The sequence below is a fragment of the Microcebus murinus genome, chromosome 2 (assembly GCF_040939455.1).
Source record: "Microcebus murinus isolate Inina chromosome 2, M.murinus_Inina_mat1.0, whole genome shotgun sequence".
Lineage (NCBI taxonomy): Eukaryota > Metazoa > Chordata > Mammalia > Primates > Cheirogaleidae > Microcebus > Microcebus murinus.
The window spans coordinates 24901687-25154607 of NC_134105.1; the positions used below are offsets into that span (position 1 = coordinate 24901687).

Below are 252921 nucleotides of genomic sequence, written 5' to 3' on the forward strand. Positions count from 1 at the left end.
CCTCTTCCTCTATCTTTTCTGGTCTTAAAAGCTTGGGGTGGTGAGCTGGGGGGCTTGGGAGGTTTGAAAGACGATCCATCTCTCTAGGAACAGACCTTGGAGTTGTTCTGATTCAATACCCCCCAACAACCCCCTTCTCTGTATCTCTTTGGGGCCACTCGCTTTCCTCCTTGTATAAAGGGGAAACTGAGGCACAGAAAGTAGAAGCCACAGGCCCAAGTGAGCTAGAACTGGGAGCCCAACCCTCCTTTCTGCAGGGACATGTTGAAATATGCCACATTACATAAATGACATAAAGGGACTTGGAAAGTACTTCTCCCAAGGGAAACCCTGAAGTCTGGTGGGAGATTAACAGATTGACCAACGATCCTGCTGCCCACAAGACTACTTCACTGTCCCTTCTGCAATCATGACCTAAGATTGCAGACCATTCCCAGGCCAGGGTTCAGCCAAGAGCAAATGTCAGGGAAAATAAGATAGAAAGATGACCCCAGGAACCCACTTTAGAACTGAAAGAAACATCTCATTTTCCACAGTGCATAAGAACAGCCATCATATAGGATGCTAAAAGACATCATCATGTTTCCTCAGTTCTAAGGTATATTTTGTGAACTATTTTGAAACTGGAAAGCATCTTACAATGAATGGGGACATTTGATATGGTCTTTGTACTTTTAAAGCTCTTATCAAAGTTTTGGTGTGTTTTAGAACTGAGAACACAATGTAGTTTTCATTTGTTCGTTCAATAGCCATTTACGGATTGTACGTGGCACCTTGCTAGCCTCTTGGGGACATACAGACAAATCAGACAGGCTTACCTTAGACAGTGTTCTCTCATATACCTATCCAGTAATTAAAAAGGGAGATGGAAATGTAAACCAGTAATTACTACCAGAGCTAGTTTCATGGGAATGTGAACTGCGCAGTTGTACAGAGCCTCATGTATAGAATGGTGTCACTCTTGGTTTAATGCTCTGCTATCACTGCCTTGAAATTTTTAATAGTTTTTGAACAAGGGGACTCTATAAATTATGACTGCTATATTCCATGCCTAATAGAAGTGGACTTAGGACACTTTTAGAATCTAGAGGCAATAGCCAGCTCTCCTTAGGTGAAGAAGGCAGTCAAAGAAGCACAAAGAAAACATCTGAGTAGAGTTTCAAAGATTGGGAGAGAGAATTTCAGGTAGAGAGTCATACATGTGCAAAGACAGAAACTCATCAAAGTGGCAATCAAGCAATATGGCAGGCTAGGTGCCTTGGTTGATCCCATTGCTGAAAACATAATAAATGACAAAAAATGATAGATAAAATATTTTTTAATCTTCTTAAATGTATCAATGTGCAAGAAAATAAGAATCACTCCACCCAAAATTTAAGTAAAGGCAGAACCAGAGAAGTAAGCAGAGCACTGAAGCTAACTGTAGCCTTGGGAGCTGTGATAGATTGTTGCAAAAAGGGCACCAATTCTCACCTCTCCTTGAATCCATGTCCTTTTCCCTGTGACATGGATTTGTCACAGGGAAAAGGACAGAGGGACTTTGTAACTCCCTGCATCAACAGGTGGACTCTATTTCCCCACCCCTTGAATCTGGCTGGCCTTGCTTTGGCCAATAGAATGTGGAAGAAGCATGGTGTGCCAGTTCCAAGCCTAGGCCTTAAGGACATGCATACTTCTTCTCTTTCTCTTGGTCTCCTCCCTCCACTATGAGAACAAGTGTGAAATAGCCTGCTGGAGGATGAGTGACAAGGTGAAAGAGAGCCATGCCATCCCAACCATCCCAGCTAAGACCATCCTAGACCAGCTGATAGCCAGCTGACCTCAAACATGTGACAGAGTCCAGCCAAGAACAGCAGAGATATCTGCCTGACCACAGCTGACTGCAGACACATGAATGAGAAAAACCATTAAACCAATTTGAGGACTCTTGAGCAATAATAAGTGCTTATTAACTTAAGCCACTGAGTTTTGGTATGGCGCATTATGCCACAATATTGTGGCAATTAATGACGCATACAGGGGCATTTGCTGACAGATGAAATTTAACTTCAGTTTTCATGATCTCTTAGGGCATGAGAGAAAGAAGATAAAACCCAGAATCTGCTCAAGATGGTCAGACTCTTCCCTGCATAAACTTAGAACCCCAAAGGCCTATACTCTAAATGTACAGGAGAACTAGGAAAAAAAAAAACAACTCACCCATCCCCACCCCTACGAAATTGCAACAAAATCAGATTTTAAACCTGGGCAACAGTAATGAGTGTAGGGGGAAAGAATCACCTCCTGAGTATCCATAACTACAAGTTAGACCTCATATCATAAGCAGCCAAATCCACTCTCCCTAGGCAACCTGGAAAAACGCAAACCAAGAATTTAGCATAATATTGTCCCTGACTGGTAGTACCCAAGGTACCTGGCAGAAGCAAATGTAAATCTTCGTTAGAGGATTTCATCTCAGCCCTCACATAATTTCCACAGATAAAGTCACAAAGAAAATGAGTAGCCCACAGTCAACATCACTGAACACACAAGGAAACACAGCACCATAAACAACAACCAGCATGATGGTTAATTTTATGTGTCAACTTTACTGGGTTAAAGGATACCCAGAGAGTAATAAAACATTATTTCTGGGTATGTCTTTGAGGGTGTTTCCAAAAGAGATTAGCATTTGAGTCAGTAGACAGAGCAAAGAAGATTCAACCTCACCAATGTGGGCAGGCATCATCCAATCAGTTGAGGTCCCACATAGAACAAAAATGGCAGAGGAAGGGCAAATTTACTCTTTTTCTTGAGCCGAAACATCCATCTCCTGCGCTCAGACATCAGAGCTCCCGGTTCTCAGGCCTTTGGGCTCAGACTGAGTAACAACCCTGGCTTTCCTGGTTTTCCAGCTTTCAGACAGCAAGCATATTGTGGGCCTTCTCGGCCTCCATAATTGTGTGAGCCCATTCCCATAATAAATCTCCTCCTGTATGTAATATCTATAGAGAGAGTATTGGTTCTGTTTCTCTAGTGAACCCTAATTGATACAACCAGAAAATACAACAAAAAAGCAGAAACACATGTGCGAAAAAGTCACTATTAGAATTAGGAGACACAAAATATAAAACAACTATGATTAGGATATTTAGAGAAAAAAATAATCTTGCTACCTTTGGCTTGTTTTTCTTGTCTTATGCTGGTGGGGTTCTGAGTACAATGTTATAAGTGGTGATGGTGGTTACAGTTGTCATGTTCGTAACTGTAATGCTTCCAACGTTTCATCTTTAGGATGATATTTATTGTAGGATTTATGAAGACCGCTTTTTTGGGGGGGTATCATTTTTTTTATTTTGGCATATTATGGGGGTACACATTTTAAGGTTTCAGTAAATGCCCTTCCCCCCACCCCCTACAAGTCTGAGTTTCCAACATGACCATCCCCCAGATGGTACACATCTCACTCATTATGTATGTATATACCCGCCCCCCTCCCCCCTGCCCAATACCCTATTACTGTAGTACCTATGTGTCCACTTAGGTGCTGCTCAGTTAATACCAGTTAATATCAGTTTGCTGGTGTGTATATGTGGTGTTTGTTTTTCCATTCTTGGGATACTTCACTTAGTAGTATGGGTTCCAGCTCTAACCAGGAAAATATAAGATGTGCTATATCACCATTGTTTCTTAGAGCTGAATAGTACTCCATGGTATACATATACCACATTTTATTAATCCATTCTTGGATTGATGGGCAATTGGGCTGTTTCCACAGCCCAATTATGAATTGTGCTCCTATAAACATTCGAGTGAAGACCAGTCTTGATTAGGTAAAGGAAGTTCCACTTTATTTCTAATTTACTAAGAGTTTTAATGAAATGTATGTTGAATTTTATCAAAGGCTATTTCTTCATCTTTGGACATGATCATATCATGTGATCAATTACATTCAGAGGTTTTCCTGACATTATATTTTATTTTCCTGGAATAAACCCAACTTAACCTGTGGAGTGTTATGGTTTATTTTACACATATCGTCATATGCTATCTGCTAATATTTTGTTTTGGATTTTTGCATCCATATTGATACGTAAAATGAGCCTGTCATTTTCCTGTCTTTGTTAGCTAGAATTTGGTATCTACGTTATTCTAGCCTCATAGAATGAGTTGGGAGAGTATTACCTCTTTTCCTTTGCTCTGTAAAAGTTTGTGTAAGATTGGAATGATCTGGTATTTGCAAGTTTGGTGAAACACATCTGTAGAACTGGTGTTTTCTTTCTGGAATGATTTTTTTTTACAATTGTTTCTATTTCCTTAACAAGATTATCTAAAGGGCTAGTTCAGGCTATTTTTTGAGCCACTTCTAATAAGTTATATTTTTTAAAGGATATGTATATTTTATCTAAGTTTTCAAATGTATTGCCATAAAGTTGTTGATAAAAATTCTCTTTTCACTTAAATCTCTGCTTCATCTATAATTATGTCATCTTTACAATATTGATTTGTATCTTCTCTCATTTTTCTTGATTCACGTTGCCAGAGGTTTGTCCATATTTTATCATTTTAAAGAATCAAATGTAAGTAAGAAAATATTGACAGAATGGATTTTGTTAAACTTAAAAACTTATGTTCATCAAAAGACACATTAAAAGTGTGAAAAACCACATACTGGGAGAATATATTTGCAAAATACATATCCAACAAAGAATTCATATCCAGAATATCTAAAGAATCCCTACAAATAGTAAGAAACAAACAAGGCAAAAATTTTTTAAATTTTTATCTGTATAAATTTAAGGTGTACAAATGCAGTCTTGTTACGGATAAATTGCATACTGGTGAAGTCTGGGCTTTTAGTGCATCCATCACTTGAATGATGAGCATTGTACCCATTAATAAGCCAAAATTTTTATAACCAATAAGCATATGAATAGCCAATAAGCATATGAAAAGGTGCTCAACTGTATTATTCATGAAGGAAATTAAACCTAAAACTTCAATAGGATACCATCATACACCCAACAAAATGCTACAATTAAAAAAGATAAACAGCTGGTGTGATGGCTCATGCCTATAATCCCAGCTGAAGTAGAAGGATCCCACTTGAAGCCAGGAGTTTGAGACCAGCCTGGTCAACATAAGAAGATTCCCGTCTCTTAAAATAAAACAATACCAAGAGTTGGTAAAATGTAGAACAATTGCTAGTAAAAGTATAATGATGGTGCTGGAAAACCGTTTGGCAGTATCTACTGAAGCTAAACATATGCCTACCCCATGACCCAGCAATTCTACTCCTAGATATGTATTCCCCCAAATAAATTCATATGTCCACCAAAATACATGTACAAGAATCTCCATAGCAACTTAATTCATAATGACCCCAAACTAAAACAACAAAATGTCCATCCATGGGGAAAATAAGTAAATATATTATGAACTATTGATACAATGGAAAATCATGAAACAATAAAAAAGAACAAGCTACTGCTACATGCTACAACATAAAAGAATTCTATACCCTTGCCTCTCAAAGGGTGGTTCATAGACTGGCAGCATCAGCATGCCCTGGGAGCTTGTTAGAAATGCAGAATCTGAGGTTTCACCATAGACCTACTGAATTGGAATCTGTATTTTAACAAATTCACCAGGTGATTCATATGCACATTAAGGTTTGAGAAACACTGTTCTATGTCTTCTTTCGAGTGATGGTTACATAGATGTGTATAAGTGTAAATTTTCATCAATCAATAAATTTAAGATTATACTTGAGGTTATATATATTAAAATCTATACATTTAAGATGTATTTTACTATGTGTCTTTTTTAACTCAATTAAAAAATAAAATGAAAGTAATTCTATGGTTCCCTAGCATATCCCAAAGGTGACTAATAAAGGGCTTTCTTTGGTATCAGTATGCACTCATGGATTTAAACATACTTGGTATATTTTAATCCATTGAAGCTATTATTCTGCTATGCTCTATCTTTCCCAACTTTAGGCAATGGTAACCTCTTCAAGTTGGCTGCTGGGTCTTTCCCAAACCCAGAAATATTTGGTAATTTTCTTGCTTTTTAGTAAAAAAAATTATTTCAATTCATTTTGTACATTTTCTGTACCAGACCTGAAAATAGCCATTTTTCAATGATTCCGGTTGCTTTTAATTTGAAATGGTATTAAAAGCTCCAAACTGGGTACCAAGAGATCTCATTAATTAACCTAAACACTTCTGAAGAAGAAGAATAAAGAGGTGCGATTTGCCCTATTAGTATCAGGACTTATTAAGAAGATAAAGCATCAAGACCATGTGGCACTGGCTCAGAGAGACAAAAAATGATCAGTACAATAGACAGAGCTCAAAAACAGATTTATATATGGAACTTGGATGTATAACAAAGGTGGCATGACAGATAAGTGGAAAAAGGAGGAAAAATGATCATCTGTCTGGAAAAATAATTAATTGTAGTCCTGCTTCACACAATACACAATTCAACTTCACTTGGGTCTGGTTAATGATTTAAATGTCAAATGCAAAACTCTTTTTTTTTTTTTTTTTTGAGACCGAGTCTCACTCTGTTGCCTGGGCTAGAGTGCTATGGCGTCAGCCTAGCTCATAGCAACCTCAACCTCCTGGGCCGAAGCAATCCTACTGCCTCAGCCTTCTGAGTAGCTGGGACTACAGGCATGGGCCACCATGCCCGGCTAATTTTTTCTATATATTTTTAGTTGGCCAATTACTTTATTTCTATTTTTCATAGAAACGGGGTCTTGCTCTTGCTCAGGCTGGTTTCGAATTCCTGACCTTGAGCAATCTGCCCACCTCGGCCTCCCAGAGTGCTAGGATTACAGGCATGAGTCACCGTGCCAGGCCCAAAACTCTTAATAGAAGTTGTATTTGTCTGGGTTCTTTAAAGAAACAGAACCAATAGGGTATGCATGTGCATGTTTGTGTGTGCATGTATAGAGAGATGATAGATAGATAGATAGATAGATAGATAGATAGATAGATAGATAGATAGATAAATTTATTATAAGGTATTGGTTCGCATGGTTATGAAAGCCAAGAAGTCCCAAGATCTGCAACAAGCAAGTTGGAGACCCAGGAGAGCTGATTGTATAGTTCCAGTTCAAGTTCAAAGGCAGGAGAAGAACCATGTCCCAGCTCAATGAAAGACAGAGAAAAAGAATTCTTTCTTACTCAGAACTTTTATTTTATTCAGGCCTTCAATGGATTGGATGAGGCCTATCCACACTGGGGAGGCAGGCTGCTCTACACAGTGTGTCAGTTCAAATGTTAGTTTCATTCAGAAACACACACACACAGAAATAATGTTTAACCAAATATGTGGTCACTCCATGACCCAGTCAAGTTGACACATAAAATTAACCATCACAGAAGTATGAGTAAACACCTTTGGATCTTGGATTAGGAAGATTTTCTTAAACAAGACATAAAAAAGCCCTATCTAGGAAAGAAAAGACTATTTTAAAGTTAAGAACCTCTGTTCGTAAATCATCTTAAAGAAAGTGAAAAGAGGTCAGGTGTGGTGCCTCACACCTGTAATCCTACCACTTTGGAAAGCTGAGGTGAGAGGATTACTTGAGGCCAGGAGTTCAAGACCAGCCTAGGCAACATAGCAAGACCCCCATCTCTACAAAAAAATTTAGCCAGGTATAGTGGTGCATGCCTGTAGTCCCAGCTACTCAGGAGGCTGAGGCAGGAGGATCACTTGAGCCCAGGAGTTTGAGGTTGCTGTGAGCTATGATGATGTCACTGCACTCTAGCCTGGACAACAGAGGGAGAGTCTGTCTCAAAAAAGAAGAAGAAGAAGAAAAAGGAGGAGGAGGACGAGGAGGACGAGGAGGACGAGGAGGATGAGGAGGAGAGGGAGGGAGGGAGGGAGAGAGAGAGGAAGGAGGGAGGGAAAAGACAAGCTATAAATAAAGAAGAGATATTTTAACATACATAACTGACCAAGAATTGGTGTCAAGGATTTTTCAATTTTTTATATGAACTCCTTCATATCAATAAGAAGAAGACAATCAAATAGAAAAATACATGATACATGAGTTGGAAACATGAGCAAGATATTTAAGCAGAGAATTCTCAGAGGAAACACATATGGCTGATATGCACTTAAAGACATGCTTGAACTTATTAGTAACCAGGAAAATGCAAATAAGGAAGAGAATGAGATACCAATCTACACGCATCAGATAAGCAAAAATTAAGAAATCTAACAATTTCAAATGTTGGACAGAATGTGAATCAACAGGATCTCTTACACATTTCTATGTGAAGGAGTAAATTAGAACAATCCTTTTAAAATAATTTAGCATTAGCGTGCAAAGTATGCTATTCATAGACCCTCAAGAATAACATTCAAAGTATTAACAACCAATACTACATGGTATCAACCAATTAGAACAGATCCAACCAAACTGGATGCTAGCCAATAGCTCTGCTGCTGTGCATTGGCTGACTGCTAATCTTACATACACTACAACTCAGCATTTCACCCTTAGTTATACACCCAATGGAACTTCTGCTCATATTTAATCAAGAGCCAGATATAAGAATATTCATAGCAAGACTGTTTGCAGTAGGAATAAAAAACTAGAAACAACCAAAATGCCCATTAATGGAAGAATGCATAAAATAATCATAGAGTCTGGGCAGAGTGGCTTGCTTCTGTAATTCCAGCACTTTGGGAGGGCAAGGCAGGAGGATCACTTGAGGCCAGGAGTTCGAGACCAGCCTAGGCAACATAGCAAGACCATGTCTCTAAAACAAAAAATTAGCCAGGCACGGCAGCCTGCTCCTATAGTTCCAGCTACTTGGGAGGTTGAGGCAGGAGGATCAGTTGAGCCTAGGAGTTCAAGGTTGCATGGGCTGTCTAGCCTGGATGACAGAGCAAGACTTTGTCTCTTAAAAAAATAAATAACAAATGAAACAAAAATGGTCATATAGGTATACAATAGAATATTACATACAGCATCCAAAAATATGGATAAATTTTACTTAATATAATATTTCATTTTAACAAATCCCAGATTATATATACCATAGCACCCTTTTAATAAAGTTAAAAAATGGCTAAAACTGAAAAATATATTTAGACCACATATATGTTTGATAAAACTATAAAAACAAAGGGAATGATAATCACAAATTTGGAAAGGAGGAGGCAGAGTTGTAGGATAGGGGAGGATCAGGGAGGCTGCTCTTCTAGCTATTGGGCTGAGTGATGAGATTATAGGTATTCATCGTATTCTTTTGTAAATATACACAGGCATGCATTCTTTTTTTTAAATTAACAACACCTGAAGCTCACAGGCATCCATCTATACACAAAATAAGAGGTCTATGTCCCACGATGACAATGAACAATAAACCAAGGATGATGATTTATCCAATCTATATGTCTCAGGTCCTTTGAAAAACAAAAGACAAAATATGAGCAGAGAACAGGAAATTTTAAAGAATAATCAATCAAATAAGAAAAGGAACTGTAGATAACTTCTAGAAATGAAAAATACAATAATTGAAATTAAAAACTCAATAAATGGGTTTAATAACCAACTGGACAAAGGTGCTCATAGCATCAGTGAATGGGAAGCTGTAAAATAGACCCAGAAAGCATCATAGAGGGAGAAAGCTCTGAGAGTGGCTAAGAAACATGAAGGGCAACATGAGATGGCTTAATATACGTCTAATCAGGAGCCTGAAAGAAGAGGGAGAGAACGGGGCACGGGCTGTATGTGAAGGGATAATGGCTGGTGATTTTCCAGAATAGATGAAGATATCAAGCTACAGATGCCCAACGAATTTCAAGTAGAATAATTAAAAAGAAAATCCACACCTTATTACAACATCTTATTAAGATTAAAAAACCAAAGATAAAAAGAATTTAAAAGCAGCCAGACCAAGGACACGTTGCCTTCCAAGGAGCAACAGATAAGCTGACAACTGACTTCGCAAAGTAGCAATGGATACCCAGAAGACAGTGGAATGTGGAACAAAATGGTCCACCTAGAAGTCTACACCCAGTTGAAACGCCTTTTAAGAAACATGGTGAAATAAAGACATTTCAGAGAAGAAAAAAATTGAGTTTGCCATTAGACCCTCATTAAGTAAAATAATAAACAAAGTTCTTTATATAAAATATAATCGCATGTGTCAGAAATAATCTCAGAATGAGGGTCTGGGATGCAAGAAGTAATGAAGAACAAAGAAAACAATAAATATGTGGATAAATATAAATAAACCTTGACTGTATAAAACAGTAATAATGAGATCTAGTGGTTTCTTCAAAGATAGAATTAAAATCTATGACAATTATAGTATATATACATACATATATATATGTGTGTGTGTGTATATAGTATACTATTGTAGAACCTCCAAAACAGTTGTAGAAAAATTGAAATAGACACTCATCAAAAGTAGAAATCCAAGTACCATTTCAGAATGGTTAGACTGTGGGGATAGTCACAAGAGATGAGGTTAATGACATAGACACCAGTCAGATTACAGAGGGTGTGATATGCCTGGCTGAGGAGTTAGACTATTAAGCAATGCAAACTCAACGAAGAGTTCTAATTTAAGAAAGACCAACATGATTAGATTTGGTTTTAAGAAAGAGCACCCTAACAAACATATAGATATGGATCAGATTTTATTTATATACATATATAAAATACATATTACATATTAATATGTGTAATTTGGCCTATCATAACCTGTATCATTAACCCCATCTCCTGCCACTATCCGCACACAGTCTAACCATTCTGAAATGGTACTTGAATTCTCACTTCCGTTGAGTGTCTTTTATTTCAAATGTTCAACAACTATGGAAGTTAGACATTCTATTTCTATGCTTTTAATAACTCTAGAAATCTTAACATATGTACCTAATTTATCAAAGTCTGAATTCAATCAATCCCTTTATCCTCACCATCCAAAATACAAGGACTTTAAACATTATAACTCTATTTTTTCCTTCTTCTCTCTCTCCCTCTCTTTATATATATTAATATATATATACAGACACATACTATTGATGTCGTATGTTTTAATTCTACCTTTGATAAACTCATCATACCTTATTAATACTGTTTTATACAGTCAAGCTCTGCTTATATTTATCCACATACTTACCATATTCTTTTTATTACTTCTCTCACCATGGACCTTCATTCTGAGATATATTTATAAAATCACACAAAGGTTTGGGTGTGGTGGCACACAAGTAGGGTCCCAGCTACCAGAGGGTGGGTGCTGAGGCAGGAGGATCACTTGAGCCCAGGAGTTTGATTCTGTAGTGTGATATGATCGTGTCTGTGAATAGCCGCTGTACTCCAGCTTGGGCACCAACATAGCAAGACTTTGTCTCTAAAACAAAAACAAAAACAAAAAAACAAACAAGAAAAAGAATTCAAACCTTGACAGTTGGTGAACACAACTGTCATTCAATAACACTCACAAGTAAATCTTATAGCTTCAAACCTAGAATTTTTGCAAGCAAACCAAAGCGCGGGGGCTTTGGGCCTTGGCTAGCCAAGACAGAAATCTGCATGCTCAGGCCCCAGCCATCCACAGAAGGGCCACTCCGCACTGGCAGTTGACTCCCACCATTGCTATGTGCCATTGTTAGTGGAACCGAAAAGCTGCTGCTTCGGCTTGATGCCTGAGATTAAAGTTATCTCTTGTGAAATGGAGAGAATGATTTTTCTGTGTTATGCTCGGTGGGAAAGGTCCCGCAGTAAAATTGCTTGAGCTGTTAGTTATATTGTTCTTTCTCTCATCGCCATGGACATCCAGGCAGGGGCTCCATAACCTCAGGCCCTAATGATTTCACAGGAGTCATACTCCTGCTGAAACTCTGTTCCTGCGATGTCATCACCACCACACCACTAGTAACCCGCGGAGCAGGAACTCAGCCATGCCAGCCATGCCGCATGCTGGTGGAGCTGGGAGTCTGCTGTAGCCTGAAGGCCAGGAAATTTGGAGACTGCATTACATTCCAGGCAGAAAGTCCATGTTTTTAGTCTTTGGAAGTAAGAAAGGGATGCTTCTTCCAAAGACTACTCAGGGGAAGAGAGGAGGGGAGACAGGGTAAGGTTGACTGAACCCCATGGCGTTTTTAGAGATGAGTGATTTAACTCTTTTGACTCAAACAGATAACCCATGTCTCCCACAGTGCACGTCTGCCACCAGAGTGGCTAGATTGGAATTTCCTCCAGTAACAGCCCCTGTCTTGCACCTGGAGCCAGAACTCCACTCCATTACTTAGGATCTATTGCTAGAGTTGGTCCATGTGCCCAACTCCTTCTTCTATTTATAGTGAGTTCTCCCTCACTATACTCAGTGACTTCTGATTTCCTTCCCTGCCATGAGGCTACTGTTGGGGTCACCCCAGTCCATCAGCCATATTGGTCTATGTCTGAAAAGTTCAGGCTTCTCTTCAGGGATTCCTCGGGCCTTGTGTAAGTATAGATGCAGATGGATACCAAGGAGGGAGGATTTGCCTAATTTCTCTCAGAAAGACCTGACCCCTAATTCATGCTCCACCATGGCATTCTGTTACATTTATATAACTTAAAGCAGTCTTAGAAGTACATTTGAAAACCACATTTGTCTTTTTTAAGATAAACTACAATGTTTAATAAATGTTTAAAATTTAAATAATTTTATTAAACCACAATTGCATTGTATATACATATGCATACAGTGCATAAATTATAAGTGTACCACTTGATCACTATGTCACAAAGTAAACATATGCTGGTCACCAACCCTGATCAAAAAACAGAATATTATCAGCATTAAAGTATATGTTTAAATAAGGAGGAGTTGGTGAGAGGAGAAAGGAAGAGACTGAACTCATGCCAGAGTTTGGCTTGGGTGACCAAGCGGTTCATGGTGCCATTCACTGAAATAAGAAACATAGGAGGAAAAGCAAGTCTGGAGGAGAAAATTATGAGTTTCATTTTGTATGAGCGGAGGTGAAGATGCCTATGGAACACACACGAGGCTATTTATAGTACGCAGTTGTAATTATGGGATCAGAACTCCTGGGAAATGTTGGGGCTGGATAGGTAGATTCGATGACCATATTTTCTGAACCAAGAACTGGGGATCATGGTTTGCAATGGATTTTTGTGCTTCTCCCAGACTTAAGAGAGAAAGTTTAAATATCAAAGTATTGCCATTCTTGGGATGTTCCAATGTTTCAGGCAATTAGCTTAACCTCTCTATCCCCAGTCATCTCATCTGTAAAATTGGGATAATCATGGTACCTACTTATAGAATTCTTGTGAGTAGATACTGAGTACTTAATGAGTAAATAAATGTAAAATGCTTAGAACAATGCCCGGCACATAGGAAACACTCAGTAAATGTTAGCCACTCCAACTTATGGGGACAGTGGGACTAAATATGTGAAATGAGAACTCCTCTCAATATTGGGATCTTTGTAATTGCTTACTACAGAACAGGTGTTAAGAAAAAACTAGATGGACTTAGCCAATAATCCTTCTAAATTGAGGCAAAATGGGTCTATCTCTGGTCGCTGTACTTCGGAGAGCCCTACATAACACACACACACACACACACACACACACACACACCCCACCACACAATTTATTAAAGAACACTTGGGTGACTGTCACTATGAATCCAGAGCTGTTGAAATTTTATCTAATAATTATGTCCAAAAAAATCTTTAAGATAGCAATAATTGATAGTATTCAATGTATATAAATTTTAATATAGAGCATTGGCTTAGAAAAATAACATATGTTTTGATATTTAGCCAACAAAGGCATAATATTTCCAGAAAAGAATAGATGTTTTCTAGCTATCATAGAAATGATTTTGAAATTTGATGGTATTAAATATGTAGGATGAATGAAAAAGTAATGATAAAATAATCAATTACTATCTGAGATGGAGAGTTAAAAATGAAATTAATAATGTAATAGGCAACATGGTGAGAGAAGAAATTACAATCAGCCCTCTGTATCTGTGCTTCTGCACCCAAGGATTCAACCAACCATGGATTGAAAATATTCAGGAAAAAAATGAATGGTCACATCTGTGCTGAATGCATACAGACTTTTTTTTTCTTGTCATTATTCCCTAAACAATACAGTATAGCAATTATTTACATAGCATTTACATGGTATTAGGTATTATAAGTAATCCAGAGGTGATTTAAAGTATACAAGAGGATGCGTGTAGGTTATATCAGGAGTTTGAGCATTTGCAGATTTTGGTATCCACAGAGATCCTGGAACCAATCTCCCATGGATACTAAGGAATGGCTGTGTACATAAAATTTCAAAAAGTCAATATTACTCCATTTAATTAGATCATACAGGGACAAGAATCATGTTGAACAACTAACTTTATTATATATATTGTAGTTTACAATATGGAAGTAAAAAATAATTAGCACATATTAGTTTCATTTTTGTTATAAGAAATACAAAATTTCTTTTTAATTTTGGGATATACCATATAGGCAGTAAAGTACACGAATCTTAAGTACACAGATCTATTAATTGTTATATGTGTAATTGCCATCAGATGAAGATATAGAAGTTCCCAATACTTCCATAAAGCCTCCCTTATGTACTATGCCAGCTAGTACCCCTCAAGAGATATATCACTATTCTGAACTGTATCATAATAGAGTAGTCTTTCCTGTATTTTATATAAAAACAGAATCGCAAAAAGCATAATATTTTGTGTGTCTTCTTCACTCAACTTTATGTCTGTGAGATTCATCCATGTTATTGCATGCAGTTCATTCTTTTTCATTGCTGTGTAGTAGTCTAGATATGACTATACCATGATTTATTTATTCATTCTACTGTTGATTAACATTTGGTTTGCTTCCAATTTGGGGGCTCTTACTAATAATGTTGCTATGAATATGTTATGCACATGTCTTTCAGTGGACATATGCATTCATTTCTTTTGCATGTATACCCAGGAGCTGAGTTGCCCAGTAAGGTCTTATTTGTTTGTTTAGCTTTAGTTGATGCTGCCAAATAGTTTTCTAAAATGTTTATGTAAATTCAAACTCCCATAAGCAATATATGAGACTTCTACTTCCTCTGTATATTCACCAACTCTTAGAATTGTCAGTCTTTCCATTTTAGTCATTCTAAAATTGGATGGATATGAAAGGGTATCTCACTATATTTGTAATTTGCCTTTACTTGATAGATCATGATGTTGAACACTTTCAGAGTGCTTATTAGCCATTTGGATATCTTCTTTTGTGAATTGCCTATTAAAGTCTTTTATATTTTTAAAACTTGGGTTGTCTTTTTTTAAATTGATTTGAAAGGGTTCATTATATATTCCAGTTATGAGTTCTTTTTCCACAATATGTATTGCAAACATTCTCTCCCAGTGTGTGGTTTGCCTTTACACTCTCTTAATTTTGTAATTTGTTAAAGAGAAGTCTTTTATTTTAATGAAGTCAAAATTACCAGTCTTTCTTTTATAATTAGTTCTTCTTATGTCCTATTTAAGAAATCTTTGCCTACCTGAGGGTTATGAAGATATTCTCCCATGGTTTTTTTTAAAGCTTTATTATTCTACCTATAGGTCTATGTTCCATCTCCAATTAATTTTTAGGGACAGTGCAAAGTAGGAATAAGGGTTTTTTTCTCTATCATTTATTTAGAAGACCATCTTTTCCCCTACTGAATTGTAGTAGCACTTTAGTTATATTAATAAATTATACAAATGTATATGTGGGGGCCTATTTCTTTCTATTTTGTTCCATGGGCAATTTGTCTATTCTTGGATCAATTAAACACTCTTAAAGCAGTATCTGTCTTGACTTCTACTTTGGGCAATGATGGAGTAATAGGGCCCTTGCTTACTCTTCCACCAAAATAACTAGGAAGCAAAACCAAACATAAGTAATAATTTTTCCATACATCAGACAAATAGTATGGCACTGTGGACCTGAGAAAAGGAAAATAAGTATAGTGAGCCCTATGAATTCCCAGCTGTCTGCTTGGAGATATATCCTGCACCATGGTGCAGGGCAGCAGATCCCAAGCAGGGTACAGAAGTCTCGTTTAGTTGAGGAGAACAGAAATTGGGATTCATGGACCTCAAGGTAGTTGTAAGTAGCAGGGGAAAGTTACAAATAAGAGGAACTCTATAGAAAAAAAAAGCTCTAGAAGTCTGCTTTGGGGTCCCTTTGAGTTTATGCTGAAGTCCAAGCCATGCATGGAAGGGTGAATAGCACAAGGCTAGGCAAAGAGAATGTAGGGAGTTGTAACCTGAAAAATTATCAGAGCTCACACAAGGTTAGGAGACATTCAAGCTCTGACCGGCCAGAGTGAAGAGTCCACACTGAACAGCCATGATGGGCAGTAAAGATGAGAAGAGTCACGCATTAGTCGTAGGGAAAGATTATCTGTAGAGGAGAGGCTATTCCAGACCAGTCCTGATAAAACTTAAAAACAAGGCTCCAGAGAATCAATATGATCTTAAAATAACTTAGCTGTCTCACAGGACAAAGCCCAAAGCTCTTTAGAGGAAGACACTAAAACTCAATAGCATAACTTTCACAATGCCCAACATCCAACCCAAAAATAATAGATATGTCAAGCAGCAGCAAAATATGAACCATAAGCAAAAGAAAAATTAGTAAATAGAAACAAAGATCCAAAATGAGAAATATAGAATTAAGAAACAAGGACTTTAAAATGGCTATCATAGACATATGTTCAATATACTCAAGAATTTGAAGAAGAACATGAATATAATTGAGAAGAAGAATGGAAGATTTAAAAATAACCAAATGGAACTTCTAGGTATGAACAATACAACATGAAAAAGTTACTGGATGGGATTAAAATCAACAGAAACTCAACCGACCAATTTCAAGTGGTTGCACATATCTATAATTGGAGTCACAGAAAAATAGGAGGAAGACCCCAAAGAAAACTATTTTAAGAAACAATGAGCAAAATTTTTCCAAATATTATGAAACCTATAAAGTCATTAATCCACAAACCCCAAAGAACCCAAAGCAGGATAAACACCAAGAAAAGCACATAAAGGCAGACTATACTCAAATTCCTGAAAACAGTGATAAACGGAAAATATCAAAAGCAGCCAGGGTGAAATACATAATATATTCAGAGACACAAAAACAAGACTGGAAGCAAATTTCTCCTCAGAAACTATGCAACCCAGAAGACAATGGAATAACATCTTGAAAGTGCTGAAAGGAAAACAAAAATGAAAAACTCATCAACCTAGAATTCTGTATGCAGAGAAAATATTCTTCTAAAATGAAGAAAAATTAGTGAATTTTATGGTAAGGTAATTACACTTCAATAATCCTGTTATGAAAATCCCGAGAAACTAAAGATTGTTTTCAGACCCAAATAAACTGAGACAATTCATAGTCGCCAGGCTTGTACTTGAAAAGATATTAAAGGAAATTCTTAAGGTAGAAGAAAAATGATCCTAGATGGAAACATGGATCTACACACATAAAAATAAAAGTGCTGGAAATAGGGACCATAAAAACATTTTTTTCATTTTTAAAATGTCTTTAAAATATAATTGATGGGGGTAGGTGGGGAGTTATTGTTCAGTGGGTGTAGAGTTTCAGTCACTCGGGATGAAGAGGTCTGGGGATCTGTCGCACAGCAATGTGCATATAGTGATGATGTTGTACTTGGAAATTGTTGGGAGGGTGAATTTTATATTATACAGGGTTTTTTCCACAACACAAAAACATAATTGATGTTTAAAGCAAAAAAAAAAAAACAATTTGTTACTGGGGTTTATTACATATGTAGAAATAAAATGCCTGGCAACACTAGTACAAAGGATGGAAGTATACTGTGGTAACGTTCTTATATAATATAACATGTGAAATATGAAATAGAATAATATTATTTAGAAGTAATTGGCAATAAGTTAAAAATGTATATTGTAAATCCTAGAACAACCACTAAATAAACAAACAAACAAAACAATATAGCTAATAAGCCAGTAGCGGAGATTAGCTAGGAATAAAGAGCCCCTAAAGAAAACTGTAAAAGAATATAAAAGAAACAAAGTAGAGATGAGAGAAATAGAAAACAAATAGCAAAATGGTAAATTTAAAACCAACCCTCTTTGAGTTGCCATTTAAAAGAAATCTTAGACTGTCTTAGTTTAATAAAAGAGTTTAAAATGTCACGCCTATAATCCTAGCTCTCTGGGAGGCCGAGGCGGGCGGATTGCTCAAGGTCAGGAGTTCAAAACCAGCCTGAGCAAGAGCGAGACCCCGTCTCTACTATAAATAGAAAGAAATTAATTGGCCAACTGATATATATATTAAAAATTAGCCGGGCATGGTGGCGCATGCCTGTAGTCCCAGCTACTCAGGAGGCTGAGGCAGAAGGATCGCTCGAGCCCAGGAGTTTGAGGTTGCTGTGAGCTAGGCTGACACCACGGCACTCACTCTAGCCTGGGCAACAAAGCGAGACTCTGTCTCAAAAAAAAAATAAAATAAAATAAAATAAAATAAAACCAACCATGTTGATAGTTACATTTAATTCGATTTTTTGTTTGTTAGTTTTTTTTAGAGACAGGGTCTCACTCCATCACCCAGGCTGGGGTGCAGTGGCATGATCATAGCTCACTGCAGCCTCGAACTTCTGGGCTCAAGCAATCCTCCTGCCTTGCCTCCAAAGTAGCTGGGACTAGAGATGCACACCACCATGCCCAGTTAATTTTTTCTTTTTTTAGAGATGGGGTCTCACTATGTTACCCAGGCTGGTCTTGAACTCCTGGCCTCAAGTGTTCCTTCCACCTTGGCCTCCTAAAGGGAGGGATTACAGGCAGGACCCACCATACACAGCCTGATAATTACATTAATTGTAAGTAGTCAAAACACTTCAGTAAAGAGGCAGAGATTATACATTCTAAAAAGACCAGGCTAAACGTAAAAGGGTGGAAAGGATATAGCATACAAACACTAATCAAAATAAAGTGAAGTGGCTATATTAGTATCTAACAAAGTAGACTTCAGAACAAGGACTATTACCAGGGATAAAGAGCTATGTTTCATAAGAGTAAAGAGTTGGTTAAACCAGAGGGCATAATAACTCTAGATTTACATACATCTAATAAACGAGCTTCAAGTAGCATAAAGCAAAAACTGAGAGAAAATAAAAACAATAGACATCTGCAATTGTAGTTAGAGATTTCAACACTCCTTTCTCAATAATTGATATGACATAGACAAAAATTAGGAAAGATATAGAAGACTTGAACATTATCAATCAACTTGACCTAATTGACATTTAGGAACACTCCACAAACACAGGAGAATAAACATTCCTCTCAAATGCACAGGGAACATTCACCAAGACAGACCATATGCTGAGCCATAAGATAAATCTCAGTAAATTTAAGGGGATTTCAACTATATATAATGTATTCTGTGGCCATAATGGAATTAAATTGGAAGTCAAAAACAGAGCCATATTTGGAAATAACAAAAGTTTATGGGAATTAAACAACATAATTCTAAGTAATCCATGGTCAAAGAAAATATCACAAGAGAAATTAGAAAATATTTTAAACTGAATGAAAACTAAAGCACAACATATCAAAATTTATAAGAGTGTAGCTAAAGTAGTGCCTAGCAAAGTAAGTATACTTTAAATGCTTATATTAGGAAAGAATAAAAGTTCAAAATCAATAGTCTAAGTCTCCACATTAAGAAAAAATGAAGAATATATTAAACCCAAAATATGTAGAAGGAAAGAAATAATGAAGATAAGAGCAGAAATCAAAAAAGTAGAAAATAAATAACTAGAAAAAAATCAACAAAACTTAAAGCTGTTATTTAAAAGATCAATAAATTGGTAAACTTCTAATTAAATTAATCAGGAAAAAAGTGAAAAGACACAATTTATTAATATAAAAAATGAAAGTGAAAATATCATGATCCTACAGGCATTAAAAGGAAAATAAGACCATCTTATGGCACCTTTTTCCAATAAATTCAACAATTTGGATGAAATTGACAAATTCCATAAAAGAAACAAATAACTAAAACTGACTGGAGAAGATATAGAAAACTTCAATAGCCCTATTTTATTAAAGAATCGAATTCCTAATTTAAAACCTTCCCACAAAAAACTCTCAACCCAGATGAATTCTGGTGAATTCTATCAAACATTGTTCCATTCGGCTGAACCCACAGGTGGATTATCCCCAAAAGTGGTAGAAGGGGAGTTCCCATAAGGGACTGCCCAGACCTTCTGGATAGGGGAACAGTTGGAATTCCAAAGAAGGAAACACTAAATGCCAGGGTGATCAGTCCAAAACATTTATTAGGGGAACTTACAGAGTGATGCAGCAATCCTCGCATCGAACCGCAAGAGAAAAAGGTGTTCTATCTAGTATGTCCATAAGGAGGGGAGCCAGGTTATGGAGTTTATATGAGGATTTAAGGAATTTGGGCTGGGGTGGAAGCTGGTTTCTATATGTTTAGTGATATGTTTGATCTTTCTGTGTTTCAGGCAACAACCTAAAGAAGTTTTTCAGTATTTGGGAATATTCGAGGTCAGGGCTTGGGCTCAAACCTTCAGGGAAAAATTTGCAGCTGGCCAGGACACAAAGCAATCAAGGCACTCTGTGTTTCTTGGTCAAAGAACAAAATTAAAAGTTGATCTTTTGAAAGTTACTGATACTTGTTTTATGGCATATCTATGGTAAATGTTCAATGTGCACTTGGAAAGAATGTGTTCAGGTATCATGTTGTATAAATGTCAATGATGTCCAATAGATTAATCATGTTTTAAAAATATTTTATAGGCCGGGCGCGGTGGCTCACGCTTGTAATCCTAGCACTCTGGGAGGCCGAGGCGGGCGGATTGCTCAAGGTCAGGAGTTCAAAACCAGCCTGAGCGAGACCCCGTCTCTACTATAAAAATAGAAAGAAATTAATTGGCCAACTAATATATATATATAAAAAATTAGCCGGGCATGGTGGCTCGTGCCTGTAGTCCCAGCAACTCGGGAGGCTGAGGCAGTAGGATTGCTTAAGCCCAGGAGTTTGAGGTTGCTGTGAGCTAGGCTGACGCCACGGCACTCACTCTAGCCTAGGCAAGAAAGCGAGACTCTGTCTCAAAAAAAAAAAAAAAAAAATATTTTATATTCTTACTAAATTTTTGCCTACTATATTAGTTTGTGAGAGAAATATGCTAAATCTTCAATCCAATTGTGAATTTGTCTATTTTAGTTCTGTCAACTGTTTCTTTATATATTTTGAAGATGTGTTATTAGGTGCATATAAGTTTAGGTTTGTTATATATGTCTTCTTTTTTCTTTTTTACTGGCAAGATCAACCAGCTTTATATAAGAGTGTGTGTGTGTATGCTTTTTGAATCGACTTTTTTATCATTAAGGAATGTCCCTCTTTATTAATACTTCTTGATTCAAAGTCTACTTTGTCTGATATTAACATAGCTGCACCAGCTTTTTTTAAATTAGTGTTTAAACATTATATCTTCTCCATGTTTTTTATTTTCAACCTTTCTGCATCATTTTATGCTGTATGGAAGATGTACTTCATAAAAAGCAAATAGGTGGTTTTTGTCTTTTATCTGATCAGACCAATGTTGCCTCTTTGATTGTTCAGTTCATTTACATATAGTGTAATTATTAATATAGTTTGATTTAAATCTATCTTCTTGTTATATTTTTCTCTTTGTCCCATCTTTTCATTGTTCTTTTATGTCTCTTTCTTACCTTGTATTGAATTATCAGATATTCTTAAATTTTATCACTGCTATTAACTTTCTTGTTTTATCTTCTTTTATAATTCTTTCAATGTTTACCCTAGAGATTACAATATGCATTCTTGATTTATTGCCATCTACCTTAAATTAGTTTTTATTGTCTTATAGCTCTATTAGTGATGACTTTTCTCAGCTTTTGTTTGTCTGAAAAATTCTTTATTTCACTTTTATTTTATTTTTAAATTTTATTTATTTATTTTTGCTGATAAATATCCTATAATGCATAAACTTTATTTTTGAAGAATTTTTTTCTAGGTTGCTAGGTTTCCCCCTCAATACTTTAAAGATGCTATTCCATTGTCTTCTAGTTTTCATATTTTCTTTGGAAACATGTTTATAAATCTTATTATTGCTCCTTTGGCCAAAATGTGTCTTTTCTTCTATATTATTTTAATATTTTAGTATTTCCTACTATCTTTGGATTTCAGCTGTTTGACTATGATATGCCTATGAGGTTTTAGTTTAGTTGGTTAGTTTGGCTTGGATGTTTATTGTTTTCTATTTTGTTTTATTTTATCCTGCTTGGGGTTCACTGAAGTTCTTGATTCTGTGAGTTAATGTCTTCATTTTCTGTTGCCATTACAGAATATGAGATTGGGTAATTTATAAAGAAAAGAAATTTATTTTAGCTCATGTTCTGGAGGCTAGAAAGTTCAAGGGCTTGGCAGCAGTTTCTGGTGAGGGCTTTCAAACTGTGTCATAACATGGTTGAAAAGCAGAAGGGTTAGTGAGCATATGCAAAAGAGACCAAACATGAGGGGTGGCTTTGCTTTATAACAACCCATTTTCATAGTAACTAATCCAGTCCCATGAGAGCTGCATTAATTTCTTCATGGGAAGAGCCCCCATAACCCAAATACCTCTTAAAGTTTTCACCACCTCTCAATATTATTGCACTAGGGACTAGGTCTCCAAAACATGGGTATTGGGGGATAACCCATATTAAAACCAAACTATTCTACCCCTGGCCCCCAGAATTAATGTGCTTCTCACAACATAAAATACAATTATTCCATCCCAATACTCCCCAAAGTCTCAACTTATTCCAACTCAAAAGACCAAAATCCAAAGTCCAGCTGTGAGCCTGTGAAATCAAAACAAGTTATCTAATTTGAAGATACGATGGTATGTCAGGCACAGGGTATACATTCCCATTCCAAAAGGGAGAAATGGGCCAAACGAAAGGGATAACAGGCCTAAGCAAGTCCAAATCCCAAGAGGGCAGTCATTAAGTCTTAAAACTCCAGAAAAATCTTTCACTCTATGTGCTGCCTCCTGGACATATGGGGGGTTAGGTCCCCAAAAGCTCATGCAGCCTTACCCCTATGGCTTTGCTGGGATCAGCCCTTGCTTCAGCTGTTCAGGTTGGAGTTTGGTGCCTGTAACTTTCCCAGGCAGGCATTGCACACTGCCAATGGCTCTACCATTTTGAGGTCCTAGTGGCAGCTCTGACCTCATGGCTCCATTAGGCATTCTAGTGGAGACTTTCTGTGGTGGCTCTGCCCCTGTGGCAGATTTCTACCTGAACTCCCAGGCTTTCTGATACATCCTTTGAAATCTGGGTGGAAGCCACCAAGCCTCCATAGCTCTTGCATTTTGTGTGCCTGCAGACTTAACAACATGTGAATGCCACTAAGACTTATCACTTGTGCCCTCCAAAGATGCAGCACAAGCAATACGTTGGCCCACCTGAGCCAAAGGTGGAGCAGCTAAGGTAGTGTGCTAGAAAACAGGGAGCAGCTTTTCAAGGTAGCCCTGGGTAGTCCCCAAACCATTCTGCCCTCCTAAACCTCTGTGCCTGTTATAGGAGGGACAGCTTTTAAAATTGCTGAGTTGTCCTCAGGGTCTTTTCCCCATTGTCTTGATCAATAGCACCTGGCTCTGTTCTATCCACACTTACAATTTGCTGGGACACACCCTCAGTATTCTCCTCCAAACATACTTTTTCACTCTTTACATGGCCAGGCTACAAATTTTCCCAATGTTTCCACTTTGCTTCTCTTTTAATTATAAATTCTGCCTTTAAGTCATCCCTTTCCTCCTGAATGTCACTATAGTTAGCCAAAAGTAACCATACAGATCCTTCTATATTTTGCTCGGAAATTTCTTCTGTCAGACATTCAAGTTTGTCACTCTCAAATTTGACCTTCCACAAAGTGCCAGGGCCTGGACACAATGCAAACAAGTTCTTTGAAACTATGAGGTTAGCCTTTATTCTAGTTTCCAATAAGATATTCTTCATTTCCATCTGAGACTTCATCAGAATGTACTTTACTGTCCGTACTCCTACCAGCATCTTAGTCATAACCACTTTAATCTTTAAGAAGTTCCAGACTCTCCCTAGTCTTGTTGTCATCTAAGCCCTCATCAGAATCACCCTTAATGTTCCATTTATAGCATTCTAGGCTTTTCCTAGCCTACATCTCCAAACTCTTCCAGCCTCTGCCCAATACACAGTTCCAAAGTTGCTGCCACATTTTCAGGTATCTATATAGCAATGCCCCCACTCCTGGTACCAATTTTCTGTCTTAGTCCATTTTCTGTTGCTATAACAGAATTCCTGATACTGGGTAATTTATATAGAAAAAAGTTTATTTTGAAAAATAAAATTATTTTGAAAAATAAAAAAATTATTTTATATAGAAAAAAGTTAATTTATATATTTAAAAAGTTTATTTTATTTCATTATTCTGGAGGCTGGGAAGTCCAAGGGCATGGCAGAAGCTTCTGCCAAAGGTTTTTGCACTTTGTCATAACAGGGTCAAAAAGCAGAAGGGAAAGCAAGCATGTGCAAAAAAGACAAGAGGAGCAGCCTCACTTTCTAATAGCCCACTCTCATGATAACTGATCCAGTTCTGGGAGAGCTGCATTAATCCCTTTGTAGGGGCAGAGCCCCCATGACTCAAACACTTACTAAAAGTACCACCATCTCTCAATACTGTTACACTGAGGACTAGGTCTCCAATACATAAATTTTGGAGACCAATTGTCTTCAAACCATAGCAATGCCTTTCATCAGTTTTGAAAAATTCTTGGCTCTTATTTCTTTAAAGATGCCCCCTATCCCCATTTTCTCTCTACCCACCTTCTTCTGGCACAACATTTATAAGCATACTGGCATTTTGGCTGATCTCACATGTCTTTTATGTCCTGTTGTTTTGTTCTTTTTAAAAATTTTTATTATTTATTCTCTTTGTATTCTGTTTGGATATTTTCTAATTACCTGTCTTCAAGTTTGCTAATTTTATTATCTGTGTTCAGTCTTCTGTTACATCCATCCAGTGAATTCCTAATTTCAGATATTGTATTTTCCAATCCTAGAATGTCCATGTTTTAAGAAAAACACTTCTCAAACTCTGCTTTCCTCTAACCCCCACAACAATCAACACAGAAGACTTCTGTGACCAATGTGGAGGTTTCCCACACACACCAAGCAGCAGACACCAGCTGGGCATCCTCTAAGTCAAGTCCAACACTGTCTACCCAGAGATAGCATTAGGTACCACAGGTCGAAGTTAAGTCCCCAAGACTGACCCCTCCTTTTACCAGCTGCAAGTCTGGGCCTTCAGAACTTCTGACCAACTGGCTTTAAATTGGAGTTTTTGCAACCTCCTCTTTGGATTCAATTATTTTGCTAGAGTGGCTCACAGAACTCAGGGAAACATTTACTTAATGTTTACTGATTTATTATAAAAGATATTGCAAAGGATACAGATGAAGAGATGTGTATGGCAAGGTATGGGGAAGATGTATGGAGCTTCCATGACCTCCCAGGGCGCCACCCTGCAGGATCCTCCACGTGTTCAGCTATAGGGAAGCTCTCTGAATTCAGTCCTCTTGGGTTTTTATGGAGGCTCCATTACATAGGCATGATTGACAACCATGTAGACAAAAAGCACATGATCTAAACCCAGCAAGGCCTCTCTGTGCAGCATTCCTTCCTCCAGGGCATGGGGCAGGACCCTCTCTAGAATGAGAATCTTTTGACCCACAATCAGATTAGAGTCCTGCCTTGGGAAGGTGAAAGGAGGACAGGAGAAGGCCAGGGAAACTCTGTCTCCTGAGGCCCAAAGTGCCCTGACATTATAACAAGGACCATGGGAGTTATAAGCCAGGAACCATGGAGGAAAACCAATGTATACCATAGCACCGCGCAGTCCATTTGGTCCTTTTTTTTTTAAAGGAAGAAAAAAAATTCAGCGTTTTCTTGGCAAATGAGGGTTTTAAACAAAGCTGGACTGTAGGCTCAATTTGGAAGCCCCAACTCTGACCAATCATTGCCAATCACAGTCATTGCCAGGAGGTAGTGTTAGAAGGGACCCTCCTTTTAAACAATGTTCTCTGTTCCACTTGCAACAGAAATCTGTGAGTACTTCTTTTAGCAGGGGATAGAAGCTGTCCCCAATTGCTTAAGTTTGTGCAATCTCCTGATAACAGCAGCTTTTCAGAATGGCCAGTTCCCCTGAATTAACCAGAGGAACCTGTTTTTCAGCACAGCCCTTCATTTTAGTTAAAATTCACAATGCAAAAGATAAATTATAGCACAGAATCTTAAATGTCTCTGCTTCTGACATTTATGCTGCTAATTAGTTTCTGCTCATTGTTACATTCCAGCTTCTCTGTTTTACTTTGATACATAAATGTAAATACATTTTCACATATTCAGATTTCCATTTCAATATTCAGAAGTAGACGTATCATTTCAGTGCCTGTCCTGAGCATGTGACCAGTGCTTAGGTGCCACACTTTATATCCCATCATATTGCATTAAATATTTTATTTCTATAGCACTATAGAAACAAATATGCTCAAAGAAGGCCCAATTACAAACAAAATCTTCAAAATAATAGGCATTTGATCTCCATATATCAGTTCCCTCACAGTTATAAGAATTATTACCAGCACCCATTGACCTCCTGATGTATCCAAACACTATATGGGATGCCTTGTGGGTGCTGTCTCTTCCTTTATAGCTTGGAAACACTGGGCATGTGGAGGGGCAATTTTTGTTGAGAATGCATTCTTGGAACATAATGGAGCTGGGATTTTATCTTAGGTCTCTCTAACTCCAAATCCCATGCTTTTCCCCATCTGTATTCCAGTGTTTTGTCATGCCTTAATTTCTAAGCAGAATTTGACAATTCAAGCAAAACAATTTTAATTAATGGGAATATGAGACTTTGCAGTTTCTTTCGAGTCATAGTGATACATAATTTTTTTCTCAGCTGACATTTTCACAAAGACAGTTAGGCTTACCCCTTTCCTATTAAACTTGCTGCTGTTCTTTGAATTTTCAAGGATAACCTACCCCACCTCTGATTTCTTCTAATGCCCCAGGACAGAAGCCCTAGCAGCCTATAGCTGAGGAGTTCCTTTGACCACTCATCTTCCTGAATGTCTATGGCCAATAAAATATTTGATAGCATACTTTTCTTACTTTGTTTCCATCAGTGTTGAAATGCCAGTGATTCCCTTCTTCCCAGATAGTGCTGGGTAGCATAAATTGCTCATATTTATTGATAGATTTGCTTCCAGCAAGGGGTCAATTAACTTCTTGTGCTTTAATACATAGGTTTTGGGCTGGGTGAAATTATACAAGGATGAATCCTGCTTATTAGCTATTATTCTGCAAAAGACTTCCACGTCCTGCCAATGTTACCTTCTCAATAGTTCTCAAATCAATCATTTGATTCTTTCTTATGAATTCTAATTCTCTGTTGAAAATATCAATTTTTTCATTCATTTGTCCATATCTTCCTCTATTTTCTTTAATAATTTTAATGAATTATAGTTATTTAAGTCTTTGTCTTATTACTTCAACCTCTGGATCATTTATGGGTCTGTTTGTATCGTCTCTCTATTTTCTTGATTATCAGACACATTTTCCTGCCTCTTTGCTTATCTAGTGACTTTTTGTTGCATGCCAGATACCAATGACTAGAAAAATTAGAATTCAGACAGCGAATATCCCTGATGAGCTGAGTCTTAAAAATATGATTTTTGTAATTTGTTTGGCTTTTTCTAGTTATTGCAACCAGGGTGCAGTGTTAGGATGCTACATCTTATACAAATTAGAAGCTCAAAGTACAAGGTGACTTAAATGAATAATTGAAGGGGAAAAAAACATCTTTCAATTGTCAGCAGTAATTTAAAGGCTTGCTAAGGATAAGTCTAGAGTCATGATGCTAATATGATTAGCAAAGAAAGGTATGCACGCCAAATTTTTGGACAAAATTTTAGAAATATTCTTTGGTCATGAAGACATAGTTTCAACTGTGCTGATAGCAATGATATTTTTGGAGTAATTCAAAGATTATACACAATATTTTCCAGATATGTCCAAAGATGGCACTTATTGATGAAACACATCAAATTTGACCTCAGACACATTACGGCAATCCCAAATAAATGCCATTAAACCAATTAAAATGAATTTATTTAAGATATGAGATGTACTAGAAAAGTTAAGTGAAACAACTATTAATACAACTCTCAAATAAGAAAGGATCATGGTCTTGGGTGAAAAAAGATATTAATCTTAAATGTGTATTGTTACTTGATTTGTACTATTGTTTGCTATTAAAAATGTTTTTAAAAGCTTATAAAAGCAGTTGGCTGATGCTGTAATTTAGATGTTTGACACCTGGTGTTGAAATTTGATCCACAATGTTGGAGGTGGGGGCTAAGGGGAGGTGTTTGGATCATGGGGTGGGGATGGACCCCTCATGAATCGTAATGAGTTGGGTTCTCACTCTATTAGTTCCCATTATAGCTGATTATTAAAAAGAACCTGGCCCTTCCTCCACCTCTTCCTTCCTCTCTGACACGTGATCTCAGCACACACCAGGTCCCTTCACCTTCTGTCACGAGTAGAAGCAGCCTGAGGCTTTCGCCAGATGCCCAGTCTTGCAGCCAGCAGAATTGTGAGCCAAATAAACCTTTTTTCTTTATAAATTACCCAACCTTGGGTATTTCTTTATGGCAACACAAGACAACTAAGTTTAACTATTTTACTTAAAAAATAGTTTCATTTTCAAATACACTTAAAAAAGTGTATTTGAAAATGGTTTTTCTAAATCAAAAAAAAAACAAACCTGTATACGAAATACACTACTGAACTGAGATTTCAATACAATATAAGGCAATGAAAACAATGAAAGGAAAATGTTTGCATGACAATGAATAAGATTCACAGACAAATAATTTCAAAACTTATTTCTATATAGGCTTTTTTTTTACTGTTACAGATGATGGTATATTCTTGATTGAAGAGAGATTTGAATAAATTTAGCAATAAACTGTCATTCTCTGTTTCTGTAATTAATAGGCCATTGTTGAAAAATTTGAAAAAAGAACTTAAGAAATTCTGTATGGATATAATAAATATGGCTTGAAGAAATGGTAAAAAAAAAAAATCACATTATGGATTATAGTCATTTATATGATGAAATTCAAATATTTTATATTTTCTGTGATACTCATTCATCATACATGACCCAAATGCGAGGTTTAAGCATAATATGTAAAATTGAATTCAGTCATCTTGGATAATTTGCTGGCTTTCGATCCTGAAAACCACAGCTTTGCACACATTTTTCTATTTTGTCATTACAAAGGTATATTTGTCAAGGCAGGAAAATGGAACACATTTTATTCAACAATGTGTTAGTTTAATTCATAACTTTTAAATATTAATATAGTATGTACTTTTGTACTCTTGCCAACGCACCCCACAAATGCTAGGGACCAGCGTGAGCCCAGCGCCACAAACCACAAGAGCATGTCAGAACTAGACTGGGGCTCACTGGGAATTAGGCACGAGAAAGCCTGATTTAATGACAATAGCTCAAGAGAGGGGGCAGGAAGCCGCTTCTGACCCAGGAAATTATGAGAAAGAAGAGAGAGATGGCAGTAGTGGAGACAAATATTAAGAATCCAGTAACCCGACTTCCCACCCCCAATCCCCACCCCAGTGCTGCTGTGTATCCAGTTTCCACTTTTATAATACCTACTTCTCTATGTCATGAAGAATAAAGTTTGGTGGAGTTTTAATGGCTTCTCATTGCACTTGGGATAGGTCTGCAAGGCCTTATGTGTTTGGCTCTTGTGCTGGGATTTTTAGCTAAAATAAACACAATCATAAAAAAAAAAAAATAGCTCCCCATTAGGGTTAGATGCCTGCATGTGCCACACCAAGGCAGGAAAGGGCAGGCCTGGAAGAGCCCTAGGAATCACTGATCTAGAAAGGAGGTTATAGTCCCTGAAGCTGGAATATAGTCCAAGGAGGTGGTTTCAGGGTCAGCGAATGACAGCTGCAGCCACAGGGAGATCTGCGGGACCCAGAATGGAAAACACTCTCTTCCTCCTGGGGAGGAGGGGAGAGAGACAGATGCTAAGGCAAAGAATCAGCCACAGAGGGAGCAGCTTGAGGCCTGAAGGCAGCCAGAGAAGTCAAGCTGGAGTCTGACAGGCTTCCCTACAGAGGCAAGGAGCAGGAGGGGCCGGGTCTAGAGGTGAGGATGCAGGCAGAGTCACAGAGGATGCATGGATTGGGGAGGAGCCCAGGTGGGCCAGGCCTACGCAAGGTCAAGAACAAGGTTGGGCCAGGTTCAGAAACCTGGACTGTGACTGAACTGCGGGAGATAACGGGCTCTCAAGCCAAGAAGGGAAATTTCATTCTTTGTGTGCCAAGAGCAGCTTCCCTGCACTGTGTGTGTACTCCACAGCCATGGGGTGTGGCCTGGGTGGGTAGGGGCAGGGATTGAGCATTGCTGGTCCTGCAACAGAATGGGGAGCTGGGGCATACTAATTATTAGCTACTGAAAAGAGCTGGCAGATGAGTTTTCCCTGAATCCTGGAGAAAGGGGGCGTCTTGCATCTAGTCAAGTCCTTTCCTCCTTCTTGAAGGAAGGGAATTCCCTTCTCCAATCAATCTGACCAACCAGGACTCCCTCCTCCTTCTTCCTGGATTGAGGGAATGTCTTGGGTCAAATTCTTGAAGGTTTGGAATCAATAGGAGGACTGAGAGTCCAAAAGGATTGACAGTACAAAGCAGTCTGTTCTCTCTGATTCCTCAGGCTGTTTCCCTCTCCGTCATCACCCCAGGTTCCTCCTTGCCTGAGTTGACACAGAGGAAGAAGGGAAGCCCCACACACCGTAATTCTAGACAGAGGCTTTCTTTCCGTCATGTCTGACTTCCCAGAGGCAATTGACTCTTAAGTTCTTTTTCCCCCAGGTCAGACATAAAAGACTAAGTTAGACATTTCCCAAAGGAAACTGACTACTAGGGGAAAAGTCACATTGAAAACATAATAGTACAAGACTGCAGGGATGGATGAGGCCACAGGGAATCATTTTTTATTTGGACAGAATCAAATTCAGCCTCAGGAGATTCAACCGGCTCTAGTGTGGATGCCAGGTCATTTCTCAAAGACCCAGCCTTGCATGGCCCTAGGGCAGAACGGTTCATTCCACCAGAGCAAATGAATTCATGATGTGCACCCAGGCTGCCTCCTGGCCTTGGGCTGAGAAGCTGGTCAGCACCATGTGGGATGAGCCAGCCCAGTTCCCAAGAAAGCGAATCTATTATGGACCAACCAGTATGCATTTGGGCTCTTATTTGGGATTCACTTTTATCCCCCCAATAAACAAGATTTGGTTGGTGCGAGGTCTTAGGTGACACCCTTGCTCTTCCCATTTCCCCAACCCCTAACCAGTTTTCACATAGATACCAAAGAGGCTGAGAAGTCTTCTAGTCAAAAACCAAATTAGCCATGCCCATAGTTGGAATGCAGATATATTCAGATACATCTAGAGGAATTGGGGCACCAACAAAAGTCCAGATGCAAGAAGTGGCAGGTGGTAACACCCAGTGTTGGCGAGGGTATAATAAAACAGGGACCATTACGTGATTGGTTGATGGGGTGCTCGCTTCAGTAGCACATATACTAAAACTGGAACACACCATGTTGTTGGATGCATAATTGGTGTAGCATTTTTGAAGGCAATTGGGTGATGTCTTTAAGCAATTTGTGTACGCACATACTCTTTGACACAGCAGTTTCATCGGCGAGAATTTATTCCATGGATTTACAAGTGTGCAAAGGTTTATGAACAAGAATACTCATTGCAGCATTGTTTATAACAGTAAAATAATGGAAACAAGTGCCCATCAATTGGGGACTGATTGAGTAAAATGAATACCCTGCCTCCATTAAAAAGAATGAGGTAGATCTATACTTGCTGATATGGAAAGACATACATGATAAAGTATATGAGAACAGCAAATTGCAGAAAAGCCTTGTAATACTACCCTGTTTGTAGGTTTTTTTGGAAGAAATTGACTATACATGTATTTGGACTGGAAAAGGAAACATCTGGAAAGACAGACTCACAAGAAACTGTGAATGGTGGCTACCACTGGGGGGCCTTTACTTTCTATCTGACATTTTTCTGTTTTGTGTTTACTTAAATGAACATGTATTATTTTTGAAATGTGAAAGAAAAAAGTTAAAAACGGAATAAGGGACCCATAAAAGATAATTTATCAAGAAAAGAAGGAATTTACCAAATTTATCAATGAAAGGCAAAGTCAGCAATAGGAACCTGAAGGTAGGTAAGACATGACCCTCTCTGACCCTTCCCGACTTGGCAACATGAGCACAGTGCTGCTCTTACTCATCAAGCTCTAACTCCTTGAGACCCAAGCAGTCTCGCTGTGTGGCCCCAGTCACTAGCTGAGGAGAGAACGTGGTTCCTTTCCCCCCAATTAGAAGCAGACTGCTGAGTAGCCAGACCCACTGGCAGGGATTTACACCCTGTGAAAGAGCCTAAAGGCAGCAAATCCCGGCCAATCCCTGCCCCAGCTCATAGCAGGATGGATCTCCAGCTTAGTTTCCACCAAGTGGTGGCATAGTGGAAGAGGACGGCAGAATTGGAAGTATCCAGCAACACCAGAAGGAGACAACCATCAAGACTGGGTTACAAAGACATGGGTTTAAGACAAGCTTGGAGAATCCCAGAAACACCTGGAGAAAAGCTACCAGAAATCAGAACCTCTGAGTGAGTACTTAAGCATTTTAAATTAATGATATTCAGGTTTCATCCACTCACATGATACACTGAGCTCTTATTATGTACAAGGCACAGCACCAACCATAGGAGATACACCAATGAGCATGCTAACATGGAATTTATTAAGTTGAACTGGATGAAAATAAAATTCCCAATATTCAACCTTTGGGGACCAATAAAAATGGCAATTTCTAATAGATCAATGTAAATTTGTTCTGGCAAGAGAGAAAGAAAACAATGCATTAGCCAATTAATTGCTTGATTACAAATGTTAAAAGAGCTCTGAAAGAACAATCAGATCTGATCAAGGTGTGTGTGTGTGTGTGTGTGTGTGTGTGTGTGTGTGTGTGTGTGCCAAAAAAGGCTTCCCCATAAGGAGTTACTTTTGAGGAGGTGAGGACGAAGAGGAATTAAGTTAGCGAAGGAGAGGGAGGGAAATCACTCCTAGCCAAGTCAGGTGCAAAGGCCTTGAGGGTAAGAAACTGGCAGCTTCCGGGGCCTGACTGTGCCCAGAGAGAGACGCAGGAATGGTGGAGGATGAGGTGGGGAGGGAAGCGGGAGCCAGGTCAGGCAGGGCCTTGTAGGCCATGGTAAGGCCTTTGGGCTTATCCCAAGAGGATTAACAAATAAACAACGGCATATTATTTGTATCCAAAAGCTGGCGATGTCCAGGGAACATTAGGGTTACAAAGAATGTTCTATACCCTTGTTACACATGAGCCTGGCGGTCCGCGGCTACAGGGGTATTATGTGGTTGTGTCAGGATCAGCATCTAGGTCTTTCCAAAGAGCTTTCTCCACCCCGGATGCCGCGGGGAGGGCAGCAGGGGGGTGAAGCAGGCGAGGAGGCGGGAGACTGTCCAGGAGGCGGCCTAGGAGGCCTCCGTGCCCCGGTTCCCCCGCGCCCCGGGCGGCAGCTGAGCGTCCAGCAGTCCCGGCGGAAGCGGCGCACGGAGAAGCAGTAGATGAGCGGGTCCAGGCAGCTGTTGAGGCTCAGCAGCGCCAGGCTGAGCGTGTGCAGGACGTCGAGCGTGGAGGTGGCGCGGCAGCCGTCGCCGTCGCTGCCCGCGGCGCCCTCCTGACCGGCCACCCAGGGCGCCAGCAGCAGGTGGTAGGGCGCCAGGCAGAGGGCGAAGACCAGCAGGAGCCCCAGGACCATGGTCCTGGCCGCGCGCCGGTGCGGGCCGGCGGGGACAGGGCCTGGGCGCGAGGGCGCCTCCAGCGCCCGCGCCAGGCTCACGTAGGCCGCGAGCACCAGCAGGAAGGCGGCCGCGAAGAAGGCCACGGTGGCGTAGGCCAGGCCCGAGCGCGCCCAGCGGTGCTCCAGGCAGCGTGCGGCGCCGCCGGGGCCGGGGCGCAGCGCGTGTGGCGCGGCCAGCGAGGGCGCAGCGCAGGCCAGGCCGGCCAGCCAGGCGGCGGCGCAGGCGGCGCGGGCGGGACCCCGGCGGCGCAGGGCCAGGTGGGCGGCCGCCCTGGGCCGGGGCCCGCGCACCGAGCCGCAGCGGCACACGCTGATGAGCACCGCGAAGGCCACCGCCGCGTAGGTGGACACGTAGTAGGCCGCCCCGGCCGCGCGGCAGGTGGCCTCCGGGAAGGGCCAGTGCGCCAGGCGGAGGTAGTAGGTTAGCCACAGCGGCAGCGTGAGCGTGAAGAGCACGTCAGCCAGGGCCAGGTTAAGCAGGTAGAGGCGCAGGGCCTGTCCCAGGCGCCCGCCGCTGCGGACGAACACCGCCAGGGCAGCCACGTTGGCGGGCAGCCCCAGGCCCAGCGCCAAGGCATAGGCCGCGGGCACCACGATGAAGCGAGCAGGGTCATCCCAGGGGCTGCAGCCTTCAACATCCAGGTCCCCAACACTGCTGTTCATCTCTGACCTCGAACTGGGCAGAGGAAGCCAGGTCACTGGGAAGGCTAGCTACAAAAACAGCCCACCCCATTCCACCTTTTCCCACTCCAGTCCCCGCTCATTTAGACCTTGTTGGGAGGGGGCACGGAGGCAAAGAATCCATGTGAGAGAGGGTGAGGACCCAACTTGGCTAGCAGCTGCTGGGGATGGGGGGGAGGGGATGGACTCCGCAGTTCTTGGTGACAAGCTGTGGGAAATGAAGAGGCAGGAGTCCTAGATAACTTGGAAATTCCTAGCCTTGGTGACTGGGAGGGTAGAGGTGCCCCTCATAGATGGAGTATGGTTCAGACGTTGGGGGGCACAGCCGTATGCAGTAAGGCCACCCAGGGCTGAGCCAACAGGCAGTTCTGGAGAAACAGGCTGGGATATAAAATTCTTTCCTAGAAAAAGCGCCACCCTCCACCCCCTGCGTGCCACCCAGCAAGGATGGAGGAATGCTCTTGTGATGCAGGGACTCAGAGCACAGGCCTGTGCCCAGGGACCCTGGACTTGCTCTCCCCAGAGGTGCCCCAAGGCTTGCCTGGAGCACCCTTGGCAGAGCTGAAAAGGTTTCACAACCCTCAACCCTTCCAGCCTGCTTCCTCCCCCCTCACCTTTTGACCAAAAAGAAGCCTTGGGTCTGTCTCAAAACCCTGGACAGAAAAGCAAACAAAGCCCAGGCCCAGCAATCAGGCAGATTCCACATACACACATTTATTTGCCATGTGACCTTGGGCAAATTACTCAGCTTCCCTGAGCCTGTCTTTGCTGCAGTAAAATGGAGATTAAAGTACCTACCTCACAGGGTTGTTGGGAAGATTATGAGAAAACATAAGTAAAACTCTGAGCCCTGTGGCTGACACTGGGGAGATACTTCATTACTGTCAGCTCCCTTCCCTTCTAGGCGGCACACAGATAAACGTGTACACCCACACAGGCACACAGACAGTGTCAGAGTCACAGTCACCCCAGGCAAACAAAACAACACAGAAATATCTGGGCATGTTTCAGCCCTCTCCCCGAGGGAGGTAAGTGCCCAAGCCAATGTCCTGTTACTACTTTTGATACATAGACACACCCCCAGGGTGTCCCAAAACTCAGTGCCTCCAATACCCAAATCCAGATTTCTGCCTTTGAGCCTCTCAGGTTCAAGTCCTTTCTGGGCCCCTGAGTGATTATACTTCCTTTTCCCCCCACCCTCAGTTCTGCCCACCATGGCTCTATCCTCCAACATCCCCCACCCGGAACCTCCCCCTGCCATCCCACCAGATCGTTCCTCTCACCCCTTGCTGTTCTGGCTGCTGGAGTTCTCTCTGAGGTCGTGGCTTTAAGGAACTGAGACAGGGCAGAATCCCCTCCCAGACCCTTCACACACATCCCAGGCCCTCCCATCAGCCAGCTAATCCCAGGACAAGTCATGAAGAATGGGCCCAACAGCTGGAAGGGGTGGGGCCCACCTGTGGCAGCTGTGAACTGGGTTTGTGGGGATGCAGCCAGGGCCCCAGGGGAAGGGAGTATCACTGCAGGGCAAGAAAGCCTTCGGCACAGGCAGCAAGAAATAAAGGTATTAGGAAGGCCAAGCAGCTGAATGTCATTGTGCTGAGTTGACCTAGATTTAGGCTGCGGTTTGGGGGGCACATTTTCTGAGGTCTGGCTTCTCCTCGAGCTGCTGAGGCACTGCTGGGGCTCAAGATACTCCTGCTGCTGTCAATCCCAACTGCTTCTGCACACCAGCTGCCCAGCCCACTCCTCCAGCACCCTGCCTTTCTTGCAGCTGCTGGGCCAGCCCTGCAGCCAAGTTTGGGGGGCCCAGTAGCTGCTTATCAGCCTACGGGCCAGGCACTGGTGAACATGAGCCCTCAATCTAGTGCCAGCTGTGAGGTTTTACTCAAAGTTCTGGCCGGAGACAGGCTGGCTGTGGCATCCTGGAAGGGGTGGAGAGTATGAGGCCAGGATCCTAGGGGCTCCCAGTTCTATTTACATGGGCTTCAAAATTTTCATGCAGGGGGCAAGTTTGGAAAGCAAGGCAGATTTAATTACATTGGACAGGTCATCCCATTTACCCTAAAGTTGAAGAGAGTAGGGGTGCCCTGCTTGTCATTTTCAGCTTTGAAAACTGGTGCTGCAAAAAGTGTGGGTTCTGGAATGAATTGGGCCTTAGTTCTAGTTTCAGGTCTGACACACAGGCACTTAGGCTGTCCAAATCCATTTTATCATCTGTAGAACAAATTGACATTTAATAATAGCTAGCTTTTACTGATCACTTACTATGTCTCAGGCCATGAAATCGTTACCATTATTATCCATATCTTGCAAATAAGCTAGCTAGTGACAGAAACCATTATCTACCCTCTCCTTCTTCCTTGCTGACCCGTGTAGGTAAATCTTAACTACCCTAAGTCCATCATAGGAATCCTTGCCAGTGATTGATCTAGTAATGGAAATATGACATAATTCTGGTCAGTGAGATGTAACGGGAAATTCAACCAACTTTCCTCTCTTCACCTTTGGATGTTAGGTGCAAATGTGCTGTCTGGAGCTGCTGCAGCTATTTTGCAGCTCTGAGGGCAGTAGCCGATAAACTGAGAGCAGCAGAGCAGAAAGCTAAAAGAATGTTGATGCCTGATATTCATCTTAAACAGCCAACATTGAAACCAAAGCTATGTTATCTCTGGACATCTTATGTAAGAGAAAATGTTTCTTCATATCTATTCCTGCTGTAGGTTGATCACATCACTGTGCTTTGACACAAGAAAGAAAAAATCCAACTAAGGGCATCAACTTGCCAGGGTTTCATGCTAGTCAGTGAAAGAGCAGCAATTAGCATTCTGTGGTGAGCATGAAATGGGGTAATATACATCGACCTTGTTCACTCCTGTGGGCTCCCCAAAGTCACTGTCCCTACCCGCAAAATAATTTGTAGGCTGGTGGCTAGAATATTTGCATAATATTTGCATAAATAAAAGAATTCTTGTCCACTATTTTCCTTCATAGGAGAGACATCACTTCCCAAAAGGCCCCCACTGGGCTAAGGTGAAGATGATTGGTGACATGATAGCAGGTGCCCTAACATGTTGTCCACTTTCCCTCAAGAACTGGCACTCATGTGCACCTTTCCGAGCCCCAAGGACCTTTAGGGTTCCTCCCAGGCTGTGGGCCCTGCTGTACCATTCAGTGTCCCATGGAGTTGGCTGTCCCCCACTTCCATGTAGGTGTCAAGGAGCACTGGACTGAGGGTGACAACTCACCACCAGAGGCTGGTGTCTTCAGGTCCTATAAAATGACTCAATGTCCCTGTTTGTTAGCTCTGCAAATCAGAAGTGTGAGAGGTAAAAACGAATGGGAAGAAATCTCTCATGTGGCTCAGAAGGCAACAGGCAGAAGCAGGTACTTTTAAACTCTGCCATACTCAACCTATAAATTTTATGAACCGCAGCTGTTTTGTGTAACAACAACAAAAAAAAACCCCACAAAACTATAAATTTTAAATAGGCATTTAAAACCTTAGGACTGCCTTTTGGACTTCTAGAGAAAGTTAACTATGCAAAGCTGATTTACTACGAGGTTTACAACAGCAAAAAATTAAGAACCCAAATGTTCCTCATGAAGGGTTGAGCAAATATACTATAATACATCCTTACAATTGAATACTATGCAGTCAGTAACATCAATGAGGCAAACTAAACATGGAATGGTGTTACAGTATATTAGGTTTAAAAAAATAGGTAATAAAGTAGGATATATGGTCTCATTTTAATTAAAAAATGTGTCTGTATAAAGGCACAGAAAAAGGTTGAGAGGTGCAGTTATATTAAGGCATTAAAAGTGATTATTTTGAAGCATTAGAATTTTGGTTGATTTAAACTTCTTTTCTGCTTGTTTCCAATTTTCATAAGACATAAGGAATGTTAATGTGTATAACATGTACCCCTCAAAAAAGAGCAGTAAAGTTTAAAGAGAAAAGGCAGGGCCCAGCAGACATCTCCTTCAGTACTGGATGGCCCCGGACGTGTTGGTAACAAGGTGGTAGACTCCGTGTGTTCTACCCTGTTCCTGCTGTGACAGCTGCATGGCATGAAGAGCAAAGACTCTCTATTCCCATGATTCCTTGAAGGCACTTGGAGTCTTCTTCACAGTGAGTCTGACCACCCTCTTAGTTTAGGCTAAGAGGTGGCAGATATCCAGCAGCAGCAGGAACCCCAGGCAGACGATGGCTGGGATGCAGGTGCTTAGTGACTCTTTCAGAGACACCAAGGTGAAGATAGCCCCTGGAATGGAAAGTGAGGGCCCTGAGGCTCCCTGGGAGAACCGGGGAGATCCAGGAGCTCAGGGTTCCCCAGCCTGGGCTGACCCATCCAACCTAAGCTCTCCCATTAACCACCTCCCCGCCACACACACACACACAGCCACCTAAAACTAGCTGCACTCATCTCTCTGGCCTCCCAGAGCAAGCAGGACCAGGAATTAGAAGGGTCTTGAATGAATGTAGCTCCTCTTAAAGGACAAGAAAGAAACAGAAACAATCCAGCAAAATAGGGCAGGGGCTAAGGTGGGCAGATTGGGATTGGGGACAAATTCTTCCTGATTCTTCTCCTTTCTTAATCCTACACCTACTGGAGGGAAGGAAGCCCAGAGATTGGTGAGGAAGATGTTGGAAAGATGTGAAAATGAGGGAAGCTCCAGAGATGGAAAGAAAGCCTGGGGGGCGGGGTGGTAGTGGTAGCAGCCATGGTGACACAGGCCAGGGGACATAGAAGAGCCTGAAGATATCTGGCCTTTGAAGCAGCAGCTGTCTTTGTACATCAGCAGTTGCTGTGGGCAGAGCAAGGAGGGGGCCTCTAGAGGGAAATTCTCTGCCTTCTTGTTTGAGGGCCCCAGCTTCCCTGCTCTCCACACCAACCTGCCAGACACTTAAATCAAGAGGCAGCTGCTGCTCCATCGCCCCTCCCAGGAGTGGCATGTGGAGGGAGGAGCAGGGGCCCTGAGGTTACAGAACATCTTCACAATGGAATACTATGCAGCCATTAGAATTGAGGAGGTACAAGGTATATGTGACAAGGAATAGTGGCATAGTATATTAAGTTTAAAAAGCACCTGTCCTACTCTGAAGACTATGGAAACTGCAGTGGAGCAAGAAGTGCTCCCGATCCCAGAGGAAAAAGAGGTGTGGCATCCGTAAGGGGGAACGGCCAGGTCTCTCCACCATCCTCCCCCAGAAGACCCCATTTCCTCAGGCCAGCTGGCCCCCTTACCCATCATGAGCAGGGTCAAGAAAAAGTTACTGATCTCTTGCAGCATCGGTGGGCCCGTGACCAGCAGCAACCCAGCCAGCAGTTCCAGCCAGCCCACAGCTGTTTGGTAGCTCACTGGATCTGGCTGGTAGCCGAACGCCTTCAACGGGAACACCTCGGCAAACTGCACGAACAGGGCTTTCTAGGGGCGGCAGGGAATGCCTATCAGCCACGCTCCCCAAGGATGCGCTGCCCAGGCACTCTACAGGGGTATTCTGAGCCTCAACCCTCAACTCCCTGGACAGAGGAACTACTGCTCTTCTACGTTGGATGCAGGCCTAAGATCCGCCTGGAGAGAAGAGGGCTGCCCTGCGGGGCTGAGATGTGTAGTCAGGAAACAGGCTCTATGCTCCCGGTGAGAAGAGCAGAGATTGACTAATGTTCTCACCAGGCCTCTCAACAGATGGCAACCCAGCCCCAAATCCCAGGAGAGGGAACTGGGCTTGGCTCCCTAGTGCCAAGGCCTGGGGAACTCCACAGCTTCTTTCTTTGTGTGCAGCCTGGTTTCTGTTCAGGCTGCTATGCACGGAGTATTTCAAGGTGGGGCAGAGGGAGGAAGAGCTCATTAAACAGATTGCACCTTGAATCTACCCGGCTGGATCCTGGATCCCACTGCAGCAGACACAAGGGCAGGGTTAATGGGGCTCAAAGTGACTCTTCTGGCTCAGTCAGGCTCTCCCCTGGGCCAAATGACAACATCCCCCTGACCTCAGGGCTATTTTTCCTGCCCCCCCTCTTCAGCTCTGCAGCAGAAGCTCTAACCTGTCTGGCTCTGGGGATGGACCTCGCCAAGTAACCCACCACCCTAAGCCTGGAGCAGAGGTGAGTATCCAGGCCCTGGAAAGGGAGGCGAGCAGAGGTCCCCAAGTCTGGCTTCTTTGAGGGTCTGGGGGACTGGTGGGCAGGACATGAATGCCTTCCCTTGAGTGTGGAACTAGACAGGAGGCTGACAGGCAACTCTCAGGCTTCATGAAAACGACGCGAGTTAAGACTCTTGAGTTAGAGTAGTTTGTGTCCTGCTTCCGGACTAGCAGTGCAACCTTGAGCAGATACACTTCACCTTCAGGGCAGGTTTCCTACCCTGCAAAGCCAAGATGACTAAACCCCTGCCTGGAGAACCTCCCAAGAACTGAAGCAATAGAAGGATGAGGGGAAGAGGGTGAGGAGGGGGCTCAGTCACTTTTCCTCTGCACCCTCCTCCCACCGGGTCCCCTAGCGCTCCGCCTCCGGCTCTAAATTTGCCGGTTCTGTCCCCTCCCCTCCGGCCTAGGGAAGCTCCAGAGGACTCGAGGAACTCCCCACGCCTCAGTCGAGGTGTGCAGGCGCGTCCCCCAGCTCCAGCTGAGCCTCGCAGCCCGAAGGCAGGCAGGGCCGTGCTGGGGCCGGGCCGGGCACACGCCGCCGCGGGCCCGCCGCCCACGCCGCGCCGCTCACCATCTGCTCCGACACCGGAGCCGAGAGCTGCTCCGAGAGCTTGGCCGCCCCCGTGAGCGCGAAGAAGCCGCCCAGCAGGACGCGCAGAGCCGAGAGCAGGAGCGCCATGGCCGCGCTCGCCCTGCGGGACGTCCCAGGCTCGGCCCCGCCGAAAACCCGCCCCTGCCTCCGGTTCATTTCCTCCTCCCCGGGCCGGCCGGAACTCCCGCGCCAGAGCGTCCTCTCCCGCGCCCGCCAGGGGGTCGCCGCCCAGCTCGGCCCGCGCCTGCTGCACGCGGCGAGAGCGTTGGGCGCGCATCCCCCTCGCACAGGTGGGGACGGAGACCACTGGCCGACTGACTGAACCGGCGCCTTGGAATGCATTTCCCCAGCCCATACGGAGTGGAGGCAAACTCCCGTGGGTACCTGGATGTGGCTCGGTTACAGTCAAAAGACCCCGGGCTTGGTTCTTGCCTGTGTCACACAAGCTGAGAGATCTGAGCTGTCGCCCAACCCCAGTGGGCCTCAGTGTCTGCATCTGTATATGGGGATAAGGCCTTAACAGTTCTCCCGAATTAGTGAAAGGCCCAGCACAAAGCTTGCACACGTAAGACCTTAGAAATTTATAAACTAGTAAATTGATAAAATTAGAAGCAATAAATCAATAACCATAATTGTTAAGTAACTTATTCCTTTCTATCTCTGCTTAAAATTATCTTTTCCCTCTAATTTCTCTCAGCTAAAATTGAAATATGAAAGGTGTTTGAAAATTCAGATACTTGCAGCCACGAGAAGAGAGGTTTTGGGTTTTCACTAACAAAACCTAAGGGCCACTCCTGGCCCATCTGCTCTTACCTGGAAATCTGTCTAGGGCTGGGATGGGCAAACTATGGGCCAAATTTAGCCAGTTCTGGTTTGTCCCCACTCTCCCCCAGCCCCCAAGCTAATAATGTTTACTTTGGATAACAAAAATATTTTTAAAGCAGTTTGCATCACACATGAAAATTATATGAAATTCTTATTTCAGTGTTCACAAATAAAAGTTTTATTGAAACACGGCCACACCCATTTGCATATTGTCTATGGCTGCTTCTGCACTGCAACTGCAGACTTGCGTAGTTGTGACAATATGGCCGGCGAAGCCTAAAATATTTGCTATCTGGCCCTTTATGAAAAAGTTTGCCAAGCCCTGGTCTACTGAGCCACAGAGGCCCAAGCAAGTCTCAAATTCCCCTGCTGCTTCCATTTCTTGTTAGCCAAGCTGCTTAGATCTTGCTTTTCCACCACTTTTTATTCACAACCTTGCTGGGGTAGGTGGCTGGTTGGCTGAAGACTGAAATGTCCCATGTGCTTCTAAAGCCACGCTGTTTCAACATCCAGGTTGTGCTATTAGATTAAAAACTAGGTGGGCCTTTCATTACCTGCAATCTTTGTCACTAGTCCAAATCTATGGATTGATATAATAACTAAATTCTCTATCCTGGATTATTAAAAGTATATATAATTATGTATAAATGCATAATTATTAAATTCCTCAATAAAAAGGAAAAACTTAAAACATTATTTAATCACTGAAAACACAAATCCACAGTAGGAAATTATATTTTAGGAAATTTATACAAAACTTAACACAAAATTATTGACTTTGATGATAAGCAATATGCATGTTGCTATTCTTTCTCCTTCACTAATTTTTCTATCCTTGGAACTAAAGATGTGATTGCAAGTCTTATGACAGGGCCAGAAACCAATAGATTTCTTTGTTTTGATTCAATCAAAGCTGAAAAGGCAGCATCACATAAATAAACAGTTGAAAAAGGCAATAAAAATCTCATCGCCTTTTCATGGAGTTCTGGGTAGCTTGTCCTTGCATTTATCCAAAACTGAGTTACAGACATTGATCTAAACACTGATTGCAATCCTAAATCTGAAGATAACCGTGTTAGTTTTTCTTCTTCAAACTTGGTGAGATTATTATTTTGGTGATTCATGAAAGGATTAATTATCCAGAAATTTCCTGAACGCAAGTCGTCTTCTGGTGGAAAACAGTCATCAAACATTTGGGAAAGTCCTTCCAGGTGTTCAAAAATAATATTTGTGATGCTTCTCATATTTAAGTCTGATGAGTTTGAGAATTCAGCAAATGAAGGAAACATGTCATAATCATCCTCTTGTGTGCGCTTCAACCACATTTTTAACTTTTTCTTAAATATATCGATTTTATTATGCAAATTGAAGAAAGTAGTCAAAGTTCCTTGGAGACTTAAATTTAATTCATTTATAAGTGAAAATATATCTGATAAGTAGGCCAGCTTTGCAACCCATTCTTGATCATGAAAATACTTGGCCAAATCTGAATGCATTTGATTTAAAAATATTTCAATTTCATGTCGTAATTCAAATAATCTTGTTAAAATTCTCCCTCTTGATATCCAACGTACTTCAGCATGAAGTGGTAAATTCACATGCTCAGACCTCATCTCTTCACACAAAATTGTTAACATACGTGAATTCAATGCATTGCTCTTTATAAAACTTAAAATTTGTGCTGACTGCAAAAGAATTTTATGTAAGCACGGAGTCAACTTTTCAGCTGCTAAATGTTCCCGGTGAATAAAACAATGTGTAAATGCCACTGTATTCAAGGCAACTTCTCGAATTTTTGCCCTTAAACCAAAATACCTGCCAGTCATGCTTACAGCCCCATCGGTACAGAGACCAACACAATGTTTCCAATTCAGAGATTTACTATCAATATATTTATTTATTAGTTCAAATATTTCAAAACCAGATATTTCAGAAGGCATTTCAATGCAAAATAATAATTCTTCTTTTATATCACCACAATCATAATCAATGAACCGAATATAGCACAAAAGAAGAGTGATATTTGACATTTCTGATGACTCATCTATCTGAAGAGCAAACCACTTTGACTCTCTGACCTTTTGAATTAGCTGATCTTCAATGTCTGCAGATAATTCATCAATCCTGTGTCCAATCGTATTATTAGAAAGGGGAATGGTTTTCATTTTGTCTCCAGCACTTGAATCCAAAACTTCTGAACACATTTCTATTAAATATGGTTTAATTAATTCTTCAGCAACAGAAAATGGCTTCTTGCTGGCAGCAATTTGGAAAGCAATTAAATAAGAAGCTTTCACAAGTGACTTTTCAACCAGTAAACACTTCTTTAAAGAACTATTTTGACATTCCATTTCAAGAGATTTTTGTTCAAAAAAATCGACTGGTTTGTTTTCTAATTCTGAATGTTTTGTCTTCAAATGATGGGAAAGATTTGCCGGCTTCATGTTTTCACTGGATAAGATCTCTCCACAAATGACACACTGTGGCCTTGGTGAACTTTCTTTTGATCCAGGACAGATAATAAAACCAACTTTTAAATATTCCACATCATAAGTCTGGAAAAAACCTATTCTTCTTTTCTTTGCAGGTGGAGAATCAAGTTCTGCATCATTTTTCTCAACAGGCAGAGGTAAATCTGAATGAAATATTTGAATAACTGTTATTTTCAAGAATAAATAAGCAATGTTCTTTAGGTTTTTCTCCATACATTTAAAACTCATATTTTGTTACTATTTATATTTATCAAAAAAAAAAATACTGATTAAAGTTGAAACACAAACCATAATACTTCTATGATGCCACTGAAAACTGAATCTCTCTTTGCCCAAAGCTTAGTCACTGACTATAACAAAACTGTGGGCTGTAGTACATGTACAGGTAATCCCAAGTATACAATAGATTACTGGAATTTGGGGTAAAGTTCACAGAATACATCAAATTAAGACTGAATTACTTTCAAGAGTTCAGGAGAAAAAAGAAAACAAATGTAAAAAGTAAACATTTGATGAATCTAGATGAATGGTATATTGGTGTTCACTTTACTATATTTTCGACCTTTCTGAATTTTGAAATTTTTCAGCATTGAAGTTGCAGAAAAATATAAAGGGTAATTATTAATTTTAGTAGTGTCTGTGAGGTTGTGGAGAAATGGATCCCCTCAAGCACTGCTGCCTGGAACATAAATTGATGCAGCTTTTCAGGAGAGGCAATTTAGCAACGGTATCAAAAGCCTTAAAAATCTATGATAGTCTGGGCGTGGTGCCTCATGCCTATAATCCTGGCACTCTAGGAGGCAAAGGCAGGAGGATCGTTTGAGCTCAGGAGTTCGAGACCAGCCTGAGCAAGAGCAAAACCCCATCTCTACTAAAAATAGAAAGAAATTAGCTGGACAACTAAAAATATATAGAAAAAGTTAGCCAGGCATGGTGGTACATGCCTGTAGTCCCAGCTACTCGGGAGGCTGAGGCAGAAGGATTGGTTAAGCCCAGGAGTTTGAGGTTTCTGTGAGCTAAGCTGACACCATGGCACTCTAGCCTGGGCAACAGTGTAAGACACTGTCTCCAAAAAAACAAAAAAATCTAAGATAGCCTTTCTATCAGTAATTCTACTGCTTAGTATTCACCCTAAGGATATAATCAGACAGGTGGACAAAGATCTGTTAACACACCTATAACCCCAGTACTTTGGGAGGCTGAGACCAGAAGATCAATTGAGGCCAGGAGTTCAAGACCGACCTGGGCAACATAGCAAGACCTCATCTCTCTAAAAAATATAAAACTTAGCCAGGTGGGGTGATGCACACCTGTAGTCCCAGCTGTGGCAAGAGGATCACTTAAGCCCAGAAGTTCAAGGCTGCAGTGAGCTATGCTGGAGTGCACTACTGCACTCCAATATGTGCAGACAGCAAGAGCCTGTCTCTAAAAAAATTTAAAGAAAAAGAAACAAAAAAGAACTGAGGTTAAATCAGTAATGCTTTTAATTAAATCTGTATCTTAGTAATTACACAGATTATCTATACATTTAAAAAACAGCAGTGCACATATATAGGAGATGCTTGTCTACATATAATGTTTTATATACATATGGATTCAATTTAATAGTAATTAGTGTTAATAATTATGAAAGGAATAAATTAGGTATTCAAAGTATGTGATCCAAGATAATGTTTTCACATCCAAAAAATTGTCAATTATTTTCTTTTCCTTTCTTAAAAAACAAAAACAAATCAACCAGAAAATAAATTGTGAATGAGAAAGCACAGGACACATACCTGTCTGACATTCCTTGTGTTGTGTATGTGGTTTGCAAGAGGTGGCCTTGGTCTGGGTGACAGGTTTGCACAATACGGCTTTGTTCTTTAAAAGCCTAAAAGGCTGGGAAGACTGGAAAGATAGAAGTTTCATGGCATTTGCTGGTGGTCTTTCCTAGTTAAAAACAAATTCAGAAACCAAAAAGAGATTTCTTTTAGTACCATACCACTTACTATAATTGCTATCAATTTAAAGGTGATATATATCCAGTGAAATAAATTCCTCTGAAAGAGTGGTTGAATAAATATATCACTTTGGAAAATATACATTAATTTCTAATTCTCCCAGTCAGTATCAGTTCCATTTGTTGATTTAGAAAAAATATTCTGCCTACAATAAGATCAAAACAATGAAAACAATCCTTGCTGATTACAACATATGGCCCCTTATAAAAATTAGACCTGACCTTAGAACATATGCAAAAATATATGCTATATCAATTAAGGACCTCAACATGAACAAAAAAATCCAAAACTTTAAAAATCACTGTAGAACTTTTAAATGATCAGAGCACAAAGAAAGTAATCTTAAATAGAACACAAAAGAGTAAAAACAAAGTAGAAAATACTGATACATTTGATTACCTCAAAACTTAAAACTTGTGTAAACAAAGGTCTTTATAAAACAAAGTCATAGGCTGGTCCAAAGGTAGTGAGTTATCTCACTTGATTGTTCACATTCAGTTACAGATTGAACTCCTTGTTCTATTACTTTCTCCCCTCCTCACTACTGCACTTGACTAGTCTTAAAAAAAAAAAAAGTTACAGCATAAACAGCAGAGTGAATATATTTAAAACATGTTTATTCACTCAAATATTTACTGAGTCTTTACTACAAGCTAGACACTGTTCTAAGCCCTTGGGGATAAGACAGAAAACAAGACAAAGTCCTACTCTTACTGGACTTACATTTTAGAGGGAGACACAGAACATAAACAAGTAAAACAAACATATAATTAATAATTCCAGGTAGTAAACTAAAGTAAGGGAGGGCAGCATGATGGCATGGAGAAGGGATAATTCTGGAATAAACATCTCAGCAGAGATCTTCCACACTGTTCAAAAGAGTAAGCTGTGCAAAAAGCTAAGGTCAGAAGAGTCCAGGCAGAGACTGTAAGTGCAAACACCCTGAAGTGGGAGAAAGCCTGGCATGCTTTAGGAACATCAACAAGAACAAGGCTGAAACAGAGTAAGCAGGGGAGAATGGAGAGGTAGGCAGACGCCAAATTGTGTAGCATCTGGAAGGTCTTAGTTAAAAAACAAAATTAGGACGGTATTTTAAATGTGATCGGCAGCCACTGGAGTCGTTGAATTTACTTTTAAAGTAATACATACACTCATTGCAAAATTCAAAAGGTATAAAAGTGTAAACATGAATAACTTCCAATCTATCCAGGCTCAACCTTGAACACAACCACTGTTCCCAGTCCCACTTTACCCTTGGGGGATACATCCCAAGACTCCCAGTGGATGCCTGACACCATGGATAGTACGAAAACCTACACGTACTACGTTTTTCCTATACATACATACTTACAAAGTTTAATTTATAAATTAGCCACAGTTAGTGATTAACAATAACAAAATAGAACAATTGTAACAAAATACTACAACAAAAGTTTATGAATGTGGTCTCTCTCAAAATATCCTATTGTACTGTACTTACCCTTCTTTCTTATGATCTGTTGATCTGATAACTGAGATGGCTACCAAGAAACTAACGGGTGGGTAGTATATACAGCGTAGATATGCTGGACAAAGATGATTCACATCCCAGGTGGGATGGTTTGAGATTTCATCATGTTACTCTGAATGGTGTACAATTTAAAACTTAAGAATTGCTTATTTCTGGAATTTTCCATTAAATAATTTTGGACCATGGTTGACTATGGGTAACTAAAACCTTGGAAAGTGAAACCATGGAAAATGGGGGACTACCGTACATTCTTCTAGAGATGGTCTATGCTACTGAATAAGTTGTTTCTGACTACAAATGGTAGCCTATTATTAGCAAATTTAGCACCTTGCTCCTGTCACTTAGCAAGCTATCTTGTAGATATAGTTACATAACTTTGTATGTAGCTACCTAATAACAGCTGCCTAATAACAGCTTGCATAGTATTCCACACATTGTAAGTAATCTGAAGAGTCCCTGATGATAAACATTTAGGATGTTATAAATCTCTTGCTATTATAAACAATGCTGCAATGACTATCTTTACACATAAATTAATTCTACATGTGCTAGTATAGCCATAGAATAAAGTCTTAGAAGTATTGTTGGTGGGTCACAAAAGGTATACAATTTTAATTCTGCTGCTACTACTAATTTGCTCTCCATATAAATTATATCAAATTATGTGACCATTAGCAGTATATATGTGAGCCTCTTCTTTTTCTTTTTGAGACAGAGTCTCACTTTCTTGCCCCAGCTAGAGTGCCGTGGCATCAGCCTCGCTCACAGCAACCTCAAACTCCTGGGCTCAAGTGATCCTTCTGCCTCAGCCTCCAGGTAGCTGGGACTACAGGCACACAACACCATGCCCGGCTAATTTCTTTCTATTTTTATTAGAGACAGGGTCTCGCTCTTGCTCAAGCTGATCTCGAACTCCTAAGCTCAAGCAATCCTCCCGGCTCAGCCTCCCAGAGTGCTAGGATTACAGGTGTGAGCCACCACACCTGGCCTGTGACCTTCTTCTGACATCCCAGTCAACAGAATATTACTGACCTTTTTGCTATTTCTCAGTAAGTGAAAAATTATCTCACTGTAGTGCAGTCAGGTATTTTTCCTGTGAAAGCATTATTTTTATTTCTTTTTCTGTGAACTCTCTATTCATATCCTTTGCCCTATTTTCCTTTATCTTTCAAAAAAAATTCTATGCATATTTTTGAATGGGCACTGTGACATAAAATTGAAAGATTCAAATAATAAACAATGAAAAAAAATTTTTCCCTCTTAAGATTCTCCCCCAGTCATTCAGTTCTCCTCAGAAGCAACCACTATTACCCATTGGTTGCCTTCCAGGGATATTCTATACATGTGAAAGCGTGTGTGTATGTGTGTGTGTGTTTAAAGCACAAATGCCAGAATGCTATACATTGTTTTGTGTCTTCTTTTTTGTTCTGATATATAAGACTGCTCTATGTATGTACATATTGAGCTGCCAAATTCTTTTTAATAATTGCATAGTATTCCATTGTGTGGATATACCATATTTAACTACAGCCCCAACAAGGCCACTGTGTATGCTTATGCAGGGGACTCCACTTGCCAGGCCAGGTAAATAGGTATGGGATTAGAAAGAAGTGTATTTCAGACTCTGTCCATGCAGGGCTATTTTCTTTTAATTCACAAAGTAACTCAGAGTGAACCAGCATGGCCCTGACCATCGATGGAATAACTAGGTTGTTTTCAAGCTTCTGCAGCTACAAATGATGCTGTAATTAATATCTTTGTACATATTTCACTGCATAAATGTGCAAAATGTATCTGAAGAATAAATTCTTAAAAATAGAGTTCTTGGGTAAATGGTATTTACATTTTAAGTTTTAACAGGTTCTACTAAATTGTCCTCTGTAGCAGTTTTACCAATTTACACTCTAATTGCCAATAAGAATGACTTAACAGTGTTATCCATTATTCTTCTTTGCCAATGTGGTTAAACTGTAGTTCTAACAGCATTTCTCTAATTTTCAAGTTGAGTATCTTTGCATATGTTTAGGAAATATTTTTATGTCCAGGTCTATTAACTTATGGATACACTTTTAGCAATTTTCCTACTGAGTATTGGATCTTTTTATTGATTCATAGAAACTCTTTATATATTAAAAAACTAATCTTTTCTGAAATTATTGCAACCTTTTCATTTTTGTCATTTATCTTCTGACTTTGAAATATGGTTGGATTTCCCTATTGATTCTTTTATGGCCTCTGGGTTTTGTAACGTACTTAGAAAGACTCTCCCCCTTCTACACATTGTTAAAACATTTTTCCTACAGTTTTCTGAGTACTTTTATTATTTCTTACATTTAAGCCTTTTATACAAATGAATTTCATTTTGTTTTAAACTGTGAAGTACAAATCCAATTATATTTTCTTCCATGTGTCTACTCAGTTGTCACATCATTATTTATTAAATAATCTACATTTCTCCTACTAATCTGAAATGCCACCTTTATCATTATTAAATTCCCATATATATATTTGGATCTATTTCTAGATTTCTTTTCTATTGAGTTGTCTATCTATTCATGCACCAGTACTAATTGTTTTTCCGATATAGCTTTAGAATTTCTGTAGTTTTCCTATAATTTTAATATGTGGAAACTAGCTTCTCCCCATCTTCATTCTTTTTCAGATTTCACTGAAGGTTTTTGAGCACAGTAGTAATAAGATCTGATTTGTGTTTTTAAAAAAACATTCTTGTAACAGGGTGGATAAACCTGCAAAGAGCAAGAATGGAAGCAGGAAGACAGGCAGGTCATTACAATACTCCAGAAGACAGACAATGGTGCTCAGACTAAAGAGGTAGCAATGAGTGTGGTAAGAAGTAGGGAACACTAGAGAGGAATTCTAGGGGGGGGGGGGATAAAAGGTACTGTTTTAGACATATTATTTGAGATGGATACTATTCATCTAAGTGTAAATGTCAAGTAGGCATGTGGATACATGAATCAGAAGCTCAAAGGTCAGGGCAAGAGAAATAAATCTGGGAATCAGCCACCATGTAGGGAGTGTTCAAAACTACGGGACTATTTGAGTCCTCTAGGAAGTAACACAGACTGAGAAAAGGGCCAAGTATGATGTCCTGGAAGTTTAATGAAAGTATTTCAAGATGGAAGGAGAGATCAACTGTGTTAAACATTACTGAAAGGTTGAGTAAAGTGAATACTGACCACTGGATTTGGCAAAATAAAGACTGATGGCAACACTGACAAGAGCAGTCTCAGTGTACTGGTGCAGACAAAAGCCTGGCTAGAGTAAGCTAAGGAAAGATAACAGATAAAGAAGTAGAGGTAGCAAATAGACGCTACCTTCAGAGGAGTTTTTCCATGAAAAGAGCAGAGAAATGGGACAGTCACTGGAGGCCACAGTGTTAAAGAAAGATTATTTTCACATAAGATGTATGACTATTACTGACAAGAAGGGCAGATTAAAAAAAAAGTGTAACTGCATATTTTTGTGTTGTCAAAAATGTATGAGCAGAGAAGGGGGAAAACCAAGAACACAGAAAGACCTCCTAGAAAGAGGTCTTTCTATAATAAAGAAAGAGGTCTTTCTTATTTCTATAATAAGAAAAAGACAATTCAACACAAAAATGGGGAAAATTAAAAACAAGAAATTCAAAGAAAAGTTAAATGACCAGAAACAGAATGTAAGCTAACCTACTAGTAATCAGTGACATATAAAACAAGACAACAATAAGATGCCACCAAACAGATTGGCAAAAAAGTGTTTATATATGACAATATTAAATGATGGTAAGGCTGTGGGAAATGGTACAATCATAAACTGTCGGTGGGAATAAAAATTGGAACAGCCACTCTGCAGGGTAATTTAAAAACTAACAGTGCAAATGCTCTTTGGATTCATATATACTAAGGATTATAAAATAGTCTTAAAGGATGCATACCAAACTCATAATAGTAGTTGTTTCTAGGGATGTGAATAGGGGATTGACTGGTGGTAGTAATTAATTTTTTTTTTTTTAAAAGGGGGCAGCAAATAGGGGGAAAAAACCTGTGAGCAAATAAGCCAAATCTAATAATGGTTAATTCTTTTTTTTTTTTTTTTTTTTGAGACAGAGTCTCACTTTGTTGCCCAGGCTAGAGTAAGTGCTGTGGCATCATCAGCCTAGCTCACAGCAACCTCAAACTCCTGGGCTCAAGCGATCCGACTGCCTCAGCCTTGCGAGTAGCCTGGACTACAGGCATGCGCCACCATACCCGGCTAATTTTTTGTATATATATTTTTAGTTGGTTGATTAATTTCTTTCTATTTTTGGTAGAGATGGGGTCTCACTCAGGCTGGTTTCGAACTCCTGACCTTAAGCGATACACCCGCCTCGGCCTCCCAGAGTGCTAGGATTACAGGCGTGAGCCACCGCGCCTGGCCCTAATAATGGTTAATTCTGGGTGGTGGGAACACAGTAGAACAGGAATTGGAAAACTATGGTCTATGGGTCAAGTCCAGCCCAGCACCTGTTTTTGTAAATAGTTTTACTGGAGCACAGCCACTCTCACTCCTTTATGTATTGTTTAATGCTGCTTCTGCACTGCAATAGCAGAGGTGGCAGAGTCTCTAGTTGCAACAGAAACCATATGGCCTACAAAGTCTAAAATATTTACAGTCAGAAAAAGTTTGCTGTGTTTTGTACATTTTCTTCTTTGTTCTTTTCTGTATTTTTTTGCCTTTCACCCAAATTTAAGACCACTTAAATATGAGAGAGATTCACACTAAAGTCCTCAGAGAAACAAAGAAAAGCTTCTAAAACTGTCAGGTTTTTTCATATTGTAAAAGTACTATATTATTTATTACAATACTTTTTATAGACTAAAATGAAAATATTAATCAGAGCTGTTCTGTAACACAGTTTAAATGACTGGTGAATTATAGAAATATTCCACATGGGGAACACATAATATAGGGCAGTCACATGAAATATGAGGTATACGTTCCTGAAAAACCTGAATAATTCAAAACTAGCATAATTCAAGACTAATTCTCTCATACATATAAAGTAGAAGAGGGATGCATTCCCAAAGTATATAAATCTACAACTAATATAGGATGTTTTTATAAATACATGTTAATACTTATCAATATATAACATAATACATTAATACCTTAATTATATAATTGTGTGCTTAATAACATAATTATTAATTATACCACATAGTAATTTATAATCATGTAATTCTAAAATATAATTTAATGCACAATACATAATATACAAATAAATACGAAGTTAACTTAATGACATTTCATCAACTAATGTGGTATACAGCCTGACAATAATTAAGGAGAAATTATCATCATCTTCCAACACAAATAATGGGACAGTTAAGAGATACTAAATTAGGGCAAGCTATCTCTCCACATTATATGAAGGTTGGTCTGATTCCCTGGAAGACTTTTGCTAAACAATGAACCTAATGTAGTTTGATTTTTTTCTCTCATTTTTTTTTTCACTAAGGATTTCTTGATATGTAGACACGTTTTCCATCTTTTTTGCCTTCCCACCATGGAACAGCAATCCACATTTGGATCATTTTCTTCAGAAATACTAACTGCTGCTGAAATATGGTCAAAAGCCTATTCCAGTTGTTATACTGTTAATTATGCAGAAGGCCCAGGCTGATTGCCAGGGGCCCTCTTCCTGCCGCCTTTGTTTATCTAATTCTAGCAAGTCTTCCCTTGTTAATCCAAGGGGGACAACCCCAACAAATTTTCAATATCCCCTTCATCAACTCCGTGTAAATCTACCTTCTGTTTCACTTCCACAGATTCCTTAATAGCAGGTGTTATGCTGTCTTCCAAGCTAAAGCCTCTTTAAATTATGGTGAAACTGAAATGTTTTGATAGCTTCAGAGTTAGCAGTTATAGCTTGCCTGCTCATTTTTATATTCTTAAAACCTTGGCGGGCTTTAAAATTGGAAAGCCAGCCATGACTTGTAGTAAACCTTTTGTCTTAGTCACCTCCTTTCATATCATCAAAAATACTCATGCCTTAACACAGACAATAGACTGGCCTTAGGGGGGGCATTATGGCAGCATTGATCTTGCAGCTGTGTTGCCAGGACTTTTTCCATTTGTTTCATTATCCTTGCCTGGATATAATTTTTGTGAACAAACTTAAAAACAGCTTTAATGCTGCTTTTGGCTTTTTGAGCATTACTTCTAATATTCTGCAGAGTATACTCTCCTAAATTAACATCATGAAACATCATAGTGAAAATAAACTGAAGTGGTATAATCACGAAAAACATTAACAATAAAACTTACAGCTTCAATGATCTTTGCTGCCTCTTTAGTAACTGCACCTGTTATAAATTAAAATGTGCATTATTATCTCCAGAATATACAGAAGTAAACACTGAAACCAAGAAGTTACTTTACTCTCACTAAGGTGGAAGACTAGACCAGAATTTCTCAAAACATGGACCAAGGAAACTCTGCATCAGTATCACCTGGAGTGCATGATAAAGGTAAGGATTTCTGAGCCCCAAATCTATCCTACTGTATTAGAATCTCTGATGGTAAAAGACCAGGTATATTAAAATCATTTGCGTTCTTAAAAAAATAAACTATACATACCAATTTTTTCCCCACTCATACCACCTAAAGAAAGTGGGGCACATTTCCTTATATAATGTAATGAGAGATATTACCAGTAAGGACTACTCAGGCTAGACAACACTCACTTCTAAAGTCTAGGCAAATCCTCTTATATCAACTCATACCTTTTAAACCATTGTTAGTGTTCCCTCTGGGCTGGGCAGCAGGTATTTTTGCCAATGACACCACTTTGGTTATAACTGGTGTTGGATTTGTCCTTGAAGAATGGAGTTCCTTCAAAGCAATTTGTGCCTTAGAAATAATAACTGATTAAAATAAACAGGAAGTTAAGACCTGGTATAAACAAAAGGGCCACACATCCACACACCCACACACCCTGTTTAACAACTAGGTTTTCCAGGAGCAACTGAAACATCTAACTCCTTATAATGTTGGGTTGGGCGATTCTAGTCAGATTAGTAGTTATTAGGGCTTAAGAGAGACTGATTCTATAAAATTCTATAAACTTCAAAGGATATTTAACAGGTAAAAATACAAGTATTAGCTTCAGGACTAACTGGGCTGTTCTATCAGTGAATATTACAACTCCTACACCTAAGCTTGCTTCAAATATAAAAACTTAACATGACAATTTTTATAAATAACTTGATAATGGGGCTATCCATCCACATAAATAATGGTTTTCCCAACCCACATTATAAAATGAATATTCTACCACCAACCTGACTGGTCCTAGGCTATGGACAGCTTATAGAAAAGATTAGCACAGGGCATATATGATTAAGGTAATGCAAAGGTAGGCAAGGGCCAGACTGCAAGGAGCCAAAGCACGTGGATTCTGTCAATTAGGCTGCACTCCAGGCTTTAATCAGAGAACATACCAAGTGTTTCAACCTAATACTCAGAAAGGGATACTTAGGAGAGCTACTTTGTGAGCATGCCACATACCTATCTACTCAGCTGGATATGTTGACCACATTAGCTGTCCTACTTGAAAAATTATTTTATTCTTAGCCAGGAAAAACTTGCTACCCCATGAAGAACCGGTCTACATTTTTTCCCCTGGAGATAATTAATATGTTGTTCTTTTTCTTCCTGAGCTACAAGCAAGCTCGGAATCAAATCTTATGCCAGTCATAGCCACTATATTAATGTACTTATATTTTCTCTCTTTATTTGTCCTGATTTTCTATTCTTATTTCCAGTTTAATTGAATGGCATATATCCCTTAGTGTAAGTTATGTACAAATAAATTCAATCAAAAGCAAGCTTATCTAATTTTCCTATAAAAATTAGTGCTCATACATTTATTGATTTTTTGTTGTTGTGCTTCATTATGAGAACAAAAAGCATTAGAATTAATTTTCCCTCAAGGGCAATCTTTAAGGATTTTTAAAGGAAAATTTAAGTAAATTCAGCTACTTGAATCCAGTGAAATTTTGTTTTTATTATATTATTTACAATTGTGTGTGCTTATAGTATACCCTAGCACTGACTTAAAGATCCCATTAGCCAAGTTTAATTTTACCTTTATTTTGTGAAGGAGAGTCATTCATAATTTGCTGATGACAAAACGCCAAGACACAAAATAGGTTACAGAAATGTTTGATGTTGCCTCGCCATTTTATGGACTCACTTAGCTTACCCTGTCGTTTACAACCATCACATTTGGCCATCTGAGAAAGAAATGTAAGACAAGATAGACTTAAAACCATAAAATAATGAAAAAATAACATTAATCATAAAACCAGATGCACTATGAAAACAGGATATATGAGTCAGTTAAGACTATAAAATGTAAGGTTCTTACCTTAAAATATTATGATTAAGAATATATATGTTTAACTATGTGTTTCATTTAGATGTCCTAAGTCAAGAGAATGTAAGTGTTGCTTTTGCTTTCAAAATTACTGATGAAGGAATCTAAAGATAAGTTCTATTATTAAAAGATTAAGCAGCAGCTTATCACAGTAGAATAATATATGGACTTTGGAATCATAAGGACCTTCACTCAACAAATACCTAATTAGACATCCTTTGTCTTAAGCACTGTGATTGGTCCTGATCAAATAATGATGAAAAGATAGTATCCCGCCCCTTGAAGAAAATTATATTTTGGGGGTGAGGCAGACAAGCAAACAATGACTTCACTAGCTTGTTACAGGAATTGTCCAGCTGTCACCTACCAGCTTCTTTCTTTACTTATAAACTGGCAATAATACATCTACCTCTTGAGACTATGGTGAGGATTAAATGAAATAATACTTATGGAGCACCAAACATGTTATTAGTAGTCGTTCACTTAATTATAGCTACTGTTATTAACTTTTCAAAAAGGTAATCTTTTTATTTATTTTATTTTTTTTTTTTTGAGACAGAGTCTCACTCTGTTGCCCGAGTTAGAGTGCCATGGCATCAGCCCAGCTCACAGCAACCTCAAACTCCTGGGCTCAAGCAATCCTTCTGCCTCAGCCTCCCGAGTAGCTGGGACTACAAGCATGCGCCACCATGCCCATCTAATTTTTTCTATATATTTTTAGTTGGCACATTAACTTCTTTCTGTTTTTAGTAGAGACGGGGTCTCGCTGTTGCTTAGGCTGGTCTCAAACTCCTGACCTTGAGCAATCCACCCGCCTCGGCCTCCCAGAGTGCTAGGATTATAGGTATGAGCCACAGTGCCCAGCCAAGGTAACCTTTTTAAAAAGAAGGTGGGTAAGGTAGTCAGTCATTGTCATTTGACCTGTGAAGAGAGAACAAGGTCTGACTTCAAGTTCCTAAGCATAATCTGAATGAAAGAGCCACTTAAGGAAAATTATGTGAATTTCTAATCTGAAAGAACTAAGTTATAAACAAGGTGAGTGTGCCTTATAAGACAGCAAAAATAAAAGGAACATATCTTCAATTAACAACAAAGTCTCCAGTAATGCTATATAATCTTTACCCCAAAGATGTGATGTTTATATTCAATCAAATTTTGCTCTAGTACTCAATAATTTACTCTACCCAGTCTAAACACCACATTTTTCTTTTCTTTTTTATTTTAATATATTTAGGAGGTACAAGTTGAATTCTGTTACATCTATATATTGTATAGTGGTTAAGTCTGGGCTTGTGGTGTACCCATCACCTGAGGAGTGTACACTGTACCCCACAGGTAGTGTTTCATCCCTCAATCCTCCCCACCCTCTCCCTGTTAAGTCTCTAATGTCCATTATACCACTCTGTGTGCCCTTGTGTAGCCACAGTTTAGTTCCCACTTATAAGTGATAACACGCAGCATTTATTTTTCTGTTCCTGAGTTACTTCACTTAGAATAATGGACTCCAGTTCCATCCAAGTTGCTGCAAACATGATTTCATTCCTTTTTATAGCTGAGTAGTACTCTATGATGTGTGTGTGTGTGTGTGTGTGTGTGTGTGTGTGTGTGTGTGTGTGTATCACATTTTCTTAACCCATTTATCAGATAATGGGTACTTAGGTTGATTTCATATCTTTGCAATTATGAATTGTGCTGTGATAAACATGTAAGTGTGGGTATTTTTCAATATAATGATTTCTTTTCTGCTGGGTAGATACCTAGTAGTGGGATTGCAGGATCAAATGGTAGATCTACTTTTAGTTCTTTGAGAAACCTCTATACTGATCTCTACTAAACACCAAATTTTTCTTCACACAATTTCAACAAATTTTTAAAAAATAATAATTTGCACTAACTTCACCAAAAAAGTATATCATATTTACCTGATAAAACAGAACTGTAAATTTGGACATGCAATCTTCACAACAAAACTCTTCTAACTTGCCCTCCAGTCGATTTTCTATCAAATTCGGGGATGTTTGTGAACAATAACTACACATCTTACAGTAGTTTACCCATCTTTCTCCAAAGTCACGGGCAGAGAGGAATTTGCAAACTGAGAACCAGAGGCATGAAAGGAAGAAACATCAAATTTACATTAACATAAAGGAGGTAAAGTGAATTTCTATGGTCTTAGACATAAACTTTAACCTAATTTCTAAATACTTGACACAATTATTTGCCTCTAAGTTAAAGGACAGTCTCTGTATTAAAAAATAAGCTCATTATCACCCTTTAAATATACTCTACATATTAGGCTATTTATATTCAGAAGTATCAGATATTAAGTTTCTTTTTTTTAATTACTTATCTTTTTTCCATAAAGGAAATCAAAATCTTTAAGATAGAACAGTTTCTTAAGCCAAGAAGCACCACTGCCTAAGTTCTCTCTTTACAAGTGGGTACAAGATCAAAAAGATCTGTCATAGCTAAACTTATAAAGAGATTTTCTATCTGTCCTTGTCCTGACAAAGAAAAAAATAATAAAAAAAAATAACAAAAAAAAATAAAGAGATTTTCTATATTAATACCATTGATCTAATTATTTTTATACTTTTTCTTTATTGAGATTATTACAACATTTAAAAAGATTTTAAAATTAAATATAAACTCAATATAAAAAACCTCAAATTATACCTTGTAAGACAAAAATTACTTGAAAATTAATCATGGATTAATAGCCCAAGTCATCATGAATTGTTATGTAACAACCATATGCTCTGTGAATAAAAACAAACTTTTTCCTTTACCTTCACTACAGAATGGCTTATCAACCCCTGAGAATCGCACAGTCTCCTTTATAATTTTCTGCAGTTTACAGTAGTCACACATTGCCACAACTTTATTTTTCTTTTTGTATTCATCAGAACAATTCTTGCCACAAAACAGAAACATTTTACCCTGAAGAGAAATAACAGTCATTAAGATCTAACTAAACAGTTGCTTTATCTCCAACAAATGCTTTTCCCTCTCTTTTCAAAGCAAACTGAGTGACTATCAAAGATAAAAAGACAAAAGTGCTTCTAACAGATAAGTTTATATTCAATCCCTTCCATGATTTCTCTTTACCTTGTAGAAAAGAAGTTCTGGTTTTGTGGCAAACAGATGGTTACAATGCTGACACTTGAGTTTAACAACTGTGTGGGTTAAAGCAACTTGCTGGGATTGTTCAGCAAGAGGCTGGAGACTAGCTGCAGCAGAGCCACTGGTGGAGCTGGGGGAAACGGCAGAGGTTTTACCTCCTCCTGCAGGTACTGCTGACCCGGAGGGTGGGCTTGCAACCATGTGGCCCTGAGACAGGGGCACCGCTGAGGAGTTTGTTCCTTTTGGCTTGTTAAATACATTCTGAATGAACACAAATAAGGCAAAGATTTTAGCAACTGAGAAATAACATAAGTTGGTAATTTTTACTTCCTCATTTGAATAAATTAATTTCCTCACATTTTTTCAAAATCTTCTATCTCGTAGAGACAGTTTAAATGGCACACTTCCAGAAGAGAAGGACTGAGAAATACAACACTAAAAGTTCAAAGACTGGAATTCAGGTTTTCCAGTGACCTCTAGCATATGTCTCTAAGAAATCACAGCAGGCCTCTCCTTTCCCCCAAAATACCCCTCCATCCCTGCACACCCATCACCAACCAGGTCCTGATGGCTATTAAGACACAGTAGCTTCTGAGATTTTAATTGCTTTAAAAAAACAAAAAAACAAAAAAAAAAAAAAAAAAGACACAGTAGCTACCAACAGTCTCTTTCTCTCTGATGCCAGGGAGACTGCATCAGGCATCTTCCCACAGGGGGATCACTAAACTCTACTCTTTCTGGGTGTGTTGTAGAGAGTAAAGGGAAAATGGGACAAGTGGTTGCTCATAATTCCATGCCAGGAGTCATTAGGTATCTGGCCCAGGATGAAAGGAAGGGGCACACAAGCCTTATCAGGCTACTGTTCTTACCATAACACCTACCAAAACCATATCCCAGATTCTAACCTTTTGAAAAGGAGAGAACCATGGGAGAAAGTGGGAGGGGAGGGTCTTTTAGGTGAGGACCCTGAATAAGGAAGAAAATTCTGAGGCCAAATATCTGGGCTCGGACATTTTGTAGAAATGACCTCTGAGACTCTGACTGAACAGAATTTTTTTTCTTTTTAACTTAAATTTAAATGCTTATAAGTATGGTCCTTCATCGGTCAAAATTGTACCACAAATCAATGCCTAAGAAAACTGCAAGGATGAAGTACTACCTCAGATCATACCTGGAAAGCCATCACACAATTGGAGCTGCAGAAACTGTATATGGTTCCATTTGACATGGCTAGGTGATACTGAGGGATTGCTGAGGTTTTACAGCTATGACACGGAACCTGGACACCTTCATGACAAAAAATAAAAAACAATGAATAAGTCACACAAATGAACAAAGAATCCAAAAATGAATTAGAAGAATGAAAAAAATCAAATACTCATTAATATACAAAATAATCAAGGAACTTTACAAATATCTGTAAATCTAACTATAACTGCAATTAAGTCCCACTTATACAAAAATTAATTTGAAACTTGTGGTTTTTTCTTTCTTTTCACATATGAAACTACAAAATACTATATATACCGTAACTGAGAAAATCAGTGAAAAACTATTTTCATGTATTTATCAGTTCTTTATTTAAAAGTAAATCAATCCTGTGTCTTTATTTAACCATATAGTTAAATTTAGTTTGTAACAAAATGACAGAAAAGCAGTTACAGTCTTCTTCAATAGTTATTAAATTACCAAATTTAAGCATTACCTGAAGAAGTAACAGTCTTAACTCTGTAAGCAGATAAACAATTAATAGAGCAGAAAAGCTCTGTTTTTCCTGAGTCATTCGTAGTCTCAATCATTTCAGCTGAGGGCCTCAATGATTTCCCCAGGGCATATGGAGGTGTCTGGGCTGAATTCTATTAAAATAAAATAACATTTAGATACCTAGCTTAAGCATACATATTTACACATTGTTCAAAAAAGAAAAAAGAAAAACTACCTACAACCACTACCTTTGGTTGAAATATTTGAACATAACAATGAGATCACACTATTGGGATATGGGAAAAATAAGTTCTTCCAAATAATAGAACATAAACTGAAGAAAATTAGTAACTATTCAGATAGATACCTTAGCAACAACAAAACACATTACAAGTAATGAATTAGGTAGTCATAACATACTTTCTTCATCACCAATAACCAAAGAAGACTATAAATCAAAGGGCTATCCCCAGTACTGACTTGGATGTCAATCTAAGAGTCACTCACCTTTAAGGTGTGAGACTTACAAAACGCTTTAGCAGGAGATAGAAATGATATTTAATGTTTATCAGGAGATCCTGCAAAACTCCCCATTTTTCAAGCTGAGTTTCATAATAAAATCTGCCTGTAAGCTTATTCATGTTTTAAGAAATAATAATAATAATGGCTACCATTTATATAACCAATACAGGGTGTCTCAAAAGTCACCATAGAGAGGGAAAATGGGAAATTGTACCTAAATGTATCTTTATTTACAAAATACTCATTACAAGCCGGGTGCGGTGGCTCACGCCTGTAATCCTAGCACTCTGGGAGGCTGAGGCAGGCGGATTGCTCGAGGTCAGGAGTTCGAAACCAGCCTGAGCAAGAGTTAGACCCCCGTCTCTACTATAAACAGAAAGAAATTAATTGGCCAGCTAATGTATATAGAAAAACTTAGCCGGGCATGGTGGCGCATGCCTATAGTCCCAGCTACCTGGGAGGCTGAGGCAGGAGGATTGCTTGAGCCCAGGAGTTTGAGGTTGCTGTGAGCTAGGCTGACGCCACAGCACTCACTCTAGCCTGGGAAACAAAGCGAGACTGTCTCAAAAAAAAAAAAAAAAAATACTCATTACAAAATTTTTTAAAATTTTAGGAATTTTAGGAATAGAACTGATTTTTGGATCATACATAAAACAACATGGATTCTCTTCCTGTGAACATAGAAACCAGACTCTCAAAGTGGTAATTCTTAAAAAAAAGATACTTGTCAAAGATGAATGCCTGTTACCAACTGCTCAGAGGAATTAACAAATCAAACTTGCCAACTGAAAAAAATTTTTTTTATTTTTTATATTTTTAATTATCATTTACATACTTAAGAAAAATAACTTTTTTTAAACTACAAATCATTCAGCAATAATTAAGTTGACACAAAGTGATACATTTAGTAACCAGAATAATCTGTTATTCATTACAATAAATAAGCTAAAGTATTCTCATAAGCCAATATTGCCCAAATAATTACAATTCATTCCAAAACACTTTTTAAAATGAAAAAGATATGCTTCATTTAGATTCATCAATTTTATCATCTTTTAACTCTTGCTTATGGTTTATTTACAATATGAAGTTTTCTTTGCTATCGATGTATCACAAAAAACTTCATACTCATAGCAAATCAAGAAATGACATTTATGAATTCTCAGCCTTGAAGAGAACCTTAAAAAGGGACCTAGTTTACCTGTATCATCTCACAACCACAATCATCCCTTACAGTATTAGAATTTATCCCATTTTTTTGGAAGGGAAACCACACACCAGGATGAACTGATGGGAGGAGTTCACTCTTCCACTTTGCAGTTCAGCCCTATACAGCCTAACTACATGCAACAGACTGATAATCATACCTGCTTATATGCTGTGACACTTGTTGAACTAAAAACCTTCTGGGATTGGCAAGGACCAGAGCTACTATAGCAATAGCTCCCACAGTTCTCACAACAGTTCATGGTGAGGTTGTTGGTAGAGTGAAATTTTGAAAAACAGGCATCACTACAAAGACCATGTACCACATTTTGATATTTAACTTCAAATCGAATCTAGGAAATAAACACATACATATATAAAATAAGCAGTCAGTTTAAAAAATCTCTGATCCTTGAGCAGAACCCCAAAAGAGGTAAAATGTAACTTACATCAGCATTCTTCTGACACATGCTGCACTTTGTCGAAATGCTATTGGTATATATGGTAACAACAGGTTTTTTCTTTAGCTCATAAGAAGACAGGCATGATTGGCTGCAGAAATCTTTGCTAGAATTATTTTCAAATCGGGTTGTGATCACATCCTTTGGATTTAAAATGTCTCTAAAAATAAATAAGAAAGGCAAAGTGAAATGTGTTCTTCAGAACTGTAACTTCTTCCTCTTTGTGAGCTACAATAGCATTTACTAGGGGCAGCTATTGTGTGGTAGAAAAAAGCTCTGAATAAGGCACCTGCAAACCTGGGTTTGATGATTAGTTCTGTTACTTATCAGCTGAGTGACAATGAATGCTGTAGTTACTATCCCAATTTCCTCATGTGTAAAATGGGGTCAATAATACCTAATTCAAAGATGTGTCAAGAGAGAATTATATTTAAAATATAGGCCGGGCGCGGTGGCTCACGCCTGTAATCCTAGCACTCTGGGAGGCCGAGGCGGGCGGATTGCTCGAGGTCAGGAGTTCAAAACCAGCCTGAGCAAGACCCCGTCTCTACCAAAATATAGAAAGAAATTAATTGACTAACTAAAAATATATATACAAAAAAAATTAGCCGGGCATGGTGGCGCATGCCTGTAGTCCCAGCTACTAGGGAGGCTGAGGCAGTAGGATCGCTGAGCCCAGGAGATTGAGGTTGCTGTGAGCCAGGCTGACGCCACGGCACTCACTCTAGCCTGGGCAAGAAAGTGAGACTCTGTCTCAAAAAAAATAAATAAATAAAAAAAATAAATAAATAAATAAAATATAGCCAGCCAGATTCACAACCAGCTCCATCCAAGTTTCATCCACTGCAGCCAATGGGACTAGACCCAGTGGCCATCCCACAACTCCAGACCACAAGACACTTGTCCTCTTACTAGCCAATAGTTGCCAAGAATAGAAATATGAATGAGACAAGAAATGAAAATTGTTAAAAAATTAAAAATGCATGACTTTGGGAAATAGATGAACTAGGAAAGGTTATTATTAATATAAAAAATAACCATGATATATAAAATTTAGCTATCACTGAAAGTATCAAGGAAACAGATGACAAGAGAGCTGTAAAGGCTTTGTATCACAGGAAATATGGAAACAAGAATGAGACAGGAAGAATACAAATAATTGACTGGTTCTGTGAGATTCCTAGAGCCAATTTAAGAGAGCTAATTATTGCGACAAACACTAATAGCAATACTCTAGTAAAACAGAGGCTAAGTATTGCCATTTTTCTGATAAGTATAAAAACTGAAGGAAACAGTCATTAATTACAAACAGTAGTACAGGCCACAAAGTAAGGAACAATAAAGGCAATAATATTATATACTACAATTAGTGTGTTGAATAATTACTATGTGCCAGGCATTGTTCTCTTTACTCAAATTATCCAATTTAAATATCACAAAAATGCTATAAAGTAAGTATTATTATAATTGCCATTTTACAGATGAGGAGCCTGAATCAGAGGTTAAATAGCTTGTCAGAGTCACACAGCTAGTAAGCAGGGAAGCCAGAATACAAATCCAGGCAATCTGATTCTACAGCCCATGGAGTTAATCATCCTACTACCCTGTCTCCTTTCCTCTACCCTTATTATCCAGTACTTTTCCATGGTAAACCATGAAAGAGTAACAACAACAAAAATTATTTTAATTTTCTAAAACTCACTTAACCATAAAAATATGACAGTGAATCCTGGAAACCAAGTGAATATGCTTATACACAGATGAAGTATTAATTTTGAAAAGCTATTTTTCTACTAAAAATAGAATAAAGAATTTTATTTAATAAGATGAATCTGCCAGTCGCATAATCTATATATAAGTAAAAACTGTATAATGAAAATCTGTGCACATAAATATGAACATACTCTAAACCTTATGCTTCCAAATGAGTGTTACACCTTAACATTGAACTTGGAAAAACCACAACTCTTCGAACAATAATGTAGCTCAAAAATTTTTTTCTAATTTATCTTTTAATTTATAAGAAACATAAGAACAATTTTTTTAATTTTAAAAAAATTTTAAATTTTTTAATTTAATTTTTAATGTTTAATTTTTAAACATAAAAATCTCATGTTTAATAGTATGACTCAGATTAATCACCTACTACATTGATCTGATAAGGTATAGTAGCCTTTGACAATTTGTAAAAATCCAACCCATACTGCAAAGATAAGATCTGTCACCTAACCTAGTCCAAAGGAATGTTTCATAGGCTCTGAAGGCAATGCCAAATCAAGAGATCAAAAATTATTTGAATAAGAGTAGCATTATGGTAAAAAGTGACTGACAAGGGTGACTCCTTTTAAGAAAACAACATGCATTTGTGCATATAAGCTGTGGTATGTTCTTTAAAATTTAATTCATTTGGCCGGGCGTGGTGGCTCACACCTGTAATCCTAGCACTCTGTGAGGCCGAGGTGGGCGGATTGCTTGAGGTCAGGAGTTCGAAACCAACCTGAGCAAGAGCGAGACCCCCGTCTCTACTATAAATAGAAAGAAATTAATTAGCCAACTAATATATATAGAAAAAATTAGCTGGGCATGGTGGCGCATGCCTGTAGTCCCAGCTACTTGGGAGGCTGAGGCAGGAGGATTGCTTGAGCCCAGGAGTTTGAGGTTGCTGTGAGCTAGGCTGACACCACGGCACTCACTCTAGCATGGGCAACAAAGAGAGACTCTGTCTCAAAAAAAAAAAAAAAATTAATTCATTTTATTTAGATGACATGTTGAAACAGAGTATCTAAAAACAGAAAACTAAATTTACTCTCAGATCAGTTTCGTGAGAATGACATAAAAGTGTTAAAGTAAGGTATTAGAAGGGCATTTTACAACAAAACTAATTTTGAGTATTTAAGTAAAAGATAAAAAATTTCCTCTCTCCTTTTTAGTTGGAGATTTCCATTTTAGCTAGACCTACATTTATCTACCTTAGGTCAACACACCAAGCAGATAAACTCTCATATATCTATATTTCTAAACACAAAATAGGGGCCTACAGGCCGGGCGCTGTGGCTCACGCCTGTAATCCTAGCTCTTGGGAGGCCGAGGCGGGTGGATTGCTCAAGGTCAGGAGTTCAAAACCAGCCTGAGCAAGAGCGAGACCCCGTCTCTACTATAAATAGAAAGAAATTAATTGGCCAACTGATATATATAGAAAAAATTAGCCGGGCATGGTGGCACATGCCTGTAGTCCCAGCTACTCGGGAGGCTGAGGCAGGAGGATCGCTTGAGCCCAGGAGTTTGAGGTTGCTGTGAGCTACGCTGACGCCACGGCACTCACTCTAGCCTGGGCAACAAAGTGAGACTCTGTCTCAAAAAAAAAAAAAAAAAATAGGGGCCTACAAATTATACATTTGGTATACATACTAACATTCATTATAAATAGTAATACATAATGATATAAATAATAATAGGATCCCATTTATTATTAAGCACTTGCTATGTGCTAGGCCATGTGCTATCATTATCTCACTAAAATCCCGGAAGCAGATATTAATATTACTTACTGATGAGAAATAATCAGGGGCTTAAGTTATATATCTAGCCCAAGGTCTCAAAGATAACAAGTGATGAAGCCACAATCTAAAACCAAGCTCTTAACTTCTTTTGCTCTGTTAGTGACTACTGAGAATACACTGTGTTCCTGGAATTATACTACCACAGAAATAGGCAAAACAGGTCAAATTCTTCAAATGTTCTAAAGTTAAGAAAGGTTAATCTCAAAAAAAAAAAAAAGAAAAAGAAAAGGTTTATGTGACTTTGTTGATGTTTTTTTCCTCTCTGCATCTAAGCATTATTATAAAGCAACAATGACGCCAACAAAAGCTTACAAGGATATTAGGAATAAACACATTTTTGTGACCACTTAAGAGTTTTTAACCTTCTAAAGAATTAAATAACTTTCATATATTATGAAAATAGTAGTATTATCTTATTCTATACTTAACAATTTTCAAGATAACTTAAATAACTTTAAATGGTTGTTATCTACAATTACAGGATGGTTTGTCGTTTCTTTCCATAGTAAAATTTAAATGAAAGAGACAGAAAAGTGGTTGAGGCAATACTCCTAACACCAAGTCATTTATTAATGTTGCAAAACTATAGAATTTGAAAATTCCTCTATTAGCTAAAAAGCTATTTCCAAGGAAATGTGCTAAAGATATTTAAAGTAGCAACAGCATGATTGAACTCAACTATATGTACACTTGAAAAAGTAAAGTAAAAAAGGATGTCATTAAGAATTTTATACTTTGAGCAGTTAGTGCAGGTCTTCTTGGGAGGAGGTGGCAGGCAAACACGTGAAGAATACCCTGTGATGCATCGTGTGGAACAGAAGAGCTGAGTAGATCCTGTCTTATGGTATGCAGTTTGCCCCTTAGACAGCATTTTTTTACAGCCAGAACAAAAAACCTGAATAGCTACGGCTGGAACTGAAGGAAGCAATATATTTGGGGCAGATGATGGAAGAGAAAACTGAAAGCCTGGCGTCAATTGTTGGGCTATAAAAACAAAATAAGAAGAAAAAATTTTAGCATTGACACTAATGCATATACATTCTCTTTTTTTAGAACAAATTCCCTCAGTCTTAAAATCCATTACTAGTAAGGCATTAAGCATTCCAAAACAGGCAGTTTCAATTTCTTTTATTTTTACCATTACCCATAGTAAAAACTACATTTAACACTATAACCCATTTCTCACATAAATATATTTGCATGTGGGTGTGTATAATTTAATAAATGGAATAGAAAGTTCATGAAACAATACATTTCCTTACTACATGCATCACACTGATATAATCTTATTCTATTTCACTTATTAAACTGCTAGTGTAGACCAGCTACCTACAGTTCAAAAAAGACAGCTCTAAAGGAAGAGAAAAACATAAATGATGAGGTACTCTCCCTCTATTTTACTAGTCAGAATAAACAAATATTAATTGTAATTAATTTGTACAGTTCTATTTCTTACCAAGAGGACTGTCACTAACTGAAAATACAGCACTAATTTTCAGTTCACTTTCTTGGGTTTTTGGCTGTTGGGCATGTCCATACTCCTTTAAAGATAAGAAAAAAGAGAAATGAATATATAATGTATCTAAGTAGAAATTTAAGCAAAAAAGAATTCTGTCATATTCATGTGTTATACATTCTAATCATAATCACCTTCACAAACACCTGAAAAGTACAAATTTGCAAATTATTAGACTAATCTTTACAAAGACAATCTTTTAGAATTGAAGAATCTTTCATAACAGTTATATCTACTTTTCAAATGTAACCTTGATATATGGAAGTAATAGATGGCTATTCCAATGCTGAGCACTACCTTTTTTTTTTAGGCTATGTTTAAAGGGGAGCAATAAGTAAAATTAAATCTGAATGATTTAGAGTTTGGATCTAAATTAATAATTTTAGCCAACAAATTTACAAACTGTTCTATCTGTTAATGGCAGAAAAAATACAAGAGTTTCAGTGCAGCCTGCTCATTATACATAAAATCATCATAGCCCAAATCATACTTAATATATTCTTTAAAATGTTTTAAATAAAATATAATCATGAAAAATATTTTAAAAATATAAATACCTATCTTGAAAAGGACTGTCCTTTATTCTGAGACCACACAACCTTATTTATTTATTTATTTTTGTGTTAAAATATCTCACATATTTCAAAACAAAAAGTTTTAAAAAACAGTCTTACTTTTTTTGAAACAATGATGATGCCAGTTCTATTTTTAGTCTCTCTCGACTTAGCAAAATAAGTGACTATGTAAGTTCCAAAGTTGGTTTAGAAATTTCTTTAGACTATTAATTGTCAACAACTAGAAATCACTGCATTAATTTACTATTTCTCATGATGTATACTATGGCACCAAGAGAAGGTAGAACTTATACCTTCTTTATAGATTAGGAAAGTGAAGCTTAGAGATGTTTAGCAATTTGCTCAAAGTTGTGCAAGTGCATAGATTGGAATCAAACCCAGGTCTCTCTGTTCCAAAACCCATGTTATCACTCTCACCAATAAGTAAATACAATATAATTACTACAATGAATTAAAACCCTGGCCCCCAAGTGAAATTAAGTTCCCCTGTTGTAGTCTCTCCTATCTCCTTTTTCTCGTAGCACTTACCATAATATATCATTTCATATTTATTTGGATGATAATTTGATTAATGCCTAACACTCCTATTCCTCACTACATGCACACTAAACTGAAAGAACCATGTCCACTACAGACAGGGACCATAGCTCAGCATAGTCAATCAACATAACACATTAAAGGAGACTATGGGTTCTAACAGCAGACAGAAACAGATGAGATCTTGGCTCTTAAATAAAGTATTTAATCTTTCTTAGTTTTAATATCCTTATCTGTAAAATATACATAATATTACCTAACTCACGGGGGGGGGGGTAGCTTGGGGAAGGTAAATGATTTAGTATAAATAAAATATGAAGCTTGATATCTTACAGTTAGCCAAAAGCAAGCATGATATGCACACAAAAATGCTAGTTCTTATTATTAGTTTCATAACTGTGGCATTTCATAAACATTTGTTGAATGAATGAATTTAAGTCCACTCAATCCAAAGTGGATGTTCTTAAACATTATACTTAAATAACGTTTATCTATTGACACCTGCAAAAAGAAGAGTAAGTTAAAAGTACTATATACACCTTCAAATTGCCAAAATGAATGCTTAAGACTCAATAAAAAATTACCTTGGCTTATCATCAACCCAATTTCTAAAATTTTTCTAATATTCCTGTTAAATTTCCCTGATCCATTTATTTTACTTCACAAAGTAATGGTTCTAAACCGTCACAGCTCCCAAGTTCCAACCCCCCATATGTTTGCTCACTGATACTTCAATTTCACCAAGTAAAAGAAGCAACTAAGAACTCCAGCATCCTGATTCCTCCCACAACCATACCTACAAATTAATCAGCAAACTATCCTATCTTATAGGAAAAGGCAACTTTCTTAGCTACAACTAAAATTGTGCTTGTTCTTCTGGAGCCCTTTCCCTCTCCTTTCAGCACTCCATCCTATCTCTCCATCTCTATACTGGTCTTTTCTCAGCTTACAATGAATCTGGTCCCTTAGGAACTACTGCCTTCTCTTCTGTCTCCCTTTACAAACAAACTTAGAGAAAATGTACATGCTTCATTCCTTCCCTACTTCCTTGGTTTGATTTCCTCTTGAACCCAGTGCAATCAGGCTAATGTTTCAATTGAAACGGTTTTAAGAGGGGCTGGGAACCTGCAGCCTTGGGGCCACATGTGGCCTTCCAGATCCCTGAGTGCAGCCTTTTGACTGAATCCAAATTTTAAGCTTTTATCTTAATTGGCCTCTCATACACATCTGACGCCACCAATGATTCCACTGTCTTTTGGTTCTGTTACTTCATTACTTCTTCTTAGTAACTGCAATGGATTGGATGTCTCCCCAGAATTCCTATGTTGAAACCCTAATGATGGTATCTGGAAATGGGGCTTTGGGGAGATAATTAAGTCATGAGGGTAGAGCCCTCATGAATGGCATTAGTGTCATTATAAGAGGCCAGAAAGCTAGCTCTCTTTCTACCATGAAAGGCTACAATAAGAAGTTGGCTGCCATAAACATTCAGGTGCAGATATCTTCATTATAGAATGTCTTTTGTTCCTTTGGGCAGATACCTAGTGGTGCTATTGCTGGATCAAATGTTATTTCTGAGCATTGTATGGGGGAAGGGCACACCTCTAATCCTGGCTTGGGTGAGGCAAAGTTATAACATGTAACCAAAATGTCTGTACCCCCATAATATCCTGAAATAAAAAGAAAAAAAAAGAAGTCAGCTGTCTGTAACCCAGAAGAGGGCCCTCATCAGAATGCAACCATGCTGGCATCCTTATCTCAGACTTTCAGTCTCCAGAACTGTGAGAAATAAATTTCTGTTGTTTATAACCCATCCAATCTATGGTAATTTGTTATAGCAGCAAATGACTAAGACACTAAGACAGTATCCTTCATTGATCTTCCTATATTTACCCTTAAAATCAGTGGTTCCCAAATTCAGTGGCATCAGAATTTCCTGGAGGTCCTGTCAAAACATAGATCGTTGGGCTCCAGCCCCAGAGTTTCTGAATGAGTAGGAGTACTTACATTTCTAATGAATTCCCAAGTAATGCTGAAGCTGCTGGTTAGAAAACTATTTTGAAGCCCTAAATTAACCCACTTTCCAGGTTTTTACTGGTTTTTACTCTGAGCTCTGTTGTCATCTTTTACTCTTGTTCTCTGAACAATCTCATCCACATTTTTGGCTTCAACTATCACATATCAGGTTGCTAGATTTAGCAAATAAAAATACAAAACGCTCAGTTAAATTTGAATTTTGGCTAAATCACAAATAAGTTTTAGAATAAATATATTCCAAGTATTACATGTAACATACTTATATAAAAATTATCATTATTTATGTGATAATCAAATTTAACCCAGCATCCTACATTTTTTCTGGGAGTTCTACACCTCCAGGTAGGGAATTTTCTAATCTCTAAATCCCAGATGCCTCCTAGTACAAATTACCACTTGAATGTCCCACAAGTCCCTTAAACACAACAGATCCCAAATTCCCCTTATTTTCCCCGAAAATCCTATTCTAGCCCCTCAGTAAACAGTATCACCAGAAACCTGTAAGTATTCCTGGACTCTTCTTTGTTCATCTAGCCTCATATGTAATCTCTAAATTTGATCAATCCTACCTAAACATTTAAAAATCTATTCTCTTGGCTGAGCACGGTGGCTCATACCTGTAATCCTAGCACTCTGGGAGGCCAAGATGGGAGGATTGCTTGAGCTCAGAAGTTCCGAGACCAGCCCTAAGCAAGAGCAAGACCTGTCTCTACTAAAAATAGAAACATTAGCCAGGCATCACGGTGGTGGGCACCTGTAGTCACAGCTACTCAGGAGGTGGAGGCAGGGGGATCACTTAAGCCCAGGAGTTTGAGGTTGTAGTAAGGTATGGTGACGCCACCGTACTCCAGGCAGGGCAACAAAGTGAGACTCTGACTCAAAAAAAACCTATTCCCTTCTCCCACTTTATTCTCTTGAAATACTCAACCGCTAAACACACCACATTCCCTTAGCCTTCCATGACTTGGCACAGGCTATTTTCTCGGTCTGAAACTTGTAATCATTTTTTGGAACTCAATTGCTACCTGCTCTGTAAATCCTTCCTTTCCTTCCCAGACAGATTTAGGGCTCCTTCCCCTACGCTCCCAATGTACCTTACATATTTTTTTTTTACCAGCAAAACATAATATTATGATTTTCTATCTGCACAGAGGTGGCAAAAAGCAACAAAAAGAATACAAATTTAAAGCCAGTTAAAACTAAGTTCCTATTCTAGCTCTGATGTTCCTCCAAGTTTGAATAAGTTACTTAACTTCTCCTTGCCTTAGTCTCCTCATTTGTAAAAAAAAGTAAGGATACTCCCCTCATATGGTTGTAGGGTTTAAATGAGAATGCTTAAGACAGGTTTAACGTAGCTTCTGGCAAGGCACAGTCTCTCAACAAATACTACCTCTCTCATTCTGGTAACTTTCCTTCATTACACTATCAATTGCCTTGAGAGCAGAGGCCCCATCTTTTCATCTTCGTAGCTATTCTGAAAGCAAAGTAACTAATACAGCTTACCATCCTGGTTAAGGGTTTGAGCTCTTGAACCAGACTACTGGGGTACAAATCCTGCCTCTATCATTTACTAGCTGTGTGGGCTTTAATAAGTTATTATTTATGTCTCTGCTTCTCATATGTAAGGTGGGGAGAGAAAGAGTACTTAGGGCTGTGAGCATCAAATGTAAACTGCTTAAACTTAAAACAGTGTCCAAGTGTTATGGATTATAGTAAACAGGAATAAAAACTCACTGAATGAATGAACAAGAGCTCAACTATAACTTTAATACCCACAGTAGACTCATATATCAGAAAATAGTAAACATTTTTGATTTCTTGCCTATTTGCCAATATTCAAATGAGATTCATCAATGCAAGATGGAAAATAGCACACACGATTTGTTCAGTTGGCCTTTCTATCATAGTCCATACCCTCAATCATGAAAAAATACAGCCTATTCATCTGAAAGCATTAATATAAACCAAAGAGAACTAAGGAGGTCCCTATCCACAGAAATGTACAATCTAAGCTGCTAGGGAGATTTTCAATATCACAATTTTTATATTCAGAAAGAACAATTAACAATATTAAGTTTATATATATTTCTGGCAAGGTATAATGGAAGAAATACTGGATCTGGAATAAAAACTGGTTTGTATCACAGTTTTACCATGGGACACTGGTAAAGTCACTTATTCCTTCAGGCTCAGTTTCCTTATCCGTGAAACAGAAGCTCCTTAATTCCAAGTACTGAACATGTACTTTGTGCCAGTCATTTCAGCAGGAATTGGTGATTCAAGTCAAATAAGACCAATAATCTCTGCCTTTAAAGAAACTGCAGTTTAGTGTATGAATGGTGGGGGGGAGTGAAATGCAGAATTAGTATGGTCAGTATGAAAACAAACTTCATTGACCTATAGATGCCTTAATAAGAGTGAAGACACTATATAATACGAAAAAAAAAAAAAGAATGCCTGATTCTACCTCTGAGTGACAATTAAACTATATCTTAAAAGAGAAGAAAATTTTTGCCAGCCTACTTAGTTTATTTCTTCTTCCACAGGCAGCAGAAATGGCATGTGCAAAGGCACGGAAATAAAACTGAACAGAAGATAACTTTGAGTAAACTGCAAATAGTTCTAGGAGCAGAGATTACAAAAGGCAGAAAGAATGAGTGATGACACTGAAGAGGGAAACAAAGGCCTAAACATGATAAATGGATGTCACACTAAAAAATGCATGCTTTATCAAACAAGAGGAGACAAGGTCTTTAAGAGGAGTAATATCATCAGATCTACAGAGTACCATGGCATCACTGCAGTGTTTTTTTTGTTTTTTTTTTTTTTTTTTTTTTTTTTTTTTTGAGACAGAGTCTCGCTTTGTTGTCCAGGCTAGAGTGAGTGCCGTGGCGTCAGCCTAGCTCACAGCAACCTCAAACTCCTGGGCTTGAGTGATCCTTCTGCCTCAGCCTCCCGAGTAGCTGGGACTACAGGCATGCGCCACCATGCCCGGCTAATTTTATATATATATATCAGTTGGCCAATTAATTTCTTTCTATTTATAGTAGAGACGGGGTCTCGCTCTTGCTCAGGCTGGTTTTGAACTCCTGACCTTGAGCAATCCGCCCGCCTCGGCCTCCCAAGAGCTAGGATTACAGGCGTGAGCCACAGCGCCCGGCCAGAAAAACATGTTCTTGCCAAAAAAACTAGCTAGTCTCTCCACATTAATTTTTGTGCTTTCTAATCTGGGTCCCTAAGGGGTAGCCAGAATGATCTTTCCAAACACAAATTTGTTTCATCTTACTTTCCCACTTAACTAAACCCTACAACGGCTTCCCAGTGATTTTAGGATAAAGACAAAATTCATAACAAAGCCCACTACGTTTTGCAGGATCTGGCTTCAAACTACATACAGAGCCTTATCACAGAAGCAGGATAGCTCAGACTCTTAAGTCTGACCACCTAAATTTGAATCCAGTCTTTGTCATTTACTAACCATGATCTATGGTAAACTGACTTTTTTGTGCTTTGGTTTCCTTATCTATAAAATGGGGATAATAATATGGGGTTTTCCCATTGATTTTTTTCTATGCATATATTCATGGGGTACAAGTGTGATTTTGCTACACTGATATATGCATTGTAGTGAAGTCAGGGCCTTCAGTGCATACATAACTGAAAAAAATGCACATTGTACCCACCAAGCAACCTCCCATCATCCACCCCTCACCACCACTCTGAGTTTCCATTATCCATCATTCCACACTCTGTTTCCATGTGTACACATCATGTAGCTCCTACTTCTATGTGAGAGCATGCAGTTTCTGTCTTTCTGTGTCTGAGTTGTTTCACTTAAGATAATGGCCTCCAGGTTCCATCCATGTTGCTGCAAAAGACATTTCATTCTTTTTTGTGGCTGCATAGTATTCCATTGTGTATATATACCAGATTTTCTTTATCCAGTCCTGTGTTGATGAACACTTAGGCTGATTCCATATCTTTGCTATTGTGAATAATGCTGTGATACACATGAGTGCAGTTGTCTAATAATATGGTTTTGAGAATGATGCTTGACACACTCTTAAGCACACATAAGTATTAATAAATTAATATTAATGTCACATATCATTATGATATATACATGTTGACATATTAATACCATCTGTTATTATGGTTGTTGTTATGATCATTATCATCATTACACTTTTCATACCTTTTATGCTCCAGGCCCACTGGTCCTGCAATTCTTTAAAAGAACCATGCATCTTTCCAACCCAGGGCTTTCTTATTCTTGATTCCTTTTGTATAGAACATTCTCCTCCATGACCTCTGCCTAATCAATTCATTCTTCATAATTCGGCTTACAAATCTTTCCCTCAGAGAAGCCTTTCCTAGTCATTCACAACCCCCGGCCCCTAACCAAACCTAGGTCAGATTCCCCATTTTAGGCTTTTCTTCCAGAGCACTTGTCATAGTTTGTAATTATATATATTATTTGATCAATTACTTGCACAATCTCTCTGCTCTCTACTAACTGATCATCTCTATAAGGAAAGCGACTAAGCTGCCTTTGCTCACTCCTGGATCCCCAGAGCCTGGCATAGAGTTGACCATAATACTTAACTTAAAGGAAACTACTATCAGATAGAAGAGAATTTTTTTTAAAGTACCAAGTATGGAAAAATGATAACACACATTACTTTTGTTTTACAAAAAAGAAATATCACATAGTTACCAGGATCTTTCATTCAAACACCAAAAAACCTGATTTACCTGTTGAATGGGGAAATAAAGTCAGTTTGCGTTGTTTTAACTTATAAACCAGAAACTGCCTAACTAAAATTTTCAATTCACCAGACAGAAAAGGAATTAAAACACTTTTTTAGATCAAGTTGAATGCTTACTTGAGCATTGTCAGGTTCCTCTTTAATTTTGTCCAGAAGCCCCTGCTGTGGTGCCATTGCTTTGCCACATTCACCATCCAAAGGTTCCTTCATTCTAATTTTTTATCTCAAAGAGTTCCCCAGACTAAAACTAATAGATTTCTTCTGGGTAATGAGTCGCTGGACACCTAAAACACAACATAAAGGATTGGTATTCAGGTTTATTGTTTGTTCTTCTTCATTTTTGTCTGTATTAAAAGCTTTGTGTTGAGCAGAAGGCTTCAGGGCTGAGCATTTGAAAAACAACTCTTCTGGCTTTTTCTCTCTACCTGCATTCTGCTCCTTTAGTAGCCACCTTCACATAACAAAACAGTCTTCCAGCAATAGCTCCCACTTCTCTAATATCTTTAAAGACAAGCACTCTGGTCTTTTATATATGTTGAATGCAGTTGAGGGGAATGAGAATAGCTGTCCAAGACATGGGAGGAAGTTACCAAGCTCTGAAAAGAATGGACTCAAGAAACAGTTTCTTCAGATTCCTGCCAGCAGAAAAGAAAAAAATAAAGAAAGAAAAAAGAAACAGTTTCTGACTCCATCAGAATTAATATTTGGAGGCCCAAGTCAGCTATTATTTCTCAAAGTGGTACACAACCACCTCTCTGCCCTGCCCTTAACCTGTAATTCAGCCCTCACCGGAGACCCCCCAAAGGACCCAATTTCTTGGCCTAACGCTGGATAAGAAATCAAGATGCCATCCATCACAAGCGAACAATAGGTATGCCCTTTCTTAAAGTGGGTCACCTGCAACTTTCAGGGTCTCCGTGGGGTCAGGCCTCTCTGAGGCCGGCTTCACAATCGCCTTCCTGTAGACAAGAAACTCTATGGGCCACTCAGTAGATTCCCTTTCCCTAAAAGTAAACGTACTAATCAGAAGGGATTCAACTTGAAATTTAAAAACAAAAAAACAACAACAAAAACACCTCTCCAAAGTTGTCTTTAACCAAACAGTCAAGCCCGGCACGGAAATGGACAGCTGGTTTAAAAGCCAGTTCTGAAAAAAGATGAGAACTTTTTGACCACTTGCCACAGTCACAACAATCTATGGGCGCGCATCCTTCCTCTGAGTATTGCATGCGTTCCGAAATCCTCGTTCCCACCAAGAATTCCCACGCCCATCATTGAGGACGAACGAGGCAACGCAATCTCCGTGGGAGAGCACGGGACCCGCAAGTGCCTGTCACCGCGTCCCTGAGGCGAAAGCTGCAGCACAGCCCCACAGCCCGCCTGGCGCCGCCCCCGCCCGCGCCGCCTCGTCACGTGGCGCGGCCCCTGCCCCGCCCCGCCCGCCCCTCCAGTGCCACCGCAGCGCATCCACCTTCTGTCGCCTGCTTGCTCCCGGGAGATGCACCAGGCGGGGAACCGGGAATGGGACCCAAGCCCCCCGCGCCTGGACCCGGATTATTTCCTCTTACTGGAATTCTGCCTGATCCATCGCAACGCAACACCCCGCCAACTGCGCGTGCGCAGCCCTAGTCTCCGCCCATCTTTCCCGTCATGCCCCAGACACGAGCTGTGTGGCCCTTCCCAGCATTCCTCTTTCCTCAGTTATGGTTGACTTCTTAAAGAGACCCAGGCTCAGTTGTGAAAAGATGGAGGAAAGATGGGGTTTAGGGAAGAACATCAGGGACGTTGGAAGGCCCTTTAGGTATGCTGCATCATCCTTTAATGCCCATTTCCAGAAAGGTGGCCTGCTGAGGAACATGGTAATAAATAATATCTAATATTTATTAAGCCAAGTGCTTGCTAAATAGTTGACATGTATCATCCCACTTAATCCTCACCACAACCCTAAAAGGTATACATTTTTATCTTTGAGATATAAATGAAGAGATTAACTTGCCCAAAATCAAGACTTGGCTTTTTTTTATTAATTCAACATTGTTTCAGAGATACGTTAATGGTTTGTGTGGCCGTTTATTCATTTTTAACTGCTGTATAGTATTCCCTTGTGCAAATATGCTACAATATAATCATCTACTATTGGTGAACATTTGAGTTGTTTCCAATTTTTGGCTATTTGAGGTAATGCAGCTGTAGACATTCTTGTATTTTGTAGTATTAAAGGACAAACTTACAGCAAGTTTAGCTTTAAGATCTCAATTGGCTTTGTTTGTGATTCTAGACTCAAGCAACACTTCATTCCATAAGATATAAATAAGTATTCCAGTGAGCTGAGGAGAGGAAGTAAGTTTTATAGACAAGGAAGGGCTGAAGAAAACAGAAACAAGGAATACAAAACAGATTGGTCATCTCAAAGTTATTTTCCTTGTAAAGCAGGAACAGGGAAACAGAACAATAGAGAAATAACTGGTTGGTTAACATAGGTTACTTCATTTTACTTTTTTTAATAAGGATTAAAACAGGGAAATTTCATTATCATGCAGATTAAAACTGGCTTGTTTAGGAAATCAGGCTGTTATTATCTATCTCTCACTCTCTCTTTCCCCGTGGCCCCTCTGATTTCTAGGGAGTCAGATAACAACTTAGTTTCAGTTGTGTGACATGGGACCTCAGCATGAGTGACTCCATTCTGATTTTTAGTTTGGTCTATTGGGACCTAGCACAGGAGCTTAGTTCAAAACAACAGCCTCCTATAATTTTTATTTAACAGTGGCACATACGCACACATTTCTGTTGGGTCTATATCCAGCAGTGAATTAGTTTGTTATGTATATGTGAAATTTAGGTAGACAATGTCAAAGAATTTTAGAATGTAGCTGTTTTGGTTTACACTCCCCACCAGCCATGTATGACTATTTCAGTTGCCCAACATCCTTGCCAATAATTACTACCACATATCTTTTTAATTATAACCATTCTGGTGGGGGTATGGTGGTATCTCACTGTGGTATTAATTTGCATTTCCCAGGTTACTAATAACATTAAACCCATTTTCATATTTTTGGATATCTGGATATCCTCTCTTTAAAGTGCCTGTTCAAGTCTCTTACTCAGTTTTGTATTGGATTGTCTGTCATTTTTTTATGGTATATATTCTAAATATAAGTCCTGTTGTGGTTTGAATGTATGAGTCTCTTCAAAATTCATATGTTGGAACTTAAACCCAAAGATGAGAAGTGAAGCCTTTGGGAGATGATTAGGCCATGAGGACTCCATACTCATTGTGTTGGTCCATTTTATGTTGCTATAAAGGAATACCCGAGACTGGATAATTTATAAAGAAAAGAGGTTTATTTGGCACATGGTTCTGCAGGCTATACAAGAAGCATGTCATCAGCAGCTGCTTCTGGTAGGAGCTTCAGAAACCTTCCAATTAAGGTGGAAGATAAAGAGAGAGCAGGCACATCACATGGTGAGAAAAGGAGCAAAAGAGACAGAGGAGCAAGAGAGAAGTGCCAGGCTCCTTTAAATAACCAGCTCTCATAGTAACTAATAAAGTGAGAACTCACTCATTATTACAGGAAGGGCATCAGGCCACTCATGAGGGATCTGCCCCCATGAGCCAAACACCTCCCACCAGGCCCTACATCCAACACCGGGAATCAAATTTCAACATGAGATTTGGAGGGGGCAAACATCTAAACCATATCCCTCATGAATGGGATTAATGGTCTTATAAAAGAGGGTTCGTATGGGTAAACATAGCATATATAGGGTTCAGTACTCCCTGCAATTTCAGATATCTGTGGAACATCTTGGAATACATCCCCTGTGGATAAGGGGAGTACTACTGTACATATTGAAAATATCTTCTCCCATTCAGTAGATTGTCTTTTCACTCTATTATTGGTGTCTTTTGATGAACATAAAAGACCTGTATGCTTAGTGCTGCTTGGGTCCATTAAGAAATATTTTCCTAAAAAAGAAAAAAATATTTTCCTACCAAAGGTAGGAAATTTCTGGAAGTATTATAACTTTGTCTTTCACATTCAGATCTATAATCCACCTGAAGTTGGGTTTTATGTGTGGCGTGAGATAAGTCAGATGTTATCTTTTCCATGTGAATATTAAATTGATTAAGCACTATTTTTGAAAAGCCTACTCCGCATTGACACTCTTGTCATATGTAAGTAGTCTATATATGCATGGGTTTGTCTCAGGACTAGGTAGTCTATTCATTTTGTCTCTCTTTATAGAAATACCACACTGTCTTAATTTTTGTAACAGCTTTATAATAAATGTTGACACCTTATAGAGAAAGTCCTCCCTGCCATTATGTCCTTCAAGATTGTCTTGGCTTTCTTTGGTCCTTTACATCTTCACGTAAATTTCTGAATCAGATCATCAGTTGTAACAAAACTTTGCTTGTAAATTTTAGGATTGGTTGGGATTTTGTTTAGCACTGCATAGAAGTAGTATACCTGTTTTGGAGAATTGGCATTTGTTATTCATTGTGTTGAGTTGTGTCCCCTATAAAAGATATTTGTGAATTCTACCCCTCAGAATGTGACCTTATTTGGATATAGGGTTATTGTAGATACAAAGTTAAGATGAGGCTTTACTGGAGTAAGGTGTGCCCTTAATCCAATATGACTGGTGTTCTTATAAGAGGAAAAAAGACACAGAGACACACACATAGGAGGAAAGCACCATGTGACAATGGAAGCAGAGACTAAAGTACTGCAGTTACAAGCAAGGAATGCTAAGGATTGTCAATAAACTCCAAAAGCTAGAAGAGGCAAGAAAGGATTCTCCATACAAGTTTCACAGAAAGCATGACCCTACTGATCTTTGATTTTGGACTTCTAAACTCAGGAACTGTGAGATAATAAATTGTGTTGCTTTAAGCCATCTAGTTTGTGGTAGTTTGTGATAGCAGCCCTGGGAAACTAATAATAGTATCATATAGGGTTGAATCTTCCAATCCATGAAAATGATGTATCTCTCTATTTATTTGGGTGTCTTTAATTTCTGTTAATAATGTTTTAATAGTTTTAAGTATAGAGATTGCACACATCTTTGTTAGCTTTATTATAGGCATTTGATATTTTATATTATTTTAAATGGTAAAATTTTATTTTCTAATTGTTTCCAGTATATAGAAATAAAATTTATTTTGTATGTTGGTCTTGAAGCTAGCATCCTTGCTAAATTTACTTATTAATTCTAATGTTTTGACCATTTTTTTTTTGGATTTTCTAAGTTTTCAACTATGTAGAGAATAATGACAATTTTATTTCTTTTTTTCCAATCATATAACTTTTATGTCTTTTTCTGGCCTACCTGTAGTAATGTGTTGAATGGAAATGGTAATATTTGGTATCTGTATCTTGTTGCTTTCATTAATTAATTATTAAATGTTACATTTACTTTAGGATTTTTGCAGTTACCTGTTGGAGGTTAAACATGGCCATAAATTCTTTGCAACTTCTCCCAACAAGAGGGAGAGTCTGTGACAGTTAATTTCATATATCAGCTTGAATCTGTGCACTCAGTAGAGTAGATTGCCCTCCCATATGTGGGAAGGCATCAACCAATCCACTGAGGGCCTGAACAGAACAAAAGGTGGAAGAAGGAGGAATTTGTCCCCTCTCTTTTTTTCCTGCCTCACTGCTTGAGCTAGAACATCTCATCTTATTTTCTCTTGCCCTTGGACTAGGATTTATATCACCAGCTCTCCTGATACTCAGGCCTTTGAACTCAGACTCAATTACACCACTGAGGCCGGGCGTGGTGGCTCACACCTGTAATCCTAGCACTCTGGGAGGCCAAGGCAGGCAGATTGCTCGAGGTCAGGAGTTCAAAACCAGCCTGAGCAAGAGCAAGACCCCGTCTCTACTATAAATAGAAAGAAATTAATTGGCCAACTAATATATATAGAAAAAAAAAATTTAGCTGGGCATGGTGGCACATGCCTGTAGTCCCAGCTACTCGGGAGACTGAGGCAGGAGGATTGCTTGAGCCCAGGAGTTTGAGGTTGCTGTGAGCTAGGCTGACGCCATGGCACTCATTCTAGCCTGGGCAACAAAGTGAGACTCTGTCTCAAAAAAAAAAAAATTACACCACTGGCTTTTCTGGGTCTTCAACTTGCAGACAGCAGATTGTGGGACTTCTCAGCCTCCATAATCATGCAAGCCAATTTCTCATAATAAATCATCTTCACATCATATTGGGTTCTGTTGGTCTAGAGAACCCTGACTAATACAGAATCTGTTTCCCTGCCTCTTATTTCTCAATTGGCCTTGTGAATTATTTTGACCAACAGAATGTTACATAAGTGATACCATATGAATTCCTAAGCATAGGCCTCAATAGTCCTTGCAGCTTCTGCTTTCACCATCTTGGAACAGTTCCACCACCATATCCAGGTTAGATGGATTAAAGTACTCATTGATGAGTAATCACATGCAGAAAGTGGCCCCAGGGCCAGCACCAAGTCCCCATACAGGTGAGTGAAACCATCTTAGATCCTCAAGGTTACCAGATGATTGTAGCACCTATTGCTACATAATAAGGGGTGCTTTGTTATGTAGCAGTAAATAACTGTTACAGAACTGATATCTACAAATGGGGTACTGCCATAACTAAAATGTAAAACATATGACATTGACATTGAGACCAGGTAGCAGGCAGAGTCGGGAAAGACTGCAAGGAGACTTAGTGGAGGCTAAGAGGACAGTGAGGAAATTGTTATTGGAGCCTGAAGAAAGACTAACCTGTTTTATACAATAGCAAAATGTTTGGCAGCACTGTCCCTTGTGATCATTTAGAAGCTAGAAAACATACCTCATGACCTTGTGGATCTAGCTTCCATGCAAAATATTAAAAGCGTTCATTGATTTCTTTGAATCATCTATGATGTGGTGTTACAAAAGACAAGCTAAGGGCCGGGCGCTGTGGCTCACGCCTGTAATCCTAGCTCTTGGGAGGCCGAGGTGGGCAGATTGCTCAAGGTCAGGAGTTCAAAACCAGCCTGAGCAAGAGCGAGACCCCGTCTCTACTATAAATAGAAAGAAATTAATTGGCCAACTGATATATATATAAAAAATTAGCCGGGCATGGTGGCGCATGCCTGTAATCCCAGCTACTCGGGAGGCTGAGGCAGGAGGATCGCTTGAGCCCAGGAGTTTGAGGTTGCTGTGAGCTAGGCTGACGCCACGGCACTCACTCTAGCCTGGACAACAAAGTGAGACTCTGTCTCAAAAAAAAAAAAAAAAAGACAAGCTAAGGAACAAACTATCCAGTTTTCAAGCAGAAGCTATACAAAATATAAAGGGCTCAGGACAGTCTCTCCAGCTTGCAAAAGATCATCAAAATAAGAAATGGCTTCAGAACAAAGATAAAATTTAGTACATTGCAGGTAAAAATGTGGCCTCAAGGTCAAGATCAAATCAAGATTGCAGCTATAAGACCTCATAAGGAGTTGAGCAGTGCCTCATAAACCATCTCCCCTAGACAAAATGGCCTCTGAGAAACATAAGGGCATTATGCCGCAGCAATCTGACACATCCAAAGTAGAGATGCTTCTGTCTCAGAAAGAAGTGTGAATGTGATTTGGGGAGCAGGGAGTAAATCCCAGTAAGGTTCATAAAACACCCACAAAGTTTTTTAAGAGAAGTATATTGGCAAAAGCAAAACCATAGATGATATGGGGCAAAAACAATTTGAAATGAAAAAGATCTTTGGGCCCCCAACTTTTTATGGCCAGAAAGAAGCTGAAACAGCAACTCAGCTACAAATATAGACCATTTTTTATGGAAAAGCATTTCTCAGGGAGTAAAGCCAAGAGTCCAGAGGGCAGAAGCCAAAGTCTCTGAAAAAATAGATTATGAAACCATTCCTGGAAAACAAAACAATCAAGGAACATTCTTTGTCCTTAGAGAAGGAGAGCCTGACAATAGCTGCCCAGGTATATTTCAGAATTACTATGGATCAACTACTGTTAGTGTGCTTTCTAGTCTCCTTTTTGAAAAGGAGTATTCAGTGGCATCATTATGTCTCTGTATTATAAGGTGTATTGGGGTATAGAGGTGGGGAGCAAGGAGTGAGGAGAGCAGATACCTTGTCTGTTTAGTTCACAAGTGTCTGGGTTGAAGAAGTTGCACCTGAGCAGCTGTGCCCAATGAACTACACCAGAGGAGTTTCTTTTTCATGGCCCTGAATTAGATGCTGAGATCCTGGACTTTGATTCAATGCCATGATTGTTTGAGACTTTTGGTGGAGGGGATGAGTGTTTTTTGATTGGGAAGGAGTATGAATTGTTATGGCCAGAAGGTGAACTATAGAAGACACTTTCCAAAGATGCTGCCAATAATCCCCCCATGTTTGTATGTACATGATACTTCTCCCATCAAGAGATTAAATCAGTTTCACCTCCACTTGAATCTGTGCTGGACTGTGACTTGCTTTGACCAAAAAGTTGCAGGGGAAATGACACTGTGACAGTTATAGGCATAGGCTTTAAGAGAACTGGCAACTTCTGCCTTTGCCCTCTTGAAGCCACCATATGTATAGGTCTGGCCACTCTGCTGGAGAGAGCACATGGAGAGAGAGAGAGAAGTCCCAGAACTTTCCTGCCAAGGTCCTAAGCATGTGAGTGAAGCCATCTTGGATGTTCCAGCCAAGCATCTAGTTGAATGCAGCCACAGAAATGACCACAGTCAACATCATGTGAACAGAAGATCATATGAACATCATGGCTCACACCTGTGATCCTAACACTCTGGGAGGCCAAGGTGGGAGGATCATTTGAGTTCAGGAGTTCAAGACCAGCCTGAGCAAGAGTGAGACCCTATCTCTACTAAAAATAATAGAAAGAAATTAGCTGGACAACTAAAAATATATAGAGAAAAAATTAGCTGGACATGGTAGCGCATGCCTGTAGTCCCAGCTACTCGGGAGCCTGAGGCAGAAGGATCTCTTGGGCCCAGGAGTTTGAGGTTGCTGTGAGCTAGGCAGATGCCATGGCTAGCCCGGGCAACATAGTGAGACTCTGTCTCAAAAAAAAAAAAAAAAAAAGAAGAAGAAAAATGAAGTCCCCTGCTCAGCCTAGCCAATCACAGAATCATGAGAAATAGCAAATTGTTGTTTTAAGCCACTAAGTTTTGGGGTGGTTTGCTATGTAACGAGATAACTGGCACACTAAAATAGTGCAGCTTTTAGTCTGATGTTATTAGGAATTTCCTGTCAGTTTGCATGTTCTGTTTCAAGAATCCTTTCCTTGCTTGTCTATGACAAATTCCCAGTTGCAATGTTGTGTTCTATTTAGATTTAACTATACAAAGTACAGATTTACTATAATGACTCTTTCCCTTTAATTTTCCCCTACCTTGAAAACTAGTTCTCTTTAAGTTGTTCTCAGATAAAGTTACTCAGTTCCCTGAGTCCCTGTGTATCAGTTAAAAGACTAGATTTCTATAACAAAGAAACCCCCAAATGCAATGGCTCAAGTAAAATTGAAGTTTATCTTCACAATCATTTATAGACATATTGCTCCTCCATATTGTTTCTCCATCACTGAAACTGAGTCACAGGCACTTCTTCCTGAGAGTTGGAGGAGGCACACACTGGTCTTAAGTTGCTGGGCTCAGATGTGGCACATAACACTTCTGGAGACAACTTAGTCCATCACATCCTATTGGAGACAACTTAGTCCATGTGGCCACATGTAACCGCTCTGAGGGCTGGGAAATAGAATGTCATGTTCGAGCCTACAGTTATATTACCAGAGAAAAGGAGAAGATTGAATTTTAATGGGAAAGTAGCAGTCTCCGCTACATCTTCTGCAGTATTTCTAAAAATAATCAATTTTCTGAAGAATGATTTCTTAGCAATGTATAAGATTCTTGGATTTCAGTTTCTATCATAGTGTTGTAGAAAAGAAGTCCAAAGCTAATCTAATTCTCCTTTCTTTGTAGGTAAAATATTCTTTCTCATGCTTGGAATCACATAAGACTTTTTTCTTTATCCTTGTTTCATTTAGAATTTTCCCCACCTTCTACTCACACACCCTGCACTCTGCTCTGGAGAATTGCCTATCACTTTCCAGCAACTTTTTCTTAATCCGGTAACACCTCTTTACCAAATATCTTATTATTCTTTCAGCAAAACTGAATGAATGTTTATCCTAAATAGAATAAATAAAAACTAAAAATAGCCTCATATCAGTTGTGGTCAGTCTTTACTGATTAAAGGGTTCAGGTCCAGGTCATGTTATGCCACCAACTGAATTATGAAAATTTTCCATTTTTGAAGCCTTTTGGCTTTCCCGATTGTTAAGTAAGAGACTGTGGCTGCGTGAATTTAAGCTTAAACTTTTCTTACTTTTTTGTGAAGTTTTTGTTTATGATGATAAGAATTAGGGGCCGGGCGTGGTGGCTCACGCCTATAATCCTAGCACTTTGGGAGGCCGAGGCGGGCAGATTGCTCAAGGTCAAGAGTTCGAAACCAGCCTGAGCGAGACCCTGTCTCTACCAAAAATAGAAATAAATTAATTGACCAACTAAAAATATATATACAAAAATTAGCCGGGCATGGTGGTGCATGCCTGTAGTCCCAGCTACTCGGGAGACTGAGGCAGTAGGATCGCTGAGCCCAGGAGATTGAGGTTGCTGTGAGCCAGGCTGACGCCACGGCACTCACTCTAGCCTGGGCAACAAAGTGAGACTCTGTCTCCAAAAAAAAAAAAAGAATTAAGGACAAGGTTTTTGTTAATATATACTTTATAGCATCCCTTTTCTGGGAATTTGGGAGCACTTGAGTCTGCACGTGTGGCTTAAACAAGATGGAAATGTATTTCTCTCACACATGGAAGTTCACAGGATGTTGGTGTGGCAAATCCATTGACATCAGAAAAGTTTACAGCTCTATGAATTATTACCAAGTGAATATAATCTTTTGACTAATAACCAGACCAACGTATAGGACATTACTAGCCCTCCAGAACCCCCACTTTTGGGGAAATGAACTTTGGAATCATTCTTCTGTGAATGCTAAATTTTAAACTGGGAAGATAAATTGTCTCTGGCAACCAGATGAGGGAGTGGACTTGAGGGAAAAATTGAGGGGATGGTGGTGCCAACATGAAAGTTGTGTGACTCATAGCAAGACCAGCTAGGAGCCTGCAGATAAACATAAAGGAGCCCAGCTTTGCATCATGGCAAAACCAGCCCCAGCCCAACACCAGGTTGCTGGGGTCAGGACAGAAAGCAGGTCAATGCAAGGAGTCTACCCAGAGGTATCTCAAGAAGAGTAAGAGAGTAAATGTGAACTATCTCGGGAACTTGCACCCTAATAGGAAAATATTCAGTCAATATTCTCAGCATACTTCCATTATAGGCTTACTCCAACCTTCAAAGCTTTGACCTGGAGCCCCTTCCTCACCCCAGAATGAGAAGGAAAAGGAATGCATCCATGGAATTGCATGGCCTACTGCCATGGTTGGGCCTTGACCACATGCTGGTCCAGGACCTGAGAAAAACTCACTGGCCACACCTCAGTAGATACCATCTGACCTGACCTGGGCTCCGCTCCCCGTCGCTCCAGCAGGGAGAATGATGCCCGATGACTGCTCTTCCCCACATATACTCTGGTCATGCCCTAAGGCTGTGGAGTCAGGACTGGTTCAGGTTCTAATCCAGAAACTTCTAATGCCCAGAGACCACCAAGATACTCTCACTCTCTTACTCTCCATCAGCCTTGACCATAGGTGGGAGACCAGAGCTCGCCTAGGCTCTCTGCTCTGCACACACTGCTCCCACCAGCCCTGCATCCTCTCTGCCCCACCTACTCTTGTCTAGATCCCTCACCTCCAGCTCTGCCCTACTTGCTCCTCAAGCCTCAGAAGTGAGGTCTCTTTCATTTTTCCCTTGTCTTCAGGCCTGGAAGCCCTCTTCCTGTGGCTGCCTTTCTGATCTTGGCATCTTCTTCTCTGGTCATATTAGAAATGATTCGTGGTGTCATTAAGAAAATAGACACTGTAAATTGTCTCAGCAAGGCAAAATTTTTATTTTTTATTAGAAGGACGTTTAGTGGCAGTAAGAGTAATTAATTAGTGTGTGTTGTAGGGTTGTTTTTTTTTTATCTTTTTATCTCTAATGTAAACCTGAGGCTGTGTCTTATCCCATTGGCTGGGATTTTGACAGCACAATTTTGTTTTTATTTGATTGGCTAAAGTGTGTTGTTAAGACATTAAGAAAGAAGAGGTAGGGGGCTCTTAATGTAGTAAATGTTTAGAGTTGGTGGACTCAGATATAAAGAAAGAGGAGGTAGGGGCTCTTAGTGTAGTAAATATTTAAAGTTGGTGGGCTAATCAGGCACAGTAAGGTATGTGGAAGCGTGTTATATTTTGATATTGTGTCAGAAAAGATTGAGTCAACGTTATCTCCCCCTATTTCCCCCAGTCACAAGACGAGGAAGACAATTTTCCCTATGGGTCCCCGAGATCCTTTGTGGCATTAAGTTATCCTTATCTGACTCAGAAACCATGAGATTCCCCTTGTTATCTGACTTCTAGGAATAGAACCTTTTTTCTGTAACTCTGCTGGCCAGAAAGGATCTCCTGGGGCTATCTGTAGGACTGCCTTTCCTAGGGCTCTTTGGGGCTTATTCTGCTTCTAAATTGACCAGATCCTAGAAGTGGCTCTCACAGAATGGATTTCTTCCCTGAAAAATAAGTTTATAACAGTTTATTGAGATGCACTTCATATACTGTACAATTCACCTATTTAAAGTGTACAATTCAATAGATTTTGTATATTCAGAGTTGTGCAACCATTGCCACAATCCATACTTGAACGTTTTTATTGACCCAAAAAGAAACCCTGTATCTGTTATTAGTTACTTCCCATTTCCCACCAATCCACAGACAACTACCAATCTACTTTCTGTCTCTATAGGATTGTCTATTCTGAACATTGTGTATAAGTGGAATCATGCAATATGTGGTTCTTTGTGATTCTTTTTGTTTAGCATAATGCTTTCAAGGTTCATCCATGTTGCAGCATGTATCAACACTTCATTTCATTTTATTGCTAAATAATATGAATGTATTACCATATTTTATTTGTTCATTATATGGATATACCACATTTTATTTATTTATTCATCAATTGATAGATATTTGGGTTGTTTCTACTTTTTGGCTATTATGAATAATGCAGCTATGAATAGTCATGTACAAGTTTTTGTGTGGACATGTTTTCATTTCTCATGTTTACATGTATAAAACAGGAACCAGTGCTATGAAAAGCAGAGCAATGAGAGAATAAGAAAGAGGTCTTGGAAATTAAAAATGCAGTATTGGACATTAGAAATTTAATAGTAGTGTGAGAAAATAAAGTTGAGGAAATCACTGGGGAAATAGAACAAAAAGATACAATGTGGCAGCTGAGCCACCTACAAGTGGCATTGCTGGGTTATATGGTAACTCTATGTTTAACTATTTGAGGAACTGCCAGACTGTTTTTCAAAGTGGATGCACAATTTTACATTCCCTCTATAGCAGTGTATAAGAGTTCAGTTTTCTCCTCATCCTTACCAGCATTTGTTATTATTCCCCTCTTTTATTATAGCTATCTAGGTGGGTTTAGAGTGGCATCTCTTTGTAGGTTTTGTTTGTTTTATTTTGCTTTGTCTCTTGACACAGGGTCTTGCTCTGTTGCCTGGGCTAGAGTGCCCTGGCATCTTCATTGTGAACTGCAATCTCAAACTTGTGGCTCAAATCTCAGCCTCCCAAAGTGCTAGGGTTACAGGCGTGAGCCACCATGCCTAGCCCTCTTTGTGGTTTTGATTTGCATTTTCCTTATCACTAATGATTTGAGGATCTTTTCATGTGCTTATTGGTGATTTGTATATTTTCTTTGGAGAAATGTCTATTTAGATCCTTTGCCCATTTTTTTTTTTTTTTGAGACAGAGTCTCGCTTTGTTGCCTAGGCTAGAGTGAGTGCCCTGGCGTCAGCCTAGCTCACAGCAACCTCAAACTCCTGGGCTCAAGCAATCCTTCTGCCTCAGCCTCCCGAGTAGCTGGGACTACAGGCATGCGCCACCATGCCCGGCTAATTTTTTCTATATATATTAGTTGGCCAATTAATTTCTTTCTATTTATAGTAGAGACAGGGTCTCGCTCTTGCTCAGGCTGGTTTCGAACTCCTGACCTCGAGCAATCCGCCCGCCTCGGCCTCCCAGAGAGCTAGGATTACAGGCGTGAGCCACCGCGCCCGGCCCCTTTGCCCATTTTTTAATTGGGTTATTTGTCTTTTTATTATTGAGGTGTAAGAGTTCTTTATACATTCTATATACAAATACCTTATCAGATATATGATTTGCAAAATTTTTACCCCGTTCTTTGGGTTGCCATTTCACTTTCTTGATGGTGTCCTTTAAAGCACAGAAGTCTTTAATTTCAATGCTGTGCAATTTTTCTATTTTTCTTTTGCTGCTTGTGATTTTGGTGTGATCACTAAGAAACCACTGCCTAATCCAAGATTACAGAGATTTGTGCCTATATTTTCTTCTTTTTTTTTTTTTTTTTTTTTTGAGACAGAGTTTCACTTTGTTGCCCAGGCTAGAGTGAGTGCCGTGGCATCAGCCTAGCTCATAGCAACCTCAATCTCCTGGGCTCAAGCGATCCTGCTGCCTCAGCCTCCCGAGTAGCTGGGACTACAGGCATGCGCCACAATGCCCGGCTAAGTTTTTCTATGTATATTAGTTGGCCAATTAATTTCTTTCTATTTATAGTAGAGACGGGGGTCTCGCTCTTGCTCAGGCTGGTTTCAAACTCCTGACCTCGAGCAATCTGCCTGCCTCGGCCTCCCAGAGTGCTAGGATTACAGGCATGAGCCACCACACCCGCCCTCTTCTAATATTTTTATAGTTTTATCTCTTACATTTCAATCTTTGATCCATTTTGATTTGATTTTTGCATATGGTGTCAGATAGAGGTCCTACTTGATTATTTTGTATGTGGATATCCAGTTGTTCTATCACCATTTGTTGAAAAAAATCTATTCTTTCCCCAATTTAATTGTTTTGGCATCCTCGTCAAAATGAATTGACTGTAAATGTGCAAGTTTACTTATGGACTCTCAGTTCTATTCCATTGATCTATATGTCTGTCCTATGTCAATGCCATGTTATCTTGATTACTGTAGCTTTGTAAAAAGTTTTGAAATCAGAAAGTATAAGTCCTCCATCTTTGTTCTTTTGTTATTATTATTTCAAGATTGTTTTGATTATTCTGGATCACTTCCACTTCCACATGAACTTTAGGATCAGCTTATCCATTTTTGCAAATAAGCTAGCTGGGATTTTGATAAGGATATGTGTCTTCATAATTCAGGCTTCCTCATTTCTGTCCCTTGGAAGAGAAGACTCAACTATCATACTGTATCTTTTTGTTCTACTTTCCCAATGATTTCCTCAACTTTATTTTTCCAACACTTCTATTAAATTTCTAATGTCAGATACTGTATTTTTAATTTCCAAGAGATTTTCTTACTCTCTGATTGTTCCATTTTTTCATAGCATTGTTTCTTGTTTTATAAATGTAATAAATTGTCTTGACTCTTTAGGTATATTAATGAAAGTCAGTGAGCTTTTAAATAATTTTCCTGTTTCCTGTATTGTCTCTATTTACTCCAGGTTCCTTTTTTCTGCTTATTAGCTTTGGTCTTCCCTTTCACCTTAAAAGTTTCCTCAAATGTCTGCAATCCTTGGTACTCAATTCATTTTTTAGTGAAGCACATGGAGAAGTGGACTCCACTGGATTTTTTCATTGAGGGGTCTCCAAATGGCCCATCTAAAGATCTTTTCTCTAGGGTCATTCAGTTTCTCAAGAAAAGAATTCTTTCAGTTCTTACCTATGACCAGTGACCTGGGACAACATAGGGAAGACAGGTACAAGTCTTACCATTTGCAGACTGTCACTATTTTCATTCCCTGTTTCATCCCCATGCACCACTTCTACTCTCCATTGTGCCAGATATCCTCAAACCTGAACTGCTTTGGTTCAATTTCTCTGAGATGACAGAGTCAGGGGTGGATAGTTGCCTGCCTGTAATGGATGCTAGGGGACTTCTAGGGGATCTAACTATCCCAGATTTAGAGTTTCTATCAATTTCTGTGTTTTCATCCCTTTGACACCACCCACCATTTGAGATGCCTGGTACCTCTCCATCTTGAGCCTTTTTGGAGACCTGGGGAGTGGAGTGACTTCCTTCTAAGGAAATCGACCTCTGCAGGTACACAGTAGTTTTTCTCCTTCTGTAAGTTTTCAGTCTTCCCTTCTTTAATATCTCTTTTCCCAGATATTTTGATTTTTGTATCATTTTCTAAAATTCCTTTAATGTCATTTTAGTTGAATTTTTGGAGAAAGACTTTTTTTTTTCTTTTTAGAGACAGAATCTCGCTCTGTTGCACACGCTGGAGAGCAGTGGCACCATCATGGCTCACTGAAGCCTCCAACCCCTCGGCTCAAGTGATTCTCCTGACTCAGCCTCCCAAGTAGCTGGGACTATAGTTGCAAGGTACCATGCCCAGCTAACTTTTTTTTCTAGAGATGGGGGTCTTGCTATATTGCCCAGGTTGGTCTTGAACTTCTGGGCTCAAGTGATCCTCCCACCTCAGCCTCCCAAAGTGCTGGGATTACAGCTGTGAGCCACCACACCCACCCAGGAAGACAGTTCTACTCCCTTTAACCCTTTCACTTTCTGAAGGGAGCCAGAGGATCTGTGTGGAGAAGTCACTTCCTGCCATCCTGCCCCAAACCAGAAAATGTGTTTGTTATGACTGGGAGTTGGGGCCCCCAGGAGGAATGTTGATCCTATGCCTTATGAAAGTCAGCACCATCCCCATACACTCCCAGGATGCGTCCCATGGGGGAGCAGGAAGGTCTCAGGGGAGGGGGGTGTGGAAGAGGGCCCAGACCCTCCTCTCATCCTGTTTTAGTGAGAGGTGGGGTGGGATTTTTTCTGAAGCTGCTCCATTTCCACTTGGAAAGAAAGATCCTGTGGCACTGGTGAAGCATGTCTGTCTATATGTCTGTCTGTCTGTCTGCTTACTGGTGTTCCTTCCTGGTCTAAAGGGTTCTGTCTGTGCCTGTCTTCCCAAGGCCCTCCCCATCTCTAGATTACTGGTCTGGGCCTCAGAGCTGCCCCCTCCCTCCCTTGGCTATATCAGCCTTGCTGGTTTAGGGAGCGATTAGGAATTTAATTATTTTGTTTCTCACTTAGTAGATTAATCCCGTCCATCATAGGCAGGCCTTCTCCCCTTGTTCCCCTCTCAGATTGCCTGGCCAATTCCAAGAGGAATTGGCTCCATAGCTCACCAGGACTGGGGGCAATGGATGAAGTTTTAAGGAAGGTGAGGGGGTATGTATAAATTTAAGCAAGTGAGTGTTTAATGATGAGTATAAGTCTTAACATGTTTATCTGTGAAGATTGTATGAAGTTAAATATTCAAGCCTTTCAATTTTTGGCTCAGAGGAGGCCAAGGTGCAACTTTCTTCCACTGTCCTGCCTCCGGGTGCATCTGACACCAGCTGCCTCCACCATACTGCCAAAATTTAACCCCAGTAAGATCAAAGTCGCATACCTAAGGTGCACCCATGGGAAATTCAGTGCCATGTCTGCCCTGCCCCCCAAGATTGGCCCTCTGGGTCTATCTCCCAAAAAGGCTGGTGATAACATTGCTAAGGCAATGGGTGACAGGATCTAAGGATTACAGTGAAAACTGACCTTTCAGAAAAGACAGGCCCAGAATGAGGCGGTAACTTCTGCCTCCACCCTGATCATTAAAGCCCTCAAGAGACCTCCAAGAGACAGAAAGGAAACATAAAAACATTAAACACAGTGGAAATATCACTTTTGATGAGATTTTCAACATTGCCCAAAGGGACAGCACCAAACTTCAACCAGACAACTCTCTGGAACCATTAAAGAGATCCTAGGAACTAACTGCCCAGTCAGTGGGCTGTTGATTGCTGCCACTCTCATGATGTCATAGATGACATCAACAGTGGTGCAGTGGAATGACCAGCTAGTTAAGAAGTTCAAAGGAAACTATTTTGACAAAGGATTATATGGCAACAACAAAAAAAAACCATTCATTGCAACATGTGTTAATATATACATGCAGGTATTTGTGTAAGTTTTATGTGATTTAAATTGCTGTGAACACATGTGTTTGCATGTACAAGGAAGGGGTAGAAGGAGTAGAAGTCAATTAGGCTGTGACATTATCCTCAGTGTCCTCCAAACAACCTTGACCACAATGAGACAGGCAGTTTTCTGAGTGCTCTGCCTCTCTGGGACCAGCCTCATGTTCTCCCACATTCTTAGATTTCAGAGTTGGAAGGCACCTTAGGGGTTACATGTTCTGAGGCCTGAGTAGTGCTTGACTCTCTGCTGCAGCTTCCAAAAGAAGTCTTCAGTCTCTATTTGCACGTTTTTCAAGATAGGGAGTTAACTCCTCCCTGGTAGCTCCTTCCACAATAGATAACTCTGCCATCAAGGAGATTCTGGTTACAAACCCTGGCCCAGCGACAAGAAGATATTTCCCTTCCCTCTTTGCTGCCCTTACCCCTACTTATACAATTCAGCTCTAGACTGCAACTTTCCTTTTCTTGATCACTGAGCCTCAGGTCACTGAGTAATATTGAACCAGGGTTGCTGTTGGGCGCTGAAGACATATAGGTGGATGAGATAAATTTTGGCCTTTACACTAGCAGGGAGGCAGACACGGAAAAGTAACTATTAACAAGAATAGAGGAGGGAGTAATGAACTTAGCCTCGGAGGAAGAGAGGTCTCCAGGAAAAGTTCCTGGAGGAAAGAAGACATCTGAACAGAGTCAGAGGGCAGAGGCAGGCAGAGGGAGCTCACAATCTATGCAGCCTCCTCTCCCCACGTGCTCTCCTGCTCTGTCCCAGCTCCCAGCTCTCTTTTCTCCTGCTGAGCCCAGAAATCAAAGAGCAGAGCAGAGGCTTAGACATCCCTGTGTCTGGGGCAGGAGCAGGGTGGGAGGCACCACCACGTGAACTCAGCAGTCAGCCAACCAGCCAGCCTTTGTGGGGTCCTGTGGGGCCCAACTCTGTGCTTGCCTGCCATGTGGGAGGGGCCCAGAAGGTGCTAGGAGCTCCTGTCCCAGCTCACACAGCTTGCAGGACAGTGTGCTAGCCCAGGGGCCAGTCCTAAACTCTGGACCCCATAAGGGGACCAGACACCTAGGCGAGAGGGTGGGAAAGGCCATGAGCCTGGCCTGGCTGAGCAGCTCTAGCCTAATGGACCCCTGCTCTGGAATTGGGCTCCTAACTACTGTTCTCTGGCAGCCTGGCAGGCCTAAGTCTGTCAACATCCCCAGAAGCCAGGGCATACCTTGGACTGTATGGTCACACCAGCCTAGCCCAACACAAGTCATGGACTCTCAGACTGGAGACTCTGGGGCACTAAAGGGAAGAAAGGAAATGAGTTCCTGTTGTACCTGGCACCATGCTGGGTGCTTCACACAGATTAATCCTTTAATCCTCACCACAACTCTCAACTTCAGCGTGTTGATAAGGAAAGATACACACTAAACTGTTAACAACATTTATCTGTAATGGGTAGAATGAGATTTTGTTTCAAAATTTAACACAATAATGTATCTTCAAAAATAAAATAAAGTATTTTACAATTGCAGAGATGTGGAACCAACCTAAGTGCCCATCAATTCACAAGTGGATAAACGTAATGTGGTATGTACATAACATGAGGTACTAGTCAGCCATAAAAAGGAATGAAACGATGTTGTCTGCAGCAACTTGGATGGAACTGGAGGCCATTATCCTAAGTGAGTATCTCAAGAATGGAAAATCAAACATGATATGTTCCCACTAATAAGTGGGAGCTAAACAAGCTACACACCGAAACAAAAAGATGTAAAGGACATTGGAAACCAAGAAGGGCGGATCCCAACCAGGTAGGGTAGGTGTGGGATGAAAACTTTCCTGTGGAATACAGGAAACACTATTCTGGTGATGAACACATCCAAAACCCTGACTTAAGTATTGTACAAGGTATCTATGTAATAAAAGCATTTGTATCCCCTTATTAATTAAAATTTTTTTAAAAGTATTTACAGTAGGCAAAATATTATCTATTGATCAATCAAGAGATATACACATCTTATTTTCCATGTTTTATGTAAAGGATTAGTCATTAGCATTGACTAGTCCTGACTTCTGTCCACACTATCATTCTTCCCCAGTTGAGAAAGAGACTTCTCTAAATGGAAACTTAGAAAGGAAAAACTCATTGTCTGCAGTACAGCCTCTTCCTCTTTTTCTTCTACTTATAAGTGAGTTGTCATCAGGGAACACTAGTTGTCCTTTGCTCTTCTCTGCCTTAAGTCTCACAAGGGCAGGTCTGCCAGGTGAGGAGGCTACACCTTCCAACCTCGCCTTTTCCAATAAAGAAGGTGATATATACCCTTGATTTGCCACTTCCTCTGTCTTATTCCTCAAGTGGTTTAGAAGTGGGTGGGGAAAAGGAGTGTTAATTATTGGGCTCCCTTTGAACTCCCAGTAGTATGATGGAAAGAACGCTGAAGCAGGAGATATAAGGCCAGGTTTGCAATCCTAGATATCCACTTAATGGGTTGTATCCTCAAGGCAAATCACTTACTACCTAAAGCCTCAATTTCTTATCGAATAAATGACTCTAAGTCCTTGATTATAAGCAACAGAAACCAGATCTGGTTATTTTAAGCCAAAAAGGGATGATATGTAATAAGGATATTGGTAGCCTATATAATGATGAGAAGCTAAAATAAAAGGTTTAGACAATAGACAGAACCAAGGAACTTCCAAAATCTGTTAGCAAGAACAGCTTGATCCATGTCACTGCTAATGCTAAAATAAACCTTGTACCATTCTGTCTTTTAATCTGGGTAAAATAAATGCAAAAATAATATCCCAAATTACAGAGGGTTTACACACTGTTAGTTTATTTCTGTCTCACGCAATAGCCTAACATGGGTGCTTCTGGTCTGGTGGCTTTCTTGGCAGCTCTCCTCCAGGCAGTGTCTCAGGGACCCAGATTCCTGCCATCTTGTGGCTCTGTGCTCCTCTTTGTCCGTGGAGTTCTATTAAGCCAATGGCTGGGAAAGGAGAGGGCAAAGATCATTTGTGGGAGGTTTTTATAGGTAAGTATTTTTCAGTATTTTCTCTTCTATAAAGGATGTGTTGATTTAAATATATACACATATAATTTACTTACATTTATGTTATGTCTATATTATGTATTTGGCTCAGCAAGCAGGTAAAAATGAACAAAAAATTATAATAAGCTAAAGCATTCTTTTTTAAGTACTAAGAATAGGAACGGTCCATCAGCACTAGTGGTTGCATAAAATCATCATGACCAGATAGAAGGGGAGTCTAGAAGTTAATCAACACCGGGATTAACAATAAGCAAGTAAAGATAGAGTTCAAAACACACTATTCTAAATATAAGAAGGGCAAATCAATTCTTCGTCGCTCGGGACATAAAACAACTAAGTGGCCCTTCTAATTGTAATAAAATACTGAGAATAAATCCATATGTTTTTAAGCAGATCAGTGTTATACGATGGCAAGATAATTGATTAGGAACTGACATTCATGCAAATCTAAGAGTTTACATAATTTCTGGGATAAATACCAAGTTTCATCAATTAAAAACCATAAGAAAGATGGGGACTTATGAGCCCTATGATGTAAAACATAAAAAATAAAAGTTTTGAATTAATTGTCTTAATCATCTTAGACAGCAAAAGTAGCTCTTATATCCCAACTAAGAAAAATTATTTGATATCACAGATTCTGTAACCTCAACTGGTCTAAAATTATATTTCTTTTTCTATTGGATTTGGTAAGGTTTCTAATATACCAGAAAATAATCAAAACAATATTACTGAAACGTTAAGAAGATATCAAAGTAAATATAGGTATATAATCTTCAGAGATATAAAAATAATGCAAAAATAATGCAGAAACATTTAACCCATGACATTGAATTGGTTTAGAAATGGTATAGGCATTTTGTAATCTTCGTATTTGTGCACGCTTTGCTGATGTTTAAGGCATTTGAAGTATTCAAACATATCGAACACAATAATTCTGTAATTGCCATTTAAATTGTGTTTAAGAGAATTAAATCAAATGTGTATTACATGTTTAATGCTCAAGAAAAGATGGTTTCAATGTTTTGCTTATTGGAAATACGACTTTAGTAAATTGGGCATTAAATAACGAACAAACAGCTGTGAGTATTTTCTCTCCAGGCATAAAAGTCCCTTGGACATGAAAAAAATCCATCAAAAATACTGAGTCATAAGGCATAAAGAAGATAGTGTGTTTTTACTACTCCTTAGGAAGAAGTGGAAGTAATACATAAGGAACTGCAATGAAGGGTTGGTTGAAAGAATTGAGGAGACTGTGGCCCACACACTGAGAAGAAAGACAGCCAAACAGATAATTAGCCTGCAGTCTGGTGAATGTTACAGAAGGGATATTCTGGGAGCAGAGAGGGAAGAGAAGTTAACCCAGCCTGGCATGGTTAGGAAAGAGGAAAAATAACCTTTTCTATGCACCTATTACTAACCAGATACAGTACACTATAGAATGCTGTGCAATTCAGTAGATGTTTGTAATCAGATATCATGGAAAGATCACATCAGTTTTAATTCCAAGCATTTTCACAATGAAGAGAAACCAGATTAACCATGTCCCCATTGCAAGGATCTAGACATATCCCCCAGGCCTCCCTAACTGGTAGGATATTTTCTTGGCTGGAATTTGCTTACCAAGGGGACTTCTGGGCAAGAACTGATGTGGAAGGAATAATTAAACCAGCAGGGCAAGCTTGGTCAGTAGCAAAGATCCAGGGACCAAGGAGAGGAGACTGAACAGAGAACAGTGTCTATCACTTGGGTTTTTGATTCAGCCTTAGCTCAAGCAGAGTCATGTCCAGGTCTAGGGAAAGGAAGAGAACAGAGGAAGAGTGAGGGAGAGGAAGCAAGAAAGAGCAATCAAAACTTGAAATAGGGTGCTGGGCGTGGTAGCTCATGCCTGTAATCCTAGCACTTTTGGAGGCTGAGGCAGGAGGATCACTTGGGGTCAGGAGTTTGAGACCAGCCCGAGCAAGAATGAGACCCCATTTCCACAAAAAATAGAAAAATCAGCCGGGTGTGTTGGCTCCCACCTGTACTCCCAGATACTCGGGAGGCCGAGGCAGGAGGATTGCTTGAGCCCAGGAGTTTCAAGTTGCTGTGAGCTATGACAATACCACTGCAGTCTAGCCCAGTGATGGAGAGAGAGTCCTTGTCTCAAAAAAAAACAAAAAACAAAAAAAAAGCTTGAAATAGAAGTTTTCCTAAATTTTCTGACAGATATTAATATTATCTTAGCATACCTCTAACAGAGTGTGCCACAAAAGTGGGGAGAGATCATCTCTTCTCTTAATATGCATATCCTGGGATCCACATTGCCAGGGAAATGCCGATTACAAGCAAACTAGGAAGCTGGGACTAAGAAATATTAAACAGCTTCTGCAGATTCTGCCAGGTGATAAGTGATACACATAGAATTTGGACCCCAGTATGGCATGGATCCAATCCAATTCCTATCCTTTTTTCATTTCTTTTTTTTTTTTTTTGAGACAGAGTTTCGCTTTGTTGCCCAGGCTAGAGTGAGTGCCGTGGCATCAGCCTAGCTCACAGCAACCTCAAACTCCTGGGCTCGAGTGATCCTTCTGCCTCAGCCTCCCGGGTAGCTGGGACTACAGGCATGCGCCACCATGCCCGGCTAATTTTTTTATATATATATCAGTTGGCCAATTAATTTCTTTCTATTTAGAGTAGAGACAGGGTCTTACTCTTGCTCAGGCTGGTTTCGAACTCCTGACCTTGAGCAATCCACCTGCCTCAGCCTCCCAGAGTTCTAGGATTACAGGCTTGAGCCACCACACCCGGCCTCCCTTTTTTCATTTTGACATGCTCCTCTGTGTTCTCCTGACAGTTGCTTCTTTCTTTTTTTTTTTTTATTCTTTTTTTTTTTTTCATGAAACCAATGTTGCTAGTTGTTGCATATTTCTGAGGACAACTACTTCACCTGCAGCACTCTCAAGTGGGATACTTAGTCTCCTGTCCACCTGCCTCAGGATCCAAAGTTGAATCTATATCCTCTTTGCTCCCCATTTGCTGCACTCATGTAAAAATTCATGTTCATTTAAAGCTTATTCCATCAGGCTTTATTAGACCTTCCCTGTCCTTATCACTGGCATCTACTCATCTCCTTGTCACTCTCCAACACACTCATTGAAAAATTTAGCTGCTGGCGCACTGTTGTCCTCCCCACCCCAATTCCTGCCACAGTGTCACCAATCTCATGGATACTTCTAACATCCTGGTCTCTCAGTTAACCTATTTATTTAGTTCTTATTTTCAGTGAACTTTGCCCCATTCCACTTGAGCTTCCCCATTCCAATGGCTGCATCATGAACCCTCTGATCACCTAAGATTGCTCCACCTCTGAAATAATGTTTTCAGATATCCCACTTTCTGACCACAGCCTTCTATCTTTTCTGTTTTCTCACTCAGTTTCTCTCACTGAGGCTATCCTTCTATTTTATAAAGACCTCTGTTCCTTAATCAGTCTACTTTCATCCTATTTAACCTACTGCTATCTGCTCTTCCTTATGTATTCAGGTAACAGTTCATACTGCATCATTGCTAGTAGTCACTTGCCAATATCCTCATCTCTCTCCTGTGAACCTTCTGTTGCACCTACCTTGAAAAACAATCCTCCATGCCCACACTTGGGCTGCTTATCATTGTTGGTAAAAATCATACAGCCTGCCAAGCTGGTACAAATATAAATTCAAGGTCCTTAACCTCAACTGGGCTAATGGTATTGTCCAGAAAGCCTCCCGTGATTCTTTTGTAGTTCTCTCTTCCATTTTTCACAATGACTGTTCAAAGGTTCTTTCTTTTCAAAGCTCTGACCCTACCACCTCACTCATAGGAGATGACCTGACCTCTTATTTCATAGAGAAAATACTATCAGCACCATTAAATAAGAGCTCTCTCAGTTCCTGGCACCACACTCACAAAGTTTTCTGAGTTCCACCTACCATTTTTTCTTTCCTTGGATTACAAAGGAGGGAGGGTCTAACTACCGGCTTTCTTCTTTGTCACAGCCATATACCCCATGAAAGAGTTGACTACACTCTTGTGTTTCCACTTCTTCAAATACACCCACTCCTCAATCCACTGCTTTCTGGGTGCTGCCTTCTACAGAAACCACTCAGTAAATTCACTAATGACTTTGATGCTAAGTCCTATGAATATTTCTCAGTCCTTATTTCATCAGTCAATAGCATTGCTGTTGTTAGCCTCATCCTCTTTTAGACCCCCTTCATTCCTTGTCTTTGTAATACCCTATTCTCTAAGTTTTCCCCATTCCACCTTGACCATTTCTTTGTAGTCTCTTTTTTATTTTTATATATCTGTACTAATTCTTTATTTATCAATGTTCCTCAAGGTTTCTCTTTTTGGCCCTTTTCTCCTCACTCTGCCCACAGTGGGGACACACTCACCACCCACTTCTTTGTCCCTAATCAACTCTATGTGATGACTCACAAAGCTATAATTTCTTCCCAGGTATTTCTTCTGAACTGTTTATGCAACTGCCTATTAAATATTTCCCTTTGGCCAGGTGTGGTGGCTCACACTTGTAATCCTAGCACTCTGGGAGGCTGCTTTAAGTCAGGAGTTCGAGACTAGCCTGAGCAAGAGCAAGACTCATCTCTGTGAAAAATAGAAAAATTAGCTGGGTGTGATAGCGTGCACTTTTAGCCCCAGCTACTCCAGAGGCTGAGGCAGGAGGATCACTTGAGCCTAGGAGTTTGAGGCTGCAGTGAGCTAGGATGACATCACTGTACTGTAGGCTGGGTGACAGAGCAAGACTCTGTCTTAAAAATAAAAAAAAATTTACCTTTGGGTATTCCACACCACCTCCCACTCAACGTATCTGAAATTAAACCCATCATTTGTCCCAGTGCTCCACCCTTCACCTGCTTCTCCATCTGTGTTCCCCACCGTGGAAGGATACTACCATCCATCAGGTTCTCTGATCATCACGCCCACCTCTTTCATCCCCTCCATTCAGCCACACTGATTCTTTCTCTTAACTATCTCTTGAACCAGTCTGTTTTTCTCCATCCCCACTTCTACCCTCCAGGTTCAGGCCACTGTCATCTCTGATTTAGATGACAGCAAGTCTCTGAGCTACTCTTCAGTGGTTTCTGTACCTGCAGTTATTCTGCCCTCCCCATCCTTACCCCCAACAGCAGCAGCCAGAGCAGTCTTCCTAAAATGCAAATCAAGTGACTTCCTTGACTAAATCTTTTATGTCTTCCCACTCCCTTTCCTACTTCCTAATCTGGTTTATAATGCTCAGCATGATATGGCCCCATCCACCTCCAGCCTCATGTCTTGCTACCACTCCCACCTTGCATGATAGGCTTCGGTATGCCGAATTTATTTCAACTCCTCAAATGCTTCAGGATCTTTCTTGCCTCTGAGCCTTTGAACATGCTGTTCCTAAAATACTCTTCCTCCTTCTCTTTACTTGGCTAAATCCTACTCAGCTTTCTTGTATCGATTTTTATGTAACTCTCCCGGAACCCTTCCTTTACCTTGAAGCCCAAAATAGGTGAGATCACCCTGTGCTTCCACTCTCGTAGCCTCACGTTGGCAATGCCTATGAACATGTCCAAATCCCCGAGCAGACCAGCTCCATGAAGGCAAGAACTGTATCTATCTTGGTGCTTTTTAAAAAAATCACCACCATCTAGTGTAGTGGTAAGGATTTAAAAATCCTCACTATCTAGTACAGAGACAACACTCAACAGATGTCTGTCAAATAATAACAATGACTAACATTTATTCAGCATTCAGTTTAGGGCAGATGTGCTTTACATACATTATTCCATTTGATCTTCTCAGCAACCCCATAAGGAAAGTACTGTTGCTTTCACCATTTTATACACGGGGAAACTGAAGTTCACACAGGTTAATGCCTAAGGTTATTCAGCTGGTAAATGGTAGAGCCATATTTACATCTGCTGTCTGACTCCAAAAATAATATTGCCCTATGTCAATCTTGGAAATGGGGAGACGAGCTAGCAGGAAAAGAATACTCCTTACTGACATTCAATCCTAAAAAGTGGGAGATTCTTGTTTCAGATGTTACCAAGTGGCTCACCCCAGAGTGACCTCAAACCTTCCTTAGAAGTCAACAAAGAAGCATGGGGGACCAGTGCCAAAACCTGTATCCCCTCAAGGTTTGATGTCAGCTGAAAAAACAAGCCAGTGTCAAGATGAATTTATTCAGCACTGGGTCGTTTGTATTCATTGCTCAGAGATGGTGAGAATGAGAGACACAAAGGCATCCTGAGGCATAAAGGATACATTCACCCATCCATTCATTAAAAAGACACTTACCGGGCGACTTCCGGGGGCCCCCCGCTCTTGGGGCCCCAGAACCTCATCCACGAGTGTATAATAAAGCCACGTGGTTTGGCCCCCCACAAAAAAAAAAAAAAGACACTTACCAAGTGACAGCTCCATGTCCCATAATGTACAGGGTACTAGGAGACAGGGGCTGTAAGAAACCAAGAAATGCTGTTCCAGAAACAGATAGAAAGTGCATGTGAGGCAGAAATGCAAAGCCAGACCTACATAAAAAGTTTCAGTTGAGTTTATTTGTTTGATAACCAGCAAATAAAACCCCAAATATATTCCAAATAGCTGTCCTGAGACAGGATGTTGCACATAATTATAGTGTTTTTAAAACTTTTTCTTCAGCATAAAATGCCTTAAAGAGGGAGAAGGGCTCTTCCAGGAGATAAACAGAATTATGACTCATTCTTACTCTTCCTTTTGCAGATTGTTCCATTTATTGGCAATTAGCTGTATACTAAATATCTGGTGAAATCTCATTTTGCTATTTTGCATCATTCTTTGTTGATATTTTTTCCCATAAGTTTGTGGACTGGTTTTTATTTTTCCATTATAGAAGTGATATGTGGTTATGGTCATGGATATATATCTACAGATAGACTTATAGGCACAGATATAGATATAGATTTTTAAGTGAAAATGTAAGGGAAAGATAAATCTACTCTCAGTCTCATTGTCTTAAAGATACTTTAAATTTAGTGTATGTCTTCCATCTTATTTCTGTGAGTTGTTTTTGAAAATGTATTTGAAATGGTGCTACTTATGCAATCATTCATTCCAACAGTCCTCACTCTGTGGCAGTCATGTGCTTTGAATGTGACTCATACTGCCTCCAAGTCTGGGGGTGGGCCCTGATTGGTATAATTCAATAAAAATGTCCCATCCTCCTTATCACACAAGATTGTGATAATAATAATTGATTCAGAAGCAGCACAAGACCCCAGATAGGCCAGCTGGTCCAATAGTTATGGAAAGAAATACTCTCTTTCTTCCTGATTGTGAATGAGGAAGTATATTCTGTGGTGTCCACCTTACTACCATGAAGAAGCCAACTTGAGAATTTAAAGCCTATCAAAGAGGGCAGAGCTGAGAGAATTACAGAAAAATGCAACCTAACCTTGATTGAACCAAGTATATTGCTTGTCCTCTTTTTGTACTTTTCAATTTTATGAGTCAATGCATTTCCTTTTTTAAGCCCATTAAAGTTGAATTCTATATTACTTGCAATCAAGTATGCTAAATGGATAAACCACACACGGGATAATCAAATGAAGCAATTTTAGCACTAGGCTCTTAAAAAATAAATAAAGCCTTTTTTGTGGTTATAGAATACAAAGAATAAAGTGGTATTATTAACTCCCATTCTTTCTGAACTACTCTTGAACTCAAACCAGTTAATGTCTTTGTGTTCTCCAAAGGATAGGAATATCATTGGCTCTGCATGAGATCCTGGGGACTCTTCTTGGACTATGGCTTGACTGCGCAAGGGCCTCTCTCTTCAGATACTTATCAAAAGAGGTAAATCAAAGAACCAGGTTGGATTCCAATGCTTTATCCAAAAGCAAAATATGAATTTTAGAGCATACTCAGGTATGGCAGAAATAACATATTTCTTTATTTTCTCATAATCACATTTAATTCAAGTCAGACTTCATGTTGCTATACACCAGCAGAAAATTTAGTCTCAGTCATGACTGGGGCTCCCAGAAAGAATATCACTGGGGTTATGTATAGGTCTGGGGATGTCTTACCACCAAAGCATCATAGAGGCTCTGTAACCATTGGCTTAATAGTCTACACTGGTTTCCCCAGAGATGGCCATTGCTCCAGGCTGCGTGTTCTCATCAGGACCAGTGGCTGGGGGCATGAGCATCTTAAGCAAGGACATGATTCCCTGTGTCCAGAGTCCAGCTCTCTCCCCACTATGCTGTCAAAGATATGGGGCAGGTACCCTTAGATCACACAACCTATAAACTTCACCTTCCTCCTACCCTTCTGAAATCATTCCCTCCTGTCCCCTCCTTTCCTGGATACTTTCATAATCTTTTCAGTCAGCTTAAATGTTTGCAAAACCTAGGACCAACTCTTGACTTCCAACAGCTTCTGTTTTGGGTCCTACCAAAATCCCTAAAATGAGGATGCAAGGGATGAACGATACAAGATAAACAACATAAATTAATATTTCAAAAATTATCCTGCCTCCATGCACAGGAATTTTCCTCCCAATGGAAGTCCTCACTTGGAACCAGGATCCAATCTTTCTTATAGCATTTTTTCTTTTTACTCTTATTATCAGAAGCAGGGATGTATACTCACTACTCCAGTTTTCCTGTTTTATGTAAAGTTGTTACACAAAAGCACTAGGGCTTACCTCTCATTGATATTTTTTACTTGTAAGAGCTATTTATTTATTAAAAACAGGAGCCTACATGTCTTATAGGTTCAACTGCTTTGTCTTGTCTAGTGAGACAAACTTTATTAACCTATAGGCTAAAATATACATATTGTTAGGAATTGTTCATGAATATATATACAGTCATATGTGGCTTAACAATAGGGATACGTTCTGAGAAATGTGTCATTAGGTGATTTTGTCATTGTGCAGTCATTATAGAGGGTACCTAAACAAACCTAGATGGTATAGTCTACTATACACCTAGGCTGTATGGTATAGACTGTATTGCTCTTGGGCTACAAACCTGTATAGCATGTTACTGTACTTGCTGTAAGCTGTTATAACATAATGGTATTTGTGTATCTAAACATATCCAAGCATAGATAATGTACAGTAAAAATACAGTATTATAATCTTATGGGCCCACCATCATATATGTAGTACATCAGTGACCAAAACATTGTTATGCCTGCACGATTGTATTAATCAGGATGTTTGGCTGCAAATGACATAAAACCAAGTCAAAGTAGATTATGTTCAAAAGATAATCTATTGGCTCACAGAATTTGGAAGTTCAAGAGTTGGACTTCAAAAATGGCTGGATTGGCCAGGCACGGTGGCTCACGCCTATAATCCTACCACTCCGGGAGGCCAAGGTGGGCAGATCGTTTGAGCTCAGGAATTAGAGACCAGCCTGAGCAAGAGCAAGACCCTGTCTCTACTATAAATTATAATATTAAAATTTTTTAATTAAAAAATAAATAATTAAAAAAAGGCTAGATCAAGGGAGAGGGGAGGTCAAAGTGTCATTATATGACTTAGACTGGTGAATCTGAGTACTCCATCTTCCAGGTATTCTGATTAGGTAAATGATAGTCATCAGATAGCATCAGCACCTTGCTGGGATTTTTTTTATCCCTAAACTATTAGGAAATATACTTCTATATCCAGTGAAAATATCCTTCAAGAATGGAGGTAAAATAAATACATTATCAGAGAAGGAAAACCAAAAGAATTTGTAGCCCACAGACCTGCTTTAAAAGAATTGCTAAGCAGGGCATGGTGGCACATGCCTGTAGTCCCAGTTACTTGGAAGACTGAGGCAGGAGGGTCACCTGAGCCCAGGAGTTTGAGATTACAGTGCACTACGATTGTACCACTACACTGCTTTCCAGCCTGAGCAATGGAGCAACACCTCACCCCTAAAACAAAAAGAAAAGAAAAAATAAATTGGAAATATATGAATCACTGGATTAAATTATTTTTAAAAACAGAATTGCTAAAGGAAGTTTAGCAATTCAGACAGAAGGACATGATACCTGAAGGAAATCTGAAATATCAAGCATGAAGGAAGAACAACAGAAATGGTAAATACCTGGGTAAACATAACAGACTATTCTTCTCTTGAGCTTTTCTTTAAAAAATTGATAGTTGATGGCAAAAATTATAACACTGTCTGATGGGGTTTTCAATTCTACTGTATAATATAACATAAAGGGTGGGGAGAAGATAAACTTATATGGTGGTAACACTTCTATACTCTTCTTGAAGTGGCAAAATATTGATTTTAGGTGGACTATAAAAAGTTAATTATGTTGATTATAATCCCTAGATCAACCACTAAAAAGCTATACACAAATATGGTCATAAACACAATAGAGCAATTAAAATGAAATACTTAAAAATGTTCAAATTATCCAAAAAAAGCACAAATATTAAAATAGTATACCTAAATCTGAACATAGCTATAGTTACATTAAATGTAACTGATCTACAAACACCACTTTAAAAAAAGAGATTATCGTAACAGAATTTTAAAAATGATCCAACTATATGCAGTCTTCAATACCCTTCAAAAAAAAACAGAAGCTGTTTTGGGATTCAAAAATAAAAGAAAAAAATACTCTTCAAATAAAATGTTACATAAAAGTTAAAAGTAAAGGGATGCAAAGATATACCATGTAAACTCTAACTAAAATATAACAACATAAGTGGCCAGGTGCAGTGGCTCAAGACACCTGTAATCCTAGCACTCTGGTAGGCCAACGTGGGAGGATTGCCTGAGTTCAGGAGTTTGAGAATAGCCTGAGCAAGAGCAAGACCCCGTCTGTCCCAAATATAGAAAAAAAAAATCAGTTATTTGGGTGTGTAAAATAAGAACCCAGTGGTCATGGTGAGTAAGAGAAGGACGGTCGTGTGCTCCTTTGTTCCCAGACAGGGCAGCTCCAGACAACATCTTGTTTGCACCTCTGAACTGAGGCAGTTCCTGTAACCTAAACTGAGATTCCGTGGCCAGAAAACTTTTCCCAGCAGCCACCTGAAAGGAGAATCCATCAGAGACTGTGGCCTTGAAAGCTGTCCATTTGGGACTCAGCTGTCTTCAGTCCCTCAGGATCGAATTCTTCATTTACATACAAGGACCTTGATTGAAGGCTGCTGGGTGGGAGTTTTCCCTCGTTAAGCCAGGCCCCTTCTTTGTTCTGTGGAGCACATTTTCATTTCACATCTAGAGATATATCTCCCCAATCTACAGATTTTTTTTTTTTTATGGAAAGTAAAAGCTCTCCTTTTTTTCCTCTGCAGACTTCATGATCTTTGTTAACAAGTGGAATGGACCAATAGCTCAAAAACCAAAAACTAGCAAAACTCACCCATGATGAAGCAGATAACCTGTCATATACAAGTTAAAGAAATTGAACTCAGAATTGAAAACTTTCCAAGATAGAAATTTCCAGGCCCAGATAGCTTAACTAGTAAATTTTACCAAACATTTAAAAAATGAATATCAATGCTTCTACTTCACATTATCTTCTAGAAGATAATTCAATTTGGATGTCTTTTATTTCTTTCTCTTGCCTAATTGCTTTGGTTAGGACTTCCAATACTATATTGAATAGGAGTGGTGAAAATGAGCGTCTTTGTCTTGTTCCTGACCTTAGAGGGAAAGCTTTTGGCTTTTCCCCATTCAATATAGTGTTAGCTGTGGGTTTGTCATATACAGCTCTTAATGTGTTGAGGTACTGACTTTCTATGCTTAATTTGTTGTAAGTTTTTATGATGAAGGGATGTTGAATTCTAATGCTTTTTTTTTTTTGGTGTCTATTAAAATGATCCTATCGTTTTTATTGTTCATTTTATTAATGTGATATATATTTATTAATTTGTGTAAGTTGAACCATCCTTGCATCCCTAAGATGAATCCCACTTGCTCACAGTGAATGATCTTTGGGGTTTTATTGGGTTTTTGGTTTGTTTGGGGTTTTTTTCCTTCTTTTTTTGAGACAGAGTCTTACTCTGTTGCTCTGGATAGAGTACAGTGACATTATCATAGCTCACTGCAAACTCAAACTCCTGGGCTCAAGCAATCACCCTCACCCACGTCATTTCTTTTTTTTTTTTTTTTTTTTTTTTTTTTGTAGAGACAGAGTCTCACTATGTTGCCCAGGCTGGTCTTGAACTCTTGATCCCATGATATCCTCCTGCCTCAGCTTCCCAAACTGCTAGGACTACAGGTATGAACCACCATGCCTGACTCAATGAATGATCTTTTTGATGTGCTATTGAATACAGTTTGCTAGTATCTTATTGAGAGTTTTTGCATCCGTGCTCCTCAGGGATATTGGCTTGTGGTTTTTGTTGTTTTCATTGTGTATTTGTCTGTTTGGAATCAGGGTTATGTTGGTCTCTTAAAATGAGTTTGGGAGTATTCCTTTCTTTTTAATTTCTGGAATAGTTTGAGAAGAATTGGCATTAGTTATTTTTTTTAAATGTTTGGTAGAATTCAGCAGTGAAGGCACAAGCAGTGAAGGCTTTGTGTGTGTGTGTGTGTGTGTGTGTGTGTGTGTGTGTATAAACAGACCTGACTCATGTTTAATGGCTGCAAGTTCAGTGAAATGGATACTACAAATTATTAATATTAAACCAGTCTCCTTACCGATGGATATTTAGGTTGATTCCATTGTTTTGCTATTTGAAATAAATATCCTTTCATATATAATTTTTATATATAAAATATAAATTATAAATATAATATACATATTTACTTGCATTTGTAGGCTTGATTCCTGGGTGAAAGGAAATGCCCTACCTTTCCACCTCCTTATTTAGGACAAATTTCTAAACAATTCCTTGTTAATCAAGAAATAACTTCAGTTTCAAAATATGCTGAACACACTCAGTTTCCAGTAGCTCTCAGCACCCACTGTCCATTAGGACTTGGTAAACTTGAGGACTGAAAGGACTTCTTGGCCTGCTTGCCTGGAAAGTGGAGTGGTCCCTTGTAGACCCTTTGCCTTCGTTGTTTTTAAAATTTCTTCTCTTCAGGTGGAGTCACTACATAGGGGGGATTAAACACCAGAAGATCACCTTTATCCTTCAATCTTGGTAGCAAGCCTTTGACCAAATCTGTAATTACTGGCTGTATGTGGACTTTGTTACAGTGTGCTATCTCTGCCTCGGGGTTGATATCAGTGCACATGGACAAAGCCCGAGGACCTATCGTAGAGGCTAGGAATGCAGGTACTACTCCAGACCCTGACCCTACTTCGAGGCATATTTCCACTCCGGCTCGGCCGGCCGCAGCTGCCTCTAGCGCGTCCAGCAGCAGGAACGTGTCTTCCGCGGGCTCGTACAGGTCGCTCAAGCGGCCGCAGCCCACGTGCGCATGCGTCGGCATGGGTAAGCCGGGCGCAGGCGTCTTCTCCGCTCCTGGGCTTTTTTTAATTTATGGAAGACTTTTTATTTCTAACTCCATTTCCTCCCTCATTATAGGTCTGTTCAGATTTTCTGTTTCTTTATAATACAGTGTTGGTAGGTTGTATTTGTCCAGGACTATTATACTAGTGTTATACTATATTATACTATTATACTATTTATCCATTTCTTCTATGTTCTCAAATTTGTTGGAATATAGTTATTATAGTCTCTTATGACCCTTTGTATTTCTGTAACATCAGTTGTAATGTCTCCTTTTTCATTGCTGATTTTATTTAGCCTTTTCTCCTTTTTCTTGGTTAGTCTAGCTAAAGGTTTGTTGATTTTGTTTATTTTTTCAAAAAAAACCCAACTTTTTGTTTCATTGATCTTTTGATTTTTTTTAGTCTCTATTTTGTTTATTTCTGCTTTGAGCTTTATTATTTCCTCCCTTCTACCAATTTTAGGTTCAGTTTGTTCTTGTTTTTCTGGTTCTTTAAGATGCATGGTTAGGTTGTTTATCAGAAATCTTTCTTCTTTTTTTTTTTTTTTTTAAAAAGATAGGGTCTCACTCTGTCACCCAGACTGTAGTACATTGGCATGATCAAAGCTCATCGAAACCTTGAACTCCTGGGCTGAAACAATCCTCCTGCTTCAGCCTCCTGAGTAGCTAGGGCTGCAGGTGAGTGCCACTTCACCCAGGTAATTTTTTTTTTTTTTTTTTTTTGGTACAGATAGAGTCTCACTATGTTGCCCAGTCTGGTCTTGAAATCCTAGCCTCAAGCAATCCTCCACCTTGGCCTCACAAAGTGCTGGGATTACAAATATGAGACACACTTGTGAACTAAAATCCTCAACCCCTACCGGCTGACTAAATAGACCCCCTCGTGGCCAAAAGAATATTCAAGGGCAAAGTTTCCTGCCAGGAGGAGGGTGGTCAGACAGGCCTTATCATGCCCCCCTCCCTCCTTAGAGACTTCCTTTGTAACCAATTAACAGGCCTGAGGGTATGCAAGACAAACCTGCAGGCCTTCTATTTGCAACAAATGGTGGCTTACCTCTGGTAAACAGTTTATGTTAAAACATTCCACCTCTTTAGACAAAGCTTCATGTCTTTAGCCAATTACGATCTAAACAATCTTTAAACCCACCTATAACCTATAAGCCCCCGCGTCAAGATGGCCCTCCTTTTTGGGCCAAACCAATATATACCTCCCACACATTGATTAATGGCTTTACCCATAACCCTTGTCTCTAAAATGTATAAAACCCAAACTGTAACCCAGCCACAGCGAGTCCACTTGCCCAAGGCCTCTTAGCAGTGGCTCCGGGTCATGGTCCTCAAATTTGGCTCAGAATAAATCTCTTTAAAATTATTTTGCAGACTTGGCTTTTTTTTCGTCGACAAATTTGGCGTAGTCGGCAGGATCTCAGAGAAGACTCAGGGCCGCCTAAGGAGCAGCGCGGACTCCGCGCCAGGTACCGGCATGGCCCTTTTAGGCCTCCGACTCCGAGCTTCTCCTTTGGCGGGAACTGGTAAGTCCTCCTGAGATCCGGACCTCCCGTTTTTGGTTGATGGTCTTGGTTTATTCTGAGCTGGTTCTTTTCCTAAGAATTGTTATTTGAGATCCTAATTTAGGTTTAGAGGTGCATTCTAAAGGGCTTTCTCCGTTGCCTTTTTTCCTCTCAAAACTAGTTTCAATTGGCTTGTCTATAAAAAACAAATTCTTTAAGAGTGAGAAAGGGCAAAGAAAATGACTCCTGTTGGGGCACCCCAGTTGGTTTGTGGCGTCTCTACTTGCAAGTATTTTTGTAAATAAAAAGATTCAAAGGCATGCCAGGTTTTCTAGGGCTCCAGCTGGTTATAGCTAATTCTTGTGCACAAGTTTTTTAAGAAAGGGCAAAATTACATCAAAAAAAATTCAGAGCTGAAATGGTCGACCCCCCACTATTAAAATGTCTCAAGCTATCTCTCTCTTCCTTTCTGGCTACTCTAAAATCTGCTAACTTTTTCTAGTGATGTTAAGATAACTCATTGTTTGTGGTATTTACAATTAAAAGGCTACCTAGAGACCTTGCAGCCAGTTCTAGCCAAAATGCTAACATAGAAAACTCATTTTGCACTAAAGAAAAAAAATCAAACTGCCGTAAAAACTGCTTTACCCAAAACTTTAATCCACAGGCCTAATTAAGTTACCTATCAGGTCAACTAAAATTTGCCAGGTAAACAAGTTCCAGTCTCATCAGAAGAAATTTAAATCCAGCTTTCTTTTACAGACTGGTGAGTTTGTGTTACCATTTCATGGATAACACTCTAGGGTAAAATTTATCAAAACTTTGTGTATATGTATGTGTCTGAAAGAGTATATATGTTTGGGTATGTTTTGTGTCTGTCCATGTATCACATGTTTGTGCTTATAAGTTTCAAATTGTTTTAAAATTAAAAAAGCGCTCATAAATTAAACCCAAATGCTTCATATAAATTTAGTAACTGTTGGTAAATAAGCTGTATTATTATTAATAAATAGGAAGGTGTTATTAGTAAAATAATCATAAAAATGCTTTCAAACTGTCAGCATACATTTGTTTTTGCCTGGGTTTTACTAGACATTTTTAAGTTCTTAAGGTGTAAAAGTTTGATAAAAATATAAACTCAGCCAAAGACAAAGTAATGGGTGATTTTTAATAAGTAAAGTAAATTTAATATTTGGTCAAATGATATTAACTGAATCTGGGTTACCAACAAAAATACTTATGTATTTAAGGTAAAAATGCAAATGTGCCTGAGTCAGCAAATTAGAATAAATAAAACAACAAATAGAGGGAAAAAAACCCAAATTTAATCGTTAAAGGTGTATTAAAAAAAAACATTTTGGTTTTAATCTTTTAATCCTAACTGCAGAAATAGTTTACCTTCACTCATTCAATGCCTGTAGAGAGGTGCACAAGGTGTGTTCAACTCATTTAACAGTACTGTTAGGGATTCAAAGTTGTCCTGAAAGTTATAAAAAACTTAAATTGAAAGCTTTAGTTTTACCTTAGTCTTGTCCATTTTTGTCCTACTCTTTACAATCTAGCTGGTTATGATTACACTGTGTTACTATAATAGAGTTTTTGCCTAAAAAAAAAATTCTAAATTATTAATTTTTATATAGCAATTTATTTTAAAATAAAAAGTAAATGATGGTTAAAATCCATAAAAATCTCAAAGTAATCTTACTCTATAAATGTGCTCAAGTTTATGCACTAAACGTTGTTTTGAGACCATTTAAATAGTTTTTTTAAAAAACAGCTTAATCTTGAGTCTCATGTAAAAAACATGTTAACCGCTTTGTATCATTGTTTGAGGTGCTAATAATTAATGCTAAAAGTTTTCTTTTCCTCAGTCTACAGCCAAGAAATCTTATGTTAATGAAATTAAAAAAAAAACTAGCTTAAAATAAAGGCTTTTAGAAAGATCTAATTAGCTAATACCTTTAAACAAGATATTCTAAAATGACTACTATATTTACAAAATTTAAAAGTGATGTTATATTTGTTTAAAAGAACAAGTCTTATTAAAATGCTTATTTTTAATAAAATTTGAGTTTGTATTTTAATCCATGTTCTGTTATATATATCTAATTTACAGGGTATAAAAATGGTTAATAAAAAAATAACTTAAACTTTTAATAGCAAAGATCTAAGTAAGCTGCTAATATAGATGAATTAAATAAATACAAATGCAATAAATACAAATAAAGTTTTCATATAATTTAAAATCTTAGTCATTATGTTAAGTTAAAAAAAAGATGATCCTAAAATGTCATTATATGTCCCTTATAAATGGGTCATTTATAAGGTAAAATACTAAAACATCAGTTCTTAAATATAAGTTTATATACCTTCATGGCTTTATATTTAGGAATACTAATAAAATTAGTAACTAACAGTTCAAAGTTTAACTTCCTAAATTTTTCTAAGAGTTGACATTATGATTAGCACGTGTAATTAAAACTTCTAGATAAAAAAAAAACAACCCTATACAAAAATTCTTTTAATAAAAATGTTATACAACATAAGTATTAGTTTTGTTAAAAGATAATTTTGTTTATAGGCATTTATAGAAATAAACTTTCCTCCCACAAGTTTTGATAACTTGTGTTTAATAACTTGTGTTGTCATTTAGTTCAAAAAAAAAATCTTTTGGTTTCCATCTTAATTTCCTCATTTATAAAGTAATCATTTAGTAAAAGGTTGTTTAGTTTCCATGATTTTGTGTAAAAATGTAAGTTCCTGTTAGGATTGATTTCTACATTTACTCCATTGTAATCTAAAAAGAGACATAATATAATTTCTATTTTTTTTTTTAAATTGTTTAAGACATGCTTTGTGTCCTAAGATATGGTCAATCTTAGAGAATGACCCATGAGCTGATAAAAAAAATGTGTATTCAGTGGTTTTGAGGTAAAATGTCCTATAAATGTCGGTCAGGCCCATTTGTTCTAGAGTTCTGTTTAAATCCATTATTTTGTTTAATTTATTGTTTTTTTAAACTACTTATTCAATATGTAAATAATCATTAAAAATTAAGTGTATATAAAAGTTAAAGGTTATAAAAGGTTTATAAAAGTCTTATAGTCTTATAGGTTAAAATTAAATAAATTTGTTTATAAGATTTTATTAAAATTAACTTTAATCATTAGTACACTAATACAATAAAATTTGGTTTTCTCTTTTAAACTAGATTGTCATATAATATTAATAAAAATAACAAAAAATTTTTTATTCACCTTTTAATAAACTGCAAAAAAAAGACACAAATTCAGCTTTCTTATTAACTTGTACTACAGTCTGTCTATTATAAGTCTTATACTTGTTTGAGACACTGAGTCTCCGTTCTCAAAAAATAGGATTTGGGCACTTAAAAAAATATATATACATATATATTTAAATTATTAATTTGGCTATAATTTTATAGTAACCTACAATCTTGTTTTATGACAAGTGTCTTATAATAAACAATTCATGACTTCCTACTTTTTAAAGTTTTCACTAAAATTTAAAGTTACTAAAAATAAAAATTCTAGTCATTATATGTAATTCTACATATAAGGTGTACCAAAAAATAAGATTTTTTTAATAAGAAAAATTATAAAACAAAATGTTCTTATTAAAATGTATAACTTTGTCTAATAAGGGCTAAATAAATTAAAAAAAAAATAAAAACAAAATTCCACTTATGTAAAAAAAAGATGTAAAGGGACAATAAATATAAAAATATGTTTTTGGTAAAAAAGGTTAATGTAAGGTAAGAAAGGTTAACAAAAAGTAATATTAAAAAAAAAATCTTGCATAAAATTTTTGTCCTAAAATAAATGGTTATTTAAAAAAAAAATGTTAAGACAAAATAAAAAGTTTTAAGGTATGTTTTATAAATGGTGTATGGTATGTGCAGGTAAAAATAAAGTTTATAAAAAAAAATTTATTAAAAAATTTTAGCTAAAACAAAAATATCTGTCAATATTAATTTACTCTTAATAAAATAACATAATGTGTACTCAATTTAATTTTATAACATTTTTTTTCCTTTTAATATAAAAAATAGTATAGTACAAAAGGTTTTTGTTTAATTTTGGTAATTGGCATTTTATGCTTTAGTAAAACATTTTATACTTTGTCAAATAATCCCTGTGCTCTCTTTATTAAGTTCTGACTAACTAGAAAAACTAAAAAAAAAAAAAAAAAAGGGTTAAAATTTATATCTATATAACTTTATCACCTTTAGATTTATTTAATGTCTTTCTTTGTTAAATTATTTTATAGTGGTTTGTGATTATATATAAACAAATGCTTTAAGCCTTTAATATTTAATGACCTTTCCAAAAGTTAAATTCTAAATCCAGCCTTTTGACCTTAAACTAGCTTTTTATACATTAAAATCACTAAAAGTCTAAAAAAGACATTAAATTTATTTAATGTGTCAAAACCATCCAAAAAACATTGTCAAATATAAAATGGTGTTTAATTTTCTTTGGGCTGTACTTGTATAAATATGTTATTAATATACTAGTTTTATAAATTATTGGCATGTCTTAATATGTGTATCAATAATAATTATAGTTATGTAAATTGCTATATGTCACATAATAACCAATTTAGTTTATCAACTGTCTATAACCATGGCTGGTCAAGTTTTATCATCTTTTAAGTTATTGTTTTACTTTAATTCATTTCAGAGAGTGGTTCTTTCTGGCTAAGTCTAAAATTGGCTTCTTCAAGTAAAGGCCATAAAAAAGACTGACAAATCCACTTAAATACTGGTTTCTAATAACTTTAAAGATTATATATACCACTAGACTAAAACAAAACAAAGTTCCAAGACTTTAATTAAAAATCTAATATGACCATGAGTATAGCTAACTCAAACCTCATGAGACAAAACTAAATTTTCATATAAAGACTCTTTATTTAAAACATTACTAATTCTTTTGTTTTGTTTTCCAAAGTCCTGACAAATTTTAGGTAATTAGCAAGTTTACCTGATCTCTGGGACCTTAAAACCATAGAATCTGCAAAAGCCCTGTTCAAATATCCTCCCTCTGAGCCCAGGGAATATTGCGGAAGAGGGGGCGTGCCAGATTATAAGGGCCAATTCTGAGGGATGGAATTAGTTACCCTCCAGATATAGGAGGGACACGCAAAAGCCTAAAAAAATACTAAAAAAAATACTTTGTCTTTTCAGGCCACATGCTGCAGATATCCATCCCAATCATAAAAGTTCTTTTTTCCTGCTTTTTATAAACTTAAAACTTACTGAGTGTAATTTTTTTTTTTTTTCTTTTTTTTGAGACAGAGTCTCACTTTGTTGCCCAGGCTAGAGTGAGTGCCGTGGCGTCAGCCTAGATCACAGCAACCTCAAACTCCTGGGCTCAAGCGATCCTTCTGTCTCAGCCTCCCAAGTAGCTGGGACTACAGGCATGCGCCACCATGCCCGGCTAATTTTTTTTTTTTTCTATATATATTAGTTGGCCAATTAGTTTCTTTCTATTTATAGTAGAGACGGGGTCTTGCTCTTGCTCAGGCTGGTTTCGAACTCCTGACCTCGAGCAATCCGCCCGCCTCGGCCTCCCAGAGAGCTAGGATTACAGGCGTGAGCCACCGCGCCCGGCCCTGAGTGTAATTTTTATCAGTTATAGATTATACAAAAAAAATATAATGAGTAATTTATCAGCCACCTTAGTATAAATTACTAAACTCCCTTAGCTTAAATGTTAATAATGCTTATATTTGCTACAAGTCTACCACTAAACCCAAAAATATAGTATATCTCAATACTTATAAATAAATTAGTTTTGTAGCCTTGCCTTTAATATTTTGCATTTTACTCTTATGTCATCTAAAAAATTTTAGCATATTAATGAGTGCCTGTCTACCTCCCATCCTGTATGGCTTATTTAATTGGCTATAAGCCCCAGTTTGGCTCTTCGGTCCTCTTGACCACAAGGGTCCCACCGAAAGACTAAATAGACCCAGGGCAAGTAGCCACACCACCCTGGCAACAGATGAGACAAAATAAAAGTTTGGCCATAAATGCTGCCTATGACAGATCTTAGCCAAAAGGGGGGAATTATAAACTAAAATCCTCAACCCCTACCGGCTGACTAAATAGACCCCCTCGTGGCCAAAAGAATATTCAAGGGCAAAGTTGCCTGCCAGGAGGAGGGAGGTCAGACAGGCCTTATCATGCCCCCCTCCCTTCTTAGAGACTTCCTTTATAACCAATTAACAGGCCTGAGGGTATGCAAGACAAACCTGCAGGCCTTCTATTTACAACAAATGGTGGCTTACCTCTGGTAAACAGTTTATGTTAAAACATTCCACCTCTAGCTTTGCGCAGTGGCAGTATCATAGCCAATGAGGTTTATCCGAGGCGCGATTATTGCTAATTGAAAACTTTTCCCAATACCCCGCCATGACGACTTGCAATATAGTTGGCATTGGCAATTTTTGACGGTCCCCACGGGGACTGGATAAAAAAAAAAAAAAAAAAAAAAAACATTCTACCTCTTTAGACAAAGCTTCATGTCTTTAGCCAATTACAATCTAAAAAATCTTTAAACCCACCTATAACCTATAAGCCCCCGCTTCAAAATAGCCCTCCTTTTTGGGCCAAACCAATATATACCTCCCACACATTAATTAATGGCTTTACCCATAACCCTTGTCTCTAAAATGTATAAAACCCAAACTGTAACCCAGCCACAGCGAGTCCACTTGCCCAAGGCCTCTTAGCAGTGGCTCCGGGTCATGGTCCTCAAATTTGGCTCAAAATAAATCTCTTTAAAATTATTTTACAGACTTGACTTTTTTTTCATCGACACACTGTACCTGGCCCCTTTCTTCTTTATTTTTCCTCCCCAGCCCCCTCTTCCTTTTTGATGGAGGCATTTATTGTTGTGAACTACCTTCTTTGAACATCTTTTGCTGTGTTCCATAGGTTTTGGCATGATATATTCCATTCTTGTTTGTTTCAAGGAATTTTTAAATTTCCCTTTTAATTTCTTCATTGATTCATTGGTCATTCAGGAACATGTTGTTTAATTTCCATATGTGAAAAAAAAAAAAAAAAAAAAAAAAAGGCCGGGCGCGGTGGCTCACGCCTGTAATCCTAGCTCTCTGGGAGGCCGAGGCGGGCGGATTGCTCGAGGTCAGGAGTTCGAAACCAGCCTGAGCAAGAGCAAGACCCCGTCTCTACTATAAATAGAAAGAAATTAATTGGCCAACTAATATATACAAAAAATTAGCCGGGCATGGTGGCACATGCCTGTAGTCCCAGCTACTTGGGAGGCTGAGGCAGGAGGATCCCTTGAGCCCAGTAGTTTGAGGTTGCTGTGAGCTAGGCTGACGCCACGGCACTCACTCTAGCCTGGGCAACAAAGCGAGACTCTGTCTCAAAAAAAAAAAAAAAAAAAAAAAAAAAAAAAAAAATTTCCATATGTGTGTGAAGTTCTGAAGTTTTTCTTGGTGTTGAGTTCTAGTTTTATACCATTGGGGTCCAAAAAGATACTTGATATGATGTTTATCTTCTTAAATTTGTTAATATGTATTTTGTGGTCTAACATACAGTCTATCCTGCAGAATGTTCCATGTGCTGATAAGAAGAATGCATATTCTGCAGGTGTTGGATGGAATGTTCTATAAATGTTTGTTAGGTCCGCTTGGTCTATGGTGTAGTTTAAGTCTGATGTTTCTCTGTTGATTTTCTGTCCAGATGATCTGTCCATTGTTGAGAGTGCAGTGTTGAAGTCCCCTACTGTATTGTATTGCAATACAGTTATTACAATACAATTATTGTATTGCAATCTGTCTCTCTCTTTGAATCTAATAATATTTGCTGTATATATTTGGGTGCTCTGGTGTTAGGTGCATATATATTCACAACTGTTGCATCCTCTTGTTGAATTGATCCCTTTATCATTATATAATGACCTTCTTTGTCTCTTTTGACCATTTTTGACTTAAAGTCTATTTTATCTAAGTATGGCTACTTTGCTCACTTTTGGTTTCCATTTGCAAAGAATATCTTATTCCATCCCTTCACTTTCAGTCTGTTTGTCTTTAATGGTGAGGTGAGCCTCTTGTGGGCACCACATAGTTGAGTCTTTTTTTTTTTTTTTTTCCTTTTTTGTCCTTCAACCACTCTATATCTTTTAATTGGAAAATTTAATGCATCTATAGTCAAGGTTAATATTGATAGATAAGAACTTACTCCTGCCATTTTGTTAATTTTTTATGGCTGTTTTGTAGGTCTTTTGTTCCTTTCTTTCACTTTTTTTGTTTCTGTTTGTGGTATGTTGGTTTCCCATGGTGCTAAGCTTTGTTTCTTTTCTCTTTCTCATTTGTGTATTTGCTGTAATTTCTTTTTTTGTGGTTCCCATCCTCATGTAAGGAGTCTTATAAAAGTAATAGATTATTTTAAGCTGATAATAACTTACGTTTGGTCACATAAAAATATTCTAAAGCCAGGCATGTTGGTGCACTCCTATAGTTCCAGCTAAGGTGGGAGGATCACTTGAGCCAGGAGTTCAACGCCAACTTGGGCAACATAACAAGACTCTGTCTCAAAAAAAATACTCGACTTCTCCCTCCAATTTATGTTTTTGTTGCTTTGATTCAAAGCCAACTTAAGCAACATAACAAGACTCTGTCTCAGAAAAAAATACTCTACTTCCCCTTCCAATTTATATTTTTGTTGCTTTGATTTACTTCTTCATCTATTATGTATTCCTTAGCCACTAATTAGCTGTTGTTGTTTTTTACCATTTGACTTTAAACTTTCATACTAGAAGGTTGTGAGATTTACACAGCACTATTAAATCACTGGAATATTCTGAGTTTGTTTTATGAATTTACCTCTACTGGTGAGTTTTATGCTTTCACATATTTTCATAATAGTAATTATCATCCTTTCATTTCCAGTAGTTAGTACTTCCTTAAACATTTTTTGTAAGGTCATTATAGTGATGAATTCCCTCAGCTTTTACTTATCTGGGAAGGTCTTTATTTCTTTTTCAGTTCTGAAGAATACCTTTGCAAGATATAGTATTCTTGACAGCCAGAGTTTTTTTCTTTCCACACTTTTAATGTATCATCCCATTTTCTCCTGGCCTGTAAGGTTTATGCTGAGAAATCTGCTGTTAACCTATAGGCTTTCCCTTATATGTGACTTGAAGCTTTCCTCTTGCAGCTTTTAAAATTCTCTGTTTGTCTTTGACTTTTTACAGTTTGATTATAGTGTGCCATGGAGAGGAGCTTTTTAGATTGAATCTAATCAATGACTATTTTTTTTTTTTTTAAGAAAAGGAAAGAGAAGTTTATTAATTTGCCAGCAAATGAGGTGGGCAGCAGACAAGTGTCTCAAAAGACTGTCATCCTGCCATTATGCAGAAATACAGGGCTTTTTAGAGGGGGCAGGGGGAGGTTGGTGGTTTGGGCCTATGTGACCAATATCACATATAGTGGCTTCAGGTTATTTTTCAACTATAGTTCGTGGTTTCAGTAGACCTTATCTACCATGAGGAAGATCTCATGACCTTTGGCTGGACGATTCTGTTGACCTATCTCCTGTGGTTTAAAGATACTAGAAAATAAATAGCAAAGAACATTTTCCTGCCTCTTTGATGACTCGCCTCAGATAGAAATGTACATTTTAGTTCCCTAAAAGGGTGGGGTTTTTTTTTATGTATTTGCTTTTTTTATTTTATTTTTAAATTTCAGAGTATTATGGAGGTACAAATACTTTGGTTACCTGAATTGCCTTTCCACCACCCAACAAGCATGCCCATCCCCCAGACAGGGCAGATTTACCCATCCCCTCATCATCCCGCCCACCTGTCTGACACCCTATGAATGTTACTTCCCATATGTGCATATTAGTGTTGACCAATTAGTACCCATTTAACAGTGAGTATATGTGGTGTTTGTTTTCCCATTCTTGTGATACTTCACTTAAAAGAATGGATTCCAGCTCCATCCAAGATAATATTAATACTATAGGTAGCTCATCATTTTTTTATGGCTGAGTAGTCCCGGGTATACAGATACCACACTTTGTTAATCCACACATATATTGATGGGTACTTGGGCTGTTTCCACATCTTTGTGATTGTGAATTATGCTGCTATAAACATTTGAATGCAAGTGTCTTTTTTATAGAAAGTCTTTTTTTCCTTTGGGTAGATACCAAATAGTGGGATTGCTGGATCAAATGGTAGGTCTACTTTTAGTTCTTTGAATTATCTCCATACTACTTTCCATAGAGGCTGTACTAGTTTGCAATCCCACAAGCAGTGTATGAATGTCCTTATCTCTCCATATCCATGCCAACATTTGTTGTTTGGAGACTTTTTGATAAAAGTCATTCTCACTGGAGTTCAGTGATATCTCATTGTGATTTTGATTTGCATTTCCCTGATGATTATAAATGTTGAGCATTTTTTCATGTTTCTTGGCCATTAGTCTATCTTCTTTTGAAAAGTTTCTGTTCATGGCCTTTGCCCACTTTTTAATGTGGTTGTTTGATATTTTCTTGCCAATTTTCCTGAGTTCTATATAGATTCTAGTTATCAGCCCTTTATCGAATGTGTAGCATGCAAATAGTTTCTCCCATTCCATGGGTTGTCTATTTGCTCTAGTGATAGTTTCCTTGGCAGTGCAGAAGCTCTTTAATTTGAACAGGTCCTATTTATTTATTTTTGTTGATGCTGTGATTGGTTTTGTAGTCTTCTTCAAAAATTCTCTGCCTAGGCTGATGTCTATAAGAGTTTTTCCAACATTTTATTTTTTTAAGACAGAGTCTCACTCTGTTGCCCAGGCTAGAGTGCCGTGGTGTCAGCCTAGCTCACAGAAACTTCAAAACTCCTGGGCTCAGGTGATCCTCCTGCCTCAGCCTCCCAAGTAGCTAGGACTATAGGCATGCGCCACCATGCCCGGCTAATTTTTTCTGTATATTTTAGTTGGCCAATTAATTGTCTTTCTATTTTTAGTAGAGACGGGGTCTCGCTCTTGCTCAGGCTGGTCTCGAACTCCTGACTTTGAGGGACCCGCCACCTTGGCCTCCCAGAGTGCTAAGATTACAGGCATGAGCCACTGCACCCAGCCCAGCTTTTCTAACATTTTCTTCTAGAATTCTTATGGTTTCATGCCTTAGGTTTAAGTCTTTTATTAATCGAGGACCTTCGAGCTTTACTTGGATGTTCATATCTATCCCAATACTTGGGAAGTTTTCAGCTATTACTTCATTAAATAGGTTTTCTATGCCTTTCTCCATCTCTTTTCTCTCTGTCATTTCTACAATGTGAACATTTGTTCACTTAATGTTGTTCCATAAGTCCCATAGGCTTTCTTCATTCTTTTTCATTTTTGTTTTTATTTTTCCCTCTGACTGGGTTATTTCAAAAGACCTATTTTCAAGTTCAGAAATTGTTTCTTCTCCTTGATCTTGTCTGTTGTTGAAGCTCTCAGTTGTATTTTTTACTTCATTCATAAATTTTCCAGCTCCAAAATTCCTGTTCAGTTTTTTTTTACTGATATCTCTGTTGAATTTCTCATTCAGATAATAAATTGTTTTTCTAATTTCATTGAATTGTTTGTCTGTATTCTCTTTTATCTTGCTGACTTTCCTTAAGATCATTATTGTGAGTCCCTTTTCAGGCGTTTCATAAATGTTCTTTGCTTTGGGGTCTGTTACTGGAGATTTATCATGTTCCTTTGGGGGTGTTTCCTTGCTTTTTCATGTTTATTTTTGTGTGTTCTTATGTTGATACCTGTGTACCTAATGGAAAATTTTTCCAATTTTATGTAGTACCTTTCATAAGGAGAGATTTTTTTTCTAAGGTGTTGGTTGGTTGGATGTGGTACATTGGCTTTAATTCTAGTAATTCTAGGTGGACTCAGTAGTGTGGTCTCTGAGTCAGTGACATCTGTGATCACCTCAGTTGCCTAGGCTATGGGTGTTTGTGATGGCAGTGGTATGATTTTTGCTGAAGGCGAGGGTACCAGGCTAAATGTCAGCCAGACAGGTATAGCCATGGAGAGCTGACAGGCCATCTAGTGGTCTCCCCAGGGAGACAGTGGCCACTGGCAAGTTGGCAGAGGCCAGATACAGGTGCTCATAGCTGTGGTGTGGCTGGGCAGCTCTCTGGTGGTTTGGATGGGGGCAGGGGGCACTGCTACTGGGCTAGCCATGAAGCTGGGGCAGGCTCCCATAGGTGTGGCAGAGCAGAGTGGCTCTGTAGCAGTCCAAGGCCACCAAAGGACCAATGGTCAGGCCAGGCACTGGCACACATAGGTGTGACTAAAGCCAGCACCTCTGCAAAGGACTGGGTTTGAGGCTGTGTGTGAGTGTGTACAAACAACTCAATTTAAAAATGGGCAAAAGGCCAGGCATGGTGGCTCACGCCTGTAATCCTAGCACTCTGGGAGGCCGAGGCAGGAGGATCATTTGAGCTCAGGAGTTTGAGACCAGCCTGAGCAAGAGCAAGACCCCGTCTCTACTAAAAAATAGAAAAAAAATTAGCTGGGCATGGTGGTGCATGCCTGCAGTCCCAGCTACTTGAGAGGCTGAGGCAGGAAGATCACCTGAGCCCAGGAGTTTGAGGTTTCTGTGAGCTAGGCTGATGCCACGGCACTCTAGGCTGGGCAACAGAGTGAGACTCTGTCTCAAAAACTAAAAAATAAAAATAATAAAAATTAAAATGGGCAAAAGTCTTAAAGTCTTCAGTAAAGAGGATACATAGATAACAAATAAGCATGTGAAAAGATGTTCAAAATATTATCCATTAAGGAAATTCAAATTAAAACCAGAATGAGTTATCATACATACCTATTATAATGGCTAAAATAAAAAAATAATGACAGTATTAAGTCCCAGCAAGGATGTAGAACAACTAGAACTCTCATACATTGCTAGTAGGAAGGCAAAATGGTACAGACTGTCTGGAAAACAATTTTCCAGTTCTATTTTTGTGTGTGTGACAGGGTCTCACTCTGTCACCTAGGCTAGAGTGCAGTGGCACATGATCATAGTTCACTGTAGCCTCGAACTTCTGGACTCAAGTGATCCTCCTACCTCAGCCTCCCAAGTAGCTGAGACTCTAGGCATGCACCATTATGCCTGGCTAATTTTTTAATTTTTTGTAGAGATGGGGTCTCACTATATAGCCCAGGCTGGTCTTGAATCCTGGCCTTAAGCAATCTTTGCACCTCTGCCTCCCAAGGTGCTGGGATTATAGGCATGAGCCATTGCGCCTGGCCTCCAGTTTCTCATAAAGTTATACATATAATACGTATAGGTAAAAAATATAATATATATAGGGTTTGATAGTATCCACAGTTTCAGGCATCCACTGGGGGGTCTTAGAATTTATCCCCTTTGGATAAGGGGAACTACTGTATACCTACTACATGACCCAGCATTCTTACTCCCAGTTATTTACCCTAGAGATACAAAAACTTAGTTTACATAAAAACCTGTACATGGTGTTTATTACAGCTCTACTCATAATTGCCAAAAAATTGGAAATAACCCAGATGTCCTTCAGTGGGTGAGTGGATGAACAAACTGTGGTATATCCATACAATGGGATACTACTCAGCAATAAAAAGGAATGAATTATTGATACATGCAAAAACTTAGATGAATCTCAGAGGCACTAAGCAGAGTGAAAGAAGTTGGTTTCAGAAGGTTATATACTTTTGGTATATAACCAGAAGGTATGATCCCACTTATGTGATATTCTAAACCTATGGTCCCCAACGCCTGGGCTGCAGACCAGTACCAGTCTGTGGCCTGTTAGGAACCAAGTCACCCAGCAGAAGGTGAGCAGCGGGCCAGCGAGCAAAGCTTCACGTATATTTATAGCTACTCCCCATCGCTGGCATCACCCCCTGAGCTATGCCTACCTGCCCATACCACCCTATCCTCAGCCCATGAAAAATTGTCTTCCATGAAATGGTCCCTGCCAAAAAGGTTGGGGACTGCTGTTCTAAATGACAAAGATGCTCTCCTTTGACCCAAACTTTAGTCAGGCCCGTTGGAGTCCTCTGCTTGACTAGGCCCAATCTTGGGCTTCCTTCTCTATCCTTGTAATATCAAGTTCGAACAAGAATCCTGCTAAATAAGTTTAGGAAAAATATCTCACCCTTGGTATCTGACCATCCTAGGTATTCTATCACGCTGGCCTACCTTCGGTGATAATCCTATAAAGTTAATATAAACCAAAATCCCCTTAACCCTTGATATTGTTTCCTCTTAGTAATTTCCTATCCACTGACCACCTCCCCCAACTCTTTGGTTATAAATCCCCACTTGCCCTTGTCGAAGTTGGAGTTGAGTACAGTATTTCTTTCCCACTGTGAGACTCCATTGCAGCAGTCTCCATATCTTTCTCCATGGCCCCTTCTTGAATAACATCTACCTTATCATCTTTAACAAGTTTCATGAATAATTTTTTCATTAACATCAGAAAGACAAAACTATAATGATGGATAGCTAAGCAGTGGTTGCTGGGGATTATGATAAGAGGAGAGTGTGATTGTAAATGGAAGCTTTTTTGAGGTGATGGTACTGTTGTATTTTGACTGTGGTAACAGTTAAATGAATCTGTTGTTTAAAAAAATTTTGGCTGGGCGCAGTGGCTCACGCCTATAATCCTAGCACTCTGGGAGGCTGAGGCGGGCGCATTGCTCGAGGTCAGGAGTTCAAAACCAGTCTGAGCAAGAGCGAGACCCCGTCTCTACTATAAATAGAAAGAAATTAATTGGCCAACTAATATATATAGAAAAAAATTAGCCGGGCATGGTGGCACATGCCTGTAGTCCCAGCTACTCGGGAGGCTGAGGCAGCATGATTTCTTGAGCCCAGGAGTTTGAGGTTGCTGTGAGCTAGGCTGATGCCACGGCACTCACTGTAGCCTGGGCAACAAAGGGAGACCCTGTCTCAAAAAAAAAAAAAGAAAGAAAGAAAGAAAAAAAGAAAAGGAATTACACATGCTGAAGTTCCAAAACCAAGTTGTTTATCTGACCTTCACAGAAGTCAGGAGAGGGAGATAATAGCCAAATCTCCAAGTAAACCCATTTTAACCAGTATGATAAGGAAATCCTCTCTGCTTTAACCTTTACAAAGAAAATGTGGGGGCGCCTCGATGGCGCCTCGGTGGCATCTCAGTGGCATAACAAGAAAGGAATTTTTCCCCCTCTTTGTGTGAAGTAGGGTGAGGCAATTAGCAAACAGCACACATCTGTTTATACCTCCGGTTATCTCTTGGGTTGTGAAGAAAGGCGAAAGGGAGGTGGGATGCGCAAGGATCGCGCAGGATACTAAGGAAATTAATCACTTCAAAGGTCAGCTCATGACCAGCGCGTGATTAGTTTGTGCGTTGCTAGGGCCCTTTGGGGGGGGGGATAAAAGGCACCCCGCAATTCAGGTCGGGGTCCTTGCCTGCGAGAGTGGCCACTGCGTTGGTGCTCTGGGGCTTGGACCCTGGCTAGCCAGAAAATAAACCTCCTCTTGTGTGATTGCATTCTCAATGTCTCTGCTTTTCTGTCCGGTGGGGCTGTGGAAGGTCGGTCCCTAACAAAAGTAACTTTAAAATGACAATCTGCCTTTTGTTCTCTGTTTCTGCTTTCCTCAGCTTTTTTCTGCCTGTAAAGCCAAACTCCTCTGTTCGGCTCATCGGAGTATTCTTTTTATTTTATACAATGAGGTGTTGCCTGATTCTAAAATCGCAAATAAAGGCCAACTAGATCTTTAAACTAAATTTGTTGTAATTAATTTTGCCTTTTTTTTCCAGAAAAACATGGAGTTTCTCACGATGTTTCCCAGGGTGGAGTGCAGTGGCTATTTACATGTGTTATCCTAGCCCTACATCGTTAAACTCTTGGGCTCAAGGGATCCTGTCATCTCAGCCTCCCACATAGCTGGAATTATAGGCCTAAACCACCACGTCCCACCAATTTTGTGTTTTGCATTATACATGTGTTAAAATCCATTGAACAATTTTATGTTAGTTGAAAAAATAAAAACAAAACAAAACTAAATGTGCCCTCTCAGTGGAAAGTTTCTTTTCTTCAGTTCTTGGATTCCTCTTTCTTTCTAGTCCCACCAAGAGAACTGGGGTAAAGCCTCTGGAAAGTTTAGTTCTGGTAGGTTTTGAGTCTTAATAGATCCTGCTTCTTTTTCTTTGACAATTCTCAAGTTGCTAAACAGAAGAATGAGCAGGCTTCAGCCAGAACAGCATTCAAAATTCAGTGATAGATTGCTAACTTCTGGGCTTCTGACCAGCAACTAACACAAAGGTTGCAAACAGGCAGCCTGTGAACCAGATTTAGCCCACAGAGTTGTTACTTTTGTCTACTGGGCGTTCCAACATCTCTAATATTTTTTTTGATCAGGCAGTTTCACATCAAAATATGGATTTCTAGTTTCTCTTGGAAATTGAAAGTTTGGGCAACACTGGGCCCTGCATTTTTGAATGGCAGTAATCAGAGCTGTGCAGCAACTATCCCTTTCAGCCAAAGATGTGACCTCCCATGCATTGCAGTCCCAAACACTCCCACTCTTAATCCCGCCCTACTGATTTAGTTTACTGTTAAGATTCCTAGCTCCTACAGGCTCCTGGAATAACAACTTCAGTTTGAGTTAGGGGTTAGTAAAAAAAAAAGTTAAGTAAAATTTAATTTTTCAAAAAATAAAGAAATAAATTTATTTTTAAAAAATTAACAACTTTTCAGGTGCTACACATTCCTTAAATGAGGTTGGGAAATGCCTTCGGACTCCAACTTCTTATTATGTTAGGGACCGGCTTCCTGCACCCCGCCAGGCAGACGAACAAAGACACCAAGGATGCAATCACTCAAGAGGAGCTTTATTTTCTGGCTAGCCAGGGTCCAGGCCCTAGAGTGCCAGCGCAGTGGCCGCTCTTACAGGCAAGGACCCCGACCTGAATTGCGGGGTGCCTTTTATCCCCCCCCAAAGGGCCCTAGCGAGGCACAAACTAATTACACGCTGGCCATGAGCTGACCTTTGAAGTGATTAATTTTCTTTGAATTCTGCGCGATCCCTGTGCATCCCACCTCCCTTTTGCCTTTCTTCACAACCCAAGAGATAACTGGAGGTATGAGTATAAACAGATGTGTGCTGTTCGCTAATTGCCTCACCCTACTTCACACGAAGGGGGGGGAAATACCTTTCTTGTTGTGCCACTGAGACGCCGCCGAAGGGCCATTGAGGCGCCCCCACAATTAGCTTAAATTTCTTCCCCCATGCCTAAACCATCATTGCCATATCACTGAGGTCATTTTTCTATAGCTGAGATATGGAAAATAGTACTGAAAAGGAGTAAATCAAGCCTTCTATCTCTCAAAGCTCTCCTTCTACCCTTTATTAGTTTACAACTTAATCTCTCAGCCAATATAAACTGTTGAGACTTCAGGGCAAGTAAGACACAGGCTTCGCTCTTGTTCAGGCTGGTTTCAAACTCCTGACCTTGAGCAATCCGCCCGCCTCAGCCTCCCAGAGTGCTAGGATTACAAGCGTGAGCCACCACACCCGGCCAGACACATGTAACTTGTGACCCTCATCTACTGCCTGAAACACTAGGCCAAATTTTCAGCTCTGTCAGTGGAGGTGGTTGAAGTTTCACGACATCTCAAAATTATCACACATCCTTACAGTTTTTGTGATATCATGAATCCACCCATCTTTCAACTCCCAAGGCAGTTAGTAATGACATTATTTGCATTTGGAAGCCCACTGAACCAAGACTCATTTCTTGGTTTTAGTCTAATCACAGTCACTAAATTGCTGGGTGACTTGGGGTAAATTGCCTTTGACCTCTGGCTCATAGCTTCTCTTTTGGTAAGGTGGGTGCATTAGAGGAGAGGTCCTTTCAAATTCTAACAGTCTAAATGGATTATTATGAATATTAGGAAAGTAAGAATAACTGTTGGAGAAATTAACTTAAATTACTTAAATTAAATTAATTAAATTATCAAATTTGAATTTGAGGTTAATGCCAGAGGTTATTTAGGGACCACAGCAGCAGGAGTCAGGAAGTCCTTTTGGCTTGGACCTCACCTTCACAAAGGGCCTCAAATTTAGACTTTTGATAATATATCTTTTAGAAGTTATTGTCAGAGGCAAGATTGCAGTAAGTTCATCATTCAACTTTATATAATCCTATTATGATTTTAGGAAAAGCACGATGAGTTGATCCTATACTTTTATAACTATTGAAAGTATTAACATTTAAAATATACCATAATTTTTGACATAGTGTTGGGATTATTTTAATTTTAATATACGAGCTCCACAAAAAGGAAGAAGACTAAACCCCGAATCTCTGCAGATAACTGCTTTTACAGGGAATTTACTCCGCACCTGGCACTTCATTCACTAACATTGCCTGTGTAATCTTCACAAGCCTATAATTACCTGCATTTCAAGGATGAAGAAATTGGGATTAAAAGATACTGTCAAATCGTTTACTAGCACACAGCTAATAAGTGGTAGAGCCATCTCTGAAATCCAGGAAATCTAATTGCCCTGCCTGAGTCAATCCCTTTAAGGGTCCCACTCTGGCTGCCAGCCAGAGATGACGTCAACGCTAAGATCCTACGCGGACAGAAGGCTCCTTCCCCTCCCCCTCTTTCACTTCCTCTTCAGTCCCAAGGTCGCGGGTCACTAAGGGGGGAGATGGGACCGCGCCAGGCGGGCGGCGCTGCGCATGCTCGGCCGCACAGCACGGCGGGAAAGGGGCGGGGCAGGCGGGGCAGTTTCGTGTCCGAGACGTTTTGGGGAACCTCGCGCGGGAGCGACTCTGAGAGAATTTAGTAAGCCTCCTTCCGCGGCTCTGCTTTCGGTCTTTACTCCGCGCCTTACTCGAAAGGGGCAAAGTTTCTGCCGTCTGAGGGAGGATGACGCGCCGGGTCGGGCTCCTAGAGACGCAGCCCTGAGTGCGGATTCCGCCATGTGGGGGTCGGGAGCTCCAGGCCAGGCCCTGACCTGGATTGTGTTTGTCGTCTCCTTTAACCTTGCCCGCAGAGACCCGGGGGGCTGCTGCTCCCCAATTCCAGCAGTTCTCGCCGCCTCCTGCTCCTGCGTCGTAACTGGGCTCTCAGACTTTGGGCTCTCTGCAGCCTCCGTTTCTAAAATACTTGCCGGATCGCACCTGTGGCTCTCCTTCGTTAAGCAGTGATTTTTCAAACTTAAAAAAAAAAAATGGAACTCCTTTTGCAAATAGAATTTACTGATCCCAGCTAAAAGAGATGAAATAATTATAAAAGTTTGATGAATTCGGATTTGAAATTGGGATTAGGTGAAGGTGCAGTACTGTATGTATTTCGTCTTAGTTTTCAAGATTGAGAATATCCTGGTTTGCATGGACTAGTGGTTGCACATGGTAACTTTTAATCAGCTTTCTCAGGATGCAGTGTCAGCTTGCTTTTCAATTAACACTTGAAAGTAAATAAGTGGAGAATTTTTCCTTTAAGAGTTGAATCACGAATAACCTCTGACAATAGTTTGTATTTTCCACCACAAATATACGAGAAGCCCTCGAAATGTATAACAAGAACTTCATTAGAATACTTTGCCCATTTAACTCTTAGATGGAGGCAAGAGCATTAACGGAGTTGATGCACGTGATAAAATGGTGAATTTGCAATTGGGTTTATGTGAGTGAACATATAAAACGATTGGTGGAAACTTGTAACGTTAATCAATACCAGAGGTACGAAGAATTGTGAACTGTATTCACCCAAATGACAGGAAAGGGTATTTTCTAAAGGTCTTTGTTAATCTAAACAATGCTTTAGAGGTCTCCAAAATACTTAACACTCCTTAGGATTTTTATAGGCAAAAAAAAAAATAAAGAAACAAAATACTTAACACTTGGAATATAACACAGTTAAATGTATCTCATGATTTTATTAGTTTTTTTAAAAGTAAATTTTTATTTAAAAACTGAAATCTAGGCCGGGCGCGGTGTAATCACGCCTGTTAGGATCACGCCTGTAATCCTAGCTCTCTGGGAGGCCGAGGCGGGTGGATACATACCTCTAGGTCAGGAGTTCGAAACCAGCCTGAGCAAGAGCGAAACCCGTCTCTACTATAAATAGAAATAAATTAATTGGCCAACTAATATATATAGAAAAAATCAGCTGGGCATGGTGGCGCATGCCTGTAGTTCCAGCTACTCGGGAGGCTGAGGCAGGAGGATTGCTTGAGTCCAGGAGTTTGAGGTTGCTGTGAGCTAGGCTCACACTCTACCCTGGGCAACAAAGCGAGACTCTGTCTCAAAAAAAATAAAAATAAAAAAACCCTGAAATCTGAAATGTTTGCTGAACTCCAGAAGCACAGTTTGTGAGTTACTGGTTTACCAGATTAATTTTAGGACCTACCTGATATGTCCCCTTGTCTGCTTTGCCAGGTTTAGTTCCTTCTACTAGCATTCTTGCACTGTCTTCAACAATAACCGTACTCGTATAATTTCCATGTATTTGTGCTTACAATCTGTCCCTATGCCAGGAATATTTCCCCATCATTGCATGGTAGACACCTACTGTATTTATTTATTCATTCATTCATTCTTGTCATCCTTGCACAGGGGCCATGCTAATCTTCTCTGTATCAGTCCAATTTTAGTATATGTGCTGCCAAAGTGAGCACCAGACACCTACTTTAAAGCCAGCAAGATGGCTAACACCTGTAATCCTAGCACTCTGGGAGGGAGAGGGAAGAGGATTGCTTGAGCTCTGGAGTTGGAGATCAGCCTAAGCAAGAGCAAGACCCAGTCTCTACTAAAAATGGAAAAAATTAGCTAGGCATCATCATGCAAGCTTGTAGTCCCAGCTATTTGGGAAGCTGGTGCCTGACCATCCCTTGAGACCAGGAGTTTGAGGTTGCAGTGAGCTACTACAATGCCATTGCACTCTACCCAGGGCTACACAGTGAGACTCTGTCTCAAAAAACAAAAACCTCAGATTTCTTCACTTTCCAGAAAACTTCTTTGACCATCTTCTCTCATTTCTGTTTTGTACCTGGCATATGCTTACTTACATTGCTACACTTACACCTGTCTGGGCAGAACATTATGAAGGTCAGGTCATTCTACTCTGTAACCCTAGTACTGCAGGCATTTCATAAATGATGGCTCCCTATTGCCTGCAGAATTAAGCATAGATATTTTAGTTTGGTTTGAAAAGAATTTAGCCTTCTGCCTCCAACCTTCCTTACAAGCCAGTAAAAGAGCTTGCAGAACTCAGATGAATAAAACGAATCTTTACAAAGTTTAATGTATAAAGCAGTATAATGCAAAGAAATAAGAGAAATACATCTGCTTCTGGACTCTTGTTTCATTAATTGTTTAGTTTTTGCTTGTGTCCATATCACACTATTGTAATTACTGTAGTAATTATAAGTTCTTCAACTTTTTTTCTTTTAGGTTCTATATCCATTCTATATATATTAGAATTATCTTGCAAGTTCCACAAAAACCCCTACTGGAGTTTTCATCCCTAGCTTAATTAGGGGAAGAAAGGTCTTAATACTGAGTCTTCCAATCAATGAGAATTATGTAAATCTTCCTTAATTTCTCTCAGGAGTGTTTTCAGTATAGAGATCTCAACATCTTTTATTAGATTTCTTTCTTTATTTGATATTTATGATGGGCAAAGAAAATTGTAATTTTTACATTTTTTTATTTTATAGTTCTAGTGCAAAAAAATGTAATTGAGTTTCAAATATTGACCTTACTTAACTTAATAATTTGGAGATTCTTTTGAGTTTTCTATGCACACAGCCATGTCATCTATGAATGACAATTTTACCTCTTCCTCCTTTTCAAGGTTTCTTTCTTTTCTTTCTTTCCTTTCTTTCCTTTCTTTTCTTTCTTTTTCTTCTTTTTTTGAGACAGAGTCTCCCTCTGTTGCCCGGGCTAGAGTGCCATGGTGTCAGCCTAGCTCACAGCAACCTCAAACTCCTGGGCTCAAGTGGTCCTTCTGCCTCAGCCTCCTGAGTAGCTGGGACTACAGGCATGTGCCACCATGCCCTGCTAATTTTTTCTATATATTTTTAGTTGTCCAGCTAATTTCTTTCTTTTTTTTTTTTTTTTTTTTTTGAGACAGAGTCTCACTTTGTTGCCCAGGCTAGAGTGCCGTGGCATCAGCCTTGATCACAGCAACCTCAATCTCCTGGGCTCAAGTGATCCTACTACTTCAGCCTTCCGAGTAGCTAGGACTACAGGCATGCGCCACCATGCCCAGCTGATTTTTTTTATATGTATATTTGTAGTTGGTCCATTGATTTCTTTCTATTTTTAGTAGAGACGGGGTCTCGCTCAGGCTGGTTTTGAACTCCTGACCTCGAGCAATCCGCCCGCCTTTGCCTCCCAGAGTGCTGGAATTACAGGCATGAGCCACCACCACACCCAGCCTCTTTCTATTTTTTTTAGTAGAGACAGGGTCCCACTCTTCCCCAGGTTGGTCTTGAAATCCTGAGCTCAAATGATCTGCCCGCCTCGGCCTCCCAGAGTGCTAGGATTACAAGTGTGAGCCAGTGTGCCCGGCCTTTTTTTTTTTTCCCCTAACTGCTAGACAATATGGGAAAAATTCTTTTTTAGTCTCTCTGTGTTGCCCAGGCTGGTCTCAAACTCCTGGCCTCAAACAGTCCTCCCACCTCAGCCTCCCAAAGTGCTGGGATTACAGGTATGGGCCACCGTGCCTAGCTATGTCTTTTTTTATTTTTTTCCTACTTGCTTTATTGACCTGACTGGAACTTCCAGAAAAATAACTTGAAGAGATGTGATGAGAGATGACATTCTGAAATGCTGGTCTTGTATTATGATCCTGGTAAATTCCCTTATTCTAGTAGTTTCTTTTTTGGGGTGAATTGGGGGAAGATTCCTTAGAGTTTTCTATGTGCACAGTCATGTTGTCTACAAATAAAGACAGATAATTTCTTTCTTTCCAGCTTTTATGTCAAATTCTATCTAGTATTTCACTTTAGCTTAAATAACGTCCTTTTGCATTTCTACAATGTAAGTTTGCTGGTAATAAATTCTCACCATTTTCAGTTATCTGCAAATGTCTTTATTTTGCTCTTATTTTGAAGGATATATTTACTGAATATAGAAATTTAGGGAGATTATTCCCTAGCACTTTAAAAGTATTCTGTTGGTGTCTGACCTCCTTTCTTCTTCTTCTTCCTTCTTTTTTTTTTTTTTTTTTTTTTTTTTTTTTTTTTTTTTTTTTGAGACAGTCTGTCGCCTCAGCTAGAGTGCAGTCAGGGGCATCATCATAGCTCACTGCATCCTCAAACTCCTGGGCTCAAGGAAAATCCTCTACAGGTGCTTACCACCGCACCCAGCCTCATTCTTAACTCTTGTTACCCTGTATATTAATGTGTCTTTTTTCTCTTGCTGGTTTTAAGATTTTTTCTTTTGGTCTTACATTTTCACTATTATGACTATGATATGCCTACTTTGCATTTTCTTTTTCTTTATCTTATTTGAGATTCACAGAACTGATTGAATTCATGTGGTCTAATTGTTTTTCTTCAGTTTGGGGAATTTTTCCAGCAGTATTTTTTCAAATATTGTTTCTGTTGCATTGTCTGTTTTCACATATTCTGAGACTCTGTTTACATATGCCACATACCACATTATTTGTATTTTTCATCCTTTTATCACTTTATGGATGTGGCTTTCTACTAACCTGTCTTCTACTTCACTAATTTGATACTGAATTCATCTACTGAATTCTTAATTGCCCTATTTTATTTTCCAATTCTAGATACCTCATGTAACTCTTTTTTTCTTTAATGGATTTCAGGTCTCTGCTGAACTTCTCCATCTTTTTCTCTATTTTCTCAAACATATCAAAGTCCTTGCCTGATAATACATCCATATCACCTGTGGGTTAGTTTCTGTTGTTTTTGTTTTTTCCAGTCAGTTTTGGGATTTTTAAAGTGGTTAGTGGTCCATAAATTGTTAGTGGATTCTGGACATTGTGGGTGAACATTTTTAGCATCTGGATGCATGCACTTCCTTGAAAGTGGGCTAAGTTGCCTTTAGGCAGTCAGGCAGTAGTCGCAGATTACATTGGTCCTGTTGAGGATTGATTTTAGGCCTTGTTAGGGCTGATCTGTTTCATTTTGCCCTTTCTGCTAGGAAGTGGTCTTTTCCTCCCAAGGCATGGCCCTTGCTCCCAGGGTGGGGCCCTCCTGGGGTCTCCAAAAGTCCGTGTCTTTACCAAGGCCTCTACCTTTGCTGGTATTAAATTTCAACTTTCTTAGCTCTGCAAAGCTCCTATAATCTCTTCTCAGCTCTTTGGCCTTCCAGCTGCTGTTTACTATTAGGTTTTGGAGTCTCACTCTGTAGATATGCAAGTTAGGAGTCAGACAGTGACTTAGAGGAGGAGGATATTTACATGCATCTTTGGGGGTTTATTTCTCTGTGGTTCTCTCCTCCCCTAGATTGTGCCTCTTGAGTTCCAACTACTTTAGAACCCTAACTTTGTCTTCTGCTGTTTTCTGCTTGGGCTTTTTCCACTGTTCTGTCCTGAAAATGCACTCAAGGGTAAATCCTGTTAATTTTATAATTGTTTCTAGTAGGAGGATTTAGTATGCTAAAGGCTACTGTGTTATGCCTTGATTTATCAGTTTTACTTTTTTTATTGTTTATAATATCTTTTTTTATTTTTTGGGGTTTTTTTTTCACCTCTAGACTAAGATATGAGCTGCCAATATCAGTTTTATTTTTAATTCTTGCCAATCTGATAAAATCTGTAGTTGAGTTGGTTTACAAACTGAGTAGTATTTGAATAAGCAGACATGACCTTTGCAGGGAGGAAAGACAAGCACTAGTACTTGTGGGGAGATTAAGGTGAGGTACAGTCAAGGTGCTTGCTCTGTGGCTGATTCTTTCCCTTGACATCTGTCTCCCTGCCCTCTGGCCCCAGGAGGAAGATAGTGTTTTCCATTCTGGGTCCTCCAGATCTCCTTGTGGCTGCATTTGTCCTTCAGTGATCCTGAAACCACCTCCTTAGACTATATTCCAGCTTCAAGGACTATAACCTCCTTTCTAGAACAGTCATTCCTAGGGCTCTCCTAGGCCTGCCCTTTCTTGCCTTTGGTATGGCACATGTAACCACCTAGCCCTAATGGGGAGCTATTGTCATTAAATCAGGCTTTCTCACCCCTAATTCTCGGCACTAGTCTAGTTCTGAAAATCTGCTTGGGGTGATTGGGGTGCTGGGCTCACCATGGAGCTAGCATTTGTGGGGTCCTTTGGCAAGAGTACAGAGGGAGGCCCACATGTTATATGACTGAATATTTGAAAGTTATAAATCAAGTTAACACATTGTTGAATAAAATATGTTCCATCCTCCTGGCTTAACAAATATACCTTCATAGCAACAAAATAGAAAAATATGTGTAAGGCTATGGTTTTCAGGATCGATAGTAAGCAAGTTATTAAAGATAAGTGAATTCAATTTTACATATTATATTTAAATATTGTATAATAGTTGGTTGTCATAGAAAATAGAAAATATTTTAATTTCATCATATAAATCTCTATCATTCATAGTGTGATTTCTAAAAACCAATAATTAAAGCCATATTTATATTCATACAGAATTTCTTAGGTTCTTTTGTTTAATTTTCAATATTGGGCTATTAATATTTTTAAAAAATAGAAAGTGACAGTTTATTATAAATTTGTTCAAATCTCTTCAAGATTATGCTTCAATCTGTAACAGTCAAAATATAGTCTATAGAAATTAGTCTTGATATTATCCGTGAATCTTATTCATTGTCATATAGACAGTTTCCTTTCATTGTTCTAATTCTCTTATATTTTATTGAAATCTCATTTTGGTTCTATATTTCACATATGATTTATTTTCATGTCCTAATAGTAGTTTGAAGCATCAGATTTATTTAAGCAATATTGTACTGATTTTCCAGGAGGAAAGTAGATGAATTCCCTCTAGAATTCTTGTATGTGTATATGGAAGTAACTCTTGATAATTTCCGATTTCTTTGTGATCTCATGTTTTACTTTAAAAATGAATGTGAATTTTATCTTCTGTTCCATAATATTTCTCTCTTTGGTTTAAATTAAAATGTTTTCAATTACCTACCACCAAGTAGTATTGCCCAACAGGAAGAGGTACAACATTTATCCTTTGACTGTTAATACGTGTACTCTGTCATACTGTGATTTAGCCCTAGTTTGGAAAGATTGGTAGGACTATATTAAGAAGAAATCTCTATGGCTTATTTTTACACTAATTTGCATCTTGTTGGAAAAGGAAGTAATGGATTTATCTATCATTCATATACAGTTTTTGCTCCTTTTGTTTTTCTAATAGCTAAACAAATGTTACATACTATTTCCCCTGCCTCAGAAATATTGTAGATTAAGTGATTAAGTTTTCAGAGTGCATTCCATTATTTTCCTATTTGTGTGATAACCCTTTTCGGAGATGCCAAATCTCATAGGTTCTTTGTTGTTGTTTTTTTCCAACTAGCAATAATAACACCGAAGATAAACCTAATTGACTACAATACTGCCACGTGCAAAGTAGGTGCTTTGATTTTAATTGACATTTAGACTTTCAGGTAAACAGAATCTACTTAATGACAACATAGTTAATTTCCATGGAATTTTGCTTTGCTGGTTGTGTGTAATGCTGAGATGGGCTGGATAGAGGCTATATGAGCTATTTATTGCACTTCACACTCAGGCTTTATTTATTTAATTTTCTGTCTTGGATAGGTGCTTATCAATAAGAGCCAAGTTAAAGATGGGAATGAGGGGAGGTGGTTGAACCCCAGTCTCAGAAATAAAAAGTAATGGCAGAATTACTTGAGTCTTTCATGTACTAACTCTGAATGAAACCAGAGACCTGGAATTACTCCTGTAAGAACTGTAACTTCTCCATATTCGTTATCTTCTACTCTCCATAATAATGAGCTGTAAAGCCCTTTTTATTTATTTATTTTTATTATTATTATTTTTTTTTGAGACAGAGTCTCGCTTTGTTGCCTAGGCTAGAGTGAGTGCCATGGCGTCAGCCTAGCTCACAGCAACCTCAATCTCCTGACTCAAGCAATCCTTCTGCCTCAGCCTCCCAAGTAGCTGGGACTACAAGCATGCGCTACCATGCCCGGCTAATTTTTTTATACATATGTATATTAGTTGGCCAATTAATTTCTTTCTATTTATAGTAGAGACGGGGTCTCGCTCTTGCTCAGGCTGGTTTTGAACTCCTGACCTTGAGCAATCCGCCCGCCTCGGCCTCCCAGAGAGCTAGGATTACAGGCGTGAGCTACCACGCCCTTTTTAAAAGAGTATCCGTTTGTTTTGGGGAAGATGAAGGAGGGGAGATGCAGGAGACCAGAAGACTTGCACTCTGGAGCCAGCCTAGAGTGGCAAGAAAGGAAAGAGTTCTCTCTCTCTCTCTCTCTCTCTCTCTCTCTCTCTCTCTCTCTCTCTCTCTCTCTCTCTCTCTCTCTCTCCTTTTTTTTTTTATTCTATGAGAATAAGTGGTTTGAAAGAGTTCGTTTTTTTTGTTGTTTTTTGTTTTGGAGACAGAGTCTTACTCTGTTGCCTGGGCTAGAGTGCTGTGGCATCAGCCTAGTTCGCAGCAACCTCAAACTCCTGGGCTCAGGTAATCCTCCTGCCTCAGCCTCCTGAGTAGCTGGGACTACAGGCATGTGCCACCATGCCCAGCTAATTTTTTCTATATATATTAGTTGGCCAATTAATTTCTTTCTATTTATGGTAGAGACGGGGCCTCGCTCTTGCTCAGGCTGATTTTGAACTCCTGACCTCGAGCAATCCACCCGTCTCGGCCTCCCAGAGTGCTAGGATTACAGGCATGAGCCTCCTCGCCTGGCCTAATTTTTTCTATATATTTTTAGTTGGTCCATTAATTTGTTTCTATTTTTAGTAGATATGGGGTCTCTTTCTTGCTCAGGCTAGTTTCGAACTCCTGACCTTAAGTGATCCATCACCTGCCTCAGCCTCCCAAGAGTTCTAGGATTATAGGTCTAAGCCACCACGCCCAGCCTGAAAGAGTTCTTTTTTAAGCCTGAATGTACAACAATCTTTTATACTGTGATTTTGGATTTTAGCTACCTGTTTACCAAAAAGGAATCCATTGATTTGGGTGGTGGGGAGAAGCAGTCATGATATGTAATGGGCAAATAGATTTAGGACTTATTTAGAAGGAAGATTTGATCTGATTTGGTGATTAGATTTAAGGAGAGGAGGAATTTAGGACTACTCCTAGATTTTAGTCATGGGAAATTGAGCATATGGTAGTGCCATTTACCAAGAAAGGGAATATCTGTAAAGCAGGTTTGTGGGGGTAATATATAGTTTTAAATCTCTTGAGTTTGAGGAAACGGTGGAACACTCAAATGGAGCTGTTTAATAGAAAATTAGGTATATGGGCTGGAGCTCAGGAATGTAGGGGAAAATCAGCTCATAGGTTATAGTTGAATGTAAGATTGTGCCCATAGAGCAAGTGAGGAGAGTACTGGGGAATTGTGCTTTGGAGGAACACAGATACTTTAGAAACAGGTGAAATAAGTGTTTGTGAAAGGCCGGGCGCGGTGGCTCATACCTATAATCCTAGCACTCTGGGAGGCCGAGGCGGGTGGATTGCTCGAGGTCAGGAGTTCAAAATCAGGCTGAGCAAGAGTGAGACCCCATCTCTACTATAAATAGAAAGAAATTAATTGGACAACTGATATATATAGAAAAAATTAGCTGGGTATGGTGGCGCATGCCTGTAGTCCCAGCTACTCGGGAGGCTGAGGCAGTAGGATCTCTTGAGCCCAGGAGTGTTTGTGAAAAAGACTGGCAAAGAGGTAAAAGGGGAAATAGGAAGTCTTGGAGTCAGAATTCCAGGAAGGAGAGAATCTCAAGGATGAGGGAAGGAAGGAGTGGTCTGAGGGAGAGCAATAGCTTTAGAAGTCAGATCCTTGAACATATTAGGTTGGTGCAAAAGTAATTGTGGGCCGGGCACGGTGGCTCACGCCTGTAATCCTAGCACTCTGGGAGGCTGAGGCGGGCAGATTGCTTGAGGTCAGAAGTTCGAAACCAGCCTGAGCAAGAGCGAGACCCTGTCTCTACTATAAATAGAAAGAAATTAATTGGCCAACTAATATGTATATATAAAAAATTAGCCGGGCATGGTGGCACATGCCTGTAGTCCCAGCTACACGGGAGGCTGAGGCAGGAGGATCACCTGAGCCCAGGATTTTGAGCTAGACCTTCCAGTTTGCTTCAGATGCCAAATGACCATAGGTTGACATTGAGTTCTTTGGCAGCTTCTTGTGCAGTTGTGAGAGGATCAGCTTCAGTGATTGCTCTCAATTGGTCGTTGTCAACTTCCTATAGCCGGCCATTGCGCTCCTCATCTTCAAGGCTCTTCTCTCCTTTGCAAAACTGCACTGTAGGCCGGGCGCGGTGGCTCGCTCACGCCTGTAATCCTAGCTCTCTGGGAGGCCGAGGCGGGCGGATTGCTCAAGGTCAGGAGTTCAAAACCAGCCTGAGCAAGAGCGAGACCCCGTCTCTACTATAAATAGAAAGAAACTAATTGGCCAACTGATATATATATAAAAAAATTAGCCGGGCATGGTGGCGCATGCCTGTAGTCCCAGCTACTCGGGAGGCTGAGACAGAAGGATCGCTCGAGCCCAGGAGTTTGAGGTTGCTGTGAGCTAGGCTGACGCCACGGCACTCACTCTAGCCTGGGCAACAAAGCGAGACTCTGTCTCAAAAAAAAAAAAAAACTGCACTGTATGTTTGTTAGCAGTTCCTGGGCCAAATGCGTTGTTGATGTTGCGAGTTGTCTCTGCTGCTTTACAACCCATTTTGAACTAGAATAAGAAAATCACTCGAATTTGTTTTTTGTCTAATATCATTTCCACGGTCTAAAATAAATATAAAATAAACAGCAAGTAATAAGTCATTAGCAAAAATGTGGAAAATGCGCATTAAAATGATATATAACATGATCACATTTATTTAAGAATATATTCCAATACCAGATGGCAAATTTCAACAATGCTGAAACTGCGATTGTTTTGTACCAACTGCATTATTTTGCTTATGTTAGTGGAACTAATAGGAGGCAAAGAGGAGTTGAGGAAGCATATGAGAGAATAACTGGAGGGCAGATGGAGATAGTGAGCACAGGTAATTGGGTTAACCTCAGATAGAAAGCTTTATATTTTCTAAGACAATTGATAAGTTAAAAATAAACTTGTAGGCTTGGTGGTTTGGGGCTGTATCTAGAAATGGAGACTTTCCAGAAGAAAGCACAGAGGTGGTAGATGCCAGAGAAGTATAAAGCAGAAATTTATTGAGGAATAATGGATAAAGGGAAGGAAGCCAGTGTTGGTACTGTGAGGGAACAGTTGTCTAAAGACCTTTTTGTGGTTCCAGAAAATTACCATATTTAAAAAGACTAATTATGAAATCAGACTCTATGTATATTTTGTTTTAAGAATCTAGAAACTGTTCCCCAGGAAGAAACCCATTATTTTGGAACTGGAGGATTCCTTTGCATCAGATACCAAAATGAAGGAACCACTGCTAGATGGTGAATGTGACAAGGCAGTGGCACCACAGCTCGGGCTTCTAAAAGAAATTAAGACAGAACCTGACAGTGTTCACGTAAATATCTTACTTTATTTTCTATTTTTCTAGAGCAGCATTTAATTATAAATTTTGGTTATAAGGGTACTGAAATTATTAGTTGAAAAACTTAAATCCTGTCTTTCCCAAAGCAGTTAATCAAATAATACAAGGGATATGGTGCTATATGTGCTATAACAAGGATGTGCAAGAAGGTGATTGAGAGAAGAATAGACTGCAGTTGGGCTTTTCCATATGATACATAAAAGGATTGCCTAGGAGTATGGGCTTAGCCAAGGTTAACACATTTTTGTTTTTCTTAACTTGAAACAATGTAAATAACAATATAATACAAATAACTAATTACATGTTTTTATGCTACTGCCTCTATTAAGTAATAGAATTAATACATTTTAAATTGTTAAAACTAGGGGCGGGGGGAATGGGCATTTATTGAAACCTTAAAATCTGTACCCCCATACTATGCCGAAATAAAATAATAATAATAATAATAATAAATGTTAAAACTTTTGTCTTTATAATTTTTTTACCCTAATTTGGGTAATTAGCTTTATGTTTAAATTTTCTAAAACTTTTTTAGACATGTCACATACTAAATAACCTATAAAGGATGAACTCACTCAAGCTGTGAATATTCTGTCCATAGGGACAGGTTTCTTTAGAATATTGGTATATGAACCAGCTAAAATTTCTAATGAAACAAAAAGTAAATCAGTAAAAAATTAATTTATTTTTAGTATTCTGTTTAGAAATAGCCTAAATTAGATTAGTATTAAGTTAAGGGTATGATTACCATTGAGTTGATGACACTGGAGAAGTATCTATTTAGGTGGTATCTATTACTCTTCAACCCATGGACATTTAGACACAGATCAAGTTTGAATATGGTAGCTATGAAATTATGTTGCTCTCAAAAAATATTCCTTTGCAAGAATCATTCTGCTCAATTTCTGGGTCATAAGATCTTTATGAAGATAAGTTAATGATTTAGAACAAGCAGGGAAAATAGTTGTCATGAGTGTGTCTACTCTCTATTGGTATTGGCTATTGTTGACAAAGATTCTGAAATCACCTCTGGGTACCAAAGAAATACAAAACAATGTATTTTGAGTGATTGGTATTATTAGCCAAAGGGCATCAAAAAGGTAATGCTTATCTGTGTACCCTGGTTCAACTCAATTATGCAATTCATTGAACAAACTTGAGCATAATTTATCATTTTCTACTGAATGGTTGTTTTAAGTACATCATATTCATTATTTTCAATTCTCTTTTTTAGGAGTATTGTCAAGCCCAACAGTCCAAAACTCAGGAGAGTGGACTGAAAATAAACACTATGTTTTCAGACAGTGGTAATAGAATTATTTATGTTACTTATATTTGTTTGGACAAATATGATAGCTAATTTATTCTTTAAATGCCTTTGAATATTGCTTTGTTTGTGTTGGGAAGTCCAGGGAAAAGTAGCCTATAAGATAATGAAAGAATGCATATTTAATTTTATGTAAATACTGATTTTATTTTTTTTCTTCCTCTTTTATTTTTATAGCTTCACAGTTAACTACAGGCATTCAGCTTTCTCTGGCATCATCTAGCGTGAATAAAATGCTTCCTTCGGTTTCAACCACAGCTGTTCAGGTTTCCTGTTGTGGTTGTAAAAAAATTCTCCAGAAGGGGCAAACTGCTTATCAGAGGAAAGGATCTACTCAACTTTTTTGCTCTACACTATGCATCAGTGAATACAGTTCATCTGCCAGTTCGCCAGCTCATACCAAGAGAACTTGTTCAAACTGCTCAAAGTATATAATTCTAAATTATGCCCCCTTTTACTTCCCTACATAGATCTTGATCAGAATCTTGGTTGTAATTTTCTTCGTTTTCATTTTTTTGAAGACATCTTGCCTTGGTTTAGTGGAAAGAAGCTGTTTCTGCTTTTAGTTCCTGTAATAGATTCTTCAGAAATAGTTTTTTTGTTAATTGGGAGGTTTTCAGAAATTAATATGTGAGAAATTGTTATTCTTTAACTTGAAATAATGTGACTTCCAAAACTTATTTTCCTACCCTTTTCATTTGAAATTATCTATAAGTGAGATTATTCCGAGTAGCTGGGACTACAGCCATGCGCCACCATGCCTGGCTAATTTTTTCTATTTTTAGTTGTTTGGTTAATTTCTTTCTATTTACAGTAGAGACGGGATCTCACTCTTGCTCAGGCTGGTCTCAAACTCCTGAGCTCAAGCATCCTTCCGCCTCCACCTCCCAAAGTGCTGGGATTACAGGCATGAGCCACCATGCCCGGCCTGTCCATTCAGTTCTATCATTTAACTGTATAGTGAGCAGCCTACTAAAAAATTAACTATATAACAGTTAGTTTGGATCTTCCAAGATATAGAATAATGCTATGTTTCTCTTGTAATGGTAAATGAAGTTATTTAATTCTTTTGAGAAATTGAATAGCCACAGATAAACATACATGTCTTTATGTAATCTTTCAAAGATTTCTTTGAGGATATGTATGTGAAGGGCTCAGTGACATTTTGGCTTTGAGAGTCCTAAGGTAGTATAATTCTGCATTGTTAGCACTCATGAAATGCTAATGCAAATTTTTAAATGTTCTTGTTTAAGAACAAGAAAATTCATAGGCCATCAAATTTGCTTCTAAATACGATAAATTCCTTTCAAATAATGTCTTATTTGGGAACTAGATTGCATTATTTGAATTTGCTAGTTCCATTTAGTTATATTTTACTACTCAAAGTTTGATCCCTGAGCAGCTTTTATCAGCATTACCTTAGAGCTTGTTAGAAGTGCAGATTCTCAGGTCTCACAGACCTACTGAATCAGAACTGCATTTCTTCCCATGTGATTCATATACATGCTAAAGTTTCAGAGGCATTGAGAACTTCTTCCTTTCTTGTATTCCTGTCTGTTTTTGTCAAATGTACATAAGAATTATGAGGCCGGGCGCAGTGGCTCATGCCTGTAATCCTAGCTCTCTGGGAGGCCGAGGCGGGCGGATTGCTCAAGGTCAGGAGTTCAAAACCAGCCTGAGCAAGAGCGAGACCCCGTCTCTACTATAAATAGAAAGAAATTAATTGGCCAACTGATATGTATATAAAAAATTAGCCGGGCATGGTGGCGCATGCCTGTAGTCCCAGCTACTCAGGAGGCTGAGGCAGAAAGATCGCTCGAGCCCAGGAGTGTGAGGTTGCTGTGAGCTAGGCTGACGCCACGGCACTCACTCTAGCCTGGACAACAAAGCGAGACTCTGTCTCAAAAAAAAAAAAAAAGAAAAGAAAAGAATTATGAGCATTAAGCCAGGCACAATGATGCACACCTGTAGTCCCAGCTACTTGCTACTTGGGAATCTGAGGCAAGAGGATCACTTCAGCCCAGGAGTTTGAGTCCAGCCTGGACAACATAGCTAGATTCATCTCTTTAAAAAAAAAAAAAGAATTATGAGCATTAAATAATATAAGTGATCAGAATAATAATAAGAACTCAGTAAATGTTAACTATCACTATTGTTATTCTCTTAAACTCACAAACCCTATGAGTTGCGTCAGCTCCTCCTTTGGCTGCTATTTCTGGTGTTATCTGTTACTTCAAGTCTGACTCCCTGGAACTGTACTTAACTACACCACCACTTTCTCTTTTGCTTTTCAAACCTTTAGTATTGTACTGTGTCTTTTTTCTCTTTTGCTATGGGCCATATGGCACTCTCCTCAGCCTGCTTTCTCTCTCTACAGAATCATAAAACTGGAAGGGACCTTAGGGGTCATCTAGTCCAAACCTTTTCTTTTGGTTTTGAGGAAACCGAGGCCCTAAGAAGTTAAGGTATTATGTTTCTATGTTTGGAATTTACTCACTGCACATCTTCAGCAGATGTGCCAGACAGATTGAAAAGGCTAAAGCAGGAAAGATTTAGTGTGTAAGCTCTCTTAGGCATAGAAATTCAAGGTAAGCAAAAATATGAGACAAGTTTTACTTCTGAATTAAAAAATAATTGTAATAAAAATTGCTATTTTGTAGATTGGTAAAAAGATGGTAGTAACCTGTGCTTTTTTCAAAACTTTTAAAAAACACATCAATTAGCCTCTTGTATTAATACATAGTTCTCAACATTTTAGCAAATTTTCAGGGTTCCTTCCCCCCATTTTCAGTTATTTTTAAGATTTCTTTTATGGAAATGATTTAACATCTATTTTGAGTTAATGCAGTTTTTATTCTGTTTCATGAGGCCACTGAAAGATGGCTTTGAAGATGTTATTTTAAATCTTATTTGAAAGATGTGGCTTGTTTTTGAGAACTGTATATTTAAGAAGTATCCTTTCTGTGCTTTAGTGTTTTAGGTGGAACCAACCAGAAATCCTGAAAGCAATCAATAGAGTTGAAAATAGGTCCATGTACTAATTAATGCTTGATTTATTTATAGAAAAGTTATTCAGGCCTGTGCTTGAAGTTGAAGCTCATTTTAGATACTTCTAACAAGATTTTTTTAAATATTTTATTTATAAGACTTTAGTAGATTAGAAGCCAGCAATCCAGTATGCTGATGGTTGTAAAAACCAGTAAGTATTTTCAGACTTCCATGCCTCTGCTTATGTAGTTTCTTCTGCCTCCCTTCCCATCTGGATAATGTTCATCATTCTGTCTTAAAGGTATGCCTCAGATGACTTCACCTGCTATCCACTCCCACACCATTCCTCTCTCCCTATCACCACCCCTCCCAAATTACTTGTTCCATGGTCTATGTTTTTATAGTGTCGTCTTCATAATTCCCAAAACATTGATCATAAAATATTAATGTTTTCAAAGAATTGGTACCCTCTTCGTTAGACTGTGAGCCTCTTGACATTAAGGACCAGATTATACTCCTCCTCGAGGCTTAATACTCCCTGGAACACTGAATCCTAAATGAATTTTTGTCAAATAAAGTGTAAGGATAGCGCTGCAGATAGAGCTATAATTGAAACTAGTAAAATGACTAATGTAATAATGAAATCAACATGTTCTTTTCAGTACTGATTAAAGTGATGGAAAGCTCGTAATATACTAAAAATTTGAAAATGTCAAAGTAGTGTTAATTTCAAGGGTAGTTCATCTTGAAAACTGTTGTCCTCAAAGATTGATATTCCCAGAGTTCTAGATAGATAGGTATTTTGATAATTCCTACAGCAGCAGTTCTCAAACTTTCTGGTCTCAGGACCCCTACTCTTAAAAATATTGAAGACGAGGCCAGGCACAGTGGCTCACGCCTGTAATCCTAGCACTCTGGGAGGCCAAGGTGGGCGGATTGCTCGAGGTCAGGAGTTCGAAACCAGCCTGAGCAAGAGCGTGACCCATCTCTACTATAAATAGAAATTAATTGGCCAACTAATATATATAGAAAAAATTAGCTGGGCATGGTGGCACATGCCTATAGTCCCAGCTACTCGGGAGGCTGAGGCAGAAGGATTGCTTGAGCCCAGGAGTTTGAGGTTGCTGTGAGCCAGGCTTACACCACCGCACTCACTCTAGCCTGGGCAACAAAGTGAGACTCTGTCTCAAAAAAATATATATATTGAAGACGAGTCAAAGAGCTTTAGTTAGTAGGTTATATCTATCACTATTTACTATATTAGAAACTAAATACATTTTAATGAAAAATAGCCATATTTTTAAAACTGTGAGAATGGCATTATTTTATCAGTTTTACAAACCACTTTAATGTCTGGTTGGATTTTCATGTCTGCTTCTGCATTCACGTTATTGCAAAGTATGGTTTTGATTGAAGTCTGTGAAGAAAATCTGGCCTCACAAACATGATTGGAAGTGGGAGGAGGGTTTTAATAGCCTTTCAGGTAATTGTGGATATTCTTTGATATTACATCAAAAGTCAAGTTGTAGTTTCTTAAAGGTGGTTACAGTGTGGAATCTGAATCCATTATCAGTGAACATTTTGTGCTCTGTTATGTTAAAATTCATCGATCTGTCGTCGTTTTTTGTTTGTTTGTTGGTTGGTTGGGTTTTTTTTGTTTTGTTTTGATTTTTGAGACAGAGTATCGCTTTATTGTCCAGGCTAGAGTGAGTGCCATGGAGTCAGCCTAGCTCACAGCAACCTCAAACTCCTGGGCTCCAGTGATCCTTCTGCCTCAGCCTCCCGAGTAGCCGGGACTACAGGCATGCGCCACCATGCCCGGCTAATTTTTTTTTACATATATATCAGTTGGCCAATTAATTTCTTTCTATTTATAGTAGAGACGGGGTCTCACTCTTGCTCAGGCCGGTTTTGAACTCCTGACCTTGAGCAATCCGCCTGCCTCGGCCTCCCAGAGAGCTAGGATTACAGGCGTGAGCCACCGCCCCTGGCCTGTTTTGTTTTTTTGAGACAAGGTCCCATTCTTTCTTCCATGCTGGAGTGCAGTGGCCTCATTATAGCTCACTGTAATCTCGAACTCCTACCCTCTAGGGATCCTCCTGCCTCAGCCTCCCAAAGTGTTAGGATTACAGGCATGAGTCACCACACCTGGCCTTCATTAATCTATCCTGAACTTTGAATGGATCATTTATCCATGAATGATTTTTGAACATCATGCTGTTATCATTTGGAAAATACTGGTTCACTGAGTTCTGCAGATCTTCTAAATGTTGACATGATTCATTATGAATTTTTTTTTTTTTTTTTTGGAGACAGAGTCTCGCTTTGTTGCCCAGGCTAGAGTGAGTGCCATGGCGTCAGCCTAGCTCACAGCAACCTCAAACTCCTGGCTCAAGCAATCCTCCTGCCTCAGCCTCCCAAGTAGCTGGGACTATAGGCATTCGCCACTATGCCCGGCTAATTTTTTGTATATATATTAGTTGGCCAATTAATTTCTTTCTATTTATAGTAGAGACGGGGTCTCGCTCTTGCTCAGGCTGGTTTCGAACTCCTGACCTCGAGCAATCCGTCCGCCTCGGCCTCCCAGAGAGCTAGGATTACAAGCATGAGCCACCGCGCCCGGCTTCATTATGAATATTTTAAAAATCACCACCAATCTCATCAGAAAAGTCTTTAAGTTTTGGGCAGCAATCAAAGTGGAAGCGGCAGATAGAAGTTTTCCAGAATTCTAATTTTCACTTGAAAGCTTGAATTTTATTATTGGCAATAAATACTGTCAGTTGTTTTTCTTGAGGTGACATTCTCACTTTATTCATTTTCAAGAAAATATCTGCCAGATACCCTTTTCTGAGTAACAGTTTGTTTTATAGTCACTACTTTTAAGTAAAAATGTGTTCCATGAAAAAAGTGGCTAATTCAGGTTGTAACTTAATGTTTTCATATAAGCTTTTCCTTGCAACAACCATCTTCTTATGGTGTGCAGAGGAAGTACTTTATGCCTATGTCACATGGAATATTAAAAGGATGTACTCAAGGATGAAATTTAAATAATTTTAAAAATTTTGTTATATTAATGACATCCCAAACTAAAACTGACACTTTTTTTTTCTTTTTTTTGAGACAGAGTCTCACTCTGTTGCCCTGGCTAGAGTGCCGTGGCATCAGCCTAGCTCACAGCAACCTCACACTCCTGGGCTCAAGCAATCCTTCTCCCTCAGCCTCTCGAGTAGCTGGGACTACAGGCATGTGCCACCGTGCCCGGCTAATTTTTTGTATATGTTTTTAGTTGGCCAATTAATTTCTTTCTATTTTTAGTAGAGATGGGGTCTCGTTCTTGCTCAGGCTGGTTTCGAACTCCTGACCTTGAGCAATCCTCCTGCCTTGGCCTCCCAGAGTGCTAGGATTACAGGCATGAGCCATTGTGCCCGGCCTCTTTTTTTTTTTTTTTCAGTGACTGTGTGACAGTGAATAACATGAATGTTAGTTGTACTTTTGTGTCACCACTTTGATTTCTGCTAAGGCTCTGACACTTTTACCCACTATTTTTTTCCTTTTCCCAATTTATTTCAGTGAAATTCATGTAACAAAAAATTGACGAAAAAATTGACGATTTCATTGACCTTTAGTATATTCACAGTGTTGTGCAATTATCACTTCTGTCTTGTTCTAAAACATTTCCATTACTCCAAAGTAAAACACTTTACACATGAAGCAGTTTGTCCCCATTTCCCTCTCCCCCAGTCCCTGTCAGCCACTAGTCTGCATTCTATCTATGGGTTTATCTATCAGAATATTTCATATAAATTGAATCATACAATATATGACTTTTTGTGTCTGGCTTGTTAGCATAATTTTCAAGGTTCACCCATGTTGCAACATATATTAGTATTTTCTTTTTTATAGCTGAATAGTTTTCCACTGTATGTATATTCCACTGTTTGTTTATCCATTCATTCATTCATTGATGAACATTTGGGCTATTTCCATCTTTTGGCGATTGTGACTAGTGCTGTTTATCAATATGCATGTACTTGTTCAAGTACCTGTTTTCAGTTCTTTTTGGTGTTATACTAAAGAGTGGAATTTCCCACCATTGCTTTTGCACTATCAGTTCAAATGTCAACACAGTAAAAAGGCAAATAACTTCTTAATATTATTATGAAAATAGTTTTGATCTTGTGGGACCCCTGAAAGTGTCTGAGGGACGCCCCCACACACACACCAAGGATTGGCAGACCATACTGGCATAAAGATTCCAAAGTTGTCAGCATGTGTGAATATGATTGCTCATTGTCACTGTGTTATCATTAGCACCAGCTAATACAGGCTAAGTAGTCTTCAAAACAGCACTATCAAAGCCAGGTGTTGGCCAAGCACAGTGGCTCACACCTGTAATCCTAGCACTCTGGGAGTCCGAGGCGGGCAGATTGCTCAAGGTCAGGAGTTCGAAACCAGCCTGAGCAAGAACGAGACCCCATCTCTACTATAAATAGAAAGAAATTAATTGACCAGTGAACATATATATAGAAAAAATTAGCTGGGCATGGTGGCGCCTGCCTATAGTCCCAGCTACTCGGGAGGCTGAGGCAGCAGGATCACTTGAGCCCAGGAGTTTGAGGTTGCTGTGAGCTAGGCTGATGCCACGGCACTCACTCTAGCCTAGGCAACAAAGTGAGACTCTGTCTCAAAAAAAAAAAAAAAAAAAAGCCAGGTGTGGTGGCGTGTGCCTGTAGTCCCAGCTACTCAGGAGACTGAGGTAGGTGGAAGGATCCCTTGAGCAGAGAAGTTGTAGGCCAGTCTGGGCAACATAGTGAGACCTTTGTCTCTTAAAAAAAAAAAAAACTTTGCACTATTAGATACGTTTCATAATCCCTACTTTATGGGTGAGAAAATTAACATTTAGGGAGTATAAATGATTTATCCAGGGTTGCTTAATATGAGTGATAGAACTGGATACTGAATTCAGGTTTTCTCATTTCAAGGCTAATGTTGTTACTACTACTCACAGCTCTTCAGGTAAATGAAACAGCGGAGGGTATTGTCTGAGCAGGTCATTTAGTGATTGTGGTAAAATTGTTTAATGGTGTGCTTGTTATTTATTTTTATAGAGACATTTTAAATCCTAAGGATATGATCAGTATCCAGCTGGAAGATACTAGCTCTACCAAAAATTTTTGCGGCCCTTCTTGTCTTTTATCATATGAAGAAAAAAGAAAACCATTTGTTACCATATGTACTAATAGCATTTTGACCAAGTGCAGCATGTGTCAGAAGATTGCTGTTGTAAGTTGTAATTCTTTTTAACCTTTAAAGGGATTCTGATGATTCTATTTAAATATCAGTTTTTACTGAACCTTTTTTTAAATCCTAGATTCAGTATGAAGTAAAATACCAGAATGTGAAACATAGCCTCTGCAGTAGTACCTGCTTTTCGAAGTTCCACTCTGCTAACAACCTCATCATGAACTGTTGTGAAAACTGTGGAGCTTACTGTTACACCAGCTCTAGTGTGTTCCACATGTTTCAGATGGAAGGACCATCTCAGAACTTTAATAGTTCAAAGAATATTATAGCATATAAGCAGGTATGAACAAAAACTACTGTTCCTTCCCTTAGTTGGCTTATGAATGGTTCCACTCTGGTAAAATGTGGGAATATTGTTTTTAGTACCCTTTAGAATAATTTCAGTTGGTAAGTTGATGAAGATGAAATAGAAGACTTTGACAGATTCTTATTTCTGATAGGAGAACCTTAGGTAGGTGCTTCTAAGGCAGAGAATCTGTCCCTGCTTTGGTAGACTAAGTGAGATGAACACAATTCGCGGTCTGAGCCCCTTTTATGAGATGGGACTATTATATATGTTGTTTGTTCATAGGATGTTTTGAGACCCAGCCCTAGCCCTATAAATTCTTCCCTTAAAACAAGCAGTTGAAGAAAGTCCCAACAAGCACAATTCAAATCGGTCATTTGTGAGCCCCATCTTTTCTATGGCAACACGCTCCCACCTTGAGAGTGTTCTGCCCTAGGACCACAAATGGGAGAATGGAAAGCACACAAGCATTTTTCCAAAGGCAAGAAATACTATTTTTTTTTCCTTCTTTATCACTCATAATAAATAGGCCTTGTTCTGTTTCTAAGAGCCTGTATTGAGTACCCAGTTATTCAGCTCATGTGATGGGGTCAGGGCTTATTTGAGTAAATCAGTTAACAAGCACAACCTAATTCTTGGCCCTCACATCTCAATGTAAGATATTGTGTGACAGTGATAATGGAGGAAATCCATATTGTTAGTGAACTATAATCAAGAATTAGGAAAATATTCAAATATATACATCTAAAACTGGCATTGCCTTTTATTTTAAAAAGTGGATTGTTAGGTGTAATTATAATTATTGGCCACATCTTAGTAGAGCATAGTAAGTGTTTTGCCTTATGAATGACAACTTAATTATAAATTATACCACTGTTGTTGCTTAATGTTAAATATTGGTGAATTGTTAAGGGTTCCTCAAAATACAAAAATTATTTATACAAATAAAGGAGAAACATAGAAATTTTCCAAATTATCCTCTGCTTTTTGTGTTGTTGTTCCTTTGCCAATATCATGTTCTTTCACAGAAAAAGAAAATCTGTATATTTTCATTTATCTTTGTACTGTGTTTTCCCAAAAGCAGTTTTGTTCTGTCATTGCCATTGATGGTGTTTTCTTAAGTCCAGGAATGATAGTTCCTATTTCACTAGAAAGAATAAGTTATTTAAAAAGAAAAGAATAAGTAATGAACCTCACAGTTTATATCCTTTTACTTTGCACACCTACTGCTTACTAAGTTCACTATACTCTCTCCTTATTGTTTGTATGCTGCTTTTTTACAATATGCTTGTAATTTTTACCATGAAGTTAGCGTAGAAAAACAGTGATTCCCGAGGTGTCTTGTAATGTGTACTAAGCACTCCTTCCTGGCTCCTCCCTAGCATCAGTAGAGCTTTCATGAGTTGATGCCCAAGCAAGCATTAAGTAGAGACCTATAATTACATAAGGCCTTTGTTTATCCAGGAGGCTTTGAATGCTTGGATGATGAACATCATCTATGACCACTTTCTTCAATGCTTGCATAGATATTATTATTGTTATTAAATATATCTGACAAATAATAAAAATAGTTTTCAAATAGATTTATCAATATAATTCATTTTAGTCATTGTGATCTATAGTATCCTTTTTTCTGTTTTCTAAAGAAAGTATAAAAACTGGCTTGATTGTTATTCTTTGTAACATTTCAATTTAAAGCAGTGGTACTGGCTATGCTTTTGTTTGTTAACATATATCATATGCCAGGAATATGAATATTATTTCAATCTCTAAACAGAAACCAGCCAAACCACTTACATCTGTTCCGTGCAAATCACTGAAGCCCTCAGATGAAATGATTGAGACTACCAATGACTTGGGGAAGACAGAGCTTTTCTGCTCTATTAATTGTTTCTCTGCATACAGTAAAGCTAAGATGGAATCTTCTACAGGTAATGTTTATTTAGCAATTACAGTGTTTTAGTAACTATTAAAGAATACTATTTTGCTTTAATTTATAACTTTGATTCATTTCCAGATTAAACTTTCGTAGGAGTTAAAATAATCCAAGACTTGTTACCAAGAACTGTTTTCCAGTATTTTTATTTATTTTTCTTTCAGCATATTATGGGGAAACAAATGTTTAGGTAACATATTGACTTTGCCCTACCCAAGTCAGAGCTTCAAACATGTCCATGCCCTAGACGATGCACACAACACCCATTAGGTGTGAATATACCCATCCCCTTCTCCCCCCCACCTGCCTAACACCCAATGAATGTTACTATATATGCATACATAAATGTTTATCAGTTAATACCAATTTGATGGTTAGTACATGTGGTGCTTCTTGTGATACTTCACTTAGTAGAATGGGCTCCAGCTCTATTCAGGATAATACAAGAGGTGCTAGATCACCATTGTTTTTGTGGCTGAGTAGTACTCCATGGTATACATAGACCACATTTTATTAATCCACTCATGTATTGATAGGCACTTGTCTTATTTCCACAGCTTTGCAATTGTGCGTTGTGCTGCTATAAACATTCTAGTGCAGATGTCTTTTTTAGAGAATGTCTTTTTTTCCTTTGAGTAGGTGCCCAGTAATGGGACTGCTGGATCAAATGGTAGTTCTACTTTTAGCTCTTTGAGGTATCTCTATATTACTTTCCATAGAGGTCGTACTAGTTTGCAATCCCACCAGCAGTGTTTGGGTGTTCCTATCTCTCTGAATCCACGCACAACAACATTTATTGTTTTGGGACTTTTTGATAAAACCATTCTCGGTGGAGTTAAATGATACCTCATTGTGGTTTTGATTTGCATTTACCTGTTGATTAGAGATGTTGAGCATTTTCACATATTTGTTGGCAATTAGTCTGCCTTCTTTTAAAAGTTTCTGTTCATGTCCTTTGCCCACTTTTTAATGGTGGTGTTTGATTTTTTTCTTGCTGATTTTCCTGAGTTCTATATTGATTCTAGTTGTCAACCCTTTATCAGCATACTACACATCCAAATATTTTCTCCCATTCTGTAGGTCGTCTGTTTGCTCTTGTGATAGTTTCCTTGGCAGTGCAGAAGCTTTTTGATTTGATTGGGTCCCATTTATTTATTTATTTTTGTTATTGCTGTGATTGCCTTTGGGGTCATCTTCATAATTTCTTTCCCTAATACAATGTAAGAGTTTTTCCAACAATTTCTTGTAGAATTCTTATAGTTTCATGCCTTAGGTTTAAGTCTGTTATCCACCATGAGTTAATTTTTGTGGCAGGTATGGATCCTGTTTCAGTCTTCTACATGTGGCTATCCACTTTTCCCAGCACCGTGTATTGAATAAGGATTCTTTGTTGAAAAGTGTATGTTTTTGTTTGCTTTGTCAAAAATTAGATGGCTTTATGAGGATGGTTTTATATCTGGGTTCTCAGTTCTGTTCCTTTGGTCTATGTCTCTGTTCTTGTGCCAGTGCCATGCTGTTTTAGTTACTGTAGCCTTGTAGTATAGCTTGAAGTCTGGTAAATTGATGTCTCCCAATTTGTTCTTTTTGCTTAAGATTGCTTTTGATCTACAGGGTCTTCTCTGGTTCCATTCAAAGGATAGAATTATTTTTTCTAGATCTACAAAAAAAGATGTGTGTATTTTCATAGGGATTGCCTTTAATCTTTAGATCACTTTGGGTAGTATAGACATTTTTAACAATGTTGATTCTGCTGATCGATGAGCATGGTATGGTTTTACACCAGTTTATGCCCTCTGCTATTTCCTTCTTTAGTGTTTCTTAATTCTTCCTGTAGAGGTCTTTTTACTTCCTTAGTTAAATATATTCCTAGGTATTTTACTTTCTTTGTTGCTACTGTGAAGGGTATTCAGTCTTTGATTTCATTCTCTGTTTGACTGTTATTGGCATATAGGAATGCTGCTGATTTGTGTACATTGATTTGACTGACACTGTGCCGAATTTATTTATCAATTCCAGTAGTCTCATGGCAGGATCTTTGGAGTGTTCTACATATAAGATCATATCATCAACAAAGAGCAATAGGCCGGACGTGGTGGCTCACGCCTGTAATCTTAGTACTCTAGGAGGCAGAGGCAGGCAGGTTGCTCAAGGTCAGGAATTCAAAACCAGCCTGAGCAAGAGCGAGACCCTGTCTCTACTAAAAATGGAAAGAAATTAATTGGCCAACTAAAAATATATAGAAAAAATTAGCTGGGCATGGTGGTGCATGCCTGTAGTCCCAGCTACTAGGGAGGCTGAGGCAGGAGAATCGCTTGAGCCCAGGAGTTTGAGGTTGCTGTGAGCTAGGCTGACACCACAGCCCTCTAGCCCAGGCAACAGAGTGAGACTTTGTCTCAAAAAAAACAAAACAAAACAAAACAAAGAGCAATAGTTTGACCTCTTCTGCCCCCATTTGGGTCCCCTTGATTTCCTTCTCTTGTCTCATTGCTCTGGCTAGGACTTCCAACACTATGTTGAATAGAAGCAGTGATAGAGGGCAACCTTGTCTAGTTCCACTTCTGAGTGGGAATGGTTTCAGTTTTTCCCCATTCAGAATGATGTTGGTGTGGATTTGTTGTATATGGCTTGTATCATTTTTAGGTAAGTCCCATCTATGCCTATTTTGTTAAGCATTCTTATCATAAAAGGTTGCTGGATTTTGTTGAGTGCTTTCTCTGCATCTATTAAAAGGATCATATGTTCTTTGTTTTTACTTCTATTTATGTGGTGAATTACATTTATAGATTTGCATATGTTGAGCCATCCCTGAGTCTCTGGGATAAAGCCCACTTGGTCATGATGGATTATTTTTTTGATAAGCACCTGAATGCAGTTTGCTAGGATTTTATTGAGAATTTTTGCGTCTATATTCATAATGGGATATTAGTCTGTAGTTTTCTTTTTTGTTGTGTTCTTTCCTGGTTCAGGTATCAGGGTGATGTTGGTTTCATAGAATGTATTGGCGAGGATTCCTTTCTTCTCAATGTTATGGAATAATTTCTGCAGGATAGGCACCAGTTCTTCTTTATAGGTCTGGTAAAATTTGGGTGTGAAACCATCTGATCTGGCACTTTTTTAGGAAGGTTTTTTATTGCTGCTTCAATTTCGGTACTTGATATTGGTCTGTTCAGGAATTCTCTTTCTTCCTGATTGAGCCTAGGGAGGCTGTGTGTTTCTAAGAATTTGTCTGTTTCCTCCATGTTTTCAAGTTTATGTACATAGAGATTTTTATAGTATTCATAGATGATATTTTGTATTTCCATGGTTTCAGTTGTAATTTCTCTGTTTTCATTCCTGATTGAGCTTATTGGAGTCCTTTCTTTTTTTCTTTTCATTAATCTAGCAAGAGGCGTGTCAATTTTATTTTTTTTGGAGAACCAGCTTTTTGTTTTATTAATCTTCTGTGTAGTTTTTTTGTTCTCAATTTTATTTAGTTCTGCTCTGATCTTTGTTATTTCCTTTCTTCTGATTTGTTTGGGGTTGGCTTGCTCATCCTTTTCCAGTTCTTTGAGACAATTCATTAGGTTGTTGAGTTGTGATCTTTCGGTCTTTTAGATATAGGCATTTATGGATATAAATTTTCCTCTCAGGACTGCTTTAGCTGTGTCCCACAGATTTTGATCATTTGTGTCTCCTATATCATTTAGTTCAAAGAATCCTTTGATTTCCATCGTAATTTCTTCCTTCACTCAATAATCATTCAGCAGAAGGTTTAGTTTCCATGACTTTGTGTAGAGATGAGAGTTTCTGTTGGAGTTGATTTCTAATTCCACTGTGGTGTATCCATACCCACTGTTGGGTATCCATTTTCTCTTGCATTTCAGTGAGTTTTCTTACAATCCATGTTCAAAATTATTCTGAGAAGCTGCATGGTATAATTTCTGATTTTTAAATTTGTTGAGACATGTTTTGTGGCCTAGAGTACGGTCAGTCTTAGAGAATGTCTCGTGAGCTGATGGGAAAAGCATACATTCAGTGGTTTTGGGGTAAAATGTTCTGTAAATGTCAGTCAGTCCCATTTGTTCTAGAATTCTATTTAAGTCCATTGTTTATTTTCTGCTTGGAGGATCTGTCCTATTCTGTCAGAGGGGTGTTGAAGTCCCCTGCTATTACAGTGTTGCTGTTTATCATTTTGTTTAGATCTAGTAGGATTTGCTTTATGAATCTGGGTGCACCTGAGTTAGGTGCTTAAGTATTAGAATTGTTATGTCTTCTTGTTGCATTGTACCCTTCACTATTATATAGTAACCATCTTTGTCTTTCATTACTTTTGTTGATTTAAAGTTATCTAGAAAATCAGAACTGCTATGCCAGCTTTCTTTTGGTTGCCATTTGCATAGAATATTGTTTTCCATCCCTTTACCTTGATTCTGAATGTATCCTTGTGGGTTAGATGTGTTTCCTGAAAACAGCAGACACTTGGGTTGTGTATATTTATCCATTCAGCCGGAGTATGTCTCTTTAGTGAGTAGTTCAAGCCATTCACATTTATTGAAAGAATTGATAATAGGGCAGATTTCTGTTCATCCTGTTGAGTTGAACTTTGTTGTTTTGTTTTCTCTCTTGAGCCATCATGGTATCTGGCGTTTGATCTTTAGCTTTGGGATGATTTCATACTGGTGAGTGTCTATTGTGCTGATCCGTGTGTTACACTGTTGTGAGTACTTCCTGGGGGGCAGGTCTTATCTTGATGAATTCCTTCAGTCTTTGCTTGTCTAAGATCTTTGTTTTTCCTTCATATAAGAAACTTAATTTTAAAGGACACATAATTCTAGTCTGGGCCTTATTCTGTTTGAGGTGAGTGAGAATGGGGCCCCAGTCTCTTCTCACTTGTAAAATCTCAGTTAAGAAAAGCCTGCAGTTAGTCTGATGGGTTTTCCTTTGTAGGTTGCCTGATGCTTCCAACTTACAACTAGTAGGAGAGCTTATTTCATGTTTATTTTGGCCAATCTGATGACTATGTGTTGTGGTGTCTTCCTGTTTGCAGTGAATTTTCCAGGAGTCCTTTGAGCTTCTTATACCCAGATATCTATATTTCAAGCAAGGGTTGATTTATCTGTTGGATTTTTCTTTAATATTTCAGTTTCTTTAGTGAATTTTTCTTCCATGTCCTGGATTTCTTTTGTGTTGGGTATCCATTTTCTCTTGCATTTCAGTGAGTTTTCTTACAATCCATGTTCAAAATTATTCTTCTGTCATTTCAGTCTTCTGATTTTGGTTGGTATCCATTGCTAGAGAGCTGATGTTCCCCTGTGGGGGTGCACCTTCAGTTTGATTCTTCATATTTCCAGAGTTCTTACACTGATTCCTTCCCATCTGGAGCAGCTGTTGCTTCTTACCTTTGGATTTTTATTTAGATAATTACCTATTTCCCAGCATTTTTATATAAAAAGGAGGCTATTCACCACCAGAGATTTAATATTTATTTGTAAAGATTGTTATGTTGGATTGATAACAAACCCTCTTCATTTTAAGAAAAGATTTAAGGAAAAAAAATGGGAATACATGTCTTTAGATTATTTAGATCTTTTAGTAAATGTCTTATATATGTTTACATTAATATATGTTGAAGGCCGGGCGCGGTGGCTCACGCCTGTAATCCTAGCTCTCTGGGAGGCCGAGGTGGGCGGATTGCTAAAGGTCAGGAGTTCAAAACCAGCCTGAGCAAGAGCGAGACCCCGTCTCTACTATAAATAGAAAGAAAATAATTGGCCAACTGATATATATATATATATAAAAATTAGCCGGGCATGGTGGCACATGCCTGTAGTCCCAGCTACTCGGGAGGCTGAGACAGAAGGATTGCTCGAGCCCAAGAGTTTGAGGTTGCTGTGAGCTAGGCTGACGCCACGGCACTCACTCTAGCCTGGACAACAAAGCGAGACTCTGTCTCAAAAAAAAAAAAATATATATATATATATATATATTGAACACCTACTACAGGACTTGGTAAATAGGAGGCACTCAGTCAATAAGAGTGGTTCTCTTAGAATACAGAATATTGTAGTTAGACCTGCTTTATAAAAGTAAGGCTTTTTTGTTGTTACAGATCCACCTGACCAAGGCAAAAAACAAGGCTTTTTAGTTACATTTTTCACATGAAGTATAGGTAGTTGGAAATACTTTGAGGTTCATTAATAGAAAGCACAAATAATCCAGGCCAACTAAGTATTCCATCAAAGAGCCTAATATAGGATCAGTGAGACTGTAGAGTAACTGATGCCCCTGGAGTTTGTAAATCATGCAAACCGGCTTATTACAGAAATCTCTGCCATGCTAGCTTAGATACCATCCTTGCTCTGTTAATGTTGAGGTTTATGAATCCTGGAAGAGTTTGAGATCAATACCCATTAGAAGATTCTGTAGCAATCTCTTTTCTGTTCTTCATGGGTAATTTCACGGTAAAAATTTGCTCATAATTTCAAGCATATGGTATAAAAGGACTGGGAAACTGCAGAGTAAAAGATTGAAAATGTTGGGAAAGTATAAACAATCAGTTTAGGGTTGTTGGTATTAATACTAAAGAAGCTGGGCATCCCTAAGCCCTAATAAAAATTACTTAAATACCCACCAATACCTTAAGCTATTAGATACTTGCATTGTTCTTTGAAATACTTTTTATTAAACAGTGCTTGCTAATTGATTTTGCCTAGTTTATAAGAAATCTTTTTGTTTATTTTTATCAGTAAACGTTTCCATGGTACATGATAGTTCAACAGAGCTCCTTTCTCCAAAGAGAGATACAACTCCAGTTATAAGCAATATAGTGTCATTGGCAGACACTCAGGTTGCTCTGCCCGTCATCAACACTAATGTCTTACAAGGTAAAAGTTGATGTTAAGATATTTGACATAAACACTGTTTTGTCATACTTTATAAATATGTCTATATATAGAGCTAAGTTTTCTTTTTGTTTCCTGATACTAAATAAGCAATTACAGTTTATGATGCTTTTTGCAGATTATATATAGTATAAAATATTGAATTTATGCTGTATTTTAACAGATCCAGTTTCTTCAGTAACGACAGATGTCATTGTGGATGTAAGTTTTTTTGTTGTTGTTTTTTTTGGTTTTTTTTGTTTTTTGCTACTGTCTTTTCTTTCATAACCAGATTTTTTAAATATTATATAGTCCAGGCATGGTGACTCATGCTTATAATCCCTGCACTTCAGAAGGTCAACGCAGGAGGATTGCTTGAGGCCAGGAGTTTGAGACCATACAGGGCAACATAGCAAGACTTCTTCTCTAAAAAAATTAAAAAATGAGCCAGTGTGGCTACACTCCTTGGTCATACTACTTGACCAAGTAGTCATAGCTACGTGGGAAGCTGAAGTGGAAGGATCACTTGAGTCTAGGACTGTGAGGCTGCAGTGAGCTGTGATCGGGATACTGCTCTCCATGGGCAACAAAGGGAGACCATGTCTTAAAAAAAGACTGTTTAAACAGAAGTATTATTAGTCATATTTTCTCTTCTAGGTTCTTTTTTTTTTTTTAATACTTTCCAAGCAATTCTAATCATCTGAACAATAAAAAATATTTTTATTACAATTATGTGCCAAAAGGTCTTTTACACACTTAATGCTGAAACTATATGCAAATAAATAAGTTATAAATAATTGTTACTATTTCCCCCTAGTGGAGCTCATACTGTATGTAACTCCACCATTCATTTTACTGTGTTAACTAGAATAGATGTGTTTGTTGCTTTAATTATTTGAAAACTGTTTAAACAAATGTTATTTTTATCATTTTCTCCTGAAGCTTTCTAAGAGTTCTTCACCCAGTGAATCAAGCAGTGGTGTTGCTAATAGTGGTATGGAACAGGCAAGCCTTTCGCCATCTTCATCAGTACTCAGTCAACAAACAGTTTGTTCCAGCGTAGAAGTACAAAAAGATAAAGTTTCAAACCAGGATCCTGCATACAATGTGAAATCTATGAAAATAAGTGATGAACTATGTGACCCAAAATTTATATCCAAAGTACAAAAAGTTAAAGGTAAATCACGAAGGATTAAAAAATCTTGGTGTGCAGATTTTCAGGATTTGGAAAACAGTATTAAAAAAGAAATGACATTCTGTTATTCATGCCAGTTGTTCTGCCAGAACCATTTTAGCTGTGGAAGAAATTCATTTGCAACTTCTAATTGGAAAAAAACTCTGGAAAAATTCAGAAAACATGAAAAAAGTGAAATGCATTTGAAATCATTGAAATTTTGGAGGGAACATCAATTTCGTGATATAACTGTTGATGATAATTTATCTATTCATTCAAAACAGATTGAGGTAAATAAAAAGTACCTAAAGCTTATAATTGAAAATATTTTATTTCTTGGAAAGCAGTGTTTGCCCTTAAGAGGAAAGGACCAGTCTATTTCATATGTGAATAAAGGCAATTTTTTAGAATTGTTAGAAATTAGAGCAAAAGATAAGGGAGATGAAATATTTCGACTTATGAATTCACAAGTTGACTTCTATAATAGTACACAAATTCAAAGTGATATTATTGAAGTAATAAAGACTGAAATGTTACAGGATATTGTGAATGAGATCAATGACTCCTCAGCTTTTTCAGTAATATGTGATGAGACAACTGATAGAGCCACTAAAGAACAACTTTCAGTTTGTGTAAGATACCCACAAAAATCATCAAAAGCTATCGTAATTAAAGAAAGATTCTTGGGTTTTGTTGATGTTGAAGAGATGACTGGGACCCACTTACATAGGACTATCAAAGCTTACCTGCAGCAAATTGGAGTTGATTTGAATAAAATACGTGGCCAGGCCTATGATAGTACCACTAATTTGAGGGTAAAATTTAATAAAATTGCAGCAGAATTCAAGAAGGAAGAACCAAGAGCTTTATACATGCATTGTTACGCACACTTTTTGGATTTAGCAGTAATTAGGTTTTGTAAAGAAGTAAAAGAACTCCGAGGTACTCTAAACACTCTCAGTTCTTTGTTCAACACTATTCATATGTCTGGAGAGATGTTGGCAGATTTTCGAAACATTTGTAGGCTAAGTCAAAACAAAATATGCAAGAAACATACATCACAATCATGTTGGACAGTCCATGAGCGTACATTACTATCTGTGATTGACAGTCTTCCAGAGATTATTGAAGCATTGGAAGTTATATCAACCCATTCTTCAGACACAAGTTTGGCTGATGAATTGAGTGATTTGCTGAGATTGGTTTCCAGATTTGAATTTGTCTTTTGTTTGAAATTTCTTTATCGAGTGCTGAGTGTTACAGGAATTCTTTCCAAAGAGCTTCAGAGTAAAACCGTAGACATTTTTTCTTTACCTTCGAAAATAGAAGCAATTTTAGAATGTTTATCATCTGAAAGAAATGATATATATTTCAAAACTATCTGGGATGGAGCAGAAGAAATATGTCAAAAAATAACTTGTAAAGGTTTTGAAGTTGAAAAACCCTGTCTTCAGAAAAGAAGAAAAATTCAGAAAACAATGGATCTTGGTAGTTCAGATGGTATGTTTTTTCCTACTTCAACAGAAGAGCAATATAAAATTAATATTTATTACCAAGGATTGGATACTGTATTACAAAATTTAAAATTATGTTTTTCAGAGTTTGATTATTACAAAATGAAGCAAATTTCAGAACTATTATTTAAATGGGATGAACCATTAAATGAAACAACAGCCAAACATGTTCAAGAATTTTATAAACTTGATGCAGACATTATCCCAGAACTTAGATTTTATCAGCATTATGCAAAGCTAAACTTTGTTATAGATAGTGATTGTGTCGACTTCATCAGTCTTGGCTATTTATTTATTCAGCATGGTCTTCCCAATAATATTCCTTGCATCACAGAGCTATTATTTATTGCTTTGTCTTGGCCAATTACTTCAGCAAGTACTGAAAACTCATTTTCTGTACTGCCTCATCTTAAAACATATTTATGTCATACCATGGGACAAGAGAAGCTTAGTGGCCTGGCCCTAATGGCTGTTGAGCAGGAATTGGTAAATAAACTAATGGAGCCTGAACGACTCAATGGGATTGTGGAAAAGTTTATCAGCCAGATCAAAGACATATAATATGTTCATTTGAGCTTACCTAAAAGAAGTTTTAGGTACTTCTGTTGGAATGTTAGTTTTTATTTCAAAATTATGGCTCAGAATTCAAAAGACAGAATGATAATACAGTGAAAAGTCTTCTAGAGATATTTTTCACAAGTGGTACTGTACAGTGCACATTGTTCTTCAGCTTGTCTTTTCCACATAATGTGTTTTTGAGATGGTCCCATATCACTAGAGTTTCTTGATTTTTTTTTTCAACTGCAGATTCCATTGTATGAATGTACTGTAATATATTTGAGCAACCTCTACTGACATTTTCATTTTTTCTAATCTTTTGCTATAAATAATGCCTCATTTCATAACCTTGTACATATGTCATATTGCATATGAGTGAGTTAATATAAGATAAAATCTAAAATTAGAATTACAAGGTCAGAAGATTGTATATTTTTATTTTTGATAGATTTGGGTAAATTGCTTTATATAAGGACTGTCCCAATTTACAATCCCACCAACAATACATAAAGGTGCCTATTTCCTGGAATTTTTGTAAACAGTGTTATCAGATGTTTCGCTCTTTGCCAATCTGTTAGTTGAAAAATGGTATTTTAATCTCAGTGGAATCTTATATTTTCACTTAATAAGATTGGATATCTGTTTATTTGTTTCAGCCATTTGTATTTCCTTTTGTATTTCATGTTTAAACATTAAAATTAAAAATTGCTATGTTTGTACATCTCAGCTGGATGACACAGCAAATTATTGAGCTACTTTATTAAAGTATGACTATTTTCAAATAACCCCAAAAGAAAGGACTCTTCTTTCTTTATGTTTTAGGAAAGTTTAAATAATAAAGAAAATTTGTTCCTCAAAGATTTGAAAGGATTTAGTGGTGCATACATCTGGGCCTAGATGTAGGTTTGGTTTGGTTTGGTTTTTTTGAGAAATATTTTTTCTTTGGCACTAGTTTCTCCCTGTATCCTTCCCTTGTCAATTTTTGTAATTTATAATTTTTCTAGAAAGAACATCCATTTCATTGAGGCTTTCTTTCATATGTATTTGCCTAGAATTGTAGAAAGTATTCTTAATTTCTTCTGTGTACTTATTCTTTTCTTATTCATCTTCTGTACTATGTTTCCTTTCTTAATTAGGCCAACTAGTGATTTGTTCTATTTAGTTATTTTTTAAACACACACTTGGATTTGTATATCAATCTTACTCTACTTTTTTAAAAATTGTGGGTGATTTTAACACATATAAAATACAAAGCTGTATGCGGTACGGCTTGCCGGTAGTCCCCAGCTAATCAGGAAACTGAGGCAGGAGGATTGCTTGAGTTCAGGAGTTCAAGGCTGTAGTGTGCCTTTGATCACACCTGTGAATAACTACTGCACTACAGCCTGGGTAACATAGACCCTGTCTCTTAAAAAATAAAAATTAAAAAAATTTTGAAAGTACAAAGAACATAAGTAATATCCAGTCCTGTTAAATCCTAACATTTTGCTGTTCCAGCTTTTTATTTCAGAAATAAAATATTACTGATTGAGTTGAGGTCCCCTTGCAGATATTTTACTAATATTCCCTTTCTGTTTTCTCCAGAGGCAATGATTATTTGGTGTGGTTCCTTCCATGCATATGTAATTTTATACTTAGTACATAGCCTGGTAGTACTTAGTACATAGCTTTTATATGTTTACAAATTTTATGTAAGTTATATGTCTTTCTGCAATTTGGTTTTTTTCTCAGTATTGCTTTTGACATTTATACATGGATCTCTAGTTCATTTATTTGATAATGAATAAACTATTTGATAATATTCCATTATATAAGTACATAATTTAATCCTTTCTCTATTTAAATGAACATTTTATATTGTTTCTGGTTTTATACTTTGTCGTACTCCAGTGAACATTGTTATATGTTATGCACTTTTGTATACTCAAAAGATGTTTATTGAGCAAGTACTGTATGCCAGATACTATTCTAGCTGCTGGAGATCCAGCAGAGAATTAAGTAAGATAAGGCTCTGACTTCAATAGAACTTAGTGTTCTAACCTGGAAACCCAATACAAGTACTGGAAGATATTGTTTACCAACTCTTTTCATGCATGTAGATGATATTAATACAGAAAAGAATATTTACATGCTGCACTAGGATTAAAGAAGAACATTTGGGGGCTATGGCCACTTAAGGCCTCACCCAGCCCTTGCACTCCAATTGGGAAGGTCTGTTTTAGGGTACTTAACCTAGAAGTGGAGTTCGTAGGTCATCAAGGCTGCGTCTTCCACTTGACCTATAATTTTTCCATTCATGCCAACAATATGTGAGATGAGTGTCTCTGTTGCTCCACATCATTGCCAATATTTGGTATTGTCGTTTTCCTTTTTTCCCCCAATGCATTGATTGCTGCTTAAAAAAAATAAATAAAATAAAAAAATAAAGGCCGGGCGCGGTGGCTCACGCCTGTAATCCTAGCACTTTGGGAGGCCGAGGCGGGCGGATCGCTCAAGGTCAGGAGTTCGAAACCAGCCTGAGCGAGACCCCGTCTCTACCAAAAATAGAAATAAATTAATTGACCAACTAAAAATATATATACAAAAAATTAGCCGGGCATGGTGGCGCATGCCTGTAGTCCCAGCTACTCGGGAGGCTGAGGCAGTAGGATCGCTGAGCCCAGGAGATTGAGGTTGCTGTGAGCCAGGCTGACGCCACGGCACTCACTCTAGCCTGGGCAACAAAGTGAGACTCTGTCTCAAAAAAAAAAAAAAAAAATAGAAGACAACTTCTAGAATTGCATATATTTTCATTCTTTTGTGATGAAAGTGCTTGAGGCTATGAACTTTGTCTACCATATCTTTTCTTTTTCATCATTTTCTAGCTCTTTGCAGTTATGGTTTCTGTCTTGTCACAAAATCAAGTGGTTGGTGTTTGGTTTTCATTTTCAGGTGTTTTGTTTTCTACATTTTTTTGTAGTTTGCTATAAAGCTAGTAATGAAAGCTCTAGACCTGAAAAAGAAAACTGTATTCATTATAACAGCTATCTTTGCTGAATGCCTATTGTTTAACCTAATACTTTTATCAGTGATTTACATATATTATTTCATTTAGTTCTTAAAACATTTTGCAGAGAAAACTAAGAAACAATGGTTATGGATCACACAACTAATAAAGGTGGAACTAGGATTTGTGCCCAGGCAGTCTGACTCCAAAGCCCATTATTTCAATCACCACGCTCTACTACCTCCTTTACAAACCATTATCACTTACAAATATTCCTAAATAAAAGATTGCCAGGAGTCCATTAAAGAATAGAAGATGTGAGGCCGGGCGTGGTGGCTCACGCCTGTAATCCTAGCACTTTGGGAGGCCGAGGCAGGCGGATTGCTCAAGGTCAGGAGTTCGAAACCAGCCTGAGCGAGACCCCGTCTCTACCAAAAATAGAAATAAATTAATTGACCAACTAAAAATATATATATACAAAAAAATTAGCCGGGCATGGTGGCGCATGCCTGTAGTCCCAGCTACTCGGGAGGCTGAGGCAGTAGGATCGCTGAGCCCCAGAGATTGAGGTTGCTGTGAGCCAGGTTGACGCCACGGCACTCACTCTAGCCTGGGCAACAAAGTGAGACTCTGTCTCAAAAAAAAAAGAATAGAAGATGTGAAATAGTTGTGTAGTTTTTTAATCTTACCATATTTCTTCATAAAAATGGCAACTAGTGTCCAGGCATGGTGGCTGATGGCTATAATGCCAGCACTTCGGGAGGCCAAGGCAGGAGGATTGCTTGAGCCCAGTTTAAGGTTGCAGTGGGCTATGATGTAGCTGCTGGGTTCCAGCCTGGACAACAGAGCAAAAAACCCTGTCTCTTTAAAAGAAGAGAAAACAGCAACTAGGATAGTTAAAGCATAAACCCATGCACAGCATCTACAGCAAATCTTTGTGACAAGGTATCCCCACGATCCCAAAATATCACGTAGTGAAAAAACTCAAAAGCAGCTATCTGTATATATGTTAGTTATCTATATTAAAGGCCGTGGAGGAAGGCAATGGGACATCTGATGGCCTTAAGAATAGGAGAGCCCACCAAATCAACAGGTTTTCACTAGAAAGCGTGTCAGGCCAATTTGAAAACAGCCAGAATGGAATGTTTCTATAGACTCCCAATTTGCGGGTGATTTTAAGGGGGCCATGCTAAGTTCTGAAGATGATGGAGTGACCTAGGCCCTGTGAACTCTTTTTTTTTTTTTTTTTTTTTTTGAGACAGAGTCTCGCTTTGTTGCCCAAGCTAGAGTGAGTTGCCGTGGCGTCAGCCTAGCTCACAGCAACCTCAATCTCCTGGGCTCAAGCAATCCTGCTCCCTCAGCCTCCCGAGTAGGTGGCACTACTGGGTCTCGCTCTTTTTTTTTTTTTTTTTTTTTGAGACAGAGTCTCGCTTTGTTGTCCAGGCTAGAGTGAGTGCCGTGGCGTCAGCCTAGCTCACAGCAACCTCAAACTCCTGGGCTCGAGCAATCCTTCTGCCTCAGCCTCCCGAGTAGCTGGGACTACAGGCATGAGCCACCATGCCCAGCTAATTTTTTTTATATATATATCAGTTGGCCAATTAATTTCTTTCTATTTATAGTAGAGACGGGGTCTCGCTCTTGCTCAGGCTGGTTTTGAACTCCTGACCTTGAGCAATCCGCCCGCCTCGGCCTCCCAAGAGCTAGGATTACAGGCGTGAGCCACCGCGCCCGGCCTGGGTCTCGCTCTTGCTCAGGCTGGTTTCGAACTCCTGACCTCAAGCAATCTGCCCACCTCGGCTTCCCAGAGTGCTAGGATTACAGGCGTGAGCCACCGCACCTGGCCCTTGTGAACTCTTGAAAGTAACAAACTTATGCTTCTTCCTAAACAAAATCCCCCTGAGGTTGTAGATTCCAAATTGAACAGGATAGAGACAACAGAGGCAAAGGAAAGGAATAGATGGAAGTGGGGGAGGCCAGGCACGGTGGCTCACACCTGTAATCCTAACACTCTGGAAGGCTGAGCCAGGAGGATCACTTGAGGTCAGGAGTTTGAGACCAGCCTGAGCAAGAGCAAGACCCTGTCTCTACTAAAATATAGAAAAAAAATTAGCCTGGTGTGGTCGTGCATACCTGTAGCCCCAGCTTACATGGAAGGCTGAGGCAGGAGGATCACTTGAGCCCAGGAGTTTGAGGTTGCTGTGAGCTAGGCTGACGCCACAGCACTCTAGCTCAGGCAACAGAGTGAGACTTTTTGTCAAAAAAAAAAGGTAGATAAAAATAGATTTTTTAAAAAAGGGAGAGATGCAGAGGAAGCATGTCAGAAAGTATTAGGCTATTTATTTTAGTCACTGTGAAAATAATAGAATTTCATGAGCCTTAATGCTAAAAAGCTATTCTATCCCTCCTTAAGATGGGAAAATGAATTTCACATAAAAGTAAGCAGCAGAAAAGAATTGTGGAACATAAGACAAAATTATTAAAGAAAACAGTAAATTTCTACCAAATGGATGAAAATTAACCTAATATTTCAAAGCAAGCTAAAAGAAATTAAAAGCTATGAAAGAATAATATAAATCAGGCCGGGCGCGGTGGCTCATGCCTGTAATCCTAGCACTCTGGGGAGGCAGAGGTGGGTGGATTGCTCGAGGTCAGGAGTTCGAAACCAGCCTGAGCGAGACCCCGTCTCTACTGTAAATAGAAAGAAATTAATTGGCCAACTAATATATAGAGAAAAAATTAGCTGAGCATGGTGGCGCATGCCTGTAGTCCCAGCTACTCAGGAGGCTGAGGCAGGAGGATTGCTTGAGCCCAGGAGTTTGAGGTTGCTGTGAGCTAGGCTGATGCCACGGCACTCACTCTAGCCTGGGCAACAAAGCGAGACTGTGTCTCAAAAAAAGAATAATATAAATCAGATAATTGGATAAAAGATTTGAAAAGTGACAAGGATTCAGGAAAGTATTAGAAAAAGGAATAAAAATCATTTTAAAACTAGAAGGAACTCAAAAGTGAGTAAACAATGATTATTTCATTTAATTCCTAGAAGATGAAAAGGAGGAAAATATTTTAAATCAAAAGAAAGATTTAAAAAGAATTCAGATAGGTGATACTGAACATAGGAAGACTGAAGTCCACATATTAGGAATCTTCAAAGAAATCCAAAGCAACTGAAAAGGATTAACTATCCAACAATTCAAAGCATTGGAAAAGAGCAAATACTAAAAACTACATATGCCAGTCAAGCTATTGGCTCTCAGCTTCACACTCAACCCTTCTCTACTCTGATGCCGACGCTGGAACTCTGCAAACCACATTTCCGCTGCCCTGGCTGTATCATTTCCGCTGCCCTGGCTGTATTTGCGGATAGAGGTGCTAGAGGGGGGTTGCAGGGCTAGAGGAGAAAAGATTTGTTCTACCTGTGGGCTTCATGTCTCTTTTGTGGTTCTTGTGAGCATCATTCCAGGACTGCTTCACCCAGGCAGCATTACGGCACGTCCTTCCCTAGCAACAGCTGAATCCAGGTTGCGGTTTCACGACACGTGCAGAACTAGCTTCATCACGTGCCCCCCAACCACCCACCTGGCCCCGGAGACTCCGTCACCAGTCAGCCTGCACACCCTTTTCAGGTGTGTTAGGCCCAAGCTCAGAGACCCGTTTTCTTTTTTTCTTTTATTTCAGCATATTATGGGGGTACAAGTGTTAAGGTTACATATATTGCCCATGCCCCCCTCCCCCCTTGAGTAAGAGCTTCAAGCGTGTCCATCTCCCAAACGTTGCACATCTTACTCGTTGTGGTTGTATATACCCATCCTCTCCTCCCCCCTCCCACCCTCCTGACACCCGATAAATGTTATTCCTGTATGTCCACTTAGGTGTTGATCCGTTAATATCAATTTGCTCGTGGGTACATGTGGTGCTGGTTTTTCCATTCTTGAGATACTTCACTTAGTAGAATGGGTTCCAGCTGTATCCAGGAAAATACAAGAGGTGCTATATCACCGTTGTTTCTTAAAGCTGAGTAGTACTCCATGGTATACATATACCATATTTTATTAATTCACTCATGTATTGATGGGTTGTATCCACAGCTTTGCAATTGTGAATTGTGCTGCTATAAACATTCAAGTGCAGGTGTCTTTTTCATAAAGTGACTTTGTTTCTTTTGGGTAGATGCCCAGTAGTGGATTGCTGGATCAAATGGTAGATCTACTTGTATTGCTTTAAGGTGTCTCCATATTGCTTTCCACAAAGGTTGAACTAGTTTGCAGTCCCACCAGCAGTGTAGGAGTGTTCCTCTCTCTCCGCATCCACACCAACATTTATTGTTTGGGGACTTTTTGATAAAAGCCATTTTTTTTGAGACAGAGTCTCACTCTCTTGCCTGGGCTAGAGTGCCGTGGCGTCAGCCTAGCTCACAGCAACCTCAAACTCCTGGGCTCAGGGATCCTCCTGCCTCAGCCTTCTGAGTAGCTGGGACGACAAGCATGCACCACCATGCCTGGCTAATTTTTTTCTATATATTTTTTTAGTTGGCTAATTAATTTCTTTCTATTTTTAGTAGAGACAGGGTCTCGCTCTTGCTCGTCTCGAACTCCTGAGCTCAAGCTATCCACCCGCCTCGGCCTCCCAGAATGCTAGGATTACAGGCGTGAGCCACTGCGCAGGGCCGATAAAGGCCAATCTTACTGGAGTTAAGTGATACCTCATTGCAGTTTTGATTTGCATTTCCCTGATGATTAGAGATGTTGAGCATTTTTTAATATGTTTGTTGGCCATTATTCTGTCTTATTTTGAAAAATTTTTGTTCATGTCCTTTGCCCACTTTTTGATAGGGTTGTTTGATTTTTCCTTGCTGATTTTTCTGAGCTCTAACTAAATTTTAGTTATCAGCCCTTTATCGGATGTGTAGCTTGTGAAAATTTTCTCCCATTCTGTGGGTTGTCTGTTTGCTCTCTTGACAGTTTCTTTGGCTGTGCAGAAGCCTTTTTTTTTTTTTTTAGCGTATTATAGGGGTACAAGTGTTAAGGTTACATATATGTGCAGAAGCTTTTTAATTTGATCAGGTCCCATTTATTTATTTTTGTTGCTGCTGTGATTGCAGCAGCAACCCTTTGGGGTCTTCTTCATAAATTCTTTGCCTAGACCAATGTCTAGAAGAGTATTTCCAACATTTTCCTCTAGAATTCTAATAGTTCACACCTAAGGTTCAAGTCTGTTACCTAGTGTGGAGATAGCAACCTTGTCTTTTTCCAGTTCTAAGTGGAAATGCTTTCAATTTTTCCCCATTCAGTATGATATTGGCTGTGGGTTTGTCATATATGGCTTGTATCATTTTTAGGTAAGCCCCGTCTATGCCTATTTTGTTGAGTGTTCTTATCATAAAAGGGTGTTGAATTTTGTCAAATGCTTTTTCTGCGTCTATTGAGAGGCTCATATGGTCTTTGTTTTTGCTTCTGTTTATATGGTGAATTACCTTTATAGATTTGCATATGTTGAACCATCCCTGCATCCCTTGCTATTTTCTTTTTATTTTTTCAGTAACCTAGTAGACTTTAGTTATACAATTCTATATTCTCTCTGCTCCAATAACCAGTAAGGTTTCCTGTCTCCTGGGTGGATCCCAGCTAATGCACTATTATTCAAGAGAACTTCCTTGAAATTAAAAAGACTCGAAACTATATGTTGAAATGACCCACTGTGCAGTTACTGTCAATGGAAAAAATGCCAAATTCTGTAAAATAATTTTAAAGAGATTTATTCTGAGCCAAATTTGAGGATCATGACCCAGAGCCACGCCCAAGAAGCCTTGAGCAAGTGGACTTGCTGTGGCTGGGTTACACTTGGGTTTTATACATTTCAGGGAGACAGGGGTTGCAGGTAAAGTCATAAATCAATATGTGGGAAGTATACATTGGTTTGGCCCAAAAAGATGGGCCATCTTAAGGTGGAGAGGGAGGGACTTACAAGTTATAGGTAGGTTTAAAGACTCTTTGACTTTGGCCGAGCGTGGTGACTCACGCCTGTAATCCTAGTACTCTGGGAGGCCGAGGCGGGCAGATTTGTCGAGATCAGGAGTTCGAAACCAGTCTGAGCAAGAGTAAGACCCTATCTCTACTATAAATAGAAAGAAATTAATTGCCCAACTAATATATATATAGAAAAAATTAGCCGGGCATGATGGCACATGCCTGTAGTCCCAGCTACTTGGGAGGCAGAGGCAGGAGGATTCCCTGAGCCCAGGAGTTTGAGGTTGCTGTGAGCTAGGCTGACGCCACGGCACTCTGGCCCAGGAAACAGAGCGAGAATCTGTCTCAAAAAAAAAAAAAGCCAGACATCGTGTACTTCCTAACGGACATCAACACCAACCGAGCAGTGCAACCTTCTCAGAGAACTCAAAATTCCAGTTCCACAGGAGTCATCTGCCAGGCTTCTAAGTTCTACTGATTCCAGCCTTTTCCATTTTCCCCCCAGTCCTGGGGTGGCTGCTGCTGGAATACCTTCATGCTCTCGTTCTGCATTTTGTTTGTTTGTTTGTTTGTTTGTTTGTTTTGTTTTTGTTTTTGGAGACAGAGTCTCACTTTGTTGCCCAGGCTAGAGTGAGTGCTGTGGGTCACAGCAACCTCAATCTCCTGGGCTCAAGCAATCCTCCTGCCTCAGCCTCCCGAGTAGCTGGGACTACAGGCATGCGCCACCATGCCCGGCTAATTTTTTCTATATATGTTAGTTGGCCAATTAATGTCTTTCTATTTATAGTACAGACGGGGTCTCGCTCTTGCTCAGGCTGGTTTCGAACTCCTGACCTCGAGTAATCCACCTGCCTCGGCCTCCCAGAGTGCTAGGATTACAGGCATGAGCCACCGAGCCCAGCTCGTTCTGCATTTTTAGTTCTATAGTACCTAGTTAACAATTCTGTCTGTTCAAATGATTTATGTGGTTTCAGTCTCCTGACAGGACTCTGACTTCAAATATAGCAGCATCCATAAAGCAATCTTACCACAATAACTCAATCTTGAATCTCATCAAGACCCTGGGTCTAACTGCTAATTTCCTGGAAACATAAGGGGATAGAGAAACATAGGGATTACACTATGGAGATGTAATCAGCAAAATCCAGACCATGGGAAACTGCACAGGATAAACAACAGCAGTTTCTTTTCTTTTTTTTTTTTTTTGAGACAGAGTCTCACTCTGTTGCCTGGGCTAGAGTGAGTGCCATGGCGTCAGCCTAGCTCACAGCAACCTCAAACTCCTGGGCTCAACAATCCTACTGCCTCAGCTTCCCGAGTAGCTGGGACTACAGGCATGTGCCACCATGCCCGGCTAATTTTTTCTATGTATTTCTGGTTAGCCAATTAATTTCTTTCTATTTTTAGTAGAGATGGGGGTCTCCCTCTTGCTCAGGCTGGTTTTGAACTCCTGATCTTGAGCGATCCACCCGCCTCGGCCTCCCAGAGTGCTAGGATTACAGGAACAGTTTTGTTTTTTTTTTTTTAATTCCAGCTTTTGTTATTTTCCCCATTTACACAAAACAAAGTAAAAGAAATAATACAAGATTAAAACTGCAAAAGTAATAGAATTCAGTAGAACATGTATACACACAAAAAAAAACTGGGTAGGAAGATGCGCTTATTTACAACGAGGAAAAAATTGTAAAATTAAGGTAGTTTTCACATGAAACATTAAAAAAAATCAAACACATGCTACAATGGGTATCACCATTTACAGCAATATTAAGGGGAGAGAAAATAACATTTAATAGGGACAGATATACCACAAGGTACAGGTTTTACAGCATCAGTGCAATCAATTCACAAAACTATATTACAGCTAGTTAATCAGTTTAAGAATTGTTCCCAAATATGTCACATTTTTGGCCCTCAAAGATTCATTCCTACAGATTTCAGCTACTCTAAATTGCTAGCTACTGAGAAGGAAAGAATGATTATAACAAGCTTTCCAATGAATTACAAAATCTAAGTAGACCAGAGGCCAACTATCACCACTCAAGTCTGTTCTCACCAACAGCCCTTGCATTTTTTAAGAGAAATAATTAGAACAAAGTCAGACGCCAGTGTAATCACTATCTCCTATGCCAAACCTATGGGGACTAAAAAGCCAGGTAATTACCATAAAATGAGAATTACACTTAAAGGCTTATTCTGGTCTCAAAAATTAGTCAGATAACACTACTATCTACTGAAATGAATCTTGACTAAACAAAGAAGACTTTTGGCCTTTACTGGCTGGTCTTGGAGTAAAGGTCATAGATGAGTGTCTTTTTTTTGGGGGGGGGATGGCTGCGGTCCCCCCAAGACGAGCCCACGAGGCACACGGGGGGGGGGGGGGGCAGCCCCGCACTCCATAGATGAGTCTTAACCTACTGTATATTATAGCTAAAGTCAGCTGAAAATGTAAAATTAAAAGTATGCTAAAAATCCTAAATGTAATCTTTTGGAAGTCTGCTATTAAAAAGCCTTTACATATTTACTAAGTTGAAGTCTTAGTGCAAGGAGACAAGAGCTCTAAGCCTGTCAGATTTTCCTCCCTTTCCTTGGGAGAAAGGACCAATGTTTCCTACAAATTGCTAAGTTTTGCACAAGAGAGAAACCTACACACACTAGAGCGTGGAATTAGTTTCATTTTATTCCATGGGGATTCCACCCCACAGCAAAGAAACAGAATGAGGGATGATTCTTAATTGGTCTCTTCATCAGAAGTGGTAAATTTGGTCTCTATATTCCTGAAATCAGACAGTTTTTTAAGCAGACTGTGAAAGCAGACAGTAGAACCAGCTTCCTGTAGCCACAGACCACTATCTTGTATCTAGCTAAAGCAAAGATCAACTCCTACAATTATCCAAAGTCACGTTAACTGTACTAAAGGGTAAAGTCCACCGCTATGTTATTTTAAAGGAAGTTGCCTAAAACTAAGAATTCAATTAACGCTGGGTGAGAAAAATCAAAGTGAGCCACACTCACTAATGAGTTGTCCATATAAGGCCAACTGATGAGAACATATCCAACTACACTTGACATGAAGACACTATGCACAAAGCCATACTTGGCGAGTCTGAATTTCTATTAACTACGGGCAGAGTGAGGGAGAGCAAAGAGCTACTTCTGTAACATTTTAGTATCCACATAGTATAGTAGAAACTATTCCCAGGGACAATGTACACTCCATTAATCACATTGAAGAAAGCAGATGAATTATTCATTTTTCTTTTCTTTTTGTTTGAGAAGCTTGTTGATTTCCCTTTTGGCCATTCCAATGTACTTCGAAATGATTCCATGTTGGTTAAGTCCAGGAAGCAACAGTAAGAAAGTCACTATCAGGTAGGCGAGAAGCAGGTTGTGGACTTGTTCCACCCAAGCAACCGCAGCAAGAGAAATGATCATGGTCATGAAGTACATTTTAGGCTTTTCTTCCTTTAGTGTGAAGAGGCGTTTCCACCAGCCCACAGCTCTGAGCCGAGTTTTTACTAGATTGCTGCAAATTTCATGGAATCTCTGCTGTTGTTTGGTGGTCCACTTATTGGAGCTGAAAATTCTAGGCGCTAGAATGGGAACAGGGTAGTCGGCCAAGCACAAAAACATAACAAAATAAGAAACACCAGACAGAACAGATGGATCTAGATAGTAGATAATCAGAAACACCAAAGAAACCACGCCCATGATGGCAGGTGGAGACCAGGCTCTTTCCCATCGGAGGACTTTCCGTCATCAGTACCACTTCTCCGCATCCTTGCAGCTGCTCTTCCAGACTTGCAGTCCCTGCAGCCAGCAAGTTGGTGCTCCAATTATCTCCCTCCGCCATCGTCCCTGAGATGCTGGGTCAGCGACTGTAAGCCACCCCTCCAACTCGACCAGCCTCCCTAAGACAGCACAGCTACCTCAGCCAGGAACAGTTTCTTTAATAAAAACTTATAAGGAAAAATAATAAGACATAACAGAAGATCCTATACATTAAAAAAGAAGTGGAACTCTGGTCAATAAATTACAGTATAAACCTTGTTTGGATCCCTCTTTAAACAAATGAGAACAACACTGACTGGATATTTGATACTATTAAAGAATTGTTAATTATGGAGACATAATAGTGACATTGTGGTTATGTTTTTTCTAAAGCCTCTGCCTTTTAGAGATAAATACTATAAGCGTTAGTGGATGCAATTAAGTGATATTTGGGACTTCAGAATAATATGATGGGGTGTGGTGAGAGTCCAGATGAAACAAGACAGGCCGTGATTTGATAGTTGTCGAGTTTAGGTGTTGGGTCCATAGGGACTCATTGCATTGTTCTTCAACATTTGTATGTATTTGAAGTTCTCTATAATAAAAATTTTTACGTGATTAACTATTGCCCATTGGAGTTCATGCCAGGAACATAAAGATGTTTTAATATTGGGAAACTCATTAATGAAATCCAACAAAATAATATATTAAATTTAAGAAGTAGGAGGTTGCTGCAGTTCTGGCCCAGGAGGCCAACAACAACAACAAAAAAACAAAAATAAAAAAAATAAAAAAATAAAGAGGTAGGGGGTGAGCATGGTGGCTCTCACCTCTAATCCTAGCAGTTTGATAGGCTGAGGCAAGAAGATTGCTTGTGGCCAGGAGCTCAAGACTAGCCTGAGCAAGAGCACGACCCCATCTCTACAAAAACTAGAAAAATTAGCCAGGTGTGGTGGTGTGTGCCATGGTAGTATTTCCAGCTACTCGGGAGACTGAAGCAAGAGGATCATTTGAGCCCAGGAATTTGAGGTTACAGTGAGCTATGATGATGCCACTGCACTGTAGCTCCGGCAACAGAGTGAGACCCTGTCTCAAAAGAAAAAAAATTAAGAAAGTAATATCTCAAATAAAACTTTAACGTTTGTACGGGATAAACCTTGGTAAAATTACAAAAAAGTTGTTCCTTTTTTTTTTTTTTTTTTTTTTTTTTTGAGACAGAGTCTCGCTTTCTTGCCTAGGCTAGAGTGAGTGCCGTGGCGTCAGCCTAGCTCACAGCAACCTCAAACTCCTGGGCTCCAGCGATCCTTCTGCCTCAGCCTCCTGAGTAGCTGGGACTACAGGCATGAGCCACCATGCCCGGCTAATTTTTTTATATATATATATCAGTTGGCCAATTAATTTCTTTCTATTTATAGTAGAGATGGGGTCTCGCTCTTGCTCAGGCTGGTTTTGAACTCTTGACCTTGAGCAATCCGCCCGCCTTGGCCTCCCAAGAGCTAGGATTACAGGCGTGAGCCACCACGCCCGGCCTGAAATTCTTATAGTGCTCTTGATAAAGACTCGGAGTTCCCAAATCTGTCTGATATATACTTTTTTTCTTTTCTTTTTTTTTTTTTTTTTTTTTTTTGAGACAGAGTCTCACTTTGTTGCCCAGGCTAGAGTCCCGTGGCATTAGCCTAGCTCACAGCAACCTCAAACTCCTGGGCTCAAGCAATCCTGCTGCCTCAGCCTCCCGAGTAGCTGGGACTACAGGCATGCACCACCATGCTTGGCTGATTTTTTGTATATATGTTTTTAGTTGGCCAATTAATTTCTTTCTATTTTTAATAGAGATGGGGTCTCACTCTTGCTCAGGCTGGTTTCAAACTCCTGACCTTGAGCAATCCGCCCGCCTCGGCCTCCCAGAGTGAGCCACCACACCCAGCCTATACTTCTAATATATGGAGGGTGGATATTGTGAGGTCACCCATGGACTGGAAGTAGCACACGGGCTATGGAAAGTTTGGGAGAGTGAGATGTGGACCCAAATGGTATAAATCAAAAAGAACATAAAACCATGGTAAACACTAGAAGCTTCCATTTCTTTGTTAATGACTCTAGCTCTTCACAGGGAAATAAAGATTGTTATTGTTACAACTCAACCAGGTTCATTGTCACTGTTCCAGAAGAAGCCTATACACTGAAACAGCAGGGGTTACAGCGGAGAAAGAGTTTAATAACCAGACACCATGTGAGGAGGCAGGAAGAATTTCTACAATCTGTCTCCCCAAGAATTTGGGAGAGGCCGGGCGTGGTGGCTCTCGCCTGTAATCCTAGCACTCTGGGAGGCCAATGCGGGCGGATTGCTCGAGGTCAGGAGTTTGAAACCAGCCTGAGCAAGAGAGAGACCCCATCTCTACTATAAATAGAAAGAAATTAATTGGCCAACTAATATATATAGAAAAAAATTAGCCGGGCATGGCGGCGCATGCCTATAGTACCAGCTACTCGGGAGGCTGAGGCAGAAGGATTGCTTTAGCTCAGGAGTTTGAGGTTGCTGTGAGCTAGGCTGACGCCATGGCACTCACTCTAGCCTGGGCGACAAAGTGAGACTCTGTCTCAAAAAAAAAAAAAAAAGAATTTTGGAGAAAGGGTTTTTAAAGATAGTTTGGCAGTCAAAGGACTAGACAGTGGGGTCTGCTGATTGGCTGGGTTCAGGGTGGAATCATAAGGGTGTAGAAATTCTCTTCCTATACTGAGTCAGTTACTATGTGGGGGTCAAAAGACCAGTTGAGTCAGTTACTTGATATGGACCTCTGGTCTGGGAGGATCAGCCAGTCCACCACAATGCAGAGCCTGGAAGATATCTCAAAAACTAGCCTTAGGTTTCACAAGGGTGATGTTATCTATGGGAGCAATGAAGAAAGCTAAGAATCTTTATGACTCCTGAGTAGTGAGCAATTACAGGAGCACAAGCTATGGAACAATAGCTGATTTCATACACGTTTTAACTATGAGAGTTCAGGTCCCTCCCACAGTTCCCACCTTGTAGCTCTTTATTAATTTTACTTTTATTTTTAATTTTATTCATTAAAAATATTTAAATTATATATTTTTATATTATTTAAATTTTCTTTCTATTCTGCCTCTAAAGGGAGTTGATACAGTTGTGCCTTTATTAATTTTATAAAGGGTGGTTTCATTATGGTGATAGAAGGTAAAGTAGGTAGGAGATTTGAGAATATTGGGTGCAGGCTTATCTATAAAAGTTTAGTGACTGTCTCCCTCTAAAGTCAGGCTCAACCAGAGTATAGCCTGACCACACTCTCTCTCCTAGTCCTGCCAGCTAGGATCCTGGCATCAATAAAATCTAAGATTCTGTCTCCCAGACCCGTGGAGATACATATTTTCTAATCTACATCTACTAAAGTAGATAGTAATGGTAACAAAATCCCAGCTACTCAAAAGGCTGAGGCAGGAGGATCTCTTATACCCAGGAGTTTGAGGCTACAGTGAGCTAGGATCACATCCGATAACAACCGCTACACTCCAGCCTGGGTAACATAGCAAGACCCTATGTCTTGGGCCGGGCATGGTGGCTCACGCCTGTAATCCTAGCACTTTGGGAGGTCAAGGCGGGAGAATTGCTTGAACTCTGGAGTTCGAGACCAGCCTGAGCAAGAGTGAGACCCCGTCTCTACTATAAATAGAAAGAAATTAATTGGCCAACTAATATATATAGAAAAAATTAGCCAGGCATGGTGGCGCATGCCTGTAATCCCAGCTACTCGGGAGGCTGAGGCAGGAGGATTGCTTGAGCCTAGGAGTTTGAGGTTGCTGTGAGCTAGGCTGACACCACAGCACTCACTCTAGCCTGGACAACAAAGCGAGACTCTGTCTCAAAAAAATTTTAAAAATGAATAAATAAACACAGCAAAAAGACCTTATATATTAATTAGTTCTACCTCCTGATTTATACATGAGATCTCAACGAATATTTGGGAGGAACAAACCAGACGGAGGAATGGTGACTGACTTGGAAGAACAGAGAATGTTGCAACCCAACAGGCTACAGAGCTAGCTAATTGAAAGAAGCTAGTCAATTTTCCTATAGGACTTTGGAGGCATTAGACACCTTGGAGGGCAGGCTTGAGGTATGAGCCTGAAAAAAAAGAATGTTTGGAATTCTGTTTATGAAATAGGCCGCCACTCCTCTCAGCCATTCTGCACAGCCATGTCCTTTTTATTGGTTAATTATATCCCCTAAAAAGACATGTTGAGGTTCTAACCTCCAGTACTAGTTAATGGGACTGTATTTGGAAATAGGGTCTTTGCAAAGGTAATCAATCAAGTTAAGTTGAAGTTATTAGGTTGAGCCCTAATCCAGTATGACTGGTGGCCTTATAAGAAAAGGAGAAGCAACCCTCTTATCTCAGCCTACCAAGTAACTGGGACTACAGGCGCATACCACAACACCCAGCTAATTTTTCTATTTTTAGTACAGATGGAGTCTCACTCTTGCTCAGGCTGATCTCCAACTCCTGAGCTCAAGTAATCCTCCCACCTCGGCCCCCCAGAGTGCTGGGATTACAGGCGTGAGCCACTGCGTTTGAGGTTGCAGTGAGCTACCATGACGCCACTGCACTCTACCCAGGGCGACAGAGCAAGACTCGGTCTCAAAAAAAAAAAGAGAGTAGAAAAAACACAGAGAAAAACAGGAAGAACGTTCTGTGATGACAGAGGCAGAGATTAGAGTGATGCACCTACAAACCAAGGCATGCCAAGGATTGCTGGCAACAGTCCTCTTGATGAATTGACCCTTTTATAACGAAAGTAGCCCCTTTGTCCCTGGTAATAGTCTTTGCTCCAAAATTTAGTTTGTTGCATATTAACATAGCTACTCCAGTGTTCTCTTTATTACTGTTAGCATGGTATATCTTTCTCCATCGTTTTACTTTTAACTTATTTGTATCTTTATTTTTAAGGTGGGTTTAGTGTAGGCAGCATGTATCTTTTTTTTTTTAATTCAATGACAAGCTTTTGAGGAGATGTTTAGACTATTTACATTTAGCATGATTGTTAATGCGATCGGGTTCAATCTACCATCTTACTATTTGTTTTCTATTTGACTCATCTGCCTTTGTTCCTCTTTCCCTCTTTTTCTGCCTTCTTTGGACTAAAGATCATTTCAAAGTCTATTTTATCTCTTTTCTTGGCCTTTTAGTATAATTCTTCATTTTGTTTGTTTCTTTGTTTGATAATGGTTGCTTTAGGGTATATAGTGTACATATTTACCTTCAGGTGATATTATACCACTGCACATAATATGACAATCTTATAACAATATACTTCCATTTTTCCCCTCCTGGTTTTTGTGCTCATCATACATTTTACTACTACATATAACTTCCAGAATGCATCATTATTCTTTTTGCTTTAAGCCGTCAATTATCTTTTAAATAAATGTAAATAATAAAAAACAAAGTTTTCGGGCCGGGCGCTGTGGCTCACGCCTGTAATCCTAGCTCTTGGGAGGCCGAGGCGGGCAGATTGCTCAAGGTCAGGAGTTCAAAACCAGCCTGAGCAAGAGCGAGACCCCGTCTCTACTATAAACAGAAAGAAATTAATTGGCCAACTGATATATATATAAAAAATTAGCCGGGCATAGTGGCACATGCCTGTAGTCCCAGCTACTCGGGAGGCTGAGGCAGAAGGATCACTCGAGCCCAGGAGTTTGAGGTTGCTGTGAGCTAGGCTGACGCCATGGCACTCACTCTAGCCTGGACAACAAAGTGAGACTCTGTCTCAAAAAAAAAAACAAAAAAAAAAAACAAAGTTTTCTATGTTTACCTCATTGTTAGCATTTCTGATTCTCTTTATTTGTTTGTATAGGCCTATACTTTATCTGGTATCACTTTTCTTCTACTTGAAAGAGGCCCTTTAACATTTCTTTTTTTTTTTTTTTTTTGAGACAGAGTCTCGCTTTGTTCTCCAGGCTAGAGTGAGTGCCGTGGCGTCAGCCTAGCTCACAGCAACCTCAAACTCCTGGGCTCGAACGATCCTTCTGCCTCAGCCTCCCGAGTAGCTGGGACTACAGGCATGCGCCACCATGCCCGGCTAATTTTTTTATATATACATCAGTTGGCCAATTTCTTTCTATTTATAGTAGAGACGGGGGTCTCGCTCTTGCTCAGGCTGGTTTTGAACTCCTGACCTTGAGCAATCCGCCCGCCTCAGCCTCCCAGAGAGCTAGGATTACAGGCGTGAGCCACCGCGCCCGGCCTCCTTTAACATTTCTTATCATGCAAGTCTGCTGGTGGTGAATTGTTTCAGCTTTTGTGTGTCTGAAAAAGTCTTTTTCTATTTTTTTTTTCGAGACAGAGTCTCGCTCTGTCAGTCTAGGTAGAGTACAGTGGCATCATCATAGCTCACTGCAACCTCCAACTCCTGGGTTCAAGTGATCCTCCTACCTCAGCCTCCCAAGTAGCTGGGACAACAGGTACATGCCACTGTGCTGGCTAATTTTTTCTATTTTTGGTAGAGACGGGGTCTTGCTCTTGCTCAGACTTCATTCTTATCTTTGTTCTCTACTTAATGTGTCTTTTCTCTCTGGCTGCTTTTTGTTTTAATTGTTTTCATTCACAATTTGTAAAAGAGGAGAAGATGTGCCCTGGAGAAGCAGATGCTTAGTGCTAGCCACTGGTTCCAGGGCCTGAGGAAGTTCTTTCTTGTGTCAATCTTAGTTCTTCCTGTTGCCTGTGACGTTTCTTACTGTTCAGTCCTCCAAGGAAGTTGCAAAGTAGCCCTATAACCCCAATCCTTTGTTTAATATATTATCCCATCAGAGAGAAAATGGATAATTTCATCATTTCTACTTCACAAGCCTGCTCTGGATTCCTAGACTCAAATGTTCTGCTTTTTGTTAAGAATTTCCAGTGGATGGCCAGTCGTGGTGGCTCATGCCTATAATCTCAACACTTCGGGAGGCCAAGGCAGGAGGATCGCTTGAGGCCAATAGTTTAAGACCAGCCTGGGCAACATAGCAAGACCCTGTCTCTAAAAAAGAAAGAAACAAAGAAAAAGTAAATAAATAAATAAAAGTAAAAGAATTTCCAGTGGCTCCTCTGAAGGCATGCACTGGCCATTGCCCAACCTTGAAATGAAAGGTAGATTGATTTCTAAAGGGTTTCCCTTCTCTCATAGCTGCCTGTCCTTGTGGACAACCTGACAGCTTTAAGCAGAGAGAAGCTATCACCTCAAATTCGATCTTAACATCCATTCTGGACAGAAAGACTATTGAAGAGAGAGCCAGCAGCCCTATACACCTTGCTGCTTGTATGTGTCAGCAATTGCTGCTCGTGTCCTGGGGCAGAGACACTGAGGATGTGAGGCCGAGCTTCTCACCCGAAGGTTTGATTGACACTTTCTGGATTAAGGTAGGAGAGCCAAGCGAGGGAGGCAGCAAGCTGTAGCACTCAGAAATAATGAAAGGACCCAGACCCGGACCCGGAAAGAGCATGGAATAAATACGAGAGACCTGGGAGTTGAATGGCAAGGGACGGTTTCTGTTTCTGCCCTGCTTTGCCAAGGAGCTGGAGCGTGGAATACTGATAAAAAGACAGGCAGGGAGGCAGACCAAGAAGTGGCTTCTCTGGACCCATCCTGCCTGCTGCTAGGGGGTGTCTGGGGCCCCGAGTGTGCGGAGGAGGCCAGTAGGAGATAACCACGAGCAGCAGAAGCAGGATTTGTGTGTGTGTCCCCATATATGTACCCGACCCTCAGGTTCATCCCCGTCTTCTCTAACCACCTTCCTTTTGCCCCAGGTCATCTCTCCCCCTTCACTCCTGTGGATTACTGCGTTAACCTCCTAATGAGTCTCCCTGCTCCACCCTAGCCCCCCTTCATCTATCTTCCACATCCCTGCTATGTCTCCAAATAAAATCCGAACAGGTCACTCACCTGCTGAAAATTCTTTAATATCGTGCCACTTTCAGTAAGGATGAACTCAGAACCCCTAAGCCTGGCACACAGGCAGTTTCCATCCTGGCCTCTGTCTGCTCCTGCAGCTCCGTCGCATGTCCCTCCTCACTGCGCTCTTTATGCTCTGGCAACACTGAGCAGAGAGAAGTTCCAGCTCACACCCTGAGTATCCCAAATTCCAGACACCCACATACAGGCTTGGCCAGGCTCTCTCCTATGCTGTCGTCTTCACATCCTGTACGCATCTCGATTCTAACAGCACACTGCGTAGTAACTGTCTGCACGTATGCCTTCCATCTAAGCTGCAAGTTGGGGAGGGGGCTTCTTCTTCTTCTTGTTGGGTTTGTGTTGTTTTTTGTTTTTGTTTTTGTTTTTGACACAGAGTCTCACTCTGTTGCCCAGGCTAGAATGGCATGGCATCAGCCTAGCTCACAGCAACCTCAATTTCCTGGGCTCAAGCAATCCTCCTGCCTCAGCCTCCCGAGTAGCTGGGACTACAGGCATGCGCCACCATGCCCGGCTAATTTTTTCTATATATTTTTAGTTGGCCTATTAATTTCTTTCTATTTTTTTAGTAGAGACAGGGTCTCGCTCTTCCTCAGGCTGGTCTCAAACTCCTGAGCTCAAACGATCCCCCCCGCCTCAGCCTCCCAGAGTGCTAGGATTACAGGTATGAGCCACCACGCCCAGCCCAGTTTATTTTATTTATTTATTTATTTATTTATTTTGAGACAGAGTCTCACTTTGTTCCCCAGGCTAGAGTGAGTGCCGTGGCGTCAGCCTAGCTCACAGCAACCTCAATCTCCTGAGCTCAAGCAATCCTCCTGCCTCAGCCTCCTGAGTAGCTGGGACTACAGGCATGTGCCACCATGCCCAGCTAATTTTTTCTATATATTTTTAGTTGTCCAATTAATTTCTTTCAATTTTTAGTAGAGATGGGGTCTCGCTCTTGCTCACGCTGGTCTCGAACTCCTGACTTTGAGCGATCCTCCTGCCTCGGCCTTCCAGAGTGCTAAGATTACAGGCATGAGCCACCATGCCTGGCCATTAAGGATATTCTTAAAGAATTAACCATGAGCTGGTTAATTTTTTACTGCTACAGAATAGAATGAAGAGACTGGCCAAAGTGGTTAGTTTTAGAGATAAATGGGTGTCTGGAAAAGTAAATCAGGCTCAGTTTTTAAAAAAACTAATCATAATTCTTAAATACTATCAAAGAAGCACATCTGAAAAGCTTTTCTAAAATTTATACTATCAGTTGCTTGAGAGTGAAACAAAATAAAAATATGATTGTAAGTATTGTGTTTCTAGCACAGTTAAGGACAAAGCCATATTAACTTTCTGGGAAATAGGGAAAGTCACTTTCACATCTAGTTGTGCTAAAGTACCTAATTTTTTTTTTTTTTTTTTTTTTTGAGACAGAGTCTCGCTTTGTTGTCCAGGCTAGAGTGAGTGCCGTGGCGTCAGCCTAGCTCACAGCAACCTCAAACTCCTGGGCTCAAGCGATCCTGCTGCCTCAGCCTCCTGAGTAGCTGGGACTACAGGCATGCGCCACCATGCCTGGCTAATTTTTTTACATACATATCAGTTGGCCAATTAATTTCTTTCTATTTATAGTAGAGACGGGGTCTCGCTCTTGCTCAGGCTGGTTTTGAACTCCTGACCTTGAGCAATCTGCCCGCCTCGGCCTCCCAGAGAGCTAGGATTACAGACGTGAGCCACCGCGCCCGGCCTAAAGTACCTAATTTTTAATGCCAACATTTTTTTTTTTTTTTTACATGCGGTAGGCAGACATACCAACATTAAAATATAAAAGATGTTATACACCTAAGCAAGTAGAGAAAAAAATTACTTGAATAAGTTTATCTAGGGGTGAAATATGAAACTCAGTTATTTTCTTGTTCTAAATCAAGAAGACTTAAAAACTATTCCTATTTTTTGACCACTGACTACATACTGTATTTCCAGAATTTCTAGTATCTACCAAAGGATACTAAATAACCAAATTATACCAGACCTTCAAACATCTCAGCATGGAGGAGAAATTTCTGGATCCTCTTCACAAATTCTATGTATGACTCTAATGAAGACACTGCCCCTCTCCAAATCAAAGCAACTTTACCTATAGGAGACAGCAGTAACCATCTGTAACGTAAAAATATCCAAGAATGTTAGAAGAATCAATATATATTTCTGCGACATGTAGAGTTCTTTTCTTCCAAAGAAATAACTTCCCACATAGTATTATAAAAGTAACTTTATTTTGAAAATTTCCTGTTCTTTGTTAAATAATGAATGATGCTTAAATAGTAGCTGTCTACAGGAATGAGGCATAATAGAATCATTCTACACCACTCCTTTCATAGAGAATTGCAACTGAAAGAGGAAGCATAATTCGTTTCAGGTGTTCCTTCAAATAGCTAGTTACATTGTTTAGCCTTGAAGAAAAGTGAAGCTCCTAGTACTTTAGAATCTATAAACCCACCAATTAAAAAGTCTTTATAAGGAAATTTAAAAGAAGTTTGAAAGCAGAAGTAACATATTTGTTCTAAAGTGACATTTCTTCAGAAACGTGGAACTGTAGGGATGGGAGGCAAGGGTTGCGAATGCCAAGTTTCCTGATTTCATTGTATAGACAGCTCTATAGTAAAGATGGTCAGTGTACCTAAAACCCGAAGAACTTTCTGTGTGGCAAGCATCAACTTCACAAAGTGACCTAGTATAAGAAGGGCAAGGATTCCCTGTATGCCCAGGGATACAGGCGCTATGATCGGAAGCAGAGTGGCTATGGTGGGCAGACAAAGCCAATTTTCCGAAAGAAGGCTAAAACCACAAAAAAAGATTGTGCTAAGGCTGGAATGTGTTGAGCCTAACTGCAGATCCAAGAGGCCATTCAGAGATGCAAGCATTTTGAACTGGGAGGAGAAAAGAAAAGACCAAGTGATCCAGTTCTAAACTTTGGGACTCTTTTTGTCCTTTAATTTTGAGGAGAAAATGTTGAAGCTATAGAAAAATTACCTTTAGGGAAATAAATACAACGATATTTAAAAAAAAAAAGAAGGCCAGGCGCGGTGGCTCACGCCTGTAATCCTACCACTCTGGGAGGCCGAATCTCGCAGATTGCTCGAGGTCAGGAGTTCAAGGCCAGCCTGAGCAAGAGCAAGACCCATCTCTACTATAAATAGAAAGAAATTAATTGGCCAACTAATATATATAGAAAAAATTAGCCGGGCATGGTGGCACATGCCTGTAGTCCCAGCTACTCAGGAGGCTGAGGCAGGAGGATTGCCTGAGCCCAGGAGATTGAGGTTGCTGTGAGCTAGGCTGATGCCACGGCACTCCCTCTAGCCTGGGCAACAAAGTGAGACTCTGTCTCAAAAAAAAAAAGAAATGTGAATATGTAGAAAATTAAACCCAATGCTCTAACAATATAAGAATATACAGAAATGAAGAAATAGGTCACAGACTTTGGAATTGTTTTACTCTGAGGAGCGTGGGCAGAGTATTTTGGTAGAAGTTGGTGAACCCCTAGATGAAATTTGCTCAGTAACACATAGTGTGGAAGAGCTGAAAAGTACACTCCTCTGATATGCAGCTTATCCCTGGTGAAAGATAAGTTCACAGTCAGAACCAGAAACTTCAACAGCTATGGTTGGAGCTACAAAAAGCATTATTTACACTAGAAGGAGGAGAAACAGCATTAGATAGAGTGTGACTATTAGGTATAGATTCTTTGATGTGTAGAGCTTTTTTTCAGTGTTGAAATTTAATGTAATATTGAGTATTCTATCCAGTGTTTAACTCTTGGAAATTACCAAATTCCGTAAAAATTTTTAAAAAAGGAAAATTAATGCAGTATATTGCATTGCATATATATTAAAACTAGACATTTAAGCCAAAGCAAGTTATATTTCTCCAGCCTTTCAGTAAACTGTGCACTCTAAATCAGAAATGTTGGGAGGAGGGCACCCATGCCTCCACTCTCTGTACTAGGTAAACAGATCAGATATCATAATCAATCATGCGACCAAGGCCAGGCTTATCCTCAGAATCCTTCTCAACACAATGGCATAGATACACACTATTATAACCTAGTGTTGTTCTGCCAAATAAAATTTAATTTGCCATTCCTGCTTAATGAGGAATTATTATTCCTCATTATTCACTAAAATTTCAAAAGCCAAACCCTATAAATCAATAATATAGTTTTCTGAGTGAATCTCAGAGAAAAAAAATTATATATTAACTTAGTAATTCAATAAATGTTCATATATACAAAGCACTTATTTTTTTATTTTTATTTTTTTTTTGAGACAGAGTCTCACTTTGTTCCCCAGGCTAGAGTGAGTGCCGTGGCATCAGCCTAGCTCACAGCAACCTCAATCTCCTGGGCTCAAGCGATCCTTCTGCCTCAGCCTCCCAAGTAGCTGAGATCACAAGCATGTGCCACCATGCTCAGCTAATTTTTTCTACATATTTTTAGTTGGCCAATTAATTTCTTTCTATTTATAGAAGAGACAGGGTCTCGCTCTGGCTCAGGCTGGTTTCGAACTCCTGACCTCGGCCTCCCAGAGTGCTCGGATTACAGGCGTGAGCCACTGCGCCTGGCCTATACAAAGCACTTAAAATATGCCTGACCCACGGTAGGCACTACACAAGTATTTCTGTTATGACTTGAGCATCCACTAGGGCAAGACATTGTTCTAGGCGGTGGGGAAACAGAAGTAAAATGTCCCCTTGCCTTCAAGAAGCTTCCCTGCTGGTGAGGGGAGACTGACGGTAAAGAGAATAAACAAGTATATCATATAGTTTTATTAGAAGATGATACAAAGCAGAGGAAAAGAGTAGGGAGTGCCATGTGACACAGCCACTCCACTCCTAGTGTTTAAACAAGAAAGTGACAGCACGTGTTCTCACAAAGACGTGTGTGTGAATGTTTATAGCAGCTTTATTTGTAATAGCCCAAAATAGGAACAAGTTCAATGCCCTTCAATAGGTGGACTGAGAACGAATTGTGGTCCAGGCATAGCTCAGGGACAGGTTTGGTTCCAGCCCATTGCAATAAAATGAGTATCACAATAAAGTGAGTCACACGAGTTTTTTGATCTCTCAATGCATATCAAAGTTATGTTTACACTATACTATAATCTACTAAGTGAGCAATAGCACTATGTCTAAAAAAACAATGTGCATACCTTAATTTTAAAATACTGTGTTGCTAAAAATTGGTAAAAACCATCTGAGCCTTTACAGAGTTGTAATCTTTTCTCTGGTGGAGGGTCTTGCCTCAATATTGGTGGCTGCTGGTGGATGAGGGTGGGAGTTGCTGAGGATTGAGGCAGCTGTGGCAAATTCTTCAAATAAGATGACAATGGAGGCCGGGCCCAGTGGCTCACGCCTGTAATCCTAGCTCTCTGGGAGGCCGAGGCAGGCGGATTGCTCGAGGTCAGGAGTTCGAAACCAGCCTGAGCAAGAGCGAGACCCCGTCTCTACTATAAATAGAAAGAAATTAATTGGCCACTAATAGATATAGAAAAAAATTAGCCGAGCATGGTGGCTTGTGCCTGTAGTCCCAGCTACTCGGGAGGCTGAGGCAGGAGGATTGCTTGAGCCCAGGAGTTTGAGGTTGCTGTGAGCTAGGCTGACGCCACGGCACTCACTCTAGCCTGGGAACAAAGCGAGACTCTGTCTCAAAAAAAAAAAAAAAAGATGACAATGGAGTCTGCCACATCCACTGACTCTTCATTTCACGAAAGATTTCTCTGTAGCATGCCACGCTGTTCGCTAGCATTTTACCTACAGTAGAACTTATTTCAAAATTAGAGTCAATCCGTTCAAGCCCTGTTGCTGCTTTATCAATGAAGTTTATGTAATATTCTAAATCCTGGCCGGGCACGGTGGCTCACCCCTGTAATCCTAGCACTCTAGGAGGCTGAGGCGGGAGGATTGCTCGAGGTCAGGAGTTCGAAACCAGCCTGAGCAAGAGCGAGACCCCGTCTCTACTATAAATAGAAAGAAATTAATTGGCCAACTAATATATATACAAAAAATTAGCCTGTCATGGTGGCACATGCCTGTAGTCCCAGCTACTCGGGAGGCTGAGGCAGCAGGATCGCTTGAGCCCAGGAGTTTGAGGTTGCTGTGAGCTAGGCTGATACCATGGCACTCACTCTAGCCTTGGCAACAAAGCGAGACTTTGTCTGTAAATAAATAAATAAATAAATCCTTTGTTGTCGTTTCAACAATGTTCACAGCATCTTCACCAGGGGTAGATTCCATCTCAAGAAACCACTTTCTTTGCTCATCCATAAGATGCAACTCCTCATCCATGGAAGTTTTCTCATGAGATTGCAGTGATTCAGTCACATCTTCAGGCTCCACTTCTAATTCTAGTTCTCTTGCTATCTCCACCACCAAAGCTGCAGTTGCTTCCTCCACAGAAGTCTCAAACCCTTAAAAGTCATCTATGAGGGTTGGAATCAACCTCTTCCAAACTCCTGTTAATGTTGACGTTTGTACCTCCTCTCTTGAATCATGAAATGTTAACAGCATCTAGAATGGTGAATCCCTTCCAGAAGGTTTTCAATTTGCTTCTCCCAGATCCATCAGAGGAATCACTATCTATGCCAGCTACAGCCTTACAAAATGTATTCCTTAAATAATAAGACCTGAAAGTCGAAATTAATCCTTGACCCATGGAGTGCAGAATGGATATTGTGTTTGCAGGCATGGACGCAACATTAATCTCCTTGGGACGTCTCCATCAGAGCTCTTGGGTGACCAAGTACACTGTCAATGAGCAGTAATATTTTGAAAGGAATCTTTTTTTCTGAGCAGCAGGTCTCAAAGTGCGTTTGTAATATTCAGTAAATGATGCTGTATACAGATGTGCTGTCATCTAAGCTTTGTTGTTCCATTTATGTAGCACAGGCAGAGTAAATTCAGCATAATTCTTAAGGGCCCTAGGATTTTCAAATGGTAAATGAACATTACCTTCAACTTAAACTCACCACCTATCTTAGCTCCTAACAAGAGGGTCAGCCTGTCCTTTGTAGCTTTGAGTCAGCCATTGACTTCTCTCTAGCTATGAAAGTCCTAGGTGGCATCGTCTTCCAACAGAAGGCTCTTTTGTCTATGTTGAAAATCTATCGTTTAGTGTAGTCACCTTCATCAGTGATCTTAGCCAGATCTTCTGCATAACTTGCTGCAGCTTCTACATCAGCACTTGCTGCTTCACCTTGCACCTTTATGTTATGGAGATGGCTTCTTTCCTTAAACTTCATGAACCAACCTCCAGGAGCTTCAGAATTTTCCTGTGAAGCTTCCTCACCTCTCCCAGCCTTCATAGAATTGAAAAGAATTAGGGCCTTGCTCTGGATTAGGCTTTGGTTTATGGGAATGTTTTTTTTTGGGGGGGGTTGACTTTTTTTTCTTTTATTTTTTTATTTTAGTGTATTATGGGGGTACAAGTGTTAAGGTTACATATATTGCCCATGCCCCCCTCCTCCCTTGAGTAAGAGCTTCAAGAATGTCCAAATGTTGCCCATCTTACTCGTTGTGGTTGTATATACCCATCCTCGCCTCCCCCCTCCCACCCTCCTGACACCCGATAAATGTTACTCCTATATGTCCACTTAGGTGTTGATCCGTTAATACCAATTTGCTGGTGAGTACATGTGGTGCTGGTTTTTCCATTCTTGAGATACTTCACTTAGTAGAATGGGTTCCAGCTCTATCCAGGAGGTTTATGGGAATGTTGTGGCTGGTTTGATCTTGTATCCACAAGTCTAAAACTTTCTTCATATCAGCAATAAGGCTGTTTGCATTTTCTTATCATTCATGTGTTCACTGGAGGAGCACTTTTAACTTCCTTCAAGAGCTTTCTCTTTGCACTTACAACTTGGCTGTTTGGCACAAGAGGCCTAGCTTTCAACATGCCTTCCTCATGAAGCTTAACCATTTCTACCTTTTGATTTAAAGTGAGAGACATGCAACTCTTCCTTTCGCTTGAACACTTCGAGGCTATTGTAGGGTTATTCCTTGGCCTCCTTGTAATATTGTTGTATCTCAGGGAATAGGGAGTGCTGAGAAGAAGGAGAGAGATGGAGGAACAGTCAGTCAGTGGAGTAGTCAGAACACACACAAACATTTGTGGATTATGTTTGCCGACTTATATGGGTATAGTTTGTGATATCCCAAAACAATTGCAATAGTAACATCAAAGATCACTGATCACAAATCACCATAACAGATATGATAATGAAAAAGTTTGAAATGTTGCAAGAATTACCACCATGTGACACAGAGATACCTATGGAATTGCTTGACACAGGATTGCCACAAACCTTCAATCTGTAAAAGACACAGTATCTGCAAAGCACAGTAAAGCAATACACAGCCAGGCATGGTGGCGCATGCCTGTAGTCCCAGCTACTTGGGAGACTGCGACAGGAGGATCCCTTGAGCTCAGGAGTTTGAGGTTTCAGCGAGGTATGATGACGCCACTGCACTCTAGCCAGGGCAACAAAATAAGATCTTGTCTCAATTAAAAAAAAAATTCATCATGTTTTCCTGTGTAAAATGGAGATTTGCGTAAATATCTGTAACTTTTTCCAACTTGTCTGTCCTCTGTTAAAACAAATCTTTTGTATTCAGCTTCCAGCTCAGAGAACGGGCATCAGATTTTTTTCCTAATGTTGTAAACAATTAGAAAACTATACAAAATATATGTAAAAAAAACTGTCGTTCATACATGGCATATTTGTTTGCTTGGGCTGCCATAACAAAATACCACAGACTGGTGGCTAAAACAACAGAAACTTATTTTCTCACAGTCTTGGAGGCTGGAAGTCCAAAACTGATGTGTTGGCAGGTTTGATGTCTTCTGAGCCCTTTCTCCTTGGCTTGCAGAGGCTACCTTCTTGCTGTGCTCTTACTTGGTCCTCCCATGGCATAATCCTCGTTTTATAAAGATAGCAGTCACATTGGACTAAGGCCTCACACTTATGGTTTCATTTAACCTTAATTACTTTTCTTTTTTTTTTTTCGAGACAGAGTCTCACTGTTGCCTGCGCTAGATTGCCATGGCATCAGCCTAGCTCACAGCAACCTCAAACTCCTGGGCTCAAGCAATCCTCCTGCCTCAGCCTCCCAAGTAGCTGGGACTACAGCCATGTGCCGCCATGCCCGGCTAATTTTTTCCAATATTTTTAGTTGGCCAACTAATTTCTTTCTATTTTTTTAGTAGAGACAGGGGTCTCTTGTTCAGGCTGGTTTCAAACTGACCTTGAGCGATCCTCCCACCTCGGCCTCCCAGAGTGCTAGGATTACAGGCGTGAGCCACCTCTCCTGGCCATAACCTTAATTACTTCTTTAAAGGCCTTATCTCCAAATATAGTCACATTCTGAAATGTACTGGGAGTTAAGATTTCAACGTATGAATTTGGGGGGCACAAAATTCAGTCCATAAAGCACTGGAAGACAGGCTATGCAGGACTGTGATTTATAAAAAAAGTAGCAAGTGAGGTGAACCCTGTGATTGTTGCAGCTATAAGATCTGCCTGGAAGTATTATTTGATCCGCAGCATAGAAAAAAGAACTCTGGCGGAGCATGAGAGTCTTGCTGCATTGAGGAGTCAGAGATTGAAGTTTGCTGAGGCTGAAGCAGCTTGAATTTGTAGAACAAAATACTAGAAAGGAGGGGGCTCTGCAGAGAAAGAAGCCTACATAAAATTCCTTTTGAGTTCTTGGCAGAATGCTAAGCTGTACATGTATAGAATGAGACACCCTGAGGTCAGACAAAAAACAGTTATTGAAAAAGGAGGCTGGGCACGGTGGCTCCCACCTGTAATCCTAGCACTATGGGAGGTTGAGGTGGGAGCATCACTTCAGGTCAGGAGTTCGAGACCAGCCTGAGCAAGAGTGAGACCCCATCTCTACTAAAAATAGAAAGAAATTAGCTGAACAACTGAAAATATATAGAAAAAAATTAGCCGGGCTGGGCGCGGTGGCTCACGCCTGTAATCCTAGCTCTCTGGGAGGCCGAGGCGGGCGGATTGCTCGAGGTCAGGAGTTCGAAACCAGCCTGAGCAGGAGCGAGACCCTGTACTACTATAGAAAGAAATTAATTGGCCAACTAATATATATACAAAAAATTAGCCGGGCATGGTGGCACATGCCTGTAGTCCCAGCTACTTGGGAGGCTGAGGCAGGAGGATTGCTTGAGCCAGGAGTTTGAGGTTGCTGTGAGCTAGGCTGACGCCATGGCACTCACTCTAGCCTGGGCAACAAAGCGAGACTCTGTCTCAAAAAAAAAAAAAAAAAAAAATTAGCCGGGCATGGTGGCGCATGCCTGTAGTCCCAGCTACTCAGGAGGCTGAGGCAGAAGTATTGCTTTAAGCCCAGGAGTTTGAGGCTGCTGTGAGCTAGGCTGACACCACAGCACTCTAGCCCGGGCAAAAGAGCAAGACTGTCTCCAAAAATAAAAATAAAATAAATAAATAAATAAACAAACAGAAAGAACAACAACAGGGAGCTACAAGATTAACTGTTTCTAGAGGTTACCCAGGTGTGGGAGACATTCACATACTGACTGTTCAGAATACAGGACCCTTGTTAAACTGGGGTCATCCAGCAGAGACACTAGAATTACTCCTAGAGAAGAGACTACTCTAGATTTGCTCTAGCAAATCTAACTTCCTGACAAACCAAACTCCGTATTCCTAAAAGGAAGATTCAACAACATACTATTCATATTGCCCAGCATCCAATAAAGAATTAGTATTAGTATACATATCAAGAAGCAGGAAAATGTGACCCATACCAGTAGAAAAACCAGCTAGTAGTAAAAGAAAAAAAAACCAGGATGACAGAGATGACGGAACTAACAATGATTCTAAAAACAGCTAATGTGACTATGTGCATGTCTATAAAAGAAAATATGAGCACAATGAGAAAATATTAAAATAAAATAAAAAAACTAATGGAATTCTAGAGATAAAAATAGAATATCTGAAATGAAAATTTTACTTATTGGGGATACAGGAGATTAGACACTACAGGAGAAAAGTGAACCTGACGCCATAGCAAATCGCACTGCCATGTCTTCAAGTTCACGAAAGCCCCAAGGAAACAAAATAAATGAGAAAAATGAGCAGAGCTTCACTGACCTGTGGGACTATGTCAAGCTATCTAACTTACATGTAATAGGAGTCTAAAAAAAGGGAGAGGGCATGGCCAGGTGCGGTGGCTCACGCCTGTAATCCTAGCTCTCTGGGAGGCTGAGGCGGGAGGATTGCTCGAGGTCAGGAGTTCGAGACCAGCCTGAGCAAGAGCGAGACCCCGTCTCTACTATAAATAGAAAGAAATTAATTGGCCAACCGCATGGCTGTAGTCCCAGCTACTTGGGAGGCTGAGGAAGGAGGATTGCTTGAGCCCAGGAGTTTGAGGTTGCTGTGAGCTAGGCTGACACCACGGCACTCACTCTAGCCTGGGCAACAGAATGAGACTCTGACTCAAAAAAAAAAAAAAAAAAAAAAAAAGGAAGAGGACAGGAAAAATATTTAAACAATAGACAATTTTCAAAATTTGATGAAACTAGAAATCCATAGATTCAAGGATTTCAACAAATTTGAAGAATAACCCATAGCAAACCACCCAAGGCACATCATAATCAAGATACAGAAAATCAGAGATAAAGGAAAAAGTTTAAAAGCAGCTAGACAGGAAAGACACATTATATGACAAGAGAACACAAATAAAAGATAACAACTTTTTTTAAAGACAGATTCTCACTCTGTCACACCAGTTAGAGTGCAGTGGTGTCATCATAGCTCACAGCAACCTTAAACTCCTGGGCTCAAGTGATCCTCCTGCCGCAGCCTTCCAAGTAGCTGGTACTACAGGTGTGCACCACCACACCTGACTAATTTTTCTATTTTTTTGTAGAGACAGGGATCTCACTCTTGCTCAGGCTGGTCTCAAACTCCTAGCTCAAGCAATCCTCCTGCCTCGGCCTCCCAGAGTACTAGGATTGCAGGCGTGAGCCACCACTCCTGGCCCAACATGACAGCTATTAATAATTTCTCATCAGAAATAATGCAGGCCAAAACACAATGATATAACATCTTTAAAGTGCTGACAGAAACCCATTAGCCTACAATTATACATATATATAAATATGTGTGTTATATCCAGTTAATATAGCCTTCAGAATAAAAGCAAAATAAAGACACTTTTAAACAAATAGAAGCGGAGAGAATTCAATACCAGCAGACCTGCAGTACAAGAAATGTCAAAGAAAGTACTTCAGGGCCGGGCGCGGTGGCTCACACCTGTAATCCTAGCTCTCTGGGAGGCCAAGGAGGACGGATTGCTCGAGGTCAGAAGTTCAAAACCAGCCTGAGCAAGAGCAAGACCCCGTCTCTACTATAAATAGAAAGAAATTAATTGGCCAACTAAAAATATGTTGAAAAAATTAGCCAGGCATGGAGGTGCATGCCTGTAGTCCCAGCTACTCGGGAGGCTGAGGCAGTAGGATCACTTGAGCCCAGGAGTTTGAGGTTGCTGTGAGCTAGGCTGACGCCATAGCACTCACTCTAGCCTGGGCAACAAAGCAAGACTCTGTCTCAAAAAAAAGAAAAAAAGGCCGGGCGCTGTGGCTCACGCCTGTAATCCTAGCTCTTGGGAGGCCGAGGCAGGCGGATTGCTCAAGGTCAGGAGTTCAAAACCAGCCTGAGCAAGAGCGAGACCCTGTCTCTACTATAAATAGAAAGAAATTAATTGGCCAACTGATATATATAAAAAATTAGCCGGGCATGGTGGCGCATGCCTGTAGTCCCAGCTACCCGGGAGGCTGAGGCAGAAGGATCACTCGAGCCCAGGAGTTTGAGGTTGCTGTGAGCTAGGCTGACGCCACGGCACTCACTCTAGCCTGGGCAACAAAGCGAGACTCTGTCTCAAAAAAAAAAAAAAAAAAAGAAAAAGAAAAAAAGAAAGTACTTCAGGCTGAAGTGGAATGATATCAAATGGAAATTCAGATGCATACAAATGAATGAAGAGTGAACATATTTGTATATACACACATATATATGTACATATATACACATACATATATGTGTATGTCTGTGTGTATATATATAGTTTTCCCTAACTGTCAAATTAATTAAAAAATATTTGACTGTCTAAGCAATTTATTTTTAGGGGTTATAACATAAGTAGAAGTATGACAACTATAACACAAAAGATAGGAAAAGGGAAATTGTAAATACAGTGTTTTAAGGTTCTTACATTACATGTGAAGTAGTATATATTTAAAGGTAAAGAGTGATAAGTTAAGGATGTATATTGGTACAACCTCTATAGAAAATAGTATGGAGATACCTCAAATAACTAAAAGTAGAACTACCATTTGATCCAACAATCCCATTACTAGGTATTTATCCAAAGGGAAAAAGACATTCTATAAAAAAGACATCTGCACCTGAATGCTTATAGCAGCACAATTCACAATTACAAAGATGTGGAAACAACCCAAGTGTCCATCAACACATGAGTGGATTAATAAAATGTGGTATATGTATACCATGGAGTTCTACTCAGCCATAAAAAAAATGGCAAACTAATACAGCTTGTATGAACCTGGATGGAACTGGGTACTGTTTTTCTAAGTGAAGTATCACAAGAATGGAAAAACAAACACCACATATACTCACCATTAAATTGGAACTAATCGATCAACACTTACATGCACATATGGAAATAACATTCATTGGAAATCCAGCAGGTGGCAGCGGGGAGGAGGGGACGGATAAATTCACACCTAATAGGTACAATACACTCTATTTGGAGGATGGGCACACTTATAACTTTGACTCAAATGGTACAAAAGCAATTTATGTAACTAAAACATTTGTACCTCTGTAATATTCTGAAAAATTTTAAAAGGATGTATATAGGCCGCGCGTGGTGGCTCACGCCTGTAATCCTAGCACTCTGGGAGGCCAAGGCGGGTGGATCGCTCAAGGTCAGGAGTTTGAAACCAGCATGAGCAAGAGTGAGATCCCATCTCTACTAAAAATAGAAAGAAATTAATTGACCGGCCGGGCGCGGTGGCTCACGCCTGCAATCCTAGCACTCTGGGAGGCTGAGGTGGGCAGATTGCTCCTCGAGGTCAGGAGTTCGAAACTAGCCTGAGCAAGAGCGAGACCCTGTCTCTACTCTAAATAGAAAGAAATTAATTGGCCAACTAATATATATAGAAAACATTAGCCGGGCATGGTGGTGCATGCCTGTAGTCCCAGCTACTCGGGAGACTGAGGCAGTAGGATTGCTTGAGCCAGGGAATTTGAGGTTGCTGTGAGCTAGGCTGATGCCACAGCACTCTAGCCCAGGCAACAGAGTGAGACTCTCTCTCTCTCTCTCTCTCTCTCTCTCTCTCTCTCTCTCTCTATATATATATATATATATATATATATATATATATAATACTAAGCATTTTCAATTAATCCAAAAGATAACAGGAAAATAGAAGAAAAGGAACAAAGGGCAGAACAAATAGAAAATGATTAACAAGATGTAAATCTAACCATATGGATAATTACATTAAATATATGGTCTAAAGTTATACTCTAGTTGAAAAACAGAAATTGTCAGACTTGATTTGAAAAAAAGTAAAATAATTGTCTGCCATCTCTAAGAAAAGCATTTTAAATATGGTCAAAGAGACACGCTAATCTCATAGAGTAACAAGACTTCAAGGAAAACCACTAAGCAAGCAGGCTGCTTTGCTTGCCACAATTTTGTATGTGCTAAAAATAACACTCAATGGATCAGAGCGAGACAGGATTTTTTTACTTGCAGCACAGCAAACAGCGGGATTGTCAATGTGATAAAGCCAAACACCCTGCTGGTGTATCAGGCAAATCAGGAAATCAGGAATAGAAAACCTTCCTATCCAAGATGGAGCCATCTAATTGCACTCTCGACTCTAATACTCTTCTCTGACTCCAAAACAGTGTTCTCTAGACTTTCTGTTCTCTTGTCCTGGAGCCTCTTACTTCTCTGTGTCCTATTTCTTAGTCTCTTTCATGAATTCTTCTTTTCTTTTATTTTGAGTCAGAGTCTCACTCTCTTGCCTGGGCTAGGATTACAGGGGTGAGCCACCGCGCCCGGCCTCTATGTTTAATCATTTGCAGAACTGCCTGTTTTTCAAGGTGGCTGCACCAGTTTACATTCCTACCAGCAGCGTATGAGGGTTCCAATTTCTCCATATCCTTGCCAACATTTGACTTTTTGATGCTAGACTTTCTAGTGGGTGTAAGTGGTTTTGATTTGCATTTCCTAATGGCTAATGATCTCCAACATCTTTTCATGTGCTTATTAGTCATTTGCATACGTTCCTTGGAGAAGTATCTATTCAAGTCTTTTGCCTATGTTTTGTTAGTTTTTTTATTATTGAGTTTTAAGTATTCTTTGCAGGCCAGGTGCGGTGGCTCACGCCTGTAGTCCTAGCCCTCTGGGAGGCCGAGGTGGGCAGATTGCTCAAGGTCAGGAGCTCAAAACCAGCCTGAGCAAGAGGGAGACCCTGTCTCTACTATAAATAGAGAGAAATTAATTGGCCAACTAATATATATAGAAAAAATTAGCCAGGCATGGTGGCGCATGCCTGTAGTCCCAGCTACTCAGGAGGCTGAGGCAGGAGGATCGCTTGAGCCCAGAAAATTGAGGTTACTGTGAGCTAGGCTGACGCCACGGCACTCACTCTAGCCTGGGCAACAAAGTGAGACTCTGTCCCCCCAAAAAATAATAAGTATTCTTTGCAAATTCTCCCTTATCAGCTGCATTATTTGCAAATACTCTCATTCTGTGGATTGTCTTTTCACTTTTTTGTGTAATTGGAAAAAATTGTATATATTTATTATATACATGTTTTGAAATGTGTATACTGTACATTGTGGAATGGCTGTAATTACCTCATATACTTTTTTTTCTGGTGAGAACATCTAAAATCTACTCTTGGCAATTTTTTTTTTTTTTTTGAGACAGAGTCTGACTTTGTTGCCTAGGCTAGAGTGAGTGCCATGGCATCAGCCGAGCTCACAGCAACCTCAAACTCCTGGGCTCAAGCAATCCTACTGCCTCAGCCTCCCGAGTAGCTGGGACTACAGGCATGCGCCACCATGCCCGGCTAATTTTTTCTATATATATTAGTTGGCCAATTAATTTCTTTCTATTTATAATAAAGAGGGGGTCTCGCTCTTGCTCAGGCTGGTTTCGAACTCCTGACCTAGAGCAATCCGCCCGATTTGGCCTCCCAGAGTGCTAGGATTACAGGCGTGAGTCACTGCGCCCAGCCCTACTCTTGGCAATTTTTAAGAATACATTGTTATTAACTATAGCCAACACGTTGTACAATAGATCCTTGAACTTACTCCTCCTAACTGAAATTTTGTATCCTTGGACCAACATCTTTCCAACCTCCTCCCCTTTCAGATTTTTTTTGAGACAAGTTCTTGCTCTGTCTCCCAGGCTGAAGTGCAGTGGCACAATCACAGTCCACTGCAACCTCGAACTCCTAGGATCAAGCCATCCTCCTGCCTCAGGCTCTCAAGTGGCTAGTGACTAGGACTACAGGCATGTGCCACCACCACTGGCTTTCTATTTATTTAATTTTAAAGACAGGGTCTATGTTTCTCTGGCTGGTCTCAAGCGATCCTCCCACCTAAGCCTCCCAAAGTGCTAGGATTAGACATGAGAGCCAACGCTCCTGGCTTCTTTTTCATTTTTCTTGATAGTGTTCTTTGAAGCATGTAAATCTGTAATTTGGTAAATTCCAATATCTATTTTTGTTGTTGCTGCTTATGGTTTTGGCATTATATATAAGAATCCTCTTATTTGAATTTGAATCCTCAAATTCAAGGTCATGAAGACTTTCCCATTGTCCTCTAAGTTTTATAATTTTTGTTCTTATATTTAGGGCTTTGATCCATTTTGGGTTTTTTTATATGGTGTGATGTTAAGGGTCTAACTTCATTCTCTTGCACAAGGCTACCCAATTTCCCAACACCACTTGCTGAAAAGACTATTCATTCTTCACTAGATGACACTGGTATCCTTGAAAACCAGCTGACCATATTTATACGTAAGAGTTTATTTCTGAACTCTCAATTTTATTCCACTAATCTATGCCCATCCTTGCACCAGTATCATAGTGGTTTTGTAATAAGTGTTGAAATCAGATAGTGTGAGTCCTACTTTGCTCTTCAAGATTTCCAAGATTGTTTTGGCTATTCTGGCTTACATTTTTACACGAAAAGAAAATTTTTTTTTGATACCAGGTCTGTCACTCAGGCTGGAGTGCAGTGGTGTGATCATAGCTCACTGCGGCCTCAAACTCCTGGGCTCAAACAATCCTCCTGCCTCAACACCTGGCTAATCTTTGTTTTCATTTTCCTATACACAGGATCTCACTGTGTTGCCCAGGCTAGTCTCCCTGGGCTCAGTGGCTAGGATTACAAGCATGAGCCACCACAACATGCCCTATATGCCTATCAATTTCAAGAAATCAGCAAGGATTATACTGAATCTGTAGATTAGTTTGACGAGTTATTATGTTAACAACGTTACTATGGGGCCGGGCGCTGTGGCTCACGCCTGTAATCCTAGCTCTTGGGAGGCCGAGGCGGGCGGATTGCTCAAGGTCAGGAGTTCAAAACCAGCCTGAGCAAGAGCGAGACCCCGTCTCTACTATAAATAGAAAGAAATTAATTGGCCAACTGATATATATATAAAAAATTAGCCAGGCATGGTGGCGCATGCCTGTAGTCCCAGCTACTCGGGAGGCTGAGGCAGGAGGATCGCTTGAGCCCAGGAGTTTGAGGTTGCTGTGAGCTAGGCTGACGCCACGGCACTCACTCTAGCCTGGACAACAAAGTGAGACTCTGTCTCAAAAAAACAAAAAAAAACAATGTTACTATGGGATATTTCTCCCAATTATTTTTACCTTCTTTCTTTCCAGTCTCTTTCACTCTCCATCTTTTAGTTATTTGAACAGTGCTATGCACCCTCCTGCCTCAGGACTATTTAGAACTAAACCTGCTTTTAGATGCAAAATATTACATGCCCATTTCACTACAATGTTGTGGACTTCAAGTTCTAAGATCCTTAAATTTTGACCCCCCATACATTTTCTCCACAAAGACTTACTTTAGAATAATCAAGGTAGGTATTGTATCAAGCACTTGAAAATACCAATTAGTCAACATGATCCTTCTAGCCAGGGATGCTTGTGTTTATGCCTATTTATTGTCTACTTGTGGTTAAGCAACTTGCCACAAATGGCCTCTCCTGGGGCTTCCATTCCCTTCAGTACTAAGGATCTTTGTTACTAATTATACCCTATGGATTCCATGATCTAAAGTTTAAATTTTTCTTCTTTGCTATCAAACATAAAACTGTCAAACTTTCCAATTACATGGTATACTAAAGGTGATATTCCTTTTAACTTTGCTCACTGGTAAAGGCTTAAAAATACCATGTGCTCCTTTTGCACCATTGGGCACTGTGCTAAATGCTTTGCACACATCATTTTTTTTTTTTTATCTCAATGACCCTATGATAAAGGCAGTATGTTATTACAGATGAGCTAACTACAACCTACACAAGCAACTTGTCAGATAAGGGGGGAAATTGCAGAAACATTTTAACACTGGTATTGTGGGTTAAATAATGTGGCCCTAATCACTGTAACATACTGTAAGATTGCTTTGGCCTTGAGAGATCCACAAGTGGGGAGTTATAAGGATCAACAGAATAAATTGAACTAAAACAATGACTCAGATAACAGATTCTTGGTTTGGGGGCAGCCGACCTCTCTTGGTTACTTGTAAAAATATGTCATAAGCAGTGACTAAGAATGAAAAGCAGCAACATGTTGGTCTCACATTCCTGGTACTGGCTACACACAGCTTTTCAAAACACATTTCATGGTCTGGTCAAAGTAGAAAAAGAAAACAAGAACAAAACCCATTTCATGGGATCAGTGAATACCGTGGCTTTCAACTTCTTTGTGGCTATCTTCAGTAACCTTAAATTGTCCCAAATTCCACATATTTCCTGCTTAATCACAATATGATAAAATATTAGTAATGAGGCCCCAAAATCAAAGCCCACAGGTAGAAATAGCAACAGAATTACCTTTTAAACATGAATAAGCCTCAGACCTCGTCTTGAACAAATGCTTAAATAACAGTGAAAAAGTGCTTGCTTTGGAAGCACATACAGTAAAATTAGAATACACTAGTGTAAAAAAGAGACGTTGAAACTACAGCTTGGCAAGCTTTAATATGACAGCTACGAAAGCGAAGAGGGTAGTTCATTTGACCCTAAGTATTAAGCAGTTTTTAGTCACCTTTTCCTTACATCTAGATAGTCATAGACATTACTCAGATTACACTGCCTATCAAATTCAACCTATTTTGGCATAGAGAAAATTGACACCTCAAACTGCTCAGGGCAACCAAAATACAGTAGTCCTCCATTATCTGTCGGGGACATATTTCAAGACTCCCAGATGCCTGAACCAGATAGCACCAAACTCTTAAGTGGGTTTTTTAAATCTGATAATCAAGATGGTTACTAAGTGATTAATGGGTACACACCATCAACATGTGACTAACATCCCAGTGGGACAGAGGAGGATGGCACAAAATCTTATCATAGCACTCAGAACAGCATGCAATTTAAAACTTATGACTTACTTCTGGAATTTTCCACATAATATTTTTGGACTGTGGTTGACCACAGTTGTAAGTAAGTGCTGTATTATTTGGCAAGATGAAATTCTGACTGTGCTTATTTGTAGAACAATGCCTGGCTACTCAACAGCCATCATCTGGTTCTTTTTATTTACAAAAGTTGGATACAAAATACTATTATGCCTGCAGTCCAATCAGGAAGGGTGTATAGGATAGTAACTGCTAAATTAGTAACAGTGATTTTATGAATAAAAATTACAGAATGAAGGCAATTTTAAATATTGATGGCTATGTCAGGGTCAGGAGAGTTAGGACAAAATCGGCCTTAAAATTAAGAGGATGAAAGTATCACTGTCAAAACAGCCTAAAGAAATATGTTTCTGAATTATATAATCTGGTTCTATGCCATATAATATAAAACATCTTTTTTATATCACTTTGAAAAGTTCAAAACAGATGAAAGGAAGTTCTAGAAAAGAGTATTAAAAACAAAACAAAAGGATAATTAGTATAATGTCTTTATTAATGACAAATTCGTTGTTGATTCCTTCCTTGTACTCCTCCACTGGTTTTCTGGACACAGCTCAACTGATCCTGTCAATTAAAGGAAATGATTACTCCAAAGAATGTAAGAGTAAGGATTATCAAGTCCTCAAACATAACATTATTTATCAGCATCAACCAAGTGAACTTCCTAACACCAAAGAAATCTTATTAAGGAATATGACATTAATAGTAATTAATGATTCACACACTAGTATGATTACTTTTGTACTACCCCAGAGTCTTTCTGAAGGCCACTTAAGAATAAGAATCACTCAACTTACCTAGATACTTTTGTCAGTCTAACAACTCGTGGATTTCCTTCTTGGCTCACGCAGTGATGTCTTGAGAACAAATATCTATCCACCTATAATTTAAAAATATTCAGCATATTTTAATTTTTAAACTGAATATTTTTTGGTGTAGGTTCCAATCAATGATTTTATTTATTTTTGCCCTGTTATGGCTTATAAAAGACCTGATCTACACCAAGGTTATACTCTCACATTTTCTTCACATGTACTTAGGATTTTCCCTCCTGCCAGTGACTAGAATTATTCCTATACCATTTATAGCTTAAGTAAAAAAGAATTAAGGAGATTTTCAAAGGGTCTAAAACTGAATTTAGAGTACTGAAAAAATAACATTTCTCCATTAAATCAAGCTTTCTCTTTTCTTCTATGTAACAACATAGCCGTGCATTCTTAAAATTCTAATCTATGTTTTTGCCCACAAGGCTTGATGGTTTTTTCCTAGTTTTCTAAAGAGAGAGCATTTTTTCCTCTGTTACCCAAGGCTGGATTGCAGTGGCCTCATCACAGCTGGACCAGTGGACTACACAACCACACCTGGCTAATTTTTCTATTTTTAGTAGAGAGATTCTCACTCTTGCCCAGGTTGTTTGTTTTATTTACCCACATTAATTCTAATACTTGACTTTTTTTTTTTTCTTTCTTTCTTTTGAGACAGAGTCTCACTTTGTTGCCCAGGCTGGAGTGAGTGCCATGGCGTCAGCCTAGCTCAAGGCAACCTCAAACTCCTGGGCTCAAGCAATCCTCCTGCCTCAGCCTCCCAAGTAGCTGGAACTACAGGCATGCGCCACCATGCCCGGCCAATTTTTTCTATATACATTAGCTGGCCAATTAATTTCTTTCTATTTATAGTAGAGATGGGGTCTCGCTCTTGCTCAGGCTGGTTTCCAACTCCTGACCTGGAGCAATCCGTCCGCCTCGGCCTCCTAGAGTGCTAGGATTACAGGTGTGAGCCACCGCACCCGGCCTGACTTTTTTTTTTTTTTTTTGAGACAGGATTTTACTCTGTCACTGGGGCTGGAGTGCAGTGGTGTATCAGATAGCTCACTGCAACCTCCAACTCCTGGGGCTCAAGTGATACTTCTCCTGCCTCAGCCTCCTAAGTAACCGAACTACAGGCATGAACCACTGTGCCTGGCCTGTTTTGACACTTTTATAGTAAATATCTTGTTTTCTCACTCAGACATACACTTATTTTCCAAAACAAAAATTAATATAGGGATATAATATCTTGGAAAAGGTAAACATAAAAAAAAGTTTTGCCCCACATAGCTAAATCAAATTATTTTAACCATTAAACAGAAGACAAGGCCAAGCGCAGTGGCTCACGCCTGTAATCCTAGCACTCTGGGAGGCTAAGGCAGGCAGATTGCTCTTGCTCAGGCTGGTTTCGAACTTCTGAGCTCTAGCAATCCTGCCTCGGCCTCCCAGAGTGCTAGGATTGATTACATGTGTGAACCACCGCACCTGGCCACACTTTTCAAATAAGATCTGTGGGCCAGGCGCGGTGGCTCACACATGTAATCAATCCTAGCTCTCTGGGAGGCCGAGGCGGGTAGATCGTTTGAGCTCATGAGTTGGAAACCAGCCTGAGCAAGAGCGAGACCCCATCTCTACTATAAACAGAAAGAAATTAATTGGTCAACTAATAGATATAGAAAAAATTAGCCGAGCATGGTGGCGCATGCCTGTAGTTCCAGCTACTCGGGAGGCTGAGGCAGGAGGATTGCTTGAGCCCAGGAGATTGAGGTTGCTGTGAGCTAGGCTGACGCCACGGCACTCACTCTAGCCTGGGCAACAAAGTGAGACTCTGTCTCAAAAAAACAAACAAAAAAAACAGAAGACAAATCACACCCCAAATCCTCTAGAGGTTAAGATTACTAAGGAAACTTACTTCAAGTGAATGAGCACTCCAATTCAGCCAACATCAATCATTCTTACCTAAAGAATAATAAGAAAAAGTTAATATAAAAGACAAGGGTATAAAATAAAGGTTTGAAAATGCTAGTTAACTTCAAAATTTAAAGAGTAAAATTCCAGAGACAAAGATTGGGGGTAAGTTACAGCATAAAAAAATAGGAAGAGACTTTATGGGTGAAAAAAATTCTAAAATTATTCTTATATAATGTAGTAAGTAGACACCTGAATTAGAATGAAAACTGTATCTTCTTTAAAATATAAAAGCCTAACTTCTATTTTCACCAGTCTGAGAGCACAATGAAGTTTAACTGCAACCCAAAATATACTATCCCTTATGTGAAGGTATGTGACAACGTTTACTTCACCAAATGAGTTCTAACATCAGCTCTCTTTTAATATAAAAGCACATACCCTGCTCCCCATTCAAGTATGTCTTCCATTCTCCGGTGGGCTGACCACCTTCAGCAGGAATCTTCAGAGTTCCCCACCCCTTCCCACAATACACAACACTGCAGTAGTTATCCTGCAATCCTATTTTCTCATTCTTTCCCCTCACTGAGTTTTAGGTTAGGCAGGAAAGCTATGCCGTACTGGGACAGCAAGGAACCGAGCTGTTCTGAGGGAAAAGACCTTCACCTTCACTACATGCCTGGCAGGGTCACAGTGCACAAAACAGAAGATCAGCCTTAACTCAAGTTCCAGGTTTTCCTTCCACCCTGTATCATTAACTGCCAAGAGTATATGAATAAGAGTTCCCTGTTGCACATGTACCATCCATAAGGGATACTATATCGTTTTGCATTCCCCCCATTCTCCAGATTATCCTATTCTGCATCCAGCTCTTTTATCACTCTCAAAAAAAAAATCTTTTCAGCACTGGTGTTCAAAAGCAACATTTTTATGGTTGATGGTTTACTAGCAACTGTTGAGATTTCCACAGTTGAGTCTTAAAAATTGCCAATCATTATCTAGCAGCAATGACAGATGATTAGGAGCAGTCAAATCCTCTGAATTCTTTCCCTAATAGGCAGCCACTTGAGAACTGCACTAGCTGACAGCACTGAAACATTATCAGCTAAAGCCAAAACCAAATAAAGGCCCAGAACAAACATCCTGGCTCTCTAAAACCTATCCAAAATCATTAAGGGAAAGGCAGTAAATGCAGGACTGTGATGAATCATGTCACTGCAGCTGACAATGATTAACAAAAGGAGACATGCAACCCCCATTAAAGTTAAAAGTCCAAAACTAGTCACACGCATCTCTTTATTGGGGAAAAGTGAGACTATTATGCATTCTTTGTAGGTTTGCAACCTTACATGAAGAGCACCCATTGCATTTCTTTCATCTTTGAGAAAGCACCGGTACCTGTTCCAAGGGCCTAACAGTACGAAAATACATTCTGGCATCACACCTCTGAACTCAAGACTTTGTGTCATTAAAAAGAATAATTTTGGTTTGTAACAAGAAAAGATTATGAAATACATTGCAAGCACCTTGGTATAGCGTTATTACTGAAACCCACTTAATTCCCAGCTTTTTGACTGAGTGCTTTTTAAAAACCCACTGCACTAAGATTCACAATTTTAAGCTACATACAAATTAAAACTAGTAAGAATCAACTTAAGTCACAAGTTTCTCATCCTCAAGTGCAAGACCAATAATCTTGAAGTAAGCAGAATAAAGCAAAATTGACCCCAACCCGCCCTCCATGATGTTCCTGAAGTCCATATATTATTACTAAGTACAATCTCTGAAAATTGTTACTGACTGGTAAGAAATGAACCTGAGCTTTTACTTCTAAATACCCAATCACTAAACCACGGTAGCAGGCATTGGCCACCGATTTAATGGTATGACACAGAAAATTCCCATCAGGGTTCCATGCAATTTAGTGATACTCATTGTCACTGGTACTGACATTACGTTTGATCTGCATATTATAAATATGGAAAAGCTAAACTAGTCACCATTTACTCTTTTATTTAGCAGGAGAGTCAAAAAGTTGTTTGCTTGAATGGACTACATACATAAAAGTACAAACCTGTCCCCACCTACGAATTTGCTTGCCAAAGAGCAAGCTATTTTTCTAGATACAAAGGAAGAAAATTCTCATAGTCATGAAGAGTTTTCACCGGCACTTATGCAAAGTAAGGCAAACTTTCTAGTTACAGAGCAGAAAGCATTATAATACATGAAAGCTGTTTCTCATGCATGCTAGCTAAAAACCAATTCAGAGACCAAAGTTAAGTTGAATTGAGGTCTAGAACAACAGTCGATGCAAAGGGTAAGTCCTAAGCAACAAAAGAAGGTACTTTTGAAGGCTTATGTTTTCTTGTAATTAAACATTTTGGACTATACCATCATATCCCTAAAACTAAGGGAACCAAATTCAAAATGCTACCCTGAACATAATGCAGTCATCCTACAGAATACGACGAAGTCTTATGATTGGGAATGATTCCCAACACGTATTCAACTGTAGGCAAGTCAATGTTCCACACCACCTTCCCCCAGGTTTAGAGTATAGACATATTTAGATTAAGTCACATAACTTGAACTATTCACGTTAGATTCCCATCTAAGCCCAAGTTAGTAACAAAGGTGTTTCCATGGAGCCCATGTTTTAAAAAATTTTAAACCACATTACAAAAAAACTGTACTTTTAGTCTTAATTCACTAAACTTGCAGAATTGCCAAGATTGCATACTGAAATTACTGATATTGCTGACCCCTGGGCAGGTCAGTTTGCTACAACAGAGACTAATTATCACATGCTACAGAGTCCATGTCAAGGTGCTAAAAGCACTCTAGTTCCCAAGTATGGTTTGGTTCCCTCATCCCCCACACCACTGATGTGTTTCCATGTTATCTTCAGTTACAATGCAACTAAAGAAAACCACACAACTGAGTCAGAGATACCAAAGAATCAAGTTTGCACTTTTTATCTGAGAACTGCAACAGCACTGAATTCTGCCTGACAAATTACAGCTCTAACCCCAAACCCACACAGTTTTGATAAGCTAGCTTTACCATACAAGTTTTGGTGCTGCACTGTAATTTCACTGTCAGAAGTGTGATGTCAGAATGCCCACGGAATAAAAGTACATAGCAAGTCACCAAGTTAGATTATATTGCTTGTTACCTACCTGTATGCAGTCGGCAATGAGAATCTTGGAGCAAGCAGGAATACTACATCCGGGTCCTAATGTCCATTGCCATTTGCGGTACTACGTTCCTCACAGTTACGCACTGCAGAAATGCTGGCTAAATGCAGTTATGTAGCAGGCCACTACTTTAATAGTGCATAATTGCAGTCCAAGAACACCAGAAAACATTCCGCCACAACTTAGTGGCTTGCCCAAGAAAAGCCGAGTATCTAAATTTTTATCTGCCATAATATGCCACTTATAAAAATTGCACAGGCGTAACATTACAATTTCCCAAATTGTTATCTGTTTATATTGTTTGGTATAAATATTGGTATAATATTTATAAAGAGTGGTGGGTTTTATAGTACTTAGGAGTTTAATCAATGTTCTAAGCAAAGAGGATTATGGTTTCATTAAGTAACATGAGCCAATAGGTTAAGCTTGTAAGATACCTATTAAAAACACTGGGGGTGGGGGTCTTGGATAATGCAGCTTTAATTAAAGATTAGGAAGAGGTAAGTTTAAAAAATAAGTGTTCCTCTTAAAACAAAATTGTGAGAGAAAGTAGAGAAGAGGAAATGGGGGCAAGTGGTTTCTTTAAATGAGAAAAATGACTAAAATACTTCAAAATTATTGCCTTCCCTTTCCCACCCCAAGTTTCATATCAACTTTTAGGAAACTACTTTATCAAGATAATTTAAGTTCACATTAAGCTAAAAACTATCATATACATTGCAAGGCTTATTGAAAGTCTATGAGTAAGCTTACAACCCTTGGTACGCTGTTTCAGTGATGAAAGTCAATGTCAGTTGAAACTAAGCAACATTATTTGCTAAACAATGTTTAGCAATTCTACAGCCCACAGTAAGGGTCTCAAAAGCCACAACTTTCAGGAGATTATCCATTAGCATCCTTCACCACTCTTCAAAGGTACAGTACTACCAAAAGCTTATTTTAGGGGTCTGTGCCAGCATCCCTTATAAAGAAAGGCATGTAATCTGAAAAATAAACTGAAACATTAATTTTATAGGCAGATTTTCCCATTTCCCCACCAGCCCCCACCCACACACATTCAAGTTCACCCTCTGTGGGTGTCCCATGAACACCCCTTATTTTCTTGTCATTAGTAGAGTCCCTACTGTACAATTCAACCAAACTGTAATGGACTCCTTTCAAATCAAGACCCTTGTTTCCATACAGAAAATCTCATGTATCACCAATTTAATAACTTGACTTGGGACAAAACTTCCTTATTGGTATAATTATGGTAGAACTACTTATTTCCAAGTGTGTTGGTGGGCAGAAATAATGAGCATATTTTCTAATGATATTCTCTACCTTAATTAGCACACCATGTACCTATCAGTCATACAACGAGAATTTGATGAGATGCCTTTAAACTCTAGTAGAGTACTAGTGTATTATTCTGTTTCCTATGCAGAAAGTGCTCAGTTGTTTCAACAATAGGTCTCCTTTTGTTCTCAGGCACAATACTAAACTTCAGCATGTTAACAAAGGTTTGATTTAGAATTTTTCTTTTGCCAATTACCACCAAGAACAGAGGTGAAAAGGAGGAAGACACATTCTATAGTAAGAGTTCTATAATGTACAGATTTGAATGGAACATAACTAAGAACAAAGCCAAACCATTCAATTACCTTTACCTACTGTTAGGAAGTCGTTCCCCTAACATATTTACACTGGGAAGAAATCAGGCTCCTATTGAACTAAACAGGCAACAATAAACCATCTACTTTAATAGTCAAAAAGTCTCTTGTTCTAATGGAAGGAGATCCAATTTAGTTGACAATTAACTGACAACACCATCGAAACATTGCAAAGCTTCATGGTGGGAAGAAGGATATTTGTACTGTGTAGCATGAGCAACTCTCTCCAGATTTAGTGCTACATCAAAAGGAAACTATGTAAAAACAAGTTAACAAATTTACAGTAAGAATGATTATCTGCAAACCTATTTCTTATTAACAGTCACCACTAGCTCTTAGAAAAGAGGACCAATAGATTTTTATAGTCCCACAGATTTTGCCCAACACAAGTAGCACAAGGAGATGTAAAAGTTACAGAGTACAAATGTGTATATATTGGTAAACCTACTTTATGGTTACTAAACCTTATTTTCAAGTTGAATTTTTGAGACTAAACCCCACCTTTGTAAATCACTTGAAGTAATACATGAAAAGGCTTCATGTTTAACAATCTTTAATTCAAATGTAAAAGTTCAATACAAGCCATTTGTAGGGCTTGGGATTTGTTCTTTTTTTAAAAACAAGAAATGGGGAAATGCAACAAAATGATCTTTCCACTTTTCAAAAACTTTCAAGGAAAGGATCATAGGGCCATAAAATATCCATTTAACCAAACCCTCTTCCACCCCCTACAATAGTCTTACACCCATTCCATAATCTTAATACATATTCCTGAATGAAGATTTACAGTTCAGCTTTGCTTACATAACCATTTAAAAATACTTAGCACCGGCTTGCTTCCTATAATGCCAAACAAATCATGAAACTACTTCAATATGCATTTCTTCTTTTTAAAACAAGAGGGGGGGTAGTTATTTGTGGAAAGCAGTATTTAGCCTCCAGATACATTTCCCAGAAATGGCATATGCCATTCAAAGGCCTAGACATTCTCATGCTTTCAAAGTGAATACCTAGCCTAATGTGCATAGAAGCATGAATGGCAAAGTTGAAGATCAATATTATAACTATTTTTTCTATTTATTTGAAGCACAGTAAAAAAAAATTGGTACACTTTGGAAATTCAGTGGCACAAGGTACACTGCCATATAACTTGAGGGACATTATACAGTTAAAAAAAAAAAAGGAAATAAAAAGGAAAAAAATTTTTCTCCTGTTTCAAACACTGCATTACATAATTTTACCTGCCCAAACAGACCATTTACAAATATTAGGTCAATAAACTGCTAACATCCATAAAAAGGTAGCTTTCTTACTAAAATGCAAGAATTTAAAAGATTGGTATCTAAACAAGAAAAGACAAAAACAAACTGGAATGAAAGCCTAGATATCACATCTAAAATCGGGGTTTTTTGTTTGGGCCTTCATACTCTTCTCTCCCTCTACCATATCCTGCTGGAGTTCCAGGCCCCATTCCTCTAGGACCCTGTCCACCCACAGGCCCCGCACCTCCCTGCCCAAAGCGCTCAGTACGCTATTGGAACAGTAATTAACAGTTCATTATATGTAGTTGATGTCCATGTGTGTTAAGTAAATATTTTAGAAGGTTCCGTAGTCAACGTTCGTCGATACAATCACCAATGAGTCGATCCACAGGTACCGGGAACATAGAAAGGAAAAAAGGGTAATTTGAAAATTAGTTTACGATAATACATGCCTTGTGGTATGTTCCCACTTGAGCCATTCTCATACACCTGTTTCAAAGAATAGATCTTCCCTGTAGTGCTAAAAAATTTAAGAATTAGTGCAGATGTGAAAATCCATTCCAAAATGAGTTCTAAGAAATTTCACATCAGATTAACCCACTGAAAAAGCTTGCCAATTCTCACTTTCAAGGTCTGAACAGGAAATTTAATTTCCAAGTAAGCCTAAGAAGCCCAACCAGATTCAATTCACTCAATGAAGTGACAAAGACCTACTCACCAGTTAGTGGCATGTGCTGCATAAGAAACCTTGTGCTTTCAAGATCTTAAGACACATCTGCTAAGTTGCAGAAATCTTAAAAGGTTGCAAGTTTTAATAAAATGCTACCAGACTACAAAAAGAAAAAAGCATAAAAGACTAATAGATTTAGTCACTTAAGCGGCACAGCGATCAAAAAACTTGTGTTGCCATATTCTCTCACAGGTATACCACCTTCAGAGCCATCACTATATAACCAGAGACAATTATGTTCACAGGACCATTCTACATTGTTGCAAACTGAACATACTGCCCACCTTCACATCAGCCCAACTTTTCCCGTTAGGTCTTTGAAAAGTACAGACACTTTGCTGTAATGTCACGTTTTAGTTATCTCCCAAACGTCATAACACCAAGCTAAAGCGACTGCAATAAAGCAGTAACTTCATTATTCCATCTAGTTTTAGGTACTTCTAGACTTAAAATAGAAGCATTATGTACCCAAACACAGACCCCTTAGGTATGCAGACACAGCAGCCTACACTGTTATTCTACTTCCATCTAAAATGGACCCATTACTAAAAGCATTTCTCCAAAACAAAACTAAAATGGCAGAGTTTAACTGTTCCTATACATAATTTCAACTTTTTGTTTTACAAAATACTACAGAGCTATGTGAAAAAACTAAACTTCAGTCCTTTATTTTTGAAAATCTTATCAATTGTAGGGGTTTTGCGCATTGTACTGTTATGTCACTAAGAGCTTAAAGGAAAGTTTGGGGGTTTCATGGTGATGTTATCTGAACAGTTGAGAACCCAGAAGCTACCTGTTAAGCTAGAATATAGAATCTTTAATCATGGGAACATGTCAAATTAGATTTTACAAATTTGATACATACCTAACAATCTATCTTTAGGAAGCATATAAACCAAAATGTTACTCACATACTTTAAAATAGAATTTTAAGAAAGCTAACAGTACTACATTTTACCCAACCAGCCATTTACAATTCTAACTTTAATTCTCAAAAAGCCGTAGGTAGATTTTAAACAGGTGAGGCCCTATACTAAATCTTTGTTTCTACTTATAAAATGAATATTGTGAGCCCCACACTGCAGCTCCCCTCCTTTGCCAAAAGCCTTTAGGTGAACCAATCTGACTCAATTCAGCTATAAAAGCCCACTCTCTAAACCCACCAAAATTCAGTCCTGAGGATTTGTAAAGCCCTAATGCAGCCACTCATATCAAGTCACTTGATTGTTCTAAAGCTTTTGACAGGCTATCTATACAGCTAAAACATGACAGCATCAAGAAGTTTAAGATCAAATGCACACTATTAGTATGCTTAAAATTATTGATTTTTGCTACCCTATAGCAAAATGGAGATGTCAGTTTATTTTAGAAGGTGTACCTACAGACAGGCCCAACCGGTGGGAAACGACGAGTCAAAACACTAAACAATTCCCTTTTCATGAGATAGAAGCCACACCGAATTATAGGTCAAGTCCTACAAGTCACTAAAACATGCCTAAAGCTACAAACTACAAGTCTGATTCCTACTTATGGCAAATACCAGCTTAAGGAATGATAGTTTGCCATTTGATTACTCTCACTTGGATGTAGAATAGTCAGATACATTATCTAGCACTTAGAATTTAGAGTTGCCATGCACTTAGAGTTCAAAAGCACCTAAACCTACTATTGCCAAAGATAATTCCACATACTACTAACAGTATTGACTTCTGATTGGCAACCCATATCTGTTTAGGTTACCACACACTGAATTCTTCTATGTTGCCAAAGTATTCCTGAATATTACAGTTATGTATGATAGGGAAAACTAAGAGGTCCAGTCACCTACTTAAAAAAAAAAAAAAAAAAAGCAAAAAACACAGTAAGTCATGAAAATGAGATTCTCCTTTGTACTATGTCCCACAGGATACATTACCATGTCGCTTCCCATCATGGAACCACTCATGGTTGCTGGTGGAACTCCAGGATTAGCTTCATAACCTATGCCACCACCACCACCTAGAGGTGGAAATTTCTGGCCTCCTGAACCATAGGGATCTAAGAAACAAAAATGGTGGTTACAAATCCACCAAAATATTGCTTTCTAATGATATTTTAAAATTTAATTTTCATACTTACCTCCCATGTTCATTGCTCCTCCGCCACCCATCCTCATGTCTCTTTCTCTCTGAAAGAAAAATTCCTTTAATACACATGTTCTGTACTTATGCCAAGCATTATTGAGTATACAAGAGATTTAAGACTTAAAAAAATACAGTGAGGTTCAAAAGGCAGTTTTTCATCACCTGAAGTATTCTTAAAATCAATAATCTAGAAACTAGGTTAGATTCAATTATCCAAAGACCTGTAAAACTTCCTAGCCAATGAAATCTTCAGGACAATAGAAGGAACAGAACAAACGTAACACAGTTGTAGAAAAAACAAGAACGAAAAATTAGGAAATGATCATAAGGTGGAAATGTTATATTTCCTTAAGAGACAGGTCTCACTCTATTGCCCAGGCTGGAGTGCAGCGGCACTATCATAGCTCATTATAACCTAGAAATCCTGGGATCAAGCAATGTTCCCACCTCAGCCTCAAGAGTAGCTAGGACTACAGGGTCAAGCCACCACACCCAGCTAATTTTTCTTTTCTTTTGTAAAGATAGGGTCTCTCTCTTGATCAGGCTGGTCTTGAATTCCTGACCTCAAGCAATCCTACCACCTCTGCCTGCCAAAGTGTTGGGATTACAGGCATGAGTCACTGTGCCTGCAGAGATGTTATATTTAACTGACCAAAATTCCAATCTGGGTACCTAGGAGTTCTGTAGATAACTCCAATTATTGGCAATAAAAGCTGACTTACTGGATCCATGTAGCCCATTCGGCTGTAACTTTCCTCTCTTTGGCGCCTCATTTGTTCTTCCATCTCACGTTGACGAATCATCATCTCTTCCTCCCTTCTACGTCGTTCCTCTTCTTGTCTGAAAATATAATAGGCATATAAACCAAAGTGTTATTTATAGCTTCTAAAATTCAATGTGAAATAAGCTAGTACTTTGTCTAAGAACCTTAGAAAGTCTAGGTTAGAGTCAAAAAACAAAGGCCTAGAGAACAAGCCTAGGAACATAGCACTAAAGTCATTCTAGCCAAGAAAACAAGGTTTATTAATGAAAATCTTACACTCAGTATTAAACCAACCTTTTAACCTCTCTGTATATTCCATCTAACCCACTTACAAAATTAAGCATACTTTTTCCTAAATGTTAGAAAATGGTTGTACAGTCCAGGCACAGTGGCTCACACCTGTAATCCTAGCACTCTGGGAGTGCCAAGGCAAGGGATGCCTTATGGTCAGGAGTTTAAGATCAGTCTGAACAAGAGTGAGATCAGCCTCTACTAAAAATAGAAAAATTTAGCCAGGTGTAGTTGGCCCGTGCCTGTAGTCCCAGCTACGTGGGAGGCTGAGGCAGGAGGATCACTTGAGCCCAGGAGTTTAAGGGAGCTATGATGACACCACTGCACTCAGAGCTAGACTGTCTCAAAAAAAAAAAAAAAAAAAAAAAAAAAAAAAAAACATGATTGTAGAAGTAAAGGCTTAGTTTAATAAAGTTTTACCTCAATTGCATTTCTTTACGTTTCTGCATTTCTTGATTGTGAAGTTCTTCCATGCGTCTTAACTCTTCCTGTCGTCTCATGAGATCTGAACATTGGAAAGTAATATTTTAGATTCACATTAATGAGGCTCCGAAAAGTTCAAAAAGCAACTAATCCCATCAGTGAAGTTAACATTGAACGACTTTTTACCTTGGCGCAAAAGATTTGCCTGATGTTCATGATAAGCATCTTCCATTTCACTTTCCAATTTGTCTTTTGCATCTTTCATGTTTTTTTCAACTTGTTCCCTTTGCTGTTTTTCCATTTCATCCAAGGACTTCCATCGCTGAGAATATTCATACTCAAATGTGCCATGCTGGGCAAAACGAGGAGGAGTTTCTCTCTCCCTAATACACAAATTTTAAATATGAACCAATTTGTGAATGCATACCAGAAACACTACCCAATTCCCCTAAAAATACGGGTCTTTTCCTGGCCTATCACTTGTAAGGAATACAAAAAGGAAAGAGTGGCTTAAGTCATATAAAATACCTTCACAGCGAAAGTACTCTGAGAATGATACAGTAACAGAGAATATGGGCACTGAAGTTTAAAACTTTGTCCTCATTTCCTAATTCTGTCCTCCTCTAGCCAAATTCCTTACCAAGGCTTATTTCTTCTATCCTTAAAAATGCACTTCACGGTAACTGTTATAAAACAGGATTGCAGGCTGGGCGCGGCGGCTCACACCTATAATCCTAACACTCTGGGAGACCAAGGCAGATGGATTGCTCAAGGACAGGAGTTAGAAACCAGCCTGAGCAAGAGCGAGACCCCGTCTCTACTATAAAAATAGAAAGAAATTGGCCAACTATTAGATATAGGAAAACTTAGCCGGGCATGGTGGCACACGCTTGTAGTCCCAGCTACTTGGGAGGCTGAGGTAGAAGGATGGCTTGAGCCCAGGAGTTTGAGGTTGCTGTGAGCTAGGCTGACACCATGGCACTCACTCTAGCCCGGGCAACAAAGTGAGACTCTGTCTCCAAAAAAAAAAAAAAAAAAAGGATTGCAGTGAATGTACCTACCTCAGAAACAAATAGCTATTTGAAAAAGAGCTTCAAATCTCTATAACTTTAAGAATTTTTATCAATATCAATACCAAGGAATTTTGTATATTTTAAGCAAAACTAGAAAATTACTACAGCAAGTTCTCTTTTACACTGAAATTTTAAAAAGCTGCCAAAAAGTTTAATCAATCTTACTTTTGATACATTGGATTCTTCTGTGCAAGTTTTTCAGGAAGACCATCTTCATCATCTAATTGTTCAAGTGGTTCCACAATAACTGGGCGAGGAGTTCTATTAACAAAATAAGATTCCATCTTAACTTTGTTCCAGTTTTACTACAACCTTCTCATTTAATAAATAAAAATTAGAATAAAAACAAAAGACAACTTACGTTGTCAGTAAGAAAACACCTTCACTGCATCGTTCAAATGCTTTTCTTGCTGCTGGTTTAGAAGCAAATTCAACAATGCCTTTCCCTGTAGATCTTCCACGATCATCCACAATTACAACAGCCCTTTCAATAGGACCAAACTGGCTAAAAGCTTCTTCCAACAATTCATTGGAAACGTAAGGTGAAAGATTACGAACAGAAAGGGCAGCAGCATGTGTGGCAAATCGAACCCGAAGCTGTCTACCTCTCATGGGGGTATCATCAAGTTCAGCTTTGGCAATTTCAGCCAAGGCTCTAGACTCCTGTAAGTATCAGAAGCACTCATGTTAAAGACATCAAAATTGGTTAATGCTCACTCTCAAATTGTCCTAAGCCTAATTCCTACTCCTATTCAGCTTCCAGCTCAGTTCAAACATTGTCTTCAAGCAACCTTCCCTGACACCTTTATCTTCAGGGAAGTTAAAAGGCTTTATCCATCCCACCTCCCCTTTCTTCTTAGGTGCCAAAAATTATGCATTACATGGCAATTTAAAAAATGATGAAAACTTTGAAGACTAACTTATTCTCTCTGGTTTAAATTCAAGCCGTCAGCATTTGTAGCAAAAACAAAAACAAACACCCCCCCCCAAAAAAAAAACCCTCACCCTTTTAATTTCTAAATAAAATCCAATCATTACACTCACAAGTTTAATAAATCCAAATCCTTTGCCTTTGTTGATAAAAACTTCTCCTGGTTCTCCATATTTAGCAAATAGTCTTTTGAATTCATCCTCTGTGATATCAGCCGGTAGATTCCCAACAAACAAACGACAGCGCTGTGTGTAAGTTTTCTCTCCAGGCCTCCTCAAGAGAGACAAGTTGGCTTTAAACCCCTAATGAAAAAGAAAGGATATTTTCAAACGCCAGTTACCTCTCCAGGTATTAAGAACCCCAAAATAATTTATGCTTTTCAGAAACGGAACGTGTTTAGTTGATTTTCTACTCCATTTAGTCAAAATGGAGGATTTCTCGTACTTGAAATTTCCTATAAGATCACTATGCTATCATCGACAAGGGAGCCCAATCATCCAGAATGCTCGAGGACACATACACTTCCCCAAAGAGTAGACCACACCATACACGCTATGCTCAGTGTCCCTGAAAAACCCAATCGTAATACAGACAAAAATCAAAATAGTTGTCAGGAAAATGGGGAAAAAAACACAAAATCTAAATGCTGTCGTCCCCTGCACTACTTGCGCCTACTCAGACAGGAACCGCCCAGTTTGTCCAACCCGACACGTCACGCTCTGCACTACCCCGGTAGCAAGGATCGGCTAGCTCCCACAAGGCCCATCACCGCTGCCCGGCGCTTCCTTCGGAAAGGCCACCCTCCCCTGGTTTTCCGCCAGCCTCGAGGCCAAGAGACAGGCGTGGCGGCGGCCAATCCCTGGCCGACTAGCTGCTCCGCGCCGCCGCCCCGCTCCGCAGGCCGCCCCGCCCCCGCGCCGCGTGCGCAGGCGCCCCTTCCGGCACGGACAAAATGGAGGGCCTAGCGCGGGGGCGGGGGCGAGGAGGGGGCCGCCGCCATCTTAGGGAGCCGACGCGTCGCTCCCGGTTACACTCACCTCGGAGTCCGAAATTTTTTCTTCGCTGCGGCCGCCAGGCCCGCCAGGCGGGGGCCCCTGGTGGTGCTGCTGGTGGTAGGGCGGGTGATGCTGGCGGCCCCCACGAGGCTCTCCGCCGCCTCGGTGCGGCGGCTTGGGGTGGCCACCAGGAGTGCTCAAGCCAGGGCCGCCACCGGGCTTCGGCCCGCCAGGCATTTTGCCGCCCTTGGGGCCGCCAGGCCCGGGGCCCTGCTTAGGCCCCGGGCCGGGCCCTGGGCCCCCTGCTGGTGGAGGTGGCGGGCCCCCCGCCTGAGGGGGAGTGGTCGGGACCCCGCTACTTGGTGGGGCCGGTGGAGGCGCCCCCGGGGGAGCAGAGGTGACGGCGGGCGGCGGGGTCGGGGTGGGGCCTGGCCCTGGGCCTGGCGGGGCCCCGGAGGTCGGGGGAGTGGCAGGCGGGGCCGAGCTGGAGGCCGGCGGCGCGCTGCTTACGACCGGAGCAGGGCCTGGTCCCGGAGGAACGACGGGCTTGGATGAGTCTTGCGGCGGCGGCGGCGGCTGCTGATGCGGCTGCGGGTGCGGCGGTGGCTGATGTGGTGGCGGCTGCTGTGGCGGAGGCTGCTGCGGCGGTGGCTGCTGCTGCTGTTGGTGCGGAGGCGGTGGCGGGATCGGAGGCTTAGGGCCGCCCTGTCCGGGACCGGGACCCATGGGGCCGCGGTTCTGACTGAGGCCCATGCCGGGCGGCGGTGAGCGGAAGTCGTGGAGACCTCCGCGGCCGCCGCCTCCTCCGCGCCGGTGGAAGCCACCACCGCCACCGCCGCGACTCCGGAACCGATCCCGAGACATGTCTGTGGTCAAGGGGCGGTCGAGGCAGAAGCGAAGAAGACGCTCGGGGAACGTGGAGGCCACCTTGCTCCGAACAAAATGGCGGATGACACAGGCGGCGCGCCGCCTTTGTCCTCTTCTTATATAGGCCAGCTGGCACGGCCCCGCCTACTGCTCGATGGGCAGCCGCAGTAGCCAATTGCAATTACAGTCCTTGATGACATTAGATTGAGTACCGCTAATCTTTCCTATTGGCTCCTGGGTGAGGGGGCGGGGCTAAAGTTTCTAGTTAGCCAATGAGCGGAGAAGGCGTAGGCTGTAGGCCACTATGATTTGCTGGGAGAAATTTGAATGGGTATGCCAGAGCAATTTTCCCGTGAAAGCAAATACCAGGGCCCTGTCAACTCCTTGGGGAGGTGTTGGTGGGCTTTTCTTTCCTGGTTGCCTCTAGGGCAATCTACTGATATCCTTGCTTAGAAAAACCGATATTCTTGGGTTCAAAGTAATAAATTAAGTACCTACTATTTGCCCTACCTCGTGCTGGGTCAATGAAATTAGGGAAGTAAAATCTTACCGATTTCAAACACACTCTTGATTTCATTTTGGAACTTCATAGGAATAGAGGTGTGTTGTAGCAGCATACACTTTGTAATAGGCTTTAGTGGGTGGGCTCTTTGTTAAAAAAAAAATTCATCTGGAAAGCCGAAAAAAGAAGAAAAAAAAGCCTTTGGTTTTGTGTTCGTGCACACTAATAATCTACAAACACAAATCACAGGAGAAATATAAATATTTCTTAAGTCCACCACCATTCAGCACTTTATGAACAGACTAAGGTACTTAAATTTTACAATATTGAAATATCTAAATGGCACCAACCAATTGGCAACATCCTTAGTTCAAAATCTCCAGTTTCTTTAAAGTCCGCAGAACTTTTGGTAGATCATTCCTCCCTCAACATCAGCTCATGGCTTATTGTCTTTCTTTCCACCTCTACTTCTCTACTTCATTTAATATCCACATGGGTGACCCACTCAACACCCTGTCAGTTCCTTACCTCCTCACTTCCAGCAATCTTTCCTTCTATGCTATATCAGCCATCCATTCTCCCACCCTCCATCATGGTCATCCCTGTGATTGCTATTGCCAGTAACTACATCATCTCTAAAATCTCTAAGCATGCCTCTCACTGGTCATCCTTTCTTTTCCTTCTGGTTCACTTACCATAGTAACTTCACACTTCTTTGAGCTCATAAAAACCTCCGAAGCATTAAATGTATTATTTTTTCACTATTTCTCAGATTCTTATATTCATAGACTGCCTCACCCAGTTTAGATGTTATGATTACCTAAAAACACAACTTTTATTTTTCTCTTTTTTCATTATACTCGATAAAACCCCGACTCTAGTTGAATCCATTAATTCACCTTCTCTAACAGAGACTGAAGCTTTCCCTTGAAATTCTTTTTTTTTTTTTTGAGACAGAGTCTTGCTCTGTTGCCCAGGCTAGAGTGCCATGGCGTCACCCTAGCTCACAGCAACCTCAGACTCCTGGGCTCAAGCGATCTTTCTGCCTCAGCCTACCGAGTAGCTGGGACTACAGGCATGCGCCACTATGTCCGGCTAATTTTTTCTATATATTTTTAGTTGGCCAATTAATTTCTATTTTTGGTAGAGACCAGGGTCTCGCTCTTGCTCAGGCTGGTTTTGAACTCCTGACCTTGAGCAATCCTCCCAGCTCGCCCTCCCAGAGTGCTAGGATTACAGGCGTGAGCCACCACTACCGGCCTCCCTTGAAATTCTTGACCACAAACCTAAAAAGGGCATTAGACTTTGCCTGGTAGGCTTACTGAATTTCCCTAGTAAGTTCACTTTCCTACTTCTAGAAATAGTTTATTTCATGCTTTCTCTCTTCTAAGTCCTGTATCTTCTTCTAACTGCCCACCCTATAACCATGACCTCAGATTTATTTGAGAAAATAAAAATCATCAGAAAGAGACATTCTCATCCAACTTTAAAGCCACAGGCCTACTTGCATTTGCTTCATATTTTCTTTTTCTTTTTCTTTTTTTTTTTTGAAACAGAGTCTCAGTTTGTTGCCCAGGCTAGAGTGAGTGCCTTGGCATCAGCCTAGCTCACAGCAACCTCAAACTCCTGGGCTCAAGCAATCCTCTTGCCTCAGCCTCCCAAGTAGCTGGGACTACAGGCATACGCCACCATGCTCTGCTAATTTTTTCTATATGTATTAGTTGGCCAATTACTTTCTTTCTATTTATAGTAGAGACGGGGTCTCACTCTTGCTCAGGCTGGTTTCGAACTCCTGACCTTGAGCAATCCGCCCGCCTTGGCTTCCTAGAGTGCTAGGATTACAGGCGTGAGCCACTGTGCCCAGCCTGCTTCATATTTTCTACCTTCCTTCCTGATACTATGAAAGATGTGTCTTTACCCCTATTAAAACACAACCCTTGTGGCGAGCATTGTTGGGGGGAAGGGATTACCTCTATCCCTTTTTAGGGAGAGATAAAGATATACATTGTAACCAAAATGTCTGAAAAAAAATCTGTAATCGGGAAGTGGGCAGGTGGAAGGGGGGAGGAGGGGAAAGGTATGTACTTACACGGTGGGTGCCGTGTGCACCACCTGGAGGCTGAACACGCTAGAAGCTCTGGCATAGCAGGGTGGAGGAGGGGGGACAGGGGCAAGATATGTAACCCTAACAATATTTGTACTCCCATAATATGAAGTAATAAAAAGAAAACAAACACAACCCTTGCCTTGTGCTATGGACCCCGCCTCCTCAAACCTTCTCAAGGATTTTTCCTTGCTATATCATCAGTTACTTCCACTGGATCATTACCATTTTAAAATTAAAATCTTCCCTTTGTCAGGTGTGGGAACCAGATGTCAGGTCCCTGTGTTTCCTAGTTCTTGATTCCAAGTACTGAAGAATGGTTACTGGTACCAAGTCAACAGAGCAAATAAGCAGACCAAGCAGATGCAAGCAAGCCAAGTGCAAAAGTTTATTAAAGCATAGAACATTCCAAAGAAGGAATGGGTCAACCCCCATGAATGGAGAAGACCCTGAGTTTAACAAGATTCTCCTTTTTATGCTGATTCCCTAATTTTGTGTTGGGGGGATGGAATATTCATGGTTTTCTTGGAAAAAGGTGGATAATTGCTAGAATGGTGAAACCTCCCCTTTTCTATCCTTGTAAGGCAATCTCTGGGGGTTGCTATGGTATTCGTAAACTGTCATGGCGCTGGTGGGTATGATTTTTTTTTTTTTTTTGAGACAGAGTCTCGCTTTGTTGTCCAGGCTAGAGTGAGTGCCGTGGCATCAGCCTCCCGCTCACAGCAACCTCAAACTCCTGGGCTCCAGCGATCCTTTTGCCTCAGCCTCCCAAGTAGCTGGGACTACAGGCATGCGCCACCATACCCGGCTAATTTTTTTTTTTTATATACATATCAGTTGGCCAATTAATTTCTTTCTATTTATAGTAGAGACGGGGTCTCGCTCTTGCTCAGTCTGGTTTTGAACTCCTGACCTTGAGCAATCCGCCCGCCTCGGCCTCCCAGAGAGCTAGGATTACAGGCGTGAGCCACCGCGCCCGGCCTGATTTTTTTTTTTTTTACTGTGTTAATGAGGGTAAGTCATTTGAGGATACTGTCACCTCGTATGCATGCTCCAAAGACCCTCATTTGTGGCCTAGATCATAGCTCTACTTTGTGGCCTTTCTACCACTTTCTGTTTAGTCAGTCCTTAGAGACCCCTTATAGTAGACTAAATATCTGGTCAGTCCTTGGGAGCCCCTCAATGCATCATCTGTTCTTTTTTGAAAGCCCCACTTCTGGTCAATTTGCTCCTCCTAGTAGACAAAGCATCTCCTAATGTCATCTATTTTTCAATGGACAACCCCCCCCCCACAAAGCATCTATTCCCCTTCCTCCTTGTCCCAACCTTACACCTTTGTCCTATCCCATTTCTTTGCTCTTTGCAACAAAACTTCTAAAACAAGTTGTCTACACTCACAGTCTCCATTTCCTGACCTCTATTTTCTCTTAAACCCATCCCAATCTGCCCACTAATTCCTTCCTCCTAAACTGTTGCCAAGGATACCAATGATCCTCATGTTGCCAAATCCAATAAACATTTATCTACACTTGTCTTCTTTTCCCTGTTAGCAGCATTCAACATAGATGGCACTGTCCTTCATGTGGCACTTTTCTCACTGGCCTGCTGTTCACCACACTGTCATGAGTTTCCTACTGCCTCACTAATCATTCCATCTCCTCCCTTGTAGGATCTCGAAATGTTGAGACATCTTAGGGCTCAGTTCTCAGATATCCAGCCTCTTATTAGACATCTACACTTGGAGATTTGATTGGCATATCAGATTTATTTATTTACTTTTGAGACAGAGTCTCGCTCTGTTGCCCAGGCTAGAGTGCTGTGGCGTCAGCCTCGCTCACAGCAACCTCAAACTCCTGGGCTCAAGCGATCCTGCTGCCTCAGCCTCCAGAGTATCTGGGACTACAGGCGTGTGCCATCATGCCTGGCTAATTTTTTCTATACATTTTTAGTTGTCCAGCTAATTTCTTTCTATTTTTCGTAGAGACGGTGTCTCACTCTTGCTCAGGCTAGTCTCTGAACTCCTGAGCTCAAACGATCACATCCGCCTCAGCCTCCCAGAGTGCTAGGATTACAGGCGTGACCCACTGCGCCCCGCCAGCATATCAGGTTTAATATGTCCAACTGGAATCTCTTAATATTGTCAACCTAACCTATTCCTTCCCCCAAACTCCTCCATCATAATAAATAGCACCACCTTGTCGTTCAAAACAAAAAACTAAGATCTTCTTCGTAAAATCCAAAAATCGGTTCTACCTCTGAAATCTATCTCGAATCCATTTATTTCTCTCCACCTCTGTCACCTAAACTACTGCAACCACTTCTTTTCTTTCTTTCTTTTTTTTTTTTGAGACAGAGTCACCTAGGCTATAGTGCAATGGCGTCTGCCTAGCTCACAGCAACCTCAAACTCCTGGGCCCAAGCAATCCTCCTGCCTCAGCCTCCCGGGTAGCTGGGACTACAGGCACGTACCACTGTGCCCAGCTAATTTTTTTATTTTTAGTTGTTTTGGCTAATTTCTTTCTACTTATACCAGAGATGAGATCTCGCTCCTGCTCAGGCTGGTCTTGAACTCCTGAGCTCAAGCAATCATCCCGCCTTGACCTTCCAGAGTGCTAGGATCATAAGCATGAGCCACTGTGCCCGGCCTGCAACCACTTCTTGTCTCTCTGCTATTTCCGAGTCCTCTAATCCATTCTCCGTATGGCAGCTAGAGTGATCTTTTTAAAAATAATAATAATTCAGACCAGTTACAGATTCCTTTGTTCCTTCTCCACTCCCACTGCTCCACTTGACCAGCCTTTAAAAAAAAAAAAAAAAATTCAGAAAATGTCATTCATTTCCCCTATTTAAAGTCCCACAGTGGTAGCTCACGTCTGTAATCCTAGCACTCTTGGAGGCTGAGATGGGCGGATCGCTCAAGGTCAGGAGTTCAAGACCAGCCTGAGCAAGAGCAAGATCCCGTCTCTACTAAAAATAGAAAGAAATTAATGGACCAACTAAAAATATATATACAAAAAAAAAAAAAAATTAGCCACACGCCTGTAGTCCCAGCTACTCAGGAGGCTGAGGCAGGAGGATCGCTTGAGCCCAGGAGTTTGAGGTTGCTGTGAGCTAGGTTGACGCCAGGGCACTCTAGTCCCGGCAACAGAGTGAGACTCTGTCTCAAAAATAAATAAAGTCCCACAGTGACTTTCTTTCTTTCTTTTTTTTTTTTTATTTCAGCATATTATGGGGGTACAAATGTTAAGGTTACATATATTGCCCATACCCACCCTTCCCCCTTGAGTCAGAGCTTCAAGTGTGACCATCCACAGTGACTTTCTATTGCTCTTAGATTAAAATTGACAAGGCATGACTTGTTCTGACCTCTCTACCTGCTTCCCAATCTTATCTCTCTAGTCCCCCAACTCCACTTGCACTAAGCCCCTGTCTGTTAAGATTTATCAAGTTACTTTACTGCATGCTTTTTTCCTCTGGATATTTACACTTGCTGTTTACTCTGTCTGAAGTGTTTTTCCCCCAACTCATTGCAAACTTATTTCATCTTCATCCTCTTTTTAAATTTTCTCTTTCTTTCTTTCTTCCTTCCTTCCCTACTTTGTGGGATGAACTCTTTATCCTTTTTTTTTTTTTTTTTTTGAGACAGATTCTCACTTTGTTGCCCAGGCTAGAGTGAGTGCCGTGGCGTCAGCCTAGCTCACAGCAACCTCAAACTCCTGGGCTCAAGCGATCCTCCTGCCTCAGCCTCCCGAGTAGCTGGGACTACAGGCATGTGCCACCATGCCCGGCTAATTTTTTTCTATATATATTAGTTGGCCAATTAATTTGTTTCTATTTATAGTAGAGGCAGGGTCTTGCTCTTGCTCAGGGTGGTTTCGAACTTCTGACCTTGAGCAATCCGCCCGCCTCGAACTCCCAGAGTGCTAGGATTACAGGCGTGAGCCACCGCCCCCGGCCTCTTTATCCTTTTTACCTCAGCTTGAAAATCACCTCAAAGAACTTTCCCTGCCAATCATCACATCTCAAGTAGGCCTCTCTTCTCTGTTACAATATCCTGTATATAATGTAAGGTATATGATAGCTCTCTTCACAATTCATATTTATCTGATTTCTTCACTTGATTATTATCTGTCTCCCCTGTTAGATTGGGACTCTGAGTTCTTTAAAGCTATACCACTGCCACCTAACATGGACACCAGCATAGAGACACTTAATATATATTCTTTGAATGTATTATCCAATGAAAGGATATCATGAAGAACAGGTTCTAATTCTATCTCCAGGGCATTGTCCCAAGATCCTTCACTTTACTTACACACTCCTTAGGGAAGTTGTGAGGATTATGTTAAGTGTTTAGTACTTTGTAAGTGCTCAGTGAATACTAGCTTATAAAAAATAAGTCAGAGACCTCTAAAGGCACTTGTGTGTTACAGCTTAGAAGACAAATTGAATTCAGTAACAAAAGTCTAGTTTGTATATTCTGAGAAGTTTGTAATACATTTTAGAAGAAAATGTACTTGATTCTGTAGAAGAATGGGCTAAGTAAAAAAAAAAAGTTTATCCTTGAATTTAGCAGTAAAAGTATGATCTACCCACAAGTAAATGGGGCTTTTCTTAGGAATACTTAGATATCTTAATATCAGGAAAGTTATTAAGATATTAGAGGAAAACTAGTAAACTAATATATTCCATCAATATATCAAGAAAAAGCATGTGGATGCTGAAAAGCCATTTGATAAAAATTCAGTAATCATTGAGTTTTTAATTTTTTAAAAATTTGGAACAGAAGGATAATTCTTCTTAAAACTCTTTATTATTTTATGCGTCAAAAAAATGTTCAAGGCCGGGCGTGGTGGCTCACGCCTGTAATCCTAGCACTTTGGGGAGGCCGAGGCGGGCGGATTGCTCAAGGTCAGGAGTTCGAAACCAGCCTGAGCGAGACCCCGTCTCTACCAAAAATAGAAATAAATTAATTGACCAACTAAAAATATATATACAAAAAAAAAAATTCGCCGGGCATGGTGGCGCATGCCTGTAGTCCCAGCTACTCGGGAGGTTGAGGCAGTAGGATCGCTGAGCCCCGGAGATTGAGGTTGCTGTGAGCCAGGCTGAGGCCACGGCACTCACTCTAGCCTGGGCAACAAAGTGAGACTCTGTCTCAAAAAAAAAAAAAAAAAAAAATGTTCAGATTATACCAACCACATTTGGAAATAAAAATGTGATTTCCTCGTTCTCCATAAGGAAAATTGCTGCCACTTAAGGACCATTTACTTTGTACCAAAATTTCATTACTTACTTTTCTTTTCTTTTTCTTTTTTTTTTTTTTTTTGAGATGGTCTCCTTCTGTCTCCCAGGCTAGAGTGCTGTGACATCAGTGTAGCTCACAGCAACTTCAAAGTCCTGGGCTCAAGTGATCCTCCTGCCTGAGCCTCCTGAGTAGCTGGGACTACAGGTGTGCACCACTAATGGTTTAAAAATTAGTGCCTGGCTAATTTTTCTATTTTTGGTAGAGACAGGGTCTCTTTTGCTCAGGCTGGTCATGAACTGCTGAGCTCAAGTGATCCTCCCACCTTGGCCTCCCAGAGTGCTAAGATTATAGGTGTGAGCCATCACGACTGGCCACTTTCTTTTCTTTCATGCTGCATGTTGATGGTTAGGTTCCATTATTAATTTTTTTAAAATTACACACAAGTAGAGGGACAGCATGGTGGCTCATACTTGTAATCCTAGCACTCTGGGAGGCTTAGGCTGGAGGATTGCTTGAGGCCAAGAGTTTGAAGTTGTTGTGAGCTATTATGATGCCATTGTACTCTAGCCCAGGCAACAGAGCAAGACTCTGTCTCAATGCAAAAAAATGTAGTATGTAGTATGTGTGTAGTATGTAGTATACTACATACATGTTAACTGTAAATGATTCAGGTTATGAATAAGTTTCTAGAGAAAAATCCCACCTTCATTCACTCACTCCCACCTATCATTAACAGTTTGTTGGCCGGGTGTGGTGGTTCATGCCTGTAATCCTAGCATTCTGGGAGGCTGAGGTGGACAGATCACTCAAGGTCAGGAGTTTGAAACCAGCCTGAGCAAGAGTGAGACCCCATCTCTACTAAAAATAGAAAGAAATTAATTGGCCAACTAATATATATAGAAAAAATTAGCCAGGCATGGTGGCGCATGCCTGTAGTCCCAGATACTCAGGAGGCTGAGGCAGAAGGATCCCTTGAGCCCAGAAGTTTGAAGTTGCTGTGAGCTAGGCTGACGCCACGGCACTCTAGCCCGGGCAACAGAGTGAGACTCTGTCTCAAAAAAAAAAAAAAAATAGTTTGTTGTATGTACCAAAAGGATATACACACACACACACACACACACACACACACACACACACGAATATATTTTGGGACAGCGACTCACTCTATCACCCAGACTGGAATGGCACAATCATAGGTCACTGAAGCCTCAAACTCCTGGGCTCAAATGATCCTGCTGCCTCAGCCTCCTGAGTAGCTAGGACTCCAGATCCTCACCACCGTACCCAGCTAATTAAAATTTTTTTTTGTATAAATGGAGATTGGCTATGTTGCCAAGGCTGGTCTCGAGCTCCTGGCCTCAAGCAATCTTCCCACCTTGGCCTCCCAAAGTGTTGGGATTATAGGTATGAGCCACAGTACCTGGCCTAAAAGGATAGTTCTTTAATATAAAAGTAATATCTGCCTCAATTTATAGCCAATATCATAATAACCAAAATCAACTCATCATTTAGTTTATGCCAGACACTGTAGTAAGTACTAAATCTTGAATTCTCATTACAACTCTAAGATTATTATTTTTTTTTGAGACAGAGTTTCACTCTGTTGCCTAGGCTAGAATGCCATGGTATCACCCTAGCTCACAGGAAGCTCAAGCTCCTGGACTCAAGTGATCCTCGTGCCTCAGCCTTCCGAGTAGCTGGGACTACAGGTGATAGCCACCACCCTGGCTAATTTTTTGTTTCTATTTTTAGTTGCCTGGCTAATTTTTTTCTATGTTTAGTAGAGATGTATAAATGGAGTCTGGCTATGTTGCCCAAGCTGGTCTTGAACTCCTGAGCTCAAAGCAATCCACCTCCCTCAGCCTCCCAGAGTGCTAGAATTACAGGCGTGAGCCACCTGGCCACAACTCTAAAAATGGTTTTACCGTTTTGCCCCATTTTGGAGATTAAAATACCACCACTACTATAATCCAAGCTAACATTGTTCCCTTTTTTTCTTTTGTAAGAGACACAGTCTCACTATGTTGCCCAGTCTGGTCTCAAACTTACAGGCTCAACTGATCCTTCCACCTCAGATTCCTGAGTAGCTGGGACTACAGGCCCATGCTACTGGCCCCAGCTAAGGAAATTTGGTGGCATGATTTCTCATGTAGACTTCTGCAAAAGCTTCCTAACTGGTTATCACAATTGCCTTCATCCTTTCTATTTTCCAAGCAGAAACCACAATTATCATTTTAATTTTTTTTTTTTTTTTGAGACAGAGTCTTGCTTTGTTGCCTGGCCTAGAGTGCCATGGCATCAGCCTAGCTCACAGCAACCTCAAACTCCTGGGATCAAGCAATCCTTCTGCCTCAGCCTCCCGAGTAGCTGGGGATATAGGCATGCGCCACTATGCCCGGCTAATTATTTTCCATATATTTTTAGTTGGCCAATTAATTTCTTTCTATTTTTAGTAGAGACGGGGTCTCACTCTTGCTCAGGCTGGTTTTGAGCTCCTGACTTTGAGTGATCTGCCGGCCTTGGCCTCCCAGAGTACTAGGATTACTGGCATGAGCCACTGTGCCTGGTCCAAAATTATCATTTTAAAAAGCAAATCTAATGCTTCTATTTCCCTCTTTTAAACTTTTCATTGCCCTTAGGAGAAAATACAGCCTCCTTAACTCTTATGATATCCTTCTATTCCCTGGCCATCACATTCCTCTCCAGCTTCCCCTCGCTCTCCTGCATTCTTTGCTCTAGTCCCACTGACTGTCTTTTAGTTCTTTTAACATATTATGCTCTCACCTGAAATAACCCCCCCCCACTCACTCTCTCCCCCCTTTTTGGTTAGTTCTTATCTATCATTCAGGATTTGACTTATACCTGCTCTTCTCTGGAGGCCTTCTGTGACCCTCAAGGACCAAGTTGCTCCATTCAATTAGCAGCCTGTACTTTTGATTCTCTTTTCTTTTCTTTTCTTTTCTTTTCTTTTCTTTTCTTTTCTTTCCTTTCCTTTCCTTTCCTTTCTTTTCTTTTCTTTTTTTTTTTTTTTGAGACAGAGTCTCACTTTGTTGCTCAAGCTAGAGTGAGTGCCGTGGCATCAGCCTAGTTCACAGCAACCTCAATCTCCTGGATTCAAGCGATCCTACTCCCTCAGCCTCCCAAGTATCAGCCTCCTGAGTAGCTGGGACTACAGGCATGCACCACTATGCTTGGCTAATTTTTTGTATATATATTTTTATTTGGTCAATTAATTTCTTTCTATATTTAGTAGAGACGGGGTCTCGCTCAGGATGGTTTCAAACTCCTGACCTTGAGCAATCTGCCTGCCTTGGCCTATCAGAGTGCTAGGTTACAGGTGTGAGCCACCATGCCCAGCCTCTTTCTTTCTTTCTTTATTTTTATTTTTTATTTATTTATTTTTTTTTTTGAGACAGAGTCTCACTTTGTTGCCCAGGCTAGAGTGAGTGCCGTGGCGTTAGCCTAGCTCACAGCAACCTCAAACTCCTGGGCTCAAGCGATCCTTCTGCCTCAGCCTCCCGAGTAGCTGGGACTACAGGCATGCGCCACCATGCCCGGCTAATTTTTTATATATATATCAGTTGGCCAATTAATTTCTTTCTATTTATAGTAGAGACGGGGTCTTGCTCTTGCTCAGGCTGGTTTTGAACTCCTGACCTTGAGCAATCCGCCCGCCTCGGCCTCCCAAGAGCTAGGATTACAGGCGTGAGCCACCGCGCCCGGCCTTTCTTTCTTTATTTTGAGACAGATTCTCACTCTTTTGCCCGGGCTAGAGTGCTGTGGCATCAGCCTAGCTCATAGCAACCTCAAATTCCTGGGCTCAAGCAATCCTCCTGCCTCAGCCTCCCAAGTAGCTGAGACTACAGGCATGCACCACCATGCCCAGCTAATTTTTTCTATATATTTTTCCTTGGCCAATTAATTTATTTCTATTTTTGGTAGAGATGGGGTCTTGTTCTTGCTCAGGCTGGTCTCAAACTCCTGACCTAAAACAATCCTCTTGCCTTGGCCTCCCAGAGTGCTAGGATTACAGATGTGAGCCAGTGCGCCCAGCCCTGTACTTTGATTCTTATAACACTCGTCTCACTTTATTGTAGAGACTTGCTAAATTGTACACTTTAGACTGCAAAATCATGAGGGTGATGACTGAGATTCTCTTTTTGCTTTTATTATTTTTTTGAGACAGGGTCTCACTCTGCTGCCCAGACTGAAGTGCAGTGGTGTGATCATAGCTCACTGCAACCTCAAACTCCCAGTCTCAAGTGATCCTCCCACCTCAGCCTCCTGGGTAGCTAGGACTACAGGTGTAGGCCACCATGTCAGGCTGATTTTTTAAACATTTTTTGTAGAGCTGGAGGGTCTCACTATGGTGCCCAGCTTGGGGATTCCCACCAAAACCTCAGAGGCTAGTGCTATGAGACTCAATATGTATTTGAATGAATGAATAAATCCATTAATCCTTCCTCTTCTGAACCATTGAAGAATGCCCCCAGACATAAATGACTAATTTCTGATATTAAACACAGCTCTGTTGTTAAAATCTGTGGTAAATTATTATGCCTGAATAGCGTGTAGAACAATCTTTACCTGTAATACTCCAAATGTGGGTGAACTCACAGTTCTAACACTGTAATTACAATAAATGAAAATTGTAATTATCCTCTGGTATGAGTTTTTATGAGGCCTAGTAGGGTAGGGGATGGAGATTATAATATGCTTGATGAAACTCATTGCTGCTCCCTAATGAATATTAATTGAATTGACTCAATTTACATCTTCAAATGTACCCCAGGGCTTGAGAAACCATGTTGGTCAGCATGTGTTCCTAGATGGGCCCAACTGGCAAACTCTATCGGTGCAGTAAAGATCCTCACCACTAGGTGTCTCAGTGGCCGTGCCACTTCCTCCATCTCCTTGGAAAGCAGCTAGCGGCACACACTCCATTACTCCATTGTTATTGAGCCTCCAAGCAAATAACCTTTTGGAACAGTTGATTTCAATACCTGGGTAAATTTTCCAGTAGATCTAATCAGTATCTAGAGTGCCTCTCTTAATAACAGAAAATACTGGATTGACTGCAGCGTGTCTGTTATTGCTTTCCTTGATTTAGGGATAGCATGCTGTGTTTGTAGTACATTTGTTTATTTAATTATTTCTTTATTTCTTCATCATTGGGCGGGGAGAGATCTTCCTTAGTCTTAGCCTGAAGTAATCATGAGTGACCCGATTTTGATCACCTTTCACCCCCACAGTGAACTAAATGTCCTTCCAGGTTTTTTCCACAGTTACTTTAATCTTGAAGGCATTTACCGTTCTTCAACTGCTTCTAAATTTACCACTTGGACTGATTTGAAAGGTCAAAAAAAAAAAAAAAAAGTTAGATTTAAAGAATCACCAAATGGAGGAAGATAGCTCAGAGACAAAGCCAATATATATGAGTTTTTATCATAAGGGGACATCAGAAATCAATGAGAAAGGAAAGAAATATTCAACCAATGGTGTTAGAATATACTAATTTGCTAAAATTATCAAACTAATTATCAAACTAATTCCAGATGGGTTAAAGAGATACACATATTTTTAAAACAAATCCAGAAGGAACAAGAAGAAAATAGAAGTGAATATTACATCTTTGTCAGGAAGAGGAATTTAAGGTTTCCTCTGATAGAACAAATTGCAGAACAAAACATCCATAAATTTTCCTGCATGAGGGTTAGAAATCACCATGTAAAAATACACAACAATAACAAAAATTAAAAGTAAAACAGAAAAAATAGAATGACTATCTAATAAAGGAATAAACTCAGCATTAAAAAAAAAAACAGAAAAAATATTTGCAAGAAAAAAATCACAATAAGTGGTAAATGTAAGGCTGGTGGTGGCCCCCTCCCTTCCCTAGATCAAAAAAGAAAGGCTCAGGAGACCAGACCCGCCAAGGACAAAACTGTCAGGCCCCGCTGAGAGGAACCACACCCAGATGTCCACCTGGATAAGAACGTTTTGGCTCTTGGATTCCACAAATACCTCCAGCCCCTCCTAAAATCCCCAACTCTTCTCGCCAAAAGTCCCTAGCCAGGCCCAAAGGGTATAAAAGGCCTCAACCCCTTCAAACAGCGGCGACTTCTGGGGCCCCCCTCTCTTGGGGCCCCAGAACCTCGTCCACGAGTGTATAATAAAGCCACGTGGTTTGGCCCCCACTCTTTCTCTGTCTTTTCTTTTCACCGCTGCCGAAAAACCTTACAGTAAATATCTTTAATGTATAAATAATTTATACAATTTTATGAGAAAAATCACCAAGATCCCAATAAATAGGCAAAATAAATGAACCAACGTATAGAAAATGTCCCCACTGATAATTACAGAAATGGAAATTAAAATGAGATACCATTTTTCATTTAAGTTAACATAAATTGAAATAGCCATTACTGATACACTTCTTTTGGAAAATAATTTAGCAAATTCATTTTCTTTCTTTCCTTCTCTCTTTCCCTCCTCCTCTCCCTCTGCTTCCCACTTCCTCCTCTCTTTCATTCATTCATTCATTCATGTATTCAACAAATACCCTCTGTGTGCCTGCTAGGTGCTAGAATCTAGCCCAAATTCTAAATACAGAAAAAAGTTAATGTACAAATTTGTTCATCTCAACATGATGAGTAATAGCCTCAAATTGAAAACATTCTACATTGTCATCCAGAGACAAGGTGACCAAAATGTCTTGTATTGCTCAAGACAATCTTGGTTTATGCCTAATGTCCAAGTGTAATTATTAAACGGTGCCACCTGTTAAGATAAATTTTGAGCTGATGGCAGTCAAGTTAGGGCCAGCTTTTCTAATTTGTACAAAAGCACCATTGGGATGGGCAAGGTGGCTCATGCCTGTAATCCTAGCTCTCTGGGAGGCCGAGGCAGGCGGATTGCTCGAGGTCAGGAGTTCAAAACCAGCCTGAGCAAGAGCGAGACTCTGTCTCTACTATAAATAGAAAGAAATTAATTGGCCAACTAATGTATATAGAAAAAGTTAGCGGGGCATGGTGGCTCATGCCTGTAGTCCCAGCTACTTGGGAGGCTGAGGCAGATGGATTGCTTGAGCCCAGGAGTTTAAGGTTGCTGTGAGCTAGGCTGACGCCACGGCACTCACTGTAGCCTAGGCAACAAAGAGAGACTCTGTCTCAAAAAAAAAAAAAAAAAAGCACCATTGGGATTAATCACTGTCCATTGAGTTACTGAGATCGGATGATTCTGGTTTTGTCTCTATTTTTCTGTAATTTCCAGACTTTCTAAAATAGACTTTGCATGTATACAGACTTTTTGCATGCAATGACTCATTTAGTTTTCACAGCCCTATAATTATTTACTTTTTCTTATTTCACCATTTTTTTTTTTTTTTTTTTTTTTGAGACAGAGTCTCGCTTTGTTGCCCAGGCTAGAGTGAGTGCCGTGGCGTCAGCCTAGCTCACAGCAACCTCAAACTCCTGGGCTCAAGCAATCCTTCTGCCTCAGCCTCCCAAGTGGCTGGGACTACAGGCATGCGCCACCATGCCCGGCTAATTTTTTCTATATATATTATTTGGCCAATTAATTTCTTTCTATTTATAGTAGAGACGGGGTCTCGCTCTTGCTCAGGCTGGTTTCGAACTCCTGACCTCGAGCAATCCGCCCACCTCGGCCTCCCAGAGAGCTAGGATTACAGGCGTGAGCCACCGCGCCCGGCCTCACCATTGTTTTTTGAAGATGAAGAAATTGAAATACTGAGAGAGCAAGTCACCCAGAGTCACACAGTTATAAAGTGGTAGAAACAGGATTGACACCCACACAGTCTACATCCAGACCTTTAAACATTAAATTTTACTAACCAGAGGGATAACTATTAATATTAATATATCCAGTTTTTAAAAATTCATTTATGGGGAGAGATAGATTACCTATGTTCACAGAGCTTATTTGAAAAGTGTGGCCAGGTGCGGTGGGTGGCTCACACATGTATCCTAGCACTCTGGGAGGCTGAGGCAGGAGGATTGCTAGAGCTCAGGAATTTGAGACCAGTATGAGCAAGAGCAAGACCCCCCGCTGTACTAAAAATAGAAAAAATTAGCCAGGTGTGGTGGTGATCACCTCTAGTCCCAGCTACTTGGTGTTAGGGACCGACCTTCCACAGCCCCACCGGACAGAAAAGCAGAGACATCGAGGATGCAATCACACAAGAGGAGGTTTATTTTCTGGCTAGCCAGGGTCCAAGCCCCAGAGCGCCAACGCAGTGGCCACTCTCGCAGGCAAGGACCCCGACCGGAACAACGGCATGCCTTTTATCCCCATGGTGCACAAGCTGCCCACAAGCTGACTACGCATGGATCATGCGTTGACCTTTAAAATGATTGGTTGCCCACTATTGCCTTTTGAAATAATTGGCGGGTTGGTTGCCCTCTATTGCTTGATGGGCCAGTCGCCCGTGCTTCAATGACCTCATCCCATAATTCCCCATACAGCGGTGTAGCAAGCAAGCAATGACCAGAAGCAAAAGTTTGCGGTTAGCTCATTGCCCCACCCAAGTAAATTCCCGACAATTGGAAAAATTCTTCTGCCCTTCCGCTGTCCTACAAATTCCTCTGCCCTATACTTGGGAGGCTGAGGCAGGAGGATCACTTGAGCCCAGGAGTTTGAGGTTGCCGTGAACTAGGCTGACACTAGCACAGGAAACAGAGACTCTGTCTCAAAAATAAATAAATAAATAAATAATAAAAATCACAAAACCAAAAAAAAAAAAGTGCATGCTAATAATAGCCCCAAACCAGCTCTCTTTATGTCTTAGAAATGAAATCTTTTCTCTTAAGTCCACTAATTAGAAACATGTTGTAAATATAAGCAGTTAATTGATTTTGAAACAAGGTCTAGCTCTATTGGTCTGGCTGAAGTGTAGTGGCCTAATCATAGCTCACTGTAACCTCAAAATCCTATGCTAAAATGATGTTTCTGCTTCAGCCTCCCAAGTCGCTGGGACTACAGGTACACTCCACCCCACCCAGCTAATTTTTTAATTTTTTGTGGAGACTGGATCTCTACAAAAGCCCATTGTTCAGGCTGGTCTGGAATTCCTGGCCTCAAGCAATCCTCCTGTCTAGTCTTCCCAGAGAGAGGTGTGAGCCACTGAGCCCAGCCTAATTTTTTAAGAAATATAAAATGCAAGAATTTATTAGCCAGGCACAGTTGAGTATCTGTAATTCCAGCTACTTGGCAGGCCAAGGCAGGGGGGGATCCCTTGAACCCAGGGTTTGAGGCCAGCCTGGGCAATATAGAAAGACTGTCTCTTAAAAAAATAATTTATTAACAAATAACATGTAATCCCAAACATCAAGTTATGAATATCTCTTTTGACTTATGTTTATATTCTTGTTTAAATTTCACAATACAACATATCAGTTTTAAATATATTCGTGGACAAATAATATTTTCTCTTACGTGATTAATTTAAATAAACAATATATATCACTAATTCAATAGGGAAATGTAAAAAATTATTTATATTTTATGAGTGTTATTAAAGATTTACAAATCTGTCTATGGCCATGCCACCCTGAAAGTGCCCGATCTCATCTTCTCTTGTGAAGCTAAGCAGGGTTAGGCCTGGTTAAGTACTTGGGTGGGAGACCACCAGGGGATATTGGGTGCTGTAGGATTAAAATAAAAGAAAAGATGTATGAATCTAACCATATGATGCTCCCTTTAATTATATGTTAATCTAAAATAAATTATTTTAACGTAAAATCACCTTTTTATCATATACTATAGAACAGGCGTCCTCAAACTATGGCCTGCAGGCCACATGCGGGTGTTTTTGCCCATTTGTTTTTTTACTTCAAAATAAGATATGTGCAGTGTGCATAGGAATTTGCTCATAGTGTTTTTTAAACTATAGTATGGCCCTCCAACGGTCTGAGGGACAGTGAACTGGCCCCCTGTTTAAAAAGTTTGAGGACCCCTGCTATAGAAGAACAAAATCTCAAGGCCCTCAGTACAGACAAGTATCACCTCACCTGAGTCATATTTGGCTAGTAGCAATCAATTACATTTACTTTAATGGTGTTGAGTGTTCCCAAGTCTTCTGAGCTACAGGTTCATAGATCATGTGCTGAGTATCTTATCCATTATGTGTTGACATTTCCTACTTTCATTTTCAGACATTGGAAACAGCATTAGTCAACTATGGAATGAAACAGATTCAGGTTCCCATCCCAGCCCTGTCAAGGCCATTTATCCCTGGGCAAGTTTCTGAACCTCTCTGACCTTCCTTTCCCTCATCTGTAAAATGATAAGGATAACAGTACCTCCTGTGTTGGTTTGGGGATTAAGTAACCTAACACAGGGTCTGCTTTCTCCTAAGTCCTCATTTAAAGTTATTATAGTGACATCCATCTTCTGGGGACCCTAACTGGGTCTCCCTATGTGGTGATGCTGGTTAGACAAGGTCAGGTTTGAAAATGACCTCGCTGGCTTGAGCAGGGAAGGACACAATGGAAGCACAGCTCGTGTTGTATTTCCCATGAAGACAGAAGGCAACAATCTGGAAGGGCAGGGCAAAGCAGGCAGTCATCAAGGTTGGTTAGGTTCTGGCAGGCATTCTACACAGGGGGTATTTGGGGCAAGCAAGATTGGCTTTCAGTAACCTCCAGACCACAAAGGGGATAAGCTTCCTGCACCCCTGACACTGGCATTGCAGCAAGAGCAGTAAAAGAGCCTTTGTCTCATTATCATAGTCAGACATGCCTAAGGCTCCAAACATGGTACTGCACAGAGGCTACAACACCGGAGGCAGCATGCCCATAAACCCCTTTATCTTTCATTGCCCAACTCAGGATGAGGGGTTATGAGGATTAAGTGAGATAATGCATGCTGAGTACAGTGCTCACCAAAAAATACTAGCTTTTATTTTTCTGTGCTTCCGTGCTCCTCACAAACAGGAATGCAGTAGGCATTGGTTGATTTAAGGCCATCTTCTCTGGACTTCCTCAGGCAGGGCCTCTCACTTGCTTCTGTGGGGCTCTCTTAGATCCCTGGTTAGTGGTTTGTCATTGTACTTATCACTCTACATTGTGTTTCGATCACCTGCTGATTTGCATGTTTCCTACACAAGGTTGTGAGTTCTTTGAAGGCAGGGACCATGTTCTTCATCTGTATATTCAGCCTGTGAGTTCATATTTTAGTTGCTTAATGAATGTTTCATGACTGTTAAATAAAGCAAAGTATGTTGAAAAAAAGTATGCATTTTAGAATCTTTATAGGTCTGGATGTGAATCACGACTTCACCATTACAGCTGTGTAACCCTAGTTAGTTACTTCACTCAAGAGTTTCAGTTTCCTCACCTGAGAGTGAGGGCAATAATAACTCCTTCATAGCACTGCAGTGAGGATTAAATAGGGCAGTATAGGAAATAATGTAGCCCCAGGACCTGGCCAATTTTAGGTGCTCAGCACCCTTTCCCCTCTAGGAGCTTATACTAATAAACGAAACAAATGAAAACACAATTCTGGAATCTGAGTTTCCTTCATTTATAAAATTCTCATGGAGTAAGAATACGTGAGGTATTAATAAATGTAAAGTACTGTGATGTCTTTGGCTAAGCAATGGCTTGTGTTAGCTGCAGGGAAAGTCTCATGTGTTACTACCGGGTTTACTTAAGCTCTCTTTGATATTCTACCATAATGGATGAAAATATGTTCTCCTTAGGGTCAATTCAAGGAACACTACTCCCGGGAGAGACAGTCTGGCTCTAATCCCCCACTTCAGGCAGCAGCATCTCTTCCTAACCCTCTCTGCAGACACTAATAGACCCTGCTTCTGCATCCTCCTCCTCCCCTGGGGCTTCTTGTGAATCACCCCAACCAGACTCAGGCTGGAAATAGGACTCAGGATTCATCAGGCCTGGTGGATGGCTGACAGCAGGGAACGAGTCTGACACAGAGGGTTGTATTTGAAACAGACACAAATCTGATTGGGCAGAGGGTTAAAGATGATAAGAAGGGGAAGTAAACCAAGTGGGTAAGTGGAGAGATCTTCCTGAGAAAGCCTGTGTAAACCAGATTCCAAGGTTGCCAGTGCCTTCCCCCCTCCCCCGCCCCCGCAGTCCTGCATCACCCACCTGCCAGCCCTCCCCCACTGCCTTTGTACTGCGTGCAGAATTTAGAGCAGGAGCCACGTGCCTGCTGCCTCTTCAGAGCCCTCCTGGGAGTGAGAATCTGATGCTTCTGCAGCAGCCTAGAGATCCACAGCGCAAAGTCAAACAGCCTGCTCCTTCTGTTTTCCGCAGTTGGCCTCCATTATTTGGTAGGAAAAGCTGCAAACAGTCACACAGGAAATGACTCCGGGAGTCAATGACCTAAAACTATGAACAGCATATTCACAAACCTGAATTAAATCCCTCACCTGCCACCAGCACCTCTGGGCTATCATGTCACACTGCCTCCTTTCCCTTTCTGATTGCTTCCCAATGGCCCTTTTTACTCCCTCTGTCTCCCCCCAGTTAAAAATTTATTTTCAGAAAATTACCTCAGCCTCATAAGTCTGAAATCTTTGACTCTGAAAAAGCTCAAAACCCCTAATTCTAAAACATTAACACTTCCAATCTCTTTTCTTGAGATGTTTTATCTGTAAGGAAAATTGCCTTATGCTGTTTCTTATTCTGTCAAAATTCTCAAGGAGTTGCTTAACCCCAGATGTCTGAAATCAGTTTCTTTTTCATAAAACGGAAAAAAAAAAAACCTCAATAATAAAAATGTTTCGGGAAATAGAAACACACTCACTCTTGAGAAGCAGTATGGCATAGCTGTTAAGTACACAGACTCTAGAGCCAGATTGTCTAGGTTTGAATCCTGGGTCTGCCACTTACTAGTTAGTTATAAGGGATTAACCTTATAACTAATCTCTCTGGGCCTCAGTTTCCTCAATGTCTAATATGGAGATAACAATAACAGTACTTACCTGTAGCATCAGGAAGAGTAAATGAATGGTTCAAGCACACAGAACAGCACATAACACATAAAACATACCATAAAAACATATGTCATTATTTTACTAGAATGTAGATTTGAACTCATAATATATAGATGACAACTCAAACTTATGAGGTCTGTCCAGAAAGCATCCAGCCATTGTTAATATTAAACATAAGGAGAACGGTTTGCGCGACATCGATGTAACCTGGCAGCCAAGGAGCGTGGACTGGGATGCGCATGCGTGATCAATGGCAGCTTCCCTGTATTAGTCAGTGGGGCAGCCCTTGAGTGGGCACCTGTACTGTGTGGTGGTCTGATTCAAAACGACTGAGCTAGTAGAGCAAGGAATCTGCATCAACTTTTGCTTAAGCTTAAACAATCCTCCGCGGGAACCATTCGGATGATTCAGAAGGCTTTTGGGGACGATGCAATGAGCACAGCGCAAATAAAAGTGTGGCATGAAGGCTTCAAAAGATGGTGGAGAATCTGTTCAAAGTGGAAGCCTGCAACCAGCAGAACACCTGAGAATGCTGAACGTGTACGGGTTAGTTTAAGAGACGCTGGGAGAACTATGTGAGTCCCAAGGTGCCTACTTTGAAAGGGACTGAGGCATCATTGTCCTATGTACAATGTTTCTTGTATCTTCTTCAAAAAATGTCTCCATTTTTCATATTATATAGCTGGCTACTTTCCCAACAGATGTCGTATATCCCAAGTCTTTAACAGCTCAGCCACTGTGGTACATTCTGACAAGCCACCATTCCCAGTCTATTCAAACTCTGCTCCAACCTTATACCATTCTCCCTCTGGATCACCAGCATGCTTGATCTTACAAAGGTAGGGTGCTCTCAAACTTTTATGAACCCAACCGGTCAGAACTTCTGCTTTGGTGAAACTGTAGTGGCTCTATTTCTAGAAGCCAATTTGAAGACAATTGAAGACAATTCCAAGACATTCTCATGGAACTGAGAATGTTTGCAGAGTTGAATGGAGGAAGAACAGCACTCGAGAAGGAGAACAAGGACTGATCCAGAGGTTAGAAAGGTAGGCAGAGCCCATGATCACGGACAACTAAAGACACATTTGAAGGCCGTGAAATTGGGCTCCTGTCTCCAGCAGCACGTTACTGCGGTTGTACTCTGAAAGGTCACTGATACCTCTCTGAGCCTCTCTAGGACTTTCTTCAGCCTTCATCCTTGAATGCTTTGTAACTCCTTCTTAGCTCTACACCAGAGCCTTTAAGCTCCTCGAGGAATGTTAAGGGCACAGTGGCAAGGACACGGTCAAAAGGTTACAAGGAAACTCCACTAAAAAACAGAATAGTGGAGACAATACACAGGCCAGAAAATAATGGAGGAAAAGGGATGCAACCATACCAAAAGCTGCTTGGACAGATTTCGTACCAACTCCCCTTTTTCTTTTGTATTTGCTTTTCCCTACATTAGAATGAGGACAGACATTTATTGGGAAAAGGTAACATTATAAATATGTAGAGAAATTAATGGTGTTTTTCTTTCTTTCATGGCACTTGCCTAATTTGTCATTTTATTCACTGTTTTTTTTTTGTTCTTTCATCTGTTATCTTGCTTACAAGCTCCAGAATGGTAAGGAGTGGGCCTCTCTGTCTTGCTCATCCTGTGTACCCAGCAACCAACAAAATGCCTGGTATATTGTTACAGATATTAACATAGAAAACAAACTGTAAAAATACTAGAATGAGATATTGGAAAACATATTTATATTCTCGGGGTACATTAAAACCTTTCTTAGGCCAGGCACAGTGGCTCATGCTTGTAAGTTTTAAAGGTTAGCCAGCATGGTTACACACACCTGTAGTCCCAGCTTACTGGGGAGGCTGAGGTGGGATGATTATTTGAGCACAGGAATTAGAGGCTGTAGTGAGCTATTATTGCACCAGTGCACTCCAGCCTGGGTGACAGAGTGAGACCCCATCTCTAAAGAAAAATAACCCTTTCTTAATAAAATAGAAAATCCAGAAGCCATAAAGAAAAAGAAAACTAGGTATGACTACATAAAAAATTTAAACTTTTCTTTTTGAGGCAGAATCTCGCTCTGTTGCCTGGGCTAGAGTGCTGAGGTGTCAGCCTAGCTCACAGCAACCCCCAGCTCCTGGGCTCAAGTGATCCTCCTGCGTCAGCCTCCTGAGTAGCTGGGACTACCACTGCACCCAGCTAATTTTTCTATTTTTTGTAGAGACGGGATCTCGTTCTTGCTCAGGCTGGTCTTGAACTCCTGGGCTCAAGCAATCCTTCAGCCTCAGCCTTCCAGAGTGCTAGGATTATAAGCGTGAGCCATCTTGCCCAGCCTTAAACCAACTATATTAATTACTATTATAAGTGTCATTGTTTTTAGGTCCTCTTGAAAGACTAGAATATGAATGTACATAAAAATGCTTAATGATAAATGTTAAGTAAAATAATCTAGACAGAAATTGTACATACAGTATGGTGATTTTCATTTAAAAACACACACGCAGATATAACTAAATGCTGAAATACGGTGTTTGGGGTGATTTTTTTTTTTTTTTTTTGAGACAGAGTCTCACTTTGTTGCCCAGGCTAGAGTGAGTACCGGTGCCATCAGCCTAGCTCACAGCAACCTCAATCTCCTGGGCTCAAGTGATCCTACTGCCTCAGCCTCCCAAGTAGCTGGGACTACAGGCATGCGCCACCATGCCTGGCTAATTTTTTCTTTTTTTTTTTTTTTTTGGTGCCATGACTTGGATACAAACTGAGGTTGCTGCGGGCACATAATTTTTTCTATATATATTTTTAGTTGGTCAATTAATTTCTTTCCATTTTTAGTAGAGGCTGGGTCTCACTCAGGCTGCTTTCGAACTCCTGACCTCGAGCAATCTGCCTCCCAGAGTGCTAGGATTACAGGCTTGAGTCACCATGCCTGTCCTGGGGTGATTTTTAAAATTTCAATTTGTATTCTAAATTTTCTGAAATGTAGTATGTTGTTTTTTATTACTGTATCAATAACATTTTAATTTTAGAATAAATTTATAATAGATTGCAGAAATGTTGTGAACATAGAACAAAGAGTTCCTTTATACCCTGTACCAAATTTCCCCCATTATTAACATTTTTGTCATAATTAATGAGCAAATATTGTTTTATTATTAACAAAAATCTATATTTTATCCAGATTTCCTTGGTTTTTACCAAATGTCCTCTTTCTATTCCAAGATCCCATCCAGGATACCACATTACATTTAGTTGTCATGTCTCCTTAGGCTCCTCTTGGTTATGAGAGTTTCTCAGACTTTCCTCCTTTTTTGATGATTTTGATAGTTTTGAGGAACACTGGCCAGGCAATTTATAGGATATACCTCAGTTTGGATTTATCTGATGTTTTCGAGTCATGATTATACTGGAGTTATGGGTTTTGGAGAGGAAGTATAGTAACGTGCTTATCGCATCATATCAAGGGTATTTATTACCATTGATAGGTTATTATTTTTTATCTTAGAGACAGGGTCTCACTCTGTTGCTCAGGCCAAAGCACAGTGGCCACAACACGCTGTAACCTTAGACTCCTGGGTTCAAGGGATCCTCCCACCTCAACCTCCCAAGTAGCTGGGACTACAGGTATTTGCCACCATGCCCAACTAATTAAAAAAATTTTGTTTTTCTTGTAGAGATGGGGTATCAATATTTTGTCCAGGTTGGTCTTGAACCCCTGGCCTCAAGTGATCCTCCTGCTTCAGCCTCCCAAAGTGCTGAGATTATAGGGGTGAGCCATTGTGCTTGTCTGTAGGCTATTTTTTATTCTTTTGAGACAGAGTCTTGCTTTGTTGTCTGGGCTGGAGTGAGTACCGTGGTATCAGCCTAGCTCACAGCAACCTCAAACTCTTGGGCTCAAGCAATCCTCCTGCCTCAGCCTCCCAAGTAGCTGGGCTACAGGTATGCGCCACCATGCTCTCGGCTAATTTTTTTTTTTTTTTTTAGTTGACTGGCTAATTTCTTTCTATTTTTTGTAGAGACGGGGGTCTCACTCTTGCTCGGGCTGGTCTTGAACTCGTGAGCTCAAGCATTCCTCCCGCCTTGGCCTCCCAGAGCTAAGATTACAGGCGTGAGCCACTGCACCCAGCCTGTAGGTTATTTTTGTAATGAAAAAATAAATTTTTTTTTATAGTTCTATCCAAGAACAAATGCAACTTATTTTCTGAATTAGTTTAGAATGTAAATTTGGTTGCTATAACAAAAAGAAACAAAAAATTAAAACATGATAGAAGTTCTTTCTCTCAAAAAGATCTAGGCAAAGCAGTCTAGGCCTGGCAGGGCAATTTGCTTCACAAGGTTGATAAGAGACCAAGTTCCTTCTATCCTATAGTTCTGTCTTCCTTAACAAGTAGATTTCACAGCTACTGTGAAAACTTGCATGGTTGCATGGCTACTATGGGTGCTCTAGCGTTTGCCATCACATCCATGTCCAGTGGGAAGGAGAAGATATACTCTTTCTTCCTAAAGACACACATAGGAGTTGCACTTTTCACTCATTCTGCTCATACTCCATTGGCCAGAACCTAGCCACACGGCCATGCCTAGCTGCAAGGGAGGCTGGTAAATGTGGTCTTTTACTAGATAGCTTCGTGCTCAGCTAAAATTTCTGTAACTATTAAAGAAGATGCTGGATTTTGTGGACTTAAGCAGCAGTCTCTGCCAAAGCTGGAATGTAAGCATCCTAAGAGTAAAAGATGGATATGGAAAACCCAGAAAGCCAACCTTTATTACCTTACCACCAAAAATTTCAATGTAAACAATGGACATTCCTTTTTCTTTTTTTATTCATATATACATATTAACACATTAAACACATAATTTCTTGTATAATATTTGAATGTTTCAAACTTTAAAGTTTAAATACATATACACATAGAAGTTTATTTTCTCAAGTCTTTTTTTGATACAGATAATTTTATTCTTGACTGACAAGGACAAAGGACAAAGTGTTTAAATATCTGACAGAGAAAAGGGATTGATAGGAAAAGGGAATATGACCATGCTATAACTTTACTTTCATTAATTGTCTTCAACCCACATTTTTATTTTATAGGTTTGGCCTCTGAATGATTTTGGATTTCTATGTGACAGCCCTAATGGCCACAGATTTTCTGATGATTAGCAAGAATTTATTCTTTTGACTTGATTATCTTCTCCTGTTCAAGTGAATGTATTACTGTCATTGAAATCATATACTTACCAATAAACTATTTTCTGTTCATTTTTTTTTTTTTTTTGAGACAAAGTCTTGCTTTGTTGCCCGGACTAGAATGAGTGTTGTGGTGTCAGCCTAGCTCACAGCAACCTCAAACTCCTGGGTTCAAGCAATCCTGTTGCCTCAGCCTCCCCAGTAGCTGGGACTATGAGCATGTGCCACCATGCCCGGCTAATTTTTTTTCTATATACATTAGTTGGCCAATTAATTTCTTTCTATTTATAGTAGAGACGGGGTCTTGCTCTTGCTCAGGCTGGTTTTGAACTCCTGACCTTGAGCAATCCGCCCTCCTTGGCCTCCCAGAGTGCTAGGATTACAGGCGTGAGCCACCACACCCAGCCCATTTTTAATTTTTTTTTTTTCCAACTCCTGACCTTGAGCAATCCGCCTGCCTCTGTCCCCCAGAGTGATAAGATTATAGGTGTGAGCCCCTGAGCCCCGGAGGCTATAAATGTTTGAAAAGGTTGTTCTCAGGTGCCTTCAGTTTCCCACCCCCACACCCTTCTATCCCTCAGCCTCTCCCTTCCTTCCTTTCCCACCATGGCACCCAAACCCTTCCTCCAGCCTTTGCCTTCCCAGAATAATTCAGGAATCATGTGACTAAAGAATAAATGCCAGTGGGGTGTCTAGTTACTAAGTTCAGGGCCACATACATTTTAATAAGGACTAGAAAACTGAAGCCTAAGAGATGAATGTCTAAATGGGACAATTTCAAGTACCTCTTAGTTCTTGGGGGAAATTTTTCATCTTTGATCTTATCATTCAGGTGAAAGAACGAGGTAAAAATGAACTTTTACTGAACAGCTTTGTACCGCAGGCTTAGTAGGTACTAGACATTGTACACAATGCTGTTGTAAATCAGTGTATTTAATCTTCACAATAATTATGAGTGGCATTATTATCCCTAATTTACAGATAAATTGAGACTCAGAGAGATGTAACAATTTGAATCCAGATCTGTCTGATTTCTCAAATATATACTGTTTCCACTATAGCAGCTGTGAATATTTACCTGAAGAAAAGAATTTAAGGATTGCTATAAACTCAAGGGGCCAAACCTTCTCTGGAACTATCCCCTAGCTGTTAGAGCGAGAAACTGCAGTACCACAGAACAAAGAGACAGAGTCAATGAGGCTGAAATCATCAAAAGGAGTTTTATTGACTAGGTGGAGCTAGGGTCCGAGTCTCAGAGGCCAATCGCAGTGGCCTCTATTCTGAGAAAGACCTCACCTTAGGCTACAGGCCTTTTTTAAGTACCCTCCCCCAGCATTTTATTGCAGCTCTTTACTGGTTGGCTCTGGTTGGTCCCGAGCCGCCACCTGGTTGGTTCTGGCCTTAGGGCTTTTCCTCTGCATTTTACTGAAGAGCCAACATAGTTTGGTTCCCGCCCGCCCCCCACCCCGCTGTCCTGGGGCTTTTCAACCTCTTATCAGGAAATGACCTGCGGTTACCGAGTTCTGAGGCCCAGCACCTGCTGAAGCCTGTCATGGCTTCACTTAAGCTATATATTGTAAGCAAGCAAGCTGGGGGGACAGAAGCTAAAATAAGCTGTTAGCTTTGAGCTTTTCTTATAATTTCCATTTCTTATACAGCAGATCTTCAACTAGAATAACCCACATAGGTAGTGGTTGCCAGAGGTGAATAAATTCTATACCCAGCCAAAGCCAGTACCTTTTCCTGCATTTCTCAATAAGTGGCTAACAATCAGCAGTACCAGGGGCCCCTAATAAAAATGTGGCCTCTGAATCCCTTCCCAGACTACTGAATCTGACCTCTGGGGAACACAGCCTATGAATTTGCACTTTAAATAAGGCTCTCTAAAGCACGCTAAGTTTGCAAATCACTGGTTTCGCGAATAAACAGTAAAGAAGAGCTGTCATCCTCCTTCCTACGACTGCCCATATTTTTGTAATTTTATAGCTTATTCACACTCTTGTCAGAGGCTGGGAACCAGAAAGCCTAGGATTCATTCTTCTAAATTATTCATTTAACAATTATTTATTGCATGCTTTCAAATGTGCCAGGCTTAGGAAAGCAAACACATTGCTTTTGAAATGTATTAGAAGGGAAGGCAAAAGATTGCAGGGAGGAAGATTTGAAAGCAATGGTTAAGAAGAAATTAGCTTTGGGAAATTATTTGAATAGTTGATCATTCACCAACTACTTCTCTGGACTCTCATTGTCCCCAGAGAGGTAGTTGCAATAATCTGGGACTGCACAGGAGTCACTGGTTACATGTGTCCTATCATATTATAGGCCTGGAGCATGCTGCCCGGATATGCTGGTCAAAAACATACAAACGTTTCCCCTGTGCCACCAGTGGGTGAGCCAGATCTCTAGCTTTTATCTTGCTGAGAAGGGATGCATTTCTATATATGGAGCGGATCTAGGTTTTGTAAGATCTGAGCTTTTACAATTCTAGAGGCCCTCTCCAAGAAAAAGACTACAAAATTATGATCACAATAATATTAAGTATGAAAGCGAATGTTTGTTTAGAATGAGAAAAGAAATCAAGACAAATTGTTGAGGACTTAGAGATTCAGAAGCCTCTTTTCTGAAATCTCTAGGCAATTTTTCAGAAATGCTTACACAGAAATGCTTCTTCATTGCCTACTGCTTCCTGTCTTTATCCAGAGCAGACTACAACTCCCAGCGCCTCCCACCTCTCACAGGAGCTCCTGCAAAGCAGCGGCCCTGAAACTTAAGCTTCATTAACTTCACAATAAATCTGCCTTCCTTCCTGGTGTCCTTCCTGGGCAGGGTGTTAATCTTTGCTTCAAGGGCCTTTGCTGTAGGCTAGCTCCCACAAACATGCACAAGGTCAGTCATTCAACTGATTTTGCTGGAGAGCAGAATTGACGGAATAAACTCTGATGATGGTGAGGTATAAGCAGAAAAAATGGATTACTGGATCTGAGACAGTTAGCCCATCAAATTCACCCTGGGGAACCTGCAAGCAGAGAAGGGAAACGATGTAGTTTATGTATTTGCAAGCTAGAAAATAAAAATCTTTTGGCTTGAATCTGTCAATTCAGTTAGGTTGCACAGGGTATCTTTCCATTGCTATTTATACTTAGAAGGTCTCCCTGACTGTCATTTTATATGAGTGATATACACCCGGAAGGAGAAAAAATAATTTCTTAGTAAATGGAATTTGTTTAGTAGATAAGTACTGGTGTTGAAGGGAGGGATGGTAAAAAGGTTGCAAAGTACTGATCTGATCCAAGCACCTAACTTTAGAGTTGCTAAAACTGAGGCCAGAGAAAGGAAGAGTTGTGTTCAAAACCATATAGTCAGGCAGTTGCAGAGCCAAAATAGAATTCCTGGTCCAGGCTTCTTGTTTGATCAGACAACCTTCCCAGTTCAAAATCCTGGTTTCTTTCCTCTGTCGACGGGAAAAAGCCAAACTCTGTAAAATAATTTTAAAGAGATTTATTCTGAGCCAAATTTGAGGACCATGACCCGGAGCCACTGCCAAGAGGCCTTGGGCAAGTGGACTCACCGTGGCTGGGTTACAGTTCAGTTTTTTTTTTTTTTTTTTGAGACAGAGTCTCGCTTTGTTGTCCAGGCTAGAGTGAGTGCCATGGCGTCAGCCTAGCTCACAGCAACCTCAAACTCCTGGGCTCGAGTGATCCTTCTGCCTCAGCCTCCCGAGTAGCTGGGACTACAG

General features: G+C 39.7%; 4 protein-coding genes, 3 long non-coding RNA genes, 2 other non-coding genes and 3 pseudogenes across 15 annotated transcripts; 5 read left to right on the plus strand and 7 right to left on the minus strand.

The window, feature by feature from the left end:
* Positions 1-38482: 38482 nt before the first annotated feature.
* On the minus strand, positions 38483-41683 carry TMEM35B (transmembrane protein 35B). Its single transcript, XM_012765284.2, has 3 exons — positions 41515-41683; positions 40042-40222; positions 38483-39057 (listed from the first exon to the last, which is right to left on the minus strand). Exons 1-3 carry the CDS (start codon positions 41620-41622, stop codon positions 38948-38950), a joined length of 399 nt encoding a protein of 132 aa, XP_012620738.2. The 5' UTR covers positions 41623-41683; the 3' UTR covers positions 38483-38947.
* A 236-nt stretch (positions 41684-41919) lies between these two features.
* Positions 41920-94213, plus strand: LOC105871765 (uncharacterized). 2 transcript variants are annotated; one of them, XR_012914224.1, is made up of 5 exons: positions 41920-42100; positions 44948-44989; positions 54748-54877; positions 59903-60077; positions 94137-94213. It is a non-coding gene; the product is annotated as an uncharacterized LOC105871765 (long non-coding RNA). The 2 variants fall into 2 exon arrangements; XR_001154316.3 differs by lacking the exons at positions 59903-60077; positions 94137-94213 and adding an exon at positions 58858-59011.
* Positions 42499-78404, minus strand: ZMYM6 (zinc finger MYM-type containing 6). 4 transcript variants are annotated; one of them, XM_012765278.3, is made up of 16 exons: positions 78269-78404; positions 76915-77081; positions 68820-68904; positions 68098-68347; positions 63792-63963; positions 63504-63695; positions 61616-61766; positions 61082-61197; positions 59896-60171; positions 59577-59727; positions 58710-58882; positions 56497-56644; positions 55133-55273; positions 54675-54712; positions 46631-46784; positions 42499-44995 (listed from the first exon to the last, which is right to left on the minus strand). In XM_012765278.3, exons 2-16 carry the CDS (start codon positions 77005-77007, stop codon positions 43164-43166), a joined length of 3972 nt encoding a protein of 1323 aa, XP_012620732.1. In that variant the 5' UTR covers positions 77008-77081; positions 78269-78404; the 3' UTR covers positions 42499-43163. The 4 variants fall into 4 exon arrangements, with proteins under 4 accessions (XP_012620732.1, XP_012620728.1, XP_012620727.1 ...); XM_012765274.2 differs by lacking the exon at positions 78269-78404 and adding an exon at positions 77695-78162 and having other exon boundaries at positions 76915-77432; XM_012765273.2 differs by lacking the exon at positions 78269-78404 and adding an exon at positions 77223-78162.
* A 60-nt stretch (positions 94214-94273) lies between the features above and the next one.
* Positions 94274-94896, plus strand: LOC105871844 (large ribosomal subunit protein uL11-like; annotated as a pseudogene).
* Positions 94897-96547: 1651 nt separating this feature from the next.
* On the plus strand, positions 96548-129000 carry LOC105871766 (uncharacterized). Its single transcript, XR_012923275.1, has 4 exons — positions 96548-96677; positions 97894-98030; positions 105814-105908; positions 128811-129000. It is a non-coding gene; the product is annotated as an uncharacterized LOC105871766 (long non-coding RNA).
* LOC109731365 (methyltransferase HEMK2 pseudogene) lies at positions 110994-127412 on the minus strand (annotated as a pseudogene).
* LOC142869654 (U4 spliceosomal RNA) lies at positions 119345-119485 on the plus strand. The gene has a single exon (XR_012918234.1). It is a non-coding gene; the product is annotated as a U4 spliceosomal RNA (small nuclear RNA).
* A 2767-nt stretch (positions 129001-131767) lies between the features above and the next one.
* On the plus strand, positions 131768-167361 carry ZMYM1 (zinc finger MYM-type containing 1). 3 transcript variants are annotated; one of them, XM_012765271.3, is made up of 11 exons: positions 131772-131850; positions 139552-139604; positions 143546-143714; positions 144976-145048; positions 145246-145495; positions 153165-153339; positions 153428-153640; positions 155424-155577; positions 162308-162445; positions 162627-162664; positions 163385-167361. In XM_012765271.3, exons 3-11 carry the CDS (start codon positions 143619-143621, stop codon positions 165689-165691), a joined length of 3444 nt encoding a protein of 1147 aa, XP_012620725.1. In that variant the 5' UTR covers positions 131772-131850; positions 139552-139604; positions 143546-143618; the 3' UTR covers positions 165692-167361. The 3 variants fall into 3 exon arrangements, with proteins under 3 accessions (XP_012620726.1, XP_012620725.1, XP_075852546.1); XM_012765272.3 differs by lacking the exon at positions 139552-139604 and having other exon boundaries at positions 131768-131850; positions 163385-167360; XM_075996431.1 differs by lacking the exons at positions 131772-131850; positions 139552-139604; positions 144976-145048 and having other exon boundaries at positions 143625-143714.
* LOC142869732 (U6 spliceosomal RNA) lies at positions 133581-133687 on the minus strand. The gene has a single exon (XR_012918304.1). It is a non-coding gene; the product is annotated as a U6 spliceosomal RNA (small nuclear RNA).
* Positions 167362-177837: 10476 nt separating the features above from the next.
* On the minus strand, positions 177838-178722 carry LOC105871845 (ADP-ribosylation factor-like protein 6-interacting protein 1 pseudogene; annotated as a pseudogene).
* A 27901-nt stretch (positions 178723-206623) lies between these two features.
* Positions 206624-208860, minus strand: LOC142863456 (uncharacterized). Its single transcript, XR_012914232.1, has 2 exons — positions 206946-208860; positions 206624-206712 (listed from the first exon to the last, which is right to left on the minus strand). It is a non-coding gene; the product is annotated as an uncharacterized LOC142863456 (long non-coding RNA).
* A 4351-nt stretch (positions 208861-213211) lies between these two features.
* SFPQ (splicing factor proline and glutamine rich) lies at positions 213212-223221 on the minus strand. Its single transcript, XM_012765268.3, has 10 exons — positions 222345-223221; positions 221421-221609; positions 220738-221039; positions 220542-220637; positions 219490-219686; positions 219301-219385; positions 218549-218666; positions 217822-217870; positions 217619-217740; positions 213212-215242 (listed from the first exon to the last, which is right to left on the minus strand). Exons 1-10 carry the CDS (start codon positions 223164-223166, stop codon positions 215105-215107), a joined length of 2118 nt encoding a protein of 705 aa, XP_012620722.1. The 5' UTR covers positions 223167-223221; the 3' UTR covers positions 213212-215104.
* Positions 223222-252921: the final 29700 nt, after the last annotated feature.

Coding starts and splice junctions, on each gene's coding strand:
- ZMYM6 (XM_012765278.3), bottom strand. CDS start 77,007: ATGAAGGAACCTTTGGATGGTGAATGTGGCAAAGCAATGGCACCACAG. Junction 60,172..61,081: donor ATTGTGTGATGGCTTTCCAG/GTATGATCTGAG, acceptor GTGTTCATTCAG/AATGTATTTAACAAGCCAAA. Junction 44,996..46,630: donor ACACAAGGAATGTCAGACAG/GTATGTGTCCTG, acceptor TATTTCATTCAG/ATTTACCTCTGCCTGTTGAG.
- TMEM35B (XM_012765284.2), bottom strand. CDS start 41,622: ATGGCGCTCCTGCTCTCGGCTCTGCGCGTCCTGCTGGGCGGCTTCTTC. Junction 40,223..41,514: donor CTCCGGTGTCGGAGCAGATG/GTGAGCGGCGCG, acceptor TGCCGCCCCTAG/AAAGCCCTGTTCGTGCAGTT. Junction 39,058..40,041: donor CTTGACCCTGCTCATGATGG/GTAAGGGGGCCA, acceptor TTTCCATTCCAG/GGGCTATCTTCACCTTGGTG.
- ZMYM1 (XM_012765272.3), top strand. CDS start 143,619: ATGAAGGAACCACTGCTAGATGGTGAATGTGACAAGGCAGTGGCACCA. Junction 153,641..155,423: donor ATATTATAGCATATAAGCAG/GTATGAACAAAA, acceptor ATCTCTAAACAG/AAACCAGCCAAACCACTTAC. Junction 162,665..163,384: donor CGACAGATGTCATTGTGGAT/GTAAGTTTTTTT, acceptor TTTCTCCTGAAG/CTTTCTAAGAGTTCTTCACC.
- SFPQ (XM_012765268.3), bottom strand. CDS start 223,166: ATGTCTCGGGATCGGTTCCGGAGTCGCGGCGGTGGCGGTGGTGGCTTC. Junction 219,386..219,489: donor GGCAAATCTTTTGCGCCAAG/GTAAAAAGTCGT, acceptor TCCAATGTTCAG/ATCTCATGAGACGACAGGAA. Junction 218,667..219,300: donor CGTAAAGAAATGCAATTGAG/GTAAAACTTTAT, acceptor TTATATTTTCAG/ACAAGAAGAGGAACGACGTA.